We start from the raw sequence: 259731 nt of genomic DNA, 5'->3' as shown, positions 1-259731 counted from the left end.
CATCAAATCTTATTTTTCTTTTTGGTTGTCTTTTTCTCCATTTCTCAAATATATTCTTTCTATACGCTCACCTTCTACAAAATTGTGCACGCAACGCTTATATACTAAATGCACAAAATGCGGACACTGCAAAGCGGCAGATGCAATACCATTTTATTATTGTGCAAAATAGGATGGTCCATTACCATAACTAGCTACTTAAAATTCTCTTGTTCAGCTATGAAAATTTCACGGAGTGATTCATAAAGATCAGCAACGTTGTCCAAATCTTATCAAAACTCGTCTTCTCCGTGTGAAATGAAATCAAATTTGTCGTCCCTCGAAATGTGCCTCTCTAGTTTACAGCCTACTCAGCCTGCTGGTAAATCCACCACTGCTTAAAACTATTAATTGTTACAGTTCTATCCTCTAATTTTGATTGAAGACTCCATATTGATCCCTATTAATTCTTTAATGGAGATCTAATTATTTGTTTATTAGATCTATTTTTCTGTTGAGGCAGCTGTTTATCTACTTTTTTTTTGTTACCTGTTATGCCCACATGAGAAGGGACCCCTAAATTTTTATCGATTTTTGGTTTTGTAATACACACAGCTGCTCTTTTGTATTCGAAGTTTGGGTGTGTATTTGTTTTATCCCTCGAAAGATAAATAAATAATACCCTGTATTATTACAATATTGCCATATTTCTTAGCTTTTTTTCCTGTTTGTTTCTTCTTTACCGCGCCAGGGTTATTGGTATATTCTTTTAGTTAGTATAATTTTTTTATTGTATCATTGATTTCTGTGAATTTATTTTTATTTATCGGGCTGTATTCTTCATGAAGTTCTTTGTTTATAATAGACCAGGATAGTAGCCTTTAAAAATGATAAAAACTGAATAAAAAAATAGTAGGATGAAACACATTGGAAAAGAAGAAGAATATAATAAAAATGGAAAGAAAAATAATTTGCAGGCGATTTTAGGTCGGGAAATGGAAGAGGGTGAGTTGTTCAGGGTAAAAAACGGTTTATCTCGATTTCCGTTAAAACTACAAGTCTTATGGAAAATAGTTAAATGGCAAAGTTGTAGGTATTAAAAAGATCTAAAACTTTTGCACTCACACGTAGTTTTTTATTGGGAACGTGGCAAGGAAACACCAAAGTGGACTAACTTCAATATATTTTCCGAGCTTTCTTCGAATACTTATGTATTCATCGTGAGGGACTGAAATTATGGTCAAATACAATAATAGAAATATGTATAAATGTATAACAATAATAAAATTTTACTTACAATAAGTAATTAAGATTTTCGGTGATTTTTGATAGTATTAATGGTTGTAAAAATTTTAAATTCATAGAATTCAAAATTCAATATTCAAATTGACGTTGATAGAAATATTGATTAATAGGAATTGTCATTAATTTTTGATTGATTAAATTATGAATGACGTTGAATTTTTATAGGTTAGATAAGGATAAGTTTTAGTGAATGATGTTTAATATTGATTGGTAAATTTATGGATAACATTAAATTTCAATATGTCATTATGAATGTAGTTGAATATTCATTGGCTACAATATAAATGACAATAAATTTTATAGGTTAGGTCGTTATAATCTTTAAACAACACAATATTAAAATAGTATACAGTCAAACTCTTAATATTCAATCTATTTTTACTAAAGTAAAAGATAAAACACCATCAATAAAAGAAGGACACAATATGAATTATGAATCTGCCAAAGTTTTGACAATTGAAAAAAACTACAAAAAACAATATATATTGCCCAAAATGATCAATGTATTAATAAGAAAACTGATTTAAATAACCCTAGTTTAATTTATGCATATCTTTTAGATTTTGAAAAAACAAATCAATATTAAACATCATTCACTAAAACTTATCCTTATCTATAAAAATTCAACGTCATTCAAAATCTAACCAATCAAAAATTAATGAAAATTCCTATAGTAACCAGAATCAATATTTCAATCAATCAATCATTGAATTTTTAAAAGTTTAAAAATTTTTACAAGCTCTAATAATATCAAAAATCACCGGCAATCTTAATTAATTATTGTAAGTAAAATTTTATTAGATATTGTTTTACATTTATACATATTACTTATATTGTATTTGACCATAATTTCAGTCCCAGACGATGAATACATAAGTATTCGGAAGCTCGGAAAATATATTGAAGTTAGTCCACTTTGGTGTTTCCTTGCCACGTTCCCAATCAAAAACTTTGTTGTTGTTCTCTTATTCAATTAAGTGCCGTTAGAACGTCAGCCATAAAAAACATGTTTTATCAGATAGATGGGTCCTAATAAAATTTCATATCAATATATATATATATATATATATATATATATATATATATATATATATATATATATATATATATATATATATATATATATATATATATATTGATATGAAATTTTATTAGGACCCATATATATATATATATATATATATATATATATATATATATATACATTATTATTATTAAAGTAAAGTAAAAAAAAAGTATATATATATATATATATATATATATATACATTATTATTATTAAAGTAAAGTAAATTATTACTCATTAAACTCAAGGCAAAATGTTGTTTAAGTAGGCGTAACACGTAGCCAACACCATCACCTATCGACCATTTTCCTATGGCTACTCACCCTCCAAACACCCTGTATATATAAAATAAATCACATTATTATTATTATTATTATAAAATGGTAATTTTTCACCGAATTTCATGAAAAAAAAATTTGAGGATGAAAGTAAAAAACTAAAAAAAAGTGAGTTCAAAAGTTGCAGATCTTTATATATATTATGTATTATATAATACCTATAACTTTGCCATTTAACTATTTTCCATAGGACTTGTATATATACGCGACTTACGCGAGCCTTCTTTTAGTCAACTTCTTTGTTTAGGAGGGGGGGCATAACTCTTTCCCCTTGAAACCGCGCCTGGTCAGGTACAACAGGACCCATTTTTTCACTGCCACATGATCATGTCCTATATGTTAGTCATGCCTATACCTAAGGATTCCTCAATCTCACAGCATGTCGTATGTCGATCTGGTTTAAAGAGTTCAAGAGCAGCTTGATATTATTAAGTAGATGAAGTGTCCACACATTCTCCAAAACTTTATAGAAAGGGTCTTCTTGGGAATCGGATGTTTTTAAAATAATCATCAAAAATTGAATATTTACTTTAAAAAAGTTTTATTGGTACAGAAACACTTGTTAAATCATAGCATTTGTTACTTATTCAATTATGAAAAATTATGTCCGGCAAGTGATGTCCATTTTGGGCAATACATTGTTGTAGCCTTTGACGGAAACTGGCCTCAATTGTTTGCAGCATGTCTACATCAATCTGGGTGACGTGTCGAGGAATTGCTATCTTTAGGTACTCCAAAGTACGCAGTTAACTGTTGTATACACGCTTCGTCACTCGTTAACAATATCAAATTTTCTTTTACTTCAAAAATGGTAAGCATTTGTTGACAAAATTATAATCGCTGCTGGAAATCTTGCTCTTTTAACTGCTGCACTATGGCTATCTTGTAAGGATCGAAATTTAGATCTGTATGCAGAATTCTTCTTACCGTACTTGTGCTCATTTGAAGTGCTGCTGAATGCCTCTGAATAGAGCGGCGTGGGCTTTTGACAAAGGCTTCCTTAACTCGTTTAATATTCTCCGGAGTGCTAGCAGTTCGTTGGGGTCCCGGTGGTTTTTTTCTTCAATATTGATCCACTTGTTTGAAACCAATATTGTGTTACAAGAAGGGACACTTGCATTACGATGGATAGTGCTCACAGCTCCATCTCAATGACTGATATGTAAATACTATGAACAGAGGAAACGTTTGATACCAGTCACGTGCCGCTCCCATCATGAGCGCCCGTGTACAAACCACTTCAAAAACATCCTGTTCCCGTGAATGACCCTGTATGTAGAAATTAAAATACACTTCCAATTAATAGAAATAACATTCGTGATTACAATTAGTGCCATTAATAGGATGTGTAATAATAATAATGAAAGTGGTATTCTTTCGATTTAAATATAAAAAGAGAAAGATATTTAACAAATAGTAATTGTATTATATATAAATAACGATGTGACTGAAATTTGAAAGGAAAAGTTTAAATTGTAAATATATACAGGGTGTTTTGACTTGATGCCAAAAATTTCAGAAGTGAGTGACATGAAAATAATGCTGTAACAAAAAATTTCTCATACGACCACTCGTTTCTAAGTTATAGGCGTTTAAAGCTGCGAAATGAGAACTTATATTTATAGTCTATTTCATAAAGGTATAGAGTAGTAAAATGGGGAGTTCCGTCCAGTTCGGCTCAATTTCGGTGTCGGCCATAGGTGTAGGTCTTGAAATATTGTGTAGGGATTACTTAGGTAGTAGATTATACAGTTACGTTTTGCGTTTAATAGGTACTGTTTAACCTTCTATTACTCTTGTCTAATTCCAACCCTATTCCAGATTCAGCTTTCCTTTTTACGAGTATCCTACCGGCACGCCTTTGGCACACTATTTTCAGTATGACACCAACCAGGGTAATACTACCTGCACTTGATAAAAAGTAAGAATTTTACAATGAAATTAATGCCAAACTATAAAAGTGGCTTAAATATTCGTTGGGTCACTCTGTGGTCCTTTTTCATACCTAATGAAGTTTTATTACTCTATACCTTTGTGAAATAATCTAGAAGTATATTTTTTAATGATAAATTCAAGCATTATTAATATTCAATTGATGATTACTTGTGTACATGTATAGTGTTTGGCGGAATAAACAATTCTACACTAATATCTGAAGGCCAGAGGCGGCTACTGCTCAATGGTTAACAATCTGTAACTATTACAGGGATAACCTGTACAATCTAAAGATAGCCAAGGAAAACTTTCGCCATAAAAATTTTAAAGAAAATTATCATAAATTGTAATAATTTATTGAAAATACTACAGGAGATATTAAAATAATCATTTCATGGAGAATTAATGAATAAATATATAAACATACAATCGAATATCATATTACTGGCATGAGGAAAAAAAGAGATTAATAATTATTTTTCATCTAGTTGGCTAAAATCAAATATCGTAAGCAACTTAATTTGTTAATGTCAGTTTGCTGTCAATGTTTTCAAAACCTGTCATCATAATATATGACGACATGAATTTGATGTATGGTTCGACTTCTGATAGCTCGTCAGAAGCCAGAAGGTTGATTGACTTCCGGGCAGAATTATACCCGAACGCAGAACTTTTTTTAGAGTTAATCGCAGCTTACGGGAAACAGGTTTTTTCCTTGAAAAATTCGACTATTACGGTAGGCATGACTAGAAGAAAAATGTGGGGCACATCATTTTTCCCATGTTTTGAGACCTCCTGAACACGATTATGATGGTTTTTCGAATGTCTGTAGTTTATATATCTGTTTAAGCTACAGTTCTTATTTTCGTCTCTCGAGCAATTGCTATGGGTCCGATTTGGTTCAAAATTAGCATACATGGCTTTTTTGGCGGCGGATTCATGTTATTAGAGTTTGGTTGAAAACAAATGATTATTTCGAGGGGTCGCAGTGCAAAAAAAGTGGTTTTTGACCTTTGCTCACCTCTGCAGGTCAAATGAAAAGCGACTGAAAAATGAAATTTTACATGTAGGTTCAATTAGTTGCGAGATGATTTCCTGTCTAAGGTCGAAACTTTCCATCTCCACCCCTCTCCATTTTATGGTCATTTTTGTTATATTTTCTTATTTTTTGGCCAGAAAAAGTTTAACTAGAGGTTCGAACTTCGCATGCAAGTAGAATTGTCTTTCTCAAGTTCAAAGTTTTCTTCTTCGGTTCTTCTAGCACAAAACGCCCGAAATCATTTTGATCGTTGTAATTGTTGAACTGGACCGCCTCCTATTTAATGAATATAAAGAGTATGATCGTTGCTAGGGTGATTTTTTTACTTCCCATTTTCGAAATTTCTTGTCATTATGACAATTTTTTCTTTGTTGTCGATTGGAATTGAACAAGAGAGTTCGAGACCACCGGGTCTATTGAAATTATGAATTTTCATTCGAGAGAGAGAGAGTTAACTTGTGAAATGAAAAGTTATTGAGGAATAACAAATTTTCCATATAAAGAAATAAGATTGAGGATTGATATCATTTCGAAGAAATTCATTTTATGGAAAGATTTGTTTGTGTATTAGTTAAATTCTTCATTCGACGAAAAATTCGACTTTCGTGATGGAGCTCTGCTGCTCACGACTTTTTTTATACAAATTAAGTAAACTAGTTTCCATTATTTTTTATAAAATGATATTTCAGGAAGTGTCCTTCCAAAAAAAGGTGGAGAAGGTCAACAACGAAATTTACGAACACCATCTTTAATGCTGCTCCCACAACTAGCGTACCTAAAATGTCACTACAATTTAACTATTGATAGAATTCTCCAGGACAAACTTTTTGACCCCTTTCACATCCAGAAAGTGTATGCCGTAGAAGTAGATGATTATCCAGCGAGACTGGTCTACGCTCGTTGATTTCTAGATAAACAACGAGTTGATAATACATTCGTTGGAAAAGTACTGTTTACTGAAGAAGCTGGTTTGATACGAGACGATTTTATTAATTCCCATAATTTATATTTATTTGCATGAAAATCCTCACGGTATAATTCAAACAAAGAATCAACATTGATTTTGAGTTAATCTGTTGGCAGGAATAGTTAATAATAATTTAGTAGGTCCATATATTTTTGATAATAACCTGAATGGTCAGCGATACTTGGAATTTCTCCAAAACGATTTCCCACTCATGTTATGTGATATTTCTTCAAGCATTCGCAGAGACATGTGGTTCATACACGATGGATCCCCTCTCCATTTGCTTAGCCAACACGTCCCCTTGAAATTAAATACTATGCATTATTTTTTTCGCGTATTCATTGTGAATGCAAACGGTAAATTTGAGGAATGGAATGATCTATAGAATAATCTTCCATTGTGTGTGCTATAAAGCAGAATCTCAGAAAGCTCTTCCAAGTTCAAAGAAATATCTAGAATTGTGTAGAAGTGTAAGGTACCCACTTCGATATTTATTATAGTTTTTTTTATTTGATAAGTTGTACTCACTCCCGGAGTTTCGCATCAAGTCCCGGAGCACTCTGTATAAACATTATTAATGAATTCATGGAATGAAAAACTATAATAGAAAATAATTCGAGAGGGTTAGATCTGAGGAATGAGATGTAATATTTTACTCTTCTTAATGAAATAATACACGTTACTAATAGCTTTTCATTTTCAAAAATAGTCACTGAAAATTATCACAAACGCATTCAAAGGAACCGACGCTGTGATCCAACTGTCTTCACTTTCTTTCGAATGGTCCGCACCTTTCACTCAATTGATTTCATTAATCTTTTGTCTCGAGTGTGAAGCGATGCAACCATGTTTTATATAATCTGATACTCGGCTTATTTCACGTAATATCCTGTACCATCTCTTTTAAATGTAACTGCTAAATCATCAAACCAAATTTCATTCATGTTACGTTAGTTTTATCATCTTATTGTAAAAACTATTCCTGTGATTGTATCTGTGATCTTTATTATTGGAACACCCGGTATATGGTATTGATATATCAAAGTATAATATAAGGTTACTGAAGAATATACATTCATTTTTACGGGATGATTTTAAATTCTGCAACAAATTTACTTTCTCTATTAAAGTTGCACCTGCTAACAGGTGTAACTCGTTTCATTTTAAAATGTGCAACTGAGATTCAGGTTGCTAAACAGGTGCAATTAAATCTGATACCGATAAGTATCTCTAAAGGAATTAAGATAATAGATTGCAATGAATTATTCGTTCATCCTTCTATGATAAGTTTTAGTTCTTATTTAAAAATAATATTTTTGTAGTAGATTATTTATATCTCATTGTATTCAACTGACTTTGTTAGTTTGTCTGTATGGACAGAATTTTCGGTAATTATACACTTTCACGGTCACCTGGTTTTTTGGCTCTAGAAAATCGAAAAATGGATGGATTTTAATGATCTTGGTCTCAAAATGTTCTATTTTACGGCGGATTTATAAAAAAAATTAGTAGAAATAGCTGGAATGAAAATTTCTCATAATTTTACTGTTTTAAATCGTAAAAAAAACGGTTTTGCAAAATAATCCTTTACAAAAAATTATCTCATTATCAGATAAAGTTCTTATATTTTTTTTGTATTCTTCATAAATTAATAAACAATTTAAAAAAATCCAAAAAGAGTGATTTTTTCAGTTTTTATAGCTTAAAATGAAATCGATGAAAAACCATCAATTTTCGTGAATAGTTTCTTACTATATTCTTCAATGTTAATAGTTTTTGGACCATTAAAAATCGAAAAATAGATAAATTTTATAATTTTGGTCTCAAAATGTTCCATTTTACGACGAATTTATGAAAAACACGGGGATAGTGGCTGAATTTGCGGTTTTTTTACGATTTAAAACAGTAAAACTATGAGAAATTTTCATTTCAGCTATTTCTACTAATTTTTTTATAAATCCGCCGTAAAATGGAACATTTTGAGACCAAGATCATTAAAATCCATCCATTTTTCGATTTTCTAGAGCCAACCTAATCTAACCTAACCTAACCAAAAAACCAGGTGACCGCGAAAGTGTATAATTACCATAATTTTTTGTAAAGGATTATTTTGCAAAACCGTTTTTTTTACGATTTAAAACAGTAAAACTATGAGAAATTTTCATTCCAGCTATTTCTACTAATTTTTTTTATAAATCCGCCGTAAAATGGAACATTTTGAGACCAAGATCATTAAAATCCATCCATTTTTCGATGTTCTAGTGCCAAAAAACCAGGTGACCGTGAAAGTGTATAATTACCGAATTTTCTAATATAATTTCTTGCTTTAAATGACAATACATATTGCAATAAACTCATGACACCGTATAGATATATATTTATATCTTTTGTACGGGAATTTCGTTTCCAGAACAATGGCAGGGGAATATTTCATTGGAATAAGGCGTACAGCCAAACTATCAGACTTAAATGAACTGCAAGTTCCAGATTGGGCTAGGTCGTTGAGAAATTTTTCACGAAAAAAATAAAAATCTGCATTCATATGCGATCGAGAAGATTCGCAATCAGATTAATTATATAGATATTTGTTTAATTTAGAATATTAAAAAAAATGAAATAAGTTTTCTTTATCGTAACGCGCATGCTTAAGGTCGGTTAATTACGACGGTTGCTACTTAAGTTTTGAGATCTGGCAACACTGATATGTTAAATCTGACATTGTCATCGTAAAGTTTGACATTTTTAATGGTGTACGTACGTGTTGTTATACGAGTGCTATTTAAGTTGTTTACGGATACTTGAAACATTCATTTTGGTCAAAAAATGATAGATTAAATCGGGAACATTTTTATGCGATGATTTTCTATCACTTTTGATGTGGATTAAACCAACAGTAGTGTGCCGATAACTCGGTTAGACTTTTAGTGATAAAGCACCGCGTTTCGCTGGTTCTCCGAATTGAATCGTGGTCGCATTTCGCTATTGTAAGATCGTCATGTGATATACCGTGAGATTGAGGCAAACTTAGGCATTGGATCCATTTGTACACATTTAATATTGCATGAACATTTGGCTGTCAAAAAGATTTGTTCGCGTTGGATACAGTATAAATTGACAATCGGTCATAAAAAGCTGTGTGTCGATGTGTGCAAAGAAATGCTGAAAAAATTCAATCGTGGTGTTTCGAAAGACGTCTTTAAGATCATGACAAATCCAACCAAGAGTAGGGCAATTCTGAATGGTGCATCAGCATTTCTTTGCCAAAAGTGTTCGAAAAACCAGGGAAACTAATTGCAGAAGACAAATCATTTTTCAACACGACAATGTGATCTCTCACACATCAGTTCAAACAAAAACGTTTTTTAACAGTCAAAACATTGAATTGATAAGTCATCCGTCATTCGGTTCTTGTTTGGTACCCAATGATTTGGTGCCAAACGGTTGATGCGTTCAAATCACATGTACCCCAATCGAAATGGAAAAAATGCAATTGGTCCAAACACATACAAAGTGTATCGATCTAAAGGATAATATTTTGAAAAATGACCATTATAAATATTTATTTTTATATGTCTATTGTGAAACTTAAGTAGTAACCGTCGAATAATAGGGCAATGAGCATTTATCCACAGCTCATATGAACCAGACGAAATGGTGGAAATCGCTTACCCCAAATAGATGTAAATTGGTCACATTCAGTACAATTGTAACTATCTAAAGAACTCGGTACTTTGTTGAAACACTTAACCAAACCTTTGATAATTTTGAAAACATCTATAATGCAGGGAAATAATGAATATTTTCCATATGCTGGTTCTTTCTGTATTCGCAACATTTAATATCGTTTTTTTTATATATCAAATCCATATTTTCGTTTTAATAAAATTAATAATAAATTTAGCGACATTTGCTCGACTGAGCTCTCCGAAAGATGGGTGGTCATCGTTAATTGTAGTCGATAGAATTTGGTTGAGTCAAATGAGCAGGTATTTTCATTATCATAATAAATTCAGATTTTCTACAACATTCATTTTCTTCAGAGTGACTTTATACTAGGCTGATATTCAAAGTGAAAACCTAGTTTTTATGTTTAAGTTGTGTTGGTATTTTATCCTTTGTAGTCTCTTCTTGAATTGGCTTAGTAAAATCATTGTTTTCTTTCTTTCCTTCATTTCGCAAATAGTCATATAAATGAACGTGTTCGTTATAACACATGTCTTTTAGACTATCGGAGATACTTCTGCATCATTTTTTTTAATTTTCTCTCTTCTATTTGGAAATTGTTCAGTAAAATAGAGTTCAACAGTGCCGAAACACTTTTATGTCAATTTTTTGAGCTGTATCGGCAGGAATTCCGTTTTTATAATCTAATTGGGTTGTTTGTTGGCAACGTACAAAGATGCTCTTGATTCATTGAATTAATCGCTCATGCTTTCATTTTTAAAATAAAATTTATAACGCAGCATTTTTCACATTGGGTAAGGAACTTAGCACTCCTGATCAAGTTAAGAGATACTTTAGAAGTGTGGTCGAATCAGATAATTTTATATCGCAAATCACTCTTTGTTTGAAGAAAATTATCGTTGCTTGGTGCGAAACAAAAGATGTTCACGAGGGAGCCAAAAGAGTATGTAGACCAAAAGGTCAAAAATTGCCAACTATTTAAAATAGGTACATGGTATGGGTCAAGATCAACGCTTTTAGGTAGGATTAAAGGTCAGTACAACAGTAACAGTAACCTTAAGATCTTCAACAGCGATATTCTTCGTGCTCTACTAGGTATGGATTCGTATTTTTTTTGAGTTTCAATCCCGCGTCTACGCTGCTTTCTTACGTACAAATTTAACGTATGTAAATAAGTAGGTATATAAAGGCTTATTTCTAGAAGCGGCACATTTTTATTGCCGTTGGGGCAGTAAGCCTCAACGGGAGACAATCCCGCCGAAAGCAGGACGTACGGTCACATTAATGGTGCATTCCATTATGCACTCACGACAATCACGTTCACATTCTAATGGTAAACCTGAGTGGAATGGGTAATAAAGGATTTTGAAAGTTGAGGTAAATAATCAAAAATGACAAAACAGGAAGAAGTGAAAGCTTTTAGTGATTATGTCACAATTTGTAAGTCACTGGTTTTTTTAGTGAAGTGCTCAATTGATTTTTATAAAAGTAAAATTAAAATGTTTTCAGCGGCGATAAGATATTTGGTAGTACATCACAAGAATGCTCCGGATATTACTAATGATATCCCTGTGATATTCTCTTAGTTCTCATTGTCGTCTTGAGCTTTGAAAATTCTCGCAAAGTTTTCCTCGACCCACCTATTAATAAAGGTCGTCGTCAGTGTTAGTTGTGAAGTCATTAGTGACGTTCTCGCTGTAAACGGTTAGTAGAATGGACTGTGAGTATTCCATTTCCATCTTTAGTCCTCTCAAACCTCAGACAGAAATTCAGAAGTGCCTGAACCGGTTGTTCCTGAAAAAAAGAGTACAAGAAGGCAGATGCTAACCTCTAATTTGAAGCCAGGGGGAAAAATATAACGCGCCCAATCCTTTTGTCCAATAGAAGCCGAGAGTACCCGAGGTATTCCCTCCTCCACCACGCTATTGTCATATTTCATTGACCTTCAACAAATTCAGGGCTTTACGAGATTCCTCTGTTTGCGTGTTTTTGATGTATTATGTGAGTATTCAATCAAGTGCTGTTAGATTTAAATTGTCATAGTTGACTTTTGTTATAGTGGGATTTAATTGAGGAGAAGATATCATTCAAAATGAGATTAGCAAAGAAACGCAAGTAAAATGATGATTACATAAAATGTAGGTTTATTTTTATACTCAAAGATGATGTCGAACACCATCAGTGTGTTATTTGCAACGAAGTATGAAGCAATAATGCTATAAGGCCCTATCGAATTGAAAGACATTTGTCAACAAAGCATACTTCATTAAAGGAGAAACCAAAAAGTTACTTTGCTGATAGAACAGATAGTAGGCCAAAATAATCTCAAATACCACTCTCAGAAGTGAAAAGTCGAATTGCTCATATGACCGAAGACATAAAAAATCTGGTAATTGATGCAATAAAACAATCACCGTTTTTTTGCTATTCAGATATACGAGAGTACAGACATAGCACAATGTTAATTGTATATATTCGACATAAGGAAAACGGAAGAATGAAAGAAAAGCTACTGTTTTCTAAGGAGATGAGAGAAATGCTTTATTGTCAAAAAATTTTTTGACAAAGCTTGTAAAAACTTAAAAAATATGATCCTAAATAACGTGGGAAGGAGATAATTCGATACTTGATTTTTATCTCCTCCTTTATACAGAAGTATAATTATAGCCGTCTTAAGGCAATTGCGAATACTGCCACTTTGAAAGGAAACGTTAATTAAAGTAGTAAGATGATTTAAAGTGCATTCGGGCAGACTCGAAAACATTTTTGATGAAGTCCATCAGTTCCAGTTGAGTATGTATTTATTTTTGATGTCATTACTTGTTTTGCGAAACTCTACTAAATCTACGGGCGTTTCAAGAGAAGGAGTTATAGAATTTGATAAATTTTTGGCCACTACAAAAGCTGTTTATGTGATGAATGCAGTGTCAGATTTTTTTGACAAATATGAACTCTCGTGGCAAAAACTGATGGGCGTATATACAGATTATGCGCCTGCAATGCTTGGTTCTCGCTCAGGCTTCATGAAATTAGTAAAAGAAAAAAATTCTGGTTTGACTTGGAATTATTGTGTTATACACCGTCAAGTCTTGGTAGCCAAATCGCTTCTAAAAGAACTCAATTCTGTTTTAAATTTTTCTTTTCTTTCGTTTGTTTAAAACTAATTGTGAAAATTTTAGAAGCGATCACAAAACCGTGATATTTCATTCAGAAGCACAATAGCTAGATTATTTGAAGTCAGAAAATGGAAAATCAGAAGCAAAATGGCTTCAAAAAAGCAAAGTACTCAAGTAATGTTGTCTTATTTGTCCGACTTTTTTGACTTTTTGAACAGCCTTAATTTCAAATGGCAGGAAGAAGAATAAAATACAATTTCCCATCGTGATGCCAGCAATATGTATATTGAGAAAATGCAGCTTTGGAGGTTTTTGATGGATCAAATTTGAAAAGTCAAGTATCAAACTATTTGAAAAACCTTAATGAAGGGTTCAAAAAATACGAAAATGTTTACCAGTTATCAACTGACCCATTCAATGTCAAGGTTTGGAAATAAAACATGATTCCTCTGCCAAGAAGAGCTTTGAAAAAATGAGAAAATCATGATTTTGGATAAAATACTTCAAAGTGTATCGCAGAAAGCTTTTCGATTAAATTTGTCTTCGCCAAGCACTTACTTGTGCAAAAAGCATTTTCAGCACTTGTGGCAATAAAAATCAAGGATTGGAACAAACTTGATGTTGCCAGTGACTTCCGTTGTACTTCTACTAAAATTCAACCGAGAATAGATATATTTGTTGAGAAAATGCGAGTCATCCATCTCACGAACTTTTTTTTACGAGTAGGTATTTTATTAACTTAAATTGAAACTTATAATTTTGTACATTTTGGCAGTCAAAACAATTATTTTATTTTCAATATGATTCTCAATATTTTTTAATATGTTCATTACCAATACAATTTAATTATCTTTGTAGTTGTTTTGTGAATAAAATGTCTACCTATGTTTAGATTCAATTAAATTCTCTATTACTGAATGAAAATTTTTATATATTCTAATTTCAGTATACTGCAAACCAGTTTTTTATATCTATTTTCTATTTAAAAATATCTTTCCTGCTGATTAAAAATAGCACGGATTTTTTATGGGAATCTCAGAAAATAATAGGATTAAAAAAAGATGTAATATCTGTGCTTGACTTTGATAAATTAGTGTCTCGCAATTTCACAAAGACAAAAAGAAATTCACAACTACATTGGATGAGCATTTTGCATATCTAAAAATAGAATATTCAATTGTATCTACTTGTGTCAGCAAATTTTCTAAATAATACTTTCACGAACGTGTATTATGATCAAATTTAATTATTAATAAAAGATTTAACCAAACAATGCATTATAGATAATTGTTGACTACAAACAAATAATGTTCAGGGTGTTCTTTGTGACTTAAAAGTAGAAGCTTTAATATTGTATTAACCCCTTTTCCTATATATACTGGTGCCTTTCATTAGCCCATTAATTAACAAATTGTACTTATCAAATAGGTTTGATGTTAAGTATAGTTTATTGAAGAATGGATGATAGCACAATTCTTATAACCCCTCAAGTAAACCCCCATAAATCAGTAACGGAGAACAATAGAATAAAATAATCCTAAATAAATTCTTTAATTTTCTCTCTCAAGTTCATAAAAATATCAATTTATTTCAACTTTCAAAAAATGAAGCTCATAAAAACCTCTACAAAAAAAGGGGTATACATTTTTCACGTAAAATCATTCTTTTGGCTGTTACGACCCAAAATATATCTTGCAGAAGTCAAATTGGCTAATCTAACCCAACCTAACTCAATATCCCTCAAGTGTGTACGCGAGCTGTGGCGAGCGTTAGTTACTTCCTCTGTGACCGGCGTGCCACGCAAGAACGCCGCTCTTCACGAAAAAAATTGTCCAGATATTTTGAGTCATAACAGCCAAAAGAATAAATTTTTATAATCTGCATAACGACGCTTTGTTGGAAAAAATCCTTACAGGTATTAATATCTCTATTCAAGAAAAATTTTGATAAAAATTTGAGCAAAATTGGACAGTTCATCTTTTTGGAACTACACTCAAATTTTCAATTCAAATTCAAAATGATTTTAATCAACAAATTAATGCAACTAAATGTTGTTTATTTTAGGTCTCTTCTGTTTTAAAATTAGTTTTTTTTTGAAAATTTTTAAAAGAAAGAGAAATTTTAACGTTTCGACTTTTCTTTAGGTCTTCATCAAATATTTATTTATTTAATATGTTGATTGAAATATTTGTAGAATAGATAAAAACGTCATTAATAATTTAATAATAAATTTCGAACAACGTCATTTTGAATATTGAATTTTGAATCTTATGAATTTAAAATTTTTACAAGAATTAATACAATTCAAAACCACCGAAAATCTTAATTAATTATTGTAAGTAAAAATTTTATTATTTTTATACATATTTCTTATATTGTATTTGACCATAATTTCAATCCCAGACAGACGATGAATACATAATTATTATGTAAAGAAGTAAAGTAAGTAAAGAACTAAATTATGATACGGTTTCTTATTGGGAACGTGGCAATGAAATACCAAAGTGGACTAACTTTAATATATTTCCGAGCTTTCGAATACTTATCTATTTATCGTCTGGACTTGAAATTATAGTTAGAATACAATATAAGGAATATGTATCAAAATTCATCAAAATGTATTCTGGTAAAAATTTTTTTTTAAATTCGTAGGTTTCAAAATTCAATATTCAAATTGACGTTAATAGAAATATTGATTAATTAAAATATTGATTCTGGTTACTGTATATATGTTTATAAATGGTCTTGATTTCAGGTCTCTAGATCACTTCTGTTCTAAAATTAGTTTTTCAAAGAATTTTTGAAAGATAGATAAAAATTTTCAAAAATTATTGAAAAACTATTTTATATATATATATATATATATATATATATATATATATATATATATATTATTGCAGAAGATACCTAAAATCAAAACGATTTAATAACATAAACATATATAAAAGGTCTAAGAAATAAGAAATTAAAGAAACACTTAAATCCCTATACCACACTTCAAAATAATCGATCAACTTTATTTTGATTTTTTTATGTTTATTAAGGAATTAATTAAGGAATAAGGAGTAATATTTGTAACAAAACGAAGTTGCATCCATAAAAATATTAATATATTAGAATGGACTGTCTACTGCTTTATTAAAATGTTTTTAAATACAGTGTTAATATTAGAGAAATAGGGTTCTGTAATTCAATGTTATGGAACCGGCGAAAGATCGATAAATATGATTATTACTATTACTGTTCAAGGTGTCCAAAATACAAGTACTGCGTAGAATTTGATTAAGAAATTTCTAACAAATAGGACTTATTAAAATTCAATCGATGCACTTCCCAAAGTGTCACTCAGAAATCGCTGCGGAAAACATAATTTAAACACAAATAATTTATAAAGCAAACCGAATTTATTCGTACAAAGTCAAAATTTGTTACACTTTAGAAGTTAACGAAGTAAGGTGATTAGAATTCTATGTCTTTTGGAGAGCTAATTTCAGATAAAAAAGTTTTCTTAAATTTGAATCATCGGACCTTTCTTTATTAAAGAGACGTTAAATCAGCATATTTATAAATTCTGCAAATATTTATTGACAACTTCCTTTAAATTCGACGGAGATTTCAAGATGACGGCTAATCTACTCATTTTGCACAAAGGATTACTGATTAGTTATATAATCATTTGGGTGAATAATGGTTCGGAAGAATGACTAAGTCATATTGGTCTACTAGATCTACAGACCTTACAAAAAAGCCGTGAGCAGCAGAGCTCCATCACGAAAGTCGAATTTTTCGTCGAATGAAGGATTTAACTAATACACAAACAAATCTTTCGATAACATGAATTTCTTGGAAATGATATCAATTCTCAATCTTATTTCTTTATATGGAAAATTTGCTATTCCTCAATAACTTTTCATTTCACAAGTTAAATCTCTCTCTCGAATGAAAATTCATTATTTCAATAGACCCGGTGGTCTCGAACCCTCTTGTTCAATTCCAATTGACAACAAAGAAAAAATTGTCATAATGACAAGAAATTTCGAAAATGGCAAGTAAAAAAAATCACCCTAGCAACGATCATACTCATATTATTCATTAAATAGGAGGCGGTCCAGTTCAACAATTACAACGATCAAAATGATTTCGGGCGTTTTGTGCTAGAAGAACTGAAGAAGAAAACTTTGAACTTGAGAACGACAATTCTTCAACATCACCCCTACTTGCATGCGAAGTTCGAACCCTCTAGTTAAACTTTTTCTGGCCAAACAATAAGAAAATATAACAAAAATGACCATAAAATGGAGAGGGGTGGAGATGGAAAGTTTCGACCTTAGACAGGAAATCATCTCGCAACTAATTGAACCTACATGTGAAATTTCATTTTTCAGTCGCTTTTCGTTTGACCTGCAGAGGTGAGCAAAGGTCAAAAACCACTTTTTTTGCACTGCAACCCCTCGAAATATTCATTTGTTTTCAACCAAACTCTAATAACATGAATCCGCCGCCAAAAAAGCCATGTATGCTAATTTTGAACCAAATCGGACCCATAGCAATTGCTCGAGAGACGAAAATAAGAATTGTAGCTTAAACAAATATATAAACTACAGACATTCGAAAAACCATCATAATCGTGTTCAGGAGGTCTGAAAACATGGGAAAAATGATGTGCCCCACATTTTTCTTCTAGTCATGCCTACTGTAATAGTCTAATTTTTCCTTGAAAAATTCGACTAACAATGGATTTTGTTTGTACAGAGAATGGCAAAAAAAAGTTTATCAAGAACAGATATCGAATTATAGTGGAACATTGAAATAAAAACAGAATAACTTCCGCAGTTCAGTCAATTACTAAAGAACTAGTACATGCAGGTTTTTGGACAATTCAGAGAACGTATTGAAAAATACGCAGATATGGAGTAGAAATAATGGAGCCTAACATTTAATCTGCGGTTTTCAACTTACTTCCATTCAATTATCACTAATTAATGTTTAGCCAGTAATAGTAAGCCAAGTTTGAATTTTTTTATTTTGAAATTTGGTAGATACGGCTGATTCTAAACAATTTTTCCGGACCATTTTTCTTCATATACTTAATTCTACAAAAAATAAGCTAAACCTCAAAAAATTAATCTTAATCTTTTTGAAAGAGTAGTTTCACTTATTTGAAAACAAATGTAAGTATATCTGTATATAAATATTGCAATAAATGTACATATTTTCCGTACCTATTTGCCTTCTTGTTTGGGTAATGTGCATTCAACTAATATTTACAATTTCAAACAAAGGAAATGTACTCGTACATTGATCTCACAATGACCATGTCGTTTTGGTAAATGTGAGCATTTTTTAAAAACAATGGAACAAAAAGAAAATTTAAAAACCAACTAGAACAAATTGTATCACAAAAAACAAAAATAATATTTATTGAAACCAGCATCAGTATGAAAAAATATTACTGAAAGTATATGCAGCAAAATTAAAAGCAAAGAATAAAAGTGATTTAGATTACCGCCGGCTGAAAAGATACGATATAATAGTGGTAGGAAAGGAAGAAAAATTAAGAAATCCATTTGAAGAAGGGGGTAGCATAAAATATTTTGCAAAAACTGAAGAAACTCATGGAATTACACAGGATGATTATTTGGCAACTGGTCATGGTGGCCGAAACAGATTAGTGAAAGAAATTAATAACAAATACAACATTACTACTGAAGCAGTAATGTTGTATTTATCTTTATGTGAAGCATGTCAAAAAGGGCAAGAAACAAGGGTATTATGATAAAACCAATTTTGATGAGTAAAATGACTTTTAGGTGTCATGTGGATTTTATAGATTTACAGACACAACCAGATAATGAATTTAAATTTATTTTAAATTACCAAGATCATTTAACTAAGTTTGTTGCAAATAAAATTATCCAAGAATTAGCAAATATGTAGGATGGTGTGAAAATAATACACGGAAAGCCTCGCCATTCCCAAAGCAATATGCATACAACCTGGATAGGACGAAAATTGTATTTAGGAATATTGGGATCATAACCTACGACATATTATACATGCGAAGAAACGTATGTTTTGTTTGTCATTTACATCTTTTAATTAAAATAATTTTCGTTATTAAAGCCTTCTATATTATGTTTATTTAAATAAATATTTTTTACTGCAACAACATTTTTAATTTATTATGCTGTGTTATGATGCATTGTCAAATAAAAGATAGATGATGAGAATACCATGAAAAACATTGTCTACTTAATTGAGCAAAAACAAAATTATCAAGTGGATATATAGCGAATTTACTTCTGGACAGCATATGATTTATTTATATGTGAAAAGTGTTAATTTTAGATGATTTGCAATAATTTCTCAATCATCTGAATATTTTTAAAAAATATTTTTTTATAAAAAAGTATAGCAAAAACATCAGAAGCAAGATGTTGAATATATTATTTAACAGTGTTTTTACATTAGTCACTTTTGTGAGCGTTTGCTCGTGTTTAAAATTAATAGTTAACATCTGGCCCGAAATCCTTCCAGGCGTCTCTCTAATCTTTACGGTCTAGTTGAGAGATATGAATGAATTCATCTGTGACGTGATGACATAGAATTTAAAATTTATTGTCTATTCCAGACAGCCCTTAAATCGGAAGTAAAATGTGAGAGTTCATGGGGTCTTTAAAATAATCAAGAATAGGTATCCGTATTTCGGAATGGAAGATGTCTCATGCTGGATATCAGCGGATTTGATGATATGAAAGGATATTAAATAAATCCCGATGATACTCTTGATTCTTTCCGGAAAAATTGAGCAAAGTCAACCTAAGGCACCTGATAATTTTTTATCTACAGGCTAAGGTTAGATTAGGTCATAAAATTCCAGCGAATTACGTTAAATTTATCCCCATCCAACCCAAGTTGGTAATATATATTTTACTAAAGATCCAGGAAAAAAAAGGGTTAGCCAGAATTCAATATTTAGATATCAATAGTTCTGGGAACTATAATCAGTTTACAGTGACATATTTCTTGGATGGTCTTTGGGTCGTCGATTAAAATTTGCCCGCGAAACGCAACTCGTATGCAACTCATCCTTCTGATAATGGTGGAAGCTTTCTTATCTTAAGCATGAGATCAGCAGATGATTTTGACAATGATGGCATGCTCATTTCCCCATGCCTTTTGATGCAATTTGAGCAAAATGAGTCGGTTTTTTATAGATTCGTAAATGTAGATGAAACCTGGATCCACTTCTACATTCCTAAAACGAAAAAACAGTCGAGACAGTGGAATGCAAAGAGTAAACCTGCTCTGTGTTCTGAAAAAAGGCAAAGACTATTGCATCGGATGTCGATTGTTTTTTATTGGAATAGTCATGGGATTGTAATCATACACTTTTTTCAAAAAGGTAAAACCATATCAGAGTATCGAGCAGCATTGCTTGATAAGGTAAAGGAGCAAATTGCAAAAATTTCAATAAAAATAAAACCGTATTTACCAGTCTGTAGCAGCAATATCTTTCTCACAGGAAGCATGTAGAGACCTCGAGTTTTTTGCATTTAATTCCTAGTAGTAGTTAATGGTTGTAGATGTGCCGAAACGAAAGAAATTTTGGATATTTTTAGGAAAAAATTTATCAAACTAACCAAAATGTGATTTTAAAGACAGGTACAAATTTGATGTTTCGACCTATTGCGGTCTTTATCAAATTTTTCATGGAAACTGATTTTTGTTAATATTTAGTGTAACGGTAAAAAATAGACGTGTTCGTCGAAAACTTCGCAAACTACCCTCGTATATTTCAATCTGTTAGTTCCTTCGCTTATGTTCAGCAATACTCTTCGCACATATTTGGTCGATATATCCGTGTCCAAACCAATTTAGTTTTTGAATATTAAAACGAAAAGAAAATCATTCTCGACACGAACGTTATACGCGTCTAGACAGTTTTAGTTGAGAGAATTACAACTTTTGCCAGTTAAACGGAAACAACAAAATAAAAAAATATTAGAATTCAAGTTTTATGACCGCTCTAATTTCTTGCATGTGTTTTTCGCTAAAAGTTATATTTAGCGAAGAGAGTTAAAACCTGTAATGTAGAAAATAGTAACTGAAACGGATATCCTGGATATTTCATAGATAGACCAGACAAATAATTCCTTGCCCGTTTTTGTGTTAGCGAGTAAACAGTCGCAGGGCGTAACAAAAGGAAGGAAAATAGGACATAATTAGTCAAATGATGGAAAATACAAGGAGGGGGAGCTCTTTATAAAATAAAAGAATTTTGCTTATAAAACATATCGTCAATGGGCAAAAATATGAGAAGAATAAATATTTTTAACATCAGTTGAGACACTATTATTTTTGCTGAATAAGAACAATTAATAAAAAATGTACAAATGTAGCCATAATTAGATCTTGAAAAAATGTACGTCAATGGAAAATATATCTATGTGTCCTACATAGTCTACTTGGATCAGATAACCTGGTGACCCCTGGATTATGGGTTCGAACGATACATGACGCGACGTCCGAAAGTGAAATATTTCAGTTTAGGTGTGGCGTTTTTTGACTCTACCCTTATTTGATTAATACTATAGTTTCAGTCACGTTATCTATGAAATGTTCAACTAGACACGATATTTTTTTTTGTATTTCACGTCCGTACTCAATTTTATTATTCCTAAGACTTATACCTGAAATCAATTTTCCATTAAAAAGATTGTTGCAAACTGAAATTGGTTTTCAATTCAAATTGTTGCCCCAATTTTTATGTAGGAAAGAGTAATAAAACCTTATGTCTAATGCAAAATTTAGTGTGGTCATTTTAAACATTACGAAAGTATCTAAATATTTCGTAAATTTTTCATAAATGTACCTAAGCTAAGACAAGTTTTCGGTTTTTTGTTGGTATTTTACAACCATAAGCAATACAGAACAATAGATGAAAGATTGGAGAGATAATTTCCATCTCTTCCCAACAAATTTTATCAAAAAGTCGATTGCAGTTTTTTCAATTTATCGGGTGATAGATTAATCGATATATATTTTAAAAAATAATCGGTAATCGATTTATCGATTAATCGAAAATAAACAAATAATCGAAAAATATCGAATAATCGGAAAATATCGATTAATCGGAAAAACTCGTTTAATCGAAAATAATCAATTTAACGATTAAAAAATTTATTTTCTGAACATAATTCAAAATCCGAATCTTTCTTCCAAATATCTTCTGTAGGTTCATTAATTGGTTTGTTTTTATTGGAAATCAAACCATAATGTCTTCTGTATATTCCTAGTTGTATACTCTTATTTTCTTGTATCTTGTATCTTGTTTTTTGTAGGAATCAAACCACAATCGTTCTTTTGAAGCTTTATTTCCGATTTTCGAATAATCGAAAATTGATTCTTTTCGATTAAACGATTATTTCCGAAAAAGCATACCAAAAAGTCTATTTTAATAGAAATAAGGATTATTGTAGTAGGTATAGAGAGAACCTCAGGACTAAAAAATAAATGAGGTACCAAAGAAGAAGGATTTAGATGAAACAAAGATCAACATTTTGGCAAGAGGAATTTGTTTCAATTGGTAGTCAGGCTTTTTTAAATAATTTTTCTACTGGTTCAAATCCACCAACAGGAAAGAGGCACAGACTGATAATAGTACAGATCGGCAGATCCAACAGTTTTGTTGAACGTAGTTTATTAACTTTACTTCGAAACAATGATAGATCTTATTTTGAAAAAAGAACTATTCCCTTCATAGAGAAAAATACAAAAAACATGAAATTGACGATGGTTAGATCATCACTATATCATTCTGAACTACACCCGATTAAATTGGTATAAGCATTGATAAAGGGAGAAGTTTAAAGAAAAAATAATTCTTTTAAAATGAGTGATGTTATTTTTAGAGGATTGAGTGAATAATGTATATTCTGAAAAATGGAAAAGGCAGTAAATCATACGATTAAAGAAGAAGAGAAAATGTGGAAGTTGGACAATATACAACTGATGTTATGATCGAGCGACTCATTATAAATATTTGTTGAGATAGTTCATCTTCTGATTTGTAAGTAGCTCTACTTTTACTTGAGGTATAACTTAAAAAAATATTATACTGTCTACTAAAATGCTATGGATTACGAATGCTTTATTATTTTAATACTTTCTCATGAATAAAAAGAGACTATAATTAATTTTTGTATGTTTCTGTTCATAAATATTAGCAACGAAATGTTGAACTGTTTCTATAATGCACTTTACTGAAACCCTAATTCAATTTAAGTTTCCCCTCTTCTCTTTATGTAAACTCTACGAATTGCATTAGTCAATTAATAGAAAGTGAATAGAGTCTGAGACTAGATGTGTAAGTAAACAGGAACATCAACATCTGGTAGGGAAACACTGAAAATTGTGGTTTGTGTTACCGTTTTATCGATCAATTCGTTAACAACGTGGAAATAACGAAAGAAATAAATTCTCTACTTTTCACCCAATTTAGTCGGGCGGGTGTCATATAATAGGCCAGACTTGCTAGTTATAGTGTGGAAGATTAACTAGCACTTAAATAAAAATTTCAATTTGTTTTTATTGGTTCGTTTAAATTTTTTTGGATTCCCACGCAAAAAAAGAAAGATAAATTTTGACGTTTCAACTTTTCTTTAAGTCTTTATCAAAATACTAGCTGACCCGGCGAACTTTGTTCCGCCTTAATGGCAATAAATAAGCAGTTTTTTTTTATTTTCTTCTTCAGTCCTTTCATTTGCAGTATTTCGTATTCTTCTTGCATCACGGCTTTGTCGGGAAAGATTCGATCGTCTTCACTTCACCTAAAAACTCAAATTTTCAACCATACCAAGTTTTATAGTTCACTTCACTTTTTACGAATGGGCAACGGCACTATCATTACATTATAATTGTTAATTATTTATTTAATAGAAATAGTTTTATTATTGATTTCTTACAAATATCAAATTGTCATCCATACGTCATTACATATCTGTCATTATACGTCAATTACATAGCTGTCATTTGCGTTTTGTTATTCCAAGTCTGATTCTTTTTTGTTATACCACGTTTTATAGTGACTGACGTTTTATGTCAAGTCACACGGGAATGCTGTCGAACGGGATAAAAAGTATCCTATGTCCTTCTCCAGGCTCTAAACTACCTCCCTGCCAATTTTCAGCTAAATCGGTTCAGCCGATCGGACCAGGGCGGATTTAACGTACACGAGGTTATCGTTAAGTCGTAGTGTCCTTATCGCCACGTCTGACCGCAGTATCGAAGTATCGAAATACGGGGTGTGTTAAAAAAGGCAACGAAGTACGACGATAACGATTGACGTGTTTTGTTAATGATGGCAGGGTATATTGTTTTGTTGATAAGCGAACGTCGCCTTTTTTTAACACAACCCGTCGGACGTTATCGTTTTTTTTCTTTCTAGCACACCCCGTATATCTTTGTTTTTTTTTTAAATCAAACCCCGTATTTCGGTACTTTCATGCTGCGGTCAGACGTAGCGATAAACTCGTGTATGTCACTGGTATCCGCCTAGAGAACCTCTACACCTATACCCCGTATTATGTTAAAGCCGACTACACCCTGTAGCCTAGTCATCCACGCTATCTTTCCGACTGCACGCATTGAAAGTAATGCGCCAGAACCGACATTGTTTATCTATTAACAATAATTTAATTTTTAGTTTATTGGCTCACATTTAGTGCAATTATTTTCTAACCACCCTCGTAATATCGATTGTACAAAATAATAAAAATTTTATTACTGTTACACAAAACAAATTGAAAACGTGATAAAAATTAATAGGTATGATATAGCATATGTACGTTTAGGTATATAGGTATAGGAATAGTGGTACCTGCATTATTTTTATACAGAAATCGTACCATCGGTACCACTCACACAACGAATTCCTCCTACTTTATAATTACATTGTTCATTTTAATTATTGTTTGATCATTCAATTTAATTATTTTTCAAACACAAATTTGACGTAGTATCTTTAGTAAGAGTATATGAAAGGAGAACATATAATAACTAGTGAAAGTATAGGTTAGAGGATTCATGAAAGTGAAAACAAATTAAATATATTGGAGAATTAGAATTGGAGAATTTGAATGGTACGGTCAGATTAAATGATTGGGGAAAAGACAGGCGATAAGAAGTATTATAGAATGAAAACCTAACCAGAAAAGAAACATATTGGCGCAAAACAGAGAGAAATGGAGAACAATTGTAGGAACAGCAAAAACTTGTAATGAATTATGATTAAATAACGATTAAATATACCAAATGCAGTTTCTTTTTCAATGTCCTTCAAGCATTGGATATAGTAGGCAAGCTTGGCGAAAATGCAGTGAAAAACTGCTTTAAAATTTGTAGTTTCCAGTACATATGCAAAAAAGGGAAGTAGATGGAGATAAAACGCCTGATCAAAGAAATCATTGAAGGTATCACTTATAAATTACTTTCGAAGAATTCGTTTCGTGCGATGATGAAGTAGCCACAGGGAGAACATTAACATAAGAAGAAATAAGATTATTGTTGGTGTTGATAGCGATAATATAGACCCAAAGTGGTCCAGGTTCACAATGTTGACTTGACTTCTTCTTCAATATAGGCAGATAATATTTTAAGAAGCTCAGCAACTGTTTGCTTTAACGTCTGAAAGCAACGAAAGCTTGCGAAATCTCAAAATATCTCATTACTTATAGCAAAATCTGGAAAACCGCACACTATTGGAAAAAAATGAATTTTAACTAATCTTGGAGAGGTTCTAAAACTGCTCCACACAACTCTTCACTCTACATACTCAAAAGACGTATCGATGAGACGAGCTCTGATGTTAAAAGTTTCTTGTGTTTGCAAACAACTCATTTTTCTACGAACTTCTATAACTAAAAATATAAACCTATAAGAACTCTTCAAGCTTAAACTATTACTAAATAAAAAACCTGTTTCAAATAACTCAAATTTAATGTTTCCCTTGGTCTTCATGTTATCGATTTATATTCCATAAAATTCCCAGGAGAATCCATGCCGTTATCAAAACCAAAAGCGTTATAAAACAGTGATGTCAATACTCGTGAAAGGTTGTTCGTCTAAAATTTATTTATATACAGGGTGATTCACTAAGAATGTCCAATCTCTGAACTGTAGATTCTAGACCTCAAAATATGATGATTCTGCTCAACATACAACCTTATGCAAATATTGCTAGTTTCCAAGATACGGGGTGTTCAAAGTTTAAATTTAAATTTTAATTTTCGCAATAATTTTTCATATTTTCACAATTTCTCTTTGAAAATTGGCAATTTTACGTTTTTTGGCATGAGGAAAAATAATTTGCACTCTAATTTAACATTGCTAATAGAGGACGCTAGTTACACTTGTTTGTGTTAATTAAATCAAAGTAAACTTTTTTTGAGCTAAACTTACAACTAAAATAATAAAAAAATATTAAAAAGCGTTAAATTCTACAAAAAAAAGTCACTCTTCTTTGATTCTTGTAACTCAATCGGTTATCGAGTTACACGAATCACCCTGTATAATTATTATCATTGATTTTTTTGCAAAATAAGTTTTAACAAGTAAATGTGTAAAAATGAAAAAAATGACATACTCATGAACAGGATTTCTTTTTCTAAAATGATAGTCGCTCATGACATACACTCTTCATTTGACAGAATTCGCCTTCCCAATTTTATTAAGTTTACCGCAAATGAGGCTTAGCCCAATCGGATTAATCATTTAGATTCACGAAAATTCTAAGCAGCAAATTTTCTTCGGAATTCGTTGGGAGGGTTACTGGTACTCTAAATTCAAAAAGTACCAGACTTTTTGCTTCATCCGCTATCTTGATGTAAAGGGTTATTTTTTGTCTCTTAAATAACTAGTTTATTTTCAATTTTACACGAAAAATTGTAATAAACAAAGTTGTTGAAAATTAAATTTTCTACAACTTTGAATGTCATAAATTTTTCGTACGATAGATATTTTTCGTTTTATACCTGCGAAGAGGTGGGGGAGAATTTTCGTTCATTCATTAACTCGTTACATCTCCATTTTACACAAACAATGGTTATTCCCAAAGTTATTTGGAATTTCCTGTAATGTAAGTTCTCTTCAATTCATAATTACTGCACTAATAGCTGAAGTGAATTTATGGATGTGTATGTCAATTATCATTGATTATTCTCTCGGACGCCTCGAGTGAATCCTGAATGGAGCTAAAGTACGCAGGTACTTAGGCCTAAGTACGATCGTAAATGAAGGGCGGGGATCACTTCCTCCATAAAATTATCGGGAGAAAGTGGGGACAAGGAAAGAGAAGACAGTCAGTATTGAGCTGGGATAAGAACGAGAAGGACGACTCCGAGCAGCGTGAGAGCGGGCCTGAGTTTCAGTTTGTGAATACGCTCGGTACTGAATGGACGCGATCTATCAACATGGTGAACTGTTTTCTGAGCGGATAATCTACAAGCGAAGAGAACGAGGTAACTGTGAATGAACGTGGCATTAAGACTCTTATCTCGGCAAGCAAGTTTAACGAGGAAGTGATGAGAAAAGATACAAAGTCCATGCTTTACAGCGCTTTTTAGCCTCTACAATGTTCTGCAGTGATGGGAGAAAAACGTCTCGACGGAGGCTTTTTATTGCACAAGGTTGTGTGGCCTCGATCGACACGATATGCGATAACTACGTGTCATATGTGAAAAGACCCTTCGAGAAGAACGTCGCAGTTGTTTTCGATGATTACCCTGAAGATTTACAGTCGTTTTGAAGGGTTGGGATCGAAGAAGACGCGCAGCCAAGCACGCAGGAAAAATTTTTGTCAACAATAAGATGAAAGCAAGGCTTATTGATATTTTGAAAAAAGCTTTGCAGGGTTCTTGTGTCGTTGTTCAGCAGGAACAGGCCAACGTTGATTTTTTCATCGTAGCAACGGCAATTCAAGAAGCCTCAATCACGACGAAGTTACGATCATCGGCGAGGACATCGATCTCCTCGTGATACTAACTGCCTTAGGGTAAAACGTTTTCTTCAAGAAACCCGGCAGAGGGCAGAACAATTATATTCATCGTCAAGTTTTAAATATGAAGAGTCAATAGCAAAACATATTTTATTCTTAGATGCCTTCAGCGGATGCGATACTACGTCTTCAATATTCAACGTAGGAAAATTTGAGACTCTCAAGAAAAACAACAATTTGAACAGAGTTCTGAGCTTGTTCCTCGAGGCAAACATTCACAAACATTGCTTGGCTCAAGCTGGAGAATGTTTTGTAATCGCATTATTTAGAGGCGATGAAAATGTAAAAACACTCGACGACCTGAGATTCAAGAACGCTTCCACCTACCTCGGCAGCAGCAGAACAACATATCTATAGGACGTACCTGCAGGTGCAAATGTGGATAAAGTATGAAGTCAACGCTACGGAATGGAGGTGGAAAAAAACTAACCGTGGACTGGAATATATCGCTACAATCGCCGATCCTGCACTAGAATTTTTGCTGAAGACGATATCATATAAATGCAAAACGACGTCGACGTGCGGAAAAATGTGTGGTTGTCGCAAATCCGGACTCAAATGTTCCGTCTTATGCCACAAATGCAACGGAGAAACTTGCGAAAACGTTGTCTCAATTCGAGAGCTGCTGGATCAAGACGACCTTGGTAGTGACGAAAACCGCTCAGAACAAGTCAGCCCCGACCATCCTGAGCTTTCAGATGAATTCGTCGACAATTACGACGAACGACGAAAATTTGAACGAGCTATCGGCTAAACGTTCCAAGCAGACGTAATTGAAATTTCGAAAGACCTTTAAAAGTGAAAAGAAAAGAAAAGAAAATTTTCAATTGTGAAAATTATACAGTTCGATAAACTGATTATTTAAACCCTTCTTTTCCTTTACCCCGAATGTGCATCCCAAAAATATAAACATAATTGTAGTAAACAACATTTTCAACACATCCAATTTACAACGAAAATCAACAACAAAAAGACAAACAGAAAAAATTATACAACAACATTAATAATAAACGCGATAATAGAATACTTAACCTCCCTTTTTCGGAAATATATTGAAAAAAAAATCGTTTTTAGGACAAAATTGATGGGAAATTGTAGGAAATTTAATTTTAAACAACTTTTGTGATAACTACTTTTCGTGTAAAATTGAAAATAAACGAGTTATTCAAGAGACAACAAATAACGATTTACATCAAGATGGTGGATGCAGCAACAAGTCTGCTACCTCTACTTTTTGAATTTAGACAACCAGTAACCCCCCAACGAATTCCGAAGAAAATTTGCTGCTTATAATTTTCGTAAATCTCAGCCTTTCTCTAAAGCCAATTCGACTGGGCTAACTGTGTTTTTGGTTTCTGGATATAATAGTTTCATGTACTGTGTGTACTGTTTATAGATGTTGGTTTCTTCAATTGCTTTTGTACATTAAGAGTATTGTTTTTTGTTCTGCGTATTGAACCAACAACAAAAACAATTTTCTTTATATGGTTACTAAAACTAATAAACCTCTCAGATTATGTGACTAGTAACGGTTATCATTTCTAACAAATTGATTTTTTTCACATTTTTCGTATCTTTCTACATCTCCTGAAACTTCGTAGCGAAATAAGTTATAATAGTTCGAGCGCGCACGCGTTTTCGGTGCTCTACAAGCAGAGCGATCGACAGCTGCTCTTCAAACTTTAATACCGTAATTTACCAGAAAATTGTAAAAAAAAATTGAAGAAAAACTTTGTTATGTGAAAAAAATTATATAAAAACCTTAATTTTACATATATTTGTCACAGCCGCCATTTTTTTTTGTTCAATTTTTAATCCAAAGTGGTAAATTACGATATAATTTATCTTTCTCTTCAAAAAGTTTGTTGAATGTTTTGTTTTAAATTTACCAAATTCGATATTATCTCAGCGAAGTGGTCGTCACACACATAGGAAAGTTAGAGGTAGTGGTGTTTCCAGTAACAAGTGATATATGACGAATTTTGAATTCGCTGAAAAACTTAGTGTTCAACAACATTTGGACCAAGAAAGTCGCATAGCTAGACATTATTGGCTACGCTTCTTTATGGAAAGGCGCACAGAACTTAGCGTTCGACAAGCTGAATGGTTAACACTTGCTCTAGCTCAGGTAGTTAATCGTGAAGAAGTAAACAAGATGTTTGAGCTCCTGCTCCATTTTGACAAAACACTATTTGCAGGACATTTGATATAGACGAGACTGGTGTCCAATTAAATAATAACCCTGGAATAATAATTGCTACAATTGCGAAATCAGTTCACTTTGTAACTTCTGGAGAAAAGTGTAGTACGATGTCGGTAATAGCTTGCTTTAATGCGGCTGGAAGTTTCCTTTCTCCGGTAGTTATTATAAAAGGACTTATTAGAAAGCCAGAATATAAAGATGGACTTTTTCCTGGATCAGATGTATACATAAACAAAACTTATTTAATCCTCCGGCTGTTCCAAATAGCTTCTTTACGATCTCTGATTTGTTTTCAAATTTCCAACCTTCTATTGATCAGGAAAATTTTCCACTATTGAACGTGACATATTACAATTGCCTGGACCATCATATAGTTATTAAGCTTTGCTCGCTCCCTCATGTACTAACCAGCCTTTGGCTGCTCTCTTATGTAATAATAAGCCTTTGGCATGTTTGAATGACGGAATTCGTGTGAGCTCAGCATTGACTCAAATGCGAAATTCCCCTCCAACACATCAAGTTATACATAATCAGACTTCTTTAGTATGAAAAAGAAGCAAGATCCTACCAATTCGTCCTCTTTGCTTGATTAACAGCCAAAGTTACATAAGGAGACGCCAAGCAAGTTTTTACAAGAATGTTATCCCGTACCTTTAGTATACAAAAAGCAATCAGCTGTAGTATCAATTGACTACCACTACTGCTAAAGGTATATTCAAGCTTCTCCTAATATGCCAAGCAAAACACACGCAGTTTGACATTTCCTTTGGATGGTTTGTTGAAAAGTAAAGAAACTGATCCTTTTAACAAAAAAACTAAAGGGGAAGCTACTTCAAACATACCATGCAAAATTAGCAAATAACTCAATAAAGTTATGAAAAAAAGCTAAATCAGCTTCAGATGATATAACCGGAAGTTTGATCTGTGATTCGGATGATTCAGTCAAAGAAAATGAGACTAATTTTGACCAAAAAGCTAATATATATAGAAATAAAGAAAGAGATCAGACTAACAGAAGTGACAGAATTCAACGTCTTGTTCGCAAAGCGGAAAAACAAATTAATAAAGATTTCAACAAAAGCCACGAAGAAAATCTTAGATGAGACTCTTCTTCAGTAGGGAGTGTTTTGAAGATTTTGAGAAGACAAAGTTAAATATAGACTAGATACAGTATGTCATGTGAAAAAATTGGCTGCACGAAACCTGCACTGTGTACGGAGATTATTGTCATCAATGTTGACGTTTAAAACTGCCACATGGAAAAAACCTAAAATTTGAATAAATAATAAGTATTTTTAGTAGCCCAAAGTGCTGGGGAAAACCTAATATACACGTCGAAGGAGAAAATAATATCTAATATTTTCAAAATTTCATTACCTAAGATTATTATTTATACTTAAAGACTTCAATTTTTATTCAGTACCTTCCAAAGATGATTGTAGTATTGAGGTCGAGCTCCTGAGGGCAACTATCAACCAAGTGATATGGTGGGGAGCGAGGGCGCACGTGCATCGAGCGCACAGGCACATTTAGAAAACATTTCGTGCATCTAGCGCACAGTACATATGTCGAATCTGAACGATCGCTCGACGAGCGCACAAGAAAATTTGATCTGCCGAAGTCCTAGAGATGGGCAAACATACGAACTTTTGAATAATTATTACCATTAAGACAAAACGAAAAACCATCAGCAACATCCAAAATGAGCAAATGTTCAAAATTGCACAAAAATCGCTAGAAAAAATTTCGTATTTTGAATTTTTCTGTGGAAAATTTTAATTTAAGAATGGTTAGGTTAGGTTAGGCTAGGAGACTATGACTATAATCGTATTGATGAGAAAGTATTAACTCTATGTTACTCTGTTGTCAACTCTTTTAAAATTTTTCCTCTTTTATTCAGGTTATTAAACATTTCAAGCTAAATAAAGGGATTGAAGATACCGTCTTTATTCCTGCAAATGTGCGCTCGAAGCACCGAGCGCACGATGCACGAATTCGTTGATATTTTCGTTGCACATCTAGCCCAGACATTATGCATTCATAAGACTTTTTTGTTTCGTTTATTACTACTATCCCTCTTGTTTCACAAGCACATTTTTAGAGATTGAGCATCCATCCCAAATTTACCCTAATGATTACCGAAGGTAAATGGTATAGTGAGAAAACCTAAAACTACCGTAATGAAATAGTTATGTAATCAAGCGTTAACCTTCTTTGATGAGGAAATACAAAAGTTGGTCCCAGGATACAACAATTGTCCTAATATTAAAGTATGTATTTTAAGTGAAAAAAATATTTTTGGGCCATATTTAATTGTTGTTTTATACTATAAATATACCTCGTTAAACTGAATAGTACTGAAAGAAAAATCACGATCTTACTGTATAATATACTAATAATATTACAATATGTTTCCTGTATATATTACGCCTATCCATTACGATTTCTTCGCGTTTCTATAAAATGGGGAGAACTTTACTCTAAACGATTCCTTTTTGCTATTGGCCGGATAACAAACAGACAGGAAATTAAACGAGAATTGGGAAGTAGCTCCCTAACAAAAACTCAATTTGGATTAATGTGGGATTCGGAAAAACGTGAATCATCCATCCTACAATGATTGATTTGATCATTTGAGGCGAACGCATGTGGAAACGATATAAATAAGTTGTTGGATTTAATTTATTGTAATATTCTCAGCAGTAGGGTCTTAATATGTTTAATATTAGTAACTCAAATGAAATTATCGAATTTGAGAAGCGTACCTAGTATCATTTACCGACGAGCGACGCCATTTTGTAGGATAGAGCGTCCGGCTGTAGAAGCAAAATGGCGTTTTTGCTGTTGAACAGTATTTCAAATCAAATTAAACTTTCTGTCATCTTATATAGACTCTGTCGAATTGCTTACGGTATATAACGATCGTCTAGTTTGCAGTTTTTCCACCATGCAATAAATTTCAAATAAAAAAAGCAAGCATCAGGTTCACACACTTCAATTTGATAAATTTATTTATAATATTGTTTACTAATACACAGACATGAAGATATCTTGTTCAATATACTTGTTATTTTGAGGATAAATTTTAAGGTCTGGTATATCTTAAGAAACTAGCACGTTATTTCCTACCACATGCTCATTTACACAAATTTCCCAAGATCAAAACTTCACTGAAATGGAAAAAATGTGAGAAATAAATTCACAGTAACAACTTCGATCAGAATAAAATCTAATAAAAAGTCTAGCAAGAGGCAAGCTTCAGAAGAAGCTTACATGATAATAAAAAAGTGCTATGAGGGAAGGAACAAAGAGAGAGATGAACAATCTATTTATGGCGAAAACGTAGAAAATTAGAATTTTGTTTACTTATCACTGGTCCTATCATCGATATTAACAATTCAAAATCCCCATTTGACATTCTCGTAAAATTTGTAAACAAACACCCGGCTGTAAAATCATTTCGGAAATCATCACCACTATATTAATAACGCCATAAAAACAATTGTCTCTGCCACCATCGACGAGAATGAGGTTGTTCCATTAAAACATAAGCTGCTGCAATGCAAGCCAGATGACGGCGGCAGTTCAAATCACCCATTCTTTGACAAAACCTAACTGACTAATGTTTCATATCGAATCGCAATTGAATTGAAATAAGAAATGTTTGTTAAAACTGCACTCAACGTGTTTGAAAAACTTGTTTCCCCATTGTTTGTTCAATGGAAACGTCATCAGTTTTATTCAATAAAAAGACTATCCCATACCAACATATTGAGTAAACAATACAAAGAAATGTTCTAACGGTGTAATTATAAAAACCATTATTAAGAAACATCCATTCTCTTCCCCAGAAACTTGCGTGTCGACTTTAAGATCTCTAGTAAATTGAAAACTTGATTAACTACTTTCATTAGTAAGTAATCTAGCGTAGAATGCTTTAATTATTGAATGTGTTGAAAAGTATTTACATTAAGAAAATTCACAAAAGTTCTGAGAAGAAATCCGTTTGGAGTATGAAAAGACTCGTAAAAGGCAGCATTAGAGGATAATGAGGGATTCAGAAATCCTTCGAGGATGCCGGAGGGGAAAATTTTATGAGCTCCTGGTGAAAGTTCACGAAAGTAAAGAAACAAGATTGAGTGCTGGTATTTTTCATATCTTTTTAAAAAAATATCGACTATCTTATAACAAAATGACGTAACCAATAGCCTTTCTCTGTTTCTATCCCAATTCTTACTAACTAGAGAATACTATTACAGCGATTGTCTTGATTTTATTATTTAAACAAACAATAACATCCATTTTTTTACAATACACTACACAGCATTTTCTCTGACAGTTGATCCACATATTCCAAGTAGAGTACCTCTAAAACACTCTAAATATCTTTTTTTAATCTACAAGGAAAAGACAGTCGTAAATTAGTGTTAATAAAAGGAAAAGAAATAAAAAGGATGGCCTGCCATCGTGACATTATCTTCAACAAAAGAGGGAATAAAAATAATAAAGTGACTATCATGGAATAATTTTCAACAAAAAGAATTATTTTAAAAAATAGAAATGATTGAGTGACTATCGTGAAATTATCTATCAACAACTTTCAACAAAAAGAAAGAAAATAGTAATGAAGGGGTAACTGTTTTGAATTTATCTTTTGAACAGGTAGGAGATAAAATTGATAACCAGTTTGATGGCTGTAAAGGATAGAGTACGCTGAGACCGTAAGATTCTCTATTAATATTTTTTTTGCATTAAATAGTCTTTGAAAAAATCATTTAATTTCTCTTCTGATTCGAAATCAGTTTTTTAAATAATTCTTAGGACACATTTATGAACTTGAAGAAAGCACATGATTAAGTTCTACTAATAAAATTGTTGGACGGCCTGTGATAAAATATTTTACAAAAAAAATGTAAGCAAGCACAATCGTTTATTTTCAAGTCAATGAAAGTGTGAGATGGAAATGCTGTTTTGCTCCTATTAGATGATAAATGAATTGAATAACTGACTAGACTTGAACATCACAGAAAAATAAATAAAATGTGAACCTAAACTTTCTCAATACGATTATTTTCATTGAAGAAGTAACATTTACCAGACGAGGAATTTTAATTGGAAAAACAATCATTGCTGTACATCTGAAAATCCACAAAAATATTCAGAGTAGTACAGTGAAATTTGTAAAAAAAATTGACAACACAACCATGGAATCTAGAACAACAAACTGAAGTTTTTCATAAATTTTTATCATAGCATTACAAATGTCGTGTGAGTGTCCTAAGATATTCAATGTTTGCAGTTTTTTGTAATTATTAGTAGTATATAGTAATTATTCATTCCTAAACTGTGATAAAGTAAATTACGAATCTTCATGATTTTCTAGATACTCATAAATTTCTTTCATAGCATGTGTAACTTCGTCGATTTGGTGAATCTTTCTTATTGGAGATAGTATTGGCTTTGAAAAATTGCTGTAGTAAACAATGTGGTATTTTGCTACAAGAGCAATCAAATAATCATATAAGATACACGATCTATCACTAATTTTCCAAAAATATAGCTCAGATTTTCTGCTTTTTTCACGAACTTCCTTTAAGGTTAAAGATACTTACTTTACTGATAATGCATTTATTGTTCGTAGATATCTTTGTCCTTATTGCTTAATCTCCCTAAAATAAGCACAAACACATCATTCCTTTGGTACAGTTAATGAATTTGAACGTCTATTCGTTTCAAAGCGAAGTTTTGTTGTTGTCATTTTTACTAGCATACGATTATCGATATTCAAAATAAAAGTTCACAGAAATCAACGTATTCAGGTAGTACATCAGTTCTGTCACTACTCAATTCTTGTGAAGTAACATATTTCGAATCAAATACTAATCAGCCATGGTGAGTTTTAACCACTTTTTTTGCTTATTACGCATCAAAATGAAAAAAAAATGAGGTGGTAGTCCTATAGAAAAGAAAGAGACAAATGGGTTGATGGGTTTACTTTTTAATAGACCATTTCCCACCGCAGGCCGTGGGTTTGGAAGTTTTTTATGAGAAGAATCAATAAACATAAACCCAGATATTTCAGTAACTTAAATATTTTATCTCAGAGTTAGATAAGGAACTGAAAAAATATTTTTAAAAGCAACTGTATTCAAGGAAACATCGGAAGAAATCTAAAATGACCTACTCGAATGCATGCTTCATGTCTATCACAAATAAGTCTCAAATGGAATAAAAGAAAGTAATTATGTTGCTGTTATTACCAATTAAACTACAAATATAACAAACAAATTACAACTGTTTTGCGCTATATCACTACCACCAAGTAAACCTCTTAATTAGAATGGATGTGAGAATACCTTGTGGTGTAAGTTAAACAAACTACAATGGTCGTCATGTGGGTATTGAATTATAGAGAAGTATTTTCTCACACATATACACCATATTATAATAGGTATATATTATGCATGGAAGTGTACTTCAAGTTGGACAGGATACGTAACGCTTCGAATGACTGGCCACGACGAGACGGGGAAAAAGGGACAAGAAACGCTCAATTTCAATGTAGCGGATATTCTTAAAAAGGTCTTGTAGTGATGGGTTAAAGCAATCAAAACTAAATTAAGTTATTTATACTCGCTTTCAAAAATTGTGATTTTTCGGTTTCAACGTAATAAAATTTGCTTAAATTTTTACGTAATAATGAGGATTTTTCAACAAAGACGCAAAATACAAAATACTCATTAAATTAATAAATATTTCTTATTATTATTACTCTTCTTATTCCTCTTCATATTATACTTTTTGTGTAATCAAAAAATTCGTTTTGTTGAAAGTTAAAAAAAGTCCGAAATAAGTTCATAAAATGTTAAAATCTATCTATTGTAATAATTAAAGAGCAGATTTAGATGTGAAAAATTTTGATGAAATAAACACAGAAATTAAAAAAATACACATTTTGTATATTTTTTATTTGAGAAGATAAAATTTATGTTCGGTGCAAATACCTACAAATGGAGAATTTGTATATTATTCTAACAAAACTTCTATTAAAATTTGTTTAATTAAATTAAAACAAGTTGTTTTACCAAGGTATCTACCTGAAAATTTTGCCTTTTATTTGGCTATATATTTTTATAATACTAAAAGCTTATCTATCCAGTTAACTGAAATATATTGCAAGTAACTTAAATCTGGAAATTCTATATTTACATCAACTCCATTCAAAATTTCCTAAATTTTCTCGGGGGATTTACCAATTTTACCTAAACTTTTGAAATTGCTTCTTTAAATTCTTTAATAACTTCAACAGCTTCTATTGAAGGCATTTTTATTTTTCTAAAATATTTATAATTTTCACAACAAAACTGTAATGAATTTTGAATGAATAAAAGTTTGTTGATTTGCCAATGAAGTTTTATGGCTAAAGAAATGTCAGTTTTTGTCTAGAACTGAGGGGTATATAATCTCTATCAGGAGAGAGTTATTCAAACTAGAATTTATGAGACCTAACCATTCTCAAACAAAACATAAACGAATATTCTCACATCTCACCATAAAGCGTGATCTTCCACTTCCAATTCTGATGCATCGAAAATGAGACCTTGTAGAGTAGCACTCTGCTTAAAAAGTGCAGAGCACTTCATTTTAGAGTTAAAACATAACAGCACTGTGATATGAGCAATTTTTCCGTATAGGGTGAAACCACCAGTTTTGGATATCTTAAGAAAACTTTAAGCTTTGCAGCTTTAAACTACAGTTTTATTAAGCGTTCTGTGTCATGAAAAAATAATCAAATTTTTAAAAAATACATAACCATTTTTAAAAAAATTTGTAAAATATGTCAAAAATCTCCAATTTTGGCCACCAAAATACTACTTAGGGCCACTTGAGAAATTAGTTTTAGCCACACTATGTGCCAGGTTCTAAATAAATGAAAAACAACTAAAAAATAGCATATTTATTAGAAATAATATTATTAATTGAAAGTATAAATAGTGGACTAAATAAACAGAATATATAATTAGCAAAAAAAATATCTTTAGAATTCAATATTTTTTGATTTGAGACTAGTAATACTTCATCATTTCAGGCTCTTAAAATATTCCTCGAGGATTTTTCATTACCGGCTTGGAAATAATTTATTTAAATTCATCCCATTCTTATTCGATTTCATCCTTTTTTGTAGCTATTTCTAGTAATAATTACCACTTCTGACCATTTTAGATATTAGATATCGGCGCCTATCTAATGTTCTGGTAATTCGACCAGGATAAAATGCATATTCCATACTCTATAATAACGAAACCCAAAACTTAAGGTATCAAGCTCTTGAATTTTTCGATCTTCATGTTCTTGTAAGTTTATTATTGGGTTGTAATTTCTGTCTTCTTCGTTTTCCATACTTTTCACTTCTAAAGCTTCATTATGTTTGAATGAAACACATACTTGATACAATTTCTCATATCTTTGATCTAAAAGATGTTCATTCAAATTATACAATTGCTTAAATTGTTGAAATTCGTAATCTTGTAATTTTGATTCCAAATATGACAGTACTTTATCATTGTTGATATCAATTTTTTCATGTACATATTTTAAAGTACATCTCTTGTAATCTACATTTTCGGCATTATACGGAAATTAACCACATAGTATTGGACTATTGGTACATCTTGCTTCTTGATATCTTTCCCATCGTGATGAAGTTTTCAATTTCTTTTTTTCCATGCACGTTTTTGTGCAAATAAGGATACGAGTACCGAGTACGTTCGAGAGAAAAATGAGATGAATGGCTCTAAAAAATTATTGGAAGTTCGAAGTCTTTTTGTAATAGGTTCGGATAACAAATTATTGCAAAATATTTATAGAACTAACAACTGGCCATTTTTAGTTTTCCCTAAGCTCCAATTTGAAGGACATGTGTTTACATAATGTACAAGTAGTTTTTGTATCTTTGAATTTGTATAGAGTTAATGATGAAGCGACATCTGCAGCATTTACAGTAATTTAGGTCATAATATTTACTTTAACACTGTTAGCAGCTGTGCTATAACAAAGTACTCCTTTTTCGCATATTACAGAATTTCCGCCAAGTTTTAGAAAAAAACTGTCTCCTCTAAATTCCAAATTAGTTTGAGATTATTTTAAATTTTCTCCTAAGAGTTCAGTTGTAGTGGCAAACATACGTGAATATTTTTTTCACTTATATAAGTCCTGGCATTGATATATTCAGTCTGTTTAATGGATAGTTCAGAATGTTTTTTCATAAAACTACTAAACCATTTTTTGTCTGGTTTGTAAATGTTGGTAAATGGGTTACTAATTTTCAAGACTTTGGACAGTTGCATAGCGAAATGACATAACGCTTCTTGGTTTATGGGAAATCCCATTCTGGCAGATGCTTTTAACCAATTACATAGTTCGTTTCCAATTGTTCTCCCAGAACGCATGTAGGACCTCTAGTACATAGGAGTGTGTCCAGAAATTTTATATCGTAAAGTGGTTCGTGGAATGCCATATAGTGTACTGGCAATAAGAACGGGAACATCTTGGCGGATATTATTTAAAGTGGCACGCTGACTTTCCTCGATGTATTTCTGTGATATTTTGATTGTTCTTATATCCTCAATTGTACTTGAGAAAACTGATAGGGTCATAACTAGAGTTTTCAAAACTCCGGTTTTAGCCACCTAATGGCCACAACTGAAAAACTGACAGTTTTATGCATCCAGTATTGGCCACTAAGGATATAAAAAACAAATTTTGTAAAATAACTCATTTTGCAGAAAATAACTGCCCTTTTTATATAAAAGCTAATAAACTAAATTTAAACATGTTTGGTGTAAGAATAACCAAAGTAAGAAACAAAAACTTACCACAGTTTCTTAGCAAAAAGGTTTACAATGTAAAGAAGAAACTTTATTTGCACTAGCACTATCTATTTTAAAAAATAACGCAGAACTCGTTAGAGTTTTCTTTAACGCAAACATTGTTAAAGAGAAATTTTATTATAACTTATTATTTTAGTAGAAGCATGGAAGTGGCCAAAACTGATACCTTCACTCTTCACCCTGCTTATGCTTTTACAGATTAATCACTATAGCTCGGGCGCAAATCGTTGTCCACTAATAATAGTGAAATTTTGATTATCTTTCTGGTTGCTTGTTTTATATTTATGAAACAAATACAAAGGTGCATAAAGTAGTTATATTGATGGTTCATTGAATAAAGGGGATTGGGGTAATAGAACGTTTATTCTAAGATAACAAAAGATGCTTTTATTTCGCGAGTACTTGGCCATCCTAATCTGTTCACGTCCGCCTTACTAGCCAGATTTAGTACACCTCGAAGATTTCAACAGGTGACTCTTGATCAGTTTTACGATACGTAAAACCTATTAGTCCCAATCTTGGGATATCATCATTTTACATGTTGCTAGAGCGGTTTAATATATCAGGTTTTGTCCCATATTTGTGTAAACACATTTTCTTACCTTCCCTATATATTCTACATTCATAATGTATTTATACAAAATAAATTTCATAGATATCGACAGATAAATATTAAAATTATATAAACTCATATGAATGTAATTGTCCTCAAGTTCAATACTTTTGATTGGGAGTGTATCACTATAAAAACTCGTAGGGCTGATGACTGTGATGCTCCTATTGTTATTATCATCAAGGCGGCTCATATTACATCACCGGGTCTCCTCCATTCAAAATTAATATTAATCTTATTCTTTTATTGGTTTATTAAAAGCCTTTCTTATATTGCAAGTTCCTAATCGAATTATACATAAATATAGATCAGTGTAAACGAACAAAGTCCAAAAGGTTGTCTAGTGAACTTTTGCTATGTATATATCCACTCATTCATATTCACAGCAATAATTGCACTTTCATTATTGTGAGTGTGAGTATAAAGTTCAGATTTAAACTGACCTATTTATCAAATACTGAATCGTTTTATTCTCCCTTTTATTTAGAAAATTATAGTTTTATGTGAATATTATTGAATAAAAAAGAAACAGTAAAAGTTTGAATCTAAAAAATTCGTAATACTAAATTTAGATGTTAATCTGCCAAATAGAATATATAATACGAGGAACTTAAGCGTCATCTATTAGATGAAAGCTCAACTTTGTCCGAATAATTTGAAAAATTCTACTTAATGTACAATTATTGCTATATAAATATGACATGAATGAAAAATAGAAATATTACCTCTACCTCCCCAGTTTACCTATATAAGTGGTTTGTGCCTGCTTCATGATATCTGAATCAGATTTCATGGTTAAAAATTATAAAGTAACCTTTATTGTAATGGGAAGTAATCGAAAAATCGAGTCATTTTACTTTTAGCATTGTATAAAGAATATTCTTTATACAATGCTTTTAGTAACAAATCAATTAGATTAAAAGAAAACCAAAAGTGTTAACTTTTGAGTAAAAAAATGTGATGTGATTATGTAATATTCCTATATGGACAGCTCTTATGGGAGAAAACGTCTCTACGTTAAGACGCCGACAGTATTTATTTTCTCTCTCGTTCGAGACACTTTATCTATACTGCGCTTGCTTGAAAATAATAGCTAACTGAAGCGCTAGGATGAGAGAGAGAATTATACACCATTTTTTTCACTTAGTCGGAACACCTAACACTTATAGAAACTGTCCATATAGGAGTATTACATAAATGGTTTTAACAGATCATTATTTCATGTAGCAATATGCATCGTACCTGTCTCATATATTTCTAGATCAAAAATACTATTTTTTGCAACTAATAATATTTAGTCCATAGTCGATTTACAATCATCGATTCCAATATAATCGATTAATGATCGTGTCAATTCTCTTGATCAGATTATCTGATGTGACCTGATTACAATTTACGATTACTGATTGCTCTAATATTACTATAAAAGTGTAATGTTATTTAAATGCTTGAGAAAAGACGCATTTTCTAAGTTTTTAACATCGTTTAAGTATGATTCAACTTGACTTTGAGAAAATAGTAACTTAAAAAGTGTGTGACAAGAAAAATATGAAAAATAGACTCTATTTTCCAAATATACCATTTTTTACGTTCCTGACCTGGGCCAAATTGTTGTCCATGTTTGTTTTCAACAAAAATAATACGCCAATTTTGCTTTAAATTTTTGTTTCCGGAGGAAAACTCACTGCGATATGGTTTTGTTTATTAGAACTTTTTTGGACTACTTTTTAACGTGTTGGGTCGTGCTGAATTTACATAAAGGTAAGTAATTACTAAAAGATCCAGAAGATGAGAAAATTCTTGACAAAATTCCATATTATAAATTAGTATAGAATAGATTACAGTTACTAAGTTATATTAGAGACTAGTATAATCTCTCTCATGTTATGAATTATTAATTAAAACTCGATAATAAAATTGGAGACACAATTAAAATACTGAAAAGCGGATAATTTACATAATCTAAGGAAGTTGGATATACTAATATTTCATTTGTAATCTTTAAATGTATTCTTTTTTGTAGCTTAATACATGAATAAATTTGAATCAGAAATTGTGATCCGTTTAAAATCTTTAAAGATGAAACAAATAGCTTTGTTATCAAGTTGGTACAGTTAATATCAGGTCACTTTTCTCTATTTTATCATAATACTTCTTTGATATAATATCTTGAAAGGGTTCTTTTGATTTTTCTTTAGGATTAGTTTCATGGTTGTGTAACCCATATCACAAAAATATTGCTTCTCAATTTTAATTAAAATTGAAATTTGCTCACATTTCTAGACTAATTCCTCCCACTCTTAAATTATAAATATATATTCATATAATTAGTGATAAATTAATCTAGTAGTTCAGAACTTTATATGATGGCTTCTACTTAGGTTTTAAGTTATACAAATAAAAAAAATATTTTTAATTGGATATGGCTTAATTGTTTTTCAAAATATTCTCTATCAAGATCAATACACTTATGTGTACGTTTGAACCAATCGTCGAAGCATTTTTTCCATTCCGATTAAGATAGAATATTAACATTAAAACAATGTTGACCTCCCAATTTAGTTTTAATTGGAAATAAGAAATTATTGAGTGCCAAACAAGGACTGGCAGATAACAGTCAAATCGATGTTTTGACTGTTCAAAAATGGTTTTGTTTGAACTGACATGTGAGAGCTCGCATTGTCATGGTGGAGAATGATTCGTCTTATGCGTTTGATTTCCCTGATATTTTCAAACACTTCTAGCAAACAAATGCTGGTGTAATATTCAGATTTGACTGTTCTACATTGCTCTAATGGAACAGTGGCTGCATTTACATCCAGTTATTCTGAAAAAACTGGTTGGTCTTTAAAGACCCATACAGTTGATTGTTGTTTAGTTTTGGGTTCATATGCATAGATTCATGATTCGTCGCCTGTCACGATCTTAAAGAAGTCTTTTGAAGCGATTGAATTTTTTAAGCATATCTTGCAACCAATTGAAATTGGTTTTTTTGAACAGTTGTCAAATTGTGAGGTATACAATATGAACAAATCTTTTTGACCATATAACAATGCTCCATCACCAAAAGTCGAAATGAGTTGATGGGCATACTACTGTTGGTTTAATCCACGTCGAAAGTCATAGAAAATTATCGCATGAAAATGTTCTATTTTTTGACCAAGATGAATGTTTCAAGTATCTGTAAACAAGTCAAATAGCACTCGTATAACAATACATTTTGAGTATGTTTATTAACATCAGTTTTACTATATTTCAAAACTTAAATGGTAACCCTCTTATAATGAATTACTCCCATTACACCCTTATCTATACCTCATTTAACTGCCTCTTCACATTTTCATTAGGGTGCTATATTAGAATCTTCTATATTTATAAAACTTCAGGAACAAATGCTTATTGTGAAAGAAAGTATTGTCTTAAACCTTTAGAAATGTCTAGTTTGCAAAATTAAAAGTGCATATTGTGGAGCATTGCAAAGATTTCGCTGTCAAAGTTATCTGTATTATAACATACTTCAGTAAATTAAATCCATTGGATTTATTTTATTAATGAAGATAAATTAATTTATTGTAAATAGTATGTATTAGGAGAAATAGGTCAATATTTTTCCAATATCCATGTGCACAATAATCATTACATAATTTATCTCTATAGTTTTTATATATTTTTAGGTACTTTCGTTGGTGGAGCGGTATTACAGAATGAATCAACAGTTATACAATGTGAATATTATAATAGTACTTGTAAGGAAAAAAATGGATGTCAAGATGTAGAAATATGTCACATTGATGATCAAAAACACCATTGTTATGTCCTTTGGTCTGTTGGAGAAAATGGAACTTTCACTGTTAAACTAAAGGTATATTTTTACTATAATACAAAAAATTGATTCTAAATGGCAAACCAGAATTTCATTAAATAATAGGAAAATGAAGGAGAACAGCTTATAAAACAGAAATGTATTCTACAATATGATTATTTAAATACAGTTTGACAACAATATTTCACCAAATATTTTTGAAATTTATTCAGTATCTAGCTATTGATGACACAAAATTCATTTAGCTTTATTCTTCACAACCATAACATTTGAAATATATATATTCAATAGGCTGCTAATAATGTGAAGTTCTAATTTGAGACTTTAACCACAATTATGAATCTAGTAAGATTTTAAAATTCCATGCTCAAATGCATAAAAACAATTATTGTTTTTCTCATTAACTCAAATACAGATTTTTCAGAATGTATCGTATAAATTCCTGTTATATTAAAAATTCGCTTTCCTATTAACCACATTTGTTTTTTCAAGCTCCCAATTGTTTTTCTTACAGGGATGCTTTTTAAACGGAGTAGACTGTGTAAACCAGACAAGATGTGTTGACACTACTCTAGTTCCGAAAAATAGTTTACTTTTTTGCTGTTGCGAAAGGAATATGTGTAATAGTGATTTTTCGTGGGAGCCCAAACCTACTGAAGCTGCTCCTCCCAGTAGTAAGTAACAAAAATAAATCCAAGTATAGAATATATTTTAGAAAAATAGTTTGAAATTTTTTTTCATTAATGTATCTTGAGAAATATTCAATGAACAATTATATGAAAATGTTTCTATATTACTTACCAAACTAGTTTATCATACTAAGTAGAAATTGTTGAACTTTAGCATCGATTCCGATCCGAGAAGCAGCTGGCTATAACTTTTACCACAGTATTTGGATAGGTTTAGCTGTTGGAATCTTAGCATTATCTTTAGGAGCTGCTTATTATTGGACAAGAAGAAATAAACACTATTTTCATGGGGTAAGTTAACCTTAATTGCATAACATTTATTTACCCATATTACTGGTTAATAAAACATAAAAGTTTTTCATCAGTCGCTCGATGAAATATTTTGCTCAGACCCTACAATTTTTATACAAGATGTTAACATTAATAGAGGCTTCGGAACAGAAATAACCAAGGAAACATTACCTAAATAGATATATACATATATAATCAAGTTTGTTACATTCCACTGCAGCATTAAGGCCCTATGCCATACGAGAACTGCTTTAGCCATTCAGTTCCATGGTTCTAATGAACTACAATACATTTTTTGAGATTTCTTGTAATGGCAAGGCACTCTAGAACTAGATAAACTTAAGTTTCATTCTCCTCTTCACAGAATTCCTACTACACTTCTGGTCAGGTATTTCCATATAAGGAAGTCAGTGAGGAAGTATAGCTTTAATTTACATACTTTTTGGATCTAGTGGCATTATAATTCCAAAGGATCTAGCCCAGGAAGACACTACATGAGTGCTCTTCTTTCAATTTCTTCTTATAAATTCTTATACAAACATTTTCCTTTCCAGTGTTATATCAAAGTCCAGTATTTGTGCTGGTTTTAAATATATTTCTTGACTAAGTCTTTCTAGAATTTGATCAAATATATACAACTTCACTTTCTAACAGAAGTAACAGTATGTTATAGGATTTGTGAATTCGTAAATTTGTAAAATCCATGTTTCATCCATTGTCACATATCGACGCAAGAAATCTTATTTATAAGGTGGAAACATGACCAAACACTGCTCCGAATCATCAAAACGTTGTTGTTTTTGATCGACTATGACTAAACACGGCACCCACTTTGAAAACTGGTTCCTCATGGTCAAATATTCATGCATACTTGTAAACACACTCCCTGCTGATATTTTTACGGCCTCAGCTATCTCACACAATTTCAATTTACGATTATATGTAACCAATTTGTGGACTTTTTCAAGTTTCCTGGAGTAATCACCTCAATTGGACGTCCAGAACGTTCATCATCATCGGTGCCTATACGATCACGTTCTAATTCAGCAAATCAATAACAAATAGTTTTTTGGGGTGGAGCAAAGACCGGATAACATATTGCTGAGTTTCTACAGTATTTTTTTATCAAGAAGCAATTATAAATGAACACACGAAATTATTTTGAATCCATTGTTTTGAAAATAACAAAGGTAGCTTCACTTAAATGGCTATGGCTGTCACTTTTTTCTGACTAATCGAAATGTCATGATATTTTACACATAGTCTTTTGAAACTTGGTTCTTCATTTGACAGTGTGTCTGTGTGTCAGTCACTTATTGAGTGATGTATTAAATAAATACCTCTCAGATTTATATACAATTATTGTACACAATATATTAACATATTTTCTTGTTTCATGCCGATTTCAACTAGTGGGGTGTAAGTGGCTATTATCTTTTTAAGGTAGATTTTAGTTTTAAATTATAAATGAAAAGATGATCACTAAAACTCGGATTTATTGGTGATTAAAATTTGAAAAAGGTGCTGGTATAGGCATATCCTTTATTGAAAAATGCATAAATCTTAGAATGTAGGTGAATATAATCAATTCCATAATAATTAAGGGAATTAACAACGAGATATTGATTTGACGGTAATTGAATAATTGTTTATTTAAACCTATCAGAATTTTTTTATGGAAAAACTTAAAACTAAAATATATTCTATATTTTATATTTCAAAAAACTCTTTGTTATTTAAAACCAATATATATGTACATTCAAAATAAATTTGTGGAGCATGTTTTTAAAATGGATAATAAATCTGGCTCCATTTGTAATGTTTCTCCCACTGCAAACTTAATCTACTTTTATTAATCTAAGATTTTAACACACAATAACAGTTATATGAATATCATGTATTATTAGCATAAAAATGGTACATCAAGAATGGGCAAAAAGCAGTTTTTCTTTAATCCGAGCATTAGTCATCATTTTTCAAAAAAAATTTTAATTTTAAAATGTAACTTTTCACTTTTGATTATATCTTTTAACCACCTAAATAATATTTTTATACATATTCCTTGTTGCTGTAATACAACTTAACACACAAGACATTTTAGATTATATTTTGTAAATTTTATTTTTGAATTGTGTGAAAGTAAAATTCATCACAATTTTATATATTGGCCTATAGAGTTTAATTATTAATCAGGGCTAAAATAAATATTTTTTAGATCTCAAGTCTTATCACTATGTGATTACTGCTGTGTGAAATACAATTCAAAATTGTGATATTCTCCATCCATTTATTACTTGTGTCAAGGAGGAAAGATTCCTTTGCATCAATTTTTTTTTTTTGGCAATCTTTATTAAAAATCTTTTATATCCTTGAAATTACAGTTACCAACATCTGAACCACACCCGTTGCCCCCTTCAACGCCCATTTTAGATAATAGACCCATAAACCTCATTGAAATAAAAGCCAGGGGACGTTTCGGAGCTGTTTGGAAAGCTCAGTTTAAAGGTGAAGATGTAGCTGTCAAAATATTTCCCATACAAGTAAGTGCTTTTTGATCAGATATTAATAACGTTATAAAACTTTCTTGACACTTACTTAAAGCAACAAATTGAAAGTTTATCCATATAGTCCTCTTTATGTCGGATGCTAGAGTACATTAATACGCATTTTGCAAACAAAAACTGACAAATATGTAATGCTGAATCAATAACAGACTGATAATAAAAAGTGCTCCTTCCGTTAGCCGAAAAATAAAGATTTCACAAAGCATGTGAATAATCTTTTGATGAATGTATGTTATCATCTTATTCAACTTGACGTTAACACTCTTGCAAAATTATATTTCAAAGGAATAAATTTATTACTAACGATTCTGAATGTACATTTATAGAAATAATCGAGACAGTTTCAAATAACTAGTTATTTGAACTGTAATGGAAAAAGCGACTAGTAATATATTATTTTATGAATATTGTATTATTTTGGATTCCATTTTAGGATAAGCAGTCATGGTTAACTGAACAGGATATATTCAAACTACCTCATATGGATCACCCTAATATTTTGCAATATATTGGTGTTGAAAAACATGGCGATAATCTGCAAACGGAATTTTGGTTGATTACTGCTTATCACGAAAGAGGCTCACTATGTGATTTCCTTAAGGCTCATACACTGACTTGGAGTGAATTGTGCAGGGTTGCAGAAACAATGTCAAAAGGTAACATATTCTTTTATTAAAAAAATTAAAAGGGGTAAAGAAGTAACAAAAGTGATCTTTGTTGATTCGTTTGTATCTTCACTTGATGGAATAAATAGCAATAAATGTTAATATAAATATATAGCAGCTATCTAGTGCTGCTTTATAAGATAAAATCTGCAGTGAATGGGGCTAGCTTTAACTCCCTGGGATCATTAAAATGCAAAGTGATAGAAGTTTGTGGGAGTTGACTAAGCAAGGCTTCCAGTACTGTTTCTCCAAGGCCATTGGCAATATTTATCCATCTGATGGACATTGTTTGCATGAATACCATTGTTCTAACGTAAGAAGAAGAAGAAGAAGGATAGGTGCGCTTATATTTGCCTTAATTCTCCTTGTGAATTGGACTATTTTTATTTTACTGGGGTTGATCGAGAGTTGTTCTTTATCACCTCAGTTTTTATTTGTGTGTAAGGCTGTTTGCATCAGGACAGAGATTATGCCTTCATGCTTGCCCTTTACTACCACTACTAGATCATTTAGGTACCCTAAAACTGTAAATCCAGAGCTTCTAAGTCTAGTGAGAATTTGTTCACTACCAATAACCACCTGGGGACAACCCTTCACTGTAGTAACAGTGGAAGTGTTTCCTTGTATGTCTGCCGTTCCAATACTATGTTGTTCCTATGTTGTATGTCGCCTCGTTCCATTTTAGAATAGGGAGTACCACTCTTTTAACGCCCTTTCGATGGATTGATGTGAAGTGTTGTCAAAAGTTCCTTCTACCTCGATGAAGGCGGTTAGAGTAATATCTTTCTGTCAACAGCTTTTTTTATGTTTTAACTAGGCAATGTAGTACACTTGTGGTGGACTTGCCTTTTTGACAAGGAAATTGTTTAGGTTGAAGTGGCTTTATTGTGAAAGCCATGTTTCTGAAGTATTGTTCTTAGATTTTCTCCATAGTTTTTAAGAAAAAGTATGTAAGATTAATCGGGCGATAAAACTTTGGTTGATCTTTTGGTCTTCTGCCTGTTTTTGGTATGAACGCATTTTGCTATGAAGCATAGAATCAGGCTAGTTTCAAAAGGCTTGAAAGTGTTTCTTCAATACTTCACAGCCTTCCTGTAGCATGACTGGAAAAATGCCGTTTTTGACAAATTATTTTTAGGTCTTGAAGCTCGTTATCGCCTACACAAACATATTAATGACTTCTGAGCTGATAAAGCGAGTATCTCTAAACTTTTTGCATAGAATTAATCTATACATTTAAGAGGCACTCAAAACCAATAATATAAAGTAATTTTCTTTACATCGACACCCAAAATATTGAAAATGATAATTTAAAGTAAAATTGGAAGTTTACAGTCTAAAAATTTATCACCAAATTTATATGTTAAGATGGTTGTTAAAAATTATATTTCTGCCAAAAATGATGAAATTCGATCCCATCCTACTCCTTTTTTTGGGTAAAACTATTTAAAAAAAAATATCATTACCTTGTACCAACTTAACAAGACTATTATGGATATAAATAAGTTGGGTTCAATTAACCAATTTTCATCCCAGAAGTTACTATTTAATCCATGTCTTAACCTTTTGCATACACCTTGTATATATCTACAAATTATAATATAGTGGTGAATGATAATTTAATGTGAATACTCGTGATAAATGGTCTTTCAGTTATTTACTTTAATAATTGCTGAAATACACTTGGGTTCGTGTTGAGTCAAGATCAATTGCATGTATTTTCGATCAAGGGATTACAGGTTGTTTGAAAAATTGAGATGTTGATAGATTAAACACTTGTTTGTCATTTAAAAAATAATTATTATACATAAGTTGAAATTTAGAAGGTTTCTGTTCAAGTTTTTAGAAACTGTCTACTATTTGATTGACACTGACCATTATTATAGCAAAGGACTGCTTCTTTTGATATTTTAAAGATTATTTTAGAATTTTGATAATAATAGAAATATAAAAAATAAAAATCAACAATAAAGTACTTCTCAAAAATATTGAGTTTTTGTTATGTGTGTTAGCAGTCCATCAGATTAGTGAATTTTTTAATTATACTACAAATTTGTTTAAATTAAAAGATGAGTTTTCATGATTTTTATATTCATTTATTTGTTTAAAACATTATATACATAATAAATATATAGATACGTGTCCAAACAACTGTTAAGGCATTTGGTACGATCATTATTGATAGGTACATCATGTAAGGCATTGTAAGTTCCATTCATTTTTATGATCCTCGTAACTACAGAAAAAGAAAGGCAAAATGTTATTTGATAACTTGATTGATTTTGACTTTGATTAACGGGTCTTTTCAGGGATAGATGAGTCGCTAGTTTTCTATTGTGAACTCATGGTTTTTGCCATGCAACTGCCATCTTCAGTAATGATTTTTGTAATGAATTGTTTTCCGACAGGCGGCATAAATATTTTTTAATGACTATAAAAAACACCTATTTTTAGAAACAACATATTCTGCACAAAATGATTAATGTAATATTGAAAAATCGAATTTAAATAATCGTGTAATCTAAGCATATCTTTTAAATTTCGAAAAAAAAAATTCTGATTTAACGCCATTGGCAACCAACTAACCTTACTTTACTTATAAAAATTCAACTTCACTCATGATGATCTAACCTATAAAAATTTAATGTCATTCACAATCTAACTAATCAATATACAAGGTTATTCTCAACGACGTAACCTAGTTCAACCTATAAAAACTCAATGTTTTTCATAATCTAACTGATTTCTTAGGCAACCAGAATCAATAAGCTTAATATTTCTGCGTAAAATTCTGCATCTAGCCCTGCCTTTTCTTTTCCCATAAATTGTGACGTTGCCAAGTTGAAGCGAAAAATATGAGGATTTGATGAAAATTGGTGCACTATAAATGCTGTCTAGTAAATTTTATTAGTGAGAAGTAACTAAACTTGTTTGGTAAATACGAAGGTAAAGGAAGGCTGAAATGACTGAACGGAGTAGAAGTTTTGTTTGGACTTCGGGGTGTTTTCTAGATAAGCATTAATTCAGGAGATTTCAATTAGCAAAAACTAGATTTTTTTAAATGGAACATCCAGTGTATTATTATATATTATAACTAACTATTTTATCCCTTCAAATTATGTCTCATAATTTACACTCTAAAATTGACTGTTTTTAAGAAAATTGCATTTTTAGTTTATGATTTAAAAAATATTCATCTTTTTAACAAGTAAACACTGAATGTGACGTTTAAAATACTTTTAGTTTTTGTGACAAAATCGAACCATTAATTTTATACCTTTAAAAACTGTAATAAAATAAATAGGGTACCTATCCACAATTCTCAAAATAAACAAATTAAACAAAAATAACTAACAACAAATAAGAAAGAACTAAAAACTTTAGAAACTATTTTATTAAGTATTCAAAATGACCACCATTTACCTCCATACAATAATGTATGCGATCTTCAAAAGCTCTACTAGCACGATGTAACATATTAACATCAACAGTTCGAAAAACCTCCTTAATTCTATTCATGTCTTTCTTAGTAGTCGCGGGTGTTTTGTACACTTGTTCTTTGACGTAACCCCACCAAAAAATAAATCCTTTTTTATAAGGTCCGGTATGGTGAACTGGTGCACCGTCATGTAGGTACCACATTCGCCGCCTATCATGAGCAGGTAATTGCTGAAGTAGTTGGGGTAATTCGTTTTGCAAAAAAAATTAAATCAAAGAAATATGGGCCTATGCCATGATTCCCAATTATTCCACCCCATACATTTAATTACCACCTTGTTTAACTGATATTCTGTATACAATGCGGTTGATTTGTCGCATAATAATGGAAATTGTGTCTATTAATATTGTATCTATTAACAAACCCATGTTGCTCCATCGGCAAATAATACAAAATTGAGAAAATCTCTGTTGTGTTTGCCGAATTTGTTCTTGAGCCCACTCACAGAAGGTTAACCGCTTTTCATAATCATCATCCAATAGTTCCTGCATTCGCTGTATACGGTAAGGATGCATTTTGTTCTTAGATAGAATTTTTTGGACGACAGAACGGCTTATGTCGGTTTGTTTTGATATTTCCCGTGTCTAGATATGTGGATCTTGATCTGTGACATTGCATTCTACACTACCAATTCTGGTAAATCGTCAAAGCAAATTTTCCAATGTCCCTTTTCTTGGCTGTCTTCTATCGGTTAATCCTTTGTGCGACTAAACAGTTTTGTAATAAGTCTAGATAATAACTAATCACTCTGACTTAAACTGTGTAAATGTCAAATATATAGGACACAATCCTCATCCCAAGCCATCTACGTAATTCGTACCATACCTTCTTAGTACCTAAACTTTCTAGACAATTCTCCCATATCCATAAGATATCACTAACATGGTAAACCGTTTCATCATCCAAATGGCCGACGATAGGGAGTAATGCAGCCGCAGATGTACCCGCCCGTTCCATATTTAAATTAAAAATAAACATATATAAAAACAAAAAAACTTATATATATATTCCCAAACTGAGAGGAACCGTTTTTACTTAGATCAAGATCTCTCTTTTCAAATCTCCATCCTATAAAAAATTTCCCTTATCCTACCTAAAATTCATCCATCGAATCTCTCTCTCGCAACATTGGTTTCATATTCCCGAAAATATATTTTATGAGTACTGACCTCTAGCCTTAACAGACAGCGCACAAACTCTTAGGCGTCGGTCAAGATGTGATCAACTGCCAAAACGGTCAACATTCGTGTTGGAACGATCAACATTCGTGTTGGAACGAGTGTTAATGGAATCTCCTTTGCGTGGATGGTCTTCTACTGATTCACATTGATTGTATAAGAGTTTTTCCATAAAAGGAATTTCAACAAAGCTGCATTCACTCTACGGTTAAGATATCATCTCTTTATGATGAAGTCACACTTCAAATAAGCTGTAATCATGGTTTTGGATGGATTAACTTCAGACGATTACGAGGCAAGCGTTGAATTGTGGGTATAACGTTGGTAGAGTTGAGTGGAGGTTTTCGTGAAATTATGTTTGAAACTTAATTTGCTTATTTTTTTAATAATGAATTCTCAGAAGTTACTCGTTACACCTCGTATTGGAATTATACGAACAAAGTTCTATGAAGGTTAACTGTAAATTACTTGAACGATCAATATTTATTATCTACATCAAATTTCGAGTGAAGCTCTCACAAACATAGCTATAGATAATGATTCATAATTTGAAGTAATTAATGAATAATTATTCTGGTCATGCCATAGGTCGACATACAATTTTTTGTCTTAAAAAAAATAATGTCGCACAACAAAATTGGTCACCATGTGGAAAACATATAGCATCGTTATATTTTTTATTATAAAAACCGATACTAAGTTAATGCCGTTCTCTAGTAGAGATATAAATCTGCGGTTGTCATTATCGCGATGTGTCATTTTAGCAAATAATCATTTTTTTAACGACGATTATAAAACCGTCACTTATTCCTTACCTATGGTGGATACGATCGTTTCTCCGATCACTTTAGATTTACTTTTACTTGAAAATTTGAACCAAATATATACTGCTGGTATTGTAACGATCAATTTTGGTGGAAGAAATGTTACTAACATACAAAACAAATTGAATTTGTCAAGAAATTATATAGTACAATTTAGAACACAAGAAGATTTAAACAATCAACTGACAGCGATGAAGAAGAAAAAAATATTCAACCCACACGCCAAATTTCTGCTAATTTCCACTAAGATCTTCGATAATCCACATCTAATAGCATCAAACATATCGAAATATTTGTCAGACGAAAACGTGATAGATTCCGTTATTTTGTTAGTAAATCCACGAAACGTAACTCAATTAATCGTTTTCTCTTGGGATCCTTTTAAACATTGTGCTCACGCATCGGAAGCCCAAGCGCAAACTCTTGATTCGTGCGAATTTGGCAAATCTAAAAAAAATTTCAATTGGTTCGATAATAAGATACCAAAAAAATTTGAAAATTGTTCGATAAGAGTGAAATATACCAACTCTCCACCGTACAGTTACAACGAAAATAATATTGTAAAAGGTATTGAAATAAATATTTTAACAATAATAGGAGATAAACTCAATTTGAAGTTTATATATAAAGAAGATAACGAATTAAAAAACGAATTTGAAGGTTTAGAAAATAAAAGTATCGATATAGCTATTGGTGGTTATCCTAAGGAATATATATGGAGTATAATGTTTGATGTTAGTCATTTTTACACCCAAGACGCTATAATTTTGTGTGCTCCTAATATTCCATCCGTTGGAGATTTTGAATATATGTTGTCTTTCATAGAAATAAAATGTATCCTCCTTCTACTTGTAACTAACATAATTCTTTGTTGTTTTAAATGTACATTGAGTCGTCGAGATATACGTGAAAATTCTATGCTTAAAAACTTTCCATATGTTTATATTCATAGTTTTGATATTTTAGCCGGCGGTAATATCCCTGTCAGAGTTAAAACGCCAAAAGTTCGATATTTTTTATTGTTGCATTTATTATTAGCGTTTTTATTTCTAGCAGTATCGAATAGTTATTTCGTGAGCTATTGTTCCAGAAAAACCTTCAAACAACGCTACTCTACAGTTTCCGATATTAATCGTTACAATTTGAAAATATATTTTGTTGCTGGGGAAAAGATTTTTTCACAGAATTTCATCCAAGATGAAATATACAAGGAATTGAAGAAGAATGGAAGAAAATGCGACGATTTAAATTTGTGTTTACGTAACGTAATTGAGGATAAAGATTCTGCTATATGCTTGAGCAAATTATTCAAAAGTTTTATTTTAAATAACTTCACCGTTATTAAAGATTTTTACTGTTTGAATAATTGGAGGATTCGTTATCCTGTGAATTTAATAATGAGAAAAGGATTTCCGTTGTTTGATAGATTTAATCGAATATTAAACATGATAATAAGTGCTGGGTTCATTACGAAATGGGAACATGAGTTTGAGGATAGATTCGATATTGTTAGTAACGTTTATAAAATATCTTTAAGGAATATTTTACCTACTCTCCAATTGTCCTGTATATTGTGGCTTGTGGCTATTGTAGTTTTTCTAATCGAATGCTATGTAGGCAGTTCGAACAAGTTAAAAATTAAATCGATTAAAGCAAAACTCGCTAACTAAATAACATTCTGTACTAAAATTAATTTATTTACGTGTTAAATTGTGTTGAATAAATAAATACTGTTTATAAACAATTTTTTCCTACAAACGTTAAAAATGACAAAGGTCGCGCCTTGAAACACTAGGTGCAGTCTACCCTTCTACATTTTCCTATAATATCGCAAAACCATATGCAAAATTTTCAAGTGGTTGTCGGTCGAGTTACGTACTGATGCAAACAAGCGAAAAGAAGTCTTGTAGAAGATCTTTCGTCTGCTTTGATTTTGCATGAACGTAATGTTACACCATCTTCGAAATCTGGTGACGTTCTGAGTACTACAAACAATGGTGGACACCAGAAGAAGAAAATAATCGTTCGATATGCAAGAACTGTAGCTCTAAAGACTATTGGAGTCGTCAATGCTCCAAGGGACCTTTATCGGGAGAGAATCGAAGGGCTGGCAAGCTAATGTAACCTATTCCAGTGCTTCTATGGTCTCGATTAGCATGGCTACCATAAATGACCAGTGGAGCATTCGTAATGAAGCTACACGCCACATTACATCAAATTTAAACTGGTTAACTGATTGTAAGCCTTTTCCAGAAACTATAAACGCTACTGTCAAACCGGCGGGAAAGAAGTTAATCAAAGCTCTTGGCAGTGGGACAATTGAAATGGTCGACTATTACAGTGGAAAGTTGAGAATATTCAAGCTCACACGCCCAAACATCTCCAAACCTCGTCAATGTCCTTACTGCTTGAATTTGAAATCCCAATAGCAAGTTTGAATCAAACCAAATGAAGTCACCGAGATTGTCACGTCGGAAAAGGAAAGCCCCTGCTTGACTGAAAGAATACTTTGCTGAAGCTCTTCTCGTAGAAGACTTTCAATGAAATGGAAAACCGCAATAAATACTGATATCAAATCCATGTACAAAAACGATGCATGGAAATTGACTGAACTTCCTCCGCGAAAGAAAGTAATCAATAATAAATGGGTATATCGTGTCAAGCAGAATCCTAACAGTAGTATTGACAAGTATCATGCAAGACTGTTAACGGTATTGACTATGCAGACAGCTTTAGTCCAGCTGCTCGACTGGAAGCGATTCGATCATTGTTGTCAATAACAGCTGTTGAGAGATGGTTCTGCAGCAGTTTCATGTCTCGACTGCAATCTTATATGATGATATCTAAGAGGAAATCATGAAACAATCTGAGGGATACTAGCAGTGGAGCGCATTTGGACCGAGTACTAACTTGCAGGCATTTTTACGAAGCCCATACCTCGTATATGACTTCATGTCTACGAGAAAGTTTATGTGGTTTTTTGTTCTGAGTGGTTGGCAGCCTTGCTTGTGTCATTCTGTGCTGTCATCTCGCCATCTTGTTTAAATTAGAACATAAAAATCACATAAATTTTTAGATCAGAATTCATTTTATCATTTGGTATTATTTATTTATTATTTTACTTTGGACATTTAAGCTTAGTAATTAAATTTTCATTAGAAGAAAAAGTATGTATAATGAAATGTGAACAATTTTACCAGCTTTTAATATTGTGAAAACATCTTGAAAAACTAAAAATAATAAACAAACACTTTTAACAAACATTAACCTACAATATACTAAAAATATAATCATTTTTCCTAAGAATCACAAGTAAACACTTGAACAAGCAAAAACAAAATTATTTTCTTTTACTTTAATAAAGCTTGAAAAAATAAATTCTTATTAGAACGTTTAACACAAAAATTAAGTGTCATTAAAGCTAACAAAAACAAATTCTTCTATGAAAGTTTTACCAGTCTTTCTTGATAGAACTTTTTATTCATCATCTTGATTGAAACTGACAAATAAAATATAAATAATCAAACTTAAACTATAAGCTTCTACATTAAAGTATAAATATAGTACAAACAAACAAAAAAATAGTCTCTTAAACAAAAAATACTTCCATCTTAAAAAATAATAATTTTTTTAACATATATAGTTAATAATTTAATTTCACCACTGGAAAATAACTTTGAAAATAGAAGCTTCGACGTCGTGTCTCTTATGTGGTGTACAGAAGTGTTGTATTTGTTGTTATTGTCCTAAACTGGTTCTTCTTTTTGGCTAGCACTAAGTTTGTGCACTTAACAACTCTTAAATAGATTAATAGCTGATCGCTACTGATCAAGAATTTGGGATTTTTGTAAGAGCGAGATAATAGGATAGTTTTCGTTTATAGACTGGCAAAATGTACATATGACTTATCACACTTATGATACTTACTATTAACATTTGAAATTTGTATGAATTTAATTAAATACTCTGCACCAACTTAACTATGAGAAACAATCGAATAATAAATTGGTAGGTAGAAGTAGAGTCTATATAAAGAATTTCAATATGACCATCAAAAGTGCTTAAAATTACAATGTTCATTTTTGAACCAAACAGACACAAAACTGAGCCAATAAGAACGTGATAAAAATCGTAAGCACGAACAGATGCAGACTCCCAAACTCGAAAAGATATTTTGCCTAGTATTGAAAAGATTTTTTTTTTAAAAATTTGCAACAATAGAAGAGTCATGAATCAGTCATTATGAAGTAGAGATCATAATGTAAAGGAAAAAGTGTAAAATGATTTACCACGTCCTACCTCAAAAAAGTCCCTCAATTACAGGTCCTTATCAAGGTGTAATGCAATAACATCGAATTTATTAATCATACGCCATATACTACATATTTGGCCCCCAGCGATTACCGACTAGTTTCAAAACTTTTCATTTACCTTGCAAACAATCTTTCTTTCGAAACTATTGAATAATCTAAAATATCGATGGGAAAATTCGTCTTAATGGAGAGTATATTGGAACAAACATTATATCTTTGCCACTGAGAGTCAGCAAAGGAATCAGCCCTTGTGTTTGTCTATGTAACTAAATATTTTTGAGCACGTCGGATTAATTTGAAATTTTGCAAATAAAGATTGTTCGACCCCTTCAAACCGTTGATATACGGCACGCTTCAGCAGGTTCAGAATTGAAATTTCGTGTTTTTATACATAATTGTTTCGATTCATAAATGGCTCAGGGGAGAGGCAAAGGGATCATCCCTTGTAGATTCCCATCTAGTGAAACCAAAATTAACCCATAAATATTACCCATTACAGTCATATAAACAAAGTTTTGTCCGCGTTTATAAATTAGCACTGAGGCTACCAAAGAAAATTTCGACTCCTTTAGTATTATATCATAGGTGCCCTCAACACATTCCATGTATTTTATTTGACGTAGATGGAGATGCAAAGTACAGCTATCTTTAAATATAATTTTACTTATACTTTAATTCATACTTCTACAGAAAAAAAGACTTCAAGCATTTTCAAATAATAATTTATTTTATATTTAATATGTTATCCGGTTGGATTTCAAATTTTTTCGAGTATACATAAGTTAGTTTCACTATCATTATTCGTCTAATTACATATAAATTATCCTCAAAATAGAAAAGTCGATAATTGGATTTCCTACAAAATATATATCGTGACTTCCCTAATTCCTCTCGGCAACTTCTATAATGATTGCTACAATATTGTATATCCGGTTGTATATGTCCCATATTCTATTTCATTTTTCATAATTCATAACATGCATTACTTCCAATCTGTACTGTTTCAATGTGATGTACCAGGTTTTTCATTATAAATTAACCGTCCCTTATTGTAGAAGAAGAAAAAGTTGTCGGGTTACGTCTGAATTTTGTTAAAATTCTATTAAAAGCATCATAATAGCTTGTAAATTTGAGAGAATACAAGAAAAACCAATATTTGAAAAGACTTGCGTTAACTGGTACATAAAAATGTTGAATACCTTTGCTAAAGTTGCATCAAACACTGTGTATAACAACTGCCCAACATATGACACCGGTACAACTTTATGGGTCTTGCAACAAATCCAAAAAAAGAAGCACACTGAAGCAATTGGTGTGTTTATTTGGTATCACTGGTCATATAGCAACGTAATATGGTCAATTTCAAATATTACTTAAGTCATTGCAGAATTTTGGAAAAATTCCAAGAATAGTGAATCATCTTTCATCCTGACACTAAAGGTCTCCTACTCAACAAAATAATTTCTAACCAATCAGAAGGTTGAGTTCATTGGGCTATCTACCGTGCAGCCCTGATTTGGCACCCTACAACTTCTTTTTGTTCCCTCACATCAAAAGCAAACGTAGTCAACGATTTGCAACGCCAAAAGAAATATTTGCTTGCAAAAAGCATAGTTTAGAGCTACCTCAATCGAAGAGGAAAAGGTGCTTCAGAACTTGTTTTAAATGCATGGTAAAATATTCATGAACATTATTTTGAAAAATAACAAAACTAATTTCGCTACTTCTTTTATCATTGCTACTCTCGAATCGCCAGCTCGGTAGCCAGATCTCACCCCGTTCAATTTTTTTATATCGGGGCTTACCTTTGGACGAAAATATATGATAATTTGAGGAATTTTAAGGTTTGATATTTTGATGAAAATGATACAATGCTTCCAAATTTATTGAAAAAAAAACAACGTACTACAATTAATAAAATCTGAGTTTTAAAAAAATTTCATCAGATGAAGGTTAATTTCGAAAATGTCTCCACGTTCATTGATTATTAAATTAAACAGTTGTAATGTCCATAGATGCCTAATTTTAGCATCAATATGTCACTTCTACGCTAAATGATGTATATCATCGTTGAGATTGAATAAATACGTTTTAATTTTAGGTTTGATGAGACTACATGAAGCTATACCAGGTAGGATTCCAGGCGAAGTATCCAAACCAGCCATCGCTCATAGAGATTTTAAAAGTAAAAACGTTCTATTGAAAAGTGATCTCACCGCGTGTATTGCCGATTTCGGCTTGGCAATTACATTTGAAGCAGGAAAATCTTGTGGAGATACTCACGGACAAGTTGGTACTAGAAGGTAAGTAATCCAACAGTTTTAGACATAACCTTTATAAGATCTGCAAAATTTCCTTGCTGTTATAGAGGCTAAATTAAGTCATTGATGCTTCCACTTCCAGTTTCTGTCTCTTCTCAACAACAAATATTATATTTTTTTAACTATTTTTAGGTATATGGCTCCCGAAGTACTTGAAGGTGCAATAAATTTTACTCAAGACGCTTTCCTGAGGATCGACATGTACGCTTGTGGTCTTGTTTTGTGGGAGTTAGTATCTCGTTGCACAGCTCAAGATGGTCCTATTCCAGAATATAGGTTACCGTTCGAAGAAGAAGTCGGTCAACATCCTTCTTTGGAAGATATGCAGGAATCTGTTGTTCAACAGAAAGTTAGACCTCTAATACAGGAACATTGGAAACACCATCCGGTAAAATTTTTGTTCTTAAACAATATTCAATTTTTTATATCTGATACTGGTAAGTTGATCAAGTCAATTACTTCTCGAAACGGTATAGTATAAATACTACTTATTCAAAAATTGGTCCATAAATGTATGCAGTGCAATTAAAAAACTCGTTGTGAAGCTTACAGATGTTCAAAATATTTTACTTAGTAAACACTTAGGAAAACAATTGAGGAATTTATCAATCAACTTTTTAAACGGACTGGAATTTGTTTGTAAAGACCGAAATTAGTTGAAAAACTTTTGATATTGATAATATGATAATATTGATAATTGAATATGGCTTTATTGTTTTTCGTAATATTCTCCATTAAGATCAATACACTTTAGCATGCGTTTGAACCAATTTTCCATACCTTCAAAACATGTGATTTGCACGCATCAACCGCTTCTTTAGGCGTAGAAAAACGTTTACCGCGTAATTAATTTTTGAACTGTGGACATAAGAAGACATCATCCTGTAGCCAAGTGCGACCACGATTGAATTCGGAAAACCAGCGAACCACGATGCGAGATGGTGCTTCATCACCAAAAGTCGATGCGAGTTGTTCGACGCACTGCTGTTGATTTAGTCCATGTCGAAAGTCATAGAAAATGTTAGCGATTTCATTTTTTACCAAGATGAATGTTTCAAGTCTCTGCAAACAACTCAAATATCACTCTTATGACAACAAAGAACAAAAAGCATTTGAAATAAAATTATTCTAAACAATACCATTGGAATCATTAAAATTATTATCTTGAAATATTTTATTTATCTTGATTATGATATACAGTTATCGGAAATGACAAATACCGTCGAAGGGAATATATGGTACACGTTTTTGACTATAAAGTGCATTTAATATACATCTAATGTTTAAATTATGCCGAGTGTTAGTTCAAAAGGGGATTTCTTTAAGACATATTACAAAATGTAAATGCAATCGCTTGAATTTTTTAATTTTTTTCCGTCGTTCCATATAACCCGTACTTTCGGTATATATGGAACGGTAAAAAATTTCTATTATAAAGTATTGATATTTTATCTTTGGTTAGTATAGGCATATTTACTAGTCTTTATGGACCGTTTTGGGACATTTTTTTTACATTTTACTTTCATGTGCCTGAAAGTAAGCAATGGTTTTGAAGCAGCTTAAATTTAATACAACATGGAATCTATAATAGTTTTATTTAAAAAATATATAGCATTAAAAATAAACGAATAAAATTCCTATCCAAATACAACAAAACGTATAAAACTCAATAAATCACTTCTTTTTTGGCATATCTACAAAAATTTAAAATTAAGCCAAAGATCGAAAAATTACACTTTTCTGTCAAAAATAAATTTAGCCCTCCTCTCTATAGGGTTAGGGCTAGGCAATACACATTGTATTTGAGTTTTGTATTTTGAGTATTTATTGAAACAGTATCTTCAACATTTGAAAAAATTAATATATTTTTGCTTTGTTAATAGAATCTCATACATGATACCATTATAGCACTGCTCTTCTCATTATCTCCAATTTTAGCGACAAATATCTTTATTGTCTCTATTTTAGAATTTAGTTTGATTGTTGCTAAACTTTTGACGATTCTTATTATGAAATCGTTTTGTATTTAAGTCTTCTTCAGATTCAGTCCTATCGTTACAATCGTCATCTTCACTTTCAACAGAAGTTGTTTCGATTTCGGATGACCTATTTATTTAAATATCATATGTGGACACAAATTTACCTGTTGTAACACAAATTTTATTTTGCCCTTTGACACAACTTCAAGAGCTGTTTTGAAATTCTCAAATTATAATTATTTCTGTTGTTACTTGTGCCCTTGATAGTTCTATATTTCAGTTCAGGATTTCTTTCCAAAAAAATTATATACCAATCCTTTCTAGGCAGATTGTTTTGAAATACAGGAATATGAACACCCTTTTGGTTAAAATACTGTTGGACGAATTCACATAGCACTTGATGGGTGAAGGGGTATCCAAATTAACTAGCAGCAGTATTTATAATACTTTTTCCTCCAATATACTTAACACAGGAGTGCGTTTCAACTTGTCACCGAACTTCCCAAGCTATTGTATAGCCTAGTTTTGAGCATCCCAAATAATTTCATCGATACGAGGTGGCATGCTTGTGAACATGTTTTCGTGGAAACGTTCCATATATACCCTAAAAATAACACTTTATGAGTATTTCAGCATTTTTTGAAAACTGGTAGTGTTTCTGCTCTGATGTTTTCATCACATGAATGTTGAGGTTATAGATAAGTTTTCATTGTATTGCATAAGTATGCAAGGTCTACTTTAGATCGATTTAGAAGTGATTTGGCGTTTTATTTGCACGTTATAAAGTTTCGTCGACTTTAATTACTATGGGCTCTCAGAGAAGGACAATGGCCCAAGTAATAGGAATGAGCAACTATAGAAGATCAGTGGGGACATCCATCTAGAATGTATAAGCGGCGAAGGCTCCAGTAAAATAATGAGTGGTTAGGTTATTCTTCTTTACTACATAATTCATATTTGTGTATCTAGATATAGAATATTTTGAAGTTGTTTTGACTGTAAACAGATAGATTCTAGAAAAACATCACAATTAAGTTATAACCCTTGATTTTCTAATAAATAATTTAAACCTCAATTTGTTACATTATGTTATTCGAGAGTTCAGTATAGTAGTTTAAAATTTTATTATTCAGGGATTATCAGTAATTTGCGATACTATGGAAGAATGCTGGGATCACGATGCTGAAGCCAGATTATCGGCGTCATGTGTAATGGAAAGAATTATCTCACAAGCTAAATACCAACAGCAATCTATGGGATGGAGAATTGAAAATGAGGCTCCTTTGAATATTTTAAAGGAAAACAGTATGTAGGGAAAAAAGTGAGTTACACAATTTTCGATTTATTCATTGTTATTTTAATTTTTTTTTTTAATTACAGTAGGATTCGGGATTATGCGAATGAACCGTACCTGCATAACTAAAGTACCTGCGCCTGCAGCCTGTTACCACACTTGCCTACATTAACATAGCCTAATTTAAATAGCCTACTACACTACAGTATTGTCCAAAAAGAAACATAGTCAATAATATTCAGCGAAAATTGTATACGTTTTTTAATAGTCGAGTTTCCTTCTACACCTTGACTAAGTTTCTTTTTTATTACTATTATTATTATTAACTATTTATAAGTAATTCAAGTTATGGCATGTTCCGTGTTTTTTAGGATTATTTTACCAATACATATATTTGGTCAGGATGATTATAGATCAGAAATAATTACTGACAAAGACGATTCATTTCGATATTGACAAAGCACGTTGCTTAAACTTGAAACTGAAGAGGCCATCATATAAACCTGATGGCAATTTTTTTCACAAATAGTAAGAAACTAAACATTGAAATCAACATACGAGGATATATTGAAAAATTCTTAGCCTACTATTGAACCGAACAAAATTTCAATGTCAAAATATTTTATTACTCATATATTCTCCTCTTAATTGGATACATTTATTACATCGAACCTGCAACGTCTCTAGAGCTTTCAAAAATAATGTTTCTTCTTGCTCTGCAAACCAGACCTACACAGCTTTTATTACCTCCTTGTTGGAAGAAAATTTACTACCTTTTAAACTTATTTTCAGTTGAGGAAAAAGATGATAGTTGGACGGAGCCAAATCTGGTGAATAAGGGAGGTGTTCTAGTAATTCAAACCCTAAATCACGAATTTTTTGCAAGGCAACATGAGATTTGTCTGCAGGGGCGTTGTCCTGCAAAAACAAAACACCTTTGGATAGCTTTCCGCGTCTTTTCTCTTTTTAATTTTCCCGTAGAGTGGTCAGTAATGTCGAATAGTAATCTCCAGTTATTGTTCTACCCTTATACAAAAAATCAATCATGATTACTCCATGACAATCCCAAAAAACTGAAGCATAGAAGGTTTCCAGCAGATTTTTGGACACGAAACTTCTTAGGTCTTGGAAAACCAGAGTGTTGCCATTCCATCGATTGTTGCTTTGTTTCTGAATCGTAGAAATGTACCCAAGTCTCATCTATAGTAACAATTCGGTTTAAGAAGTCTACATCGTTTTCAAATCGAACACAGATCGAACGCGATGGTTCTACCCTTGCACGAAAATTTACCTCTTTTGAAGCTTGCAGTCCAATTTTTCACGGTCGCATACGAAGGACATTGATCACCAAGGGTATTAAGCATATCTTCGTAAATCTGCTTGTCTCTTAACCCTTTTAAACACAAGTACTTGATGATGGCTCGCTACTCCAATTTTTCAATTTTCACAATTTCGGTGAACATCTATTTTCTCTTAATTTATTGCGTAACTCTGGTTTACTTTTTTGACGTCAAACTTTACACTGACACTTCTAATAAGTTATTGTTCGTTGCTATGGTAACCCAATATTTTGTTTATGCATGGAACTGATCTAGGCTAAATAGATATCAATACATCCTGGTAAACATGAGCTGTATTTTGACATAGAATGTCATTTTACCCTTTACTGGTTCAATGTAGGCAGCTAAAATAATGTTGCATCGATTAAAATTAAAAAAACTACTTTATTCCTCTCCAATAAGTTGTGTGTCAAGTCTTAAAAGTTCCTAACATTAAAATTTTTTTGTAAAAATCCGGTTAATCTTATAGCAATAATATTTACTGCCTCAAAGCTCAGTTGTCTGGAATATTGACCTTGCAGAGTTGATCTTTTCGTGAAAATAAAAATTTTTTGGAAAGTCACATACTCATAATACAATTCATTAACGAGCGTTTTCGATAGATGGTGGAAACCAAACCACGGAAGTTGACTTTGGTTCTAACTCCTTACTGAATTGTTCAGACTAGATCATTTGAGATAGAGAAATACAAACTAAATTCAAAGCGGGATAACCTATTTGGAAATTTCTTTTCAAGTATCATTGGCATCAATTACTAAGCTTATTTAGCTTCTGTCGTTGTTTATAATTTTTGATGAAATAACAATTTGTAAAAATGTAGATAAATACATGAAGCAAATTTTCAGTATCAGTTTATCAGTAATAATATGTGTGTCTGGATATTTGTGGATAATGTAATTCAACACTGGAACATCTAACATTGAATTGCTCTTCTCATGTGCCAATAGAAGAAAAACAGACTTTTGATTTGTTTATATACAGATTTTTATACAGAATTGTTATACCAGAAATTTTTTAATTTTTAACTTGTGTGGTGACATTGAGAATTTTAAATTGTGGTGTAAAACAAAACTTTTGTTATGTGTAAACCTTTAATGTTATTGTATATCTTTATCTTCCAATTTATTTGGTTTTAATTTTTATATGAAGAGGCAGCTTCAGAATTAACAGATCGACAGATCTCCAAGAAGTAGAAGAAGAAGAAGATTATTATAAAGTCAATGTTGTTTTTTAGTGACTAAAATGAATATATTTTTTCAGGGACTTCCATGTTCATTTCCCATTTTCGGTTTTCTTTATTCTTTGCTTATGCAACGATTTTTTTAAATGGGAATAATTATTGTTTTCGATAAAAGAAGGGATATTTACGGTTCCCATATTTGATTTACATGGAAAAAACATTCTATAATTTGATTTGTTTTATTATCAAATTGAAAAAACTCAATTTTGAAATGAAAAATATATGGCTTGTTCCACTTGAATATATTTTACATATTCACTGAAAAATCACATCAACAAAAGAATATTGTCGTTTTTTCCTAATTTATTTGTATTAGTTTTTTATTATTATTATATTCAACATTGTGAAATTGAAGTTTTAAAAATTAGAAAATGTAAACCAAGCCAATAGCACTATTTTCCGAATTTACACATATGATCAAACCTACATTTTTCTATTCAATTTTAATATAAGCAAAACTGTATATTTGAACAATTTTTTTTTATTTCATAAATTAGGTGCTTCTTAAATCATTAGAGAAAATCTAAGAGGTGATTGTCCAAATGAAATTATAATCAATCTAACATACAGCACTCCTTTCTTCGCTCAAATTTTAAGAAATTGATAGACCCTTAACTTATTGTAATGTTTGTTATATTAATTTATTTATACTATTTCTAACGGTAGGATGAATTTATACACACTATCTCTTACTTAATTTAAGTATATACTCACACTAGACACTATTTATAATAACTACTACTACATTATAATTAATTGTTCACTACTTGTATCATTTATTGAAATTCACTAGTTACTATTTACTATTTCGTTCACTATGACATTCAGTTATCTTCTCGCTGCTAAACAAGCACATGTATATATCAGAAAGGAATTTTTCGGATAATTCTAGAAAGTAAACAATTAATCAAAATAAATAAAAAGGCTTTCTAGAAATTGGTTCAAAAAAACAATATAAACAAATCGCCGTTGTGATAAAATTATGTAGAAAGACAATATTAAACGGTTTCTGCCTCACTTCCACGAAATCAGCACCCGACGCGTCCATCACATTTTCTAGTATATTGAAATAATCAATCAGGAGCGGCTTCACGACTCATGCTGTGGACGAATTCGTAATATTATTTAGTAACAAACCTTTTTTTTTTTCGAGATTTAATTTTGTAAAACATAAACATTGCTCAAATTCCTTTTTTATGTTAAAATATTTCTTAATTTTTAAGTTTTTTTCTGCATTCAATGGAAGTGGTGGAAAGAAATTTAACAAAGAATGCAAATCTTAATATTATATTCCTTTTTTTTTCTTTTCTCGTCGAAAATTTGATAAAGACTTGATTTAAAATAAAAAGGAAGTAATTTTTTGTTCTTCAGGCCACAACTCACCGAAATATTTCTCCAAATAAGTAGTGAATAGTTTTAATTCAGTTAATTGGCATCCACTATTTTATTTAATAACTTTTTCAAAGATTAAAGTCTATATAATAAAAATAAACAAATACTTGCTTGCTAATCTCACCCTCTTATATTGTAACAGGAATATTTGAAAAAATACAGGTGGTCTTTTGCACTTACACGGAAATTGAAAAATTTCGAATTTCTATCTTTAATTATATTTGACAAAAAATATTAAATACAATTTAGTCGCCACTCTTTAGTAGTGATAAATAGGAAAGGCGTAGGCTGTGAAAATTTTCTTATATCAAAGATCCACTATAATTTCATATGGTCAATCACATCATGAATTTTGGTATAACAGAATTACTTATACGTGAAGCGTTTAATTTTTCAAAGACAAATAAAAATTTTTTTATTTTTTCCAAAAATCTTCAACTGTTATCCCAAAAGTTTTAAAACCTAAAAAAATGAGTTTTGCCATTTTATTCAACATCTCTCGTCATTATTTGATTAAAATCTTCAAACAATGCAAAAAATTTAGCGTTCATTTGAAACATATTTCATTATTTTTATTCCAGATTCAGTACAGAGAGATGGTAATTGTAAAAATTATAGTTTCCCCCTCTTATAGAACCTAACCTAACCTAACTTTCCAAAGGTATTAGTAGTAGTTCCATTTACCTAAACCTATTTCATGAATATTAAACATCAATAAATACAACTTTTTAAATAAACTTTGTTTAAAAAAAAGTTTTACGTTTGGTTTAGTGAAAAGAGTATTAATATAAGTGCTATTGGCATCTATTATTGTAACAAGTAGTAATCCATGATTACATCCTTTAATGTAAAAGTTTTATAGTGGAACTTTTTAATAGGGTAAACAGATATTGATAAAACAACTTCGTTGTACTCAAAGTCTTATTCAATATAATACATAGCGCCGCAAATTTAATGCATAATTCTAAAAAATTACCTTGAATATTTTGAACAAGTACTTTAATAATATTTGAAATAAATATTTTACTAACTGTATATCGACTCGCCTTCTCTAATTATTGCAGATTTTCGAAGTACATTTGATATCAGGTTTCCCATTGCATCTTCATCCATCTAAATTCATATTTCTGCCAGTTTTATTGGAAGTTCATTCAGACTTCTAGGCTCTAATCATAGAAGTCCTATCGCCATACAACTGCTAAATCCGACTCAAGATAGAATTGCCATTTTTACTTAATGGAGATAAGTTTGTACTATTCCAGTCAGATGCGGGCTTTCATTATTAAAAATTAAAAATACAAAAAGTGCATATAAGGTTCTAAAACCTTTTGTTATGTATTGAGTAACTGTAAAACGATCTCACATAACACTTCATCCACTACTAAACACTTGTTGTTTCGGCACTGGGTGTATTGCTCTCCACTATGTCAAAACATTCTTCTACAGCTGTCGTCATTAAATTGGAGAAATTGGAGAAACCGCCTTTGATGGGCAAGGTTTGAAACGAAAGTAACTTTGACTTCAACCAGTCTTCTAGCATTATCTTGGCTAATGCAGTAATTACAGCTACGGGAAAGAGACTTTGTAATATTCGAATTCACAATAATCTTGGTCTCTCTTTGGTAGCCTCATCCACGACTTCTTTCATTACTAGCCTTCTCCTAAAATCGCACCAGTGCTCTAAAGACAGTAGATCGTGTTATTCTACATCGAAATGATATCTGACTTTGTGACAAATGACAATAGCAGTAAATTTCTCGGTCTTTTGACACTAACGTTTCAAACCATTTTAACTAACGAAACCTGTTTATTCCCAAATTCAAAATAAACTGACTACCCAAATAATAAAATGGAATTCTTGTGCAATGGATTTGTATACAATTTTATCAACATTCTATTTTAATTGTACCCAGCACAAAACATGGGAAATATATGGTAGAAATATCTTTATATCATCGTCTTCGGTTTAAGAATTTTATATGGTCAATTTTTCAATTTCAAAAAATATGCGTTAACTTTACGGCGTAATGAAACAGAAATATTAGTAGAAAAATTTCGTATAAAATATGTGTGTGTGTGTGTGTGTGTCATAGAAAATCTATTTTGTGCACTTTTAATGAATTTTTCTCTTTGAGATTATATTTGTGCAATTAAATGTTAAGTTTGGTGAAAAATACAAAAAAAAACAATTATATATTTTTAATAACAGTATCTGTTTAGAGGAGAAAAACCTTAGAAAGATGAAAATTGTACAGTTTTTCTATGTGTTAAAGTTAATCTGGTGATATTTTTCTTTAATCGAAATATGTAATATTCATCAGAAAACAATTCTACTAGATACTAATCTTTCATTCAGGCTGCTATCAAAAAAATCAATTTCATATAATTTTAGCGTGCTGAAAAATTATGATACCTACAGAAAACTAATTGTATATATATAGAAATGTTCTTTGAGACACTTTTAACTTTTATAAAAAAAGGAATGAACTCGAATTTAATGCAAAGAACTTATATTTATTTGATACGTATTTTGGAATCCGCTGACTATATAAATATTGTTTCTTGCATTTTGGAATCCGCTGGACGTGTGGCAGTGTCGGGGATCTTTCACATTTCTATATATTGGTATGGTACAAAGAGCATAGGTTTTGCAGAACCAAACAGAGTGGGACTGGTTAATATAGAATTTTATCAAAAAACTGTATTGGAGGTATATTTACAAGATGGAGGTTTTTATTAATTTGGTATTTGGAAAATTTTTTTGTTTTAACGTGAAAGATCAAGTCCTGTTTACAATTGATATATATACCAAAGACCCGGTGTGTATAAACACCTCTCATATTATTAATCATTATTTAAAGTGGGAATCTAGTTCCATTTGAATACCTTCATCTAATTGGAAAGTAAGTACGAAAGGTTCCGGGGTTTACCTACCATTACTGTTGATATGACTTTGTTATTGATTGAGACATATTTAGTTGATTGTGTCTATGACACTTATAGTAGATACAAATCTGGCAAAATGTAATACACTGCATCGATTGGAGCCAAGTTTATGGTTGCCCACATTTTTCAGTGAGCATAGCATTATGAACCGTTCCACATTTTTGTTCAAATAAATTATTGTATGTCTGTGATTAGATTAAATTTTAAATAATATTTGTTTGATTTTTTTGATTGAGCAGTCTAGTTGTTAATTTCCGAATAATAATTGAAAATAAATACGTAAAAGTAATTAGGAAAAATAAAAATAAATCTATCTGAAATAAAAAAAAAAAAAGATAAAGACTGAAATTTGGACATATAGGGCGAAACTGCCCAATCAATTGAAAGAGTAATTGGCTTTGAAATTTAGGTTTAGAATACGTTATCAATTTGAAAAAAAAAAGATATATCTGACGGTACTTCCAAATTACAGTTTTCGAAGTTGTTAAATTAAAAAAAAATATTTTGTATTTAAATTTTTATTAGTTTTAAGGCAGCTATTAGACAACAATCTCGATTTTTTCAAAATGTTTTGAATATAAATAAGTATATTTTAGAGTATTCAATAAGCACAGGAAACCTCATATGTAATTAAATTGTTTATGTATTTTATTTAGAACATTATAAAAAACGATGAAGTACACCAACTTTCGATTTAAATTGTATTTAATTCAAACATACATTTTAATACATAGGGTGGTTCATTCAAGTCTACTCAGTAATCTTTATTTTCAATGAAATTACGAAAGTACACTTTGCATGTCACTTATTTAGTGTATGTTTTTTAGAATAATTGATTCCAAATTCTTGCTCTGTTGGACCTGAAAATATTATTATAAAACGTTTTTCAAGAAGTCGAGATCAATTTTTTGCTCAGAATTTATGTATAGAGGCGTTAATTGGAGTTTGTTGCATGCACGAAATAGAATATTCATAAACAGGGTTCGAAATGAAATCAGGGTGTTTTCTTTTTATCTACAAATTCCCATTATCGTCCGATAGGTTAAATAATATGTTTTATCTATATGTTTTTATACTCCAGATAAGAAAAAAATATAGACTTCCCTCAGGTTATCAAACACCATCCGATTCTGTACATCTTGCCAATTTTTTTAAAACAAACCAGTTTTTCTTAGTGTTAGTTATTTTTATCCTCCTACCGTATACTACCTCTGTATTTTATATTATTTAATGTAATTTGGTGCTTCTTAACATATTGATACAAAATATACAGATTGTATACAAAACTAGATTCATTGTTTTGTTCAATATACTATTTAATCCAATCAATTGATCTTTAGAATGTTGATTCTTGTTCCAAGTTGCTACTAATAAATAATCGTTTTCTTTCAGTGAAGATTTATAATAAACTGAGCTTGAAGGTTGTATCATATACTTATTCAGCTGTAAGCAAGGATGTGTACACCTTTAAAAAAATTGCATTATATCTCAAATTTTTGTTTAGTGGCCGAGGAACATTTTGTCATTGAGAAAAAAAGAACTGGATATGAACTAATTGCTTTTCTTTAAGACCCATCTTGCTACCTTTACTCAGCTTTACTCAGCTGTAAGTGAGTTTAAAAAATTGCATTATACCTATCTGAAATTGTTGTTTAGCTACATATCCAAATTCCAAATGTTTCAATCTTACTATAATCAAGGCATTCTTTTATAATTAATCATAGATAAAGAAAAATAGAGAATATATGGCAAAGTGATACTTTAATATCATTCTTGGAGCTTTACAAGAAAAATTTTGGTTATGATAATCTATTTTTTCCGTATGTTTGCATCTGTACTTAAACGTTCACTGAATTGTTCTTTGAGATTATCAAAAATTTTATGATGAATCGTATTTTCCACTTCAAGATGTTCCATATTTAGTTAAATTGTATTTCAATTATCAACTTAATCCTTGATATTTTCCAGTCGAATTTGGATAACAAGTTCGTATTTTATAAGATATTATCAACAAATTTTGGTTTGTTACTTGCTCATTGTTGACGGTTGAAAAATGTAATTGGATTTTATTTAACTCAACATTTGCAGATGTAAGTTTTGTATACATTCTTTTATTTATATATTTTGTTTGTAAGTATTATGTAAGTAGGTAATAATCTTATTTTTAATTAATATAACATATCACTAACGAACTTCAATTTTTTTATTTATCATCCTATCAATATATAGAATACTTCTTTTAAAACCAATCCAATAAAAAGGATTCAGTACTGAACATAAAAATGTTACCCAAATATTCAATGTTACCGAACAGGGATATGGATTTAAAATCTTTGATCAACTTTGTTACAATTTATCAGTGTAAGTTTCAATAGAACGTCGCGATATGGGTTTTCCAATAAGAGGTGTTATTTCAAATGTTGGGACAAGTTAATGATGTGAAGAATAAAACCCGTGCACGTCGCTCAAGAACAACTGAGAATATTGCTGCTGTAGCCCAAAGTGTTGAAGAAAACCCAGGTTTGTCCATTCGTCGTCGTTCTTTGGAATTAACCATTCCACAAACGTCATTACACCGTATTTTGCATAAAGACTTGGGTCTTAAGACCTATAAAGTTCAGTTAACACAAGAACTCAAGCCGGCCGATCATCAACAACGTCGTGTCTTTGCTGATTGGGTCCTTGAAATGCATGAAAATGATCCGGAATTTCATCGAAAAATCATCTTAACTGATAAGGCCCGTTTCCACCTTGGTGGTTACGTCAATAAACAAAATTATCGAATCTGGGGCTCGAAAAACCCAAGAGTTATTGTTGAAAATCCTCTCCATCCTCAACGCGTGACTGTTTGGTGCGGTTTATGGTCTGGCGGTGTCATTGGACCTTACGGTGAATGGATTGCGCTATCGAGAGATGATTAATGATTTTTTATATCCGGAATTGGATGGTATTGATTTGGACAACGTTTACTTTCAACAAGACGGCGCTACGTGCCACACAAGCAACGAAACCATCGATCTTTTACGGGAAAAATTTCCGGGTCGTGTTATCTCTAGAAGAAGTGATCACAATTGGCCACCGAGATCTTGTGATTTAACACCTTGCGACTTTTTCCTTTGGGGCCACGTGAAAGATAAGGTCTACGCCAACAGTCCAGCATCGATTCAAGACCTCAAAGATGGAATTCGTGAGGCTATTGAGGACATAGGGCAGCCGCTTTACAATTTGGTTACGGAAAATTTCATGAAAAGGATATGGTTCTGTAAGCGCTGTCGTGGCGGCCATTTGGCTGATGTTGTGTTCCATTATTAACGGCATACCTTCCTCTTTATAATGAAATAAACATCCGATCATTTATCTCAAAAAATGACATTTTTCTTAGAATATCAAAATAACACCTTTTATTGGAAAACCCCTTATTATGATAAACTCAACTGTTTCACGAGATCCTCATTCCTTTTTACCATATCCAATGCCGGCTAAAAGACTACATTAAAACAACATAATTATCTATCAATTGTAGCCAAACCCTATTAGATAAATAAAAGAAATGTACACCTGTATATTCTATTATTAATAGCGATTATCTAAACAATAAACATGTAATTTTTTTAAAGACCGACAAACGCTACGTTAGAGCCAGGTGGTAGAGTCGTAATAATATTTGATGATGTGCTAAAACTAATAGCTATAATTTTGTTGCCATCGGTACATAATAAGGATTATTTAGCTTCTAAAACCACGTGCTTTCGACTTGCCGGGACACTCAAAAAAATTCGGAGAGCAATATCTACATTCCGTTAAATATCTCGAAGACTCTATGAATGCAATACATTCCATAAATATCAAAAAAAATTGAAATTTTCGTAAAGTTTTCATATGCACGCCAGGCTAATTGTAGGTACAATCATAGTGTCTAGAATAGGGTAATAAATATTTTCATTTACTCGTAAGTCATCTGGGTGAGTTTTTCTGTTTTAACGATAATAATTACGAATTCCAGATAGTGCCTTAGCTTTTTCTTCATATTCAGTAAGTTGTCTATCTCTCATGTCTTTAAAGCTGGCCACTCACGGTACTACGGCGTCGTTCGACTGATCGTACGATTGGTTGAAACGTTCTATGCTTAACCAAAAACAAAACTAAACGAAACCGCAGATTTTGGTTCAAAGAATGGCCCAAGAAAAGGTGTTCCATGAGTCACGTTAATTTATTGGAAGAACTACGACTGCATCCAGATGATTATAGAAATTACTTACGAATGGATGAATCTACTTACGTAGAATTGTAAAAATACAATAGGTTTTATGAATAAAAGCGATGTTCACATAAATATGAGAAGTTACCGTTTGGTTAAAATATTTTAGATTTCTGGTCACCGGAAGGAGCTATGAAGATTTAAAATTTACCAGTCTCATCTCCGCTCAATCATTGAGCAGAATAATGCCCGAAACTTGTTATGCCATTTATACAGTTCTTCGTTTTATGATATTTTATGAAAAGTTGATGTCTGGAAGATTAAATATGCCTAAGCCAGAAAAACTAAAACACACCGACTGAACTTTACCTTATGTATTTATTGGAGATGACGCTTTTTCATTACTAAAACCATTTCCTCAGATACATTTGGGTAAAGAAAAAGCCATTTTTAATTACAGAGTGTCGTGTAATTGAATATGTTTTCGGAATTTTGGCAGCTGGATTTCGATTATTTCATACTAACATTAATGTTAATCCGAACGCAATTGAAAAAATAGTACTGGTGATTTGCGTTCTACATAACTATTTGCGAACGAAAAATCCGAAGGGATATACCCCTCAACAACATTTGGATATTGAGGATCAAGAAACTGGAACACTTACATTAGTGCTTCGAGTTAGCTCAGAGGATTTAATTGACCTACAAAGGTCTTCAAGTGCCAAAAATTATTCACAGATTGCAAAAATAACAAAAGAAAATTTTATGTCATATTTTAACAATGAAGGAGCTGTCCAATGGCAAAATAAAGCTGTGAACATACATATTTTTTATTTACTTATTTCTTCCTCGTTCGATAGGTTGGAAATCGCTGTCCTGCTTACATCTTGATCATTTAGCAACGACAGTAGTTCAAAGTACCATAATTTCGGTTTATACTCGTAGATATCATCATTCTCCATACCGGACTTACTTCAGACATTAACTAATTTTAGTTCTCTTTTATAAGATGTTCTAAAATTATTAATTATTTTTCCCAAAATCTTCATTTGCTTCTTTATTAATCTCTCTAAATTTTTAAATTAAAATATGGCCCTTCTTTGTGCATTTCTATGGTGATCTATATCACTTCCAACTTTCCATAGACACTCTTGTTCCTTGTACAACTCAAAAAATTCACTCAAGAAATTTTCCACTAAGCCATTTTCGATATTGAAGTTATGAGAAAACAAATTTTAAAACAAGAAAAGTTTAAACAAATCGGTCATACAGCTAAAATGTTCATCCAACGAACACTGCTGTACTGCAGCAGTCAGCCTTTGCTGTCTGCAGTCAAATCGTACGATTTAGTTGGATGCGACGAAATTGTACGACGCCGCAGTACCGTGAGTGGCTAGCTTAAGAAATAAAGCCAGATAATTATAAATCAGCACAACAGATGATAAATCATCTTGAGACTCTTAAAACTGATAACTAGCAGCATTAAAACGATATAATTACAATCCAAATAAAAACTTATTGCTGTCTAATATAGTAAAGAACTTTTATAGTTCTTATTACCTAAGTAGAAAAGGAGTTGACTGCTTCTGTTACCGATTCAACTGCAAATGATCCTACCAAATTTGAAGAATGGACAGTACAAGGATCAAAATCTGTTAAATGATTAATTGTTTTGATTTGTGTCTGATTACCTGAGTATGTATCTGACATATATTCGCATTATCATACGATTGACCACGACCGTTTATTATATCAAAATCAGGATTTTCTAGAGATTTTAATATAGCATCCTTAATTTGTGAAGTTATTAAGATATAGTAGTTTCTAAACACTTTGTATAAATGAGGTTAATCTTATTAACGGAGCAGAAAGTAAAGAACATTACTCGATAAAAACTATTAAAAAATGAACATCTTACCCATAGATTAAGAAGTAAATTAATGAATTGAATTATAATGCACTGAAAAACTGTTAACTACATTTAAGGAAAAAAGTTTGGACCAAAAAAAAACATTTTGATGAGAAAAAATACTTGAAATGAAAAAAATATACCTATTCAAACCAAGAAAAATTTCTTTGTTTCTTTTGAGTCGAATTGGATAATCTGAACCAATTTTTGAAAATGGATTGTTTACTTTTTTCGTCTCTAAAATTCGCCCTCGATCGGAAAGCCCGAGAAAGTCAAGTGAAGATAATCACAGCACCAGAAATCCGCATTAAAGAACAAAACCTGAGTTAAACCTTTATCATTGTCTACGGCAACGGAGAGATGCGATATTGTATGGTCGTGTCGCTGTTCGAAAATTTTTGCCAAGTCCACAAAATAAGAAAAAACGGATGCAGTGGACCATTGTCCATCGAGATTGGACTGAAGATTTTCAAAAAGTTCTTTGAACCAATGAATCCAAGTTAGAGCTATTCGGTTCAAAACGAAGAAATTACGTTCGACGAAGTGCCCAAGAAAAGATGATGCCAGACTGTGTAGTCCCAATAATCAACCATGATGGTGGCTCAATTGTGATATGGGGTGGCTTTTCTAGCTATGAAATTGGCGATTTGATCAAATGAAGGAATTATGAAAAGGAACAGTATAAAAAAATTAATAATGCCGTTTACGATTAATTGGAGATTATGCAAAAGACATTTGGAAGAGAAAGAAGCACACTTAATTTGACCTCCTCAGAGCCAGGATCTCAATCCCATTGAACTTTTATGGGAAGAGCTTGATATGAACGTCCGTAATTGTAGTCCATCCTCGCGAGAAGAAATGTGGATTGTTTTATGCTAAAGTTGGCGCAATATATAACAAGACACTATGAACAAATTGATTGACCGTATGCCGAGATTTATAAAAAATGTCATAGAATGTCAAGGAGGATTTTTTAATGAAAAATCAATTTAGCTAACAATATATTTAAAAAAAATTATAACAAAAACAAGTTTCACCATTATTTCTTACTTTTTATGATGTTAATCACATATTTTTTTTATTTTCCTATCTATAATCACTATTATAATAGGTCAATTGTGTAATAATACAATTCAGTTAGCATGCTTGACAGGAATACAGTGATTTCTATCTCTTATGACTATAATTAATGACTAAATTAATTAGTTTGTCTATTGGAAATACGCAAGCACTCGTTAAAAAAATTAGGTTGTATGTACGATGTCATTTAAGCCTACGCTGGGTTGCTGGTTGTACCATGAGGTTCTCAGTCTATTTGGATGATATTTTATTTATGTTGCATAATATGGATAAGTTTTTAGTTCCACTATGACCGATTCCACTTGAAGATCACACGTTATACCAAAATTTGGTACACACAATCTGCAACATTCTTAACACTTTTGATTGGAATCGTTTCAGAATTTCAATATTGGAATCGACTGCTGATTCTCACGTTGGGATACCGTAGGTCCAAATGGGCTTGAAGATCGCTTTGTAGATCAGTTTTTTATGTTTCATAGATGAATTGAGATTTGCTAACATTTAGAAAGAAGATTTTAAAAGTTCATGAAAACATATAGGGACAAATTAATTCCACGGCCAAAGCAAAAAGTGTGAAGACTTATATACAATCTAGAAGATACCAGAACATATTGTTTATTTATATTGTTGTCGTTTTTTAATAAACATAAATACACTTTCAGTTACAAATAGAGGATTCGCATCCGTCGTAATTTATATTACACAATCTCAGATTCACAATTTGTGATCATATAAGGTCACGTGACTTAGGACAAGGTCCCTATGAAGAACACTTTGGTTAATTTACATATAAAAGCGTATCGTATAGGAGATACGCATTAATATGCATGGTAAAAGTGAGTGATATGTAATAGGTCAAAAAAAGAAGCAAAGTCCATCTCGCGCTAAGTCATATTATGAGCCCCTTATACGATTGACGTAACACTGAACATAAATAGAATTGAGGAAATATCGAAGAGTACCTTATGTTATATATTTTTCACCACCATATTTTAATATAGCAGGATTTAGAAAAAATTCCACTTAATCTTTTTCCGCTCTTTTAGATTATCCTAACACCGAACAGAATGAAGGTATTTTTGGTTAATTCCAAGTTTCGAAACCCGTTCTTTTTTAATATTATATTTATTTGCCGCGCAATATAGCCATAGACATCATCCTAAAATAATAAAAATCATTTTCCTGTCACCTAACGGAGAGTAGCGGAGGCATGATGTTACCGGCGCAGCAGTCTGTTTCTTTGTAGTTGGCAACAATTATATAATCCAGATTTGAATGATAATCCTTCGGAGCTGTCATCTTAAATAAATAATTCATGAAGGTTAATAAGTACGTGTATTATTTTTCATAGATGATTTAATCGAAATAAGGGAATAACATGAAATTAAAATATTAAAAATTGGAAGGCACCGTATAGTAGTCTCGCGACCTAAAGAACAAAATCAACGAACAATATTGATATAACCAGGTGATCTTGAACGAAATGACCATTATTGAAGGTATAGGCGACGAAGTTACCCATTTTTTCATTGCATTGTTTGTTGTTGTAATTGGTAAGTTAAAAATAAATACGTACAATTAATAAAAACACTTTAATCTTATCAAAATTGATAATGATTGGATAATTACTAGTTTATTTCACTTTAATGTTTATGAACATACACAGTATTTTGAAATAAAATATTTGCCAGTTGTTGAGTAAAACAAACAAGTTCTACAAGGTACAAGGCTAAAAAAAACGACATTTACCTACATGTTGAATATTTCACATATTGACAATCTCCATACTAATATATATGCTTATTCACTGCTTTTAATCAGTTGAAACATTCTGTGAGTATATTTTATTTTAAAAAAATCATTTTAATTCCAACCTTGAACCCCTCTTGTTTAAAATGTAGTATTTTGTCTTGATTGACATGCAAGCTTAGACAAAATATAATTTGAATGGCATGGCAGTTTATTATAATAGTATATCGTAATTTTCAATGAGATAATCTATCATTAATATATTTTAGATAATAAATGAATCCAATGTTTTCTGTAACAATTCGGATGGAGTACATCAAGTTTTGTATTTCATCATATTACTTAATGGATGTGCTGAATTGTCTAAATAATATGTAAAGTCTGTAGGGTCAGGTTCCCATACTTATTCTTTCAATAATGTGCCTTTAGCAATAGTTTTTTAACTCCTTTTCAGCAATATGCTGCATTATTTTTTTCTTCTAGGTGTTATCCTCCTTTTTTTCTGTTATTTCTCCATTAGAAATAGAAATTTACTGTACTTACTGTATTAATTTTTGATAAGATTACATTAATTATTGTTGAACTGTTTCTTGTGTTATGTTTCTGCTATACATTTTCAGTATTTTCTTGGTTATCATCTCAGGTTTTACTTCAATACAATTAGGTTGGGAAGGTTGTTTGTTTAAACCTGCTACATTTTTATTTAATAGTCCAGCTCAAAAATGTATCATCCATATTCACTTATAACAGTTCTTTCAAATAATATTACCATCTTTGTATTATTCATTTTTTTTCCTATTTCTATAAGGTCCATTTCTCTCTCAATGTCTACTGATTTTTGCTTGTTTTTAAAATAATAGACATTCTTAATATCTAAATAGTTAGTTTATATCATTTATACTAATTTTTTTTAAAGAGATATAAAAGTTTGAATCATATTCTCCCAGAATTTAAATATCAATCGCCTTTTTTCTTAAAATTTAATCCATTCTTCCCACTTATTGTCTTTATTTCACATTTACATCTTGTGTTTGGCTTATGAAATTAGTTTATTATTCCCTTTGTTTACTTTTCTATAACACAAAGGATTGCTATACACAAAATATTATGAAAACTTGGGCTATGTTTTAGGAACAGCTGCTTGGTGGACTACTAATATATCTGAACAAAGACCTGTTAGAGCAGTTCTTTGGTTTGAAAGAAGAAGACATAGAGCTCATAGAAGATTAACAAATCATATTGAATCAGTTACAATTACTGAGGGTAATTATAAAAATCTCATTATTTATTGAAATATGTTTAATATAATTTCCATTCACCAAAAGTTAGATACGGATATTTGATACAAAATTGAAAAAAAATAGGCAGTTGCAGTATTGAGAAACGACTGTGGCGAGCATATATGCCTGCCATTGAGATCAACAGACAAGCTCATTCCCCCCTAAATTTAGTTAATAAAATTCTGTTCTTCACTGGACGAGGGATATTAAACAACTGAACAATTAGTGGGGTTCAATCTTTAATGTTCAGATTTGAGTTAAAGGGTAGGAGTAGGGGGTGAATAAAAGTTACATGAACCCTAATGAGTAAGAAACATGGAATAGGAAAGGAGAAATTTTGAAGAGAAATTAATATATAATTATGAAAACGTCAAAAACAACTTAATTGTCACTATATATAAAATCTATGATACTATGAACATTACAATGTTTGGCAGAAAATACCAATTTCGTCCATGGAGAAATTATCACTAGAATGACTTGGTCGTTAAAGTGATAGACATACAAGCAAAACCATTTTGTAATGTATACTGAATACACTGTTTACACTACCACTACACCAATACTCTCAATTACAATGTCAAACACGTTTCAATAACCTAGTTATCGTCTTCAGAGACTGAAGGTAAACTGTTTACCTTCAGTCTCTGAAGACATTTCAAATTGCTTTAATTCACGTGTTCCTAGTTCTTCCACACTTTTTTATAGATTCTATAATTGATATGTAGCACACCCATATATCCCAATTCACTTTTATTGCTTCGTTTTTTTAAGATTTCTTTCTTATTAATCAATACTCTATCAATTACTGCTTAGTCTGATTTATTTTTAATTCTTTTTCCCCTTTTTATTAATTGTCAATTGCCTTGTAGGATCAAATAATTCCGTACAAGTAGAAGAGGAACAATCACAAATAGACGCTACTACAGAAACTCAAACGGCTTTAGATCAATCATCAAATGCTAATAAACCACCAGAATCTAATTCAGAAGACAATTTAATTCCTACTCAAAGTACAACATTAGAAGAACCCTTAAACCAAGAACAAAATATTATCGATACCATGGATGCTGATGCCAATATTGTGAGGCAAAGGAGATTAGCATTTTATGGTGGTTTTAATAATGATGATAATCAACAAGGTAAATAACTAAGCTCTAACCATTATAAGGATAATTGGGGAACACTTTCTTCTAGGCGCAACAAGCTCTCATTCAACATTACCAAATCAAAATCCACAAACTTCATCAGAAGAATTGACACCAAGTGCTCCTCCTAGTGAAGAAAGTGCTCCACCTGCTGAACATGTACATGATGGAAATAATGCAGGAATTACAATAAAACTAAAATATATAAATGATGATTTGAAATTAGTGGAAGGCAATTTGAACGAATCACTTGAAGAATTCAAAAAGTGAATATTCATATTTACTTTTATTCCATACTTAAAACTAATTATTGGTAATATGCAATTTATTTTCAGGAGACATTTTCTTCCTGAATTGTCAGCCAATAAAATTATAAGGTTAATTTTTAACGGACAAGTTCTTCAACCTGACAGCCAGACTCTGAAAAACTGTGGACTGTTTGATAATTGTGTAGTACACTGTTTGATACACCAGAAAAGAAATCCACCTACAGATCCTAATGTAACAGAAAGTAGAAGGGAGGGATATTCTTTTCCAAGCCCAAGCGGTCTGTCAAATAATAATAATAATCAAAACAGAGAATGGGATTTAGGAAATTTTTTATTTGCATTTATCAGCTTGATTTTATTGGCGGCCTGGTATTTTAGGTGAGTGAGTAAATGATTTTCATTCCTATGCATGTAGGAAAAGATGATTGTTTTTCCCTCAGTAATTACAAAAATGTGATAGGAGCCAATATATGTATCAAGTAGTTGGTTAGTTTATAATAAATCTAAACAGCTACTAGGATACCAAAATTTCTTGTGAGTCTTACACGGTGAAAGATTATTGTTTGCAAATCAACTCGATCAACAATTAAGCTAATATTACGTATATGTTAGAATAACTTTTCACAAGCAAGTAGCCTTGCTGATTTGAACTTTAATATGTATACAGATTGTTGAATTATTGAAATCAAACCTTTTTTGGCTGTGACACACTGGGATCATCTGTTATAACAAAATAAATACTGTTCAGACAAGTTTTCTAACATGGGGGATATCTTTAGATGATTATAACTATAAAAGTTGTTTTTGTAGTAGCAATTATTTAAGTTTCATAATTCCAGCTTTGCTATTTTAGAGAAATCAAGTTTGAGGTGTCTTTCATGAAAATGGATCTTAAACATTACATTAAGTTTAAAAGAAAAGTACAAAATAAAAAACATAATGCTAGAATATGTCCATAATCATAGTGTAATAATTTTGTTTACAAGTAGTATGAGTAATTTAAAATTGGAAATTTATCTGTCAGGATATCCTTCGACTTCAAAAACACATGAATATATGCAAAAAGTGGCCAACTTGTTAAAAAAAGCGATTGGTGTACTTGAATTATTACAACGGATTCTTTTTCATTCGCCTCAATAAATTTAGCACCATGCGACTGAGTCGTTCCTGATATTCGGAATTAAATTCTTTCCCATTTTCTCCCTTTTACCTGTTCCTTCCAATGTATATTTTTGTATCTATTCATGGTTTTAATTCCGTTTTTTTACTCTGCTGTATTGCTCTCATTTTTAAATATATACCATGATTATTAGTGACTTCTTACAATATTTTCTCTATTTATTAAATGGCTAATTTCTTGGTTACTACCACAGCCTGTATTTTATTTTTGGAAGGTTATTGAGCTTATTATGGACAAACGTGTTGGTTAAAAGAGGCGATGTACTGAAATGGTTACAAAGGGTCTCAGTACATATTACTGCTTTTGATATATTTTAACTATAATCATTCTAATGAATCCAGCAAATAAAATTTTAAAATGGAATGGTGATATGAAATTAATTATTCTAATGTTCTATAATCACTTTCAGAATATGAAGTTCGCAATTAGAACAATAAAATGAATTTATAGAAGTACCCTTATTATTTGTACCATTTGATTAGAGAGATTGATTAGAGTTTTTAATCTACAGTCTTATTGATTATTATTATTATAGTATTATGAGGAGTATACAAAAAGTTTTAGATTAATATTAGAAATATCAGAATCGCTTAGCTTAACTTCGAGGTAGATATCCTGTTCTGTCACCAGATTCATGTGGAGTTTGGAATTGTGCGTTCGCGGTGCTAATAAAATATGTTCACGATTTAAAATCCTGTCTTCGTGGAGCACAGATTTCTAATTCCGAACGTGTTCTAAATTTGACCAATCTATGTGGTTTTCTACGTAATCGTATTTCAAAAATGTGGTAGTTGACTTTATACTTATACAAATATAAAGAATAAACCTTGGGCCAGTTAATTATATACATTTTATCCTCCTAGCTAGTTTTGAATTCAAATTATTATTTTAGATGTTCATAAAACGTTCGAATATATGTTCAGAACATTTTGTGACATTAAACTATGTTATTCAAAGAGGTAGTTTCAAAAGATTACTATGGAGCAATGAAAAGAAAGATTTTGTATAAAGCTAGTTATGATTATTTTTGTTTCAGGTACGTGTATGCTCATTTGTATACCGTTACAGCAACAGTAGGATTGATATTAATAACTGGTATTTTTACGATAGTTTTAGTAGGAATGTACTTTCCTGATAATGAACAATCTCCAACTATAACATTTCACTTACGTGAACGAGCAGCGCAACAAACAGAGTAATAAACCAAACGTGCTCCCCGTGTCTTGAGGAGCATATTTTTTGGAATTTTTTCACTTTTATTTATTATGAAAATGAACATGTTAATATTATTTGTATACAATGTAAAATATATTGTAGGTTAAAATTTTATATTTTAGTTATATATAAAGTAAATTATTTATTCATTGAATCTTTTTTGTTCTCTACCACAGTAATAAAAATAAAAAAGTTATGTAGGATCACATAAGAAAAATACGGGGAGCCAGAGCTCATAAAGAGCGTTATTAGCTGGCTATTAATGAGTAGTGACTAAAGAAAGTATAGTGTTGACTTGTTTATTTCAAAGATGCTCGGACATGTCGATAATATATGTAGAAAATCTCTCGGTGATCAATTCCCTGCATGTAACAGCCGCCGTAATTTTTTAGGGCATAGGGGTATGCGCTTTAATTTGAAAAATTTTAATATACTATAGGTAGTGGAGAAAGTCTCGAGTAATGACCTTGAAACCGGCACTTCATCGTTTTCGGAAATATTACTATTTAAGAATTTTTGAGAAATATAATCAAATGATTTTTGCACATCGTTCCAATTAAGTTCTGGTTTTAATGTAACCAAATGATCAATATCATTACATTGTACCGTCCAGTCTTCCAAATAATCTTTCCAGTTACTATAAAACTTTTTGACATTGTTCATGATATATTGACGATTTATTACACCTTGCTCTTCGAGAAAATTATATTATAACCTTTCTTGGCATGACATTTTAAATTATTAACTACATTTGGTACTTCGATTGCCGATATTTTGTCACCTTCAAAAGTGTTATAATGTTTTGAAAAAGAGCGGCTTGATTTTATAGAAACTCTAACCAAATTTCTTAAATTTTAACGTAATTCTAAAAGTCGGGACTCTTGAAAAACGTCGCGGGACGCGGGATAAACCCATGAACGTGCCATTTGTCTGAACCAGCGCCACTCTAGAAGGTTTATATCGTATACAGCTGCTCAATAAAGAAAGGAAATAGTGGCCAGATATCAAATTTCGAAAAAATAATTGAAGAAAAACAGTTAAATTAAACTAACAAGGACAGCGGTTAGCTTTAATCAAAATGGCGGTTTGGAGTTACCAGTTTTTATATTTACAATTTTAAATTGTAACGTATTTTTTTGCTTTCTGGAGTTTTTGTGTTAGATACGTTCAGAAATGATCTATCTAATGGTATCAAAAGTTGATATAGGAAAAAATCGGCTTTATGTAATTTGAGAATTAAGCCTACCATATAAGATACTTTTTACCTCTATCCATATATATATAATATTCCCATATGGAGACTTTTTATGGGAAAAAACGTTTCTACGTTACGGTGTCGACAGTATTCATTTTCTCTCTCGTTCAGGGCACTTCATCTATACTGCGCATGCTTGAAAATTCTCTAGAATATCAATAGTAGGAAAATACTAACTAGCTGAAGCGCTCGGTTGAGACAGAGAACGATATACTACTTGTTTCACTTAGTCGGAACACTTTGCACTTATAGATATTGTCCATATAAGAATATTACATATATGCTTCTACCTTCCATAATTACAATGAAAATTTCACAAAATCTCAAGTATAGTCAATACTTCACACACAATAGGGTGGCACACTGAGTTAGTGTATCGTTGGATTTATGACGTCATGAATTACCTCCGACCAATATTTGTATGACTTTGAGAGTCAAACAAGTTAAAAAATATTTTACATTGTTTTGTATATCTCACTAAATTCCAAACTAATAAAGACAACAACAAAATTTTTTTTATTATAAGTAATCAAGATCGGAGTTACTAAAAAACACTATTAGTTAGATATTACCCTCGTACGGGACCATTGCAATGAAATGAAAGAAGAAATCTCTAACCTCACTTAGATAAATATGTCAACTAATTTTCAAAACAAAGTATAGTTACGTATATAAACTAAACTTCTATGATTTTCATAAAAATATATTATTAATTATGACTTCTAACCATCAGAACCTTCCAGTTTCCAGTATATTAAAATCAAAAAGTGAAATTGATGATGAGCCCAAGAAAAAATCGAGAGAAGACTGGAGGAAGGCAAAGGAATTAGAAGAGGCAAGAAAAGCGGGTACTGCGCCAGCTGCAGTTGACGAGGAAGGTAAAGATATAAATCCTCATATACCGCAATATATTTCTACAGCACCATGGTATTATGGAACTACTGGACCTACTTTAAAGCACCAACGCCCTCAAGAGGAAAACAAAAAAGAATTTTCAAATATTGATGAATGGTACAAAAGAGGAGTTGATACTTCAAAAATAGTTACAAAATATCGTAAAGGTGCTTGTGAAAATTGTGGAGCTATGACACATAAAAAGAAAGACTGTATGGATAGGCCTCGAAAAGTTGGTGCTAAATACTCAGGAGCCAATATTGCTCCTGATGAATTCATTCAAAAAAATTTGGAACTCAGCTTTGACGGAAAGAGAGATAGATGGAGTGGATATAATCCATTGGAGCATAAAGCTGTTATAGAAGAATTCCAAAAAGTTGAGGAAGCTAAGAGACAATTAAAAGCTGACAAATTAAACGCAAATGAATCATCAGAGGATGAAGAAAAAGATGAAGATAAGTATGTTGATGAAGTAGATATGCCAGGAACTAAAGTTGATAGCAAACAAAGAATAACTGTTAGAAATTTAAGGATCAGAGAAGATACTGCAAAATACTTGAGAAACCTTGATTTAGCATCTGCGTATTATGATCCTAAAACAAGGTCTATGAGAGAAGATCCGAATCCAAACAGGGATGATAATTACCATGGAGAAAATTTTGTTCGCTTTACTGGAGATACTACAAATCATGCCAAAGCTCAATTATTTGCATGGGATGCCCATGAAAAAGGTGTTGATGTTCATCTTTTAGCAGAACCAACAAAATTGGAGCTGCTTCAAAAAGAGTATGAAAAGAAGAAAGAAGAGGTCAAATCTACTATTCAAAGCAGTGTTTTGGACAGATATGGCGGTAAGGAATATTTAGAAGCTCCACCAAAAACTCTACTATTGGCACAAACAGAAGATTATGTAGAATACTCGAGGTTTGGAAAAATAATTAAGGGAGCAGAAAAAGAAGTTATAAGATCCAAATATGAAGAAGATTGTTATATTAATAATCATACATCAGTTTGGGGATCTTTTTGGAGAGGAGGAAACTGGGGATATAGGTGCTGCCATTCATTTATAAAAAATTCCTATTGCTTAGGAGAATCTGGTAAAACATCTCTATCAATACCTTTAGATACTTCACATAAGGATCAAGAAAAAATTGAAGAACATAATGAATCAGAGGGGCATAGTAGCAATAACAGCTCCTCAGATAATGACCAGACACTTGTTCTGGAAAAGAAATTAAAGAAGAAGGCAAAGAAAAAAGAAAAAAAAGCAAAATTGAAGTCCAAAAGAAAACAAGAGAAAGATAAAAAAGCTGAAGAGAGTATGCAAGATAGTGTTATTTTAGATGATAGGAAGAGACCATATAACAGTATGTTTGAAGTTAAAAAGCCCACTGAAGAAGAAATGGAAAACTATTTCAAGAAAAGACAAAGATTTGATGATCCCATGAATCAATTTTTGTAAATAACCTGAGATATTCACCTTATTGTAAAATATGTAATTCAGATAAAATATTAAATTAGCAAAAGTAATGAAAAACTAAGCTTGTAACATTTTTGGATACCTGAAGTATTATTTTAATATATTAACTAATTTTTGTATTGTTCGTTTTACATTTCCATCATTAAAGATAAGGGATAATAAATTTATTATCAATTAAATTTATATTTAGTTCCAGTAGTAGTAAAAACCATTCATACATACTCTTAAATTATCATTAGCCTAGAAGAATATGATATTTAAAATTTACGCAGGCACTTTTTGTAACTGTTACAGTTACTTGCAGTTTTTGGTTTTAAATATATAAATGAACCTTTGATTTTAAATACCCCGGAGACAAATAAAACTAGAGTTTACTCTATCGATTCTCATCCAATCCAAGAAAACACTAGTTTCAAAATTGAAGATAATCACATGAATAATGAGCGAGTATACTATCTTGTAACCAGACTCTAACATCTGGTAAGTTAGGGTTGTTGACATTTGGAAACATATTAACAAAGTCTGATATAACTTCTGTTTACAGAAATTGTAGATAAAGTTCTCCTGTAAGATTTTATTAAAAAAATAAGGACCAATAATTGTGTGACAACACAATGAAATTTTTCCATAACCAATCGCCCCCTGTATAATTGTTATCTATGGATTCCATGGCAGAAAAATTTCATTTTATCTATGCATTACAGGTCTACAGGATAAAAATTTAAACTGTAGTTGTATGGGATGTGGTTGACCTATGGCTGTAGGCCTCACAAGTATAGACCATAGATGAACCACATACGTATAGACCATGCAAAAATTTATAAACAAATTTTTTTCCATGGAATAAGTTGTGTTGTTTGCGATCTATAATATTAACAATGTCCAAGGTAAAAAGTATCAACTTATACGTAACTCATTTATAAATGATTTCATTTCAGGAAACAAATATCGAAGAATGGTCAAAATATGCAAAATATTATGATCCTATTAAAATTGGTTCAATCGATGGTACTGATACAGAACCTCATGACAGAGCTATAGAAAGAGCAATACGATCAACCTATGTACCAAATAGGCATGTTAAAGGAAAACCTGGATGTACTATTTTTGTTAGTAGATTAAATTACAAAATAACTAAAGAAACCATCAAAGAAATATTTTCGAAATATGGAAAATTGAGGAGATTTAGATTAGTTAAAGACATAGTAACAGGTATGCCTAAAGGTTATGCTTTTATTGAATATGAAAATGAAAGTTCTGCAGAGGATGCCTATCGTGAGGCAAATAAAATGAATATAGAAGGTAAGAAATATTTTCTTGAATGTATATATGGAGATTATTTTTTTGTAATTTTACAATTTTTAATATATTTGTAAAAAATATAATATCTAGTTAGTAAATTTTCAATATACGCACAACTTTTTGAAGTAGTTCCAGTTAACATAGGTATTTTTAAGTTTACAACTAGCATTGGATTGAGAATGTGCTCAAATGGACCTGGGCCCACTCAAGAAAACCAAAATCAGCTCCATTTTTTTTAAATGTTTTAAATTAATATACTAATAAAAATTAGTTTTAAATTAAATATAAATTATAAATATAAATAAATAAAAATAAATTGAAATCTTTTTTCTTAAACTATGTAAATTTTTCATTGAAAAAACTTCTTTCTTGATTTAGTTGTGGCAAATTTATCATTTATTCATTCAAAATTCGTTGTAAAACTATATACATTTTTTATTCTATTTAAAACTGAGAACGACCTTTCTGCTTCACAATTCACTCTAGGTGTCATAACGAGCAATCGGTAGGCTAGATATACACTTGGAAAAGTTCTTTCCTTCATTATTTTAATAGATGTTCATTGTTACTTTGGATCAGAAAATGATATTGATATAGGCCAGCTAGAGATATCTTTTGTGTTTCTTAGGATGTACTGTTATTTGTAAATTTAAGTTCAAAACTTATTTTTAGGCAGTGTAATATTTGTTGATTTTGAGTGTGGTCGCTTATTGAAAGGCTGGAAACCTAGAAGGCTTGGAGGTGGATTTGGTGGACAAAAAGAATCTGGACAATTAAGATTTGGAGGTAGAGATAGACCATTTAAAAAACCTATTAGTATTGAAATCAAAGAGCAGGAAGAACGTAAAAAAAGAGAACAAAGGAAACTGGCATCAAAAGAAGAAAGGGATAGAGACAGGTATAGAAGAAAAAGGCCAAGATCTCCAAGAAGTAGAAGTTAAAACTGTATTTGTATGTTCTAATATTTTCAATATATTTATATTTTCAATTAAAATTTTGGTGAATGGCCTTATTTGCAAATCTGTCAAGATGGGAGCAGTTACAATAATTTTGAAAAAATATAGGAAGATATGAGGATTTCAAGTACTACACTAAAGTTAGAGAAATCTTTGAAATTTAATCTAAAAACAAACATTTTGCTCAGATAGGATTAGTTTTATTAATATTTTATCATAACTAATAAATGCAAAACAAAACATGTGGTTCAGTATATAATATGAAAATAAATTATTACTGTTATGAATTATACAAGACAATAGTCATTTTAATGAGTGTTAAAAGTTATGTTATATTTTGTGAGTGGAAACGTTTGTGAAATAAGCAGAGCGAAATGAATAATTTTATAAACAAAATAAAATCCAGTAAGTCAACATCTTCACCAACAATAGTTGCCAAGTTGAATACTCTATTACTATTTAGATTACATCAGCATCATTATTAGTTAGAGCAATATTTTTGCACAATAAATTTTTTTTCAATATTGAAAAGAACCAAGACTTATTGTGAACAATAGATTTCTTTATACACTGATTTTCATGAAAATTTAGATTCAAGCAATATTTATCCTCTTCTTCAATATATACACTGTGCCGAGTGTGCATCTTTAAGGGGTGAAAACTAACTCTTTTAAAATAAATTTGAAAATTTTAGGTTCTAAGTCAAAATATTAAGTTGAAATTGATTAGTTGCACATCACTTTAACCCCTTAAACTCATTTCTTGAGAGCAGCAATATTAAAATTTTTTTAGTATATCTTGAAATATTAAAATTAAATTTAAATCATTTGAATGAAACTATTGTTGAACTAGACACTTTAACCCTAATAAATCATCTTGAGATTATTATTTATCAAAAAAAATTGCAACCATTTTTTTCATTATAGGCAATATTATAACACTTAATTCATAACAAATTAAACACATTTCATTCCTAACATAAATTTTGTGGTTATTTAAATATTTTTACCTTTACAAAAACCCCAAATTACCAAAGATATGAAAAATATATTTATAATTTCTATTCGTACAATGACAAAAAATAATGAAAATTTAGTTACACTTAACATACAGTCATAACCTTCACAGAACAGTGGCGTATAGGGGGGCTCAAAATATTACTTAGCTCTATACCAAGTTGCATCTTTTAGGAGGTATAGTTCATGGTTTTATATTTTTTCATAAAAATTAAAATTGTTATTTATGATGTGAGTATTAAAAGTGATGATTTATTTTGTGAGTGAAAAATGAAATAACTTAACAAAAATATCATATACCATTCTTTGTATAACTGCCCTATTTTAATAAAAATAGGCGAATTTGGAATGATATTAAAGGTCAAAATGCATTTTAATATTCAAATAATCCCAAAATGTTGAAAATATTTTTAACCCACTTCCACATGAAAAATGATGAAATGCTTAACGCAAGAAACTAATGTTAAAGTTTTTGTAAGTTGAAATTCTAACAAAAAACAACGCGCTGATCAAAAACTGATACAAATCTTATTTGTTTGATGAATCAAAATTGTATGAGGTTGTGTTGAGGACCACATCAACTAAGCTCTTCATAGCGATTTTTTTCTCAAGTTCGTTGTAATGTTTTAAAAATCGAATTATCTATTTATTTTGCTGAGAAGTCTGTGTAGGTGAAGCTCTATAATATAATTTTTGAAGACCTCTAGTCTATATAGTTTATCAGTAATTTATGATGCTAAGATAGAACTGTAAAGATTATGACCAATCATAACTAGTGAATGACCTTCCTCAATTTTGTTCACAAGCAAAGTAACTTTTTTTTGATAAAGTTTAGAATAGTGAGGGGCGATTTCTTTGACATTATTCAAAAGTCATGATATAACTTCTAACTGTAATAAGTTTGATTGACGAATTTTATGCCCATTAATGATACATGTAGTTCAGGTTCACATTGCATATCGAATAAATAAAAGTTTTACTTGTTTTAATACTCTTTATTAAAAATATGAACATTTGGGATCATGTCAGCAAATAGAAAATGAATATGTATTTACAATTTTCAAAGTTTTTTCAAAAGTAATATTTCTTGTATCGAAAAAAAATAGATATTTTCTTATTATATACAAAACTGCAAAATGTAATTCTAACTAGTTTTATCTGCTACTTCAGTAGTTCCATTTACTACTTTTTCTTGTTCCTCTGAAGTAATATTAGAGTCTTCGGTATTTTCCTACAAAAAAGTTAATATGAGGTATATCCTGCATAACACATATTGTTTACAAGTACTACTACCTTTTCGTTTTCTTTTTCTTCCAAGCGATTAAGAAATGCTATACGAGATCCTAGAAAAGTTTTAAAAAATTGTCAAAGGCAAAAAAAAAACTTTTGATAGTTATTCAATTAAAGTTAAAATGTTAATCCATAAGAATTCTTCAAAATCTTACAGAATAGAACATTATAAAATATTAAAAATTAAATATTGATTTAAAATTACTACATAATACACCTATGGACTTAGGTGGTATTCTCAACATACAAACTTTATCGCGCCATTGACGGTTAAAACAAACTCAACATCAGTTTTTCTTATGTAAATAAGGTAATATCTTTGTGTAGAAACATAATAGCACATTATACAACTATATGCATACTACGATTAGTACTGGTAAAATTAAACCCCCAAGGAATAAAAAATGCAATGATTCCCTATAAACAGATATTAGAAGTGCACTTTTATTTCCTAAAGTACATAATATGCGTAACGGTCTTTTTATTTATTTGTTTTTTTTTAGAATTCTAGAGATTCCTTTCTAGTATAAATTCGTACTTGTTTAGTAGTGAGAAGTCAGTAAAGAATATGATGTCATTCAGAACACATCTGGATAGACAAGTTACCAGTGAATTTAAGTAAATTATATAAGTTAGTTAAGTCTAGTGTAAATATTTAAATAAATTAAAATAAACATGTGTGAAATGTGTGTATAAATATCAGACCACTGTTAGAAATAGTTTAAATAAAGAAAAAACATTACAATATGCTAGAATTCACACAATTGTTTGCAAAGATAAGTTTAATGGTTTGAAATGAAATTAATGAAAAGTTACAAAAAATTTAAAAAATTATTTCCTTCTCAGAATGAATCCAACGTCCTCGAAGTTCGAAGTCGACGATCTAATCGCTAGATCATCACGATCTTTTATCACCATAGCCACTAGATAACCCATTTTTTGAGGATTTGTTATTTGATCCATGTATTGTCAACAGAATTAAATAGATGTGAAAAATTTTAAGTTTGTAAATTAATAGGAATACCATCAAGATGGATGAAAAGCTTTGTGAAGAAATTAAGAGAATTAAGCACTTTAATTAGTTGGTTCCAAATTAAAAAACATTGTGAAGTTGCTGGATTATGTTATGATTTTATTATGAAATTATTAATGACTTAAATCAAAATCAATTGAGTTGAATGTGATTAAAATTTTAGCGTTGATCCGTACAACTGTATAAAATATTTCATAAGAATAAAAATGAAGATATTTTGGTATCATGAAAAATCGGGCTTAACCATGCAATGAAGGGGACAAGTGGCCAAAAGAAGTGTAGAGAAGTCTGAATAATAATCATACAAGGGAAGAAAACAAGTAAGAATAAATCAATTCATTGAAGTTGAGGACAACTGAATTACTTCACTCTTCTCAATAAACACACATTTTAGTTAATTACAAAAAAAATGAGAAATTCATTGAAAATCATTAATAAATTTTAAATAACTTACGTGGTTCGGCACATAAGATGAATATTTCAGTTTCAGTCAATTCTAATTCCTTGCAATCAGCTCTAAATTGATTGACAAGTTCTGTAAATCCTTCGAAAAATCCCGATGAATTTTCAGGTAATTTAACAGTGTTCTGAAAGAAACAAATGACGAATTTAATTTTAAAAACAAATCATCAGAATCATACAAATTCCAATAACTTACTTGAAACTTTGCATATACTTTTTCAGCCATTTCTCTGATAGTTTCTGCTTGTTTGGTAAATTCATTTAGTGATTCATCGTTCATGTTCCATTCCATAGTATTACCAACATATTTTCGCAATCTTCTAACCATCTCTACTATATGAAGGTGTTTTTTCAGTACAATATCATCAAAATTAAGTTCACACATTTCTTCTAAGTAACGAATGGCTTCTTTAGGATCAGCCTTGAAAAAGTAAATACTAACATGAATAGTGCAAAATTTTGCGCTAGTTCACATATGTAGATCATCATCACATACAATTTTATAAGTATCTAGAAGAATGAACAATGTTATAAATTATAGAAATTGATAAAATTAGACAATAAGGATAACAGAAAATAGTTCAGAAATATCACTGTATACATTAGTTACAGATAAAATAGAATGACACCTTTAAAGGATAATAAATATGAACTAGTATTTAGTACGTGTCTTATGACCTATATGAAATACTCACTAACCCTATGAATTAGCGCTAGTAGAAAATAAATAAATTTCTGTGCTAGACTATACTATTGGATATTCTATCTCTATCAATCATTATAGACAACCTTATCAATAAAATATGAAAATACTCTAGCATTTTGATGTCACTAAATATAGGTTTGAACTTATGAATATTTCTGTAAATGGTCCAAACTAATAGTAAACAAACTAAGAGGACTAAACATACCTTATCCAAACCCAAGCAATTTTTAATCTTAACGTCAAGGCCAAGTAAATCAGCTTCCAAATTTAACCTCTCTATTCTAACCTTTTTAGCTTCAATATCTTTCATATAAAGTGATTGTTTGATTTCATCTTCTGTTCTTTCGATATTTGGAATGATCTCAGCATTATCAATGATTTTACTGTCATCTCCTGACTCAATCTTCTTTTTAGTTTCTAAAACTCTATTAGCCACTGTTTCGTCATAAATGGCGCATTCATATTCGTTTTCAAACGATAACGGCCATTTTAAATGAAGTTTTATTGCCCCCATCGTACCAGACGGAAATTTTACGGCCAATACTTGATTTGGGTGATTATCTCTTGGTTCCATAGGAATACCTAAAATAGTTCATTAGTTTAATTTATTGTGATTAAATCAATAAGTTATTCACCTTTATAATAAGATTCCGCTTGCTTCACATGATTTGCCTGGAACAAAATATCAAAAAACATCATTTTACAAAATTGAGTAATAGAATGATGAATCAACATGGAAGTAGAACATTCTTAAAGTGTTGGTTTTGATCTGAGAACAAATCAAACACTATATATTGGTGACAACTTCCATACATAATACATAAGAATAATGATAAACCATAACAAACTTGGAAACCACAAATACATTTCAATACCCTCTCTTGGAACCTTAAAGCATAGAAGACTGGAAAGATAAAACAAAAAACAGTTGAGAAAGAACATTTTGTTGGAAAAAAATCTCATCATAACAGAGCAAGAAACTGTTTATAACAAAATATAGCATCTGCATTTTATTGATAGGGATAAAAGTAAGGTCAAAATGAAAAAACGAAATATAGCGAAATAATCTCTTCTTTAAGTAATACCAGATGTACTACAAAAAAGAGAATTCCATATCAATGCGATTTTTATATAAACCATTAATACATATTAATAAATAATTTATACTTACATACGCTAAATTATATCGCAGGACTTTCTCAGCAACTATTTCTAATTTGGAATCTTTCACCTCAGGAGTTTGTTCTTTCAATTCTTCAGTCTCATCATGTTTATCATCACTTTTAGGAACTTCTTCAACCTCTTCTTTTTTAATTTCCTTTTCTATCCTGAATAGTTGAAAATAATATGGTGAAATCAAGTTACAACTTACTGATAAATGCCTATTTGAATTGAATACTTACTGTGGTTCAACTTGATCTTCTTTTACATCTTCAGATTTAGTATTTCCATCTAAGTTTTGCTCTTTCTTTTCTTCTTTAGTTTTAGGTGATTTCGATTTTGGAGACTTTTTAGATATGGATTTTTCAGCCTCTTCCAATTCTTCTGTGAGCTCAATTTTTTTATTTTCTAAAAATACAATCCAAAAGAATTTAATTAGTTATGTCTACTTTCTTTAAAGCTAAGCTTTAAAATTTTTTGTAAAATATTTATCTTTGCAAAGCAGGAGCTGCCATAAGAAAGTACTTATCCAAGTTAACGTTATTTTAGACCATAATGAATAACAGCAAAGTAGAAAAACATGGAATAAAATGCTGCATGTATATTGAAAAATAATAAGGCTATACGAAAGGTCACAGATTTGTGACCATATCGATTCAACTTCAAATTACATACTCATTACAAATTGACCATTAATATTTCCACATTTGTCAAGTCAAATTTAAAATGTTTTTTAAATTCAAAAGTAGTAGAAAAAGATTCACATACGAGAAAATCAAGGATGAAGAATTAATGATTTTGTCTTAAGTAAAACAGAATAGTAACTAATTTAAAAAATCAAGAATCATGGCAATATTCTCAAATGCATACACTTTTCACGGGTACATTGTAATAAAGTTCGTTCAGTGTAAAATAAAGAAGACAATGAAGCAGAACTATTTTTTCAACATTAACTAGCAATATTTGAGATAATTAAAAAAAATACCTTCACTAGCCCTTGACAGTCGAGTCGATTTCTTTTTGGGAGTACTTGTTTCAGCTACATTTTCATCGAGAAGAGATCTTTTTCTTTTAGTGAGCATTTTTTTCTCGGATTTTTCATTTGTAGTATTGAGAGTTGATGTATTCTCTGATTCCTAAAAGTAACTTTAATACTTAATATTTTAGTCTAACATATTAACATGTTTGTAGATGTTGTGGATTAATTCATCAAACATAAAAATTCTCCATTCATTTTTCGAAACCTGAGATAGTGACACTAAACCCTCTAAATATATATAAAATTCTATTATAGAAAACAATTTAATAATTATAAGAACCATTCAAGAAACCACATCAATCAATTGATTGACATATGTTGAATCCAGCACAACTAAAAATTACTTGTGCTGATTTATAAGAAAAATTAAAAACTACCAAAAGATGTACTTGTCTCCAATCATCAAAATATATAAATTACTTATAAAAGAATAAAATGTTTGAAAATTTCATTATACATGGTTTGTGAGCTTTAGAATATAAATTCATAAAGACTTGATTTTCTTGAAACATGTACATGATGCCTTGCCAAGCTAACACATAAAACGATCGTCCCGTAACGAGAATAGCTCTAGTGGAGGCACAACAGGTCTTAATGTTTCCCCTGCAAACTAGGAATATCTAGCCAATTATTAACTGCATGCCAGTGGTTTATCACTTCCGATTCTACGCACTGAAATAAGATAACAAATTCAATTATGTGTAATTTAATTGGCCACATTTGATGTGATAGTAGTCTAATATACCATTCTATGAAAAATGCTGCATACCTTTTTCAAGTTGGTAAGTAACAGGTTGTTGTTGTGAGATCAGTTCTTATTTTGCAAGTTAGTGTTACATTGTAATAAAGTGAGTGGACTTTGTGGTGGAAATCTCTGAGTATTTTATATTTTTGTAAAACCTAAACAAAAGTTGTGCACTCCACTGTTATAGCTGGTCAATTATTGGGATGCAAATTTTATAAAATTCACTTTTTCCAGATGACCAAAAAAGGTTTTTATATATATGTACTGTGGAAGATATGGTAAAATGCCTTGAAAATATAAGAAATTCTGGAATCTGAGAGAAGATGGAATAAACTGAGAAAGTAATATAAGAATGGCATAAGGTAATTGAATAGCACACCAAAAAAATTGCTTCAAGCGAACTTGAACTGAATCACAGGATAATGAAACAGAAATTAGTATGGGAAAAGTAGTATATCAAACAAATGGGATGAAAATATGGCCAGCTCTTGATGTTCTTTGATGTGATCACAATGGTTCACTATAGGCTATTAGTTGGTCATGCTTTCTGGTCAAAAAGTAGAAATGTTACCTTTTTAATTTTTTTTCTACTCACCCAAAGGGTATTTTGGAATATATTATTTCCATGTTTCAGTATATAAAGCCAATATTTATTATTTCTGTAAAATTATCTTTTTTATGATTGAAGGAAAATTTTTTTTAGTTAGAACTGCATATACTAGCAATGTTTTTAATGATTTATGAAATTTTCTCTATGAACTACTCTTTACTTGATAAAAAATATGTTTACATTTCACAAAGAATACTTTCAGCTGAGTTACTAAATAAATATTGATTTATGAAATAATAAGCATTTCATGTTACTACTTACATCATTTTTGTCTGATGAATCATCGCCATCTCCACCATCGATTTTACAAGCTTCATTTATTTGTTCAAAAGCATCGATATAATCTTTACGTTTTAGCGGCTTTTGGAATTTTTCCTTATTTTTCAAATAATAAAAAAGATCCTCACTCTTAATAGAGCCCCTAAAATATAGTGCTGTAGTTGTTTTTTATGACTTCCATCGAAATTATACGCAGGTAAAAAAATAAATATAAATAAGGATGTGATTACAATTATTTACATAATAGTTATTTATGTATCAAGGCACTAAAGTCATACTTTTTTCACATCGCTAGAGATTAGTTGCTGGGATGTTTAATCGCAGCAACCAACCAGATGAGTGACAAAAAAAGACTTTAGCGCATTATATATTATATGTTTTTCAAAATTGCCCAGATTCAAAAATACTTGGAATTGAACAAACAGAATAGGTTTCGAGTGATTTGTTATAATGGTTGTAAAAGCTGGATAATGTGTAATGGATTGTGTCGAACATGAAGAGGAGGATAACAGCTCAGATACTTCAGTGCTTAGGCATTAACAAGTGTTGTCATTGTCGATTTCTATCGACCAATTGGCATCAATATTTCACTTCACTGCCAATTTCGAAAAAAAAAAAAAATAATTTATGGTATGATTTAAAAAATTGTACTACAGTAAGATATTGGTTGGAGAATAACACCATTCCAAATTTTGTTACATATAGTACTTGTTTGGTGTACTTTAATTAAGATATTGCAGCACAACAGTGAGCTATCATTCACGTTGTTAAATCTAAGATTTCTCCACTGTATGTTCACACACTTATTTAGAGATATTTCAGTATGTATTCAAGAGAGAAAAGCTTATGACCTAAATATCAGTTTGAAGGACAGAATGTATTCTGAGACACTTCAATGACATGCATCAATTTATTGACTGATGCATTTCATTTGTTTGATATGCTTTCACTTAACAGTAATGAAGGTATGAGAAAATATTAGTAAATGTATTGAAATTAAATTTTAATTTCATGTAATAAATAATTAAATTTCAATGATCATTTTCAAATAAATAAATTTAAAATGAATGTCAGAGAATAATCGCACAAATTTTTCAGGCTCATGGAAAACTTGTCGGCAAATTTCTATTTATATAGGGTCTTCAAGTTTATTGGTAGCTATATCTCACACTTCCAATTAAGTCAAGACCCACATAATGACAGTTATTCCATTGATTGCCAAAGAAATCATTCTTTTTACTAATAACCATGAAAGATATATTTAATCTTTGAAATAGGTAATTTTGTCAGTCATAGGTTTCTAATAAATTGCCAAATAAATTCAGAAAAGCTTGAAGAGTTCTGAATAATGTTATATTTTTTTAGATTAAATAATTAGGATCAGATCAAGTAAATTCTATTTAAAACTTTGAGTTTATTTATTACAGGACCCTGTACTTCGTTGGGGATGTCTATTGGAACTTCTCATCTAAACATTGAAAGAAAAAACATCCAAAATATTTTAGCTTAGTTTGAGAACATTTTATATCTATTTTATCATACACTGGGAGGAATATTATTTATTATCGTTATAAATCATTTGTTTTCTTCTGCTTAAACTATTCGTAACAATTTAGTTATTTTATTTAGTACTTTATAAAAGTTGTGTTACCTTCCTACAATACTTACGTTTCACCAGTGCCATAAAATTCTACATTATATTTCTTTCCATTTTCTCCGACAATCTAGAATAAGTACTTGGTAATGTATTTATATAAAATTAATTCACTTACAACTTACGCGTGCGGGCCATGGGGGATATCCTTTAACTTTGGCGAAAACTTTGTCGCCTACTTTAAAATTGAGTTTCTTCATACTATTTTATTTTTAAATTAGACACCTAGTTACTAGATGTGAAGTGCAATTACCGTTACGAATTATTTTATTTAAAAGTTTTGTTAATTACTTTTTCTCAATTTAATGTCGTAAACAACGACCAAACACTCATTTTTTTAATGGCGCCTATTTTTTGGCATGTGACAAATGACATCACCGTTGAAGCGTTAGTGCTTCTTCTTTTTCTACGTCTTTGCTCGCGTTTATTTAACAACTTACGAATTGAATTAACGTATATAAGAATTTATATAGCGCTACAAATAGTAATCGCAGAAACATTAATTGCTAATTTGATTGCAAAATCGACGTTGACACTCATACCCCTTTTTGATGTGGCTGTGCTTAGTTTGATGAAGATAAAACCACAGAGCATATCCTAAGAATAAGTGCAAATTTAGTAGTTATTCATTGGAAACAACATGGCGGATATTCGATGTCAGTGCTCTCGATGGTATGTGGCAGAACTAATATATTTTCAACACAGAATATGTAGTGTATTCTATGCTATTAATTTTCAACCATTTTAGTTAAAAATTTTGTCAGTCAGTGTAATCTTCAATAGTTGGGATTAAATAGTTTCCGTTTCTTCTGTTTAAGTTCGTATGTTTGCTCGTAAAAAAATATGCACTTTTAATCCTTATAATACACTATTATATACATTTTCAACTAAACCAAGGAAAATTAGATTAGACATGATAACAATATCTGTCGTAATGTATGTAGTTATGACATCATGAGTGACGTTCTCGTCGGACCACAACGATCGTAGTCGCTATGTGGAACGCCCAAAAGAGTATTTCAGGTCAATGACTCTCCACTTTAGAGTCCTTGATTTCAGGCGCCGTGAACGCTTAGTGGAATGCACCATTACGTTCCAATTGGTTTCAGTTTCTGATGTTTTGAGCAAACTCTCACGTTTAATAATTCTTGCGTGAGTAAAATGATATTTAAAACACTTATACAATGCTAAAGCTGGCAATATACATATCTACGATGTATAATATCTATACGTGATCTATACCCAAGGAAAAATGAGTAAATAAAGTTACGAAATGAGTTCTGTTATAAGCTATCATAACCAGGGGTTTCCACAGTTCAAGTCGAACGTCACAAATTTTTCTAAATATTTTCAACAGCATTAACAGGTTCAATTTTAAAAGTTAAGCTCAAGCTTCGGATTAAACCACACCTTATTGGGTATGTTTTGTGGTTTAAACCACAGGTGCCGCTTTTTTACGTTTTATTGATGGTGTTTACTGATTAACTTCGGCTTAAAAACTACCTGTCTAGGAGTAATTTAAACTTCAGTTTAACATGAAAGGAAGGATCCGAATCTAACTTTTTCAAATTGTTTATATTTTTAAAATATTATAAAGGGCTTTGTAAGATTGATTTGAGATTTGCACTTTATATTTGAATAACTCGAGGATGATGATGAAGAAATTATCAACGTTGTCGCACTGTTATTCGTTATTTGTTCAAGAGAGAATCTTTAAATTGTCCCACATTTATTAAACTTGTTGTGGTTCTATAGAAAACATGACCGTTTTTGTTATTTTCACCATTAAATCCCTTGCCAACTCCTCCCAATTTTTTCTTTTTCCTTCCCAACTACTGTATCATTTTTATTAAGATTCACAAGTTTCTTTGTATTTCTTCACAAGGTTAACCAAAAGCAATACTTCATAGAAATTCTACGATTTTTTTTCTTTGTTTAGAAGCTAACAAGAATCTTATATATCTTTAATAATTTATATCTTAACCGAAATCCCATAACAAGATCTACTATCAGTAAATTAGTAGGAAAGTTTAACGAAACTGATTCAGTAAAAGATTTATCCAAAACAGGGCGCACAAAAACTACACGAACTGAAACAAATCTTTAAATGTCTGTGTCCTGTTAGAAGACCATTCACACTTAAGTACTGGACAAATATCCAGGGAACTTGATATTTCGCAAAGACCCGTTATTAAAATTTTACGTGATAATAAATTCCATCCATACAAAGAAACGTTGGTTCAAGTGTTGTCAGATGACGATTTTGCAGACCTAATGATGAAAAAATGTTAAAATCAAAACGATCCAAATTTTTCAAGTAATGTTATGTATTGCGAACTTTTTGTATTAATGCAAACGTAACTTGGGGTAATTGTGAATCCTACACCCAATATCCCGAAAAACTGAATGTATGGGCTGGAACAATAGGCAATAATTGGTCCCTTTTTAGATTTATTGGAAAATAAACTCCTTTAGACTGAGTAGTCAGGGATGTAGTAGCATGTATTGCAGTTTTTAAAAATCGCCTAGTTTGTTGTATTGAAGTAAATGAACACATTTTAAGTATCTGCTCTAATCGCCTTTATTGTACTTGTTTTTTAGAATTCGTAATTTTCCAACTTCACAAATGTTGATCTACTTCTAACATGACACAAACATTTAAAGATTTGTCTTCAGTTGTTGTAAGTTTTCTGCGCCATGATTTGGATAAATGTTTTACTGCACCAGTTTCGTTAAACTTATCACTAACTTACTGACACTAGACCCTGTTACTAGATTTGTATTAGCACATAAATTATTAAAGAATATTTAAATTAAACGAGTTTATTCAATCGTATCTAAATGTATAGTATTTATTGTAGCATTGCTGGAGATACTGTAAATGTAGCTATAACTCCGAAATTATGGTATTTAGGTGTAGGGAACATCAGATGAAAAATAATTTCTTAATTCAAAAATTTATAAAAATCCTATAAGCCGTTTCCGAGATAATTGGGCCATACATAAAACTCACTCTGTATAAAATAATAAATATATGTATAGCCAACAATTTAAAAAAAATTGGGCTTTAATGGGCCAAGTCGTTGATTTCTAAATAGCATTCCCTATTCAGTTATAAATGTTTGCATCTAATAAACCGCATAACAGTATTTGTTACTTCTAACTTTTGACAATGCGGTGTGTGCAACGATTTAAATGAGAGGTGGGAATTTATTGCATAATAAAATATCTTATATTTGCTAGTAGTTCCATAATAATGCCGTAATAATTGTTTTATTAATCTATAGAAGCTGGAGCAATATTTTTACTGACTGCATATTTTCATATGATGTGTTTTTAGTGCCTAAGCATTTTATTTGTCAAAGAAATAGATGATAGATATTAATTTTCATCTTTTATACACTAGCATCTAATGTATCCTGTTGCTTTTGATTGGAAAACTGAAAAGCATATCTTCACTTATTCTATAAAAATATATTGTTTGTATGTGAATAGCATAAAAATAAAATAAACTCAAACATGAAATTATATTTATTTCACATAAACATTGTCCAAAAAGTCTTCATATTAAACAGAACTACAAAAAAGATGTAATATCTATATTTTAAATATTTTTAATCAGAAAAGTTAGATAACCTACTGTACAAAATTTATAAAAATAAATAAATTTTAATATTTTTTTTACCAATTTATGTTTAATAAATAACATTCATTCTACAACTATAAATTATGTATCACAATAAGTACAATAAGTGAATTATAGTTGGATCACAGAATTATTTTTAACCCAGAAAGAATTTTTATTATTAAGATTTGTGCTGTAGATACTCCATTGATGATATTATTGTAAATAAATATGTATTTATGTTATAATTTTTTTTCACCAAGCAAATCACGACTTTATTTGTAATCAGATAATCACTTATTTACAATGTCATGGTAAACCGTAGAAATATACCAGATCGATGGAATAAGTGCTCACTGACCCAATATTGATTCCATCATCAAATATATATACAAAAATTGCTTGGAAAATGAGGTCAGAAAATTGAATTATTTGTCATGGGGATTCATACTTTCTAACAGTTAAAAGGTTCAAGAATAGCAGAACATCTGCATAAGGAACAAAAGGAAAGAATGCATGTACTAATTAGACCAAAAAAGATACTTGAATTATTAGAACCGTTCTTTAAAATTATTCAAAGAGCTGACGACTCATCCTAATATAGGATTGAGAGGATTGAAGGACCTCATTCAAGAATACTACTGCAAGCACAACACTGAAATATAAATATGAAGACAGAAAAGGACAGCTGTAGCAATTAGATCCACTCTTTAATATTGATTTAGCCATGTACTATCAAATAAATGCGATATCCAAACATCTAATAAAAATAAACAGAAAAAAGTGCATTGCACTGTCTATGATTGGGAAAAGAAGAAAACTAAAGAGAAAGATTGAGACCTGATTGTAACGAGATTAGATGTTTTGTAGCTGTAGAGAAAAATTGAGCAATAAGGTGTAGAAAATATCAAAGTAGATATGAGTTTTACCCAAAAGAACTTGAGAAGATTTGTTAATCAAGCAATTCAGAGATATGATTCTTGGATCTTTCTAACATTCTTAGAAATGTTTGCGATTATTTTATGTATAAGGAGGAAACAAATTAAAGGTTTTATTTTAAGGAAATGCGGAATTTTATTTCAAAAATATTTTGATGAGTCTTTAGAATAAAAGGTTATCATTTATATTTTTCGTTGTGGTAATCTTAGGCAAACTATTATGGGTCGTAACCTCATTTTGCGAAGATAAGATTTTCAAACAATGTTATTGACTATTTTATGTTAAAACTGATTAGTTCATTGACGTATATAGAGAATATCTTTTTAGCATACAGATTTGTTTAATGAATTTCTTTTACATAATCAGTTTTTTTATTTCTCTTGATTCTATTTTTCTCCGTATTTTTGTGCTAAATACAATTGAAAATATTAGAATTAAAATAATTGAATCATTGCACTATATGTTAAAAAAGCTCAATACTCATAATTCAAAAGTATGTGAAAAAATTGTGGACCCAACTATAAAAGTGCAAATGCATAAACTTAAAAGCACCTTCTGCAAACATCAAAATGTAGACAAAAGCTGAGTCGTATAAGATATAATTCTAAAGTCAACAGCAGATATATGTCAACTGAATGTCTATTAAGGTTTATGTAATATAATTGCAAACTTTAGATGTACATTAACAGTTTACTTATACAAGATGTAAAATTAAATAGTCATATGCAACTGTTGTTACTTTGGAATTAAATCTTGAATATTACACTTTATCTACATCTATTGACATCGATACATCCAATTATAATATTCATACAATTAGTAGTTGATCACGAGTTAAATCGTAGACCCCATTAGTTTATTTTTCCTTTTTGACAGTAAATTGAAGGGGAGCCCAAGCTGGGAGTTTTTGACCTCGAGAGTTGCAATATAAGGGGAATATTTTGCATACTTAAGAGTACTCTCACTATGTTTTAGTCCTTTATAACGAATCGTGCGTCTAAATCAGTTTTAGAAAAGTAAAAAAAAATGGGCGTCAAATTAAGTTTTTAAGTTAAAAAGTATCCATTTCAATACACCGACAATCTGATTATAATGAAATGGAGCTGAATAAATATAAATTTCCAGCCATAAAATTGTTCATAGAAAAAGTTTAGTTTGTACACAAGAAGTAAAGCACATGACCCCAATCCATATTTCTCTATCATGATTTTTAACTCTCAAACAGTATGACGATGATTATAATGGTAATGATTAAAAATCAATTTTTTGACAGTATTTAATTTTTTTGAGAAAGTTTTCATACCATTTGTCATATTTGGTTTTTGAAATAAAAATATTGAAAACCGTCAGATTAATAAAATACCTCTAAAATAATCATATCTGATTTTGGAATAGTATGAATGAATTATATTATCATCTAATACCCTGATTGTTTTTAAATAGCTTTTATTGTATGTTATAATTTTCTACCTTTCGTTATAGTCACAATTTATTCTTCCTATCATCGAGACTTTAAATACGTGACAAGCTTGAGAAAATCTCAATTTAGCTTCTTTGGCTTCCCTATTATAATATAAATATGCTCATTTTGTTTTTTCTTGCTACTCATTCATTTCATTTTTGTCGTTTTTTATTTTATACATCTTATTGTATGTATGAAAATGATGAGGGGTTCACGATCAAAGAAGGGATTTTTGATTAGATTTACATATATAAATACTTGTAATACAAAATTGTATACTGATTCAGATTGTAAAAGATATGACCAAAAAATTTAAAAATAGTTATACAAATAATGGAAAATGCTAATAATACCAGTTACTTTTCACATTATAATAGTTAACCTAAAAGAAAAATTTGTTCTCAAAGATGAATAAATCATGTATTTTTAAGTGTGGAATGTTTCAGAAACTAATATTCACCCTATACACAATATTTAGTATAAGTATTAATTCGATTCTTCTTCTCTGTTTTTTGTTCTTATTAATTTAGTTCAAAGTGATTTCACAAAATTTTTTAGGAGATTTAAATAATTACACTGGTAAACACTGTTTCTGTCACACGAACTTTGTGATGATTTTTATTTGTTTTGATGTACCCTCATTGTCCAGTATACAAACTTGTCATCAGTCAACAGATCAATCCTAAATAATGCTCAACTGCCTGTGACAAAGCCTCCAAATCAAGCATAAAGTCCAAATTCACTGTCCAGTAGCCAAACTTGTCTTCAGCCAACAGATCAATGCTAAATAATGCTCAACTGCCTGTGCCAAAGCCTCCAAATCAAGCATAAAGTCAGTATTTTCTTTCTTAGTTAAGTGACCCAAATTATGAACTGTGAAAGTGATTTAAACGATTTAGTACGTGATTTGAATTTGTTTTAAAACAAGTTGAGCTTTTGGAGTCTAGATTAAACGACTGGAATTTCCTTTCTCCTGGTACGAAAATTTCTTATTTCCCACATCGTGACGATGGAATGAAACCTTCCTTTTCTAAAGCAGATGATTTAGTATTTTGTATTGTAGCGATGAATTTATTGAATGTTCAATATTATCCAAGTCACTAGTGATTGGAAAGAGACTTACGAGAACACAAAGTTCCTTCTTGAAAAAATTAAATATGGTAAACATGTTTGGAAAATTTGTGGAGATTTTAAAATCATTGCTTTTTTTGTTTGCGCTACAACTTGGTTGCACAAAATTTTGCTGTTTCATTTGCGAATGAAATAGCAGAGGCAGAAAGAGAATTTTCCCAAACTCAGCAAGGCAAAAATTAAAGAGGGAATATTTATTGATCCACAAATACATTAACTAATGAAGAATACAAACTTTAAAGAAAAGTTAAATGATCTGGAAAAAGTCACCTGGCAATGTTTTGTAAATGTTGGGATGTAATATGTCTTTAAAAATACATATCCTGTACTCTCATTTGGATTTCTTCCCCGAGAATTTGGGTGCTGTGAGGGAGGAACAAGGCGAAAGTTTTCATCAGGACATTTCCTTATTAAAAGAGCGTTATCAAGGGAAAAGTCCAGGAATACTAGCAGATTATTGTCGGGGACTTAAAAGAAACCAAATATGTAAATATTTTTCAATTGATATATTATTGTTTGGTGGCCATAGTACATTCAAAATTTGGTATAAGTTTTCGGGTGACAAAAATAAGTTAAAATTTTGTTGACCAGTGTTATTAATAATAAGCATTTCGAATATCTATGGAATGGAAATTTTATATTGTCACTGAATAATATTCGACTATGCAATCTTGAGGGATGCACACATACATTGTCCATTTCAAAGCTAGTATAGTAGTGATTAAATAAATTGAAATTAGACATAAATTAAATATACAAACAATTTATTAACTATTTATTTATGTATCTGAAAAATGTGTTATCTTACATAAGTCACATCGAATACAATCCGTAATTGTAAATGATTTACCCACAAAATGTCAACAGATAACAAAAATTGGAGAAAAAAAATCATGTTAAAGACTTTTGTGTGTAAATAGTCAAAACTATCAAAGCTCTTATAACGCCCCATTAGTTATTTGTTTTTTATGAAAGCTACAAGCATGTCCTTTCTTTTCTTTTTCATAAATACATTTCATATTTCTAAGGAGTTACGTGATTTCAACGACATTTCATCCGAAGTAAGTGTCAAACAACCGACTAAAGCGACAAGCGATCTGTCGAGCCAAGTTACCGGATTTGGATATATCAGTCCACCTTCGTAGAAACCCAAATGGCCCCCATGCACTACTTCAATGTATGCTGTATTATTTTTTTCCACTGAAATGAAAAATTTGTTTATTCATTTACAAAACATTAGAGAAGTGACAAAACAAGAACTAATAATACGATTATATACGGTTATACCAAAAGTACCCAATCTTGAGTCGCGATTCGCTTCGTCGATCAGTGTTCGTTTGGCAGCCGTCAGAAATGGAAGTATTTATCGCCACTATCGCCAATTGCAGGGTTCGGGAAGTAATCTGGTTACTGACAGAGAGATTTTGAAGAAATTTTGGTAAACTATTAAGCCTCAACTCCCATACAGCCCGGTCTTAGTACCCAGCATTTATCACCTCTTCTCAAAGCTAAAAGATAACTTAACTGGCAAACGCTTCAAGAGCGACGATGAAGTTCGAGCAGAGGTCACACGCTTCCTCAACGGATAGCGGCTACGACTTATGAATACAAAAGGGCACTGTCTTTATAAATGTGTGAAAAATATGGAAACTGTGTTGGGTTCTAGACAATAGTGTAAGCTTTTCAGCGCTGCATGAATTAATAACAATGAATGATATTTTCTATTTGTAAAACATATGGTAATCTTAGTTTTTGTACAACCCTCATAGAATGTGGATATGATGTATGAATGAAGACAGATAGATTACCGATTAATATAATCGACGTTAGAAACCAAATAAAGGAACTGTGGACCAAAAAAAAGAAAGAAAGAAAAAATATATTGCATTATGAAGATACGAAAAAAATTAAATAAAGAGAAGAAAAATAAGAGATTAACTTTAGTCCTTATATAGACATGCTTATGACGCTGGCTCCAAATATTGGTGCCAACAGCATTCGTCCTATGTGTAGATGAAGTAAATAGGGTTGACGACAATGTTGAAAGACATTGACGGTCGTATTGGGAGTTAACCGTACGTAGTCGGATTTTTGAAGATCATAGGGATTTGTCTCGTCGTTTGTTTAAACCGATCCGCTTTCCTTCTGTAACTATCTCGTTTAACGTTGTCTCCATTATAAATATTCTTTTGGATACAAGTACTATTTCATCAGCAGAGGCGATTTTTTGTCCCCCACTTGACCTTAAATTTCCTTTATGAACTTTTCCTATTATATATATATTCTAATGTTAAATTGAATAATGTTGTCGACAGCGAGTCACCTTGTTTTACTCCTCTGCTATCACAAACTAATCGGATTCTCCTTGACTCTTTCATAGTCTTCGCAGTTTTGAGTCTACACCTTGATCTTTTAGTGCTGTCAATAGATGGTGTCTTTCGATAGAATCAAAGACCTGTTGAAAATCGATTAAGAGCATGTCTATTTGGTGCTTATGTGCTTTTTACATTATTTGTTTAATTGTATGTACTGCGTCTGTTGTATGTACTGCTGCTAGTTAGTCGTTTTTGGATTACTGTTACAAATATAAGCGTGAAAAACTTTTGCATTCTCAAAACGCAATAAAATAATGAATTATTATTGAAAATTGTTAAAAAAACTTACTTGCTAATTTTTTAACTGGTTCCAGTAATGGTGATGGTATGATTGGATCATCGATGGCATTTATAAAGATCATCGGTACTTGAATTTTTTCAAAGTAATATTTACTTGAACTCCATTTATAATAATCCGAAATTGTATTGAACTGGTATACTCTCCTTCCGTATGCTTCGTCTAGTTCTGGTAACGTTGCGGCAGATACGATTTCGTGTTCGTTCAAATTGAAGCGTTTCTTCAATTCCTCGCACAATAACGTTTTGCGGTGTCTTAAAATGGTGTTCTTCAAATTTTCCGTCATTACATAAAGATAAAATCTTCTAAAGTTCTGCCAGCTAAGCATATATTTGGAACCCCTGGAAAATATCAATATGAAAGTAAAACTATTTTTTAGAATGCGATGTATTAATATATCATTAGACATTTCTAAAGAATATCAACCGTTATATTGGCGAACTGTATGGAAGTGGAAATATTTTTATCATATTTTATTCAACTCACACTGTTTGTCCGTTTAGCACAAATTTTGAAATAAAAATTTAAATAACTTCTCATTAATCAATGAACTTGAAATTTTGTCTATAAAAAAGCATGATCTAATTAAAAATTCTACGATGGCGCTAGTAACAATTATACTTTCTATACAGGGTGTCCCACGATGAGTTAAAACTATCTGTATATGGCAAAATATTTATAGTAGTAGAGCCGGAAGTCGACTGTAACTTTATTATTTTAAATTGAACACCCTGTATATTAAGACATTTTTGAGATCTACATAAAATTTTAGTACCCTTTTGCCGAAAAATTTTTTAGAAAATTATTTTTTTACGAGGATACCCTTAAAGACATAAAAATGGTTTCTGTCCGATTGCTTTTAGCAAGGTCAGACGTATTTGAATCTATGTTGAAAGATTTTTCACTTTATACAGGGTGCGCATAAAAAGTGTTCTAAGTTTAACTGGATAAATATCAAATTTCTTTATTTTTTTAAATATAACCACCCGGTTTTTTCTATTTTAATACATACAGAAAATATTTAATATCTGGATAATGGTAAGGTTTAGGTATAGGAAAATATACACGGATTTGCCTTATTTTTTACCTCCGAATGCATTAAAATAGAGAAAACCGGGTGGTTCTATTTAAAAAAATAAAGAAATTTGATATTTATGGAGTTAAGCTTTGAACACTTTTTATACACAGCCTGTATAAGATGAAAAATTTTTCAACCTAGATTCAAATACGTCTGACCTTGCTAAAAGCAGTCGAACAGAAACCATTTTCATATCTTTAAGGGTACCCTCGTAAAAAAATAATTTATAACGGTCTGCAATGGTCAAATTTTTTACAAAAAAATTAAAGTAAACATTTTTCGAAAAAAATTTTAAGACAAAAGTATAGTAAAATATCGGTTATAACATTTTTAAAAATTACTTATTATATAAATAATTATAAGATTCTTGGAGGTTTAAAAACAAAATCGCCTACATCTCACTAAGTCGAGTAAGATCACTAGATGGATTACGAATACAAGAAATTAAATTACTCGAAGCTAACGGAAAACAGACTGCAACAACAAAGCGTCAGTTGAGATGGAAAGTCTTAGCTGTAAAATTAAAAGATTAAAAGACCAATTGTCAAGAATCAAATGTGTATCGTTTTCAGACAAATAACGGACGAGACATAAACAAATTGATACAGTGCATTCGGATCGTACTCTAAAAAGTAAGGTCTCATCATAGGCAATAAGATCTATCTTTATTTAAATTTGATTTAAGAAGTAAACAAATGATAGAACATGGGAAGTATTCAAGAAGACTTAAAAGTAAAAAATAAAGGGGCCGTGGAGGACAAGGATTGTAATAATAGACTTGGAAAAAAAATTATTATAACAATATCAAAGGTGTGAGCGCTTAAAGTTTATATAAATTTGACCCCTTTACCCCCTTAAGTACACGTGAATTAGAGTAATCTCTGCAAGATTGAAGCAAAACTTGAATCAAAATTGTTCTTGAAAGAAGTAGTTGAAAAAATATAGTTTCATCTTATAAAAGTCCTTATTCAAAAAGAAATGATATTTTAACTTGGAAAAGACAGTTTTTCAAGCAAGGTTATAGTTTATTTATGAGAATTTAGTTTCTTTTTTGGAAAGGATAGTTTTTATAAACAAATGACATTGGATAAAACAGTATTCTAATACAATTTAGATTTGTTCTTGAAAATAAAAACAGTTTTGAAAAGGCAGTTTTCATAACCAAATTATAGGTTTCTCTTGCTTGGACGGTTTTCATATAAAAATTTTAGTTTGTTCTTGAAAAAGATAATCTTCCGAAACAAATTAAAGGTTTTTTCTTGGAAAATAAAGCTTTTAAAGACAAATTATAGGCTTTTCTTGAAAAAGACATGCTTCAAAGACAATTAAACAATGTATATGCTATTTCAGAAAAAGGTAGTTGTCAACGGAAATTTATAATTTGTTCTTGACAAATACGGTTTTCTAAATCAAATTATAAAGACAGTTTTAAAAGACCAATCATATGAAGGCATATGTACTCAACGTCCCCTTTGCCGCCTACAATGTTACTGGTTGTTTTGGGAAAGATAGTTTCCAAAGAAGAATTATCGAAAAATACAGTTTTCCGAAACAAATTACACTTTGTTTTAAGAAAAAAACAGTTTTAAAAGTTAAATGATAGAAAAGACAGTTTTCGAAGACAAATTATAGTTTATTCTTGATAAAGATTGTTTATTGAAACAAATGGTTTTGTTTTTTTTATAATTAGTATGAATCGTAAATTTGAAATATGAATTTAAAAAGTTTAAGTAGTGTATATTCTCGAGCAAATATATTTCATCTAATAAATTTGACTGTCAAATGAATAGTCATTTTATATGTTTGTCAAGTGTCGCGTCATGTAATTCCATTTAGAAAATTATCAAAGATTATATATTAAGATACAGTGAAATTTTAGTCTCACTTATTTCATTACAAATAAAATTCTTTTTGAAAATTTTTGAATGCAAAATCCATCATAAATTTACCAATTCATTTCAAGTAAAAGAGATTATTCAATCTACATTTAAAATAAACAATAATATGAGTATTGAAAAAAACTTAATTTAAAATTAATCAATAACAATGGACACTAAACATTAAAATAATTATTTGATCATACTTAATTGCGTTTATGCTAAAACGATAAGTTTTTATCAAAGTAATAGATAAGATTAAAAACATAGTTTCTAGTTACAATTTGTTTAAGTACTATTTAAATTTATTTACATTACTAATTACCAAGTTACTGCACTATTTTATTTATATTGTTTACAATATTTTATATCCAGGAATGGTGACCTTGTTATTAACTACCTGGTATTTAGGGTTGCCGCTTTTTTATACAGCAATCGAATTATCCAGACCTTGAATGAAATCAACTTTTTTGTATAAATGTATGTATAATCACAATATTTTTTTGCTCATAGGTGCCTTTTTTGGTATAAACTTAAATAAGGATCATACCACCATAACCTGGTAGTTTCACCAGGTTTTGGAGAATAGGGTACCAGATACTTAATTGTATTGGTCTTTATATATTCTCACAATGAGTGTAATTTTTTATGGGTTTTGTATCTTTATTTCTAAGCAGTCAATGATGCAATATTCTTGATTACATCCAAAAGTAATTTTCCTCAAGTACAAACTTATTGAATCAGAATTTTGGCTTGTCAGTTCAGCAACAAACAAATGATAATCAACCTATTGATTGCATTCATTGTACCAATTTAGCGTTGAAGTTAGAAATCAAATTATGCCAAAGCCTTTCATATTTTCCTTGCGTTTACAGATTGAGATTACACGGCAGCATTTTATAATAAAGGGAAAGTAAAACCTTCTCAGCTATTTTGAAAAAATGGAGAGCGCTCAAGAATTTGATGCTAATTTCTATGGTATCAAGAGTTGCATCAAAGTTATTGTTATGAGTTTTGCATCGTTTGAGAAAAAAATAGTTTTGAATAGTTTGTATACCACTTTTATTATAATTTTTTTAACTCTTTGATCAATATTTATAGACAAAAAAATTATTGAAAATTCAAAAATTTCGAAGGTAGTTTTAACATTTCAGTAATGCCACCGAATTGCGTGACGTTATAGGTATGAAATAAACACTGAACATATGATACAAAGTGAATACGACTATTCTTCTCTCGGTTATTCTAAAACAAGCGTTATTATTGAACTTTTATTAATCTGAAAAATGGTTTATAAATCGTGTTTTCTGCCAGGATATGAAAATACCACGATTAAAACACCTGATATACAACAAAAATGGTTTGAAAGTGTTACGATATGTAATTATTTTTGTTGCCAGGTGTTAATTACTCATTTAATAAAACTTCATTCACGTGTTACTTTTTATCACTTTATTAGACAGAAAACCGATACAAAAAAAGATAAAAAAATATTCTTACGTGTCACTCGTCAGAATTACTTCTGTAGTAATTGATGACATTGACACTCACCCTCAATTCTACTAAAGTTACTTATGTGTACTCACATAGTCCAATACATTTTAAAAAAATATGAAATTTTACGTAAGACAGTGATTTTGTTATTAGATCAGCATATTGATGAGCAGTAGATACATAATTAAGCTTCACAATATTATTTGAAATTAATTCCATAATAAAATGATGTTTAACATCTATATGCTTTGATATTTTTGTTTTAAGTGTTTTCGCCATTTTTATGCATGATTGATTGTCTTCATAAATTAAAATTTGATTACTTGCTTGATGAATCAGATATTCTAGAATTTGTTCAAGAAAAAAATATTCAGTTATACAAATAACCAATGCAACATACTCTGCCTCTGAACTTGACAGAGCAACAACAGGCCGTTTCTTTGACTTTGACGATAAATCCATTAATACTTTTCTTATAATTAATATTATGGGCAAAATCAGAATTAACAAAAGCAATAATATTCACATTTACACTATCCGTTTTAGTATATTTTAAAACATAATTTTGGGTTTGAAATTGACTGAAATAAGTTACTGCAAAGCAAAAGTCAGGTCTCATACCTAACATAATATGCATAAGTGAACCTACAAGTTGTTTGTATGGTACATTTGCTGTAAAATTTTCTTGAGTCATTAGATTGAATTTTGGCTGAGTTGGTCATCTAAACTTTTACAATCATTCATTTGAAACTGAACCAAAATTTTTCTTATCAATGTTTTTTGGGAAAGTTTTATTTCATTATTTGTTCTTTCAATTTCAATTCCTAGAAATACATATTTATTTTAATTTGAAAGGTCTTTCATCTGAAATTCAAAATTTAACTGTTCTTCAAGTTCATTCACTTCATCTACACACTAAGAGACGATTATAATGTTATCAACCCATATTAACAAATAAGAATTACCCTTTATATATATAAGCATGGATCGGCTAACGACCTGCAATAATTTTTTCGCGCATAGATACATATGTAAGCGGTCATACCAACATTTAGGACTCTATTTTAGACCATAAAGAGCCTTTTAAAGCTTATACACGTAACCCTCTTCCACATTTTTCAGTTCTCTATTGAGAAATACTGATTTAACATCCATTTGATGAATTATAAAATCCTTTTCCAGTGCCATGACTAAGAGTACTCTTAATGTCATCATTCTGGATACGAGGGTATAAATTTCTTCATCAAAAGGTCATGAAAACCTTTAGCTACAAGGCGGGTCTTTTTTTCTTCCTTCCCTTGTATTTCTTTTGTTGGAAACACCCATTTTAAATAAATAACATTTATATTTTCTGGAACTTCAGCTAACATGTTTTATTTCTTTATAACGTTATTTGTTCCTCCTTCTTCGAACCATTATTCATTATTTTACCTTCTCCAGTACTTTCTTTTTCTCCTTTATTCTCATGGTCTCTTCCACTTGTATTTTCGTCTAATATCCTCTCATCAAATTACATCACGAGATACTATTCTCTTCTGCTCTTCTATATGCCATAATCTGTTATTTGTGTAACCTACCATGCATCTATCTGCTTTTGCATCAAACTTGTTTCTAAATTGCTTAGGTAAGCAGTACATCCAAATACTATCATATTTATATATTAATATTATATTTATATAATATAATTATATAATAATAAATTATTGGATGCATTTGAAAGCATTGGCATTGCTAGATGTAAGAGTAGCTTAAATATGGACAAAGGGCCAATTCTTTACAGCCCACTCTTTAGTTTAGTAGTCAAAGAATAAACATGAATATTCACGCCAAGGAGTTTTACCCGCTGGAATTAATTTTTCGCTGGAGGTGGCTTATTGGTGGGAAAATTTAGTATAAAACAGGTAAGTCAAGTTATTAGATTTCAGTTTATCTTCAGTGTCTGAAGGCGATAACTTGGTTATCGAAACGCGCGTCAGACAGTATAATTGTGAGTGTTGGTGTAGTGGTGGTATAAACAGTATATTCAGTATGGAAATTTTACGTGATAATAAATTTCATCCATACAAAGTAATGTTGGTTCAAGAGTTTTGAGAAGATGATTTTGATAGACGTGAAGAGTTGCAGATCTAATAATAGAAAAATGTTACAATCATAACGGTCCAAAGTAATATTATGTTTTGTATTAATGGAAACGTAAATCGCCATAATTGTAGATACTGGTCACGTAACAATCCTCGTTAAATACGTGAATCCCACACCCAATATTCCGAAAAACTGAATGTATGAGCTAGAATAATAGACGACAAAATAATTGGTCCCTTTTTCATTGAGGATAACTTAAATGGTCTCGCGTATTTAGATTTATAGGAAAATAGTATTATACCTGAGTTGGCACGGATATTTCTAAACTCAATTAGGTATTTTCAATTACATTTAAAAAAAAAACTTCATTATTAGAAATTTTCAGAAAATAACAATATTCTAATAGACAATATTTGTCTACAAAAAGATGGTACCCCAACTTACTATGCGTCAGTGATGAGGCAATACCTAAATAATGTGTTTCACAGAAGATGGATTGGAAGGCGTAGTTTTATCGAATGGCCCCCGCGACCATACGACTTGAATCGTTTAGATTATTTCTTGTTGAGTCACTTAAAAAACATCTTTTATAAAACAAAGCCTGCCGATATTCAGGAATTAAAAGATAGGATTACCACACAGATAAGAAAAATTGAGTAGTCAAGTTTTAAAAATCGCATGGCTTGTTGTATTGAAGTAAATTGGCAACATTTTGAGCATCTGCTATAATCGCCTGTATGTTTTCTAATATTCCTAATTTTCCTACTTCACAGATGTGGATTTACTTCTAACATGACACAAACATTTAAAGATTTGTCTTCAGTTGTTGTAAGTTTTCTGCGCCATGATTTGGATAAATATTTATTGTAACTTTGGTGGAGATACTGTGAATGTAGCTCCGAAATTATGGCATTTAGGTAGAGGGAACATTCGATGAAAAATAATAAAGTATTTCTTGAGGATTTAGAAAAGCAAAAAAATATATCACAAGACCTTTGTACACAAGAATCTATATAAATCTTACAAGCCGTTTCCGAGATGATTAAGGCGTTCCATACATAAAACTCACTCTGTATGTATTACTATAACCTTATTATTTACCAAAGATGTATATATACTTTTCTGTTACATAAAATAAATACACACATAAACAATTATTTGACTAAAAAAAATTAAAAAAGCTATTCCTATATTCCAATAATAAACTACTCCAAAATGAAACACAGCATATACGAATCTATCGCAATCTTTTTTATTTTCCAAAACAAATAGCAAATAGCAGGCGAATTCTCTTTCTTTAAACGAATAGACTTCGAGCTGCTGCTATGCTGTGTCCTCTTCTATCGCCAGGTATGTTTGGTTGGAACTTTTCAGTCGCACATTCACTCTCAGCAATATTTCACTTTCCAAAATTGTAAAATTCGGTGAAATGATTGAAAAAAATTCTTTTTTAATTATTAATTAGTGATATCCTTAACTGTAATTTGTTAGGCAACTCATATGCAATATATTAATTGACATATTAAATTGAATATAAAATACGTTTCATCAAATAAACATATCGGTGAAGGTCTGTTTATATTGGGATCCTATACTACAAGTATATAAACAGAAGTTGTGTTGGCAGGAAGAAATATAATTTCAACACTAAAACATTCTACAGTTTTACCGAATAGTTTAAGGTTCGTGTCGTTCCTGCTACGCATATTTAATTATCGGGTCCTTGCATAATTTTTTTTATACTTTAACTACATTTAGTATATCGTTCTTAATTACAGACTGTTTTTTAATATTTCTTTAGTATATTAGTTCATAAAAAAAATCGCCAAAACGCATTTGTTCTCACATTACTAAGTGTGACGTTGTGTGACGTAGAAAGTAAGTAAACAGACTTAATATCATTACCCCAGAAATGGTATGCACATTCAATAATATTTTTTATATAAATGGTGACATACTCCATATGAATAATGGACCAGTAACACAGATTAAACCTCGTTTCTTATTAAATAAATGTATTTTCAGGTTTATTTGTGCTTTATACTTATTTGTAATTATCATTATCTTTTATATATAAATTAAATGTTTTTGTACTTGAGGGACATTTTATTTCTACTAAATATTGATCATTAATAGCACTGGAAGATAATTTAAATGTTTTAAAATCGAAAGCTTCGACCAAAACATAATCGTCAAAGCTATCATCTTGACTACATTTAAATAAAGTTCAAGCAAACAAATTTTTAAATATGTTAAATACCCAAATTGCCGACCACTGCAAGGACCCTATGTGTTTATACAATATTCGAGAAAAAAGGAGGTAGGTACTCACTTTTTTTTTGGAGAGATAAAATGTCAAACTTTTTCCCCGTTACAGAAAAACGTCTTTAAAAATTTATTATCAAGTAAAACGTGGACTATGTATGAAAAAGAGCAATTTTATTATTAGTTGCCAATAAATTCTAAAATTAAAATTCTAAATATTATCCGTATGGTAGAAATTAAAAAAATTGTTACTTACTCTAAAGCACAATAGCCTTGACAGATTGAAATTCCTCCAATAACATTGGGAGGTTTCGGTTTGTCTTCTCCCAAATATTTTGTAATTAGATTACCGCCTAAACTGAATCCGACGCAAACAACTTTTGTCTCTGGATATCTAACTACTATGTTTCTTATCATCGCTTGAAAATCTTCAGAATCGCCTTAAAAAAATCGAAAGATGACTAATTAAAACGATATTGACATTGTGTAAGTAAACCACGGTAATTTAAGAAATAAAAGAGTCCGGCACTGGTTATTAATAATAAAGTGCTTATTCTCTAGTCTTGAAAATACCCCCTTTATAGTTAGTGTGCGGAAGAATCAATCTTATTTTAGAGCTCAACAAAGTTCCAACAGCCAATCAAATCAAAAAATATCTTTTGCTCACTCTACAGTAAAATAAAGTGGAATTTTTCATAGTTATTTCATGTTTTATCTTCAGAAAGTTTCATTTTTATGGTTATATAGATTAATATAATGGTGGTATTTACGTTGTTGGCAGATTTTTCGTTTTACTGGAAATATGATCTGCTGCTGGCGTCTGCTGGGAAATTTTTCAATTCCACGAATCGAATAGCAGAGCTGACTGGTGCAGGGATAGCAATTCTTACCAAAAGATCGATTTTGAAATCGATTCGAATCGCAATCCGATGAATCGATTTCCAAAAAATCGATTTGTTTCAAAGTATGTATTAATAATGTAAATATGAATCCATTTTATGCAAAACAAGACAAATACCATGATAAATAATCTCTAATGTTTAAATTCTTCGTTTAAACCCTTTCCATTGCAAGTGTATTACACGTGGAGAATTGCTTTTTTGCAAGCAACTGAAACTAATCTCAAAGCCATATCGCGAGTTTTTGAATAATAAACCCCTTAACCGGCAACACCGTAATATTACGGGTACCTTTAGCTAATTGTAAATAATTTTGTGGATTTTACCAAAAGAGAAAAAATCGAATGTCTAATTTCAAGGGTGAAATATCGATTCACCGAATCGATTTAGTACAACATTTCGATTTATTTGGTCCGAGGAATCTATTCTTCGATTAATCGATTGCAGATCCCCATGTCTAGACTGGAGATGTTTTTATTTAGGATTAGAGACCCCAAACGAGAGGTTGTAACGTCGCTCTGAACAGACACAAGAAGTCGAAACTTCTCCTTGCAATTGCGACCCATTGGGGGTGTTGAAGCACTCTTCAGGGGAGACGTAGTTCAATATTAGTCGCGGTATTAGCTAGGAAAGTAATTATCATAATCATATAAGAGTTTTTGCCCACCCCATAATCCATTCATTAAAAGTAAAAATGTTACACTTCAACAAATTTCTATTTCATATTGTTAAGCGGAGGTCGAAACAGTGTCTTACAAATTAATCAAAAATAGTAGTGCCCGTTATTTGTTTATTTTGTAAGAAAGCATGTTTGTATTTTGTTGGTGAATACGACAAGTTATAACTTGCAAGTACCGGCTGATTTGTTTTTTATTCTTCAACTATGAATGATTGTAGATTAGTCCCTGTTAGCCCTGTAATAAGCAAAAGCTTGTGATTTATACTTTCGGATCAAGACATATTTTTGTGAAGTTCATATACGAATTGTTTTCGTTCTCAGATCAATGAATCTAGAGATCTGCCTTTGAGCATTTCTTCAGTGAAAAGGAGATTGAGAGAAACTGGTCTTTTTGGAAAAGTGGCAAGAGAAAAAATATTCAAAGAAACTTCAGTACGTTTTGGCCACCGCCTAATCGGCAGATAATGGAAAATGTACTGAAAGTAATGATTTGGCTACCACAGTTGTCTAATTTATACTGAAAATCGAATGGATCCAAATTTAAATATAAAAATCGATTGCTTGTTTTTGTTTTGTATCACGAGACTATAAGCGACAATTTTTCTGGAGGTTTTTTTGTCTTATTTCTAAAAGTTTTAGTACTACTCATACGAGGTATTCAATCGTATAGCTAAAATTTGCAGGACATTCACAGAGTAGATGGTCTAATGTCTCTATTGCTTGCCCGTAGAATCTGCAGTTGGCGTCCTCTGCCATGCCTATCGTGTTAATGTGGTGTTTAAGGGGGCAGAGACCAGTTAGTTTTGTCTTTATCCCCCTCTTCTCAGATTCACTCATAAATTTCATACACATGTCTTTCAGATTTTACTGTCGCTTATCCTTTGTCATGTTTATTAACATTCTCTTTTTATTCGACACCCCAATATTTTCCAAATGTTATTATCTAACATTTAGAAAATAATAATAAAAATCGTGTAAGCCGTTTCCGAGATTGAGGCGTTCCATACTTCAAGCTCACTTGGTATAATGGTCAAATACATTATCGGTTTTGTTTATTGTTAATCTTGAATGTCGAATAGAAGTCGATAATATTAATATTTTATCTGATTATTAATGTGAACATATTTATGCGAAACTAAATTGAAATATTTTGGTTTCGAACAAATGATTGTGAGGTCTATTAATAGATAAATATAAAAACTGTATTTCCTCTTCGTTCGTATGGTCCAATAAAATAATTATCAGGTACCTAAAATAAACCTTTATATTAAATGTATACATAGATGATTAATCTCTTGGGAATTAATAGTGATGAGATCACCACTTTTGTGAATCTGACGTCAGTAATTAGAATGTAGATTAAACATCGTGCACAGTGTGGACAGTTTACTAATAAACTCAACTAAATACAGTGGCGTAGTTAACTGTTGCCTCTCGAGGTCGTTTTAAATCAGATGTCTTCAGACTTAACTTCATATAAAGTATATATTTTATCGCTATTACGCTTGAAAAAGAGTCTCGCAAATTTAAAAGCGTGTTTTGGGGCATCGCAAGAAGTCACTTCAAGTACCATTGGGAGGTTTATTAATAAACTCAACTAAATACAGTGGCGTAGTTAACCGTGGCCCCTCGAGGTCGTTTTAAATCAGATGCCTTCAGACTTAACTTCATATAAAGTATATATTTGATCACTATTACGCATGAAAAAGAGTTTCGCAAATTTAAAAGCGTGTTTTGGGGCATCGCAAGAAGTCACTTCAAGTACCATTGGGAGGTTTATTAATAAACTCAACTAAATACAGTGGCGTAGTTAACCGTGGCCACTCGAGGTCGTTTTAAATCAGATGCCTTCAGACTTAACTTCATATAAAGTATATATTTTATCGCTATTACGCTTGAAAAAGAGTCTCGCAAATTTAAAAGCGTGTTTTGGGGCATCGCAAGAAGTCACTTCAAGTACTATTGGGAGGTTTATTAATAAACTCAACTAAATACAGTGGCGTAGTTAACCGTTGCCTCTCGAGGTCGTTTTAAATCAGATGCCTTCAGACTTAACTACATATAAAGTATATATTTGATCACTATTACGCTTGTAAAAGAGTTTCGCAAATTTAAAAGCGTGTTTTGGGGCATCGCAAGAAGTCACTTCAAGTACTATTGGGAGGTTTATTAATAAACTCAACTAAATACAGTGGCGTAGTTAACCGTTGCCTCTCGAGGTCGTTTTAAATCAGATGCCTTCAGACTTAACTACATATAAAGTATATATTTGATCACTATTACGCTTGAAAAAGAGTTTCGCAAATTTAAAAGCGTGTTTTGGGGCATCGCAAGAAGTCACTTCAAGTACTATTGGGAGGTTTATTAATAAACTCAACTAAATACAGTGGCGTAGTTAACCGTTGCCTCTCGAGGTCGTTTTAAATCAGATGCCTTCAGACTTAACTACATATAAAGTATATATTTGATCACTATTACGCTTGAAAAAGAGTTTCGCAAATATAAAAGCGTGTTTTGGGGCATCGCAAGAAGTCACTTCAAGTACTATTGGGAGGTTTATTAATAAACTCAACTAAATACAGTGGCGTAGTTAACCGTTGCCTCTCGAGGTCGTTTTAAATCAGATGCCTTCAGACTTAACTACATATAAAGTATATATTTTATCGCTATTACGCTTGAAAAAGAGTCTCGCAAATTTAAAAGCGTGTTTTGGGGCATCGCAAGAAGTCACTTCAAGTACCATTGGGAGGTTTATTAATAAACTCAACTAAATACAGTGGCGTAGTTAACCGTGGCCTCTCGAGGTCGTTTTAAATCAGATGCCTTCAGACTTAACTTCATATAAAGTATATATTTGATCACTATTACGCTTGTAAAAGAGTTTCGCAAATTTAAAAGCGTGTTTTGGGGCATCGCAAGAAGTCACTTCAAGTACTATTGGGAGGTTTATTAATAAACTCAACTAAATACAGTGGCGTAGTTAACCGTGGCCTCTCGAGGTCGTTTTAAATCAGATGCCTTCAGACTTAACTTCATATAAAGTATATATTTTATCGCTATTACGCTTGAAAAAGAGTCTCGCAAATATAAAAGCGTGTTTTGGGGCATCGCAAGAAGTCACTTCAAGTACTATTGGGAGGTTTATTAATAAACTCAACTAAATACAGTGGCGTAGTTAACCGTTGCCTCTCGAGGTCGTTTTAAATCAGATGCCTTCAGACTTAACTACATATAAAGTATATATTTTATCGCTATTACGCTTGAAAAAGAGTCTCGCAAATTTAAAAGCGTGTTTTGGGGCATCGCAAGAAGTCACTTCAAGTACCATTGGGAGGTTTATTAATAAACTCAACTAAATACAGTGGCGTAGTTAACCGTGGCCTCTCGAGGTCGTTTTAAATCAGATGCCTTCAGACTTAACTTCATATAAAGTATATATTTGATCACTATTACGCTTGTAAAAGAGTTTCGCAAATTTAAAAGCGTGTTTTGGGGCATCGCAAGAAGTCACTTCAAGTACTATTGGGAGGTTTATTAATAAACTCAACTAAATACAGTGGCGTAGTTAACCGTGGCCTCTCGAGGTCGTTTTAAATCAGATGCCTTCAGACTTAACTTCATATAAAGTATATATTTTATCGCTATTACGCTTGAAAAAGAGTCTCGCAAATATAAAAGCGTGTTTTGGGGCATCGCAAGAAGTCACTTCAAGTACTATTGGGAGGTTTATTAATAAACTCAACTAAATACAGTGGCGTAGTTAACCGTGGCCTCTCGAGGTCGTTTTAAATCAGATGCCTTCAGACTTAACTTCATATAAAGTATATATTTTATCGCTATTACGCTTGAAAAAGAGTCTCGCAAATTTAAAAGCGTGTTTTGGGGCATCGCAAGAAGTCACTTCAAGTACTATTGGGAGGTTTATTAATAAACTCAACTAAATACAGTGGCGTAGTTAACCGTTGCCTCTCGAGGTCGTTTTAAATCAGATGCCTTCAGACTTAACTACATATAAAGTATATATTTGATCACTATTACGCTTGAAAAAGAGTTTCGCAAATATAAAAGCGTGTTTTGGGGCATCGCAAGAAGTCACTTCAAGTACTATTGGGAGGTTTATTAATAAACTCAACTAAATACAGTGGCGTAGTTAACCGTTGCCTCTCGAGATCGTTTTAAATCAGATGCCTTCAGACTTAACTACATATAAAGTATATATTTTATCGCTATTACGCTTGAAAAAGAGTCTCGCAAATTTAAAAGCGTGTTTTGGGGCATCGCAAGAAGTCACTTCAAGTACCATTGGGAGGTTTATTAATAAACTCAACTAAATACAGTGGCGTAGTTAACCGTGGCCTCTCGAGGTCGTTTTAAATCAGATGCCTTCAGACTTAACTTCATATAAAGTATATATTTGATCACTATTACGCTTGTAAAAGAGTTTCGCAAATTTAAAAGCGTGTTTTGGGGCATCGCAAGAAGTCACTTCAAGTACCATTGGGAGGTTTATTAATAAACTCAACTAAATACAGTGGCGTAGTTAACCGTGGCCTCTCGAGGTCGTTTTAAATCAGATGCCTTCAGACTTAACTTCATATAAAGTATATATTTTATCGCTATTACGCTTGAAAAAGAGTCTCGCAAATTTAAAAGCGTGTTTTGGGGCATCGCAAGAAGTCACTTCAAGTACCATTGGGAGGTTTATTAATAAACTCAACTAAATACAGTGGCGTAGTTAACCGTGGCCTCTCGAGGTCGTTTTAAATCAGATGTCTTCAGACTTAACTTCATATAAAGTATATATTTTATCGCTATTACGCTTGAAAAAGAGTCTCGCAAATTTAAAAGCGTGTTTTGGGGCATCGCAAGAAGTCACTTCAAGTACCATTGGGAGGTTTATTAATAAACTCAACTAAATACAGTGGCGTAGTTAACCGTGGCCTCTCGAGGTCGTTTTAAATCAGATGCCTTCAGACTTAACTTCATATAAAGTATATATTTGATCACTATTACGCTTGTAAAAGAGTTTCGCAAATTTAAAAGCGTGTTTTGGGGCATCGCAAGAAGTCACTTCAAGTACTATTGGGAGGTTTATTAATAAACTCAACTAAATACAGTGGCGTAGTTAACCGTGGCCTCTCGAGGTCGTTTTAAATCAGATGCCTTCAGACTTAACTTCATATAAAGTATATATTTGATCACTATTACGCTTGTAAAAGAGTTTCGCAAATTTAAAAGCGTGTTTTGGGGCATCGCAAGAAGTCACTTCAAGTACTATTGGGAGGTTTATTAATAAACTCAACTAAATACAGTGGCGTAGTTAACCGTTGCCTCTCGAGGTCGTTTTAAATCAGATGCCTTCAGACTTAACTACATATAAAGTATATATTTTATCGCTATTACGCTTGAAAAAGAGTCTCGCAAATTTAAAAGCGTGTTTTGGGGCATCGCAAGAAGTCACTTCAAGTACCATTGGGAGGTTTATTAATAAACTCAACTAAATACAGTGGCGTAGTTAACCGTGGCCTCTCGAGGTCGTTTTAAATCAGATGCCTTCAGACTTAACTTCATATAAAGTATATATTTGATCACTATTACGCTTGTAAAAGAGTTTCGCAAATTTAAAAGCGTGTTTTGGGGCATCGCAAGAAGTCACTTCAAGTACTATTGGGAGGTTTATTAATAAACTCAACTAAATACAGTGGCGTAGTTAACCGTGGCCTCTCGAGGTCGTTTTAAATCAGATGCCTTCAGACTTAACTTCATATAAAGTATATATTTTATCGCTATTACGCTTGAAAAAGAGTCTCGCAAATATAAAAGCGTGTTTTGGGGCATCGCAAGAAGTCACTTCAAGTACTATTGGGAGGTTTATTAATAAACTCAACTAAATACAGTGGCGTAGTTAACCGTGGCCTCTCGAGGTCGTTTTAAATCAGATGCCTTCAGACTTAACTTCATATAAAGTATATATTTTATCGCTATTACGCTTGAAAAAGAGTCTCGCAAATTTAAAAGCGTGTTTTGGGGCATCGCAAGAAGTCACTTCAAGTACTATTGGGAGGTTTATTAATAAACTCAACAAAATACAGTGGCGTAGTTAACCGTGGCCTCTCGAGGTCGTTTTAAATCAGATGCCTTCAGACTTAACTACATATAAAGTATATATTTGATCACTATTACGCTTGAAAAAGAGTTTCGCAAATATAAAAGCGTGTTTTGGGGCATCGCAAGAAGTCACTTCAAGTACTATTGGGAGGTTTATTAATAAACTCAACTAAATACAGTGGCGTAGTTAACCGTTGCCTCTCGAGGTCGTTTTAAATCAGATGCCTTCAGACTTAACTACATATAAAGTATATATTTTATCGCTATTACGCTTGAAAAAGAGTCTCGCAAATTTAAAAGCGTGTTTTGGGGCATCGCAAGAAGTCACTTCAAGTACTATTGGGAGGTTGTCTGAAAAGTTTTTGACATAACAAAGCAGCAACACATTTTTTTCACCATCATTTCATTTATTCAACATAATCTCTTTTTACACTTTTTCCCAGCGATGTTTTAGCTTATTTAAAAATTTCAAATATTAGTTGCCGTATTTCTCCTTAAACTATGGGTTAACGTATGCAGAATAATCCTCGTTTTATGAAAATTCGCCCCCTGCACGTGAAATTCCAAGGAAACAGAGAGAAGTCGCTGGGAGTCAGACCTGGAGAATTTGGAGTGTGGTGGAACAACATTCGAAACAACACTTTCTTCTTAGCCAAACGCGGCCTTTTTTGCTTGATTTATTCGCTCAAACGTTGCAATAATTTCGCATAATACTCGTCATTGATAGTTTTTTTTTCAAGATAGCCAATGAAAATTATCCCACGCGCATCCCAAAAACCAACGCATAACCTTACCTGCAGATGGAACGGTCTTTGCCTTCTTTGAAGCCGATTTTACCTTTTCAGCTTTGTTACTACTACTATTTGGTATCTTAAGGAGTTGCCGCGAGTGGTAGGATGAGTTGTCGCTGACTGTGGTGGAATGTTAGGTAAAAGCTGTTCTTTAAACCGCTTTTCAAATAATTCTGCTGTCATATCTTCATGATAATCAACTGCACAGTTTTCAATTTTTTTAGCAGATATTAATAAAGCATTAGACACAAAACCGTCTTTGCTTCCAGCGTATACTATTATAATGCTTTTCCCTTTAGAACAAGTCTCATTCAAACAGCAATTTTTACTATTGCCTACATCGAAATTGACTACATTACGTGTCTATTAGAACTTCGGTGGTCTTTTATCTGACGTAAATAATCTTGTCGCCGTCGAACGACCCTTGACGATTCGGTTATTGCCATCCGTTTATTCAGTCTTGTATTTAAAACCACATGCTGACAAAACTTGCCGCAATGTTTTTAAACTGGTATAATTGTATCCTGGATAATTTGGCACCTTTTGCTGTAGGTATTACTTCTATTGGCGCAACCTGTTCTCCTTATATAAACTCTAAAAACGTATAAAATCTTGAGTAACTTTGTCAACTGATTTCAGTTTTTCTTTACATGTTTTTCGGTTCTCTGAATGATCCACGGCAATCCCTTTTGTGACTTCTTGATAAATAGAAACTTTATTTACTCTAGTTTTATTATTACATTATCAGATTGCTAAATATTTTCCTTTTTTCCATTTGAATATATTTAAAACAACTTGCTGTGTTTGTATATCTAAATATCACACTACACTGTGCAATTTCTTTGTCTTCATTTGCCCATCGTCTAAAGAACGCCATAATTCTATTTATTCAAAGAAATTTATGAATTTAATTAATCTCACCAAGCCACGCCAATGCTTATCGCAGACTTTTTAGCAGAAATATTTCGAATAAATTGTGTACATACGGCTTCGTCCAATAGAAATGCGTTTTTGTTTACGATTCGATGTATTCAATGGTAAACAGTAAAGATGATAAGTCCACGTGGACTGACTATTTGTTAGATGTTTATAGAATTTTATAAGGGGAGTAAACATTATTTTTCATTTCTTAATTTGGTATGTCGTTCTCCTCAAATCGCGAGATAGTCTGCTCCCAATGGTTGTCTACAAACTAAATGACGTGGCTTGTCGATATTTGTAACAGAACTTAAATGCAAAATGTCTATGGAAGAGGTGTTGCCTTTTGTTAAATATTCGATTCGCCAAAGAAAAATAAATGGAATATATTTTTTCAATTATTTAAAAACGTATAAATGGTTTTTAAGAGAATTTATATAGTTTTATGAAAAATTTAGCATACTCACCATAACTAAAGATTCTGGGACCTGTAACGGGAACGTTTTTCAATACACCAACGTGATTCAATACGACGCATCTATAACCGTGATATTGTGCCCAATGAACAAATGTGCGAACGTAGATACTTTCAGATGTATTGCAGATTCCAGGACAAATTGCTATACTAACATCATCTACGACAAAATTAGATTATTACAATTCGAATCCATGATTAACTGACAATTTACATGAGCCGCGAAACTAAAGTCGCAATTAAAGACCGATTCATAAATTTCACTTTCCGTTTACCACTACCTTTCGCGGGTGGGTGCCGTTCGTAGCAAATTCTACACCCTATTCATAAACTGGACGTTGCTACCGTTAACCTAAGAATTTCGTAATTCTTTTTGACGTGCTTCTTGTTTTCGTTATTTTGTTTTTGTTTATAATCCGGTATTTATCGACGATATTTGGAAAATAACTAAAAAGAAAAATAGCCAAAAGACCAACATAAACAAACAAAAATAGAAATAATCCCATACATCAAAATCACATGTTGAACGTAAACGGATGTGATTGGATTTTTCTATTGCTACGAAAGTTACTACAAAAACGGGAAAAGAGAAAATTCGTATATGTTACAAGTCACCAACGTCCAACGACCAATCGGCAAACGGCAACTTATCCATTTCAATGTTTTTAATTTTTTAACAGCAAAGGTGAACGGCGAACGGAAAGTCTACTTTATAAATCGTCCTTAACAATAACACAATTCAATCTACGAGAGTGGGCAAGTTCGATACTAATCCCCCCAAGAACTTAGAAAAAATTGTAAGACTGTAAATTCTAACCAGGAGATTTAATTTACCAAATTCTACAACGTTCTTTCGCTATAAGTTTTTTTAATACAAAACTTATGTTCTGCTTGTGAAATGTATTTATCTAATACAGAAAAAGGTTTGGACAGGCCGAGAGCCCTGTGTATTAAGAATTACATAGTCTTATCATAATTTTTTTTTTCAATTAGTACCTATTTGCCAACAAAGGTTAGAATTTTTGTTTTAATTGCAAGAATCCCAACAAATGTTCCCGAAAATACGATTGCAGTTTTTTCCATTTAGTAAGGAGGTCAAAATTGTGAATTTTATCAGTTTAGTTTAGTTACAATTTGTGATTATGGAAAAATTTGGATGAGCTTCGTGAACGCCGAAAAATGGGTCCTTTAACAGAAAAAACAATAATATTTAATTGTTTTAAATCATTTAGAGACAAATATTTATGTAAAAATGTTGAATGATATAGTAAAATTTGTTAGAAGTACGCTTATTGTTAGGAAATCTACGATTTACAGAGTTATTGAAGAAGAACAATGAGGAGGGTTAGGTTAGGTTTCAAACAGCACGTAAAGTTCAAGGAAAACCAAAATTTTAAATAAAAAATCATTTGAAAAATACTTCGAAGAAAAGTTCAAGCATTCAATAATTTCGGGCATTAATTAAAGTTCTTACCACGGTTCGAGATGATAAGATGTATCCTAAAATGCATTCCAGAAATAAGAGACTAAAAAAGAATTATTCTATTTAGATGAAACATGAATCAACGAGGGAAATACACCAAATAGATGAAACTATTACAAGTCGAAGACAGACTTTTTTAAATAATTAATCTACAGGTTTAAATCTACCATCAGAAATGGGGTACAGACTGATAATAGTACACACCGGCAGATACAACGGCTTTCTCTTTCACAGCTTTGAAGGACTCAAATGTTGTTGATTTACATGTAGATTTTACCTTAGGAAACCGAAATTTCACGTTTCGAGATAAGGTGCTAGAAATTTCTTCACAAAAAATGCCGAATGAGCCAATGTATTGTCTGGGTAGAGAACTCATGATTTGTCCTCCCATTTTTCACAAAGTACAGCAAGAACGCAAATGTAATACTGTTAAGCAATAGTTAGCAGGAACCCAATGAAAGATTATTCAAGTTTCTTCGACTCTATATTCCTCATATATTCCTTCTTCCCTATAAGATTAGGTGATAGTGTTTAAAGCATCATTACAAATATTTTTGTGTGCTTCTTGTTCACACACTTTTCGCATTTTAAACTTGTAATGTGAAATTCGCGTACGGATTTTTTATCGATTCCTAAAATTTTTGCAATTGGCCAAATACTCAACCGACCGTCAGATCAAATCATCGATTTTTACAATACCGTTTTTGACGTGGAAGGACAAACTGAGCACATATCTCCAAGAACGTCTTTTCGGCTTTCTTTGAAACTCAAACTACTAAAAAACGGCTCCGACTATAATGATTAGTTTACTGTGAACTGAGAAAATAATCAATATTTTTGTCAAACGTTTGACTAAATATGTTTATGATAGTTGACAGTGGGTGTAGGTTAGGTTCGGTTACAATATTTTTTACCTTGAAAATGAGTGTCAATCGGTTGGTATATGTCGTACGTCAATGTCGTGCCATCTTGAAGTGTTAGAAAAACTCTTTCTCCGATAGGCCAAGGACATTTTACTCTTCCTATGATGCTATGAAGAATAGTTTGAACGTGACCGCTGAATCCCCAAAGTCTAGTTGGTATATATCTATAATAAAAAAAAAATAAATAAAATATAAAACGCAATAAATACGACGGGATTTTTCAATATTTTTTATCAGTATATCGCATATTATAACCGTTATATGATAGTATTTACCGCATTTTTAACAAATTGATACATTTTGCAATTTGCGAAGTTTTATATTTATTATAAATCGCTTTTATGAGTTTGACCTGTATGTTTAAAACTAAATTTTCAATGGCTAACAACCATAACACAAAACAGATTTCTTACGTTAGCCGTTTCCATAACAAATGTTGGTTAGCATAAACTTACATGCGAAACATTTATTATGGGTGGTTTTTTCTTTGTTTTTGGCTGTGTAAATTGTATTTTCAACAACTTTGGTCGATTTATATTTATTTTTTTACTTCGTATACATTCAAATAAAGTGTTAAAAAGGTGAAAAATAAGTTTATCCACGACTGTTGTATAATGTACCCATTATACGGCAGCTTGCTCGACTTTAATAATACCCATTAATCACCGCAGTGATTAATGAATCCTTAATCACTACTGTCACATGCTTTCTTCATTCATTCTTCATTTTATATTGTTTTGTTACTAAAAATCATGTAAAACACTTCTATATATTTTCCTAATTAGTTTTGTACACTAAAAAAGAATTAAAAAGTAAATTTTTCTAAATCAGATTCGAAACTGAGACCCCCATTTTGAAGGCATGGACATTAACATTGAGCTGTGAGCGACATGAATTTGTTTGACGTATCTCTGTACAACGAATCAGTATACATCTGACTCAAACCTGTCAATATTATTGTGCGTTTATATTTCTCCGTGTTTCAATAGTTTATGATGGATTATGTATAAAACCCACTAGAAATTGATATAGAAAATAAGTGACTTTTTTAACACCACCAGAAATTAGAGAAACTGCTAAAGTTGCCTAATCAAATTTATTGCCTGGAAAGTATGTATATAATATGGCATATGAATTTTGAACTGGCAACAGGGATTATTGATAACTATAAATAAGTACCATCATATTGTTAGATTAGATATCAAAATTTGTCAAAATGATACATAGATTTTTATGTTTATTATTATTGAGATATTATACGATTATCATAATTTTTGATAACTATCTAGGTTTAAATGAACATTAATATATTTTATAAAATATTTGTTGGAATAAAATAATAGTTTCTAATAATGTACAAAAATTTTCAACAAAAAAACTACAACAAAAATATTTACTAATCGTGGGTAAAGTATAATGGTAATAATTATTCACGCGGTGATTTACGTCACTCGCCAACGATCGCGACGAATGGAATTCATATTCACACTCACCTCGTGAATTTTACTCTTGTTAATGTTCCAAACCTCCAAAATGAAAGTCCCGTTTTCGAATCTGGTCTAGGAGAACTAAATTAAAAATATTTAGTAGTGATACAATTATAGAAACCGATTTTTTGTAAAAAAAAACAATATAATATAGCTAAATCAAGAAAGTATCTGACAGCAGATTCATTAATAACTGGGTATTATTAAGGTCGAGCAAGCAGACGTATAATGGGTTCATTATACAACAGTCGCGGATAAATAAAATTACTTCTGAGAATATTAATAACACTGATATAAAAGTGCGGAGCGCTTGTCATTTTTAGACTAACGTTTTCTAAAAAATAGATCTGATTCTGATTCCCAGCCTGGGGATTGTCCGATTGATTTTTTTTTCGATTATTAAACATTTTTCACTTCCCTATTTTTGGAATAAGTTCGAAATAGCTCTCTACGGTAAGATGGAGGATAGTTTTTCCTGATGGATCTCTTATATAGTTGGGTAAAATATAAATGTTGTACGTGTCTCTAGAATTGTTTAACTGGTAAAGCTTCTGGCTCGTAAACCGGTCGTTTAAAGTATTATTTTTCTGTGACCGAATATTAGTCACTAATAAGGGTTCCATTCTTTCAATTCTCCATTTCCCTATTTACCTACCTCGTTTAAAATTGTGATAAGAAATTTTGGGCTCGATGTTATTCGTTATACAATTCCTTACTAATTTCACAGTTAGTTCAAAAATATCGTAGTAAGCACACCACGTTTTTAAAATGCCAAAAATATTTTTTTCTTTCTAGTTTGATTATTGCTACAAGCGTGTTTTTTAGTTTTTATAGACCATCATTTTTTTCTTTCGTCAGTTTGCTAAATATAGGGATGGATAGCGAGTGAATTCTCTTTATTGTTCTTTGTTCAATTCTTAAATGTTTTATATGTTAGGAGCATTTGATGTGGAGTTTTCCTTGTAGATTTTTACATTCACCCTTGTTAATACAAGCTTGTAACAATAAATCCGCAACAGTTTAAAGGATTAACTCATTTTTATTATTTAATGTTGGTATCTTGTATTTTGTCATTTAAGTAGTATAAAATAGTCTGTGGCTAGAGTTTCTCGAAACCACATTTATTTGAATTATCTTCTTACAATTATTTTCCTAAAATTACTTTTCTATTTATTACTCGATCTCTCCAACGAATCAAATTCAAGCTGTAGCATATGCACACCATGTAACCATATTGGCTATTACAAAAGAACTCATAAGGGCAATAAATAACCAGGAAACTGAAAACTGTACCAGAGAAACAACAGTCATAAATAAAAAGGAAGAAGATCTGAGGATAATCGAGAGATTATCACCAAATATTACAAGAGATAGAGGAGATAAAAGAAGAATAAAGGAATAGAAGAGCTGGGAGTAGAAGTATAGAGTGGAGTATATAAAAGTACAAAATTGACAGGAAAAAATTCCTAGAAATAGTAGACTGGAAAGAGAAATGCAGAGACCAACAGAAACTATAACAAAAAGAACAGGGTGTAATCCAACCGGATAGAGGGATTTATAGATGCACAAAGCGCCAGGAATAATCCAAGAGATTGATCGGTATAATAATTAATGATGATACTAAACTTAATAATTCGTTAAATCTCGCTCAACGCCCAATATCTCGATTAAAATTTAATTAAAATGTCGAATAGAAAGTCTATTTTTTGGAAAAGTACATATAATTATTATTTTTAATCTTCTACTACGAACCAAGATAAAACGTGGATACCACCATGTGTTTCGTAAATACTGTAAAATTATTTCGCTAAAATGGTCAGCCGAACATAACGTATACTTTCTATTTGGTTGGAGAAAATCTAGCAATCGTGAAAATGCCAGTTACTTTTTTGTATGAAGACAGTGGGATAGAATTCAAAAAATAAGTGTTGTGTATGCCGATGTTACTGTAACTGAGCCAATTTTCCATCCGAAACATCTTCCATATCCAATAGAAATGATCAGAAGACTAAATTATCTCATTAGAGATTCACGAATATCGACAGCAGAACTTTTTGGATCTCGCTTACAACAGTGGAATTTGTTAACACCAGTTACGAAAGTAACCTTGTCTAGAAAAAGAAGTCAGGATTACTTGGAATTTGTTAAAAGAAATGGGAAATATTGTTTGTATTAATATCCGGGGACTTCTTGAAATCAACGAATCAAAACTATAATAAAATAAAATTCGTTGACTCTGCTTTATTGCACAACAGGAATAAGATACTGAAAAGCAGTAAGGTAAGACAGATCCATGAAAAAAACTGCTTGCCTTAACCATATATTGGTTATATATATATATATATATATATATATATATATATATATATATATATATATATATATATATATATATATATCGATTCAATTTTTTTAACCTTACAAGTCGAATTTTTGTATTTTATTTACAGGATTCTGCTAAATTAAGTTTATGACTAAAATCTGTCTGAGGTCATTTTTGGTTATATTGTATTTAGGTCTTAAAAAATTTCAAACACTCTGCGATTATGTGTTTTATAGTCAATTTGCAATTGCAGTTGGTTTTGGTAACACTGGTTAGGTTAGTGGTTTCAAGACGAAAAACGACTGCATTTATTGAAGAACAAGAGTTTTATTCTATCACCATAAAGCTCCTACAAATTCAACCTCTATTTTTCAGAGCTGCTTTACGATTTAATGCCCCATTCATTCCATTCACCTGAGTCCCAAAATTTCAAACACTCTGTAATTATGTATTTTATGGTTAATTTGCAATTGCAGTTGTCACATATAGGTTCAGATTTAGCATCCAATAAGCTAGGGGTCAGTCGCGTATAGCATATACGGAGACGCTTTACTTGAACTTGAACATCTATACAATTTTTTGGTAGCCCTGACCATGGTTTCAAGATAAAAAAACGACCGCATTTATTCAAGATACACGTAAGAGTTTTGTTCTATCACTATAAAGCTCCTGCCTATTCCACCTATATTTTGCAGAGCTGCTTAACGATTTATCACTTCATCCGTTCCAATCACCTGATTTGACTCATTCCGTTTACTTTCTGTTCCCAGACTTGAAAAAATGGTTTGGTTAGGTAGTAATTTCAGACAAATGAGGAGGTTATGGCAGAGACAAACGCATATTTTGCGGAACTTTCGGAAGATTATTATTATATGGTTTGAAAAAATTGGAAACTTGCTGTACTAACTGTGTAGAGTTGAAAGTTATGGTCAAGTATTATTCAATAAATATGACTTTGTGGTTGTTCTAACGAGAAGCATCTGCAATTAAAAATTGATTATTTAAAAATCAAAAGTTAAAAATAGGAACTATGTGTAAAAATTCCTTGGCATCGGATAAAGAATTTGAAAGAAAGCGATACTAAAAATATATGAACATATAAAGCTTTATTTCTATATAAAACTTCTGCTCATATTCACAAAAATGTATATACAGAGCGCAGTATAAGTGAAAGGAGGTTCGGTACAATGCTCAAACTCACCGGTTACAGAAAAATTGCAGATCAACTGTAATACGAACGTCGAGCTTAGTAAAAAGAATCTGAAGATTATAAATGACTCTATTCACTTTATAACCTCTAAAATAACGAAGCATCATGTATAGCTTGCGTGAATTATGTAGGCAATTTCAGATTATAAACATAGGTACAACTCTTTTGAAAAAATATACGTAACATATATGTTCAAGAACGACTATTATTATTTTTAGAAAGACCAGTTTTATTTGAAGAGCTTATTTACATAGAATACCGGTATACAATAAAAGTTTCAACGAAATATTTTATGTATACATGAATTTGTATCGCTGTACCTTGAAATGATGTAATTCATTAATGACTCACTGGGGCTTATGTATATTGCTAATCTTATCTTTCATATACTACAGCAAATAACTACGTAAAACTTTATAACAGATGCACTGCAATTGAAATTTATTTCGATATACAAGTTGTTTTCAAATTCATGCGAAAAAAATTAATTCTGATTTCCCGTAACAAGTTATGATGGGTCTTTGCAATAACGAAATTTCCTCAGCTCATACTATTCGAAGATATAAGCCATAGGGCTTAATTAATCCTGATACATTTCTACCTTTTCAAGTGTGAAAGGCTTATTGGAGATGAGTCTTTACGTTGGCTCCTTTTTCCACAGCTCTTTCCTTTCTTGTTTCTTTGTTTATTTTCCCGTATTCTTATTCCTCATCTTTATTTCTTCTGTCCAACTCCTCCTCGATCTTTCTTTCTTGTTTGTCTACCTCCTCTTTGGTCTTTCTTTTTTGTTTTTTTATGCTTATTATATCTTCTGTATTAATCGTCCTTCTCCCATTCTCATGATGTGGCCATATCCAAGTTGTCCTTTCCCAATTTTTTTCAAATTCAAATTTTCTGTATTCTGCTTGTTTGTTTATGTACAAGAGTCCATGTTTCTGATCGATATGGATATGACTATTTTTTTATATACCTAAATTTTTATTTATTTTGGTATTTCCTTTCTGGTTAGAAACGATGTCCTGATTGCGTTGATTAAGTGCAGTCTTCCAATTCTTAATTTCTCTAGTTTTATCTTATTTGTTTCCGGGTTATTATCATAGTTTTTTATTCGTTTATTTCCATATTCATTATCTCTAAACTGTTTAAGTTTGGGTTCAAAGTTTTATCATCTTTTGCCATTATTATTGTAATGTGCATATAGTATTTCCGATCTTTCAATAGCAACAATAACAACAACAATAACATTTTCGACTTTATACTGTTTTATTTGTCTTTTTGTTCGTTTTATTCCTTAATCCAACACTATGGTAAATAATAATGAACTCAGCATACATCCTGGCTTTATTTTTGGTTTCTAACATATTTAATGCCTCTTGCCTAAGTTTGACATAATTTTTTGACTGTTTATATAAAGATCTTAATACGTCTATTAGTTTTTCTCCTCTTCCTTTGTAATCATGAATTTTCTATACGTCACATTTATTGGCAGTGTCGATTGCCTATTCAGCTATTTGTTTAATTACGAAATTTGCTGTTACTCTGATTTTTCTAGTTCCTCTTTCAGTTTTCTATTATTCTCGTATATCTTGGTGGCAGGACTTATTAATGTGATTCCTCAGTAATTGTTGGGTACCCTTGTGTACCCTTCCTTGTAGTGTATTTCCAATTTTCTGGTGCTTCTATTATGTTATATATTTTGTTAATTTTGATTTGGAGTTATTTTTATTTCTGTCACGTTTACCATGCCTTTCGATATTTGGTCTATTCCTAATGCCTTTTCTAGTTTTAGTTCCAGTATTGTTTGTTGTATTTCCTTTGTATTTATTTTATCTTTTGTTGTTTGAGTTTCTGCTATCCTTGCTTGTCCTTTAGTATCTTTGTTTTCAGCTTCTTTTATATTTTTTTCTTCTGAAATATCTATAAAATAGTGTCTCTATCTTTCCATATCATATTGTTATTGTTAGACTAAAAAATACCCTATTATAATATAACGGGAATATTGAAAAAAAGGTAGTTATGCCTTTGCGATTGCAGGGTATTTACAAAATTTCAAGTTTCTATGAGAAAAAATAAAAACCCAATTTTACTGACCTTACTTTAAGGTTAATATCTCCGACTTGATATGAGTGAATTTTGTTTAATTCACGGGCAACCACCTCGTGGATGTTGTCACTTGAATTAAAAAAAATCCTGTATGTAATTTATCTTTAACAGTAACCGGTTCTTGACGAAGTTTTATTTAATTAATAAAGTGACCAAATAGAGATTATTAAAAATATACGTAGTTTTAAAGAAAAATCGTGCAACTTTACTATTTCTAGTTTAGAAAAAATATATACATTAAATTTTACACCTGAGCGGAGCGCTTGTACATTAACATTGAAGGCATTGATCCATTCGAGGTACAATTCATTGAAATAGCAATAGTCTTGGGACATATTTTTGAAATTTTTAGCTGTGTAAATTTAAATGACCTTTGACGCTGTTTAGTAATATTAAGTTATCAGGTAAGTATTCACACAAAACTTTCCATAACTATTAACCCTTTCAGTACAGCCGACTCGGGTAAATCCTTACCATTTAAACCCATTTGTTTGTTACAATGTATGCTAGAGAATTAATGTAAAGTATCTTTTTTTTTTCTAAACACTATTATAGCGCAATAAGTCCATCAGTCTATAACATCAAATACTATTTTTATTCCCTCTTTCTGAAAACCTAGAAAAGCTTAAGTTGATACGGACATCTGGTCAAAAACTGTTCCTAGTGCTTTAGGAAAAATGCATATGTATAAATTTTTTAACTGTAATTTGTAAATTAAAAAAAAAACGTGAAAATTATCCTTATGGTTAGCAAGGTTAATAAGCTACTTGATTTGTAGAATTTTTTTAATATATATTCATTGCTCTGTAATAGATACTTGTATTTTTATTTAAAGAATAGAAACTTTCGAAAAAGTAATTTCACAATAAAATATTTTTTAAGTAGCGTAACTAATCACATTCGGTTTTATAGTTTATCAAAAGTGGTATTGAAGTAAATTCTATACATATTCTTAGAAAGTTCAGTAATTGCGTAAGTTTTATTTACACGAGCGTGCGACTTCCTAAGAGAATGTTCCTTTTTTAGTCATAAGAAGAGGATGCTTGTGGTAATATTCACATTATTGTAAGATATTTATGGAACTTTGTTATGGCAGCTGTATATTTTGTTGTTTTAAATTCTTTTGAAAAAATTTCAAATTTCCCTGCAAACATTTTTTACACCAATATTTTAACCTAAATGTATATCGTATCACAAAAACATTTACATTGAAGTGGCTTTGATTAAATAAACACATTTAATTTAATTATTTAAATCCCATAATTAATAAGAGGAGGCTTTTATAACAGATACTCAAAAGTTTCTCCTTCCTTTCAGTACAATGAGCCAAGGATAAGGCTTTATAATACATTATCAATTGAATATATTTGTTTGCTTTTGATATAGGTATTATAAATTTCTAAATAAATTTGAAGTTTTCTTCAAAGAAAAGCCTTTACATTAAGCTTATTTTAAGGTAGAGTGGAGGATTCATGCATTTAAAGCACACCACAACTTTACCATTTGAACATTATCTACTATCAAACGAATTAGCAATTGAATTAAGAAAAAAAGTTGATTGATCAGCAAACATTCAAAAACATTTTGTTTCAACATTCACTATATTTGTGTCTTCTAAATTATGGTCCTACAACCCTACTATGTATAAATGAAATTCCTTATTAATTCCCATCACAGGTTATTGTGAAAAAAATCAAAATATATAAAAATTATCATATCTGAGATATTCCATATAGTCCGGAGAAGTAAGTATATAAAAATAAAATTAAAAAAAGTAGTGGTGCAAGTGCAAGTGCATCGACCCCTCAACGCCCCTAGATTTCTGATCAAATCCCGTGAAAACTCGAAAAGCAGATTGCAAACACATTTGAAAGCACTAAAATTCGATGGTATTTTTGCTTATAACTTTTTCTAGCGTATTTTATTAAAACATAACCTAAATTCAGAAAACCATAATATATTATTCAGCATAAACAATGAAATTTGCTGATATCATAATACTTCACCAAGTATTGTGAAATAACACAAAAACTTTTACTCTTGCATATTAATAGAGAAACATACATCCAAATTTATATTCTAATCATGAAAAATTGCCATGTTTATTCAATGTTTCTAAAAACTTTTAATTTGCATTTTATTCAAAACAGAACAGACCACATGTAGTGTAGATAGTGTTTATTGATAATTATAATTAATAGTGTAGTAATATTCTGCGTCTTTACTTTTGTAACTGTGATATTCAGTGATTTAGAATTGTTTCCTTTGCGGAATCATTAATTAAAATGATAAGACCATGCTAAGTGGGTTAATATAAATTTAATAGGATCATCATAAGTATCTATGATTTTGTTCTATTATTATGTAAATATAAAAAAACATCGATATAATATTTTTTATAAAAGAATATAATGTAACTAAGATTCGAATAAAACATTTTCTCTATTTTGAGTTGTCATGGGAGAGGCACTTTCAAATTATGTATAAAATTAAACTTTGAACAGTGACCCAATACCTATGTTTCTCCTGATATATGACCTAATATAACAATGCTACAACTAATTTCAATGACCATATTTCACAATAGTTTTATGGCATGTATAAATGAGGAAATAAAGGCATTAGTGGGTCATTCAACCTTATCATACATTGCAATTATTAAAATTAGGATGAATTATTAATTTTGATCATAATTATTCGTTTTAATGATTAATTCTATTTATACTGTGTTTAATTATGAATCTAAACAGTTATATAAATTCAAGAGCAATCTTTTGACCTCAATTAGTAATATCCAATTAAAATCATGTCATGGCTATTACAATTTTGACTTATATTAACACTAGATTTATAGATTATATACCTATTTTTACTGAAGTGAGTCATACCAGAAAATTGAAGTTTTTTGCAAAGAAAATGGTTCTAAATCAATTTAAATGAAATGTTTATTATCAAAAAATTCATGGAAAACATTTTTTACATATAAACCTTCCCCACAATTGTACTTTTGTAACTGGTCATTCCTTATCATTCAAAACTTGAGGAGCTTTCAGTTCAGTACATGATTTTATACATGCAATCTTAACTTCATCAATTATGAAAATAAGCTTGGGTGGTTGGATCAGAAACATCTTTAAATATGGTATTATAAATCAAATAATCTACCTAAGTTTCTGTCTTAGTTCAATGTTTCCCATAAAGTCTCAGCAGCTTTTTCAGCTAAAATTTCTTCATCAGGAGATGTATCAATAGAGTCTAAATCATTTTCGATTTCAGAACCAGAATAACTCTAGCTCTTTTGTTACTAGAAGCTGTATAATGAAAAACTTCATTTCCACTTTTGGTTTCAGAATCAGAAATAACCCTAGCCTTTTTTTGTTAGGAACTTCATCTTCCCTGGTTGAAGATTCAATTTTATTGACTTCCTCCTCTAATTCAATTTCGTTATCACATTGGTCTATATCAATTGCATCTGATTATTATCTGATTGGTCTTTATTTTGATAAATTTTTTCAACAAAAGACAATTTTCTTATTTTTTTCCTATAATAGAAACCCTATAGTAATACTGTTTACAAATAAATTAAATTAAAATTTTTCTGGCAAAAAATCAATTTTTTAAAATTATATATTACTTCATTGCACTGCTCACACACGATGTATAAATCAAAATAATCACAGAAGTGGGTAATAATATACCAGAATAGTGAAAACATTTGACCACCTACATGCATATGTTGTATGTGAGGAATGCCAAATGAGAAGAGAAACAATTCATGTGCAACTTGACTTGCCTAGGCTTGATAACACCAATAAATTTCATATTATGAGATTAATTGTTAAACCATTCTATGGGTCAAGTTGGTTAACAACTGTGAAAATAGGTATCAAGATATTTTTATAAAGACTTAAAGAAAAGTCTAAACGTCAAAATTTATCTTTCTTTAACTATCAAATAAAAAAAAACTAATAATATATATATATATATATATATATATATATATATATATATATATATATATATATATAATGACAAATTTTTATTGAGTCAAATTGGCTAGCTCCGTAAATCTTGTGTTAATTCATAATATCCATTCACTATCCTGAAAATGAAATTGACCAATTCCATACTCATAAGTGTAGATCCCAATATTTTAGATTAATTATTGAAGCCATTTTCATGAATTTGTAACAAAGAAGCTCCAATCTGCCTACTCCTTGTGTTGCATCTTATGTACTCTGTGATCTAGAAGAAGACAACATGACTGGGTGGTGCATGTGTTTATACCCTATTTAGTTGTGGTTGTAGTTTATCTTCCATCTATTGGTTGGTTTAGATGGGATAAGTTCATGTAAAAGGATCAAGCTGTAGGTATAATTATGATGCATGTTGAATAAGTGTGGTCTTTTTTCTATCATGCAGGTGTAAGAACATAATAGGGCCATGGTTTTGCTTGACCAACTGAAAGTGAATGCTAGTATATTTGGAAATGAATTTCCTTGGAAATTTCTCTACAAGAAAAAGCACCAAATGATCTTGTTATTTTAAAATAAAAAAATTATTAGCTCACTGGAAATCAACACAATAACTGAATTTCTGAAAGGTAATTCATACAAACTCAAATTGTGACATTTCATTTTTTGTATATATATATATATATATATATATATATATATATATATATATATATATATATATATATATATATATATATGTATACATATTTATATTGATGATAAGAAATTTTATAGATTATCGAGATTTCTGATCTTAATTAATTGTAAACTTATTTCTAGTAAATATTTATTTCGATCCAAATTTGGGTTTCAATAAAAATGATTAACAATAAAGATATATGTGTAAAACAATAATTATGACTGTATTCCTATAAATAGCCATTTCTGTAAGCAAATGGAAGCTGAAAAACTCCCTAATAATCAATATACCTGTAATCGTATGTTTCTTCCTTAAAGTTATTAAGCTAAAATTTAACAAGTACTCACTGTTCATTAAGAATTGGTGCTATTTTCTGAATGTTGTTCAAAAACTTATTATCACAGCACCATATCGAAGGCTTTTGTGGTTCACTGTTTACATTTAAAATTCGGAAAAGAATGCATATGATGACAGCTACGGCAGCTAGTAATACCGTCGACATAGTTGTCACAACACGACCGATTAATATCAAATCACAACACTAACTGACATTAAATCATTTATTAAGTAATGAATATAACCATAATACAACAATCAACTCTACAAACAATTTGTATTCACAGAACATAAAATTAAAGATTAATGTTTTGAGTCAACCATAGGTATGATTGCATTGACACTTGACAGTATTTCGATTACAATTGATATAACTTCAATTAAAATATGTAGGCAACTTATCTTACAGCTATGTCTCATCTAATATTTCTTCTTCTCTCAATAAAAGAGGCTATAAAAACTTAGACTATATAGCCAAGGAACTGCTACTTTGGCCGACTAAGTTGCAAAATATCCAAAGAACTAACGTCAAATCAATCTTGTGTAAATTCTGTAGGATGCTTTTATAGACAAAAAAATCGCGTTTTCAATACTTTTATGGTTCTAAAGTGGTTTTCTATTCTTTTAAGGAATTGACAATTCTGTTTTAGAAAAATCAAAAATCATTTTATTCTTTTCAAGAAGTCTAAATCGATTAATTCATAAAAAAGAATAGGAATGCACGAGTTGAAATCGATATTTGAAAACTTGAATAATCATTTTTAAAAAAGGGAATTGGAAAATTCCCACATGTTGACTTTACTCCTAATCGATGTTTTGCCTATTTCCTTTGGTTGGGAAGAACAGGAGTAGCAGCTAATGTAACTAAAAATATGTACTTATGAATTGACTTACCTTTCTCAACTCATCGCCAATGTCCATATTTCACATTTTAAAAAAAGAATACACTTTGTTTCTGATCGATTCACCTGCTTTTATTGTCCATTTTTAGTTTAGATAAGAAAATTTATTAACATAATGTAGGTTAAACACATATTACTACATATTACTGATTAATTTACGTACCACATACATCTGGCAGTTTTTTAATTCTAGAATAACTTTTTTAGTACATTTTAATTATACATTACTTGAATAAAATTGTTACTGCTAGACATACAGAGCGATTCATTAATAAAACCTATTTTCGTTATTTCGAAAACAGAAATTGAGGAAAACACAGTTATAATAATAGAGTAAATAAGTGTGAATATTAGAGGTAATAGAAGTAGATCATTAATGTTAGTTGAAGGACACGACCATTGTGAATCTGCTTTAAATTTGCACTATCAATGTTTCATTTCTTTGATAAAAATATATGGAAAACTTCTATGTAGTATACTATTTGAAGAACAGTGCAACATATGAGGAGTACCCTTAATTTGCAAACACTACAACTCATAATAAAGATCCTATCAACTTCACCATTGTTTAATACATTTTAGCATTTTGTTTCTCAAGTGGACCTTTAATTTTTTAATTAGATATTAGACCGCTTTTAAAACCGTTTGTATAAAACTATACTTTTTAGCAGCATTTTCATTTTTCTCATTTCAAGTACTCTAAAATCAGAATCAGGATAACAGCAAAAGAACTTTTTTTACCTCTTGGAGATAATAGATTGTCTCACTTGAAAAAAATGTTTATATTGCATGCATTCTATTTTTTCCTGATCTAATTCATTATAGTCACCAGTTTATGAGATTATAAGTTTCAAGTGATTGCTATTAAATTAGCAAATTAACAATGTATGTATATTATAATACAAAAACAAATGATTGCAGTTCTTGTATCTAGTTAAATAGGCCTATACTTTGTGTCGTTTTATTTTGATTATTCCTACATTTTTTTTGTTTTCTGTTACTAATTGCAAATTTCAGCTCTCGGATGATCTTCTACGATTAACTACATATATCATAGGAAAATGTGAAAATTTCTCATATAAAGAAGTTTTTAAGTTATTGCTGTAATTCTTGCAGAAATATGTAAAAAGAAAAAACAAAATATTTTTAACGCAATTAACTTGAGAATTATATAAAAACAAACATTTTCTATGCATAAATTAAGTTGAATTAAATTGAAGCATTTAATATTAATTTCATAAAATGATTAAATTGGCCTATAAACAATAAAGTTTTTAAAAATGTACCAAAAAGCAACAAACCAGCTAAATTTTTATAAATATCCCGTTTTCCAATAAATTATGTTTTCGAAAAACTGCTTAAATATAAATCACATTATATGAGTGATTATTGTTTATTATTTAGTTTATTTTACAAAGCTCTCATTACTTATTTTCTGACGCCATTATAGAAGCATAATTGACTAAAAGTCAACGGCGAATTTCTCGATTTTAGAATCCTACCTCTATCCACTAATCCACTAAATATGAATAGATACACATAAGGCCAAAAGTATTCTGATGTGAATGTTGTGTCTTGGAGCTCTTCAATTCTTTTATTGGGGTGAATCACTCCACATAACTTCTTATGGTCCTCTTTCTTCATATTTCTAAATATTTTTGTGGCTTTTAGCTTCCATTTCTTTTATGCCTTATTTCACTTGGACTTTGTATCTAATTCTTGCTAATCCTTTTAGTCCACATACCATTTTTTTCCTTTTTTTTATTATAGATTTCCGCTGCCGACTCCCTAACAGTTCATACTATTTTATGTTCGGGGATTCTATTAACTTGTATGTTTTGTCCTTCCTTTATATCCTGAGTTCCTTATTCTTTAATCTTTTATATTAATTCTCATCTATTTTCTTTAGCGCTAATATTTCTCGTTAGACGCATTGCTTTCACGTCATAGGTGATAACAGTCTACCAAAACTCAATTTGTTGTCTCTTATAATAAATGCATTCCTAGATTTTTTGCGGTGACCCGTCATTTCTTTAATTTACAATAGTGTCTATGTATCTGAAACTGTACTTTTGTCGTTTCTTAAGAATTTTTTATTATTTGCCATTAACGCTGTCTTCTGCATCTGCCACTAAATGCACGGATCTCTGAGCATCTCTAAGAGTAACTAGTTTAAAGTAAAATCTATATAAATGAGGAATGTTGTTATTTACCTTCATGTTTAATTAATGATTAGAAATTAGAATTCGAAACTAAATGAAATTAAAAATTGGGATTTCTCGATTTCAGAGTCTGTCAATATCAAATAAAAAAACAATCCGGTGACTTATATTTGTTCGACTGCGGAAAAAATACTTTTTTAGTTCTGTATCGTCAAGATCATTCTGTGAAGAACGTTTTTAAATTTATTTAGATTCAAATGTTTTGTACATGCACATGTATTTACATGGCATCATAAGAAACTTTTTAAAAATAATTTTTAATTAAATAAAAAATCTGTCCGCACTAGGTAGAATTTATATCCTGGTTCTAACCACTAAGCCACCAATCCGGGTTTATTTAGTTCTGACTATACAAAAATTACTTGTTAATTTTTTTGTTAAGTGGGTATTCTGGTCTAGAAATTTGAAAAAAATAAATTTTTTGCACATTTTCAAACTTAGACCCTCAAGAATATGTCCTTAAACGAATTTTTTAAAATTCGCATTATTTCCGGAGATACAGTAGATTTAGTGATGCAGCGTCTAAGCCGGCAGAGTGGAAAGAGTTAACTACTGGAATTCTTCCTCAAACTTTAATTTAAACGAGTTTAAATATTTTTATTAATATTTATTTAAAAATTTTCTCTAAAATACTTTTTTTGAAGTGGTTGTCACGATATCTCAAATTCTATTAGGCAGATTTCTTTGAAATTTGGTGGAAATTGGTGACACTTGGCAGTATATTACATATTATTACATTTTGTTGACTTTTTTGAAATATCGTTAGTAATTAATGAATCTCCCGGTATATCAAATATTAAATTACCTTGGTTTGTACCTTCGCGACCGTTCGCACTTTTTTAATATCTACCTCTATTAGAAAAAAGAACAATGACCAACGTTTCATTTCGCATTTCTCAACATAAAAAAGCGCAGAACAGAATGGTAAAAAGCTATAAGGCGAGGAACACACAACACAGCATAACATTAGAAAATAAAGTCATCAAAAAATGAAAACAAAGAATTGATAAAACAGAGATATAATGGAATGTACAAATTATTTATTTTCAACATAATTTTGCTGTTCCCTTCTTACAACAGAACCAATCTACTACATTATAATAATTATAATACTCTACAACAAAATGGGTTGCATATAATGCCTGTCGACGTTGATGTGCCAATTCACATCAAATTGACAGACATTTATCACCCAACAAGCTCCGTGCTGAGACGATGAATCAAGACTAAATAAAAGAGGAAATAACTACAGGGTTGACTTGAAAGAGAAAATCTATACTTTGTAACACAAAACCGTTTATTTATTTATTTATTTATTCATTAAGTTGGATTTAGAGAATGAGAGATATGTTTTTTGTGTTACATGATGTGAATTAGCATTCCCGTTTCCGTTAACCCTGTATAACATTCTTAGTTTGCTATAGTCAAAAAGCATCGCCGCCCGATTTGGAGTAATTTTCGTCAGTATTTCGAAACGGGGATGTTTTTTGTCGAAGCTATAGACTACACTTTTAGGCTAACACGTATAACTATGGACACCAAAAAAAAACCATCAATACACTTACGTTGTCATTATTTACAACAATGCTGGACATGAACAAAACTGTTTTATTTTTGGAAAGGTAATGGAACTTCAGATTATCGATTTAAATTAAATGATCTAAAGAAATAAAAAATAGTATTAAAAAATCTAAGTTGGGAGTTTACGAATGTTATTCAGACATTGGTATGGGGTATATAAATCATTCATTTTCTGCAATAACGTATAAATAAATTTTGTCCCTCCTGCTCAATTTATCCCGATAACTACAGAATTTTTCTTCTTGTAACATTCTCCAAACGTTATCTGTAGAAAATAAACGATATCAGTTTTCGATTTTACTTTTGTTAAAGTTCCACTTATCTATTTTAAAAGAAAGGATGAGACAATAAAAAATTACCACAGTTCTACTGACGTGTAGAGACCTTTTACTAATCTTATAAAAAATAGTTCTCAATGAAATTTTTTGGAAATATTGAAATTATGAATCCTTTCAGGACATTGCTAATGTAATGATTCTCTTTCAACTCTCCAACTCACAAGAGGGTATTACATAATCATTTTATAATATTAAATTTAGTGTATGTCCCTTGTATATTATTGAAATGATTTTTTTTCGTAATATTTGAAATATGAAAATAAATAACGAGGGCTACCATTTTTATACTCATGTGGTATTGAAATATAGCTGTCAAAATTATTAAAGGCGGAATTTAAATATAAATTATTGCCGAATAGGAAAAATTGAAAGGCAGAAAAGAGTAGAATTGAGTTGTGTTGTGCAATTAGGTTTTTCTTTAAAACAAATGAACACAAAATTTTGTAAGACAACACTCTCTTAAAGCAGTCATTGGTAGTGTAGGAGGCTTAGAGAAAAAATAACAATGGTGCAAAATTCAAGTTAAGGTTTATTCAGTAGTACTCTTTATTATACAAAACAGTATGGTATTAGGAAGAAAGAGAGCTGATTTAAGCCAGATACGGAAGAAATGGTTGCGACTATAATTTTAGCAAGTAGTAGAACAGCTATACCACTTCAAAACAATTTCTAGTTTTAGATAAACATTTCAATTTCGACGATGATTCATTAAAATTAAAACGGTGTCATTTGAATTAGCCTCTCTCTGCGGCATTGCTTCTTCTGGCTATTCAACTGCGGTAGCCCTCATTAAATATATTAAACAAAACCATATTTTTTTCATAATATGTAAAAGTAATGTGAAACATAAAAATTGAATGTAGAATATTTCGAGCTGGTTTAAATATAAAAAAATAAATAAAAATGTAGTATTTTTATAGAAAGTATTAATACATAAAATAGTACTATCGCACATATTCTAGAATAGAGAAAAACTTCGGAATTGAATGCTATACGAGGGAATTACAATAAACTTGAATAAAACATAAAAACGTTTCTTTTCAAATACCTTGTACATTCTAAGTGGTTGAATAATAGAGAATCATGGGAATGGAAATAAAACTCATGGAGAATATTTTCTAAAAAAAATTAGCAACTGAAATTGTCAAAAATAACATTCCCGAACCGAATTTGTTTTCTCTTTTTTTAAGAACTGCCGAAAGCCTCCTACGGCTATTTTCAATAAGAAATAAAAAGTAATGTATTTTATTGTTTTTCTGTGAAATTAAAAATAAATTGTGCTACTGTTTCAACTTTATTCAAATACTTCCTAGGCTCAATAGAGTCTAGTTTTAATATTATATTAAAAGAAAAGAAAATAAATGTAACCTAAAATCTACTAACTATACAATTAATTTAATATAGTGGTGACCCGCCATGAAAATGAATTTGGAGGCTTTAAAAATTGATAAAATTATTTACAATGATAGTACTGGTATTACGACATACGAGGCCAAATAAATAAAGTATTTTTGTATAAATAAACAGTTCGTTCATCTTTATTTCGCCTAGGAAGAGATACACTTTTATTTTTCAAAAGATAAAAATATTATTAATGCAAAATACTACAGTTAACGAGAGACCCAGTCTTTTGATTAATAGAAAAGATACTTAATTTATTTTTGCCTCGTGTGCTAAAAATACAGGCCCCATCATAACTAAATTATTTACATCGCCCGCCTTAGTCACTTTCATCACCTGCTACCATCTTTATACAGTTTTTATTTAATTTTTTTTACATGTAAACATTAAAAACAAAATGATCGGGGGCGAGAGGCGCAACATTTTGGTACGCTGTATTGAGAAGATGATATTTTAGGGGAAATGAGCGCTTAAGCTCTGGTGTAGAGGTAGATGGCGACGATAAGACCGTAAAGACCTAATACTTCGGCGAAAATGAGGATCAAAATCATTCCTACGAAGAGTCTTGGTTGTTGTGCGGTACCTCGGACACCGGCATCACCCACTATACCGATTGCAAAACCTGCCGCCAAACCGGAAAATCCTACTGAAAGTCCTGCACCCAAATGGACGAAACCACTGTAAATTAGAAAAAAATATATTAATGAAACATTAGGTGTTTTTAAGAAAATTTAGTCATCGAGTTCATTACTCGGAAAATTACATATTAATTATAACATTATATAACAATAAAAATCATTAAGAGTTGAATTATTCTCTCTAAAATATTAGGAAATTCATAATTTTGGTTGAATTTGAAGTTTGCTTGAAATAAGTCGAAAACATAAGCTCTAAAAGAAAAGTTGTTGGCTTTTGCATTACATTGTTTCCAATGGTTTTCCAAAGATTAAAATTTCACTAAATTGGTATTCGGTGTATAGAAACAAAATGGCTGAATGTTAATTTTGACTTAGTTTCTGATATATTTTAAAAAAACTAAACTGTGCTACTCTAGCTACTAGAAATGGTTAGATCAATATATGCTTGTAAAGTTTCCATGTGTTTGCACTATTAGGTGTTCCTGGTGAAATTACTGGAAAGACAATAAAAGTAACATCCTATTAGTTCTTTATGTTTTATATGACATTTTCACTTTATTTTTGTGATGATTATGTTTCATGTTTTAATAATTCGAATAAAGCAACGACCAATAGTGGTGCTTTAAAAGATGTCTATAAGATCGTGACAGGCGACGAGTCATGGATCTATGTGTATGAATCCGAAACTAACAATCGACGGTATGGGTCTTTCAGATGAGTCAAATTCAACAAAGGTTGTTTGGACACGAAGCAAATGTTTTTTCGGAATAACTGGTTATGTCGCCACCATTCCATTAGAGCAAAGTTAAAACGGTCGATTCTGAATTGTACGCTAGCATTTGTTTACCAGAAGTGTTCGAAAAAATCAGGGAAACCAATCGTAGAGACGAATCATTCTCCAGCACGACAATGCACATAAGTTCAAACAAAAATGTTTTTGAACATTCAAAATATCGAATTGATGGGCCATCCGTCGTCCAGTACTTGTTTGGCACCCAATGATTTCTTCTTATTCCCGCAGATCATAAATTGCGAGGTAAACGTTTTTCTACACCCGAAGAAGCGGTTGATGCGTTCAAATCACATGTTTTGAAGGAATGGGAAAAATATTTCGACAATTGGTTCAAACGCATGCAAAAGTGTATTCATCTTAATGGAGAAATTTTGAAAAACAGGCTATCCAAATATGAATCTTTCTTTTTATTTGTCTATCTCAAAACTCAAGTAACTCTCGTTTGTTGAAAATAAAGGTATATAGATTAAAAATGTAGAAATTAGAAACGGACAATTTACTAGATAGACGCCACACAAAGATGGCAATTTGAGGTGAAAAAATTAACTGGTACCAGATGAAATGAAAGAATTCCAGTTTTACGTTCAAGTTCGATGTTAGGAATTGAGGAAGCCATAATATCGTAAAATCGATTTGATTACCTGTGAAATAAATGTATTTAAATAAAATGTTCCTCTAGGTTTTCTTTATAATATAATTTCCATGAGTTTTTGATTGTTTCCTACTGTTTAGATTTCTAATTTTTATTAGCCTTTCGTACCTTAACATGCATAATTATGAGTTGTGCTTCGGTCTACTCATTTCGTAAAAGTAAAAAAAAATTATCAAATATACATTGAAGATTATTTTTTTTATATCCAAAGGATTGAAATGTGATTCATAGAAAATCTAACAAGTGACGTTGGATTATAAAATAAATCATAACAATTTAATGACACAATTCAATATCTATTATTAATATTTCGCCAATAAAATTTTATTGCCAGTTTACAACGACGATTGTAATGAAAAGTAAATGCATATTAAACGATAGTATCAATCAATTCGTTACATATACCTGATGTTAAAAACAAATCGGTATTGATTGAATCGTTCTCGAAATAAACTGTTAAATCGCAAGTTAATGCATTAACGTCTCGTTCTTTCGGCAATAAGAGAAACTAGTAAAAAATATTCTTATTGCTATTTTTCAGAAGTTAAAAAGAAAGTAACTTATACTATCGATCAAGGAATAACCGGTAAAATCACATTTGAATACTTTTTACTTGAAGTACCATTCAAACTACAATTTTGACCAAATTGTGTCCAATAGTTAGAACAACTTCGGAGTTTTCACAAACGATGAAAAGGAAACAGAATTTCATGTATTAATCAAGCATTGTTTTTAACCGGAAAACATCGTCGAGCACATGATTGGCTTGAAAAGTATTATGGCGAATCTTCTCCAAGAAGCATGAACTCTTTATGTAAAGTGAAAAGGACTTTTTGCGATATGTGACTATAGATGAGGATTGGATTTACCGGTAAAAGTCTGAGTTACTCTCGGCATAATTATTATTGATGGAAGGAAAAAAAACAATAAACAGTTATTATCAGATACTGTTCATTCACATGTGCACTGTATACATGAAAACCTTAGTCAAATTCAATCAGTTGAACTTCGACTTCTTCAGATCTAGCTCCTACTGACTACTGACCATTTCTTATATTTACTGTGTCACACAATTCCATGGAAACGATGGTCAAATTCTATAAATTGAACTTCGATTTCTCCATATCTAGCCACCAGCGACTACATGCCGTTTCCCATATGCATCGTGTCATGATTTTATAAAAACGATGGTCAAATTCAAAAAATAGAGCTTCGACTTATCCAGTTATAGCTACCAGCGACTACTGACCTTTTCATACATGCACCATGTCGCGATTCGAGGAAAACGCTGGTCAGATTTAATAAATTCAGCGTAGATTTCTCCATATCTAGCCACCAGCGACTACTGGCCGTTTCCCATCTACAGTGTGTTACAATTCAATGAAAACGATGGTCAAATTTGATAAATTGAGCTTCGACTTCTCCTGATTTGGCTCCCAGCTACTACTGGCCGTTTCCTGTATGCACCGTGTCATAATTTTATAAAAACGGTTGTCAAATTCAATAAATAGAGCTTCGACTTTTCCACATCTAGCCCCCAGTGATTACGGGCTGTTTACAATTCCATGAAAACGATGGTCAAATTCAATAAAGCTCTAAGCCTCGACTTCTCCAGATCTAGCCTCCAGCGACTACTGACCCTTTTCTATACCCTCATGTCGCAATTCGGGGATAACGATGGTCAAATTTAATAAATTAAACTTCGAATTGCTTCCGCAGCATTATACTATCCAAATCTAGGCCCCCCCAAAAAAAATTAATCAAATGAGAAACTCGTTGCTGAAATTGATGCCACAAAAAAAACAAAAAAAGATCGGAAAAGCGTTATGTACTTGGAGGAAGCTATCTCTACGACTAACTGATTAAATAGTTTTTTCTTTGCTAGATCGGAAACTTATAGATCGATATTTTTGCTTTTATTGCTTACGAACGGTTATGAAAGTTCAAACTTTCAAGAAAATATAGCATAGATAAGTTACTTCATTGAAGAAAATAGTCTAGTGATATTTCAAATAAAACACAATCTAATTTTGACTGAAATACAAGAAATACGTAGTAAACTAGCCTATTTAAATGACTATATTGTAGATGTGGAATCTGTACACACACACCGAATTTCAAAGACGTAAATACTATATTTAAATGGTTTTCAAGGCGAAACAATTAAATTTCGAGACAAAACGGTTGGATACACATTTTAGCGTGAAGATTAAGTAAATAAACCAATCATAGGTTTGTAAAACGAGATCATATCTGTCATTGATAAACCGAAATACATGGTTGTACTAATGTTCGGCCTAAATTATACCTCAAAAATGCTATATTTTGTAGTTTTCGAGTGAACTTTACCCAAAAATGCAATAACACGACATGGTAGAGCTTATATTAAAGCTACGTGTCAAATACAAAACAATATCATCATTCCTCCCAAAAAAACGTGTCAATACAAAAAAACGTGTCAATAATTTAATTTTCAATAAATATTGTCTGCATTAAAATTTACTATCATCCAACAAGAAATTCATCAATAAATACCCGTAACGAGACAGTTTTCACAAAGTATTTTCGAGTGATGTTTCAAACATAGACCAATACTGCATTTTTGTCAACGGTAATTGGTGATTTCTGCATTGGTAACATGATCGACATAGCGAAGTTTTTTTCGAGTCCTACAACTTCCTATTTAGGGTCTGATTGAGAATTATATGTTTGCAATTTAGATATCCTTTTCCTGAGACGAATTTTGGTTTGTAAAAAACGTTTTCAGAATCCAGTCCGGCTGGTAGGTCAACTTCTTGTATATTGGCAAACATAAATGGCGCAAAGGTTGTCAACTACATTGACATCAGAATATATATCTATATATAACAAAGTTTCTACTCGGGGAAACATCTTTTGAACAAACTTGTATACTTTATTTTTCAGCAACACAAAGGATGTTTTTCTTTATGGAATGGAGTACAAAGTGATAATTCCCTCATTATCACTAAGTTCATGATCATCTCGTACCATGAACTACAATTCATTTTAATTAAAAATTGCCCTCTTTGAAGACCTTTATAAAAAGTGATGATTACGTATGTCATGTATTCCAATCTACACTTTATCAAATACAATAAACTCTTAACAAGTCGACATAATTGGACAAATGAAGAGATTGCGTACACAAATCTCGGAACCACAGTAAAAGCGAAATGGGAGCAAGAATCAGAAATACAATCACAGATAGAAAGAGTTTCGAGCTGCGTTTAAAAACATGATGAACTATATACCAGCAAAAATATTTCTTTGCATCTAAAATTGATACTAGTGAGGTGCTACATATATTCTGTTTTATTCTATGGTGTAGAGCAAGGCTGCTCAACCTTTTGAAGAGTTGGACAGTGGACAGAACAGTGAATTGAGTCGTTAACGACGGGCCACTTACTTTTGCTGTTTCAGTTACTCTCGGGACAAGCGCAATAAAAACTTAATTATTAAGAAACTAAAATTGAATTATTGTTTATTAGGAACAAATTGTATTTTATTCTAAAATCTAAGAAAAGAAACAAAATTGAACTTAAATCTAGGGTAATTTGTTTATACAATCAATGTGATTTCTGCCATTATTTATCTTTTAATAATTTACTTGTTTGGTGACAAATCAGACGTTGACAGTAACAACAAGTCATGTTGCTCAGTTAAGGATGTGCAGTATTTATTTTTTACGTAATTAAGATCTGATAAAACCTTTTTGCATACATATGTTGATCCAAAATTACTTAAAAACCGTAACGCCAGATCAGTTATTGCTGGAAATTCTCCTTTTGGTACCAATTTCCAAAAATCTGCAAAATCTTCTGAAGAATTTTGTGCTTTTAAAGACAATTTGTTAGCAAAAAGGTTTTTCAACGTATCGTGATTTTGCAGCTCAACAAGTTCTAATTGAATATTGGCAGGATAAGTAACTATTTCAGCCAAACTTATTACGAAAGAATTTATAAAAATTTGTACATTTTGTTTTTTACTCTCGAAATCTGGAAATCTCCTCTCAAATGACTGTGATAAGCATTTAATTTTAGATTGGTATTTAGAGTAATTAACAGAAATAACATTGAGCTCCTCTTTCTAATGTTTAAGCGTGGGGAAGAGAGCTAATTGAAAAGAGATTCACTTTTGCTTTGAACACTCTTTACCCTGTAATTTCAGATCCAAAATATTGAGATAATTCGTAATGTCCACAAGAAATGCAAGATGATTCAACCAGGATGTATTCTTCAGTAAATGAACTTCGAATGGTAAAGCCCCTTTCTACTCTAAAAGTTGCGTCACCTGTTGAAGAAATGTTGAAAGCCATTGCACAGCACAATACAGTTGTAACTATCCATATTCTCTGATTTCTTGACGAATTGACGTCTGTAAAAGCTTTTGCCACAGTGTGGCCCGCGTGCCTGTGGTTGAGCAGCCTGGGTGTAGAGGCTTGGACCGCAATCGAGGCTACTTTAAAAACATTGAAATCTTTCGAAATGTGGTTATATCGACGTATTTTGAACGGAGTACATCACCAACATGGAAGTTATGAAGAGACTAGGGAAAGAGAAAGAAGTCTTCTTTACAGTAAAAAAAAAGGGAAACTGGAGTATTTTCGCCACGTATTAAGACATGACAAATACTGTCTTCTGCAGTTATTTGGAGTATCATCTGTTTAGAAACACAGTAAACAAGATAAGAATAGCCTGGTTAATAGCCAATGTTTGCAACGGATAAGACAATTAAAGAAGGAGGAATCAAGCTCGCTATACTAATGGACTCAGAACTTGCTTATTTCCGATAGCAGAGCCCTTCAACCACTTGACATTTATAAAATTGAATCAAAGCTAGTTTAAGAATGCATCCAATATTTGAACATATTGGGAGCAAACAACAAAGTTACTTTAATGTGGGTACCTGGCCACATAGTAGTGAACAAACTGATCACCTGGCGAAGAAAGGTGGGACAACTCTTTTCATAGGACCACAAAATTTTAGAAATTTCTCAAAAAGATCATCAAGCTATGGTCATTAAAAAGTCAGAGAAAAGGAGAAGAAAGAATAAATACAGAGTAAGGTCCCAGTTTTTTACCAACTGGTCCCAAAAAGTCGTTTCAATAAGCAAAGATGAGGTAAAAAGAGTTACCGGTACGCTTACTGGACACTTTCCGGTAAACTACCATGTGAAAACATTGAAGAAACTCCCGACAGCTCTTGTCGTTACTGCAAGGAACCAAATCAAACCGCCCAACATCTCCTTTGCGAAACTGTCCATAGAAAAAAGCTACACTACTTACATTCAAGCTTTTTAAAGTCAGAAGAGGTAAGCCGTATAGGTATAGGAATTATATTTCGATCTAAAGGGTAGGACTGTTTGTGAAAGGATATTAAAACGTCCCGAAAATTGAGACAATGGCTTTTTCCTTCAACATCAATAAGCCATGCTAAAAGTCTATTATAATTAGCCATTTTTGGTAACTTAAAGTCTTTCTCTCTCTCACACATAAACTAAATCCGCCTAGCTCATCAGATTAAGCACCATGCAAATAAAATACGAGCTAATAAAACGTTTTCAGACCAATCCTGGCATTAAGAAAACCACTACAGAACAAATAAAAGTCATTCCCAAAGAAGCCTTCCAGAAATGTGTCCAATAACGGAATCAATGTTAGAATAAATACATTGCTACCCAAAGACAGAGCTTTGAAAAAAAAATGAATTCAAATGAGTTTAACTTCTTTTCTTGGGGAGTAAATAAAATGAAAAGTAACCGTTACAACCAAAATTTTGTGAAAATCAGATGGTAAAATCCATCGATGTTATTAATTTCGAAACTTACCTGTATAATGAGTAAGAGTCACTGTCTTGAATATTACCAGCGATCAATACAGCTATGACTAGACCATAAATGGCAATAATACCAGCCATGACAACGGGGATAATACATTTCATAATTAATTCTGGTCTCATCACCGACATGGCGGCAATACCAGTTCCTGACTTTGCAGTACCATAGGCGGCACCCAGCGCTAAAACAAATTTATTTGGTTACATTCAATTTACTTGGAAAAACTATTAGTAAAGGTGCTATTGTGACAGTAGTCAATAAATCCAGCAAGAAAATGTTAATCTATTACTGATAAATTGCTGGCTTATATGAATTTTTTAAAAGAAAAATTAGTTGTTTACATAATATATACCTTCAGTCAAAGGCTACAAACAATTTATTTGGAATGAAATAAAATTCAAGTATTGCTAAAAATTCGGCGAATTTTTTACAATACAGTAAAGCAGTTTGGAGCAAATACCTTTGTTCTGATACCACTAAAGATTATTATAAAACATTTTTTAACAATTATAACAAAGGATACAGTATAAAACGCTTTCCAAAAATTTTCCAATTATATAATGAAATTGTCCTCGAAGTAAAATTAATCCTAAACATATACGTCTAGGGTTTTGATAAAGTAATGCACATAATTCGTAAAACAGCGTGCATTTTTTAAAAAATCTAAAAACACGACAAATAGTTTATTTTCTTCTTCTTAAGGTTGGACCTCATCTGTAAGGGCTATTCGGCCTGTTTGTGTTTTATTTACACTGTTGACTTGCTAATACTGACAAGTTCTAGGTTTATAATTTGATGTTAGAAGCTCGACCTTAATTATTTAATAAAATGTTCGTTTATATTGAGATTTTAATATTATTAACTACCCACAATATTTATAACAATTATCAAATCCGCCATATTCATTTGCTGTTATAACGTTATCAAGTTACATTGTTTCTAGATAAGGGAAGTACGTCACGACTCTCAAATTAAATTCTATACATTAAGTATTAAAGAACAATTGATAACAGAATATTTTTTACAATATGGATGGATATTAGAATGAGGAACAATTTAAAATATTAGTTGATTGCAAGTTATATTAATAATAAATTGATTGTTGCCATAACGATAAAAATAATTCGAATAGACACAGCTTGACATGGAGCAAGACGAAACATATCTGGATCAAAAGCATGCGCAGATAAAGCACATCTGATCGATTTTTTGTTTGTTGCCAATTGTTATTGCAAGCGAGTTACAATTCTAGAGAGAAATTAGTTACTTCTGGTAAACAACTAACTAAATGTTAGTCAGATCAACTGATCGATAGGTAGACTTTCGTAAAACTTTTGAATGGTTCGGATTTTTGATAGTTATTTATTTAAATTACTTTTAATTTTGCGGTTGGCACCCATACGGATGAGAAAGAGTTACATTTTGGCTAATGGGTTATCTAATTTTATAATAGATAATTAAGGTAAACCAGGCAATTAACAGTAACGCATTAGAGTACGTTCAACTTTAGCTTTTCACTGCTCCATATTCCAAGTTTTTAAATTTACAATTGATCTTATTGACTTATTTTGTTGTTTTTTAGTAATATCTCGTTATACTTTGCTTTTGGTAATCTATTCTGGTTCAGTTATAACTGAATCTTTATATTTAGATTGAAGATAGGGGGCCAATTTAAAGTAAGAACCTTGGTTAGGCTTGGAAAATTATGACAGATTGAAAGCAACTGATCAACGGTCAGTTCTTTAATGGATTGGATCCAAATGCTAGTACCATGACTTGACATAATAAAAAATGTTGATACTGATTGATGACATTGAAAAAAATGATATATTTTGGTATGTAAAACAATTTACTTTGATTGAATACTGATGTCCAAAGGAGGAAAAGGAATTGGGTGAAATCATTTGCCTATGGAACTACCCAGTGAAGTTCTATTTACATTATTTTCTTCATTTTGCTTAGTTGTTTGTTTGTCAGTGAATCCGCAAGCTCGACAACATTTTAATTTGAATTTTGAGTCACTTAAATAGGAGCGGGTTAAATTATTTGCCTATGGAACTACCCAGTGAAGTTCTATTTACATTATTTTCTTCAATTTGCTTAGTTGTTTGTTTGTCAGTGAATCCGCAATCTCGACAACATTTTGACTTAATTTTGACATACTTAAATACCTCAAAACTTTTTCAAACTTTCTGTTTCTAATATTTTTATTCAATTAGCTTACTTTAACCACAATAATTGATTAAAATAAGCATTATAATTTGGCTTTTACGGACTCATTGTTCGCAGTTAAAAATTAAAATTTTTCAATATACCTTCGAGTAAAATACGTTTATTAATATGATCCTTTAGCTTTACAACCAGATTTACAAAGAAAAAAGTTACTGAAAAAATAATCCTAAATATTCATATATATTAATACTCTATTTGCTGGGTAATGTCAGTACAATGAAGAGTTTAGGAAAAAAAAATCTTATTTGATAGATTTACGCCTTACTATAAGATGTATAAGTATTATTAAAAAAATAAAGGAATTGAATTTCTATTTGTTCATTCTAAAGATCAGCACAGTGAAGCTCTGACTACTCCTACCATAACATTTTCATAATTCCGATAAACTCTCAGGCAGAAAATAAAAATTATTTTCAAAAAACACACTTCACTATTCTATGTTTTCTTTTAATTAATAGTGCGGTTTCTAAGTGGCGCCAGGAATACAATAAAAATCCTGCAGAGAAAACGAAATCATGAAAATAGTAATTTCTATTTTTGACATACAATTATTGCTTTGTTTAGTTTTAAATCGAAAGTTCAATTAGGATGAAATTGCTGGGAAATTGAACGCATTAAATAGCTTGAAAAAATAAAAACATATAGATAAATGTGAAAAAGTTTCAACAAATATAGGGAAGAAAGAAGAGACCAATCAGCATCCTTTATCCAGATAAATTGAACATTTTGAATAGGTTAAAAGAGTATTGAATATAATCTAATAATAGGAATGTGTACATTTTACGCAAGGAACAAAATTACTCAATTTAAATGCATCATGAACACATACAAGTAATTATAACTGAAAAATGTCGCCATTTTTCGTATTACTATCTGATAATCATCCTCCATCTCAAATAGAATAAAAAATAAAATAAAAATGGTGTCTATAGATAACATAAAAAACCCAGCATACAGACTAGACATGTTTGATAGACAATTGGATGGGTTCCAAATCGACTACTAACCAAGGACGCGATTTTTTTACGGTGATCTCAAAACAGTATTCCCTCAGGTATTTTGAATTTAATCCACGTGGTAGGTAAACTTATAATACTTTGTATGATTGGAATAACGTGTATTGTTATATATATATATATATATATATATATATATATATATATATATATATATATATATATATATATATATATAAAGTGTCCTTCCATTTAAGCTTCGGTCGGCTAGTGATCTATTTTTGTATACGAAAACTTTATATTTTATAATAGGAGTTCGAATACGAAGGCTAAAAAGTAGGTATAAATAATTTTTTGATGTCTCGGACATAAAAAGTTTCATTCGTATTTGGTTATTTAATTGTTAACATACTCTAAAACTGAATCATCGGTCAAACTCAATCTTCGAATTAATATTAAACTTTGATGAATTTAGTAGTGCTCAATCAGTGGCGGACACAGAAGAAAACTTATAGAGAGTACACTTAAGATATCCTGATCTACTTATACAATGTAGTTTGCAAAACACACTAGATTTTACCCGCGGCTTCGATCGCATCGAATCTATTAAATAAGTATTAGAAATCATTATAATAGAAAATAACTACTCTGTAGCTATATTAGAACCTGAGATAAAGATCTTTGAATGTAGAAAAATTGCCAAAAACCTACAAAAATCCATAACTCCACATTGAATGTCCGCGCCTAGCTCCTCTCCAACTCAACCGATTCAAGAGTTCAAAAACTCAAAAGAAAGAAGGTGTTTCAGCGAGTGTTCTTAAACCAAAACGAAGTCTCTATCTTGAAAATAGAACCTGAGATATTGAGGATAGAACGTGTGTATGTGAAAAACTCCCATAAGTAATGTACAGGGAGAAATAGCATTTGAGTATTACTTGAGAATGGTGAAAATTAGATGAAATCCGATGGTTGATGGCTGATCTGTGCATCATTTCATTGAAAAAAAAAATTAAGCAAATCGGTTGGGTAGAACGCCTGAACGGACTCGGAATGGAAATCATCAATTTTTTTAATATATAAGATAATCAATACCGACATATGAAATTAAAAATCTACAATATAGGTAGTTATCTTCCTTTTATTATTTTTTATTATATTATTTAAATTACAATAAATTTAACTTGATGTATTCAAATGAGACCAACCCCAGACGTTAATCCGTTCTCGAGATACTGAAATTTTTCCGCTATTTGGGCCAATCGGTCCCACTGTGTAGCGCGGACAGCCAAGCGAATGGCAAAGGAAACGTACTGCTTATGACAATCCGACCTTTAAAGACAGTTACGGACATTGTTAAAATTAGTTATGTGCGTTGGGTGAATTTAATGGAAAGTGCACAAATGAAGTATTCGGTATTCATTCATTTGGATCATGTCATACTTGCAAATTATATATTAACTTCAATTGAACGGTCCAGAAAAATACACAACAGCAACTGGTCCTAGTACTATCACAGACGAACTGTCTAGAGTAATAAAAAACTACAGAAAAGCAATAACAGTAGTTACTCAGTGTACTCAGAAAAAAGTGTGCGTTTCCATTGCTCTTTAATTTTTCTCCGGAGAAATATTCAAGGAAGTTTTAGAGAGCGCAGTCGGAGATGTCTTTGTTAATGGAAATCTTGTCAACAATATACGCTACACTGATAATACGCTTTTAATAGCCAGCTCGTTTGAGGAGCTGCAGAGTCCGATAGACTGTTTTTTTAAATATATATTCATACTATTATATATGCTTTGTGAAATAGGAGCTGGCAGAGTGAAACAACGTGAGAACGTTATTGATATAAAATAAATTGAAACTACTTTTGTCTTACGTGCATAAAAAAGTACCTTTCAACACGTGCGGAAAAGTATGGCCGATAGTTAACGTCATACTAAACTCAACACCCAGTTTCGTCAAATTTAGTTTAAAATAGATGAATTTCACCACACGTGTGCAGAAAAGTATTTGTCTACACATATGCGGAAATATTTCTGCTTACGGGTATTTTTTAAGGATGCAAATCGTGTTTAATTCATCATTTTGTAGGAGAATAATATTTCACGACGCCTTTTTGTTGTCTCGTCCTCGTTACAACGATAATTTATCGATTATATTCATACCATTATAAAAACAACACTAAACAGATAACAACGACCACAGAAAACAGCACATATAGTATCATCATTTATCTCATCTCATAAACTTGGATTTATAATTAGTCAGGATTATTATAGACCGGTCGATACTAAATATATAATAAAAACACAGCAGTACATTTTAAAATGTTGAGGCATACATCAAAACGAAATTTAATGAGTGTTTAAGACTAGAACATTCAAACAATTCGCTAGAAACAAAAGCGATATTGATGTTCGACCTTAGTTTACGTTAGGCGTCATTGCCGCTAAAGAAAGAACCAAAATGTTAAATACCGTGTATAAAATGATAGTCAAATACGTATATAACGTAAAATAGAATTACAAACAAAATTATAACTCAAATATGTTACATCAATTCGATTTGGTGATATTCATATTGAGCACTCTGTTTAAACCACTAATGTTTTACCTTCAGTCTCTGAAGACGATAACCCGAAAAAACCGCAAAAACGCGATAAGTGTAAAGAGATGCATTTCGTCTTTCGAAAACGTAAAGAGAGTGTTTCGTATTTCGTTTCGTGCGAAACGGCACGAAAATAGTGTGAAACGCGAAAACGCCGATAAGTCTAAAGTCTGCTTTAGAGTAGGTGGAATCATCGTTATCAAAAATAAAATTGAATTCTATTAATAAAACTAAAAGTATCACATATTCATCTAAAATGTTTGTCTCGCCCTATACAGCCCCAATTTATAATGAACAAGGCGATGTGTAGATCGAAACTCTCAATAACTCTCCTCTTTTTTAGATTGTGCAAATCTTTATTTTCAGATTCTTTTTCGCGCCTTAAAAAAAAGGAGACCACTGCCAAAGAGCTCTAATCTACTGCAGTCTAGTTTTAGCGGTTTTTGGCGAAAGCAAGTCGTGTTTCGCAAATAGCAATCGCTGGTCTTCTCGGTAATTAATCAGTGAAATGTCCATTTGTTTAGATCCATATCCTCACTTTTTTTACATGATCTACCAACTCGACTAAAGTTGAATGTCTAGACGAATCCAAAAACAGATCTCTCTTCTTCTAACATCTCAGCTGCATAATATTGAATAAGATTATTTTGAATTAAAGCAATTACCCTCGTTGAAGAATACAAGACGTTTAAACACTAAATCTGTGTCAAAATAAAAAAAAACGAATAAACTTGTTTAGCAGATTTACTTTCTGACAAGAGTACATTTGTTTCTAAGAAACATAAGAAGTGCACACAAATTTATAATTCTACATTTACGAAGGTAAGTTCTGTGGTAGAGGAACGAATAATCAACTTTACAGGAAACTCCAAACTTCCTAGAACTCAACTTCTCTCCACAAGTCATAACACAAACATAGAACAATGTGGACAGTGGTCTTTTTTGATAAAATAATTCACATTATATTCCATGATCAAAATCATAAAAAATACGTTTTTTTAAATTGGAAAATATTTGATACAAGTTATTGTGCCTCGAAACGAAAATTCAAGTTTTGGACTTGATAATTATTTGACTACTTATATAATTACCAACTTGATGTGGTCTTAAAAAACTTCTCATACTACAAATCATTGAAAGTAAGCTTTTAATTCTCATAAATGGAAATCAAAATGAGATTTTCTTTAACTCGTGAAAGTTTTCGCCTCAGGAAACTCAGGTGCATTATCACCATGCGGCATTGATTGGAAGTATGGCTTTTATTCATCTGGTACCCATTGGAATAGGGCAGGGTTCAGGACAGCCAAAAACATACGAAATATCCCTTAATCAAATATAGTATCTTTTATTCATAATAAAAATATCTATTTATTCATACATTTATAGTATATTTTACAAAAAATCACATTATATACATAAATTTTTATATGGAATTATTACGTATCATTTAAGTAAAAAAAATAAAACAATTAAACATACAATCACCCACAGTCCTAAATTGTACTTCAATTAGAAACAATTGGGCAAACAAATTCAATGGGAGCGTTGGCTTTGCATGGTTTTATAAAGTTTGGATAAATTTGACTCAAAACATGTTTCAAGTTTCAAACATGACTCTAAATTATAATTTGTTAGTTGACTTCCTACTTTTTATCACATTCATGCAAGAGAAGGCTTACTCGTAGGAATATGTCGATTTGAAGATAGTCAGCACTCCAAATTCCAACTTCTTCACCTCACTGTAGCAATACGGAAGACTATTCCATTCATCGAATATAAGGAGCCTCAGCTCACTACATTTCTTTCAGAGCTATCCACTTTTGTTGCGTTACGTACATACATTTCTGGACCTCCAACTCTTCTACCTTGCTTTTCAACTTCACAAAGCTTTACTTTTTAAATCGATCAATTTCATTTTTAGACTTCTAATTTCAATTCAAAATGGCTCAATATAGATTTATTTGTGTTGAGATCATTTACTACGAATGCTAGAGTGGTTTTCTTGGTTTTGAATTGCATAAATCTGTCAGCAAATTCATCTTTATCTTCTTTTATAAGTGTGCTGAAGTGTCAACAATATCTTCTGCAAAAAGAATGAATTTTTCTTAAAAATAAACCAATTCTTCTACCAAAACATAGGCTGGGATTCCCTTTCCTTGCAATTTTAGATTTAGTTTCGCTGTGATATCCACCATAAAGTAAACTTTTAGTAACCATTTGTCGCTTCAATTCAGGGTGTTTGTTTTTATTTCATTACAGCACAAAGCAAAACGTTTCAACACCTTACCTTTGGAAAGCCATCACATTTTATTATGAGGAAAGAAGTCGGAATACTAAGTCTCCATTTCTTTGCACTGGCGATGGTATAGTGCTTTTGACAAGATGCTATTAACAATTTTTATTACAAAATTAACAACCTCAACTATTTCGGCCTGAAACTTCAGAATTTCGTGATTTATTTTGCTCATAAGAATCGTTGTTGTCCCTTTAACTTTGCCTGTCATATGGCTCCATAAGTTGCTATTGAAACGAATTTATTCGCATGACAGTCGCTATATTTTCCCCTCTAAGTTATCCAAAAAGCGTTAACAATCCTAGAAGTTCTTTTTTTAGACCTTGGGAAGACAAAAAAAGTAACTTGTGCCTTTCATGTCATATGACTCATCGATAGCAGAAAAAAGTTTAATACCTTCCACCTGCAAATATGTTATATTTAAAGACATTTTAGCTACTCTATTTTGTATTGTTTTAGAGGATGGCAAATCTTTGATCTTTTTCAAGATTTTTGGTTTGTTTTTGAAATCACGAAACAGTTCCTCGACGCACGCATTAATCAATCCTTGACGTATGTCACGAAAGAGGAAGCGAAAAAAAGAGAGTAGAAGTCGCTGAGAGATAGAATCGATGTCTAATTCTCATTAATAGATTCATAAGTATTTTTTTTTTCTAAATTCATTAATAATTTCATATGCACTAATGGTTGCCCACCCCTAAAATAGGGTTATGAGATCTTGGGAGGAATTGTCTGCGGAATGGAGATGAGTGTTTCGTTGCGGTTGAGGACAACGCATTTTAAATCGTTTCTTTGGAATGTAAAGCGATTTTCTAGTTTTTGTATGTGATAAAAAATTAAGGAAACTTTATATTCATTCTTTGTATGATTAATTGCATCTTATCTTACAGTTATACAAATGTGTATTGCCAACCAAGAGAAATTTGTGCTTGATTGAGATGAGGTTAGGAATTGTTTTTAGAATCCAAATGTATATCAACACCATATGCATACACCAATGCAGTTATCTGACCATACAGTTAACTTCCCATTAACCCCTTAACCTTAAGACCATTACAATCCGTCTTCTTCTTGCTGTCACCCCATCATATAGCATGCACCACGTTTTATTGTTAGGGTTGTCAAACCATATGAGTTTGACAGGTTGGATAGTATGTGGAGTTACGTTTTCCCGCCTCTAACAACAAAAAGGAGTTTCTATAATAATTGCAATATTCTAAAATTCAATTTTTCAAGAACTTGCAAGGTCTTAGCTTGACAGTTTGGAAAAAAAAACAAGAATCAATAAAAAATCCGACTCTAGACCTGAGGAATAGTTATACAAACCATATAAAGAAACAAGTTTTACATTTTAAAAGTAAAATTAATGGAAAATTAATTTCTGGGCACATCTCATTTAAAAACGCGTCAAAACAATCTAAAGCTCATGAATGTACATAGATTATCCCTTTCTATGTACATTCATGAGCTTTAGATAAAATTAACTCATCTTTTCGTTTTCTGTCCACACTTATAATAAATTCCAAAACACTTGAAAATTGTTCTTTAATGATCCCCCTTCGAAGTAAAAGGTACAACTCATAATTTTTTTAATTGTTAGTATAAGGTGAGGAAAGTTTAATTCATTCTCTATCCCAAACCATAATTGTTTTTGAAGTTTTTTATGAAAATATTAATATATAAAAATAACAGTGAATACCAGTTCAAAAATAAAAATGTGATACAATTGTTTGTTATCAGTAAAGTAGACATTATTTTCATATTGATGCCTTATAACTTACAAAGAAATAAGAATTTAACAGCAAAGTTATATACTGGTTCACGATGATGTTCCCAGAAGTACCTGGCCCAACAAAGAAAACAACAAGATTTTGGAAAAAAATATATTTATTTTTCAACGTAATCTCCTTTTAGCTCCATACACTTTTCCCCGCGATACCTAATAAGTACGATACGCTTTTTATAATAAGAATCATCAAACTCCTTAAAATGGGTTACTGCCCCAATTCCTCCAAAGTTTCTGCATGACTTTACTGGTTACATCCTTCTCGTGTTTGTAATTAGACAGATCAAAAAAAACATGATTGGAAGACCATGTTAATATGGATTAATAGTATGAATTAGAAGAAAGAGTAAAGGAATGTAAGTCACAAATAGTAATGAAGAAAACTCGAGTCACATTGCAATATTTAGATAAACAGGAAAAGGCTACAACAGATTGATCTTCATTTGGTCGCTATGAAATAAAGCCGGCATACCTGCAAAATGCGTATTTTTCACCTGAACACCTCAAAGTTTTCAAATATGTTTTTGTGTCACAGTCACAGGAACATGTCTGTGCCATTCTCGTTTTTCAGTCTGGATAAGCCCTTTTCGAAAAGATATTTTCTTCATATTCTGTCATATTTCTGATTCTCGTTTTGGTATATGAGACATCACACTGATATTTGTTTTGTGTGAAAAAAGCAAGATTGTATGAGTTGAAATAACTATTGCCACCGATTTAGTTTTAGATGATCAAATCAAATTCCTATAATGAATTTATTCAATTTGGATTTCCTTCACTATATATTAATATTATAATAAACCTATAATGAGTAACAAATCATTAGTTCCACCTTAATCCACAGAAAAATTATTATTATTATCTACAGAAAACTCTGACAGAAATTTCATTAAACATAGTTTATATTTTCAGTCATTCATAATTTTACTTCATCCACCTGATTTATCCAAAGAATTACGTTTTTTTTCTCCAATACTATAAGTGACTCCTGGAAATTACTATGATGGATATTCAAAGCTATATGGCTTCAGAAACAACTTGATTACTTTATTCTATTTATAGAGAGGCAAATGAAATGTTAATCAGTTTCCTTTCGATTCATGTACTATTATTTTTTATCAATGTGTTATACAGCTGTAACCATTCTTAATATACTATTACATGTCAAATTTACTAAGATAAAATTTGAAATAACACAGTTTCATTCAATTATCTACTATGAATGAGAAAGGGATTTTCTAAAAGTGATGACATACTGTCCCTTAATAAGTAACAAAAACATTTTAATGAATATTTTTAAAGAGCAATAAAAATGAGATTGCCTCTATAGTACCTACTACATCTTAAATCTAATCACTAGGAAAATTATTAAATATCAGTTAAGAAAAAACTTCGAAATGATTTATATGAACTATGATATTGTGTAATTAAGACATTAGATATAATTAAACTTTGAACTGTTTAAACCATCTGTTTATACATGAAAATATTTAATGAAAGGGCAAGTTTTGAGAATTCTATTTGTATAGAAGGGAGGTAATAAAATTAAAAAATTCATGTACCCAGAAGATTCAACAACTGTATACTTATATATAGGTAAAGGCTATGTTAATACAGAAAAAAATAATAGTTTGCAGGTAAACAATTTACCTAGCCTCATTACAATATTTATAACTTCGCATTATACTTGATTATAGAGAAATATATCTAACAGTTTTTTATTCTAAACTCAAAAATTATTTAGGAATATTTTAGAAACAGCTAGTAGCAAAATATGGGAGTACACTGAAAATATTATAAAAGCTCATTGTACTAACAGTAACTAATAAACATTAAAGATGTTTTAACACTAAAAAGTTGACTGGTCTATAAATTTCCTTAGGTGTGTTAAAAATAAATCGGAAGGTATATTTTCCGAGAAGCGCAAAGTAAATGTAAGCTCCTATTAAACATTTCAAAACTGTTAAGGATCTCATTTTAAGCAGGAGAGATGATTTTTAACTGTAATATTTTAGACCATTTGTTTACGTCAGTGTTGATAGGTGATGTATTCCAGAAAACTGCAATAAAATTGTTGGTATTCAAGGTACACGAATAGAGATTCTGTTAGGCATTACAAACATTCATTAGTTAGTCACACTTTAAAGTCAGAAAGTTTATTCATATTCAAAAATAAAAGCAAAAAACTGGAATACATGCTAGATGATAAAAAATCAATGTCAACTACAGAAGTTCAGAATTTAATTGATAACTATTGCTCTCCATCTCCCCATCTAATAAAAACCTAAAAATTTTTCAAAATTCTATTATGATTCCTTGAGAATGGGCTCAAAAAATCATGATAAATTAAAATTGCCAATTGGATTATACATGGAAATTGATATGTCTCATGGAACTGTCTAGATCAGCATGAGTAATAGACCTAAAACAGGAATATTGTTATACAAGGTGGAAGCTTGGGACAGTATTGGAACAATCAATGAACCGTCGAAATGCCTTTAAAATGTTTATCGACCAGGGGATGATGGAAGTTAATTCAATTAACATTTTCCAATCGGGTTCTTCCAGAGAAAATAGAAAAAGAGTAAAAAACTGAAAACTTCAAGTATTTTGACCATAGCATGAGGAATCATGAAACATATAACATATTGCATTTCACCATTTAAAAGAATATCTATAAAAAGCTTGTGAAAGACAGAAGTCATAGCTGATCAGATATGGTTCTGATGATTATTAGTGCAGCTGTCCAATCAGTAGCTAATAAAATAAAGATATACATGATAATAGAAACACTAAGAGAACTAAATTTAAACAATTAATAGTCATGTTGCAAACATTTTACTCATTGATTTGAATAAAAAATATGGACCCCATACATAAAAGCTACCAGAGAACAGTTAAAACATAAAAAATTAGGATATCAAATATAGAGAGAATTTTGTGAAGGTAATCACATTTTCCATGCCATTAAATAGGACAGATTTTGAAACATTTTGATTTTATTACTTTCGATTTTCATTTACATCCTGAACGCCGATTTTAGAAATCTGTAAATTGTATTTATTAATACATATGTAATTGGAAAATATAGAAATAAAAATAATTCAATATTCACACATTGTAAAATAAATCTGTTGTTTTTACACAGCTTACAGATAAGAAAATTATTAAACTGGATAAGAGAATTGATCAGATCGCTAATTTTATCCAGACGGCAAAATTGGAAGGGTTAGCAGACTACTCTTAATCAAATAAGGTTGAAAATGTGATTATACCTACTTAAACCAAAAACATGGCTCTTCATGGAATTTGCATATATATATATATATAGTAACATTAACATTAAAGATAATATATCATGTGACCAGTTACTCCCTATTTCAATTAAGGAAACACCCTACTATTACACCTCCTTAAAATCGAGAAAATATGAATGTAATATTGAAATGAAACAAATTTGCTTTAAAGACACAAGATATAATTAGTAAAGAAGTGATCAATCAATTCATTTTTACTGCATGAAGTTGATCACATGACAATAAATCCACTTCAATAAAAATTTTAACAAACAATCTATACCTGATAAAACAATCTCAACCATGTGACATGTTTTATGCTAGAATGAAATGAAATTTATATGTGTGGTAAATAAAACATAATTTTTTATAATTGTCACATGACTACAAGTAACATTTTAAATAGTTAATGAAATCCAATTGCAAGGAAGCTAAAATAAATACAAATTTACAATTGTTGAAATTGAAATTAAATTATGATCAAAAAAGGTTATTTAATATAAACCGAATTTTGATTACATATTGAAATTATAAAATAATGGTTATATACTTTCAATAGATAGTGATCAAGAGATATCGCAAATAAGCCTTGAATGTCACATGTTTTGAGGTTACACCCACCTGTGAAAATTCAAGTTATGGATTCAAACAAAAGTCAACTTTTGTGTTTTTTTGCTCGTTTCAATCTAACTTGAAATTTTATTGATCATATTTACAAAAAGTCTAAATGACTTGTTTTAAAAGAAGATTATTTGTTTTTAACTGATAGAACATTTTTCAAAAGATTCTACAATGTTTTTGATATACTAAGTCTGTCAATTTTTTAAGCATTTGGCATTGATGTTCTTATGTACTGTGACTGAAATAAAAAAATAAACCAATAAAAGATTGACTTTAGGATCTAAAAACAAATAAAACATTTTTCACAACGGGTGGGTCTACCAAGGCATGTGACAAGATAAGTGGGTCATAATATAGAGTAATTATCGACCAACACATGGAACAACAGTCTTTGATTTTCTACTAAAAATGAAAACGATTGTTTTATCAAATGTTATCGTTAAGAACGCATGAATTACCTAAAACTTGGCATATGATTTATCTACTACGCCCATGGTTTAATTTTGCTTTGAACACAAAGATTACTTATATATAAACTATTTCAGACGCTAGTATTTCCATCGAAACAAACTTGGAACTTTGAAGCGTTTTACAAAATCGTATCTAAAGTTATCAAAAACCCAAAGTCCTTTTGATAGCATAAAATCAATAGTCTATCGGCGAAAAGATGACAAAATATTCTACTTACAACTGAATATAATTGCTGAAGCGGCCCCCATGACGCCAAAGAAGGGTCCGTAGACTGGGTATTTTTCATCAGTCGTCATTTTTTAAGTTATTAGGAGTATTCACAGGCCAGAACGATGTTAAAAGTGCACAACACACTACGGAACTAGCGAACCCACTGACAAATATGGCTTACGCGACTGCCACCAGCAAGAATGGGTCATATGACGATAAGAAAATTTCAGGTGGAGTGCAGAATTTCTAGTACAGTGATTGGTCCGATTTGAGCCGAAGGTCGAATAACCACCAATCACAAGCAAATTGAGATGATAATTTGATGATGTCACATTAAATCCAAGCGCATGACGTGACAAAATTATTGAAATTCGTACATTTTTGAGATCTACATGTTACGTAAAATAAACATTTTAATTTAAAAGTAAATTTCCAAAAGGATACAATATAACGATAAGTTATTTCCAAGATAGAAATGCGTTATTTAAGTCACATGACAGACAATCGTTTCCGGTTTTTCATGAGACATATGGCGGTAATTTTAAATTTAACATTATAATATTCAAGACTTAGAACTATTATAGATACTGAATGTAATAGTTGCTTAATATTTTAAAACACATATAAGTTATATTTAATAATTCTAATTACGGCAGAATATCAACTGCTATAAGAATTGTTAATTTATTTAGTTCACATACTTCGATTATTGTAGAAATATATTCAATGTTAGAAGTTTTGAAAATGATTTATTCAATTATATAATATAAATATATGATTCGTTTTGCAATGATCATCCTTATTCATAATCACCTGACAAGTTTAACTATACGTGTCAATCCGAAGGTGTAGATAAAATATACTAGGTATAGATATATTAAAAAATAAACATGAAACACACGTCAATGGAGGATATAAACGTGATACTGATAGAACCTATACTAAATAACGAAGTTCAATATCTAAATATCTTTTGTAACAAATAAATAATTTTTTGCATCTTAGAATAGGGTTGATTGTTGTAAAAAGTTTATATCTTGTCCATACCTAAGAGTTGATGTAAAAGTGAAAAAACTTTTTTTGGCTTTTTAAATTTCACTCTAAATTCTCTGTTGAATTTTTGACAGTTTCCAGCTCCAATGATTGTTCAAAGGTACCTATTGATAAACGTACTATAATACTATAGGTACTTTCTTTTTATTTGAATAACATTTTTCCTCCATTTTCCTAGGAGATAATTATGCTTTTGTTTGAGATGTATCAAAATCTAATTCACAAATGTTTGAATGAATAAACTTTATTCCATAATTCTAAGAAGCAGTATTGTGTATTGACTGCATGAGGAAAAAAACAAATATTTCCGTATGGCTTTAAAATACCCAAAATTTATTATAAGTTCGTGGAACCAATAAATCGAAAATTAGTCTTGAATCCGCTAAAATTTCTTCATAGTTAATTTTTAAAATTTTCTTTATACCTAGTTACCGAATTTTTTTAGAATATTTTTCATACATTCATTTCATACATAGTTTTTACTTCTTTATACTTTTTATTATTATTGAAATACTTTACTTGAATGTGAGTTTATGATATATGCGTTTATGATATTTATATAAAAATAATAAATAATTTAAAACCAACTTTCAACTTTAATTTTTAACTTAAAACTGAATTGCGCGTATTATCGGAAAGTTGACAACCCGCATAGATATTCTTCATATTCAGTGGGTAATCGCTAAGCTTCGTTTCGAAACTTTCATGTTCTCTGGTGTTCGGGAACTGATTGCATTGATTGGATCATAGCTTTATGATAAGATCATTGAATTTATATGGTGCACATATATGTAAAACGTGTTACATATATGATCCTGCATTCCTCTAAGCACTCACGACAATCACGTTTACGATCACGATCTTTCCTTTTCCACATAATCCACAGCGTTATAATCATGCTCTCAAATGGATACAGAAAACAGAATAAATGAAGGATAAGCTTTAAGAGGTTATGTTATAATTTGTAAGCTATTGAATTTTTTAGTGGGGTGCTCAACTGATTTACAACAATGCTTTAAAAGTACTTATAATATCTCATACTGCGTCAAAAATGAAATAGATTCTCATGGTCATAATTTGCGTTGCTTGAGTTTTAAAAATTTTGTTTCTTCGCTAATTCGATCTACCGTTTGACAAGGATCCAGGATGTAAAGAGGTGTGTTATAGCGCACCAGCTGAGAAGCAGCCAATGAGAATTCGCTTTACATTATGTCGTGAACGTTAGTCATGACGTCATGAGTGACGTTCTAGCCGCGAACACGACCATAGTCGCTATGTGGAACACCCGAAAGAGTATTTCAGTCGTCGTGAACACTTAGTGGAATGCACGCAAAGTGATTTAATTCATTGCGAGATCAGCTGATTGTTTTATTTTTGCTTTTGTGTAGTTTAGACGTTATAAATTTTTTTCTACGATCAATTATTGTAAGCAACGTAATTAACAGATTGTTGAGGCTTGTGATTTGTGTTCCTTCAGCTTTTGTTACATAAAAACAGCTTGTTGATATTAGAATTTGGTAAAATCGCGACTGCTCAATCATAATTATTATATTCTTAAAATATATCATAAAACTAAATATATGTAGGAAAACTGTAAGGGTATAAACATGAAAAGTCATGTAAAAAATTAACGCTTGAAACTGAATAGAAACAAAAGGTTTTTGTAGGTTAAGTTCTATTGAAAATAAGATTTAATATTAAAGATAGAGATAGCTGCATGTAGTAGGAAGTTTACTCATGGAAAAGAGAGTAAAAGCGATGGTTTACCACTATTTTTCTGCCTCTCCTTGCAATTAAAATCAACATTGCTTTTTCTCCTCCTTTGCCGCTCCCACCACTCAAAACTTCTATGTCATGGTGATCCAATCACAATAGATTAGAGAAAGATAGAGTCGTATACCCATATATGTAATACTCCTATATGGACAGTTCTTATGGGAAAAAACGGTGCCGACAGTATTCATTTTTTTTTCTCGTTCGAGACACTTTATCTGTACAGCGTATGCTTCATGCGCGCAAAAGTTGCGCAGAACCTACCACTTATAGAGACTGTTCATATAGGAGTATTACATATATGGGTATACCGATGCTATTTTTCTCTATCAGCAGTTCGGATCCACTCGAGCATGCTCTCTTACATCTCTCTCTCTCTCTTTAATATTAACTCTATACTGAAAACAAAATGCGTCGCTCGGACACTCTGCTGAACGTTTCATGCTGGACTAGAATCCGTATTCAGCTGATAGGTGATTTATCCGATTCAGGATCATAGTTTCAGAAAAGCCATATAGTAAAAAATGAAAAACTATAAGGCAGTTAATCACCGAGCGTCCAAAATACTCGTAGTTTTTATTAAACAAGGATTAACAAGGATCCCCGTCCTTCTCTTGAGAGGTCTGGTTAATGGCGTTATTCGATAATATTTCATATTATTGTGTTTGATTTTCAGTTTGTGAAGATTTTAAAGCTTTATACATACAAAAATTAGTGAAGTAAGTGTTGAGGATATTTTCATCATTTTATTAGCACATACGCTGCTGTTATAAACGTGGTGTTATTTGAAGCCAAAGTACAGTTGCGATTTTTGAGTGTGTGGACATTTTAGAACAATAAAGTTGGCTTTCTAACTTATAAAGGTGTAAAAAACTATGTTGCATATAATTGCAAAAATGTGTATTTTTGCCACAAATATTTCTAACCTTGTGTTTTTGTAGTGTCTCTTTTAAGCATCCAGAAAGTTTGAACCTTATGCTTATTTATATTAACCTTTAGTACAAAATCAAATCAGAAGTAGAATCAAAATTTCTTCTACAGCGATAGTAAAATATTTAGTGGTGCGTCACAATAATCCTTCCAAGTACTTATCATATTTTCATACCACATGAAATAATGAGATTGGTTGCAATCTGTTTTGAAAATGCCGCTAATTCTTTCAACGTTCACTTCAACCATTGTATAAAGTATATTATTTATACAATGCTTCAACCCACCTCTTGACAAGGATCGTCGTGAACGTTAGTCATGACGATATGACCGCGCCGCGACCACAACCATCGAAGTCACTATGTGGAACGCCCAAAAGAATTGGTGGAATACACCGCTTGTACATTATGTTTTGAATTTGAACTTTCCACCGAATCTTGAACGCGAAATTTGGAAACTGTGATCTAAATATCATTCTGGGTGAGGATCCTTAATGAGCTGATGAGTCAAACTGGCGTTTCATACCGTTTTTCACCGATCAAAATTTTTGGCCACAATTTTCAATCGAATAATTTTAAGAAATTGTACGACGTAGGATAAATTGGATTCATTTTAACTTTTGTTCGATATCGACCATTTTTTGTTTATTGTTGTTAGAATAACGGATAATACTCGTCGACAAATTTTTCTGCATTATGTACATCTGGAATAACATATTATTTTAATCTCTTCTCCTATTCTTGCATAACTCTTGGTGAAATAAACCCCGAAGACCACGTAGAGTTTGAATTGGAACTATTTCTGAAGATTATCACAAGCTTTCCACAGCTCACTCGATGAGATGATGATACGGTAATACATAAATCTCTAAATTAAGCTCAGTTTCTATTTAGGGGCTTGGTTTTCTTGTTGCTCAAATTCTAAGTATTTGAAATAGCCATGGCGCGGGGCTGCTATTTATAGATGCTAGAGATGGACGTGGGTAAGCCACGGTTACATGTAAGACCGTGGGGTAGAGCAAAGATAAAAATTTGAACAGCACATTTACAACTGTTACTATTTGTTCTCATTTAACTACTTCTATATAATTACGTTACATATTAACTACTTTTATTGATAACATTAATTACTTATAGAAATAATAATAACTATTATTATTAGGTCAACACAATTGACACTACACTACCCTTGTTTCCAGAACTGTTTGTAATTTGTAAGACCGTGCTCGCTGATCAGTGTGATCAATTTTGAAAATTATTGAACTCGGACCATAATTAAAGTTCATGCAACCTATTAGGTATATGCAGGGTTGCGGTTAGTGGAATTATCTGTATGTATGTATGAAAAAGTTCCCGTTGGAATTTTTCAAATAACGGTGGGGCCACATTAGCATCAGGGTAAATTTCTTTAAGTTTATATTTACTACATTATTTCGTAGAATGCAAGTCGTTGAAATTTTCCTAGTTCATATATTTTTCAATTTTAATATTAAAAGTACAAAAAATTTGAAAATGTTCCTGTGAGGTAGACAACTCAATCAACAAGTTCTAGTATTCGCAATTGGTTATATATTCGCGATTGTAACAGATTTAACTGTACCTTCGAACGAGTATGAGCATTTTTAGAACAGAATTAAGCTGTTAGAATTCTCACCCCTATTCAGAGGTGAGGGTATTGATTTCCCTTGCTTTTCGTGTTATTTAAAAAAAACTGCCAATTGGTTAACAAACATGTTTTGAAAAAAACTCTCTGAAGTAAAGTGGTTAAGATCTGAGGTAAGTAAATTTCCATTCCTTACCGGTCTTTTCTTATATTTAAAGCCAATATGGCATTTTAATAATTAGAACCTATATTTTGGAGTAACTTGTACCCGTAGCTCTCCTCACTGCATCTATCTTACTTAAGAGATCCATAGCATGGATCATATACTGTTTTCATCAACTTTTGACGCCCATTACCCACTAGTTTAACTAATACGCAAGTTTTAGCATTATTTTTCTTTTTAGTGAACAATCAAGGTGTTTTTTAAATCTGTTTTTATTAATTTTATTATATGACCTATATAACATTTTCAAAATAATTAGAGACATTAATAAATGGACTTTAGAAACACTAAGTTTGAGAATTATTTGATGAACATATATGGTTAACCTATTCTACATAATTCACTTTGAAATCTCTTCTAAAACTCTCAACTACTTTTATGATAATCAAATAAAATATCTTCTTACGGTAATAGTAATAGCACATTAGGGAAATTGAAGGAACTATAATTTTTATAGAGAGATATAAAAGAAATGTGTTTTAATAACATAGTTACCATTGTCAATCGCCAAACTGTGAAGATAATGGCTTGGTTATCAAAGCGGACGTCGGATAACAAGTAATTGAGTAAATGTTAGTGTAGTGCTAGTACGAAAGTACTGTTCAGTATCTTCATAAATAGTTGCTCAAGTTTTACCAAGCCAACCTGTTTTAATTTTTATATTTATTACTCTCATTTAATAAAAATTATATTTATTGTATGACATTTTAGTTGATACATCATCTGCGTTTGATTTAAAATATGATCAAGGCGATATATGCCCTACATCATATATGTTCATAGTGGAATAGTGGGCGGCTAAAGGCTGTCAAGCACAAAGGCCTTCTGATAAGTCCGTCATGCCTCATTTAAAATTACTCAATGACGATGTCCTTTGAAATGCCCATCAGGCCTTTTGGATTGAACCATTTGTGTGGACCTCCGGGTTGGAAGCCCTTTGTGGAAGGGGGTTAGTGGTCAAGGCAACCTTAGGATACGAGGCTGTCACGACGGCTTTGGCCTACCTTCTTTTTTTACTCCAAACAATTGTGGAGACGTTTGAATCTGGCATTGTCAAAACCACCGGATATAGTTTGGACATTGGGGGTAATATGTTCCGTTGTCCCTGTTTGCTCAGAGCCTCGGGGGGAAAGGAGGATTTGTCATTGACCCTACTCTAGCAGTGCCTTTAGAATTTCGCCAGGTTTCCCGCAGGCATTGTTCGCGACACCAGATTAGGGCTCCATCTTAGATATAGCCCATAAAAATAAACTTTTCTTTGCTCTTTTGCACCGCCCCCTCCTCATTCCCAAATAGGCGCGCCCGAGGTGAGCGGCCGTTGAGTCACCTCACCCTCACCATAGTCAAGGTCCAATGGCTTCTTGAGGGGACATTGTATTTGTGTAATAAGAATAGTACTACTGAGATCACTGTTCCTTGTGAGTTATCGATATCTATCTAGCTAATAAAAAATGTTAAAACTATATAAAAGCTGGGAATATATTGAGAAAATACTTTTTTAGTGGAAGTTTTTTAATAAATAGAGATTTAAATAAAATAAATTTTATTTAAATCTCTAGGTAATAATCTTACTATTTCTTCAATAAACGTTTTTATTATCATTCAACAAAAAATTAAAACTGGAAAATGTGATCCCACTAAATATAATTAGATTAGTAGGAAGAAAATTGGAATGAGAAAAACAGATTATTTTAATAAAAAAATTATCAATGTTTCTCCAAGGCTTTGACCAAAAGATCGTTCATTGAAGTAAGTAAAGTCCTAGGATCATCTACTAGTCCAGCTCCCACCATGGAATTGGCAAATAACTGAAAAAAAATCGTGATTACATACAAGCATAAAAAGTTTAATATTGTAGAATTGTGAAAGGCCATTGCAATTTATACAACTTATTACGTTATTAGAACTACATTCCACCTCCATAATTAAGATATCTTGAAAAAGGAAAATAATTTTCCTCAATTTAGAGAAAGAATTTGGACGGTCAAACGTGAGATACCCTAAAGCAGAGGTGGCAGACTTAACTAGACCTAACATCTACTATATACTGACAAAATTCTGTGTGATCTACCATTTACATATCTCTTGAAATCTTAAATGAAACAAAATCAGGTTTGTAGTTGGAAATTTAAATTTAAAGAATCGAATCTATGACCTGCTGTCGTGCTGTCAAGCTAGAACGATGTATTTTTTGTTTGTTAGAAGTAGGAAAATGCTGACTCACATAGATACATTGTTCAATACATTTCTACAAATTTGGATATTTCTCAGTGCAAACCAATGTCCAGAAATATAGCTGATGTACCTGAAGATGAACTTGCTTTTAAAAATATGTCGCCGCGCCGAGTAATAATTTTATTCTGGTTTTGAAGTATAAGCAATAGAGAGAGAGAGAGGGGGGACTTTAGAAGAACAAAACTTAACTCGTGGGAGAGAAAAGTACTTGGGCGCATCTATGGCCCAATCCAAGGAGAATGACACATCCGTACTAACGCTGACATTTACTCCCAGCCTGGTAGCAGAGATCAAGAGTGCGAGACTAATACAGCTTGGTCACGTTGAACGGATGCCGGAGGGTCGATGAGTCAAATTGGCATACCGACAAAAGTTGAAAGACCACAGACCACCAGGACGACCACGCATAAGATGGCAGGAAGACGTAGAACAGGAAATTTACCTGCAAATTTTGTAGCCAGTTCATATATATATATATATATATATATATATATATATATATATATATATATATATATATATATATATCACTATGATCAATACAAGTATTCAACAGATAACTGATGAATTCCACCAATCGCTCAATTTTTTAAAATCAGCCAATTTTGATATCACTGCTTTAGGTTTAAGGTAGTATATTTTTTCATATGATACTTAATGGTTACAAATTATTGAAATTTTTTATTTTAGTTGTCGACTATGATAGACGCTGTTTGAAATGCTGCAATAGAACTCATCATTTCTTCTACTGTTTTATTATTGCGTTCTTGTTCCAGATTTCACGTGCTTAGTTTTCCAGTAAATCATCACACTTCTTTGGAAGAAATTTTATTATTTCGTCCAATATATCTCAAAATATTTACAAAAACTTAATTCGATCAACGACATTATGTCAGTGTGCAATTTCAAATCTGATTCCTTCTCACCTAATTATTGTTTAAGTAGCCGTCTTTGGAGAAATTTTCTTTTCTTTATTTACTATATTGAAAGAAATATCCATTACATGTTTTGTGTTCATACTAACCAGTTGATGAATTAAGCAGTGGTAGCTAATGAAGTTTGGAAAATCCTCGTCCTTCTAGCCAAGAGCAGTAAAACATTTTTAATACCTGTTATTACAAGTGCCTTCTCTGTTGTCATTGAAACGAGTTTATCTCCTTCCCATTATCTTCCAAAGGATGAAATGACACCATTTGTTTTTGATTCAGCAGTTGTTTCCATGCTTGCCTATCCTGTGCAATCTTTTCGGCATGATTCAATCTCATATTTATTAAGGGTTTTGTTTGGTCTACCCATCTAGTTGGTAATATGCCTCTTGGGCGTTTGCCTTCTACTTTCCCTTCTATGATTAATCGTTCCATTGTTTCTGATTTTCTAGCTATATGTCCCAGGTAATGCAGACACATGCGTTTTATTCTGTTTAGAAGCCTTTGTAAGTGGACCAATTTCTTGTAATTTGAATCGTTGGTTCGGTGTTCTGTCCATGATACTCGTTAGAGTAGTCTATAAACCCACATTTCGAAAGCCTCTATTCGGTTTTTATCTGCTTCCAGCTTACAAACTCTTTTTAAATAGATTTTTATGTAAATATTAACAATCTATTCATAATTTTAATTAATTGAATACATAAATTTAGTACAAATAATATCTTACCTGTTTGGCAAGGAGTTCAGCCAGTACTGGATCGCTACTCATCAATTTATACATTTTTTTAATAATTGGATGCCTACAATATATAAACAGTATTAAAACAAATACTTTTGTTTTTTATTCAATGCAAAATTTAGGAAATGGCAGTAATAATAGAGTTCTGAACAGGGGAGTCAAATGGAATGAAGTCAATATTCTTGCGAAAAAGGAGCACTAACGCCTTTTATTGCCAAAGAATAGAAAAATGCTCATATGTAAAAGTAGACAGTAATTACCTATAAGGAAACAAGGTAGATTAAATAACAACAAAAGGACGAGAAAAATGTCTAGTTAATTTCTTGGCCACCACAGTTTGCAATTATCTTACTATTTCGCATTCTTGCTAGGATACCTATATATTTCAATGTTCCTACTGACATTTAATCACACTCCTTAAAATAGAAAGCACATAGAATTATGATGCTCATGTGACAATTGTCCATTTAACAAAACTTGTGAAGATCTCTTTCATTTTATTTAGGTGAGTACAACAGAAAGATGAAATGCTAGTTCTTCTACTATTAGAATGCTTCACCATTCTAAATATGTCTCAGCAAGACCGACCCTAGCCAATGCGGGACTGTAGGCAGGCTTTAGGGCTTCTTGAGCTGGTTCTACCATACCAGACACACATATGATGCGCCCCTACTCCTATAATAATGATGCTAAAACCAAAGCAATAATAAAAAATGATTGAAGAACTCTTAGTTCGAGTTCAAGCAATTAGCTTCTCACTTAGACAAAGGACTCATCTTCATTTAAGTGTATTGAAACTGCTTCAGTAATAATATTTATAGGGAATCTGATGTCCCTAAACTTATATTGTATGGTATCGAAGAGACGAGGAGTGAGGTTGCACCCATGACCTCTAAAGGTGCGGGTCCCGCTACTGTAAATAATATTTGGATTTAGACTCCTTTATGGAATCTGATGATAAAATCAGAAAAGTGAAAACAAAATAAAACAGTTTTTTCTTGCGCCTGTGGTGGGTACCTGCGGGCCACGCATGCCCCTGTTTAAGGCCAGCCATGTGTCTCAGATGAACCTGTAGGAACAAAAATCTACACTCTTTGAGGCCAGCACAACTATTGATCACAATAAACCTTATAATCAGTAAAAGCAGTAGTATAATGTAATCTCTAATTTAATGTATCCATCTAGTGCAGAATTTTAAAAGTACATTTAAAATTTACTACTCTCCCGACGGTTTAAACAGTATTTCATATGATTTCATGATTATTATGTAACAACTTGTAGTCTCAAGTTCAAACTGAATGGCATTCATCTGATTTTAGTGGATTGTTTACAAAGTCTCCTCTTCGAACTATATGAATCAAGATAAAGTCAAATCTCATCATGGTATCATAAAGAGCCACGCCGATTTCTTCTACAGTTATCACATCTTCTAAATATTTCTGCCTCTTTTTTTTTGGAAATTGGAACCTTTACTTGAATTAAGACTAAATATCATTATAGAATTTATAAATAATAGTTTACTGATATCAATAATTTTAAAAAGACTAAATGATATTTATACCAACTTACTTGGGATTGACTTCTAATCTGGGTTGTAAAATAGCATATCGTCTATCTTCTGAGATATTGTGGCTCTGTGTTCTGATAAAATGTCTAGCAGCTGCCATTTCTTCCACTGTTACAACACACGGATGATTTTCTAAGCGAGTAGTACCATTTACAGCTGTAACTTTATCGCCCAATTTTTCTTTTATCCATTTGGACAGATCATTTATTTCGCTACGTTTCAAACTGTCATCTCCTAGAAATAGTTTAATAATATATGAGTATTTTTTATTAAAAAAAAAATTCGTCTAAATATATTATACTAATAATGAGTGAAGTTTTCCCAATTTATAAAATAATATTAAAGTTACCTAAATTTGTGAGGTCGCTAGCGTTTTTATCTTCTCTCATATCTTTTTCTACAGAAACAAGCTTATAACCTTTAAACTGTTGAAGTTGCATTAATACTAATTCATCATAGGGTTCGTAACAGAATAAAACTTCTTGTTTCTTAGTTTTAAGAGATTCATAATAAGGAGAACTTTCAGCTAAAGTTCGGCTAGAAAATAACATTGATGTTTATTTTTCAACAAAATGTATTTGTCCCACTGGATAGTTATCATATACTGGATATGCAGTAACATATTTCCATCCTATTTGATAAGAACTAGACAAAGCAATACTCCAATACGTCCTAAACAAAAATAGATTTTAATATATTGATAGGTATAAAATTCTCGCGGAAAATAAATGTGAATATAGTTAAAGTCCTGGACAAAATTAAAGCACCACTTAATTAATCTAAATATTTAAAATATAAATACAAAATAAAACTAAGTTACATAGGAATAATAATAAGCTCCTACAAATTAGTCGAATATAACCTTAACATAACCTTCATTTGCCTTATTTTTTCAAGTGTTCAACAAAAGCTTGCGGTCTATTCTCCCATTCTTCTATAGCGACCTCTATGAGTTGGTTGTGATTAGAAACAGGGGAACTATTACTTCGAATCCTCTTTTTGTGATAGTTGAGTAGCTAATAACCTGTCTAGCCACGTGGGGCCGAGCGTTGTCCTGCATGGATAAAATTTAGGACCACCAAAAAAAGCAAAAGGCATTACATGTTCGACATTAATTTTGTCTAAATAATATTGGGCATTCATAGACCTCGTACGTATAGGAACTAATTTGGTACGAAAATCGAAGCAAAGCCAACCAAAAGGCACTTTAGGACAGATATTACAGCTGGCAAACATTTCTCGTTGCCTTCGCCAGACATGTTCATTTACATCTTTAAGGTTCACTCTAGTTCCTTCGCAGAACAGAGTCCGTTTCCAATCATTGATGGTCCAATTCTGCAAAATTTAATCTCTGAACTTTGTGTTTTCTGGTGAGCAACGATTTTTTGGTTGGTCTTCTGTTGCTTTACCCCGCTTCGTGTAAACGACTTCTAGTCGTTCGAGACGATATACCGATAATTCGAACATCTAATAATTCATTTTTTAGCAGATTTCTGGTGACTGTCCTGTTACTGAGAGAACGTTTTTATCAGCATTTTTTAATAAAATGTTATCACAGTTTAGTCTAAAACGAGGTTTCATACGAATTTCTATCAAAACATGTCGTGCAGTAAGTTATTAATAAATGAAGAATATCGAAAAAAATATGATGGTGCGTTAATTTTGTAGATGCTTCTGTCTAGTCCTTTAAACAGTGCAATAATATTTCAAACGTATTATTACCTCGGGGCGGCTAAGTAATATATAGTCCTTTTATCTGCAGCCCTTGCTAAATAATCATTCAAAGTTATTTTTTTATTAGGTTCTTCGTGAGACGATTCAAATAATAATAAATTTGCAGCATTTTCCTGTAATAAATCGTAATATAACAAATCGACTCTTGATAGAATTGATTGATTTGAATTTTGAAATCTATAAACTCAATGTTTTTGCAAGAAATAACATAATTCAAAACCGCCGCCTATCTCAACTAATTATCTCCCAGACGATGAATGCATAAGTATTCGAAACTTCGAAATATATTAAAATTAGTACACTTTGGTATTTAATTTTGCCACATTCCTACTATGAATACGAATATATATTTAAGCGTTTTCTTATTGGGAACGTGGTAATGAAAGACCAAAGTAGACTAACTTTAATATTTTCCGAGCTTTCGAATACTTATGTATTCATTGTCTGGGAGATAATTGTATTAATTCTTGTAAAAACTTGAAATTCATGGGATTCAGAATTCAATATTCGAAATGACGTGTGATAGAAATATAATGAATATGAATATTTAAATAATTGATCAAGAATTATATGCATTGTTAACTTGTTAACTGCAATCATTTGAAATATTGAAAAGGTAGTTAATTATATTATTTGACGATACAAAGTTCTTCACGGTCAAACAGAAGAAGAGGAAGAGAAGATTTATTTTAGTTAACCATTTGTCATATGACATATAAGTTTAAATAAGATTATAACCGCCAATCTGTATGTTTAAATGTTATTTTCATTCAGTGTTTAATATTTTGATGTGTTGTACTTTAAACATATTTCTAAATTATAAGAAATTCGTAAAATATATATTTTGTAATTAATCACAATTATACAAAATGTCTCAAATGTTAACCTCACAAAATCAAACTTTTCAAAGATCCCTAGATCTTAAATATCAAATAAGAGAATTTAAATCAACTTTAAAAGAAATCGGAATAATACTTTGCTTTGAAGATGAACCACATATTCTTACACAAGAGCAATCATTGGTTGTAAGGGATTTGGAAAAATGTTTAGAGAATTCTGATAAAGCTTTACAAAGTTTTATAACAGGTTTAAAGCTGATGTGTAAGAAAGAAAAATATTTTAAAAAGGCATTAGCATTAACTAACCTCAAAAAAGGGGAAGGTGATGGTGTAATGGAAAATTCAATTAGGAGAATAGAACAGGATAGTTTATTTAGGTAACAATACCACCAAAAAAATAATTGGCATAACTCCAATATTCATTAAATATTATTATATTTATTTTCATCATTTATTTTCTGTTTACAGAATTTTTTTGAAAGTGGAGTGCCTTCAATCAGAAGTAACAGATATTCTTTTAGATGAAATAACAATTTCCGCAGATTCATCTGAAGATACATCATGGCTACGCGCCTTATTGAACCCTTTTCGATATTTACCTTACATAAAAGAACCAGAAAAGTTAACAACAAAATTAATAGATATTCTGGATGTGGCAACTTATCCTGCACAGTTGGAAATTTTAGATACAATCCCGGAAATCATTCCAGATAGTCAGTTTAGCGAAACTACTAAGCAGTTATGTAAATTACTAGATGACAAGACTGAAATAACAGGAGCTGTAATTGATTGTTTGAATGCTTTAGATCTAGATCCCACAACAAGAAGTGAAGTTCAAGGTCAGATATTAGACAGAATGAATAGTGGTACTTCATTAAAAGATTTCCCAATTTTATTATCAGTAAGTTGATATTATTTATACAAAATTTAAGAAGTGGAATTTGATTTCATGCCTAATTAAAGTGCTCAATTGTTTCACTAATACGATATAAGGTCACTAGAGTTAATGATTATTGTTGATATTTGTTGTTGTATTGATGAGATTTTTTCCTGGCTAACACAAAACTGCTCAAAAATTGAATTGATATTTCAAAAATAGTTTATGTAGCTATACGAATATGTTTGGCTTATTTTAACCATAAATTCTTATATTGAAATGTAGATTAGGGCTAACATTGCACAGCAATCCCTGATATCAGAGCCGTTTTCAACATCTACAGTCCATTTTCTAGTTCCAGAGTACTCCTTGTATACTCTAATATTTGTACTGGCTTTAAGGAGATTAGATCTTTGCTCTAACAGGTTTTTTATCTAAAGAGTTTCAGCTATGAGTAAATGATATGGAAGCAAGAATTTCTGCTTGTGAGACACTTGGAAAGGAACCTACCTCTGATGAGTATTTAGTACAAGCCTCAATTATTGATATGCCAGCTACAGTGGTGGTTTTTGAACCATCTGTCTCATAGGGTTATAGCAATGTGTTTTTTTCCTTTATTTATTCCAACTCCATAACATTTCATTAAACTGAGACAAACTACACAAATTTGAGTTGCAAGAGGCCCTGGATTATCTCCTATGTGTGTGATTAATTTGTTTGAGAAGTTCATTGAATATATGACAGGTTGCACCATTTTCAGATATCTTGCAGAGTTTAAAGTTACTGAATTGCCATGTGCATTACTAACAAAGTACGGGCTCAAAGATATTACCATCAAAACCACCAATTTTGGAGAATTTAGAGGTTTTTGGTGTTTTAATTAAGGTTGTTCTCTAGCCCAAAATCTGCAATTTTGTTTGTTCACGTGTCCATTTAAGTTAAAGTATATTGGTACACAAGAAATATCAACAATATAAAATCTTTTGTAAACTGTTTTATATATTTTTTCATAGAAAATATAATATATCTGTGCATGCCTTGTGTTGTTTTTTCTTTTAACAAATATTATTATTTTAGTTCTTGATGTCAGATTCCAAATCTCAAAACTCTGTGCCAGTTCTATTAAAAATACGTAATGCTCTAAATTCGTTAATGTTAACTCTAGAGGATAGTAAGGAAAAAGAATCTGCAAAGATATTAATTTTCAACAAACTACAATATTTTACACTTTCATCAAATGCAGGATGGTTGAATATGATTTCAAGTATAAATTCATCATCCGATCATAAACCAGTAGATTATCTGATAATGTTTATGTTGTATCATGTGACGCCGTCTAAGAAGAGAATAATTGAAGCTATTATTAAAAAGCGTATCCATTCTGGTTTGTTCAAAATCAATAATCTGGAAAAAATGTTTGACAAATATCTTCCACAACAACTTCTAAATGACTACTTTACTTCTATAGTGAAAATTGGTAAGATATTTTTATTATACTCAGACTGGTAGTATGTACACTGTTCCCATTTTAGTTTAAACTGCACTGTATCTCAGTTATTATTAAAGATATATACAAGTAGTTTTTATGAGCACTGTTTTTAAGATTGGGCACAAACTTGGTAATTTTTAAATGGAACATCATGTATAAAATGTTTTTCTGAATACACGGGTCGGACTTAAGCATTATAGACTTCTTTGTATGGTCATACTTAAAAAATAAGATTTATAATAATATGAACTCCGAGCTTCAACCGAAGAAGCATTCAGAAACTTATAAAGACAATATGATTATAAATGCCTTAAAGCGAATTGAAACTGTATGAATATAATTAAATAAATGGGTTTAAATCACAAGGCATTTTAAGAAAATAATAATTAAATGCATGTGTAAAAGAATTTTACGTTAAAATATACATGGTGTTCCATTTAAAAAATACCAAGTCTGTATCTTTAATAATAGCTCAGATACAGTGGAATCTCATCTAAAATGGAACACATTTTTTTTATTTGAAATAGTAGGTGTTGATAGAAACATCTTATTTTTCAGGTTGTAGTTTAGTCAGATTTTCAAGTGATCCAATAATCGAAGAATTTTGCTCAACACTATTTCATCTATTATTTAACCACATTTACACAGAATCAATATTCAGACGAGAAATATTGAATAGTTTAATAGTCTTAACTGGCGCTAGTGATAAAGTTACAGTGACGACTGTTTTGAAAATTATATCATCATTTACATCAGCCAAAGAAAAATTACAACAACATATAATAATATTATTGAGGTTATTAGATAAATTGGATGCATTCGAACCAAACGATGTTAAAATGGTATTTGAAATATTGTGCAGTTTGTCTTGTGGTCCAAATGCTAATGAATCAATGTCAGGAGTGCAGAATGAGATTCATATTATAGTAAGGAAGCAAATGGGTAGTACAAAGAAATCAATTAAATACAGGTACATTACAGAATACTAATAAAATGTTTATATTGAAAAAAATGTTAATAAAGTTTAGTAGGCATATAGCTAGAAAAGGAAAACCAATTTTTCATTATTTTAATAATCTTTAATCATCGGGGTAAATAACAGGATGATTATGTTAGTGTAGTGGTAGTTAACAGTAGCACCACATATTTATGAATAAAATATATTTTGATATTATAAAATTAGTACTTTTAACTATCTTAGTACTTGCTAATAATTCTTCATAATGTTTGCATTAGATGATATCAAAATATCTGATGTTTGATCAATGCATTCATCCAGATAGTTCCCGAACTTCGATAATAAAGATTGAGAACAAAAGATTCAAAACTTGAAGGTCTATGAAAAGGATAATGCTAGGAAGTTAGGGTTAGTAAAATTAAGATATGTGGAGATCTGAAAATAAAGGAAACCTACGCTGAAAAATTGGTCACACATAATATAAATACATGAAGCACTATGTCATGAGTCGAAATAATATATAATACAAATATTTTTAGGGGAATTATATCAGCTGTAGTTATGGCACGTAATATAGCTAGGACAGATGAAAATGATTCATATGAACTACCTCAAACTCCAATTAAAAATTTGTCAGATCTGCCAAAAGGTCCAGCAAGGGAAGCAGGTAACAGTGTATTACTTTTTATTTATTATACATGTTTCATGTGTTAATTTAGAATTGAATAGAATATACAGGGATTTTCACAATGCGTTGCACGTTTATAACAAAAGTTTACATTAAATTTTTTATTTATTAATTTTTCAAAAATAAATATACAACATTCACGAATAAATTTATGTTAAAATTCTTACCTCAAATATTTGATTACTTACAGTTCAAGAACTCTCTACAATTGTTTAAAAATGTGAAAATTTATATTTTTTATTTGATAAATTTTTTTGTGTTATTCCTTGTTGTGATTTTGGTGGAAAATTGCAAGATTGATTATAAGTATAAAAATATCTTGTTTTAGGATCAATACTAGAACTTGCTAATATTTGCTGTACAGGTTATCCCGATTTATTAGGCCTTTATTATGATCAACTAGCATCAATGCTTATATTGAACCATCATTTGGATAAATTCTTTTTGGCATGGTTGTATGAAACAATTACAACAGATTTCCGGAAAATATACGTGTCAGAAACGATACCACCACCCATCGATGATTTGGAAATGAGTTTTCAATATATGCTCAATAGGTAAGTAAACAGCTGTAGCTTAATTCTACGTAAATATTACCTTGTGGATTTTTCTAGTTTGTGAATAATAATTATGATTTTTAAAACACTCAACTTGTTAATCTAAGGCAGGTTACAACTTACACAAAGAAATATATATCTGTTTTTCACAGATACAAGAAGTTATTTTTACTCAATTATTAAGCAATAACACCAATTCATTTGTATATTTTTTAGTTCTTGTGAAATGGACACGACCATGGGAATCAATATAAGTGGATTAACTTTAACAAAAAACCCTGCGATTTTGATAATGGCACCACATTTCCGTTTATTGAGATTGCTTCACTATCGTCAACAGGACGGTAAACTTTCGACAATAGATGCTCTTTTAGGATGTTCCGTAATTTTACCCACATTCAATGATGTAGACGATCTAGGATTCGATCAAGTAAAGAATGTGGCTGATTGTTTATTCCACTGCACGAATTGGTTTAGAGAACTCATTAGCGGATTTGTTACACAAAAGAATAAGAAATTGCGGTTTCGGGTTGTTAAAAGATTAGAGGTGATTTGTTTTTTCCATATTGTATTCAAAAGTCCTTTATTTACAACATATCTTGAATAAATATTAGCATTAATATATGCTCAAGATAACTAGAGGGGAATAGACAAATACAAGATTAAAAATCTTTTTAATTTTCATTTTACAGAATTTACTTCAAGTGGAAAATAATCTACGTAAGTGCATAGGACGAGATCCTGAACATAAATTTCCAGCCAGTTATTTTGATTATCGTTTGGAAGGTAACAAAACAACAATAAGTAATAACAGTGAAACTAAAGGAAAAAATCCAAAGAAGAAATCTAAAATGTCTGCTACAGCAGTAGACATGGACGATTCTGTTAATTCTACTGTAGCTTTACAAAAAAATAAAAGGAAAATTTCTTCAACAAAATCTTACAATGGAACAGAATACAAAGTGAATTTCAGATATTTGGATACAGATACTGTGTTATTACTTAAGGCAAGTGATTATTTGACAAAACTGATCTTTAAATTTTTTTACATTTATAATTTATGTTCTCAACTAGACTGCATGTATTTGAAAAGTTGTGCATAGATTATGACCACATCATTTATGATCTAAATAATATGATAGCTGTATGGTTAAGACTATTGGTCTTTGCACCTTGACGTTAGTGAGGAGAGCCAGCAGACCCCCTACTCGGACGCGCCTACATGGGTGAGTCGACCAGGATAACCTGATACCGGCTTTACAGAAGAACAGCTACGGGATTTGATTGACGCGGTGACTGGGGCCATCAAGCAGTTTCCATCCAACAGGGGAACCAAGCCAACGTAGTTTCTACCTTTTCGGCTGGTTATGAATTATTTTAATTTGTCAAAAGGTTCAAGATAAAGCGCCTGATCGGTTTTTCAAGGACATCGACATTTGGTAATTTCAAGTGGGACACGACGGGCCTATCAGAAGGCCTATGTACTTAACGGCCCTTGGCCGACCACTATTCTACTATGAAATATGGTTAAGACTGAATTTAGTTCCAAAACAAAAGTCACAACTATTGTGTATGATTCTGACTATGTCTACAACCAGGCTGACAAATATATAACTACACTTTCTGATGCAAGTTTCTATAACCAAGTTGTAGTTTCCAGAGATTGAATCTCGTTAGTGAAACACGCTTGAAATACAGTTTAGTCCCCGATTAAATACTAAAGATGTATCAGTAAGAAGGAGAAACGAAATTATGAGAAAGATGCAAAAGGTAACTGATTTAAAGGGGCGACATAGTAAAGAAACACAACAGCTGTAGAATTCAATTTAACGGTCGGATAATGAGGCAACGCGGAACATGACGGATTTAAATGTCTGAGGTGACGACGTTGTTTCTAGAGAAATTGACTGTTTACGAAACAATACTTGATTTTACATGTTGTAGTTATAATTATTTGTAATAATGACTAAAACTGAAATCAATTGGTAGAATTGAAATAACTAGTCTCTCTACACCCCATCTATAGTCTATAAAAGTCTATAAAAACAATTAAGTTGGAATTTCTGGAAACGTTGGTGATATTCTTACTGAACACACTATTTACACTACCACTGCACCAACACTCACGTTTACACTGTATGACGCGCGTTTCGAAAACCAAGTTATCGTCTTCAGAGACTGAAGGTAAGGGTAGTGGTAGTGTAAATAGTATGTTCAGAATTAAAAAAATGCTTAAAAAAGTGATAGAAAAAATATTCTGTTAAATTTACATATATTAAAATGCTTCCAAATTTTACATTACTTTGTTTTCATCCTTTGTTAATATTTGGAAAGTTACAAAAATAAAATGAAAGGTGCACAACCAGTATCTTCTGTCTCTTATAGCAGCGGTAACTTATACAAAATATAAACATGCAACTGTCGATTCCAAATTTTTAAAATAAATATTTAGTCGGAGGTTTGTCAAGATGATGTTAAGTCTAGTGGGTTGAAATAAATCGGACCTTTTTGTCTTTTGTAACAGCTATGCTCTATTAAACAAATCAACTCAGTGACATGCAATTCTCAATTAAATACTTCTAAAATAAATATTTCAATCAAGCTGTCATGTCACTATTGTGACGGTTTTGATGAATTCAAATCCAATATCAGGAACAATTAAATGTAGAAACAAATATTTTTACGGATTGTAAGCTTCGCTATCTATAATAAGATTTCTCCAGTGAGAAAAGTCTTCCTAACTTACTATTGGCTAATTCGCCGATCAAATATCTATACAATAGTTACAAAGATCAAAATTAGAAAATCTATCTGATATAGTGAGATTTTGGAAAAGTCGTTTTCAGATTTCTGCCACTTTATGATTTCATAGTTTTAATATTAAGTTTATACTATGTTCGTGTGAATATAAAAAATTCTATTAAAAAAAAATTTAATTATTTTTTATAGTATCCTTTAAAAATACCCATTGATGACGATTCGACACCATTGACCCAAACAGTGACATTGGACATAGAACAATTGAAGTTTCTACTGAAGGATTTAGTTTCCAAATTAGCGATAACCACCCAAAGGAAAAACGCAGATTTTTCACACTTAAATGAAGTCATACCACTACACATTATAACAGATGTGGGTCACATATTGCCGAATTTAGATTCACATCTCAAGGTAATTGAATCAATTTAAATTATTTGATAGATATGTAGCTTTCTGTGTATACATTCCTCTGAGTTTAAAAATTAGACAAAATCAAAAAGAAACAAAAAAAAATGTGGTTGAGTTTTGCGCGCTTTCCTTGGGTGACAGAAACAACTTTGCCGTTAGTTACTGGATATGCATTGACTAATAACAATTTTTAGCTAATAACTCATATCTTTGTTCGATAACTGCCATAACGACTGACACCATTAGAAAGATTTATTTTTTACCAATCAAATCTATATACTAATATATCGCGGAAATTCTGATTCAATTTGTAATCAAAGAAAGTAATCATGGCTCCCATAAGAGCTCATGTTAAAGAAGCGAACTTTGAACTAGACTTGGAGTCTTGGAATGCCCTATTAAATTAATGTCTTGTAGGTTATGGTTGAGAAACTACAAAAATTATTAGAAGAATCGGATGGAAGATTAGATCGGGCAGAAATGTTTTCTCCATCAGCTTTGGATTACAAAACATGTTTTGGATTAATTATGGAATGTTTCTTATTGATATTCAGCTGGACTGGTTTCCAGCACTCAAGTAATCTCGAGGTATATTTTACATTTATTTCAATGATTTTTAAATTATAATGAATGACTACTCTTTTAGGTATTGAAAAATATGTTAAAAAGTATCCGTTCCACAGAACAAACTCAGTCTCTACATTCTGCTCAACGCTTAACCATAGAATTTATAAATAGACTTGCAGGTTTACATGAACAATGTTTTGAACTGCCACATGCTGTCAATTTGATAAAAATCATGCAAGCACTTTATTCAGTTACAACACCCACACATGAGATAGAGAAGAAAATATCTGCAGTTGCCGAAAAACTACTTTCTAAACGTTGGTACAATTCCAAAGGAATATTAGAGAGTGGTAGAAATTCTAATTTGAATATAGACATTTTGGTTAAAGCTTATCTTAGCAGTGCCAATGTTGAAACCATCGCTGCATTAGTTGGTACTTTACAAGATGAAGTTGGAAATTTGAATAGCAAAGAAGACAGTTTAGAGATGTTATGCGCTATTAACAAGCAGAACTTTCATGTATTTTACAATGGTTTATGTAATGCATTATTGAACAGGTATGTTTAAAATATATTTAAAATTATAGTGATTTTTATTATGTTTATGTATAATCATTTTTTTAATTTATAACATATATATTATTTATTCAGTAGATTGGAATTTTTGGAACCATCTGTGATATTCATCCTGGTCACATTGTTAATTTCAACTTCACAAATAGCTATACTGTTTACCTTAGGTATCTGAAAACTAGTGAAATAACTAGGTGTGAGTAAAGTGGGTTATCGCCTACAATCTTGCAGTTAAGGGGGCCTCGGGAGATGTGATGTGACTAGATTTTATCACATATAACCAATTAAATCGATTACTTTTTCACTTAAAATGAAATTCACATGAAATAATAAAAGTATCACACAGTTTTTGATAATTCTATATGACCCACTTATTCATTTAATTTTAGGATAAAAGCAGAAGCGGAAGCTTTAACTAATAATCAACACATCATTCTTTGGACTAATGCTACAGTTACTATGCAAGGATTGATGACTGTAGCAAAAATTCAAGACACCAAAATTAATTTAGCTTGTTTTTTGAAAAAATCAATTGGAATATTGAAATTCTTCTTATCTCATGGTATACCTATGATGGAATTAATGTTGAGATCCAAGCCAGATGACGTAGTGGCCATTTTTAAGACAATGCAAACTTGTACAAGATTTTTACATCACTTGTGCTGTTATACAAAATTTACTAAAGATTCTAGTTTGGTGGCATACGTTCCGCAATTTAGGTTAATATTAGAATCGTTAGTTTATAGGTGAGTAATATTTATATTTATATATTTGTTTACTTCTCACTTTGTACTCAATGACTGTAATAGTGGTAATAATAGCCCCAGTCTTAAATTGCAATACTAAAACTGTTTGCTTTCAAACTCATATGAATTGAAGATTGACGATAAAGATTTATGTGAGGATGGTCCCAGAAGTACCTGCACCAACAACAAAGAAAACACAAAAATTTTGGGAGAAAATATATTTATTTTTCAACATAATCTTCGTTCAAAATAGCCATTAACTGCCGACATCACCTTTTCATTGTTGGAAAATCTTTGCCATCGAGCCATTTTTTCAAATCTGGGAACAGAAAATAATCCGAAGGGGCTAAATATGGCGAATAGGGTGCATGAGTTAGCCATTCAAACTTTAATTCATTAATTTTGGCCATTGCAATAACGGATGTGTGATCTGGTGTATTGTCTTGATGAAACAACACTTTCTTAGCCAAATGGGGCCGTTTTGCTTTATATCTTCGCTTAAAAAATGCCTTAAAGTTCAGTTTTTTCCATGTTCACAAATACACTGAAAACGTTCATTATTGTTGACTGCCAAACAAATACTAAACAACGTGGCTTCTTCAAACTTGAAATATATGCTGTATGGATTGTGTACTTTTTAATACAGTAGTATTTTTCAAGCAGCTACTGCAATCTTTAGGTCAGACCAGGTACTTCTGGAACAATCTTCGTACATAATTTTGACATATCTTTAATTTCCTTATTCTATTTTTTCTCCTGTATACGTACAAACATTGTTTTATTTCAGTTAATTTTATTTTTACAAAAAGTTAATTTACACCACTGTCATTGCACACCCTTCATTGATTACCCTTTCCAAGAATGAGAATTTTCTATTATTAGTGTATTAGGGTACACAGCAGTACAAAAAAATCTGGTAATTCTTCATCATGAATTTGTTTACTTGTTCCACAATTCTATTACTCATATTTTTCTTTTTGTAAATAAAGAAATCATGTTATTATTTATTGCATCATTTCTGAATTGTTCATATAATGGCTTATATTTACTATTTAACAAATCCAAACTAGCGTCACAAACAAATTCAAAAAGAAGTTGAGAAATCAAAGGTGTTTAAATCAAAATGGCATCAACTGAAATGAGAGGAGGTGGGTCATTTGTTGAAATGATTGAAAAGACTTTCATTATCCAATTTGTCTACAGAGTTAGCGCAATCTGTTCTTAAACCACCTGCATCGTGGTTGTTGGTATGGTTATTGCATTTCAGTTTCCAAGTTTGGGAGAATTTAATTGTTAGGTGATTGACCAGCAAATACTTGAATTTTTTTTCTTGTCGTCCATCTTCTTAAACAAATTCATTGTGAGCAATATGTTTGCAATTACAGAAAATTATCCACATTGGCTTCTTTCTTGAATCATAATTTTTTAGGTTTCAGTTCTTTTTATTTATTTTTTGCAATTCTTGTATCCAAATCTTTGGTTGATTTTTTTTGTATTCTTCTGCCAGCATTCTCCCGTGAATAGTAATAAACTTAATTTTAGATCTTCATTCCCTTATTGCGCAACAAAAGCTGGTTCTATTAAAACGTGCTTAATTTAGTAATCTACCAATCTAACTATAATAATGCTGTGATTCAAAAGTTATTTTGACTTCACACTGTATAATGGATATAATTCTATTGACACCACATATTTCATTTCATTTCATATCTGTCAACTAAGTAAATGTTTTCTTAATTTATTTATTTAATTTCAAATATTTCAGAGTTAAAGCAGCTTTGGTTGCCAACAATTGTTCCACTGCATTTTGGATGGGTAATTTGAGAAATAGAGATTTACAAGGAGAGGAGATTCTTTCCCAAAGTACAGTTATCACAGAAGATAATATCAGAGAAAGTGATGAAGAACTGCCATCAGATGATAGTGACACCATGAGTATTTTGGAACATGACGATGATGCATCAGTTAGTAGTGAAGTATTCGATTAAGATATATTGTCAAACATTAGAGAATCTCTAAATATGTAAATATTGTATTTTCCAATACTGAAAACTTACCTTTTCAGCTTGATTATAATTTGTGATGATTCCTTCTTTAATAAAGAGACCATAGTCTTTGTAAAATTTTTCAAACTCTACTTGATTTTTTTTTAGTTGTTCTTGTAAAAATTTTAACACCCTTGCGGTCAGGACGTCACGAAGTTTACTGAAACAAATAAAATTTTTGTTTAATAGTCGGTAATGGGAATAATATATTCATGGTATTTCATAAGTAATCTGAAATATTACTGTTGGTGATTAACTATTTAGTTTCTAATGACTAAGTTGGAATTTCTGAAACCATTCGGGATATACATACTGAACTACTACTACTACATCAACACTCACAATTACACTGTTTGACACGCGTTTCGATAACCAAGTTATCATTTCAGAGACTAAAGTTAAACTAAAACCTAATAACTTGACTCATCTGTTTTATAGGCGAAAATGAAATCCAGCAGAAAAAACCTCCTTGGCGGAGATCTTCACATTTATAATACTAAACTATAGAGTGAGCAAGGGACAAAGGGCCAAGATTTTAGTTTACATTCAGTCTCTGAAGACGAAAACTTAAGTTATCGAAACGCTCGCCAGACAGTGTTGGTGTAGTAGTAGTGTAAACAGTGTGTTCAATATTTAATTCCCAAACCAAACATTTTCATAAATATGTAATATAAATTTTATTAATGAGTTACACGGTATTTAATTATTTTTAATAAACGAACTTTAAAGTAAAAACATTATTTTAAAACTTCTGTACCATATATGCCTTTTTATTATGAGAAGTACATATTCCAAAAAAACTGGAAACTCATTTTCTATAAAATGAAGATATATTTTACTGGTCAATAGTACTGGAAGGAAAAATCATCCTAATAAAGAATCATAGATAATGCCAATCCATCCATTGAGAGAGAAAATTGTTGGAATCTTGTTATACTTGAGGTATGTGGACTCAAATCAGGCCATATTATGTGGATATGAAAATTTACAATGATTTGTCTTGAAAAGTTGACTTCCACTATAAATAGAACATTGACAGCAAAAATGCAAAATTTAGTGCAATGGAAGTTACATTTTTCATTTCATTAAAATAATTTACTGAGCTAGTTATTCAGTGTCACACATTATTGACCTAGTTATTAATTGTATAGATTTATTATGATCTATGTAGTAATGTTGTGGCTGCCATATTCTATATTTAATGATAAAATTTATATTCATTTTGATACACATAAAAAGATAGGTTCAATAGAGATACTCCAACATATCAAGGGTTTGATTACCTCTCCTAAAATCGTGTAAACCCAAAAAGTTATATTGAGCCCGTTACAAAGTAATCCTTCCATGTGGTGTGATATTAAGAAGATATTTGGGAAGATATTACATTACATGGCGGTTCTCGCTATCACTTGGCGACTCTTACTTCAAAATTCATAATTTATTGGCAATACTCCATACAGACTGGATAATTATTAGGTAGTAAATGTTGAACATGTTGAACTTAATATAGATACAATAATAATACAATCAATTTTCACATCTTCCCTATCCTCTGGCAGAAGGGTTAAAATGCAAAAAAACATGATGTATAATTTACGACGACAACGAATAACTGAACAGAGAAGGAGTATTGTGAAGAACAATTTGCTTCATGCACCTATCCTGCAGCAAATACGAGAGATCTTCAAAGAATAGATGATCATCTCGCAGCGCAAGATGCAAACGGTACACACGGTGAAACTCACACTAGCGAACATGAAGATAAAATCACAATCAGACTATACCCGATTTAGATAATACCGAACCAAACATCGTCGATAAAGTGTCCCTCGAAATGCACAAGGAATTAGCGGAATTTGAGGGCACAAACCCTATATGTTGTCCAAAATTACATAAGCTGAGGACCAACAGAAACTCTAATAAAGTAATTGCAGGAGTCGGCTCATTAATCGGAGCCCTCTGCACCGACTACAATACGCTCGAGTGGCTTCATTCACTTATTTATTGTGCTGTTGCAGTACTTCGTCTACATAATCAGCAAATATAAGTGACAAATATCCGTACCAATAACACCAACAAAAAATCCTGGCGGTAATGCCACCTAGAACGCTCCATCGATACAATTAGGAGTGAGTACAAGAATTGTGCACAACCCTCTAAACGCTTGAGAAACTAGATCAGAAAAATATTCAAGAAAATAGGTACTCACACATAGCATCCAGAACATCAACTACATTTGCGTGAGTATATTGATCTGCTCCAGCAGAAGCTAAAAGCGAAATCCGAACGTTTATCGTGGTTTATACATCAAGTGCACAAAGAAGAAGCTACAAAATAACTTTTCATAGCAACCAAAAAGTATTTTACAGGAAACTTGTAGCTACGCCCAATAACAACACCAATCAAGCTATGCCATTGAAACAGTCGATAATATCCGAAACTTCTGGTATAAATTTCCGAGCGTACACAGGGAATTAGCGAAGCAATTTTCTCACCTCCTACAGAACACAGAAGATAACTCGACATTGTTAGCACTGGGTTTCACTCAATTGCTTCCAAAGAGCTCCCAGACGGATAACCCTACTCAGTATAGACCTATCACGTGCCTACTAACTTTATATAAGATACTGACAGTATTTCCAGATATTCCAACTCAGTTAAATACATGTGGTTATTCATGTATCCTCTCAGACACAGTTTCGTGACAGTATTATCAAAGTTCAAGTTTCATACTTACGTGATGAGTGCACTGTTTTGTAAAAGTTCTCTGCTCAAGTTGAGAGGAATATCTTCTGAATCTACAACGCCTTTAACAAATCGTAACCATTTCGGTAAAATATTATCGGTTCGGTTTTTAATTAGTATTTTCTTAGTGTAAAGTGCTACACCAGATTCAGTTTCTCTTGACATTTCAAATAAACCTGAAATCAAAAATATATTTCAACAGGAGAGTGAAGTTTATTTCTCCCATTTCCATTCATTTTCTTATGTAGTACATGTAGTTTATATAAAAAGACAATCTTACTGTGTGATAAAAGAATCAGATCAAGTCAAATGAACCCTTCCTTTACCACTTGATAATACAAAACTAATTAAAATATAATAATTACGGAAAGTAGTTATACTTAAAAATTATCACTCAAAATAGTTTTTGAAAATTTTGAATTTACCAACAATTTTTATTACAATAGAAATTTTCGGTACTTCAAATTGAAAAATTAATTATAAAAAACTATTGAAGATATAATATAAACAAATTGAAATTTTTATGACTTCTCAGTATGACAATTGAACTTTTTTTCGTATTACGCATTATAAATTTAAGTTCTTTATTTCAAAAGAAAAGTTCGCTGTCTGGTATTAGTTTAAATAATATGAATTTTCATACGACGCAGCGGCAAGCGGTACAAGTGCTGCGCGCTACTGACAATGAACTTAGCTGTCAAGGCTACAGATTACGCAATTATTTATGGCCACTTGCACCGAAAGGTTAACAATGGTTGAAATTTGAAATTTTATCATTATAGGTATAACACAATATTAATGTATCTACTCTTACAAACAACAAGACATTCTTTTGGTTTACTGTGTTAAAAGAAATCAAAAAATTGCACCAGTAACAGCTAAAGAAGATAAATATGAAGATAATCTTGATTCTCTGGAGATTGTAGATATGGGATTTCTCAGGAATGTATAATAGAGTGGACCATTTTGGACGATTTTACCTTTTTTATAAGGTTCAGATCTTAAAAGCCAACAGTTAACATTTTGGAGCAAACGTTTTTTTACTACCTTTAGATATTCAACTCACCTGGTTTTCCTTCTGGAAAATATAATAATGCTCTAATTGATATAGGAACATCAGTTTTATAATGCAAAGTGTATCTAGGTACATCATAACTGCCACTTATGAATCTATAAAAATCGTTGTGCTGTTGAAAAGTAACACTTTTGGGATCTGCTAACCACAGTGGTTGGACAACATTAGTTTTTTTGCCATTCAAGTATAAAGGACTTCCCACAAAGTTGCTGTATTTGTTTATTACGTTTTTAATAGTATCTTCATCGGCAAATTCTCGACAATCTGCTTTTAAATGAATTATGATTTTTGTTCCATTCTGTACACCTTCTGCTGGTTGAATTTCGTATGTACCAGTCCTGGAAATGGAAGAATTTTTAAACTAACACTGGGAAAAATAAAAAAAAAACAGATATTTACCATCATTTAATAATTTGAAATGCATGGAAAATGTGAAATATGCATATATAAAATTAAGGGTGTGAAGACAAAAAATCCGTACATTTGTAGATAGCTTAGCATGTAAAGTATGCGTTGACTGAAAATATTTTTAATTATTTCTCATAATTTGGGTTTTGCATATGTACTAAGTATAAACATTATTTCTGTCAGAAGTTTAGTTTCAAATATGGAAAATCTAAAAGAAAACGAACGATGTAAATTAAATGCAAAGTTTTATTAACCAAATCAATTTACGATATCTGTTTGCATGTTAAGACAGGTATTTCGATTGAAAAAAGATCAGACAGGTAAGCAAAAATATCCAGGCAACATTCTAAGGAAACAGAATGTAGCTCAAAATTCAAGAAAACCTACACCCAAATAATGGAACAAAAATCAAAACTCAGTGACAACGAGTTTTCAGCCACTAAAAGCTTAGAAATCATTGTCGAAGACAAGTCATATTTTACATTTGACGGGAGTGAAATGGCGAATAATAAAACTTTTTATTGTTAAGAAAGGCGAGGAAGTAAATGCAGAAATGTATTTCAAAAGTAACAAAAAGTTCAACTCAAGGGTTTGTAAGTATATGAAAAAGAATGCATTAGATTTAGATTAATGCAGTTCATTACAAAAAAACATCCCGAAGGAAAATTTGTGTTCTGGCTAGATATGGCAACTATTCATTATGCAAAGGATGTTGTGAGAGCTTTTACAGAGTTAAATATTCCGTTTAATGAGAAGTTTATGCAGGGCCGGATTTAAACTTGATGCCGCCTTTGAGCACCGAAAAAAAATTCGCTCCAATACTGAAATTTTACTTCAACTCATAGTTTATATATTTTATTTTTCAAAATTAAAATAACAAACTTTATCACAAGAACCTATATAAGTTTTTGTGAAACAGACTGTAGGTGACAGCATGCACTGTTTAAATTTTAATAAATTCCAAAATAATTTTTGTTTAAATTAAAATTAATTGGTGCAATTGATAAATTTTAACATTTTTTGAATTTCATTGATTAATTATGTTTTGAAAAATGCAAAAATTAATTCCGAATTTTTTTCACTTTTTCAAAAAAAATACTAATCATATTTTTTCACTTGCAGAAAATAGAAAAATCGATTATTATTTTAAATCTCCAAGGAAATAAATTGACTGTCATTTTGATTATTAATTTTTACTAAAAGTCAAAATAATAATTCATTAGACTAAAAAAATGTAGTCCTGGGCACTTGCCCTGACTTCCCCTAGTGTAAATCCACCTCTGAGTCTAGGAATGTTCCTAACTGAGGCCAAGTGAACATTTTTGGCGAAAATTGTTGGCTGGTTAGGAAGAATTGAAAAAGAGAATGTTGATCAAACTCCAGCGAGCTGACTAAGTGCTGGATTCAGTTATATAAAATGTGTGTATTATAGTGTAGTAACCATTGATTCATAGAGTAAAGTGTAATGTAATTAAAATCAAACAAACAGTTTGTACAGATTGTTTGTCCTCACTCCCATGTATCGCACCTCTGCTCAAATAGTGTTATAACTCAAAAAATTAGAAAATCTCTTTTATTGTATTATTGGTGCTAGAAAACTTGGAAATCCGATCTCAAATAATGTCAAGTAAATAGTTACTATTGCGGTAACTTTGACAGTTGTTGAGTTATCATCCAAGAAGTGAAAAATAAAGTTAGATTTAATTTCAAACACTTATTACTTGGTAAGTGGTTGGTTTTTTGAATTATGACACTATTTGAGCGGAGGTACGATATGTTCTAACAATATTCTAAAAATAGACTCAATATATATTAGGGATATTCCTCACCCTTCAGAGACCCATCTATAGCCAGTTTCTGCACCAACTGCTTTAGAATAAACTTCTACTTTATCAGCCACCATAAAAGAGCTGTAAAAGCCAACACCAAATTGACCAATAATATTATTATCCCCAACTGCCGCTTTTTCTTTAATTTGTTCAATGAAGGCCTGGAATTAATAGCCAACTGAGTGTAAATGTAACATAATAAATTGCATATATGTAGACATACAGAGGTCGGCATAAGTCAGACAACTCTCCCGAAAAACTGGAATAAGACCGGTGACTCTCATAAGTCTGGCAATGCTTTCAAAGAAGATTAAAACAAAGCATGTTCATAATTGCGATAGCTGTGATTGTTTTGCCGATGTGCCGTATTCTCGAGGACTGGTATCTGTAATAATTAACGCAAATATGAAAACAATTGCGCTGGCATTATTTGAGCAGCCGAACTAATCTGCAGTGCGGCTATCGGTAGAACTTCAAATATTCGATTGTTCTTTGTGACAAATGTTGAAATGCACTATCAAATTTACCGTCTGTGTCTCCTCCACACACTTCATGAAGATGATTTGGATCTCATTAGATTGGAATTTGGCAAGTAGTACCTCAGATGTAGTCAGGATGATCTGCAGTTAAGCATTCCATTTTCTCAGATGAAGCCACCTTCAAGTCAGCATGATACGGGGCCCTCTCAAGAACCACGTTTTGCAAGAAAACCACACAATCATCTTGACCCCCAAACAGCAATTGAAGAAGAATTTGAAACTCTTTGTGGGCAGCTTGACATGCTTTGCCGGACCTGCCTCTCTATTGAGAGACGTTGCCATAAATGCATTGATCAAGATGGTTACCAATTTGAACATTTACAGTTACCCTTTTTTGAATCTCTTTTGCAATAAATTCATTTTGACACTGCATTTTTTTCTCTTAATGCAGGGTTGTTGCCTGACTTATGCCGACCTAAATTGTCTTGATTTTAGGTTTGTTCTGATTGAAAATTAGTTTTTTTAAAAGATAGGTGAAAATTTGGAAGTAGGTCAAATTTTCAATTGCATTTAAAAAAGACTAATTTTCAATCAGAAGAGAGCAAAAATCAAGATGATTTAGCAACATAAATTTATCCAAACATCTTAAAAACAAGAAATTTACAATATTATATATTAAATTGACTTATAAATATATATATATATATATATATATATATATATATATATATATATATATATATATATATATATATATATATACCGTACTTACTTTGGATCCTGATTTGGCTATTATTCCTAAATTTGATACGAGTTCTTCTTTGGACATACCAACTCCTGTATCCTACAAAAATAGAATTATGATTTACCCTAAGGTTATACAATTGTTATATTGTTACATACCTGTATAGTTAGGGTTCTGTTATGTTTGTCTGTTAAAATGTGTATTTCGAGTGATCTATCTATATCTTTAATATTTTGAGCAGTTTCATTTCCTGAAACTGCTAAGTATCTAAATTTTTCTAAAGCGTCACTAGCGTTTGATATTAACTCTCTAATAAAAACTTCTTTCTCGGAATACAATGATTTCGCAACTATATCAAGCAACATTTTCGTTTCTGCTTTAAATTCATGTTTTGTAATATCCCCTGTCGGCTTTTCTGTATTTTTGATTATTGAATGATTTTCTTCTTCATTAGGTGAAGTTTGTGTACTTAATAGCCTTAAACAACGTTGATCGCCTAAAAAAAGTTAATTTTAAATAAAAGTTATCTTAACCTAAAACGAATCATACCTCGAATGGCAGCTTTGTTGCAATTAATATTTCTAAATGTGTTATTTTTGGTTAATACATTTCTAAATGTAAGTATACGACTGAATCTACTTAAAGACATATTTAACTTTGGAGAATTCAATATTCAAAATTCGTTTCGCGGATTTATTGATATTTGTAATTGTAATGGATAGTTTCTTCTTCTTTTTTAAATATATATGAATAAATAACTTCATGCTATTTTTATATAAAGTCTAATGTAATTAAGCTATAGTCGGCTCCGAAGCTAGTGCAACTCGCAAAATATTTTGCTTCAATCAAATTCATTTGATCTTGAACCAATAAGGTAAACATTATTATAAAGTATAGTCGTTGTAAGTATAGGCACAATAGAGTATGAGACACGAAATTTGAATTCCTATACAAGTTGAGCTAAAGACCTCTCTAATAGATGTCAGTAACACCTCAAATGTGAAGCAGTAAATTTCTATAGCCAAAGTTATTCTTCGAAGATTGGACTGTAGATGGCAGATGTGATATTCTTTTTTGAAATATATGTTTATTAATAAAACAATTAAAACAAATGAAACCGTTACTAATATTAGAATCGTTTCTGATATAAAGGTAAATCTAATTTTTCTGTCAAATGTGACCCTTTAAGTCAATCCTTGACATTAGAAAACGTCACATTTTTCATGACCTTCATGTATCAGTTATGAAAAGTAGTTATGTAAAAATTTATGTTTCAAAGAATAATTTATTAGTTACCGTAAAAACTGACAATTATTTCATTATCTAAACTGATCATTAACTGATTATTTGAATTCAATATTATTTTAAGATTTATAAACATTAAAAACAACATTACTGAAGATATTGAAGTCCATTTCTGAGTGAATATTCTCTTGAACTTCTTGTTTAATGTTAATTTTATTTGAAGCTGTGGGATCTACTTGTATGCCAGGGGCTTGTCACATAACGTTTTCTGAAATTCTTCTTTTATTTTCTAACGAACTCTAAACATAGCCTTTGACTACCCTGTTGGATTTCCATCCTCTGTGTTGCTTTATTTTCAGAATATCCGCTCCTGAGTCTGCCAGAACATACGCTGACGATCATCTGAAACAATGTCCTGTGTATCCTTTAAGATTAAGTAGACCCAGCTACTGAGCAATCTTTGCTGGCAATAATTTTCCAATGGTGTTTATGCTCATGGGTTGTATGCCACATTTTCCATTATAATATTTATATTTATATAATTTGTCGTGATTTACAACAGGAGATCTAATTTTCTATACTTTTTGAGGTGGTCAACAGATTGACACCACCAGCAGCGACCACAAATTCGTGAATAACGTGTGTTCTGCTTTCTGGAATTGTAATTTCAAAAAAGGGGCCTTTATCATCAGAAGGATATTACATATTCTTCTTGTAGGAGCGTCTGCTCAGCATTCCTGCAGGCTTCTGTAATCCCTATTATTACTGCGACCTAATGAATTATAAACATATCGTACTTTAAGTCGTACTTTTGAAAATAGAAATCTTTTGTTTTCAGCCTCTTTTATAAATCTTTCCACATTATCTTTCGTCAAAATCTCCGATTTTTTGCATAGTATCTGCATAGTGTCTTTCAGCCAAGCCAAAAGCATGTGTACTTCTTGATATTGAGATTTTTGCGTATGTTGAGTTCAGAACAGTAATATGTAGTCCACAAAGTTGACGCCTTTAATATCTTGATGTTTTTCATATTTTTCAAATCGCACCATTTTTCAAATTTTTGGTAGGTCAAGGTGTATCTACTTCTTGTTTATTCAACTACCCACTGCAGCATTTGCAGACTCTCTTACTTCAAATGGAATGTCTGATTCGCTATCTGAAGACATTCCAAATGTTTACTTAAGCTGTGGGAAAAGTGTCATGGCTGCCGTTTATGGATGCAAATAGGCCAAAACCTTTATAGATGGGAAAAATCCATCAGAGTGCGTAATGGAAATGCTGTAGCGAAGCTGAGGGTGGACAATGACTCTGGTAGGACTAAGGGCACGTGAAAGCCAATTATAACAGAGGAAAGATTGCCGAAACGGACGGTCGGTTCTGTGAAAAAGAGAAGGAATCTACGATATTTATTCTTCGCAACACATTTGGAACAATCCTAGGATCCGACCTAGTGGAATAGTTTTGGATTTCCCAGATGATTCGAATTCTGACGAGTCTTAAGGACGAAGGCTACCAAAAGGCCTGCAAACGAATTAATCAGGCCATTACAACCGGCAAGACCTCTGCGTTCCCAGAAAAAAAATCTAAATAAAACAGTCATATTTTCTCGTCAGTCTTTTTATTCTTTTAAGAATTGTTTTCTACTTTTTAGTTCAATCAACTATAAAAGTGTGATGTTCTGTTTTTTTAAACTATATTTTATTGTTAAAATAATCAATATACCGACATACAGAATCTAATGTAAAAAGTATTTTAGTAATGCCCGTGGTTAGAGCTTTGAATGTATAAAACAAATATAATCTCAAGATACCTTTTTATGAGATGTAACATACTACGAGGACATATTTGTCGCCTTTTCTTTTATGTTCCTTGTAAAATCTATAACAATAGTGATATCGCACCATTTCACTCGAATAGCAAAGTAAAATATAAAATCACTTCTTGAAATAGTTTGTGTCTTAAATATCATCCCGCAAAACCCTTCTTATCCCTTTTTAAAAGTGATACACACTCCTTTTGGGTGATATGCCGCTACGGGCCAGATTTTTCTGATATTTATTTTCTAAGGATTACAGGATTTTGTAACCATAGGCATCAAGTTAAATAAAGCGTAAATTTCGCACTCCTTCTTTCACTTACTAAATGAACCGGTAACATATTTGAAGACAACAAATATCTTTGTTCAAAAATGTTCGATAAAATGTACATACTCGTATTGTGAAATCGAAACCTGGTTAAGTATTTGTGTCTAATACGAATGTTCACACTGAAATCTGTAATCATTGAAGAATGTTTGTGTTAATTGGAGTCGTATGATGATTAACCAATTAGAGCTGTGGTGCATCCAAAACTGGATAGTGAGATGAGAAGAGGAATTGTGGATTAATGAGCCAAAAACACAATGCAAAAGATAGTTTGCGCGTTGTGCAGCATTAAGAAGCAAATGATGACAGTTAATTTGGAGTAGTGGACATAAAGTATTGGATACATTTGAAGAAAATAATGCAAACTCATATAGATCGTGTTAAATAACCAAGTATTTGAATACACTTAAGGTCTAATTTGCCTCACTTGGCACCTAAAGTCGCGGCAGTTTCTCCCGTCACCTTCAACGGGTAAGATGAGAAGAAATGAGGAAACTAAGCGAGCCATCATTCAGTACGAAGTGCTCCATATGGATATGGCACCGGTTTTACATTTACCACCTTATCTCTTTCACATTCTTTGCATGGACCGATTCTGCTCAATTTAGACTTATTGCTTACAGACAAGCGAGAAAATTATTTTTTGGACGATTTGTGACATTATTTTAAGACCATTAAGAAAGGTAAAAATTAGTAACTTTAATGCTATATACAAACAACATAGTCCTTAGCAAATGAGATGGAACTCTTCTGAATTCATTCTATCCTTTCGTAACATTAAAAATCCTACGATGAAATATCCCAACCACCAGTTCCTTTAACGGTTGCCTGGAGATTTTCCAACCTAACAAAGAAACAAGAAATTTTTTACCATAATTAGTTTGCTTCAAATGTATATACTTAGTAGAGCGATGCTCTAACTCTATTAGCACTTCCATATAATAGTTACCATATTTCCCCTCAAAGTAGGCGATTACGTATGCGAAAGCGTAGTTGTCTCTCTCTTGCAAGTGAATCTTTGTGGTTAAGACACAGGAAAAAGTCGCTGGGGACCAGATCTCATGAATATGGAGGGTGGTCGACCAACTCGAAGTGCAATTCGTTAGTTTCACCCATAACGCGGATAGTTAATGCATGTATAATTCTTTAGTCAGTATTCTTTTGATATGCCGATAGCCTCTATAAAACCGTCTATGCCTTTACCCTTAATCCGATATTCGTCCACGACCATTTGGTGTACTTTTTCGATGATATCGCAGTTTTTCACTTTCCCGAACACTCGTTATTAGTCATGATGATGCGATCATGCTTGTTTTGACTTATTTTTTCTATAGGCACTAATCTTTTCTTTTCTAGTTTAGCACAATTATCAAAGTCGATAAATACTTAAACTTTCTATATATACAAATACACCAACTTACAATATAGACAGAAATTAATACAAAACGAAGTTGCGCGTGCCAAATCTCTAGGAGAAGCGTAGCTGCACGGAGATCTAGGCGTTCGAAATCTACTTACCTAGCTGTTCTGAGGAGTGAACTCACAGGTTGATCCAACATTTCGACTGGGTTCATGTACTAGGACCAAGTTGAAAGGTAGAAGTTGAGGAAGTTATTCGTGGAAACGAACAAAGGATAAAATCTCGTAAATTTTAGTGAGATTCACTCAACGTATACGCAGATATATTTGTAAGCTTATGTATGTATGTTGATATTGTATACACTGCGACCCAAAGAATTCATTGTGTCCCCCTTTCTTGCTGCGATACTGGGGAACCCAGTGTTTATAGCTGATCTGTTAATCCTATTCCAGAATGTGGAATAGCGGTAGCTGCCAGAGATCTTCGTCTTCCATATCATACGCTTCCAAGCGTAGTGCTCTGGTGTTCCGTAGTGTTTCACACTTCGAGAGAATGTGGATAGTTTTCGTTCTCGTGCAATAAAATCTTCACGCCACATTATCTAGAGCCTTTAGGTAGGATAGTGCCCCGATTGGACTGTTAGTATTCGCAGATGGTTCTTATTTAGATTGATGCATTCAGCAGCTCTTCTCTGGGTATAGTTCTCCAGGAGAGTCTTTGCCTGTCTCAGACACTGTAGGTTGTCCCGATAATTGCTTTTGCTCCTATCTTGTTTTCCAATGCTTTTTTTATTATTATGTAGCTGATACTACAGAAGGGTTAAAGTCCGATGAAGAGTTCTGCTCCCACTTAACTTATGTGACATTCTGACTGACATAATATCAACAATATGGAGAACAATCCGTAATGTTAGTTTAAGCGACTTTTTACCATCGACACCTGCGCGTTGGCGACAAATTGGTGACAATATTGAAACTTTAACACTGGCGAAATGACTGGATGAACGTGATCTTCACAGATGAATCTCGTTATGGATTGTTTCAAACGGTAGACGAGAACGAATATGAATAAATCCATCAACAGACAGTCTAAGAAATGCACTGCCATTGAGGAGGTACAATTATGGTCTGGGCAGGAATTGTATTGGATAAATGCATTTCAGGACAAGTGTATCAACTGGTGGCCAACATACTGCTACAATTTCTTTCATTTGGTTGTTGGCATACCAAGATGTAGTGCCGTGATAAATACAAATAAGGGCCACACAGAATACTTGCTGTTGATTAAACAATATTTTTTATTGAATTTTTTTATAAATTCTTTTTTTTAATTTTTACATATAAGCACTATATTTGATTTAATGTAATAAACTGCTAAATATTAAAGACGAAGAATAGATGATTGAAAATGAGAGATAACCTATCTTAGGACCAACTGAGCAGGAATTCCAGAAAGAGGAAATTATAATAGAAGCCCCGGGGAGGATGGTAAACTAGCAAAGTTTCTGAAATTGGGTGGTCACTGCCTACTAACAAATATAGCTAATCAAAGAAATATGGAAATAAGAAAGGCTACTAAGTAAATGGCACAGAGCAGTAATCTGCACAATACATTAGATGGCATATCATAATATCATTACTAATTAGGAGAAGATTGGAAAATTTTGATTCGGATATTATTGAAGTATCACAGACCAAGTGTTCACCCTAAAATAACACTATACATAATAATACAATATGTTAGTTATCAGCAGAATCTATAGTTGTGCATGCTCTTCATTGCAATCATATAACACAATTAGTAGATCAAGATTACGCACGATGTAGTACTTATCAAAAATAAAATTTTGCAATGTCCTAGCTAACTTAGGAGGAAAAGAAAGAGAGCTTGGACTACATATAAATGAGCAGAAAACGAAATATACGAGGATATATTGATATATTGACCGTCGAATTGGGCTAAAACGGATATTTGAAACACCGAATTTTTTATACGAACGCGTTCATCACATAGTTCACGTCAATTTGGACATGAGAAAAATTGCTGCAAAATGGATCCCCAAATGTTTGAATGTTGACGTGCAAGGGTAGAAGCATCGCGTTCAATCTGTGCTCGTTTTGAAAACGATGTAGACTTCTTAAACCGAATTGTTACTATGGATGAGACTTGGGTACATTTCTAGGATCCAAAAACAAAGCAACAATCGATGGAATGGCGACACTCTGGTTCTCGAAGACCTAGAATAACTGGAGATGACTATTCATTCATGACATTCATCATTCAGCATAAAGTTATTGTTTCAGTTTTTTGGGATTGCCATGGACTAACCATGATTGATTTTTTGGATAAGGGTAGAACAATAACTAGAGATTACTATTCGATATTAATACGGGAAAAAATTAAAGAGAAAAGACGGGGACAGCTATCCAAAGGTGTATTGTTTTTGCAGGACAACGCCCCCGCACACAAATCACATGTTACCATGCAAAAAATTCGTGATTTAGGGTTTGAATTACTAGAACACCCTCCTTATTCACCAGATTTCGCCCCGTCCGACTATCATCTCTTTCCTCAACTAAAATTTCGTAAATTTTCTTCCAACGAGGAGGTAATAAAAGCAGTTGAGGTCTGGTCTGCAGAGCAAGAAGAAACATTTTTTTTGAAAGATCTAGAGACGTTGTAGGTTCGCTGTAATAAATGTATTCAATTAAGAGGAGAATATTTTGAGTAATAAAATATTTTGACATTGAAATTTTGTTTGGTTCTATAGTAGGCTAAGAATTTTTCAATATATCCTCGTATGGTAATGGAAAGGGCTTTATAATGACCAACAAGCTATTTATCAATAAAAAAGGACAATGAGGAAGAATACCTCATGTTTTAAAGAGGTAGCCCAGTTTCAATAGCAATACGTAAATGAAAAAAAATAGGTAGACTTTGTGAAGGAGACTGTACCATCATTTACGAACGTAAAATTTGTTGGCCGATGTCATCGAAAAAGTTCACCAAATGGTACTGAGCTACCATCAGATTAGAATTAGAGAAATTAAAGACGCTATCGATTTACAAAAAGAACTCATTTTCCACATACTAACTGAATAATTATGCATGCGTAAGCTAACCACGCGTTGGGTGCTGGTTTTGCTCCCTTTGGACCTAAAGCGCATTCAAATAAATATTTCTCAGGATAAAATTCACGAATTGACTTTCGACTTGTTTGGCCACCCACAATATTAACCAGATCAGTCCCCCAGCGACTTTTTTCATTTCCTAACTTTAGTCCAGTTAAGTTTTCATCAGACGAGGACCTTATCGTATACGTACTCGTAAATGCCTACTTTGAGGAAAGAATTCATTATTTGAAAGGGTTAAAAAGGTTACTGCATAATTGGCAAATATGTATAGATTTGATATATTTGATTTATAATAATATATAATAAAAATGGGCGTGGAAAAAAATATTGATTTTTTGTTAGGTTGGACTTAGACAATCCTTTTTAGAAATACCATCAAAGTTTTCTGTTATAGCTTCTAAAATGGAATTAAATTAATACTTTCGTTTTGAACAGCTGTTCATATCAGATATGTAATAGGTGAAATTGTGCGAAGTGAGGATATTTTTGTACCATTGGGAGTTGAATTAAGATAACTTGTACAAGGTAAAATAAAAAAGGGTAGTACGAAATAATGTTACTTTCAAACTAAACGACCTAAAAATCTATTTAATATTGCAATCACTAATATGATCCTACAATCGTCAGCAAAATGTTAGGAAGAGGTAGTGAAGGAGCAGCAGAATATGTGAAATCTTAATAACTTCATTGAAATTATAATCGAACCCATTGTTAAACCTTCATGTAAAGATACTACTAAGACACACTTAAATTGAGTTTTTATTTTTTTCCAACATTTTAATGAAGCAAGAAACTATTTTTTCATTATTCTTATTTAAAAAAACTCAATTATAGTCATCACTTTTTAAGGATGATACCTTGGAAAGGCTGATTTGTTATGGGAAAGAACAATCTTAATTTTATATGAATTTTGTGCCATAAATTTAGAAGCACCCTGTTTTTGACTTGTAGTTCTACTGCAGCTATGTTCATGAGCCACTCTACCATTGTGGTATTAAATGATAGAGTGGTATTGTAATTTTATAATATATGGTAATAATAGTTTGAAATAGATTTTTGTCCAGGCCAAAAATATAATATATTTTTACAAATATATTAGTTCGAATTAAATCGTTGTTGTTCAGACGAATTTAGCTTATATTTATCTTTATATTATATAGACGGTGTTTGCCTTCATGATAATTTACAACAGTTTTACACAAATTTATAATGCACCATAAAAATTTCACTTTTATCGTTTGTAAATTGCACAATTTTGTTGTATTGTCAAGGAAATGTAACCTTCACGTTATTCGTCTAAGTTTTGTTATACAAATCATTTAAATCACTCTAAAACGAATTTTACAGACCCAAATATTACATAACAATGACTAAAATATAACAGAATTTTAAAAAAAGAGCCACACCGATATTTTCGCAGAAGTTTTAAATTATTTCTAAAATGCCTTTTAACCGTAAGTTTACCAAAATTACCGTTATGAGAAATAAATTATGTTTTGCAATTAACTTCGCAATAAATTGGTATTATATTGATGTATTGTGAACAATATATCTATGAATCTAGCACAAAAAAAATTATAATGTTACTCATAAAATTAACGCCTAAATTTTAAAATTTATTATTAAAAATTAAGTGAAATTTTTTTAAAAACCCGCATCTAATTTAGAAAGAGCTGACTTTTTTTCGGATAAATCATGATACAATTGATCTTCCAAACGAATTAGATAATAGATGTTAACGATGGTAGAGTTACAAAACTATATTGTGGACATATAAACAAAAACGTTCAGAGGAAAACTGGTCACATAGGAACTTTCTTATATAATTAGCTAAACAATCCACTATTGAGTAAAGGTTACATTCATTGTAATGGATACTAACGTGATAAAGTTAATAATATTGAAAAATTGTATGAAAAAATACTTATAGAATAAATGAACATAATAATACGCTCTTAAGGACTAATTATACCATGATTTATGCCAAACCATTTTATTCTTAATACATTTCAAGCAAAGTGAGGTTTTTAAATTTCTATCTACTTAATTTTTTTTTATTAGTTTAGAGAAATAGTTTTAAAGTGAAAATAGCCCAGGTTGGCTTTGAATTAGTTAAGTATCCACCATATTCTTCAGATTTGACCCCCAGAGATTACAGACTGTTTCAAAAGCACACACAAAACACCATGTGACTCAGTAAAGGTGAACACAAAGTGTTTTAGGTTAAATATTTTTAGCAATCAACAATACATTTTTTAAAACACCTTGTGTAATTATTACACTACAACAATTCTCTACAGCTATTCAATAAGATATGAAATAGTAATTTATGTGTTTTTTGACCATGAGCTGCTGGTCAATTAGTTATTTTGGCAGCCCAAGAATACCATATCAACTTTTAAAATAACATTCTTGGGAAAATAACATTTCATGTTCAAAACAACTTGCTCTCTATTTTATTTATTGATTTACCCTGTACAATAATCTCATCCTTACAGAAATATTCTTTGAATTAAAGTAATGCGGCAAAGTTCATAAGGATTACGGAACCAGAAAAGTGAGAAATGCATTGTCCTTTGCATGTTTGTTATTATCGTATTTTAATCCTTTGAATACTGACTCTAACAAAAGAAGCAAAATATCTTCCTTTCAATTTAAGTCAAGCGAATAAATATCAGTCAAAACTCTGTCACATACTTTGACGGCACTCTCCGAAAAGATATTTATAAAAGAACCAACCAAGAGAATACCATGGTATTTATTAGGGGTATAATATTTGATTTGATTGACGTTAGGTCTATAATTTGATATTTAATAATAGGTATATATTAATAATAAATTCTATTATTTTTTTATGAAATGATAATTATTAGCAATATTACTATAGCAATTACTAAAAGTTACAGGTGAATTTTATAGTAGTTGTAATATTGTAAATACTTTGTATAGTATAGTTATAAATGTTATTTCTACAATTTTTCTTCCTTGTTATTACTTGTTATTTATGTTGTCGTCGATGTAACGTTCGGCAACTGCGGTTTATTCCCACCGTTGTAATTTCTTTAAATTTTAATGCAATTTGTGGACAACACAACATAACGACATTTAGTTTTTAATGACTTACTTTGGTCAGAAAAAAATGGATGGCCTGGTGCTTCTTTTAGAAATTTATTTGGTTACTACGAAATATTGACTTTTTTTTGCCTTTGGACTTGCGACTCAGAAATGTTTGTTGCTTCATATAATTTTCCAAAAGGATTTTAAGGTAAATTTTCAAAGTAGATTTTAGCATTGAGTAGAAATTCCATGGTGAGGACATTCGCAGAAAAAGAAGTGATTTTTTGCATTGACTACCAATCCATAAAATTCTTGTATGCGGCATTAGTATACGTAGTGCGGTCGATAAGTTTTTGGCCTCATATAGTAATTAGATTGCTTTCGCAAAAAATTTATGCATGCGTGTCTCAATAAACAACAAATTTCAACTTGCTGCATCAATCCATTTCATTATAATAGAGCTCGAATAAACACTAAGCGAAGTTATTTTGAAAATGTTTTAAAAATTAAGTTTGGCGCTGTTATAAAATTTTTGACTAAAGAAGGATCAACACCAACTGAAAAACAAAAGAAATTTCAGCACAGAACGGCATTTCCAAAACAAGTGCTCTAATGATGCTACATTAGCATTTAAATATGACAAAAATGCAAGGTGGGAGCTTCGAATTCTCAGCGCAGTGTAAAAGCAGCGTCGAGTGGAATGTTGTGAGCGATTTTTAGAGCTTTGCCGCGAAGCCCAAGAAAGTGTAATCCAATCAATTGTAGTAGGTGATGAAACCATAGCTTCATGGTCTTTTATTTTGATCCGGCATCCAAAACAGATACCGAGGCATTGAGAAAGAAATCTCCAAAAAAGCATAAGTCACGAAAGATTCCAAAAAAGTGAAGGGTACAATATTTTGCAACTGCGAGGGTATCCTTTAGATTGACTTTAATTAATTAAATGCAACAGTGACGCGGTATAATAATCTGACTTACTAAGACAGTCGCGTCAAAAATTTATCGAAAAAATGCACGTCAAAATTAGCCAAGGTTTGCGCTTGCTTCATGCATGCTCAAGTCTGGACTTTCACTACTGTACATGAATGTGGCTTCACAGAGATTGTACATCCACTACGTAGTCTTGATTTGGTTCTGTCCGACTATTTTCTATTGGGGGGCTGAGTTAAGGGGTAAAAGATTTAACAAGGAAGTTGACATAATCACTAGTCGTAGTATTCATCTAGTACCTGAAACAAACAGAAACAGAAATGAAGATTATTTTTTGTATAACAAATTTATTTTTTTAACGAATATGTTTTCGTTTACATAATAATCAAGGGCACCTACATATATATGATTAATATTTTGGTCTACCATGATGCCCTTCGTGAAAGGGTGAAATGGCCGCTAATTCTCTTGTTATTCGTCGCTCTCTTACTAATCGCAGGGGTGCGGAAGAATTGAAAGGGTTCGGTGCTTTTCAAGCTCTATTCCAAATAAAATAACCGTAAAATAAGTAACTATTATTTGAAATATTATTAACAGTGGGATTCACACTCGAAACCCTAATATATCATAGATGGTCGAAGGGTTGTAATTATGCACTTGGCACACCAGAAAATATTTGTTATACTTCATGCGTATTATATTAATTCTGACATTATACAGAGTCATTATTTCAATTTGAAGTCTAGAGGAAATATGAAATTTAAAATATTTGAAGTTGTACAGAAATCTAACTAGAGCTTCAAATTAAACACTATATATATACAGAATATTCATATGGCAACGTATAAATTTATTTACATTTTTTAAAAGAATAATTTATACGTTTTTTGGAAAATTTGATCCATGTTCAGATATTTACCTATCATCTGATTGGGTATTCTATCCCAGAACAACATTTTGTTCAGATCAGATATACGATAAGAAACAATCTTTTTACTCTCCAAAAAGTTGTTTGGTTAGTCGAGTCATTTTTTTCCTAAAGTGCTCAGTTTTTTATATCGAACTCAATTTTACAAAATGCTTTTATTTTTAATACTCTAGCTTCGTCCGTTACTTTATTACGTTCATACTTTTGTGTGTTTATAGACCTCGATTCATATATGTAATAGTTTTTATTTAGAAATTATCAGATATTTACCGATACACAACAAATTTTAAGATCGCCATCGTAAAATTTACAGAGATTAGCTTTGACGTAACTTTTTAAGTTTGGTCAGTTTTTTGTTTTTTTGCTTTTTATTACTATTTTTCGACATATTACACGCTATAGTATAATATCAGAAAGTTGGAAGATACCAGGCTAGTTTAACCAAACAAGCTGGAACGTAAGTTGCTGGTTTTAGCTTCCTTGGTAAAGACGATTATAGTAATGAAAGTTGTAAAGAGAGTAGTGAAGACGAAGATCACCCAGAAGAGAGGCCATTCATAGATTCTGGAAGTAGGTTCTTATCGTTTGAGAGTGGGAGCAACGGCAATAAGAAACAGGTGCCCTTTTTACCCAAAAGGGCAAAATTAAATTTGAAGGAAAGTCTGTAGACACCGATTTGTTTTAGTAGAAACAATCAAAATTTTTGCAATTTTAGTAATCAATTCTAGACATGTAGTGAATAGTAAATACAGGGAACAGTAGTTGTAGAGAGTGAAACATTTACTGATTCAAAAAGATATCGACAACAACTTAAAAGAAGAAGGTAGTTCAGATATTTCCTAGTGCCAACCAGGTAGATACAAATAATATATCACCAGTAGAGGCGTTCAAAACACTTGTCCCAGATGGTATTTCTCATATAATTTTAGAACATATAAATCATACGATAACTCTTCGAGTTCAGAAATATAAAGTTAAACCCGCTATTATTTCTCTAGTTACTAAAAACGTTAGTTCTGAGTAGATTTTCTGCTAATTGTTTTCCGATTAAAAAATTGTGTGACATTACACAGCGGCGAACGCCAGGGATGAAAGAAAAATAACTGACCGTGTGGCTGCTATGGAAATATATGAGATATTTTCATAGAGACCTGTAAAACTGCCAATGTTCCAGCTGCGTGTATTACAATAGACAAACAGTTGCTGAACTTTCGTAAAAAGTATCCTTTCTGCATGTATATTCCCAATAAGCCAGTAAAGTATGGTGTAGAAATGACTTATGATACAGCTTCCAAATAGATTCTCATTGCAGCTCCATTCCTCGGTAAGAAAATTACCTTTAGCAGAATATCTTGTTACGAGTCGTTTGAGCTAATCTAGGGATTGTTTCGAAATTAAAATTAGATTTAAAACAAACGTGAAACTTCTCCAGAAACATTAGATTTAAAATAGCCGGAAGGTTGCATTCTCGAAATTTTGCTTTGACAAAGAAAAATTGTTGGTGTCATATAAAGGCAACAAAAATGTTTAATTGCTTTCAAATATGCTCGAAGGTGGAAGTATTTTTATGAATTCTGGAAAGCCCTAAATTATATAAACCTCCAATAAAACAAAAAAAAGATTTTCCCTTTGAATATTTAAAGGCATTTCAAATGCTGCTTGTATTAATTCCATAATTATCTATAATTATCATAGAGTAAAAAAAAGCCATAAAAATCATCGTCAAGATTGCTAAACAAAATAAAAGGTATACAAACTAGAACTTTATAATCAACCTATGCAGCCTCTTCAGGAAAACATTTTATATTGATCACTGCTTCAAAATCTATACAACCTGACAATATAAACTTGAATAAATATTGTATTCACCTTGAAAGTATCTTTAATGAAGAATATTCTTACATATTCAAATGTTTTATTAATATATATGTTAAATTGTAAGTCGTAAATTTTGGTAATGCTTATCTTCAACAGTTACAAAAATGTACTTAGGATTAGGACTAACTTAGTAATTTAACAATATGCTGCTCCCAAGAATTGATCATAAATAATCATATAAGGGGAATTAATAACTTTCAATGCTAAAAATAACCCATGAGCTGATCGTATTAATGCAATCGATATACTAGAAAAGAAAGAAAGAAATATACTTCGTTCAGTTTCTGATCCAAATTAGTTCCTGAACATTCACATCACGATAGGCTTAACTGGATCATATTCCAAGCCTTTTTTTCTTGTAAATTTTCAAGTAAATCAAGATATTTCATGATCAATTTTCAGTTTAACTTTGAATGGGTTCAACTTGCTTTTTGGAGGGTCATTCGATCCGTTTCTTGTTCCAAGATGTTAATAAATAATCTAATGTTTAGATACAGCCTATAGTATTAATTAATATAGAATTCTTTACTTGTATCAGTTATTACCATCTGATATTTATTTTTGATAAAATAATTTTATTAGTATTCCTATAAAAACTGCCCCAAGAAATTATACCTTTCTTTTTGATTTCAAAAAAGTTACCGAAAGTTGTGCAATAAATCTAAAAACCCTTCTCGGAAGCCGAATCTTTTTACAATGAATATTTGCATATCGTACCCTTGCAAAACTTTTATTTATGACCCAATAAAGAAATTTAAAGGAGGTACCAGGCGGTATTGCACAAATTCAGGGCTGGTGTACAAAACCATACACTTTAAATTCCAAAATTTACTATACTCTAGCATACATGTTTTTAAAGAATATAATAAGTTCGAATCATTTCATTCGGGGCTTTTCACTTCACATTAATTCTCTATTTAACTTTGATATAAGTAGTAAGAAGTAATCAATCAGGTAACGACCAGTAAAGAATGGATAATAAAATACAAGATAAATAACACAGAAATCTTAGAGATATGTAGAAACATATAGAACGAAGGGTTCGAGAAACAACCTTGTAGACTAGTTAAGCAATCTAAAACTAAGAAGCTATACCAATTATTGAGACAACATGCAGGGGCTAAGACAGGCAAAGACTCTCCTGGGAAACTATAACCAGAGAAGATCTGGTGAATGTATAGGGCAACCGAATACGAATACTAACGGGTGTCCTATCGGAACACTGGCTCCTCAACGGACACCTAATGATACTAGACCTATTAGATAATGCGGCGTGCAGAATTTATTGCACATAGGACGAAACCTCTATCTACATTCTCTAAAAGTGTGAGACACTACAGAACTCCAGAGTACTACACCTGGGAGCGTATGAAATACAAGAGGAAGATCTTTGGCAGCTACAGCCATCCCACACTCTGACTATAAAAGGATTGGGATTAACAGATCAGTCTATATGACATCCCAATATCTACATAAATACATACTATCCAAAACTAAACACGCATATAGTGGATGAGTAAAAATAGAGCTAACAAAAAATCGCGTCCGTAACAAATCACTAGTGACTTCTAAGGAATATATAAAGCAGGCAACAATGCTTAATATAAAGAAATAGATTTGATTTTTCGTACTAACATCCTGACCTGGTTTGAGGAATCTTTTATTGTTTTATTACCTTTTATTACGATTTTCGCAAACGTAAAATAATTTGAAAAAGTAAAAAATTTGCATTTCGTTGGGTAAATTTATTGCTCGGTAGGTTTTAAAGAATATTTTTGTAATAATAGGTCTCAAGGGTAAGAAATAGCTTACATAACTTTCTTGGATGCAATATTATCAATATAAAACGAAGTGAATATACTAAGGTATATTTTTTACTGTCTATAATAAATAATAATAAAATGAGATATATAAACGTCAGACAGATATTCAAAATTTATACAGAGTGTTGTATTAACAATGATATTTAGATTTCTGTTGGGTTTGACAAAAAATGTGTAATAAAACTAGTTTAAAATAATTAATAGATTATCTGTATAAATAGATTAACAGTAGGCATAATAAAGTATTTTTAAACAGTATATCTTTTATGTATTTTCAGGGTTCCATAACATTGGTAGAGAAAATTTTTTTCTTGCTGTAATATGCTGTTGAAAATTAATAGTTACCGGGGTGGCTATAACGCAGCTCGCTAGCCTCATACGGCTTCCGTGTCCATCTGATGCGACTCTCGCCTTGGCACACTTGACAACTCATATCCTGATTCCTCACTTGCACATAGTCTATTCACAGAGAACATTTAGTAACAAAACATTTTATATTTTCACAAGTTATTCAGTTAGTTTTAAAAATTGTTAATTTTAAAATTCGTTCAAGGACTAAAACGCACAGTTAGCTTACGTCCTAGAAAACTGGATAATGACGAGTTTCCTGATGATCTATATTTGCAAAAAGATAAATCTTTTTCACAACTTGATAACCCAAGCTAGTTATTAGATTCATAATCCTTTACAGATACATAAAAGGAAAACACGATTAACGTAGAATATGTTCAACTTGCCTAACAAATTAAGACTTTTCAAAAAAAGCTTGATACAGAAACATTTGCTCATTTTAAATATTTTAAAACAATCTCTAATAACCTTCCTGATGTATAGAAGAATAATTATGTATAATTTCTATTCTTGCTGAGTGAATAACCTTTATTTCTAAAATTTCTTTCCCTATTGATATTGTAAACGTTTATAGTAAAACATAGCAGCTGTAAAGTTGAAATTACATGAGGTTGAGAACTCAAATGATCTGGAAAGAAACAATTGAGTTACGTAAAATGTTCTGGAAGGAAAGCACTCGCAATCAAAGGAGTGGGCCAAGAGACTTACTGTAATTTTGGGGCCACTTATGTATTGATCTATTGTACTAAATTGTTAAATTTATCAAATCTAAACGTGGAGTTGAAAAATAATGTTTACTCCTCATATACAATTTGGTAAACATCTAAACAAACCGTCAGTCCACGTGGACTTTATGAATGTGTGTCAAAATTCATCATCTCCAATGTTTACCAATGAAAACATCGAATCGTAAAAATAAATGCATTTCTATTGGCCGAAGCTGTTAGAAGGCGTATGTAGACAATTTCTTCGAAATATTCCTGCCACTGCGATAAGCAGTGGCGTCGCTAGATGAGACTCATTTAATTCATAAATTTCTTTAAATAAATAGAAAGATGGGGTTCTTTAGACCATGGGCGAATGAAGACAATGAAATTGCACAGTGTAGTGAGAATAAAGACAGGTATGAATTAAATAATAAAGATTTAGATATACAAACCCAGCAAGTAATTATAAGATTGCAGTGGATCATACACAGTGCCGAAAAATATGTAAAAAAAACTGAAATCAGTTGACAAAGTTACTCTAGATTTTATACGTTTTTAGAGTTTATATAAGGAGAACAGGTTGCGCCATTAGAAGTAATACCTACAGCAAAAGGTAGCAAATTATCCAGGATACAATTATACCAGGTTAAAAACATTGCATCAAGTTTTGTCAGCATGTGGTTTTAAATACAAAAGACTGAATAAACGGATGGCAATAACCGAATAGTCAAGGATAGTTCGATGGCGACAAGATTATTTACGTCAGATAAAAGACTACCGAAGTTCTAATAGACATATAATTTATCTACATGAAACATGGTTTGACAGTCACCATGTAGTAAATTTCGGTTGGGTTGACAATAGTAAAAATTGCTGTTCAATATTGAGTTGTAGCAAGTTATTAAGTTCTAATAATGATCTTTTTCCAAGTTCCAAGTAGGATTACAATTAGTTGCGCCTGTCTAAATAACGACATATAATGCAATTTGTAATGATTCGATTGCCTTTTAACGAATACTTTCTCGCATAATATATACATATTTTTAAAAGTATTTATAAAAATAATAAACTTATAAAATGAGATATCTACGCCTATGGTAGATCAAACAAAATTGTCGGTAATGGCTTTGAACTAGTTTTTATAATCTGCAATTGATATTGGAAGAACTATAACTGATAAATAACTTTTGCTGTCACCAATTACCAGCCAGATTTTATTAACTATATGTATTTTAAAATACATATTTTATGAGTCCCGCCTTAGTATAGTAGATTGAACCTAAATACGAAAATGACCAGGAAAAGCTAAGACACAAAGATTTTAACGTTGTGCATCGACTATACAGGGCGTCTCCCATAAGAACATACACAGAGCAGATGCGTATAGAGGGGCCCAAAATATTACTATTTTGCGCACCCCGAGAAGTTACAGGGTCTCAAAGTAGGGCTCAGAATTATTAAGATATCAATTCTTTTGCAACCATTTATCTATTAATAAAAAATTTGGTTCACTATCTGAGACCGTTAAGGGCAATAAGTAATGGTTAGTGGAAGTGGATGAAAGTTTTTTATCTGTCCGTTGATTAGAAACATTTTATAGCATCGAGAATTTAATTTTAAAACTTTTTTTATTTCTGTATTTTTTGATAAAAATTTTTAAATGGTTATAATTTTTTTTACGAGTGGAAGATTCTTATTTAGCCGGTGGATTTGTTTTTGGTGGGGGGTTTTTGTAAAGAAAGCTGTAGGAGAAGCTTGGAGTTTTCCTAATCGGGTGGTTTCTAGCAAAGAAACATTTTCTAATGTTAAAAAACGGGCTCGAGAAACAGAAATTTTTTATAGTGTTAGTCGGGAGTGTTCTGTTCAAATGAGTGCGCACTAGAGCTTTATCTAAATAGAGTGGCATATCAAGATCATCTGTGCACTGAAATATTAGGCGAAATTTACTCCTTTCGTATCATGCTCAAAAAGTGCAAGAGCTGTAACCTCAATATTTGAGTGTAATATACATGTTTATATCGGCCTTATCGATAATTATTTGAATCTACCAGCTGTTTTGACAAACCGGCTAAGCGGCGAAACTTATTTAGGGTTTCTCCAAAATAATCTTCCGGATTTATTTGGCGATCTTTCATTACGATTGAGATTCGAATCGCTGAAGAAATATCTTCTATTATTCGACTTTTTAGCCAAAATTATGAAGTTTTATGAAAAATGACAAGAGTGAAAAACAATTTTGTATCAAATTTAACCTGGTATGAAAATAAAATTTTTCAAATCAACTATCAATCAGGTCACGCTTAATTAATATCCCATAATGGTTCGATCCTTCTTCTACTTACAATTATTCAATCTACTTAATAGTGTACAGAGTAGTTGAAGTTAAAGGATTGCAAAGAAATTACTTTTTTCCGAAATTCTCGACTCTACTTTTAAGCCCTATCATTCTTAAGGGATGCAGCTTAAAATAGAGGTAAATTGCCCCCCATCGTGATATTTCTATACACCTCTGCTCTGTGTCGGTTCTTATGCGGGACACCCTGTATGTGTATAATATAAAATATGTGACAAATCAAAAATATTTATTTGTGATACATACGGTTCTACTTTGTTTATACTGCAGTCTCCTTTCTTTGATTGCGCATCTGATAGTCAAAGTGAAATTGCTAAGTAGCAGTCACTACAACAATTTTAACACTTCAATTTCATTGAAATGAGAGAAATTGCCCTATTAAGTATTATTATTGAGCAATACTTTATAATTGGTTCATGAACCTTAACTATGATTTAAATTCGATATATAATAACAATAGCCATAATAGTTTAGTGAAATAACTAAAATTAAAATTGTTTGGTTTTTTTTACAAATAGAACCACAGTCGGAAGTTAATAATAAACAATTCTGCTGGTACGTTTAGTAAACGACATTAATTCTTCAATAATAGAAACTTAATCGGAATCACCGGGTAGAATTACTAAGTGAGTTCATTAAATGCATCAACTAATAAATAAATAATAGTATTAAGACTCTAACTTACAACGAAATTTTGTCAGCGATATTTCTTAGTATTAATGCAATATTAATCACAAAAATCAAATCAATAATTTTTCATCTAATTGAATATAAATGTTTGTTATAAAAAATAGAATTAAATGTTCATAGTTGTTCGAAAAGACAAATAATGAGGTATTAAAACCAAATTACTAATACGCTACACAGACAGACTATAATTAATAAATATCTAATTAGATTATTGAGGTAAATAGAAAATACGTGGTTTGATCAAACAATAGTTTAAATATTACACTAAAATTGGAAGTTTGCATTAATTTTCTTCAAAATAATAACATTGATTATTCAAATATTGATTCTAAGAAGCAATTCTAGAAGGGTTACTTCGAAAAGTTTTAGCAGAGCTTCGCAGTACAATAGATTATATCAAAAATTAATCCCTATTTGGTACACCTTACCACTTTAATAAACATGTCAATTCAAAATGACACTTTTGCAATTTGCCTTAGGCAAAATTATATCTGGATGAAGGAGGAGATAAAGCATCAAACTATCGCTCAATTGCACTTCTTCCCACGTTATATAATATGAACATACTCATCAATTTGGATTTTCAAGGAACAAATGATGCTATATTCTGCCCCCTAAATAATGTTTACTCCAGCCTAAATATAATTGCAGTACTACGTTTTCAGACTTGAAAGGGATGATACAACGATGTTTTCTTGCAAGCCAATAGAATGTGGAGTGCCTCAAGGCTCAGTACTAGGTCCGATCCGGTTTCTTCTGTTTATCAACTACATCGCCTATCTAGTCATCAGTGGTAAAATATGTCTTATTGAAGACGATTCTTGCTTCTTTTGGAGCAACACGGCACTTCATAGCACCATATCTAGTGACCTAATTAAATCATGGTGCTATTCTAATCTTCTGTGTCTCAACGTTTCTAAAGCTTAAGATTTATCATAATAATAATGCATCTTAGGTTTTTGTACTAAATAATACCACCACTGACATCGATTAATCTGTAAACTTCTTAGGGCTTGTTGTAGACAATTATTTGAAATAGGAGTTAGATATTGTCGCTTTATCCCAAAAATTAAAGTTCTGCCTGTTTTGTGTTAAGTTTCCGAAGAACAAAACTTATCCATCTCTATACCCTATACTCAATTTGAGCGAATCTCCAAACTACAAAAGAGAGCTGTTCGGAGCTCATTGCCGAAACTTCTTTAGAAGATTCAAAATATTGGCCCTTCCTTCTATATTCATCTTCAAATTCGTTTGCCTAATTCGTAAGCATTCCAATTTTAGAAAGATCATTGCACAGCTATCCACGCGGAGCAGTACCTCTATCTACCTAATCCAAGTTCAGAATTAGTTAAGAGCTCAATACTTTACAATGCAAAAAAATGAACCATCATTTAACAATTAAAATCAAATCAGATTTTTTCCCGCATTTCCGAATAATTCGATGGCATATTTTCTGGAAAGTGCCTTTTACTCTAGAGCTGACTTTAATTCTAATACTAATATTTAATTTGGGGTATGCCACGACAGGTTTAATGGTGTTGTTGATTTTTAATACAAATTATTATCAATTTTAGGATGCCGTATAGTTAGTTTTATTTTCTGATTCAATTTTGACAATGTATATATGTAATGTAAATTACATATTAATATTTTCACATGTACATTTTAAAAGGTAATTTTGTTATTCATTGTAGTTTTATTTGTGTATACTTTATATTTAGATTTTATTTTATTTGTGTTTCATTTAGTTATTTGTGTAATTGTTTCTTCTTAGTTTTTTCATGCTTTTGTCTACAAATTTTAAACATTTTTTGACAACAAATAACTCGTAGGCGTCTGTTGACAATTGATTGGATTTTCTGGAACATGTTTTCATCACAGCTGCAAGGTTCGGCCCCATAGAACAGAATATATTTGACATTGGCCCGAAAGAGTCTTAATTGTTCGACTTGATCTATTTCTCTTTCTTCTACATAGATGACGCTTTAAGTTGGCATTTTCGTCATATCTGTGTTTTTCTACTGTTCCTGTTTAGTCCAAATACGTTATTATGTAGTCAATTAGTTTTCTATTTCATGTGATTTTCATCTGTTGCTGGTAGACATATATTATCGGCGAATTCAAGTTTGTCCAATTTTTCAAATAATTGATTACTGTCCTTTTATTTATTAATTAATTAATTTATTGAACAGAGTTGGCGACAGTAGATATCCCTGTTACACTCCCTTTTCGGTTTTGGTTTGATGGGAAAAGTGACCCATACTTTTTCGAAGTCTAAAATATTTAACCAGATAGCTTCCTTTTGCTCTTTTTTTGCTCCAGAATGAGTCTCACTGACGCACTATGGACATTGCAAGAGTTATCACTTCTGAATCTAGCTTGCTTTTGCGAAATTTGTCGTTTAGTGGTTCTTTTCTTGCTTATTTGGTGATTTGATAATTATTGTATTCTTCATCTTGTGGGATTTATGCTGAAAGATATGTATGTGCTTGTTTTAGTTTTGTCGTCATTGCCTCCCGCTTTTCTTTTTTTTCAAAAAATTTATTAGAAATGTTATTTCTTGCATAGTAATCACTTGTTCCGTAACATTTAATGTCCCCTGTTAGTTTTCGTTGATTTCTAGGTCAGTTGTATCGACATTTGCTTGTTTTTATAGTCCAGAAGAAAAATACTAACAATAAGAGTCTATTTTAAAAAAATGAAAATAATTTGGAAAAGATATCAAAGAGGACACTGAATAGTGAATTAGCAAAGAAGAAGATGTACCTGAAGTTGCTAGAACTTTGACGAATACCATAAGCAAATAAACAGAGATGACCATAACAAAATTTTTCTCAATTTATGGTAGTAGAAAAAGTGAGAATAAATTGATTGAAAAATTCACTGAAACGCTTGTGATCTTATAATTCCTGACTGTAAACCACAAATATTAACAGTTTTTCATCCAAACGAATAGTTGGAAACCCTAATGTTACCTGAATAAAATAAGACTAACTCAAACAATATTTCACAAATTGAACGAAATTGTTGGAAATACAAAAATTTCAGCGATAATATATTTATCAAAAAACAAGATTCTCATTAACCACAGAGTCAATAAAACACAACCAACCATTGTAGGCTTAGTTTTCATTCTTTTTTTATTACCTTAAGTACAGCAGCGAGTATAAATATAAATATTACCGTAAATTATTTAAAATATACTGGCTCTGGTATGAGATATATGAAAGAACACGTTTTAGAAACTATTATTTTAAGCTATTTCAGAATTATAGGTTGATTAAATATTCTTTTTTTAATATTGAAAGTATCTGCACAACAGAGAACAGGAACGACTTTTAAGATCTGCAGTTGGATAAAAAATTATATACGTCTCATATTCTCTTGTATTAAGGCGATCAGTGAGACGGATTGGTTTGTAATTCTGTTACCATAGTAAGAGTATAGTCGGTTTAAAGATTGTTTTCAGTTAAATTAGTAATTTAAAGGTAGAAATGAGTCAAGAACGAAAAACGACAGGGACACACCACTACCTAGAAAATAATTGAAAATTCACAAACTTCTCATTTAAACAGGTGAATGACTAAGATTGGAAAGTTTTCGAAATGATGTGCAAAGAAAGGCAGCACTTTGAAAGAGATCATTTCAAAATGATTGCTACCTTTATACTTTCTTATAAATGAAAGATATCGTGGCTTTTTTATCACACCTCGTTACATATGTAGCATCCGTACTAATGCATATATTATTTGTGGTTTACATTTTTTACTGTTCAACAATCGATAATAATATTCACAATATACCTCATTTTTGCCATTATATGTATATATTTTCTTATGAAAATGTTGTTTACAATTTATATACAGTGTTCTTAAAAGCGATCCAGGCGTAGTGGATGATTTGTACTGCTCTAGGCTGCCATGCCAAGTAAGCTGCCTTAATCGATCCCTGAGAATATTCTCAAAATATTTTAATGATTGAATTAGTTTAGAAATATCTTACAATAAATTTGCAAGAATAGTTTTCCATTGACTAGCTATTTTCCAGTAAATACTTTGGGTAGAAATATATTAATATTAGATAGTTTTGTTTATTTTTTCGTTTAACGATATATCGAGTTACCAGGATACCACCCTCATAAGCCGTCTATGAACCCCCTTCCTTAAACAGTTGCATCTGAAACTCATAAATCTAGACCGAAAAACATTGTATAGTGACCATGTGTGAAATGCAAGATTTTAACATTATTCCTACTATCTTCTTAAACCCTGTCCTTCCGAATTCCATTGTTCTCTAATGGTCAGCTACTGTTACCCGGTATTATGTGAATCTATTCTAAAAAGTTTCTTTTTTTCAGTCCCTTGCCCATTTATTACCTCTTTCCTTGACATGAATGTCAATTTCTTCTTTAACAGTTGCTCTTTTATTGAATTTTCAATTGGAGCATACAAAAATGTATTTATTTAAGTAAATGATGTTAATGATGTTCGTCATGTTTTGTATTGTTGACTTAAGCAGCGTGGTTGACTTAAATTAATGAATTTTTGGGCTGTACCATCTACAATTGACTACCATCACTGTATGATTATATCCTCAAAAAGGTCGGTGAACAGCTAACAGTTTCTGAAAATAATAGAATTCTATTTTCTCTCTCATTTATTAAAAAAACATTAGATAATATTTTTAAATATATTTGATTGTTCTAACAAATTTTACAAATTGACACGGGATTGGGAACTAACCAATGTTATTAACGGTTTAGCAGTAAACCGTCGTTTCTACGACACAGATAATCAGAAAAAGTAGGTGGCGAAAGCATAAAAATCTTCAGGGAAGATAAGTCTTTCAGCTTTTACAATGTTTACACCAAAGATATATCGACCAAAATGTTCTCCAATCACTTCGTATACGTTGAAGATATTGCTGTTCCCAAGATAGTCATTTTTGAGGGTGTCCGAAAATCGAGATTTGTGCTTCCTAATTTCCACTAAGCTAAACCTGGAAGCATATATTTTATCGTAAAGAAGACCTAATTGCGAAATATGATTTACCAGTGAGGAGCCTCAATCAAAATGGGGGTTCAACGCCACGGACGACATCCTGCGTGATTATTGGGCCGTCCAAGACCCCGATAATTTGTTGGTGGTGGTGTGGACGATAGGGTTGTCCAAGCCACTCAATAGGAGCTATCCCTAAATTACGTCACACGTTAAGGGGGTGGGACGGGGTCCACTAAATGAAACGTTATGTGACAAGGGGGTGGGAGTGATGCTAAATTTCGTGACTTTAAACTATTACTTCAATAAAACCTCAAAACAACTATATCTGTGTAAATATAAGATACTAATTGTTTTGTCAACTACTCGCTCGCCTAGGCGCCTTTTGATAAATGTCGTAAACTATATTTTGCATCATAAAAAGCCACTAATCAAGAGACAACAAGAATTTTTACCTATCGCGAAATTTCGTCCTCAAAGAATTGCTGCTAGACGTACCAGAATACTTCTTTGTGTGAATGATGATGACTATGCTGTATGGTTGGATGAAAAAAATGTTGATACAACTAATACTCTCAACATTAACAACTTAAATGAAAACAAAATGGCGGCTATGCCACTATGCTATAAATATAAATAATTTAAATGAGTGTATTCAAGGTTCAATGACTCAAGATTATTAGTATACTTACAACTTTAGTATAAATTTTTTTGTTTTATTAATTTCCTAATTAATATAATCGATTGCTCTTTATTTTGTTAACTGTTTGATTTGATGTTAATTTCATTAATTAATAATTTGAAAGGGAACTGATTTTGGAGCCTCTGTTTTCATTCAATAATTTCTAAATTTAATTTGCAAAATATATGACGTCACACTAGGAACTGGAGGAGTCTCTAAATGTGACCAGGCTGGGGGGAAGGGCAAAAAAACATGGAGTTTTTGTGACGTAGTTTATGGATGACCCCATAACATTCAAATAAATAAAAAGCGTACACTGGATACGCTAAATAAGTACCTAAATATTAATTATGAGGTGATTTTGGATCGCCCCATATATGTTTGCAGTTGTTTTCATTATATATTTTGTATTAATTTGAATTCGACAAAATTTTTACTAAAAAACAATAGTTTTAATATCAAAAAAATTAATGAAATTTATGAATATTTCAATAGTTACAAAATAAGTGATTGATGTATTTCCAATTTTGTTTAATCAATGTGTAAAACTGATGTAAATATTGCATCTAACTATCGAGTCTTTATTATGCAACGACTCTGATGGATGTTTCTCATTCATATCAGCGATCCGTAGGGGTGGAAACTGTAAAGGGGGTAACAGAGAGAACAGCAGATGCGGGCATAACCCGGATATAATATTCAGGAAAGTGGAATTTGAATTGGATCATTTCAAAACACCACAAAATTTTGACTGATTTCTAAGGGTGTTGAAACGTATAAAAGTGTACAAAATTTGTTGAATTATATAAAAAAACGAGATATTATATAGAAAACTCGTGGATTGTGATTGTTAGAATTTATTTTTGGAGATATATTGTCCTATATGAAATTTGTGGAATATATCAACAAAATATGCCAAAGTATTAGTGTGTGATGTAGGTGACGCTTAAAAATATCATTTTCGCTTTATAAACCGTCAATTTGCATGTTTACATCTGCCGCTACGATTGTAAACAGCAAATTGTTTCACTAATCGGGCTCAGTCGATCTGTGATATTTAAACTAAATTATTGTTGACTTGAATATGAAATTATGAAAAATATTTTATAGTTACGATTAACAATCTAATTATCATTAATTTTTGCATTTTATATCAGACAAAAATATTAATTTCCAACTATTCTAGCAATTTTTATTGTTTTGTATTATATCTGTTTACATTTCATTGGTTAGCCTCACAGAATTCTGAAAATGTTATTTTTGACAATTAGGGACATTTTTTATACGCACTTACTATTTCATAATCACTTTTTTAACTTACAAAACACAATAACATTGTTTTGTAATACATATCAATCTTCTACTTATTTTTCAAGACAATTTATTATTTTTTATATGGATCTTACATATGTTACATTATTGCCTAGCATGGTTTTATTCAACCATAAGATGTCTTTTTCGTTGCGCACCCTTTCTATAGCTTCCTTTGAATGTATACGACTAGTTATAATGTTTTGTATATGTATAAAATACTCCTTATAAAAACAGTTTTTGCAATTTATAATCGGTAATAAGTACTCGTATTACACATTTTTCTTCTTTATATCACATTTACGAATGGTTTTGTTAGGCACATTTTCGGTTATTTATGGTAGGATTTTGAAAAAATTAATGTAACAACTGTGGAACTTGATGAGGAAAGTACAAAAAAAAATTCAGAGTATGTAAAACTTGCTATTTCTTACTAATATTTTGATTAATTATACACTTTATATACTCGACACAAAAATTCAACTAAACACTTGAGAATATTGGCAAATACTAAAGATTTCTCTCAAATATTTAGGACAAAATGTCGAAATTTTCATTTCTATCACTATTGAATTTGAATATATTCATTATTGAATTGGGTAATACATTTTAGAAACACTCAGTATTATATAGAAACAGGTGTTTACATAAATTCCCCTTTCTAATCTTTCGCTCAATAACGCTAAATGAATTCCTTACTTTTGGATGTAGAACACATGTGAGTTTGTTTACGTTGAAGGTCAAATGGATGTAGGAAACTCTTTGACCAGGGTCGTGACACAGGATGTGACGTCAATAGTGAGATCAACCACCAGGCGAAATACAGGAAGCTGGGAACCGAAACTTATTATGAAATACTTTACTTCTGAGTGGGAAATATTTATTTCATTTTGCGAATAGGGAGCATTTTGTATAGCGTTTTCAAATTTTTGAATTGTTATCGTACCTACTTAATTATTTTTTATTTTATTGTCAAACATTTTTTTACAAAAATATTTGTGACGATATTTTCTGTAAATATGCGTGGATGTAAAGTTTAAGTAATCACTTAACCAAAAAGGGATTTTCATTCAATTTTGTTATCTTATCTATCTTGTTAGTGATTAGCGACAAAGTTAAACTGTACATAATCAACGTCTCAATTTTATTAATGTTGACGAGTCAAATTATGCACTAAGCTTATACCACTGAATTTTCACCCTGCAGTTATTTCTTTTCACCCCACTATTCAGTTTACTTTGTTAGTTTTAAATTTTATACCATTGTTTATTCATTCTTTAACTATTTTTTCACACATTACAACCACTAATTCTAACTCTATTACGGCAGTGTTTTGAAGCCGCTACTTTACCTACTCTTCACCATGGATCTACCAAATAACAATGACGTATTAGTAACCACATTTGCAGACGACACCATCCTATCAGTATCACCCAAATCTCCTTTTGTAGCTTCAAATACACAACAGCTTCATCCCAGTAAGTTAGAAAAATAGTTAAAGAAATAGCGAATTAAATCAATTTAATTGAAATCTGCTCAGTTAACTTTTACCTACCGCAAAGACAAATGTCCAGAAGTCACTCTAAATCTACCTATTCACCAAGATAAGTATCTAACCTAGAGGAAACATTTCTCTACCAAGCGAAAACAATTGGGTTTGAAACAAAGTGATAATACTAGTTGTTAGGTAGATAATCTCTATTATCTGGTAGGTACTGATCCACAGAGCAATCCTCAAGCACATTTGGACCTACGGTAGATAAGATATCATCAAAATAGGTAGTCACCTAACCACATGGTACAACCAGCAGCCCAACTTAAACGACACGATCGATACGACTTAATTAATAGGTTTTAATGAGTGTTATTGCATTTCCAATAGATAAAAATAGCATCTAGTTATCAACTGATGAAAGATAGTAATCAATAGATTCCTTTCGAGCATTTAAACTGAATTGTATTATCACCCAACTTGCCCATTATAATAATTATTATAGATTGGGAATAAAAAGGAATATGAAAAAAATATCACTTTGTGCTTTAGTATCTATGACAATGTATTCTAACTTTACTCAAGGGCGGATTTTTCAGCTAATTATTAGATTTTTAGATTATTAGAATAAATGATCAATTTTTATTAAAATATATATGAAAATGGCCGCAAAGATACAGATGCATTTTTTGGATTTATTAATGTGGAGAAAATTTTTGACAGAGTATCGAAGGTAAAAATATGGAAAAGTTTAGAAAGAAGACAAATAGATGTTGATTTACGAAATATGAACCATATTATTAGTAAAAACCTAATTTCAGAAGGAGCTACAGAAGGAGCAAGACAAGGGGGATTCAGTCCATTACTTTCCAACATATTTCTAGGTAATATTATAAAGATCTACTCATCTAATATAAAGAAAATTTTTATTTAGTACTTAAGTACATATAAGTACATATTACATATAAAATAAGAGATTTACATAACCTAACCTAACCTAACCTACTTAAAAATCTATCAACTTTCCCTCTATTGGGTTATTTTATGACTCGACCTACCTGCACTTCTTAGCGCCGAAAATACATGTCGGATTATCTACCCTTCTTGGTCAGACAGGTAAAGAAGGATGGTTAGCGCCCAAATTACATCCACCGTGGAAATATACACTGAAATAGTTTGACAATGAAAACGTAGAAATTGTCAAGAGAATTAAAAACGCCTCAAATACATATAACATCATAAACAGCTGCCTAATAAATAAAAGAGAAGTCTCAATAATAACGAAATGTTTATAAAGCAATTCACCGACCAATATTAACATACGGTTGCGAAAAATGGACACTAATAGACAAAAAAGTGTATTAGGAGCAGATATAAAGTATTTAAGGTATGTGAGAGGTGTAACAAAAAAGGATAGGTTAACAAATTACCAAATACGACAAGATCTGGAAATTTTGTCTCTTATGGAATTCAATAAGCAAAAACAGTTGAATAGAATAGAAGATTCAAGACAAGTGTAGAGAGTACGGATAGTGGACAAAAGCAAAAAAAGAGTGGGACCTAAAAAGCGACATGGGACTATACTTGAGAAAAGATGCACAACATGGAGAGGAGCAAAAATAACAGCACTTAACAAAAAAGAATGGAGCAAATTTGTATATAGTACACAACTGTAAACTTAGACTAGACACTGTGTGGATATGTGGATCCGATTATATATCGCTTATATGCAGACAATATACTTTTGTAACTTTCTTACCATCAGTATCTACTATTTAATTTAGCCCTTAAGACCAATTTCCCAAAAATTTGCAGAAGAGTTAAGAATTATGAGTTTTCGATGCAGTTTCTCTAAAGTGTATTTTTGTTTGTTTAAATCTTTCATCTTCATTGCGTCGTTGCACTTTTCTTTTTCAAATTTCTTCTGCTTTCTTGCAGTTTTTTTGGACTTAAGAAATAGGTGGGGAGAAGCCCATTTTCACCTTCATTTGGAATCCTTGCAATTATACATATTCTAGATTCTTTTGAACTAGAAATATTGAAAGATAATTCTAGTGAAGCTAAAAGTCCTTACAAAGGTTTCTTAAGCAAGTCAATATACTCTATTTTTTTATAATCTTAATAAAAGCTTCAACGACAACTCCTTACAGTATTCTATGAATAATTTTGAGTTGTTTCTTGCAATTTAGTGTACGAACGAATGTTTTGATAAATGTCTGATACGTCTCTGTTGAATGCACAACATATCCACGCTTTATATTTCTACCCACATACAACCGGGGGTTGACTCTGATTTGAATGCAATTTGGATAAAAATGTTATATTTTAGGAATTTGAAGGTTTATTGTGTTTTCGCATGCAGAATAAATGCAGCTGTCGCTACTACTCTATTAAAGAGAAGGGTAGTATATATTTGCATTCTGAACGCTTTTATCCATTTCACAGATATGTTATTAACTTAATACAGATGTGGTTGTGTATTCCTCAAGGAATTTTAGCCGTTAGATGATTTCTCTTCGATTTGTCTAGTTTCAAATATTTTATTCTTTTGGTACTCACGTTTTTTTCAATATAATAGGAGAGGCAATATATTTATTCATTTTGGATACTTGTTTATGCAAGTTCCATCTTGATGTGCTTAAAATGCTTTTGGATATTTTTATTTTATATGGAATATGATAACTTTAAAGTTCTTTAAACTTTAAGATTCGATTAAAAAGCAGATGTTCATTATCAACTTTTTCTTTTTAATTGATCTTATTTTTCCATTTTTTTTTGTTTTCGCTTAGTATTATCAATATGTAAGCACTCCTATACCTCCCCTGTTGTTGATTGCTACAATCTTGCTGTTCTAACTCCTTTTTTCGTATCCTAAAATCTCAGATCTAGTAGTTTAAAATGACTTCTAAAACGTTCGTAGCAAAGTAATTTCAATAAATTTGTGGTTATATTTTTTCTTATATTCTTTGTGAATTTGTATGTGTAGTACTTACAAAAGTGCTATTTCATGCGTTTGGTGCTTTTTCATCAATATTTTTTTAAATTATTTGAATGATATCCAGACAACAAAATGAATATTCAAACCAGCAAACAGTCCATTATAGAAAACGAACAAAAGAGGAAAGTGCTTCGAAAAATACTGGAGGTGATGAAAATGGGCAGCTGTTCATGGAGAAGAAGGACGGGTGTTGAGCTGGTAGAAACATATAACGAATCTTATATCACACAACTAGTCCAAGTCCAAAGAGTCAGGTGGTTGAGGTATGTGTAGCGAGTGAATACTAACAGAATCACCAAGACAGCATAAATAGAAGGAGAGGAAATCAGAAGAAACATAGACAAGCCGAACAAAAAATGTATAGAAGAGGTGACAGGGCAGAGAGTAGAAATAGATAAAGGGATGTAGTAAAGAGAATAGATATACTTAAGTTTGAAATATGTTATAAAACTAATGAACTCAGCAGTCATGACAAAAACAACAAAACAAAAAGATTAAAGATCACTGCTTGGCTAGCATCTACATCATAACATACCTGCAAACAAACCATCTACTTCCAGATATATTTTCTTGTCATATTTGTAAAACAGTATAAAAATGGTTTTACTTTATAACTGCTTGTATTCGTTTTGATTTTAAAAGTAATTTTAATTTAAAAAAGAATGTTCCTAGCTTTTCCTCTTTTTTCTCTATTAGTAAATTTAGCTTCACAAAAAAGCTGGACGCCACCAATTTAATGTTAATTGTTAATCAAATATATATACTTCAACTGATAAGGAATACTATACTTATAACTTATTACTTTAAGGTTATGAATTGGCCGGAATTAATCAAAAGTGTTGTATATGTACGTAGATAACAATGCCAGGCGTACTCTAATTTTTTTGACAATTATTGTATCTTCGCAGTTTTTGGCACATTGTCGATATATTTGTAGCAAACTTTGTCTGATTCTTGAAAAACTTGCTTCTTAATGAGTCCTAGAATGGATACTGAAAGCATATTGTGGTTCTTTTTTTGAGTATTTAATCTCTTATATTAACTTCATTAATTCAAATACTCAAACAGATCCAAAGCTTTGCTTTTACAAAAAATGCAATTCTTTTCGGAAAATTTGTATATATTAACTTTTTCTAGTACCACAGCGTAGATGACTTAATGCTGATTTTACTACAATAATAGTACGAAAAAACATATACCGAGAAATTTTCTACCTTATATTGAATATGTTTGATTGTTTTCGTACAATAGCTCACAGCTCCGAAGAAATATTACCGATTATTGATTATTTTATCTATTCTATCTAGCCAGTTTCGTGAATAACTAATTTCATAAGAGTAAACGACAGTTATTGTCACAACTGCCTATGGATTTATTAAAATGGCTGGTATAGGAACCACAGATAACAAAAATAGTTTGCGGACGAAAAGTTTTTTTGCTTCTTCAAGTTCTGCAAGTAAGAATATAATAGAGAAACTGATGTGTAGAAAAAAGTATTTGTCTGATCATTTTTTGCATGTTGTTTACATTTCACTTTATTGGACCTTAAAACATTACAAACTAATGAGAGTGTACTGTTTTAATTGATTCTTTTTCATACTAACAATTTTTTATATGAAGCGAAACAGTTTACATTTCAAAACACAAACAATTGTTAATTAGATAATTTGTATTTCTAGACAATCAAAAAATATCTAGGTAAACATTTCGTTGGAGAATATAAAAACCTAATTACATGACATTCGCCAAAAAAAGTAAATAATAGACTGGGATATACAGTGTGATAACGGTATCTAACTCTGTTATGATGGAAACTAACTATTAAAATAAGTTATAATCTTAAATTGTAAGGAACAATGTGCTTTTTACCTAGGAAATATCCCGATATTTACAGGATGGTTCATTGCTGATACGTAAAGCAAATATACGTTTTATTAAACGTGATCTATATATTAAATACCTCAAATTTAAATCTAGAAACACCGCAGCTCGATATGGTTTCGCATTTTCATTAATAAAATGAACTGTGAGCCTAAGCGGTATGAAATTATGGCAGTATGATGGCTACAAATTAATTCCTGCATAAACCTTTGGACCTCCTCGAGAAGAGTAAATTTCTTGAACAGGTCTTTTATGCAAAGGCGTCAACAGATTTATCCATATTCATTTAAATCTACTGTTTAAATACAATCCATAATTAGACTCATCTGTGAAGATCGAATTTCTCCATTAATTACAATTACGCCAGTGTGTGTGTTCCAATGTCCAATCTTTGTTGCCTATACGCAGGCGTTTTCTTAAAAATCTAGATCTCAAAACAGCACTACGGACTCTTCACTTATTGTTAAGGTAGATTCAGAAGTATGTACAGCACTAAAACTTCTTTCTAGGATTGTGTATGTATTACGAGGACTTCTGAGTCTCAAGTCGGAACTAACGATAAAATCTTGCTAATCTAGGTCTTTCAGTTCTAGTTAGCTGGAGCCAAAATAAGTCTTTGTAACACACTTAGTCGATTTGCAAAATTCGTCTGTATTGAGCCTGCTTCGGAAAGTCCCAATAGCTCGAGAAATTTCTCGACCTTTAATTTTCTGATTTTCTCTTTAGGATCATCAAAATTAATCAAAATCTTTGAAAATGCTGTACAGCAGATCAATATTTTCTTTTGAATAGGTATATATGACTAAAATTTCAATAAACTGAAAAATAGTAATGAATATAGGTGTGATTAATACTTTACAAATAAAAGGATATAATAAATTCAATAAAAATATTTTTTAGCTTGTATATACATATTTAGTCGCGATTTCTGTTGAAAGTAGTTTGAAGACTATTCTTCCTTCATGTTACGACACCAAATAAATATTCGTCTATTTACCTAGCCACTCCGAACGATTTCGATATGTTCATTTCTTTTAGTTAAACTGCATATTGGAAAGAAGATTACGAGGGTTGCCAGGAAAGTTTCCGACTTCACAAAGTCTGAGACACAGAAACTGTGCCACATTGTTCACCTGCGCCGGTATATTAGAATTTTGCAATGGAACAAGAAAACAAGTTGATTGAATTGGTATATGTTCATCTAGTTTTGTATGATCCCAGTGATAGATAATGAATGAATGCATGCAAGAAACCTGGGAGAAAATATGTTGAAATGAAAATATTATTATTATTACTTATTTATTATAAAACAGAAAAAACTGCCAAATATCTAACCTCTACATAGGTGCCACGAACAAGCGGAAATGCTGACGATAAACCCAAATATGACGTTTCACATTTTTAGGCCTATGAGGAGTTTACTTGATCGGAAGAGGTACTATTTCAATAAAGTGATAACCGACGTCTCTCGTTGCCCAGAAACGGCTGATTGAACGAACCAGTTTTGATTTTCAAGACAAGATTGCGAGATAAATTGGGCGTCGGAAAGTTTTTGCCGGTGCTGTCCTTTTACTGTACTGCACTACCTGTTCCCTGCCACCCAGCTCAATATACGTGTAAGCTAAGGCTGGATAGCTTACTCATGTATAAGTTTGATATGCCGATAGTCTTGTCTTTCTATCTAATCTCATTTTTCATTGGCGTAGGCGTATTTTCTTAGAAAATAAAATATTTGTTATTAGCTTGATACTGATTTTCTTCCATTTTCAGGAAAATCTTCAAAACAAATGACTTATACGTTTGTAAAACAGAAACTAAGCTTCGAATACGGAGGAAACTTAAGTGACAAACTTTCAAAGCGCAAATATATTTCCCAACTTAGTATATAGAGAAGTGCTGACATCTTGAGGATGTGGTCGGCAACTTTTCAAACAACCCTCGTCTAGGATGAATTTAAAAATGAAGGAATATATAGGGTGACACATTTGAGAAATGTATGTTGGCTAAGCAGCTATGAGCCATAGTATCACGTTAAAAACTCACCGTATATAATAAGAATTTAGAAAACCTATCACGTTTAAAAAGTTTGACGATCACAATTTATTTTTTCTTATAATTTATTTCATGAATTAATTAGAAATACATCGTGAATTTGTAATATTCGTCTTTTTAAAAGTTTAGTCATAACGTTTTTTGTCCTCATCAATTTCTCGCGTCCCATTAAACTTTGCAAATATCATCATGAAACTGATGGAAGCAATAAATTAAAAGTTCATTTATAGGTCCCCCCAAATAAGGGCGATAGGGAGGAGAGAACCAATAAATAATTAATTTCGAATCAGCCATCTTGGATATACAACGATCAATCTCAAGGGCAGCAGAAAAGTTATTTCCTCGTTTAACTGGAGACGCGATCCAATGAGGGTTGAAATTAAAAATTTTCTTCTTTACCTAATAGGGGTTATTTATATAAAAATTAAACTCATTTATAATTGTATGGGGAAAGAAAGTATATTAATCACTTTATATTGAATATATATTTATGTTCGTGATGGAAAAATCATTTTTAAAAGTTTGTTGTTTGTTACTGAATATAGGAGATCGATAATACGTTACAACACCAAATAATTTTTTATTTCAAATACGTTATATTGGTAGAGATTAGTCCAATCCTGTAGCCGAACTGAACTAATTTGTTTTTGATTTTTACATCGACGTCACAACTCGCACATCTTGAAGAAGAAAGAGAACAAATGTTAGCCACATATCACTTTTTGAAGTATTCCAAATTTTGTCATTCTAGGGTAGGTCAGATGTGTATTTCCTGTTGAGGGAGTTAATGGTTTTTGCCTTAAAACCACCAGTTAACTAAAAAGATTAAGATGGTGCCATTGAGATATTGAAGGATTATACTAGAAATTATCCTGAACTAAAAACTATCATATGGTATTTTTTATAGACCACATGTTACGAATTTAAAATGACTAATTGGAGATAATTACACAAAAAGTGTAAGAAGTTTAATTTTTCAATTATTTCATCTTGATGAGATATCTATTTTCGTTATCTTTTCATTCTTTCAACCTTTACATAGAAAATATACGAGCAAAGAGACGCAAGAATCTATGTTTGAAATTTAGTTTCTGTTTGGGGGTTACGCTGGAGAAGAAGAAGAATCACGAATGAATCCCCAAATTTTTGACATGGAAATAGTAAAAGAATAACAATTAGAGAGAGAATCATATGGACAATTAATTCTTTTGAACCATAGAAGCCAGCGGAACCAGAGGGAGTGATACCCATTATGCTTTCCTATTCCCAGGATGAATAATGAATGAAATTGAAGTCAAAGCCTAAGATTACGTTACATTCTAAGAAAATGGAGAGTAGTTAGACTTAAAATAGAAGCAAGAAGAATAAAGGGCTTACAAGTTCAGAACGCGGACTGGAAGTAATATCGTTCTCGTGAAAATTTTACGTAATATAGAAGGCTACCAGACTATTGAGAAAAATTGATGAATCAGCGGAAACACAACAATCTACACAGATAGTCAAGAAGCTTTGAAAGTTCTAGCATGTAAAACAACAAAAAAAAGTTGCGAGGCACTCTTGTTGCCAAAAACACAGTTACCGTGCTACTACCGATGGAATAGTTAAAAATTGTTTTTGACCCAAACTGATAATATGTGGGACCCAAAAATAACTCAGGATATATGGTTAATAAGAGGTAAGTAGAAGTAATACGACAGGAATTGCCTCAAAAAAATAGTGAAACTAGAAATAGGAAAAGTAAAAAAAACTTAATTTTCGAGTGGAAATGCTTAAAAATGAACTATAAAAGAAAAACAGATGGAAAGTTGGCTAGTAGTTAACCAGGTTTTCAAATTGTGGGAAATAAAGGATAACACAATCTGGACTCCCAGTGAACCACGAATTATATCGATTATTATCTTTTGTTTCGTAGATTTCGGTCGCATTTTTTCAACTCCATGCTTCTAATTTTTCTATTTTACTTCGCTCGCAACCAAATATTCAGTTTTTTTATTTTATCTTCATAATTCATAGTTTGGCAGTGGTCAAACATGAGCCGTTACACACATAGGCACATGAGCTTTACTAAAAAAAACTCCCAAAGGCTGATGTTCTTGGAGAAGTCAATTAAGCACCTAGTCTGGCATTACAGCTTAAGCAACTTTTACCTGAATAAAATATTGCTCACTAGTGAATTCTCAGTGACTGGTGACCGTTTTTTAATCGGACAAGGTCATCTTTAAAAGAAGCTGCAGACCATGTCATCGGTACCTAGCACTCACAAATGAGAAAGCTTTAGAGTTTACCAAGTAAGATTAAAATGTTCAAGCTTCAGGTGTGGAGATCATTATTCAGAATAAAGAACGAGAAGAATTATGGTGTACCACAAGGCAGTGTTCTGGTTCCACTACTGTATACACTTTTGATATACCGATAACTGAACAAACTATACTACTCACCTATGCATATGAATATTCAAACACCGCCGAGTACCTAAGTAAGAAGACATCAAGAAGAAAAGGCAAAAACCCGGAATTTAGAAAATTATTAGCTATTACGTAAAAATTCTGAACTATCAATTAGAATTTATTTGATGATATAAAAACATGTATGGATGGATATACGACTTACAACTTTAAACGTCAAGGTCAAGGCAGCTCAAGCAATCTTACAAAGGTTTCAAGGTTTCAAAACAAGGCTTTGGGGGTATTGTCAACAACCCTTGATATGTAAGAAACAGTCAGAAATTTGGGATGTTAATGGTAGCAAACAAGGAAAGTAGCTTCCCAATCAAGAGAAGGACGAAGCAATCCAGTTGCATGACCATTATGAGATAGTGACAAAAGTTGAAAGAGTTGAGCTAGTGCAGTGGTTGAAAAGAAGAGAACAGTGCGTGTTGTGTAGTGTAATAGCTAAACAGAACAAAACTGAGAAAATATCAGTGAAGCAAATAGTAAAACATATTTATTACAAAAATTTTGTTCGTTACTTCAAAATTGTTAATTTTGGAATAAAAAAAGTTATCGTGTGGAAGTTCTAATTTATGTTACTTGCCCTATTTTCTGAAATTTCTGACAGGTATTCTCAAGTTTCTATTTATGTAACCATTTCTAAAACAGAATTCCAAAAGTTAGATTAGTTACTAGACAAAACTATTTTTACTGAAGTTCCGACACTGCATTTTTAAGTATTATAAATCTGAGCTGCAAATGGGCCGTCCCATTGCCCAATGCCCATTTTCTGTCCATCGATTGTAATTTATTGGCAATGTGTTTGACGATGTCCATTTAAAGGGTGCAAACTTGCAGCCGGCTACATAAAAAAATCCCTGCAACCCGTCAGTTTATACAAAAAAAGCCATTCATAATCTATTCTGTTGTCCGAAATAATGTAGTGGCCGGTTAGAATATTCCGAAAAAAAATTTTTGGAAACATGATGGGTGTAAAAATAGGTCAGTAGATGTTTATGGCTGATTAAAGATTTTAACCGTTGTAAATTTGTAGTTGGGGTGAAAAGAAATTTTTAAGAAATCGACCCGCTTACATCTTTAAATAAAAAATTATTTTCCCGAATGAATTTGATAAAGAAGAGAATATTCGGAAATAATAGTAGAAGAAGTGAGATTTAATATTGAAATAGAAAAGATGGAAACATTTGACATCATATAGGTACCTTCTAAGTTTCAAAAGATCTTTACTAAAGTTGAAATAGGATATTAAGATGACTGTAATTGATGAAACATTCATATTCTAATAATAAGTGAAACATAAAATAATTATTGAAAAATTTTTAGTTGTATATGTCATGTCAAGATCCATATTTGAGTGAAGAGCTGATTACGAACTATAGAAAACATAAAATAATGCTGCTCACAGTAGATAACAACTTAAAGTGTTATCTACTCACTACACTCTAACCGGTCATACTATTTTTGAATATTTTCAATACATTTTTAACATCCGTGACTGGTTTTTCTTATCTTTGTGTAATCATATCTTTTAATGCTTGAATATTGGCACATTTTATTGTGTAAACAATGTTTGCAAGCGAACTTACAAAAAATTCTTAAATATTCTTATCGGGTTATTACCGGGGTCAAACAATAAATCTATCTCTATCCATCCCAATTTCAAAATTAAAAAGCAACTAAAAATACATGTACATTAGAAATACCTTAACAAACCATCAATATTTGTGTGGAAATTTTTCTCCTCCTCCAGAAAATACAATTATGATCACGTATCCTTTAATACACTAAGTATCCTTATTGGAAAAAATAGTTTAACGAAAAATTTTATCGCTTCGATAATACATTTTTCCATTATTATGTCAGGTAACTTTCCCAGTCTGTTGAAATCATCATCTGATAATTCTTGAACTTGGTATGGATAGAATTTATTATCTTGACATGGAAATATCAATATATCCATTTCTAAGGATAATTAAACTGAACATCCTCCTAATAATAAAAAATGACATGTAGGACATAGCCCAAACACAAAAGGATATTAAGAGGGAGCGAAGTTGGTTATAAAATAGATCAAAAGTCCAGCATGTTATAGATCATGTAGCCAAACTTAAATAGATGTAAGTAAGACACAATCTCACACAATTGAATTAAGTAATATATCGACCCCGAAGGGAGTGGGGAGATGATCTGAAAGAAATAAAAGGCATACTCTGGAAATGTGTTGCATCGAATAGAGATTTTAGTCGAGTGTGGTCTATGTCCTAAATTGAAATAATAATAAGTTAAAAAGGAATACAAAGATTTGATATTAATGAAAGGTTAAAACCTCATCAAACTATAATGTTAAAAAAGTACAAAACAAAAAGAAATCAGGAATATGGAGTAATACTCCAGGTCTGAAACAATATGAGAGATGTATCTCTTATTCTACTAACTGGAAACTGGACCCAAAAATTCTTTTTATTTAGTAAATACGAGCTTAGGAGAGTTACTGGTATGCTCACTAGACACTGTTCAGTGAGTTAGTACCTGATGAACATCGAAAAAACTCTCGATTTCTCTTGTCATATGTGCAAAGAAACGAAGGGAACAGCCGAGCACATCCTCTGTGAGGCTATACTTACGAGGATATATTGAAAAATTTTTAGCCTACTATAGAACCAAACAAAATTTTAATGTCAAAATATTTTATTACTCAACATATTCTAATCTTAATTGGATACATTTATTAAAGAAAACGTCTCTAGATCTAAAAAAAAATGTTTCTTCTTGCTCTGCAAACCAGACCTCCACAGCTTTTATTACCTCCTCGTTGGAAGAAAATTTACGACCTTTTAAACTGTTTTTCAGTTGAGGAAAGATATTATAGTCGGAGGGAGCCAAATCTGGTGAATAAGGGGGGTGTTCTAGTAACTCAAACCCTAAATCACGAATTTTTTACATGGCAACATGAGATTTGTATGCAAAAATAAAACACCTTTGGATAGCTGTCCTCGTCTTTTCTCTTCAATTTTTTCCCGTAGAGTGGCCAGTAATGTCGAATGCTAATCTCCAGTTATTGTTCTAGCCTTATCCCAAAAATCAATGATTACTTCATGGCAATCCCAAAAAACTGAACTTTTCCAGCAGATTTTTGCACACGAAACTTCTTAGGTCTTGGAGAACCAGAGTGTCGCCATTCCATCGATTGTTGCTTTGTTTCTGGATCCTAGAAATGTACCCAAGTCTCATCCATAGTAACAATTCGGTTTAAAAAGTCTGCATCGTTTTCAAATCGAGCACAGATCGAACGCGATGCTTCTTGAGCGCTTTTGGTCAACATCCAAACATTAGGGGATCAATTTTGCAGCAATTTTTCTCTTGTCCATATTGACGTGAACTATATGATGAACGCGTTCATATGAAATATCCAGTGCTTCAAATATCCGTTTTAACCCAATTCGACGGTCAGATAAAATTATGTAATGAACTGCATCGATATTTTCGGGGATTGAGACAGAAATCTTCGTAAATCTGTTTACCTCTTAACCCTTTTAAATACAGATACTTGATGATGGCTCGACACTCCAATTTTTCGATTTTCACAATTTTCTTTTAATTCATTGTGTAACTCTGGCTCACTTTTTTGACGTCAAACTTTACACTTACACTTCTAATAAGTTATTGTTTGTTGCATGGAACTGGTCTAGGATAACTAGATATAAATATATCCTCGTACATTCCTATTCTTAAAGCCAGAATAGGTGAGCCGCTTAGCCGCAAGATACTTTATAAAGTCACTACTATATGACTGGTGAAAGGTCTGGGTTACACAATATGTTACACAATAGTGTTGGTGAATTCAAATATTTAATTCATCTAATATAAAAGCCATAATGTCAGAAAGTGAATGATGTAATATATTAAACCCAAAGGGTGTGGAAGAGGATCTAAAAGAAAAAAGTGTCGTACTTTGAAAATGTTTAGCGCTAGTCCCAAATTGGAATAATATTTACAGCTGAAAGATGATTGAAGACAGGATTTTATATCTAATCTTTCATCAATAAATGTAGAGGATATTTCTCAAAACTTTTCCAGTGTCTGTCAATATCTACCTAATAATTATAGATCACGTGCTACGTGTCAACGTAAATTCATGCAAAGTTATTTATTTTCATTTTCACCTTTTTTATGTAACTTACCCTCGTTTATTTATTGAATTATATGTAGTAGGTAAAGTTGACCTCGCTAAGCATCTGCTAGATTTTTTAGCTCCATAAAAAATACGAAATCCGACAGTTTAAATTTAAATATTTCTAGTTATATTTGAAACGCAGCACGAGTCAAATGTACCAGGAGTGGCTTCAAACAAAAATATAAATATACAATAATAAATTAAGTCAATGATAACGGTTACGGGTTTCCAAATTATAGTTTTAGCGTTTCCTTAGTTTATCAATAATAGTGAAATAGGTATTAACGGAGGGGTTGAAGCATTGAATTATAGAAAATCTGAAAAAGAAAATAATGACTGGAATATTCTATATTAATTTGCATGTAGATTCGACAACCGATTCATTTCTACTGTACAAAGCTCCAAGTCATGTGTCTTTTTCAATTACTAATTATATTTCTTCAGCACTTAAGTAAAGTTTTGTAGTACGACACTTATTCTCAACATGCGATGTAGAATCGTCAAATAAGTTAAATCTTTTCAATCAAGTTCACTTAATATTTTGATGGGCCAAAACCATCCCTGCACTGTTGCATTTTTATTCTTTTGTCGCAACTGGGTAGCAAAATTGTAACAAAAGAATAAACAACGTGGACGTCATGTTTGGTTTTTTAAGACCTGGCGGTTTTTCGAGTGGCACGCTTTTTTAAGTTAACAGAACAGGGAAGATTATTTTATTCTTCGGCATAAATTAACTTACCTACATCGGGGAGGTATAGAGAGAGAGATCATGTTTTGAGATACCTAAATAAAAATTGATATGGACCCATTCCCTAGGTATTGATGTTATAACAACAGATGTCTGACGTTATTATAATTAATTTGATAAAAAGGCATTTATTTTTACAGAATTGCTTTACAGAATAATGATGTTGCGTTATATGTTGTACGAGGGTTGCAAATCAAGTTTTGAGATAGACAAATAAAAACAAATATTGATAATTGGACATAGCTGTATTGTTTTTCAAAATATTCTCTATTAAGATCAATATACTTTTGCATGTGTTTGAACCAATTGTCGAAGCATTTTTTTCCATTTCGTTGGGTACCTCCAAAATATGAGAGTTTATATTTTTTCCTTGTTATTTTCATTGTACCTATTGAAAGACTACTGTATGTAGTTCTAGTAAATTTTCACCATAGTTTTCAATCGTTCTTTTTTTGATTACCTCTTTGTTTTCTTAATTCTAGCAAAATAATGAAATTTTCCTTTGAACAATACAGTTATAGATTCATTTTAAACTATGAGCACACTAATTCATGAAATCAGATAAAACAGACAGACATTCGTCTGTAAAACTCTTTAACGGCCGTCCTGTGAAGAAAATGATCACTTCCAATGTCAATACAACAAAAATTGTCAGAACATTCCTTCGCGGGTATGAGGATAAACGAAATCAAGGAGCCGAAGATTGTGACTATTATTAAAAAGTAATATTCATATAAATAGAAACTTTATTTTGAACAATATAAACAGATTAAAGTCAATATTGAATTTATTAAAATTCAATCATGTCATCAGTAGAATCTTGGCCAAATATGAAACAACGAGGAAGTTCAATTAGTTCTTTTAATTGGATGTTGTTATAATTTTAAAGATATAAATAACAGCAAAATGATCTGATCAATAACGATTTGTTGAAATATACAGCTTGATTGTTATATATTATTCTTCCAACGAAAATTAATTCTAATATAAAAAGTAAATTTATAGTTTTTTCATTCTACAATCTTTTAACAGTAACAATAACCATTACACACAAATTTTTATCGTGATAGATAAAATCAACACCAAACACACTTTCGCTAATCAATATATAGATGAAACACCTGTAAATTTGAAAATACACTTTTTTAGGAAGTGTCTATCGAGTCGATTCACAAAATTTCATACAGAAATATCTAATTATATATTATATATATTATTTCGTTTTTAATCATAAGAAACGCATCGGATTAATAATGAAAAGATATGGAAACAACTGAAAAGATGGGAAGAAGGAAATAAAAGCAATTGAAAACAAAAATTAGCAACCAAAAGACACGTAGAAAGTGTAAACAAATTCTACTGTAGTCCTAGAAAGATGAAAATCCAAATTAACAAAAAACGGAAAAAGAACAATGAGAATTTATGAGAAAAGAAGCCGTACACAACATCAAAATACGATAAGCTAGTAGAGACTAAATAGCACCAACACTTATAAAGTGGTTGGAGGGAACAAGTATAAATTGGACGTATCGAAAAAAGAAGATATCGTGGATATTTAATAGTATTTATACTCAAACAATAGGACCAATTTTAAGCGGAAACATGTTCAGCACAATTTTTGGATAAAAATTTTTGAAAATGAAATATTTAAAACAGAAACTAGTTGAAGAATGGGTCCTTTAAATAGGAAGGGCAAACCAACCAAGAGAAATTAGATGATATGGACGAAGGAAATTGGAATAAGTAGAGGGCTAATATAAACTATAAGTAAGGACAATATTATAAATTGCAAAATTGCAGAGGAACCATTAATGGATTACAAAATAAACAAAGGGGCACTATCCTTTAGAAAAGATAGTCAAGAGCACGAAAAAACAATGTGAACACTAAGTTTAACTATTGGATATAGAAATATGGGGTCTATAAAAATGAGTAGCTTTTCATATACCAACGATTCCAAAAACCACATTCAAAAGCTTATGAGCATTATCCAGAACTCATATTACTATGTTCAAGTAATCTTTAACTATTTTTTCACACATCGCAAACATTTTTTCATAATTTTAACTTTATCACATTGTACGTTAGTGTACATGTCAACGAATTTTAACTTTACTCTAAAACTTTCTTTCACATTTTTGTGCCTATATATTAACAATAAATTTTTTCAACTTTGTAAACTATAGGATTGTAAGCCGCTTTCGCGTACCATTGAGTTATCGAAGCTGTTTTACATTTAAAACCTCATTTTGCTAAAAGCTCATATGAATATTTATGTCGCAAAAAATCGTTAGGAAATTTGAAAAATACTTTTACAGACTGACATAAGTATACATTTCTTTTGTTGGATGTATAGTATGTATAGTCATCAAAATTTCATTACAAAATTCCATTTAACCAAATAAACATACAGAAACTACTCGAGATTGAGTTAAACAAACTGGAAAAATTAAAATGTATCTTCAAAAATGTACTATACAATGAACAAAAAATACAGGTACTCAAAATATACAAAGTGTAGTAGAAGGTCTTCACAGATACCATTCACATATTCCGTAAAAAAGAGAATTCAAGTACGCTCATCTTCGTCCAATGTGCCGAGAGGTCTTGAAATTGAAATTTCTAATACCAATTCAGAACGGTTTATTTAATATAATCTTCAATGAAAGGTATTGATGCACAAATCAGCCATCAACCATCGGATTTCATCTAATTTTCACCATTCTCCAGTTATACTCAAATGCGATTTTCCCCTGTACATTACTTATGGGAGTTTTTCACATACACACGTTCTATCCTCAATATCTCAGGTTCTATTCAAGATAGAGACTTCGTTTTGGTTTAAGAACATTCGCTGAAACATCCTCTTTCTTTTGAGTTTTTGAACACTTAAATCGGTTGAGCTGGAGAGGAGCTAGGCGCAGAATTCAATGTGGAGTTATGGATTTTTGTAGGCTTTTGGCAGTTTTTCTACATTCAAATATCTATATTTCAAGTTCTAAAATATCTACAGAGTTCGTTCTTTTCTATTATAATGATTTCTGATACTTATTTAATGGATTCGATGCGAGCGAAGCCGCGGGTAAAAGCTAGTATATATTATATATAAAATTTTAATACGAATGGGCATAGTTAGTAAATATTATTGCTTTGAGAAAATTTCAAGGACAAACCTTTAGTACCTAAAGTGAATGAAACATGCATGACCATAATGAAAATTAACATATTTTTTTCATGTCTATAATAGAGAAAGTAAATATTATTCACTCATAAACGATCATTTACACCTCTTCAAGTTGTTTGATTAAAATGTTGAAGGTAAAAAATAATTCAATTGTCTAATATTTGTATCAATATCAAATAAATTTCGCCTAGCTAAATCTACTGCTCGACCAAAGACTGAGTGAGAAATAGAATATACACTACAAAAACGGCACTTTCTATAGAATTTGCTCACAATGTTATTATTTGCAAAATATGAATAATTCGCATTAGGTTCTTTACATTAATATTGATAAAAATTGAATAACTGAAACATGAACAAAAACCATAAATCTACCACAAAAACTGTTGAAGGTGTTTTCTGTCTGAAGGAAACTAAACTATACTCTTCGCAAAAATATAGAAGCTTTACATATATTGGCCCATAAATTGAAGCAAAGTATGTAATACACCCAATAATGGATGCTTATAAATGTATAATTGCTGTAATCATTCACGTTATTGTAAAAGTTTTGCAGCTCGATTGAAAAAATACTTCACCTGAAGTGGATTATGTTTTTGAGACAGGCAGTTGGTGGTGTAGACAGTTCTAATTTTTTTCTACCTCCAAAGATGCAGCGGTCAGGTATTTCTAATAAATTTTGCAGGTGATCTCGATATTTTTTTCATTTTATTAACGGACAGAGAAAAGGCGAACAAATAAAAGTCTTCTGATTGCCTTGTGTTATGGTACTTTGCGATAATAAATTTGACACATCGTTAAAAATAAAGCAAACAGTTGGTTTTTGGGGCGGAAGAAGACGATATCTGAAAAGATTGGCACTATGTATATTTCCGATGTCGTATAAATATTCATTGAATGCATCTGGTTGTTGAGACAGTTTTTGAAAAATGTTTATATATCATGATAAAACCAACTGAATGTTGATATTTCATCTAAAAGCGCCATTTTAATGCCGCTTTCTATAGAGAGCGAAATTTCTTGCATCAAAACTACCCTTCTGCAACTCAATTTCGCTGGGTATTGCATCTACACTTCGTCTTAGTAATATAAAACAAATAAATGCCAGCAACAAAAACCTCGTTGGATTTTATATTCCTAGAAATCACAAATTTTATACGAAAAGCAATATAATTCACACATCACATTCACGGTTTGGGTCAGTAAAATAATGTTGAAGATCTCTTAGACAATTCTCAATTTCGTATTTCGTACTTCTGGTCGATTTTTCTAGTAGAGCTGGCAATGGTTATATCATCAACGTCACGGTCAATATGCTTAAATCCACATTACTAATTAAAGAAGATGTTAAGAGCTTTGTTCGCGGTAGATATCTCGAAAATGTTCTGTCACTAGATTCATGAGGAGTTTGGAATTGTGCGTTTGCGGTGCTAATAAAACATGTTCACGATTTAAAATCCTGTCTTCGTGGAGCAAAGATTTCTAATTCCGAACGTGCTCTATATTTGACCAATGTATCCTCGGACATGGATAAGGATTTTTTATTGAGCGCATGTACATTCTTCCTTTTTGTGATATTTACCACGAAATAACCTGTAACCTATGTGGTTTTCTACGTGATTGTATTTAAAAAACGACGTAGTTGACTAATATTATTCGTATATCATATATTATTAGTTTATTTACTAGTTTTGAATTCAAAATATAATTTTAGATGTTCAAAAATCGTTCGTGGAGAAATGTATATGTTCTGAACAAAGCATACGCATTTGATACGTCCTGAAGATATTCAGAATACATTGCTTAAACGAAAAGAGCAAAGCTATGGGTACAACAAAAGCACTTGTTTTGTATAGAAAACAAACAGAAAATAGAAATTGAAAAATATTGCTGGTTAAAATACCGTAAATATTGCATTATGATTTTATTGTGACATGATTTTTGATGTAACAATTGAGTATTATTCTATTATTCTATGGAATTGTCAATATTAGTCAAAACTAAGGACTGGCTTCACTTGTCAATACTCTTTTAGTAAACTATAGATTCTATAATAGTTCTGGATAATATTATTTATTGTTGTTGTAGTTCAGTATGAATATCATCAAAGGTTCCAGAAATTCCAACTTAATTTTGCATATTCCTCTTTACTCTTGGAAAGATTTACCAAACTATACTAGTAAATTATCGTTGTTCTCTTCTAGTTTTGTCTCTAATATCAGGTATAAACTTTTCTCCAAGTGGTATCTTCAGAATTGATGACAATAAAAAAGTAACGAGATAGACGAACAGAGATATACAACAATAAACCATACTATAGAAAAAATTATTACTAGATTACTAGAAATCCAAGATGAAAGGCATATAGAACAAGAAAATGATTAAAATAAACAACTGACACAAACAAAATAAATTCAAAAGAAGTTGGAAAAACAGTACAGAAGCTAAAAAGTGGCAAAGTAGCGGGCTGCGACAATATTGAATAATAAATGCTACTAAGGTTGGGAGAAAGGAATTTACAAACGCAAAGCTGTTACAACGAAAAAATCAGACATATTGGGCAATAGGTATCATTTTCACACTTATCAAAATGTAAAATAACAGATTGTACTAATAATACAGGGATAAGATAAGCTAAGCTGATAGTCCACGAAATTCTCTTAATAACAGACCTAGGAAGTACGAGGATGGTCCTAGAACTACCTGGTTTAAACTAGAGATGGCGTTAGTAACTTGAAAAATACCATCGTATTAGAAAGTACACAATCGATACCGTATATGTTTCAAGTTTGAAGACGCCACGTTGTTCAGTATTTGTTTGGCAGCTATGAATAGTGATCGTTTTCAGTGAATTTGTAAACATGAAAAAAATTGCTCATCGTTATGTGATACAATAGTTTTATTTGAAGAGCCTCAGTTCAATCAATATAAATCTGAACTAGATTCTACTCTATGTGAGACTGCTCCTTCTTATAAACAGAAGAATATTGGGGTCTCAGGTCATACGAGGCCGTATGACCTAAGAAGACCAATATTGCAGTGGTCGACTTAATGTGATGTAATGGCTAATCTTCGACTGAAAGTGCGCGACCTAGCAGACATATTAGGCATTCCAAAAGTGCGGTACATATTAACTGAAAATTTGGACATGAGAAAGCTGTGAGCAAGATGGGTGCCGCGTTTGCTCGCAATAGAACAAAACAGTGACGAGAAGATATTTCTATCGAGCGTTTGGCAACGTTTCATAACCATGACTGAAACGTGGGTCCATCAAACATTTGGCTAAGAAGAAAAGTTTTGTTAAATCAAGACGATGCACCAGCTCACACATCTGTTATTGCAATGGCCAACATTACTGATTTGGAGTTTGAATTGCCACCTCATGCACCCTATTCGTCAGAATCAGCCCCCTCTGATTATTTTCTGATCCCAGACCTGCAAAAATGGCTTGGTGGTCAAATATTCACTTCAACAATGTGATGTCGGCAGTTGATGTATATTTTGAGGAACTTGATGATTCTTATCATAAAAAGGGTATTGAACTTATTAAACATCGCTGGAAGATTACGTCAAAAAATAAATATATTTTTGCAAAATTATTGTGTTTTCTTTGTTGGGCCATGTACTTCTGGGACCACCCTCGTACTCCTTGTTTTTATAGACATTCTATAAACATTTGACAGCGGACACAGTAAGGCAAATTTTAAACCAAAGAAAAGTTAAATTGAGAAAAAAATCAAGTGTATGCATGAAACAACAAGGTGAAGACAAATAATGAACGATCTGAGGAATTCACCAAAAAAGAGGGATTAAGACAGGGGGGAGTATTGATGTCTGGCGTTATTTATGATAATTAATGATGATGTATTGAAAGATGTAAAACAGATACTAATATGATACAGAAAGATAAACATATATGCAATCTTTGAATGCGTGAACTGCCGACTATTCAATATTATTTGTTAAAATTGAGAAGAAGTAGAAGCATAATTTAAAAACATTGTGGAACATAAATATCCATATAAAGAAGACATAAATAAAGGTAGTGTAGAAAACCACATCGAAATACGGTTGGAAAAAAGAAAGAATGAAAAGTATTTGGGCATACCTAAATATACAAAACGATGGAAATCAAGTAGCAGAAGTGAATGAAAGAAAAATTCAAGCAGTGGAGAGGAAGTATTTATGCATAGTTACCAGAATTGAAACCAACAGGTTAGATGGTTTGTAGAATGGATAGTGGCCAAAGAAATACAAAAGAGGAAAGTAGAAACGACTTTCACAATGGAACTTAAAAGTCAATAATAAAACAATCAGTCATATATAGACAATTTTTTAATTTCAAGTAATACTATTCAATCTATTGCAAGAACATGTAGTAAGGAATTCAAGAATCAGCGTGGATTAAATAAAAGTATGCGCAGACGACATAGAACTAATTTTATATAGTAGAAATAGAAATAGAAAGTATGTTAAAGAAATTGACAACAACAGGTAGAGGAATTAGTTTGAAAAAAAGGAAAATATTAGTTATGGTAGGCAATTTAAGAAGGGATTAATACAAATAGGAGATTATGAATTTAAAAAAGTATCAAATCAGAATGTGCATGCACCAGCTCGTGATTTTAATACCCGCTATAAAATTTTAATTTCTTTTACAAAGTGCCCACTTATGATCGTGATTGTCATGAAGATTAGACAACTGGTGAAAAAGTACTTTAAATGGTATTTACAAATGCCATCTTTGAAAATGTTGCTGAAATTTTCAAACAATTTTAATTTATTTAAGATCCAAATGTTATTAGTTAACTCATTGTCGAATGAGAAATATTTTCCTCAGCTATTTTTTAGAAAATCTGTTTTATTTAAAAAATTAAGAATTTAGGTTAGGCTACCTAACCTGACCTAACCTAACCCTACTCGGCTTTAGCATAGGGGGGAATCGGAATGAGATTTTAACCTTGTACGTCGGCTCTCCTCTACAACCTAACCTAACTCAACCTAAGGCAAGGGATTTAGAAATTCTAGGTTTTTCTTTTTGGATTTTCTAATGAACCCGTCCGGAGTTACTGCATTCTTATCTCAACGGACCAAAAGTCGTTAAGAGTTGTAGCGCACAAAAACAAAATAAAGGAGTTAAGAATAGCCAAAAAAAAGAACAATATTAGATTGATGAAAATGGACACAGACAACGTATGAATTATAAAATAAAAGGGGGACTTAAGATACATTTAGAAGAATAAAAACACAGAGATTTAAATGGTAAGGGTATTTGTGAAGAGCAGACAAAGACACAGTAGCTTTGTCAATGCTAAAGTGGAAAGAGGTCAGGACCTCATGGAGAATAGTTAGCGATAAAGTAAAAAGACAATGTGGATTGATCTAGCCTGGAGAAAAGATATGAGAATTATGTAACTCAACCTGTTCTATTTTTATTTTGTTCAATTACAAAAAATTGCATGAATTCGTGAACCGATTATTATAATGAAGCTTAAAAGTCAACAACAAAACATTTATCTTTGAAAATTTTTGAGTTAAGTTAGTAAAATATCAAATTCAAATACATTTTTCTACCTGATCAGACACTAATGCGCTAATAAATCGTCGGGGTTAACGTTTGAAAAGTCACTATTAGTAACTCATTTTTTATATATATATATAAATATAAACCCTAATAGTGTGCAACAGGCATACATCCTCTCTATTTACAAGGCTTAATGTTAACATTAACACCATGAAATGATTACCCTTTATACTCATATCTATCATAAAGGGATCGATCATGTTTATTCTGTAATTTGCCCTAACCCTTTTGTGTTGAACAAAAGCTCTTTTACTGAAAAACGTTCACAGGTAGTTTCCGATACTGTATCTAACTCTTTTCATACTGAATTTAACTCATCATCGGGTCCATTTGATTCAACAGAACGAAAGGGTATAGCCGGTACAGGTAAAAAATATTTTTGAGGTCTATTTGTGCAAAAAGTTTCTGTATTGAATTATATAAGAGTTATTATTTTATTGCTTAACGTTATTTTCTATAAATAAATTCTTCTTTTCGATTGTTTCTAAAATCATTTTCACGTATTAAAATTAACAATAAAAAATGTTGAAAATATCGATCAATTTCTGACCCTTGGACATAACTTTACTACCATTGGCCGCGAATGTTAGGGGAAACTAACCCCATGCGTCCATAGGGAATGACCCTTCCCAAAAACTTGTTTTTATATATTTCACTAGGAGCCTGTTTAATGCAAAAAACGCTCTTACTGGATAATAGTGAGTCATACGGGTCAGAGAGAGACGATAAATATATGTATTCCCAATTCCTCACAAAATAAATATGGCAGCCAAAAAAGAGTGAATAGGGTGGAATAAATTTCGAAAAGAAAGAATGGACCCACAGAAAATAACATATGCACATAATGGTCAGTTAAAGAATCTAAATGGGTTTTTCTGTTAGTGGAAATAATCGACGGTCTTTTGTCGGGATCTTGTTTCAATTGAAATAATATATTTGTAAAAGTTGGAGCATTCAATAATACATTCGTAAATCTAATTTATGGGAAAAAACTGTTTGTATTTGTATTATAATTCCGAGTATTAGATATGGAGGAATCACATTCAATGTAATGTAGTCTGATTAAAGCCCCTATGTGAGTTCATATGATCGAGAATACTTAATTTCTTTTTGATATGAAACATAATGTTCTATTTTGCATTTCAACTTTCTATAAAAATGTTTTTAATTGGATAGGGTTTGAGTGGTTACATGGTTTGAGAAAAAAAATTGTCGATTGTTTACATACAACTTTTATTATAATTTTTTCCACTTCTAAATTACTATTTATAGAGAAAAATATTATTAAAAATTCAAAAATAATTTTGTAGGTAGTTTAAACATTTCAGTGAGACCGCCATATTGCGAGACTTATTCTGAAATAAGCGTTTTTATTAAACTTTGATTAATCTGAAAAATGGTATATAAATCGTGTTTATGCTAGGATGTAAAAATGCTACTACTAAAACATCTGATGGAGTTTTTTTATGTTGGCAAGAAATTCGAATATACAACAAGAATGGTTTGAAAGTGTTGGTCGTTTTGACGATCCTGCGAGATGTAATTATTTTTGTTGCCAGGATCATTTTAATATAAGTTAGATTCAATTTTATTTTAATATTTTATAGTAATATTAGAATACTAAATGATAATTGAAATGTAAAGCATCTGTACCAATTAAGAACCACAAACAACA

The 259731-nt window shown here is 31.3% G+C and overlaps 9 protein-coding genes across 11 annotated transcripts; 5 read left to right on the top strand and 4 right to left on the bottom strand.

Annotated features, from left to right (window-relative positions):
- The first annotated feature begins 42554 nt into the window (after window positions 1-42554).
- Window positions 42555-73733, top strand: LOC130453106 (activin receptor type-2A). 3 transcript variants are annotated; one of them, XM_056792705.1, is made up of 11 exons: window positions 42567-42950; window positions 44864-45051; window positions 45527-45686; window positions 45856-45992; window positions 47406-47435; window positions 48374-48532; window positions 48990-49212; window positions 61137-61338; window positions 61489-61744; window positions 64469-64656; window positions 64716-73733. In XM_056792705.1, exons 1-10 carry the CDS (start codon window positions 42881-42883, stop codon window positions 64646-64648), a joined length of 1605 nt encoding a protein of 534 aa, XP_056648683.1. In that variant the 5' UTR covers window positions 42567-42880; the 3' UTR covers window positions 64649-64656; window positions 64716-73733. The 3 variants fall into 3 exon arrangements, with proteins under 3 accessions (XP_056648685.1, XP_056648683.1, XP_056648684.1); XM_056792706.1 differs by having other exon boundaries at window positions 42599-42950; window positions 64719-73733; XM_056792707.1 differs by lacking the exon at window positions 47406-47435 and having other exon boundaries at window positions 42555-42950.
- A 6246-nt stretch (window positions 73734-79979) lies between these two features.
- On the top strand, window positions 79980-85732 carry LOC130452726 (transmembrane and ubiquitin-like domain-containing protein 1). Its single transcript, XM_056792144.1, has 6 exons — window positions 79980-80290; window positions 81618-81749; window positions 82639-82908; window positions 82964-83180; window positions 83250-83561; window positions 85400-85732. Exons 1-6 carry the CDS (start codon window positions 80221-80223, stop codon window positions 85560-85562), a joined length of 1164 nt encoding a protein of 387 aa, XP_056648122.1. The 5' UTR covers window positions 79980-80220; the 3' UTR covers window positions 85563-85732.
- Window positions 85733-87425: 1693 nt separating this feature from the next.
- LOC130452886 (pre-mRNA-splicing factor Slu7) lies at window positions 87426-89380 on the top strand. The gene has a single exon (XM_056792383.1). It carries the CDS (start codon window positions 87549-87551, stop codon window positions 89187-89189), a length of 1641 nt encoding a protein of 546 aa, XP_056648361.1. The 5' UTR covers window positions 87426-87548; the 3' UTR covers window positions 89190-89380.
- A 495-nt stretch (window positions 89381-89875) lies between these two features.
- Window positions 89876-93463, top strand: LOC130452947 (U11/U12 small nuclear ribonucleoprotein 35 kDa protein-like). The gene is made up of 3 exons (XM_056792491.1): window positions 89876-90094; window positions 90146-90509; window positions 91182-93463. Exons 1-3 carry the CDS (start codon window positions 90086-90088, stop codon window positions 91448-91450), a joined length of 642 nt encoding a protein of 213 aa, XP_056648469.1. The 5' UTR covers window positions 89876-90085; the 3' UTR covers window positions 91451-93463.
- LOC130452946 (PC4 and SFRS1-interacting protein-like) lies at window positions 93462-101883 on the bottom strand. The gene is made up of 12 exons (XM_056792490.1): window positions 101586-101883; window positions 101475-101530; window positions 99789-99948; window positions 98119-98269; window positions 97376-97541; window positions 97144-97300; window positions 96608-96644; window positions 96178-96554; window positions 95463-95687; window positions 95259-95391; window positions 93775-93824; window positions 93462-93712 (listed from the first exon to the last, which is right to left on the bottom strand). Exons 1-12 carry the CDS (start codon window positions 101658-101660, stop codon window positions 93626-93628), a joined length of 1674 nt encoding a protein of 557 aa, XP_056648468.1. The 5' UTR covers window positions 101661-101883; the 3' UTR covers window positions 93462-93625.
- Window positions 101884-104976: 3093 nt separating this feature from the next.
- LOC130452845 (abhydrolase domain-containing protein 2) lies at window positions 104977-144782 on the bottom strand. Its single transcript, XM_056792322.1, has 6 exons — window positions 144489-144782; window positions 132354-132526; window positions 129949-130116; window positions 120343-120526; window positions 111282-111631; window positions 104977-109817 (listed from the first exon to the last, which is right to left on the bottom strand). The coding sequence occupies exons 1-6, from the start codon at window positions 144641-144643 to the stop codon at window positions 109633-109635; spliced, it is 1215 nt and encodes a 404-aa protein (XP_056648300.1). The 5' UTR covers window positions 144644-144782; the 3' UTR covers window positions 104977-109632.
- A 3822-nt stretch (window positions 144783-148604) lies between these two features.
- Window positions 148605-173580, bottom strand: LOC130452844 (V-type proton ATPase 16 kDa proteolipid subunit c). Its single transcript, XM_056792321.1, has 3 exons — window positions 173341-173580; window positions 158853-159042; window positions 148605-151599 (listed from the first exon to the last, which is right to left on the bottom strand). The coding sequence occupies exons 1-3, from the start codon at window positions 173417-173419 to the stop codon at window positions 151392-151394; spliced, it is 477 nt and encodes a 158-aa protein (XP_056648299.1). The 5' UTR covers window positions 173420-173580; the 3' UTR covers window positions 148605-151391.
- Window positions 173581-180488: 6908 nt separating this feature from the next.
- On the bottom strand, window positions 180489-206655 carry LOC130452626 (heat shock protein 75 kDa, mitochondrial). The gene is made up of 12 exons (XM_056791976.1): window positions 206453-206655; window positions 206062-206399; window positions 205931-206002; window positions 204680-204840; window positions 202434-202780; window positions 201360-201543; window positions 198635-198782; window positions 186104-186228; window positions 184731-184918; window positions 184384-184615; window positions 182803-182875; window positions 180489-180722 (listed from the first exon to the last, which is right to left on the bottom strand). The coding sequence occupies exons 1-12, from the start codon at window positions 206550-206552 to the stop codon at window positions 180621-180623; spliced, it is 2070 nt and encodes a 689-aa protein (XP_056647954.1). The 5' UTR covers window positions 206553-206655; the 3' UTR covers window positions 180489-180620.
- Window positions 186807-198714, top strand: LOC130452625 (Fanconi anemia group D2 protein). Its single transcript, XM_056791974.1, has 13 exons — window positions 186807-187331; window positions 187423-187855; window positions 188909-189308; window positions 189879-190290; window positions 190818-190945; window positions 191295-191523; window positions 191740-192070; window positions 192216-192530; window positions 194473-194694; window positions 195109-195279; window positions 195338-195816; window positions 196221-196577; window positions 198343-198714. Exons 1-13 carry the CDS (start codon window positions 186985-186987, stop codon window positions 198563-198565), a joined length of 4047 nt encoding a protein of 1348 aa, XP_056647952.1. The 5' UTR covers window positions 186807-186984; the 3' UTR covers window positions 198566-198714.
- Window positions 206656-259731: the final 53076 nt, after the last annotated feature.

Source organism: Diorhabda sublineata, chromosome 2, assembly GCF_026230105.1.
Source record: "Diorhabda sublineata isolate icDioSubl1.1 chromosome 2, icDioSubl1.1, whole genome shotgun sequence".
Taxonomy (NCBI): domain Eukaryota; kingdom Metazoa; phylum Arthropoda; class Insecta; order Coleoptera; family Chrysomelidae; genus Diorhabda; species Diorhabda sublineata.
Note: the sequence above shows the minus strand (reverse complement) of the source record. Positions and strands in the feature narration are given on the sequence as shown.

Coding starts and splice junctions, on each gene's coding strand:
- LOC130452626 (XM_056791976.1), bottom strand. CDS start 206,552: ATGTCTTTAAGTAGATTCAGTCGTATACTTACATTTAGAAATGTATTA. Junction 206,400..206,452: donor CAACAAAGCTGCCATTCGAG/GTATGATTCGTT, acceptor AACTTTTTTTAG/GCGATCAACGTTGTTTAAGG. Junction 184,616..184,730: donor TAGCGACCTCACAAATTTAG/GTAACTTTAATA, acceptor AACTATTTCTAG/GAGATGACAGTTTGAAACGT.
- LOC130452845 (XM_056792322.1), bottom strand. CDS start 144,643: ATGTCGACGGTATTACTAGCTGCCGTAGCTGTCATCATATGCATTCTT. Junction 130,117..132,353: donor GATTGACACTCATTTTCAAG/GTAAAAAATATT, acceptor ATTTTGTCGTAG/ATGATGTTAGTATAGCAATT. Junction 109,818..111,281: donor ACCAGTTAAAAAATTAGCAA/GTAAGTTTTTTT, acceptor TTTTCATTTCAG/TGGAAAAAAATAATACAGCA.
- LOC130453106 (XM_056792705.1), top strand. CDS start 42,881: ATGGTTTTGTTTATTAGAACTTTTTTGGACTACTTTTTAACGTGTTGG. Junction 49,213..61,136: donor TGCAGAAACAATGTCAAAAG/GTAACATATTCT, acceptor TTTTAATTTTAG/GTTTGATGAGACTACATGAA. Junction 61,745..64,468: donor AACATTGGAAACACCATCCG/GTAAAATTTTTG, acceptor TTTATTATTCAG/GGATTATCAGTAATTTGCGA.
- LOC130452726 (XM_056792144.1), top strand. CDS start 80,221: ATGACCATTATTGAAGGTATAGGCGACGAAGTTACCCATTTTTTCATT. Junction 80,291..81,617: donor ATTGTTTGTTGTTGTAATTG/GTAAGTTAAAAA, acceptor GCTATGTTTTAG/GAACAGCTGCTTGGTGGACT. Junction 83,562..85,399: donor TTGGCGGCCTGGTATTTTAG/GTGAGTGAGTAA, acceptor TTTTTGTTTCAG/GTACGTGTATGCTCATTTGT.
- LOC130452625 (XM_056791974.1), top strand. CDS start 186,985: ATGTCTCAAATGTTAACCTCACAAAATCAAACTTTTCAAAGATCCCTA. Junction 187,332..187,422: donor GAACAGGATAGTTTATTTAG/GTAACAATACCA, acceptor TTCTGTTTACAG/AATTTTTTTGAAAGTGGAGT. Junction 187,856..188,908: donor ATTTCCCAATTTTATTATCA/GTAAGTTGATAT, acceptor TTATTATTTTAG/TTCTTGATGTCAGATTCCAA.
- LOC130452946 (XM_056792490.1), bottom strand. CDS start 101,660: ATGAAGAAACTCAATTTTAAAGTAGGCGACAAAGTTTTCGCCAAAGTT. Junction 95,392..95,462: donor AAGTATATGCAAAGTTTCAA/GTAAGTTATTGG, acceptor TGTTTCTTTCAG/AACACTGTTAAATTACCTGA. Junction 93,825..95,258: donor CATCTTATGTGCCGAACCAC/GTAAGTTATTTA, acceptor AAACTTTTCTAG/GATCTCGTATAGCATTTCTT.
- LOC130452947 (XM_056792491.1), top strand. Junction 90,510..91,181: donor AAATAAAATGAATATAGAAG/GTAAGAAATATT, acceptor ACTTATTTTTAG/GCAGTGTAATATTTGTTGAT.
- LOC130452844 (XM_056792321.1), bottom strand. CDS start 173,419: ATGACGACTGATGAAAAATACCCAGTCTACGGACCCTTCTTTGGCGTC. Junction 159,043..173,340: donor TTCAGCAATTATATTCAGTT/GTAAGTAGAATA, acceptor AATTTGTTTTAG/CGCTGGGTGCCGCCTATGGT. Junction 151,600..158,852: donor GACTCTTACTCATTATACAG/GTAAGTTTCGAA, acceptor TCTAATTTACAG/TGGTTTCGTCCATTTGGGTG.
- LOC130452886 (XM_056792383.1), top strand. CDS start 87,549: ATGACTTCTAACCATCAGAACCTTCCAGTTTCCAGTATATTAAAATCA.